The following is a 288358-nucleotide window of genomic DNA, read 5'->3' as shown; positions in this document are numbered from 1 at the left end:
AAAGACAAAGATGTTGCAGAGCTGGAGAAACAATTACGAGCTTATCACACACACACATGGAGATTTACTACTATGAAAGCCATGAAGCACACATTGTTATGCTCCCAGTGGAAAGCTTGTTGAGGAAAAATAGGAAGGATAGAAACACTTTTGCAAAAATAAGTTGCAGAAAACTGGAGCAGAGCAATGGTGGTCAAGTCTCCACATTGAGACTGCTTCCTTTGTCCAGGCTTAAGGCTGGCATGTAAAATCATGAAGGAGAAAAAGAGAGAGGCGAGAAAAGGTGGCGAGAAACTTCAATTGCGATTTTGCTGAGTGCTAGTACCATACAGCAGAGGGCTGAATTTGTGCTTGGTGAAGTTTTCTTGAATATCCACACGAGTGCATAGCTGCCAAGTTTTCCCTTTTCTCGCGAGGAAGCCTATTCAGCATAAGGGAAAATCCCTGTAAAAAAGGGATAACTTGGCAGCTATGCACGAGTGCTTTAATGAGCAATTGCTATTTTACTATTCTGAAACTCAGTCCGTAGGGCTGGTGGCTTTCAGATTACAAGATGTCTGATGCACTAATCACCCACATTTTCCAGAGTGTTGGAATCGATATGCTAGAAAATTCTGAAATCTGGTGCCATTTCAAAGCACTACCACGGAGAAACAGTGTAAGAATGAAATGTTTCCTTCCAGACTGACACCCATTGCTTGGCTAATTGAACCTTGAAGGCAACTCTGAAATTAGAATTTCTTCCTTGTGAATGGGCTTTCCTTTGCTGATCATCCAAATGTATTTCTTAATTTCAAATTCATACATGGATGGTCACACCTCATACCTAAATCCAGAGAAATGCAAAGGGTGTTAAATGTCATCTGGGTCACGGTGGCCTTGAGAATCATCTTTCCTCATAAGGTGTGGAGAAGCAAAAGCATTAAAAAGACAAGCAATTTTCATTCATTCCGTTACACATCTTCAAAACAAGAGCATCGGTAACCTATCTAACCCATGGCACAGTCTGGAAGCTATCATTGTTGGGTGATGAGGAATAAGTGAGTATGCAAATGAGATCTAATAGCTGCTGTCCCTCTCTCATTTGGCCACTGCCCTCTCCTACACTACCTGCTACATTATCCTTACTGCATCATGCACAGGGGAATAGTGGTTAGTGTACTGGATGAATCATGTTCAAATCCCCACTCAGCCATGAAGCTGGATAACCATGGGCCAATCACAGGCTCTCAGCCTAACTTGTCTTACAGGGTTGTTTTGAGAGTGAAATGGGGAGAGAACTCTGTACACCACCCCTTGGGCTCCTTGGAGGAAGGGGAGGATATAAATGTAACAAAATAAATAAATGATAGCAGTCCTTCAGCTGGAAAGACTACCATAGTGTTCTCTGTCCTTGATTAATCTTTCACTTCTTCCAACTCTGTGGAGTGGCAGCCAGAGATTCTCCCATGTTGCTATGTCTAGAGCAGTGTTTCTCAACCATCATTCCTGACCACTGGTCTTGCTAGCTAGGGATGATGGGAGTTGTAGTCCCAAAACATCTGGAGGCACACTGGTTGAGAAACACTGGTCTAGAGAGATTGAAAAAAGCAGTGGGCTGACAACTGGGGGTGCTACCCCCCAAGTGACTGACGGCAACAACAAAAGGGAGTAGTGTCACAGGTATGCTATCACATTTTGCGAGACTGCAATAGTCCCATCAAGATGGCTATGGCAGTACCATCAACATAGCACCCTAGTTTCCACTCATGGATTTTTTAAAATCAGAATGATAAAAACTGATGCTTTCATTTTTTTAAAAAAAAGTTCACGTGGTTGAAGAGAAAAAACTGAACCAGCTATTTGTAAGCAACATTTTGAGCATGTGGTTTACATGGAAATAATGCCTCCATGTATGTGACAAATACCAAAGAAATGCTGGAATACATGTTGAACTTCTGTAACATAGTGTGAAGTTATTTATTCCAAATGGAACTCCTCTTCTACCCCCAGAAAGCCAGGTCAATACCATGATGTGAAGGTGGCCTTCTCCTCCTCTTGAGTAAGGGTGGGTGGATGGCATGGAAAATCACAAGTAGAAAACTCTCTTCTGCCGTGACTATGAGAAAAAGCCCATTCATTTTAAAAGGAAAGTTAGGGTTCTCTGGATTCCATTTAAAACCAGGCCTGGTCAGGAAATGAGATTTCAGTACAGGATGCTGTCCACATGTTGACTTGCTCTTTTCACTAAAACTACAATCCAGCTCAAGAAACTGGAAATAAAATTGGTAATCAGAATAAATCATGTGTTTTAGTCAATTTGTCTACCAATTAATTTTCCATTTCTTAAGCAAGAAGCATGTTTTTCCTTTTTCAGGGAATACACACATGGCATTGTGTGATTCATTCCATCCAATGTGAGAGAAAAGGTGAACGCCTCTTTTCATGTTTGCCATCTGCAGGATTTTTCATATATAAATGCTTACATGAAAAAGATTGTTCGAAAAAATCTGCTAACCAATTAACTGGAATCACCCTTTAAAGGTTTCTTCTGATTAAGCGGACTAATTAATTAATTCAACAATAAAAAATAGTAGCCCTATTTTTCAGGGGCGTGAAGTCTTCCAAAATGCCAACCCCACCATCTTCCCCAAACAAACAAGCCTTCATTTTTTTGGCTGACAAATTAACAATATGGAACATTTGAAATCACAGTTTATTTCCCCATTCTCTTCACTTGTACAATTAAGTGTATGCATGGTTATTAAAAAATAAGGCTACCATAGCCTGTCCCCAAAATATATTACAACATTCAAAATGCTTGGCTTCTACAAGTGACATAAATGGGGGATGGGGTGCTTAGTGGCAGGGAGGGGTTGAACAAAGTGGACCGTATGTGGACAGGCTTTGTGGCCTTTCACCTCCAGTTACAGAATTTCAATATAATTCAGATCAGAAGGGACAGAAAGTCATTACTGACAGTTTGGTAGCCTGTCAAGGAGATAATGGCGTCAAATCTGCTCCCAAACAACACATGCCCACATCACTGATGGCACCCTGTCTTAGCTGGCAGTCCAGAGAAGTGGCCATGCAGCAGGCGGACTTGGAGACTGAGCTGCTTGCGTGGCCTTAGAAGTGGTCCCCTCACATCAGGATAGAGGAATTAATGTTTGTTAAACAGACTGCTCTGGAAAAGTAAACTCATTTCAAAAACAAAAGCCACTAAATCAAATTTTACTTGATGGCCTCAAATTAGAAAGACATGTCAGGATAACAGACGTTTCCCTGCTTCGTGGGAATGGGGAGTGGGGGAGAAGAGAAAAAAGGACAGATGTGGTGATCCAGAAGGTGGCTCCAAAGCACAGCCCTTGAAAATATCCTGGTACGAGGACAAACCTGTCACCATGTCTATCATCAGAGGGCCATCTGCTTCTATGTGTGGCTCAATGAACTTTGACTATTCATTTTCCAGCATCCACTATTATTTAAAAGAATCCACTTCTCCCTCCCCCATCATAAAAATTAGACAAGCAATAGAACCAGCAGCAGCAAAGTCTGTGGAGTTAATGTTGGTGGTACTGAATTCCCAGGTGCTTCCCAGATTCCCACAGTGTCCTAAGAGTGTCCCGTACATGAAAACAAACCCCCCAAAATGTGATCACTCTGGGAAGGAAGAGCAGGTTAGCTTCGGTTTTGTGCCCCACTGAGAATCCCCGATGAAAGCAGGATCAAGTATTCAAAGCCTTGAGAGAGAACATCTTTCATACTAGCTCCAGTACCTGGTTAAACGAAAAGTAGAAAACAATTAAGCAGACACCATTTTATTTCCTTATTCACAAACAACCTTCTAGCTTAGGGCCAAATTTGAGGTGGTGCAGGCAACCATATTTGTTGCTTACATGGCTGCATGCATTAAGTGGGAGGCAGGAAGAAAATCAATTTTTATTAACAAGACACAGATAAAATGGATGAACAGAGGTAGACCCCCATACCACATGATTATTCACCCAAACTTCTCGTTCCCCTAGCCTAGCTCCCGATACTACAAGTGAGCTAAGCTAGAAGAAAAAGAGCCTGAAGCAATGAAGTGAGGTCTGTTGGGTCATTTCCTTGTTTCATGAAAAGATTACACATGAATTCCCATCCTGTTTTATTGAGGAATAGAAAAGAGACAAAGGTGGCTCCTTGTCTAATGTGGCCCTTGGAAGTGGTCTGGTCCAGGGGTCTCCAAGCTTTCCTTGCTTTGGCCCGGTGTCTCCAGAGACGATTGCGCAGCGGGCCGTAGGGCGGGGGAGCGCGCGCCTGTACACGCGTGCACACGCTATTTCTGGCACTTCTGGGTTGGAGGAGCCCCAGAAATAGCTTGTGCACGGGCCTCCTCCAACCCAGATGTGCACCGGAAATAGCGCTTGCAACGCGTGCACAAACGCTATTTCTGATGCACATCTGGGTTGGAGGAGGCCCGTGCGCATGCGCACAAGCTATTTCTGGTGCTCCTCTTACCCGGAAGTGGGGCACTGCGCCGGTAAGAGCGGGTGTCAGCGGGTGTCACTGCAGGCAGGATAAACAAGTCCCTTGGGCCTTATCCGGCCCCCAGGCCGTAGGTTGGTGACCCCTGGTCTGGTCCCTTTCATTCTCATGTCATTTAGTACTGCAATACATGAAGGTATTGCATAAGGAACCTTTGGCACAAGGTAGAAAGTATTTCTATGTACAAAATGCACATAGGGTAGAATGTTACAATCTCAGTCTTTCAAAGCTTCCCTTTAAAGAATGTTAGAAATGACAGGTGGTAAGCTCACAACCAGTTCTCCCACCAATATCTGTACTGACTTCAGGCTTAATATAATTACTACAAACCAGTGAGTTGAAGCTGGATAACCATCTCCCAGTACAGATTTGCACAGCAAATTTGTGACGGCCTTGTGGACTATAAAGGGAGAAACTCAAAGAAGAATCATTTAAATGGTGTTTGGAGCACTTAAGGCAACCCCATTCAAGGTTGTTTTCAAGCTCTGAGCTTCTTTTCCAAAGCTACTTTAGGGATTTGTAGCTGGCCAGAAGACAGACAGATTATCAGCAGGGAAATAACCTAGCTTTTAGCTCAATTTCCTTTTAGTGTTATAATTTACCTAGCTATCCAGCTCAGTTATTCAAATTATCTAGATGCACTGTAACAGAGATGGAGTCAGCTTCTGAATTTTTGTTTCCAATTTAAATGAAAGCGGAAAGACAAGAGATCGAACAGGTCCAGAAAGGGCACAAGAGTGCTCACCGAGGCAATGGGATGCCAAGGTTCAAAGTGCTGCTGAATGGGACCGTCATTTTCTCAGATGGACTGGGAGTATCTAGCACATTTCCAGAACTGTAAGCTCCAGAGTTCTTGGCTGTGTTGGTGCAGCATTCTTCATGTGCAACTTGCACAGAGACCATCAAAAAAAAGTCTCACATGAAATGGGACAGTCTTCTCATGTTTCATTGCCTTCCAGAGAGGCCCCAAAAGGCCTTCTGGACACTGTTACACTCCACCCCTTTTTCTTATTTGGGCATATTTGATCTCCAAGCTCACTCTATTCCCACACACCCCATCTTACAGCAGATGCAAATAAATCACTTCACATTATAAACACTTGGAGTAAGGAGCAACTCTAGGAATGGGCTTTTCCAGTTTTCAGTTACCTTGTGGCTACCAATGTTCTTTAAAATTGAGTGGCATAGACTAACTTACCTTAATTGTACCCTGACTGTTAGCAGCAATCAGCACATTGGACTCCTGCAAAACAAGAAAAATCATCAGGGTTATACTGCAGGCACTAGGAAGGGGGTGTGGCTGCTTGTATACTTAAATCACTTTTGATTCTGCAATTCCAACTTTAAGGAGAAGTTGATATCTGACTTATCTTTTAAAAACACTGCACCTGAAGAAGTTAGGAAACCATTTAGAGAAAAGCACAGTGTGTTTCAAAGTAACATACAAATATGAAATTACATCCAGATCTCTTTGCGTGGGAGCTAAACAAGAAACACTAAGTTTACTTTGTTTTTTAGCCACCAGTACAAAAGGTCTCAGGTGCCTTGTCTAAGCTCACCAATTGCCAAACATAAAGAGATGCTTTCAAAATGTATTGCAACAGAATGCAAAACAGCATAGAGAATGCATGCAAATAAAATGGTGCTATGACTTCTAATATACCAATTGGCTTCCGCTGGAGGGCCATGTCTTCACCTTCCTATTATATTCTAGCCTAGGCATATCATGAATTTAATTTGTAGTTAGGCGCAAGATCTTTTGTCACATCAAACATTACAAATTTCCCTCTCCTTTCTACTTATGCCTGGCATGCTCTTTTTGAACGTATTTGTCACTTTCCCCCCTCTTTCTTTAGAAATGGCTCAAAACATGTCTGCTTTTCCTTCTAAAGCTTATCTTTTGTAAAACATCCCTGGCTAATCGCATTAAAGCAATTCTTGTACACACAAACAACCAGATGAGTGGCTATGAACTGATGTTAGGAGCTTCAAGAAATAGTGAACTGACTGATGTATATTCCTTTAATCCAAGCTTCTAACAAAGCTATGTTGGACCAGTTTGAATACGTGTGTGTGTGTGTGTGTGTGTGGTGTGTATAAGTGTAATAACTCAGTCCACAAGGATGACTCTTTTCAGACATTCCTTCTTGGTCTATGACCTAAAAAAATAAATAAATCACAACTTTGTAAATTTTCCAAATTGTAGGATCAGTGTTGTCCACAGGAGTAAGAGGGATATCACAACTTCTGTTTTTTGAATCAGATATTGATTTAGAGGACATTTTAATGTTCCATGTCCAAACACATTAACTTAGAATGTGATATGATGGTTTAATAATATTCAGTTTTTCAAATTTCTAGCATTTATATCTCTCCTGTAGATTGCCAATGTGCCTTATAAACTGTAAAATATTATAGAATAGTAAAGTTATGGGAAAATATTAAAAAAGTAGCCAATTAAAAAAGCAGTACCCTGAAAGCCCAGCTGTGATAAAAGTTTCACTGCTTGTCTAAAAACAAACAATAACAGGGCCACCCATACTTAGGGTTGCCATATTTTGAAGAGCAAAAAAGAGGACACATTTGCCGACTTCTACTTTTAGCTATGGATCGCTATGGTGACTCTGGAAAAGGAGGACATCTAACCCCCTCTTTTTAGCAGGATAAGGGAAGGGGCTATCCCTCTACCCTCCGCGATGTGATAACTTCATTTCGGTTCATGTTTTCCTCCTCTACAAATTTGCTTTCTAGGCTGTAGAAACCACACCTCAGTCATGTAAATAATATTCTTGTAATGGTTATCCAGACTATTTGTGAATATTAGCCTTTTCCCTTCTCTCATAATAAACAATATTCTCTTGATGGGAGCTTTAGTTCTTTGGGGGGGGGAACCAACATATAGTAGTACCTCTGGTTAAGAACTTAATTCGTTCCAAAGGTTCGTTCTTAACCTGAAACTGTTCTTAACCTGAAGAACCACTTTCGCTAATGGGGCCTCCTGCTGCCGCCACACCGTCGGAGCACGATTTCTGTTCTCATCCGGAAGCAAAGTTCTTAACCTGAGGTACTATTTCTGGGTTAGCGGAGTTTGTAACCTGAAGCATTTGTAACCCGAGGTACCACTGTACTGTCCTCTCTCAACTTCTTTCTGAAATTCTCAAATGTATTGTTGCTTCTTAAAAACTCTAATTCTCTTTTTGACCCCTTTTAGAGCCATACAAAGTGTTGTGTAGGGGATTAGTGAATAAGATCCCCACTTTAAAAATGTTCAAAAGGGGTCATTGATCAATTCTTGCCATGTAATTATCTTAATCTGAATTATCCTCACCCTGAAGATGCCTTCTGCCTTCTGGGTTAAGTTTAAAAAGTTGGAGATGCTATTCCTGAATTTCCTGAGTCATGTCTAGTTTGGTTCTCCTGTCTCATGCATGCAGCAATGAATACAAAACAAAAGCAGGGTGCCCTTGACCCAAGAACACTTTTCAGCATGTCTGAAAGCATCACATTTCAAAAGCATGAAATGACTCATATTTGAGATTATATTACTGTTTTCATTAGCTATCAAGTTCTTTAGTTTTTCTTACCTGCTGACATCATTTTTAGAATCTCAAAAAGACCTGTACAACCGATCCTGAGTTTTCCAAATGAAGTATTCAATTTGTTACCAAGCCCTGAGCAGAAACTCGCAGTTGTTCCCACATCTCTTTTTATTCCCCTGAATATTGCATCTACCCATGTGTTAAAATGCAACCTTTCATTCTAGCTGCCAAGCCTTGCTGATTTTTTTTTAAAAAAGAAAAACCAGCTACTGTTTTGTGCAAGTTATAAAACAGTACTGAAAGCATTCAAATTTTCTCTATAAATAGGCAGCATTTCAACATTCATACTCATGCCCCTGAGTAAATTTCCCCAGTGGGAATGCAGCCATAGACTGCTCTCAGTTAAAGAGCAAAACATTAGCAAAACAAGAGCCTTATCTATAATATAATGCCTATCAACATTGGAACCTGCTGACAGGCAAAAAAAATTGTTGCAAGTTCAGAACACAGAACAAAATGGTAGAAACACCATATATTCATGCAGAACAATTGTTTTAAGCTTTTAAAAATCTTCTTAAAAGCATTCATTCACTCATTGTACAATGAGTGACATTCTACATTCACTCACTCTCTCAAGAAAAATAAGAAAAGGATTTTTATTATGTACAACAAGGACTAAAATCCCTAATGGAGTTGGCAGTAATATCACATAGCCTATCACTAAAGGAGAAACCATTATGTTCCACAGAAGTGATGTTACCATGCTGTGGGGAGTGATTAGAGGACTTTCTTTGTTGCAATGCATGCTGTTTGAGCATAAGTGAATAATTGAAGGTATCAACCTATAGTACAATAATTCTCTTTTAGATGAGTTGCAGAAGAGAAATGAAATAAAGACACTTCTTCTTTAAGGAGATGCAATGGTTGAGATAGTTATCAAGCGGAAATTCTAAGCCTGATGGCCATAGGATTTCAAGACCAGTCTTTTCAATTCAAGGTAATGGAGAGTAAGGGTAACTCTATTTATGAAAATGCACAATTAAAATAATTGTGGGAAATGCCTAGTGTTTCAGTTAGTGAATCAGATGAAGGGATAATCTCCATATATTTCCTCTGAAAAACTCTTGCGAGCCCCACCACTGTTATATTTCACCTTGGGGTAAATCAGATGGTCACAATCCCCCCGTCTGCTGATCTGTGGCACCCAAATATTCCTTAACTACCTGATGGAGGCCCCTCTACATGGCTGAAATTCACAAGATGGCTTTTGGATTTTCTGATGAAACACACTGTAATAATTTGAAGCATTGTTTTTACTGATTGGATAGTTAATTAGATGTGCACATATAACTGATTTATTGACATGATGAGACTGAAATTTAATAATGTGAAGTATTAATGCCAAGGTTAACTCAATTGAGAACTTGCACCATCATCCTCATTACTGGATGGAACATCAATTGGAATGAAGGCAACCAAGCTAAAGAGGAATTAGAGGAGACAGTAAAGGGCACACATTGTGACACCATCTGCCTTCTTCCCACACACCTGGCGACACTAACCCAAATGGTACCAGGGCAGACTGGAACGTAGTTAAAATAAACATCAATTCCCAATGGTGGCAGCTAACATGTCAAAAAATGCACAGACAAGGAGGCACGTCTTTGACTGGTACCATAACACTGAAAGCATTGGTATCAGATATGCTTTTTTCTCCCAATGCATTCCTATGGGATTTGACTTACAAATGTTTCCGACTTACGAATATGCGTTCGGAACGCATTAAATCCGTAAGTAGAGGTACCACTGTACCTCTTGATACATCCTTTGTTTTATCCACTTTGTTCTGTTAAATAAAACTTTCTCTTTGTTCAACTTCTGCCTGAGTCTCCAAGTATCTAAGATTTCCCTCACACAAAATCCAAAAGATAACCCATGCTGGTTATTATAGAGTGTTATATGTAGTTGGGATCTGCCGCAATTGGTATACAGCGGGGGCATCCGCTACCATATGCCATGAGATTAAATACCCCCTCCCATTCATTAGGCAAGGATGTTTCATGATTAGAAGGGGAAATGACACTTTCCCCACTATCCAGCCCATAGATAGGAAACATTGTGGTTCTGGGCTAGAACCAACCCCAAACCTGAGTCCTCTAATGTTGTATAGCTCCCTCCTTCAGGAATGCTCTTCCCAAAGGTCATGGTTGGCACTCATTCTCTGTTTTAGGTGCCAGGCAAAAACATTTTACCCAGGCAGTCAGTCATTAATTGGGAGGGTAACTAGCTATGTATATGGCCTCTTTTGTACACTGCCTTTTTAATTGGATGGATACTTTGGATGCGCACTTTAGGTCAGGGGCGTAGCAAGGGAGGGGCATTGGGGGCACTCCGTCCCGGGCAGCACGCAATCCCAAGGGCGCCATGGCGGCTGCCCCACCCGCGCTGGGCGCCCCGCCCCCAGAACGCACACCCCGCCCCACGAGCGACGCACCTCGCCCCCAAAACGCACACACACCCCCGCGGGCAGCGCACCCTGCCCCAGAATGTGTGCCAGCCCCGCCCCCGCCTGTGCTCTGCCCCCGGTGGCAGAACATGAAGCTACTCCACTGCTTTAGGTCTTCTGTATTGCTGTTTTTTACACTGGGTTTTAATGTTTCATGCCATTTAGATTTGCATTCTGTAAGTTGCTCAGAGCTACTTTGGTCTAGGTACTGATGACAGGCTATAATATTTTGTTGCAAGTTACATTTGTTATAATTTAATACAGTAGAAACTTCAAGGAACCAAGTAAAGTGGATGCTCAGAGTTAGAAAATCTGGGGATTTAGTTTAAAGTTTTCTGACTATTCCAGACTATTAGCTGAAATACTATAAGCATTCTGTAGAAAGAAATAGAAAAGTCATGCCACTATGATGATGACAGTTTAAAAAGCTAAAACCAGCCATACTTAGCCCTTCGCATTAGAAGAGCAACGTCTGCATGGTTCTATTCTGCTGTCCTCAATGCCAACTCATCACTGCAGACCAGGCTGTAACAATGCCTTTAGCAACAGGGATTGTGCAGAGATTTTAAATATACATAAAAGGCAACAATCTGAATCAGTTGGCTCTGCAAAACCAGGCAGAATCCTTCGTTTTACTCAAGGAAGGCTGAAAGTGTAGACAAAAGACATTTTGTTTGCCCATGTTGGAGGTGTATTCAGCTTCCAATTTTACAAAGAGCCATTATTAAGAGACCCTTTATTACATCCCCCTTTGCATCGCAAGCTCCTGGCTGCATTACATCTTAAATTAAACACATGTTAATGCATAGAAAGAAAGAAACGAAAGGAAAATTAATTAAAATGGCAGGTTTAATCCAGGTCAGAATAATTGTTAGCTCATGCAGAAATTTTATTTTTAAAGAACACACAGAGTGCAGGTCATTTAAGGGCTTTTGCAATTAAGTTAATTTAGGGAAAGCTTGTTTAATGCAGCTTTGTTGTTCCTGAGTAACTTCTAACGGAACACTAACTTGAAACGGTCCACCACACAGAATCCAAGCTGGATTCAAGAGAAATGTTATTCCTGGTTACAACAAAATGTTGTAGTGTAGGGTCTGCCTCCTCTACAGGATACTCCATTTCTCCTCTTTCGTGTTTTCCATTCCCTAGCCTTAAGGGTCAGTCAGCATTCTGTGCCCACTGAGCATGCTCAGTCTGCACTGGGCTGTTTTGGGACCCTTCCACTTTAGAAATCTTTCTCCTAATATTTTTTGTACTTTTGCAAACCTTGAGGTTCTCCAAGTCTGCTGACATCTCCTTGTGTGTGGATGCTGCCACTTTGATTACACAAGGACCAGCACTTGGAGAACTGGGTTTGCTAATATAATTAGAAATACAGATTCCTACTGTTAGGGAGGAAAGCAGAATTTCATGAACAGTTCTATGACCTCATCTCAGGGGAGTCATAAAGCTTCAATTATGAACCTACCTTATAATTTTGATTTATTGCTTGATCTACACTCAGCATCAACAGAACTGGTAGCAGCTTATTACTATTTCTTAACAATGCCATGGGTAATGGATTAAATAATAATAAAAAATTCCTTCCAGTAGCACCTTAGAGACCAACTAAGTTTGTCATTGGTATGAGCTTTCGTGTGCATGCACACTTCTTCAGATATAATACCAAAGCCGTAATAGTACAGGAGGAGGAGGAGGAAGGGGACTTCAAGGATACTATACAACAGCAGGGAGAGATTTGAGGATTGTTACAAGAGTTCTGTAAGAACTAAGAACTCTCTGTCACACCGCTAATGGCTTCAAAGCCAGCAGTGAGGATCAGAAACATGACCTGATATTGCTAGAATTCTAAGAGAAGTTTTGGAACCTACCGTAAGTTTAAAAAAACCTGTGTTTTGAACACTGCTTGCTCGATATTATAAGATACATGAATTAACTCCATGTATTTTAGATGGAGCCCAATACACACACACACACACACACACACACACACACACACACACACACACACATGATGAAGATTATGTTTATTTATATCCCGCCTTTCTACCTGTCTGGGGCCTTGCATCAATTAAACCATGATATCTGACACCAGCACTTTCATCTAACAGAATTTTTCCAAAGGCTATAGGCATTGTAATTATTTCTTTTTCTTCCAGTTACTTCCCTAATTCCTTTATCTTGCTAACTGTGCCTCGACAGGTTGCATTGCAGTGGCAATATTGTAAAACATAACACTGATTCTTTCCCCAACCCCTCAATATCAACAGATAAACAGGAAAGCATGCCTACTCATGGGACAGCTCAGTAGGACACACACCATATGGAGAAGCTCATGGAAGCTTTTAGAGATGTCACTTCTCAACACTGCCAAGTAAAAATAGCTTGACAACATGAGACACTGAATGAGGTTGCCTCATGATTTTCAGTAATGAAAATAAGAAACATAACTCTTTTCAGTGTTCTGGGATGAGTGCATCTTCATACCAAATTTGCAGGACAAGGCGAATAAAGCGTCCTATGGGAATTAAAGAAACTTACCAGAAAGCAGCATGTCCTCTCACCAATAGCCTTGGACAAGCAAGTCTAGATCTGTTGGGGGTTTTTTTTGGTGGATTTCGGGACTATGCGAACCACCCCTCTTCAATAGAATAATTAACTGCTTCCAAGAGCCATCCATATAGACTTTAAGCAACCAAGGTGGGCAAGCATCAAGCATACAGCAGGTTGGTCTCACATCTCCTTACCCACAAGCTCCAACTCAACAAAAGCTTTTCTCCCTTCAGATCATCAGCATCCTGTCCTGTACACACCTCCAGGATGGATTGGTGTGTGTATCTGACTAATGGACTGGGCCAATTATAATCTAAGGCATTTACAACAGACCTTTAAAGCATATACCCATCTGCAAAGAATCCTGGGGACTGTAATTATAGCTTATTGAGGGTACTAAGAACTCTAGGTCTGTCAGGGGTAAATTACAGTTCCCAGAATTCTTTGGTGGGTGGGTGTATGCTTTGAATTTTCTTTAATTGTTATCACAGGGAGGCCATGAAATCTTAAGCCACACCTGACAAGGAAGACGTGGCCTCGATGCTAAGGTCTCCCAAAACAATGGTGGCATTAATGCCACCTCTGAGACTTCCTTGTAGACCATAAGCTGGATAGCCTCATAACTTGAGTAATTGCTCTAACCTTTTCTGAAAATCAAATTCTCTTTGCATTTTTCAAGGATTTATTTGACCCCATTAAAATTCTGGTTATACTGCATGCTTCATTGTACCTAGTGCATTCCACTTGTCATAATTCAAGCTCTTCCTCTTTGCTTTTAGTAGCTTTCCCAATATACCATGGAATCCTACACCATTATGACCTTTTCATCCAATATCCATGGCATTTTAGATGCTCTTCTTACAACTGGGCCCATCCGCAGGAGCGTGATTGGTCATCCCAAGTGAGTGAGGCTCATCTGACAGCAACAAGAAACTGAGGCATCAGTATCATCAGTCTAAAGATTCAGCAGGAGCCTTCTGCTTTAACCTTTAAATGACTGTGAACACTCCCCTGTGCCACCAAGCTTATGAGGTCAATTAAGAAAATGTCTTTCTCTGTTTTGTTTTATGCTGATTCTATATATGCATTAATTAATTACTTTGTAAATCACTTGGAGGCTTTTGGGGGCGGGAGCAGCAAAGATGTTTAATAAAAAGTTATACTATTTCTGTTTTCACAGAATCATAGTATTGTAGAGTTGGAGGGATCACGAGGATCATCGAATCCAATCCTTTACAGTGCAGGAATCTTTCACCCAACATGTGGCTTGAACTGACAACACTGAGATGAAGTGTCTCATGCTTTGCTGACTGAGCTATTATTCCTGTTTGTTCCATCATTCTTGTTTGTTGATTTTAAAAATTTACATGGTTTTATTTTATAATTATATTGTTATGAACAATATTTATAAATATTTCTCATAAATAAACTTTGAATCCTCTGTGCTTACAACTTCCGCAATAGAGCCGGGACATGGTCTTAAAGGTCTGGGCTGAAAGTTTTCTACATTTCCCAGCTTTGGAGTGAATGTTTTCTATGTTTCCATTTTTGTGGGTAACATTTAATAATACTGTTTATTTGAACTTAATACCGACCTGCTGCTTTCAAAGAGAGATCCACAAAAGGAACCTCCTGCACAAGTCCACAAGTCCAATCAATGGAAGAAGCAGAACTGCAATATTTAGTTACATTGCATATATGTACGTACGTACATACATCCCACACAAATCATACAATGGCATAGAACTCATAGCACACACAGAAAGATATGTTTATTTTGATATTGTTGTATCAAATTGTATTTCTGGCATGGTTAGTTTTATTCATACCTTTGTAATATCGACTTAAAGTTTATTTTTTATTTTTTCATAAGTAAGAAGAGCGTAGAAACTCTATATGAATTCATTTCAAGAAAGTTTATACATAAGACATGCCTGATCAATTGTGCCCTGTGACTAATAATTTTCCCTGCTTGACCAAAGCCAATTCAGGAACCCCATGCTAATTAATACTAGTTAAACTCTTCCACTTGCCTTTGGATAAAAGGCATTTTACATCTTGCATACTTTCTAAATTTTTCACTCTCTGCACCCTTTCAGGGTTATTAATTAACAGGACAATATACTAATAAGATAAAGTAAGTGATTTCCATGGCAGCAGGAGAATGTATTTTACTATCCAGAAGGTGAGTGTGACGCTGGGAGCTGGTTGGCGCTACAATTTGGGTCAAAACAGATCTGAGGCACATGCGATTGGCATGGATTATCAATCTGAATTAGAGAAAAACAATTTTAACACTAAAGTCTATCAATTGCAATCTGTGTTCAACTAGTGTTTTAATCCAGGTAATTACTATTATAATGATGATACAATTGCTGTTAAGTGGAACACAATGTTCTTGAATCTAGTTTATAAATATATGTCTCAGAAGGTGTGTGTGTGTGTGTGTGTGTGTGTGTGTGTGTGTGTGTGTGTGTAGTTACAGCTGTAGATGTAAGCGCATATGTGTACCTACATTTGCATATTATTTTCTGAATTGGATGCGGGAAGAAAATCACCTCTCCAGAAATCTCACATTTTAAATTGCTATAAAAACTGAGTGTACTTGCCCTAGATTATAATATATATTTGTAAACGCCAGAAAGATACTGTATACACTATATCCCACTGGAAAATAATATGTAAGAAGTCAGGTCACATGCCTTGTTTTCAGAGCTACTAATGTTAAAAGGGGGGTAATTAACAATTGGCAGACTTGGAAGAGGCAAACCCTAGCAAGGGGAGACTACAACTAAGATCAATGCCAACATATATCAACCACAATTTGCTTTTAACTTTGGGTCCTAAAGTATAGAAGTCAGATATTTAAATGAATTTGTAAATTGTGGAGAGGTGGGTGAAAGAGTGGGGAAAATACACTACAATCCAATCACAATCTCATATTCGTACTTAAGGAATAGGAACTATTACATCTATGATGACCAAAATAACCATGTGGCATACTTAAAACATATTTTGTGACAAAGGCAACAAATCTGAAAAAGCTGGTTCGACCGCACAAAAAGAAATAGCATGGTTTCACATATCACAAGTGCTGGCAGTTATGCCATTCTGAAAGAACTGCTGTTGGGCTTTGTCTTCCCCAACTCTGCAAAACAATAAAAAACCCAACTATTGCCTATCTATTTCACCACATGCAGTCTTGGTTGACTCTGCTTTTCAGCCTCCAAATATTTCAAGCCCATTCTCAAATTTAAGAAACAACTTAAATCTCATTCCCCTCTGCCTGACTAGAAAATATTGAAAGTATAATAGTAAGAAAACAAATCATAACAGGAGTGAAAATCAGGACCCAAGCTCTTAGGAAAGCTGTTTTCTAGTAATTTTCAAAAAGTGAATGGATGGAACATAAAGCAATATGGTACTGCACAGGGTAATAAAGGCACCATTATTTTCTCTGAGATAATTTAAAACAAAAACAAATCATAAACTTTGTGGCTGTTCTTCTGCCAATCTCACAAAGTTAAAAGACAATTAAGATGTGGTTGGCTTTGTAATTAAGACTATGCAGAAGTGTGCTGAAGAGTTATTCTGCAAACTTGACTTCTGAACTCAAGAGAAACATATGGCTGCTAATTGCAATAATACCACACAGACTGAGGAATGGTGGCATGGGACCTTTTCCTAGATCTCCTTTATGTTAGTGAGAAACAATTTCCTGGACAAGAATCTCTAGAGAGCCCTACCTGTGGTAAGAAGGTAGCAAGTGGGAATTGTGATGAGCCTGCTAAAAAAAGATTCAAACGAATTCTAAATCCTGCACTCTGCATAATCACATTATCTAAAGGGCCTTGCAGAAGGACTGAAGTGTCAAAACACTGAAATTTGATTCGGCAACTGTGCCACTAATAATAACACCATGACAGGCTCATGTTGATCTCAAGAGTGGGACTCCTGAGGTGGTAATAATGAGTAAAGAGTTGCTACAGTCAGCTGGGCACCTTTTCCAATTATTCACATAGGAAACAGCATCCACTGTGGGGATCTAGAAGGTGATAGGAGCCGTACTCTTAATAAGTATTATATGCAAATACACACTGGCACAATTTGCAATTCTTTTAAGAAACTGTGACATTAAAATTACTTGGCACAAAACATCACTCTTTTTCAGTAGCATGCACTTGCTTGTAAATGTTACATTAACGGCTGAGATTCTTGTCTAATTCAAAACAGGCTAAGCAAGTCTCTTCTGCTGTTTAGGGACAAAAATGAGCGGTAAAGGCAGTCCAAGTGCATATTGGCACGACTGCAAAACAGAAAACTTTTCACTGAAAGCAGACTGCACAGAAGAAATAAAATGCAGTGACTGGGTACCACATGCTCCCCACTAAAATCAAAGGCTCCCAAGAGCAGTTAACTTTAGCTGGATAATATAATTAATATAAATGTACCAAACCCAATTATAATGGCCACAAACATTGATGACATAGTTCTGATTGTCTCAAACATTTTACACAAATTGTACAGAAATTATAAGAATTTTTCTAACTAATAAAATGTTAAAGGTCAGATGACATTTCACATATTTAATAAAGTAAGGAGTTAACTATCTACTGTATGGTCTAGTGCTACATGCCTTGAAGACATTCAAGTCATCCCCAATTGAAAGGATGAAGAGGTCAGAATAGTTACAAGCCTCTTGCCTTCTCTGGCATTTTGAGGCCAGTTGCATCAATGAGAGGGATGATTCTACCATTTCCCTGTGGCTGAATTCTTTCTAAAGTGATTATCCTGGGTAAGATGCGGATTCAGTGTGTTAGAAGTCAACACTTGGGAGGTGACTAAATCTATTTCCCCAAAATTTACAGTAAGTGATCTTGGAACTATCTAAAAAATGTATTTTAGAATATCCTTTGCCGTGCCACAAAGCAACATGCACTTATGATAAATAGCACAGTATGTCAATTAGGGATGGATGAATCAGTCTCCACCTTTGTTGGTTCCATGCACCTTTTCACATTAATCTGAAATCCCCCTCCCCCAAATTCACAAAATTTACATATATTTATATACACACTTAAACATAGCTTCATCTCATACATTTCCAGTGTTTTGACTGAGACGAGAACTGCACTGAACATTTGGGAAGTGTGAAAACTGATGGATAACTAAGTTCATATCTGCACATTGGTCTGAGAAATGCGACCAGGTCAGTTCATATCAATCATCCCCAATGCCAACTTTCCAACAACAATGAAAGCAACATAGGAAATTGAATTCTGAATCTATTTCGAGCAACAGGTGCTACGGTAGGGAATGGCACTTTAGTTCCAGTTTCCTGATCTACTTGGATATTCTCACAATGCTGCACAAAGACTACACAATTAATAGTTCTTGATGAAGGCAAACCGATAATTCTGGCCCCATCAGCAGAAAGCTAGATTTACGAGCTCTTCACAATCCTCTTATATTACTACTGGTACTATTTCCTGGCTTCTCTCTGAAAAAGATTCTAGGTTTTTTCCATGGCTGATTTGCATTCCATTTTCTCCCAACATCCAGAAGCCTCTGGCTTTTCTACATGGCATTTCTACTTAGCAAGTCCTTCCCAAGCCAACCTACTTACACAGCGAAATGAACACACACAAACAGGCATGAAAAGAAATGGCTTCATTATAACAATACTGGTAGATTGAGACCATGCCTAATCTACATAATCAAACTGTGTATGTGTCCACAAGCAATAGCTTTTTTGCTTTCCTCTAAGTAAGTGCTATGACTAGCTTCCAACACTGTATCTGAGAAAGTGTCTAATACTGGGGTGGGAGAGCTGAGAACAAGGCCAATATATTAAACATCTGGCAACCAATGTGCCACTTTGGTTTTAGATAGTACATGGGTAAAGGTAAAGTTACCCCTGACCATTAGGTCCAGGCGCAGACAACTCTGGGGTTGCACGCTCATCTCGCTCTATAGGCTGAGGGAGCCAGCGTTTGTCCGCAGACAGCTTCCAGGTCATGTGGCCAACATGACTAAGCCGCTTCTGGCGAACCAGAGCCGCGCACGGAAACACTGTTTACCTTCCTGCCGGAGCGGTACCTATTTATCTACTTGCACTCTGACGTGCTTTTGAACTGCTATGTGGGCAGGAGCTGGGACCAAACAACGTGAGCTTACCCCGTTGCGGGGATTCGAACCGCCGACTTTCTGATTGGCAAGCCCTAGGGCCTAGGCTCTGTGGTTTAGACCACAGTGCCACCCGTGTCCCTTAGTCTAAAAAACCTGGGACAAAATTTTCATGGCCCTCTAGCAGCTATGGTGGCTCTTGTACCAGAAGTAATGTATTTATTGTTAACTCTGGAAGTGTATACTTCATTCTGAACAAGCTAAGCCACCTAGAGCAAAATATACATCAGTATTTTGCTGCCGTTATTCTTTGTTTACTTTTGCTTGCTGGTTGCTCTCAACTCACCAGTTCAATATAAGTGACCTTCCAAATAAGATATGAAGAGTTGTGAATGACCTCTCCTTATTTCCTGTTAAGTGCCAACTATTGTTTGTTGTGATATCTAAATCTTCAAACGGATCCTTTATCAAGAATCAGAAGCCAAATATAAATAATGATTGTGATTCTGGTTTGTAAAGAAAGTCCTAAACACACTTTGCAAATTTGGACACTGCAACAAACAATGCTATTTATGTATGGAAAACGTTTATATAAACTTCCTTCATTGAAATTGGTACCAGGACAGTTTACACAATTAAAATAAAACAACAGAACAGAACAAAACCACAAGATAGCAGTTAAAACAGAACTGATAAAAATTCTCAGCTCTGACCAGGAAAGAATGGAGAGAAGGACCTTGGGTGATGACCAGAGAGTTACTATTAACCTGGAAGGTGAAAGAAAGCTACACTGTAACACCCCCCCCCCCCCCGGGTTACAAGCCAATGGAGCATTCCAAGTTCTCCAAACAATGGTTGGGAGCATTGCCTCAACTGAGCCACTAATTTGAAACCTCTAATTGTGAGCCGGATTTTCTGCCAGATTATGTGAAATGCAGTCTTAAGTCAGCATTTCAAGGAGAAGGAACATCATCCTTTTGCTCGGTGGCAATTAAAAGCATTATAAAAATAGGAATGCTATGGCCTAGTGCAGGGGTCAGCAAACTTTTTCAGCAGGGGGCCGGTCCACTGCCCCTCAGACCTTATGGGGGGCCAGATAAATAACGCAGAGATGCATTTTAAATAAAAGCACACATACTACTCATGTAAAAACACGCTAATTCCTGGACCATCCGTGGGCCGGATCCAGCCCCCAGGCCTTAGCTCGCCTAACCATGGCCTAGTGGCATGACACATGTATCCAAATGTGTCACAAAGTGTTGCTAGTGCAACATGCAGAAGAGGAAGGTGGTTGCTATAATTCGAGGCCAAGACAGAGTAGAAATAACAGAACAGTCTTTCCTGAACCAAAGAAAGATACTCAGGGTTTCCTTGTTTTCCTATAACCTGAAATAATGTATGCTGGTTGTCTAGGGAAAACAGAAATACAAAAAAAGCCTAACAGTGAGCCAGGAAAATGGGAAGAAAGCAAAGAAAAGCAAAACGATACAATGAACACCATTGACCAAAACAATATTCTTAAAACTGAGCATGAGGCAAAGCTTGCACTCTCACCAAGCTCTAATTATCCACATGCTCCACAGAAGAGGATGTGTTTTGCATTATAAAAGTCCCAAGGATTGCACCCAGGTCCTTTAATTAAGAGAATACCAGACAGGAGGTCCGGAAAAACCTCTGCCACTGGCAATCAAAGCAAACATTACCTAGGCCAGTCATCCCCAAACTGCGGCCATCCAGATGTTTTGGCCTATAACTCCCATGATCCCTAGCTAACGGGACCAGTGGTCAGGGATGATGGGAATTGTAGTCCAAAACATCTGGAGGGCCGAAGTTTGGGGATGCCTGACCTAGGCTCTAAGGCAGCTTAATATTTGCTTGTACAACCAACTTCCACAGGATCCACATTGTGGATGACTAATACAGCCTCCATAAAAATGCAGTGAATTTTGCAGCACCAGTAGTTTAGCGGCCTAAGGCAGCCCTGGTGAATGCAGTAGCCTCCGGGTGAGGCTACCACAGGACAGGGACACAGCTCATGTTGTTGCAGTAACCCAAATTTTTGTTGCTTCCTTACCCAAAAGGGAATATTTCACCATCTATGACACATATTTACCTTTTTACCCACTGGACCCAGATAAATGACCTGCTAAACCCACACTAAGATACAACAAGAAGGGAAAATGAGCAAAAAATGTTTACCCCGTCTGGCAGTGCCCTCCAACACACAGCACTGACAAATTCATTTGTATCATCCTCCTTACGGTCTTTGTCCAGGACGCTTTTGACAGTGTCAAATTTGAAGGTTAGCAGTGTCTTTGAGAGACCCTTGTAGTACAAGTAGAGGGAATTATTCTCACTTCCTGCAATCAAAAGCAAAAATAAAGAAAGAGGAGGCAGATTGGCAATGTGCAAGGATTCCTAAATATTTGTTTCAGATAGCTTTTTATGGGGTATGTAAGTGTGGGTTGGAGGCTAACTGTTACAGCTAAAGCAGAGAACTCCAAGTAAGATCACTGCATTGCATAACATTACCTACAACTCGTTGTAGCCAACGCTTGCCAGGCACATAAAATTCAGGTAGTGTAGAAAACAGTGCAAGGCAGTGGTTCTGAAGGCTAGTAAGAGTTTTTAACTGTATTGTGGAAACAAAAGAACTATTTCCAAGATGTCCTATTATCACTCTACCATGCAGTGGTGGGACTTCATATAAAGTCTTTTGTGCTCTGCTCCAGGCACCAAGACTTCAAGAAGAAGGGTAACAAACTGAAAAGGATTCAGAAGTAAGCTACAAAGGTGATAAAAGGTCTGGAAGGGACATCCTGTGAGATAAGACTGAAGGATTTGGCTTATTATTCAGCTACAGGAAAGGGTGGCAAGGGGCAGCTATGTCGACAGCTTTAAAGTATTTTAAAGAATCTCAGAAGAGGGGAGAGATAATCACTCACCATATTCCCCAGTGCTTTAAAAGTTTTCAGTTTTTATAACTGGGGTGTAAGTCACAATGTGCTGTGGCAAATCAGATGCTTTAATTTCACTGTGCGACACAAGCATGAGCTTTGCAGGCAGTACATGTTGGTCCCCTTTGCTGAACAGTTGTTTCACTTACCGCAGGCAATATAGTCTCCATTGGATGCCAAACCCACAAAATTTTTCTCATTGATGTGACCCTTAAAGGAACGCAGACAGTGTGGCTTTCCTACATTCCACAGCTTTAGCTGACTGTCCGTTGACCTGAAAAAAAGACGTATGAATCACTCATAAGTCATTAGTTTGCACTGAATGTCAAAGTGCTAGGAAGGCCCTCCGAAGAAGACATGGACATTTGTCAGGGCAGGCAAAACCACTGCACACGTGGGTATCCGTGTGTAGCTTGAGCAGTCAAGAAAGCAGATTCCCCAACATGATCTCTCAATAGAATTAAACAAGGAAGACACATTCACCAGAACTGGCCTAGCACCAGGGTACACAAAGTGCTCTCTCTGCTAACCAGCCTAAATCAGATTTTTTAAAATGTAAGTTGGATTTTGGTCTATTTTAAACTTCAGTTACATTTAATAACTTTAAAACTAATGTGTCTTAAAATGAAGAAGTCTATGTGTACACTCCTTGAAAACTGCAACTACACTACGGTAAAACCAAGGTTTTTTACTTTTTTTGCTGCAAAAACTCAAAATGAGGAACATACCAAACTTGTTGTCAGTACAGTGGTACCTCGACTTACGAACGACTCGACAACTGATTTTTTTGACTTACAGATGGGGGTAATGGCCGCGCGATTACGAATGTCTCGACATCCAGGGGAAAAACACGGCGGTTTTAGATAGGGATTTTTCGACTTAACGAATTTTTAGATAGGGTTGCTTCGACTTACGAATGTTTCCATTTTCAATGCATTCCTATGGGAAATCGCGTTTCCAATGGCGTTTTTCAACTTACAAATTTTTCAACTTACAAAGGTGCCTTCGGAATGGATTAAATTCGTAAGTCGAGGCACCACTGTAATTATCAATAAAACATCTCATAATATACTGTGTACTATTGTGACAAATTCTGAAAATGTTTGCTATTTCAATCAACTATGGACATAGTTGTCCCAGGTGGGACCCAGGTGGCGCTGTGGGTTAAATCACTGAGCCTAGGGCTTGCTGATCAGAAGGTCGGCGGTTCGAATCCCTGTGATAGGGTGAGCTCCCGTTGCTTGGTCCCAGCTCCTGCCAACCTAGCAGTTCAAAAGCACGTCAAAGTGCAAGTAGATAAATAGGAACCGCTACAGCGGGAAGGTAAACAGCGTTTCCGTGTGCTGCTCTGGTTTGCCAGAAGTGGCTTAGTCATGCTGGCCACATGACCTGGAAGCTATACGCCGGCTCCCTTGGCCAATAATGCGAGATGAGCGCGCAACCCCAGAGTCGGTCACGACTGGACCTAATGGTCAGGGGTCCCTTTACCTTTTTATGGACATATGCTCTTGCTTCTGGAAAGAGAAGGGAAGAGGCAGACAGGTCTGCAGGGTTTCACTGCACTCAGATAGGTTTGTGTAGTATGTGGTATGTACTTAAAATGTGTGTAAGCTATAGCTTCATCAAAATACGGATTTCAGAGCATAGAAACTTAAAAAGCTACAAATACAATATGAAACATAGCAATATAGTACAATTTAGAGGAATAAAACTATTTAAGTAGCTAAAAATACCATAATTGTAAATGCCTGGATCAAGAAAAAGGTTTTAATCTGGTGCCAGAAAGGCTACTGTTAGCACCAGTGAGGGCCTCCTTTGATGATCTTAATACCCAGGCAGGTTGATACAGAAGGAGACAACAGTTTTAGATATTTGGACCAGAAAGCCATTTAGACCAAGGGTGCCCCTTCAAATGTTGTTGCAATGTAACTCCTCTCCACTGGCCATGATGGCTGAGGATGATGGGACTTGGGAGTCCAATAATATCTGCCAGTCACCCCTTTCGACAACCCAGTCACATGGACGTCATATAAATAATAAATTATTATTACTGGTTAACCTTCATTTAAAGCTTTATAGGCTCAGTTGTGAAAGTGGAGAGGCTCTGGAACTGCACCACGGCAGGTCTGTGTAGGCTGGAGATGGGAACACTATAGAACCAAAAAGTGGGCAATGGGTAGAGACGCTAGTGAACATTGGAATTGTTCACACTCCCCATAATATCACAAACCTATCTGAGAAATGCAAGTATGGCAGGAGACCTTGCGGTGTGAAAATGGAAGTCTGGGGACCTGAACAAATTGTGGCTGCAGACTGCCACAGAAGAGGCTGGCACACTTTTTGCTTTCCTGTTGTTGTTGTTGTTGATGATGATGATGATGTTATTTCCTTTGAGGGGAAGGGAAATCTTTTAATTATTTTAATTGTGAAAATTCAGCAAACAGACATGGAGAAAAAAGTACAAAATGAAAGAAACCACTTGCCTTGGAGATGCACAGACTCCTCCCCAAAGCGTACCCCCCCAACTATTCACAATGCACAGGATGCAATAAAGCAGCGCCAGAACTGACGAACCCTGGTAAATGTTAAAAGTAAAGGGACCCCTGACCGTTTAAGTCCAGTCGTGGACAACTCTGGGGTTGCGGCGCTCATCTCGCTTTACTGTGGCCTGGAGGTCATGGGGCAGATTTAATTGATGTGATCTATAAAACAGCTTACGTTAGAAAAAGCAAATATTTTCTTACAGGTTTTTTTTAATTGCAGTTAACCACTGATAAAGCTCTTCCACTGACTGCAATGTTACAATACAGCACACTGTGTTGGGAGGGAAGTGGGAGAGAATAGATCCCAACATCTCTGCCCAGCTATTGCTTCATCTGAATTGGACAGCTCTGTCAATATAACCCAGGGCTATGGAACAAGCATTTTCAAATGTCTGTCTCTCAAGTAGGACAGGCCTCTTTTGTCCTTTCAAGGTCCCACACATGACGTTGCCATCTGATTACAAGGGCAAAATGCTCTGTGGTTTTGATACTGCCCATGGTTTAACCATTCAGTTTAATATAAGTTTGACAAGCAATGCTTCTATTTCAGTTGCCAAACCTCTGTAACTTCAGTACAGAAATTATTTAAAGTATGAGCAAATGTACTTCAGTTAATCTCAGATGGGGGAAAAAATAGATCTCTTATGTCATTTGAATGGTAGGAGAGTTCAAGTTGGCTAAGGAAGATAGATCTTTTTATATTTTTGAATATTTTGGTCCAATATTTTCATTTTGGTCCAACTGTGGGTGGATTAAACTCTGAGGACACTTTTGAGAAACATACCATAATGTAATCCCCAGGGACAGTGTGGAAAGGGACACCTCTAATATGGCTGGAAAAGAAGGAGTGGGCTCTGTGTTCCCGTTCATCAAGGAAATTTGAACCATAACTCCCACTTGACCTACCCCAAATTGATGTATTGATGTATGTACCGTATGTGATTAAGAAGTCCTAGAGTAGCTAATGCTTTGAGTAAAGGTAAACTGGTTACTGGCCAATTTAAATTGTCTCTCATAGTTCTGGTACCTATATCTGCCTCTGGAGTAGCTCCAGCTCCTAAATGTTGTGTTCTCCTCATGGGACTTTATGATTCAGGATTTGGGACGATGACCTGCTGTGCCAAAGAGTAGGGTCCCCTCTTCACTAGCTCTCTTAGCATGGTATTCCAGACCTCCTGTTACAGGGGAGTTCAGTTCAACTATAACTCTGTACATGACCCGAGACTGTGGGATTTGCCTTTGCTCTGAGTCTCTGACAGGAGAGGATCATTAAGGTGGGCAGAGGAAGCCCTAGAACGTATGTCAGATGCAGGAGGTTGCACCAATTAACCCCATAATCCAGGATCACATCTAATACAAGCAACATCTTTGTTTAATTCAGTAATGTTTCCCTCACTGAGAATAAAATGAATATCAGGCATAAAGCAATAACACATCCTAATTAAGTATCCCCCCCCATCCTTAGAAGTCTGTCAGCCTCCTTTCAGCAGGGTGAGGGCACATTGCTAACAGCATCATGGAAAAGCACTCCTGTTGAGATAGGACAAGCGCCTACTACCTGCACTTTCTGGGGGGGAAATGAAGACATTTTTGTTCCAAAAAGGTTACCCAGCTGGAGGAAAAGGACTCTGCCATGGGTGCGCATTTTGCATTGCATTTTTAAAATCTCCAGATTTAAAATGCCCCAGATTAAATGCCCAATGTTTGTTGTTCTAATAAGAGATTTGCTAGCCAAGGTGAAGACCACTGCTAGTCTGAAATAAAGGAGATTTTGGGGACTCTTAACCCTAAATTTATTCCAGATATCAAGCAGGTTCTCTCTCTATTACTGGTTCTCCCTCTCTGATTAGATGAAATGACACTCCATAAGCAGCAAAATGGCAGCTGTATGTTACCACCAGGGGAAATTCCTGCAGCTCTTGCAACATTTGCCAGTAAGAAGAATCATGCTTTGGAGCACAACATTAGGTATTAAATACAGCTGGGTGATATCTGGTTTTCAACATGGCAATATATCACCAGCTAAACATCATGATAAATCAATAGATCATGATGTCTGAAATAAGGATGGAAATATGCAGAGACGAACAGGTATTACTGTACTGCCTTTCTATTAGCACCTTCACATCTGATCAAGCTATTTCAGAACTTAGTGTTTGTTTCAGCATGCTCTCGGCTCCTCCTTCTAAAGGGACTGCTAAATACAAACTTTACAAATAAATTCAGGTAGGTAGCCGTGTTGGTCTGACGCAGCCGAAATAAATGAAAAAAGTTTGTTCTGGGTATAAGCTTTCATGTGCATGCTTCTTCAGAAACACTGAAACAGAAGTCACCAGACCCTTATATATAGTGGCAGGGTGAAAACTATGGACAGACCTGGTCTGAATAGAGATATTGGATTCTTGTCTCATTACATATGCTAAAGCTATTTTTTGTCATCTGCATACTATCCCTTGCTTTTTCCTGTAGGACTAATTGCAGTCGTTAACAGTCGCCAACAGGTTTACTGTACCCATTGAGTCAATCACCCATCTCCTCCTTCTGAGAAAAAAAACCCACCCCACCCCACCCCACCCTCTAAGGTGCTACTGGACATTTTTTTATTTATTTTACAAATAAAGCATGTCCGTTTTAGCTATGTTTTTTCTTGGACTCCTTTGAAGCCATAGGCTATGGAGCCAAGGGAGGTGTGAAACAGTCCTTTATTTTTGCTCTATCAAAAGCACAGCAATCTGTTTAGCAGGATGACACTTCATACCAACACAAGTTATGTGCATAAACCCCCACCCACAAGCCATATATTTTAATGTCTTTGAAAATACACTAAGTAGAATCAGTAAGCACAGAGGTTTTTCACAAACACCAAGGAAAATACTTACGCAGAGACTATTTCTTCTCCACTAACGAACTTTGCATATGAAACAGCCTTGCGGTGCCCTTTGAAGACCATGATTGGTTGCTTAGTGTTCCGAAGGTCATAGTAGTGAACACAGTGATCTGGGAAGAGGTATGACCAAGAAGAAAAAAATAAATCACTGTATGCAAAATGCTACTAATACTGCTCAATTATTTGTTTACCAAGCACCTTAATACAAAGAAGTATGGAACATAATGCCCAAGATCAAGAATCTGACTACTGTTCTAATCAAAGGCCTGCTAGTCAGGGATGTGGATCGCAGCTATTCATTGATTTGGCAAGCAAGCAGCTTTGGGGGCTGCTAAACCCACATTAGGGATGCGGCTGGCGCTGTGGTCTAAACCACTGAGCCTCTTGGGCTTGCTGATCAGAAGGTTGGCGGTTTGAATTCCCGTGATAGGGTAAGCTCCTGTTGCTCGGTTCCAGCTCCTGCCAACCTAGCAGTTTGAAAGCACGCCAAAAAGTGCAAGTAGATAAATAGGTACTGCTACGGTGGGAAGGTAAACAGTGTTTCCATGCTGTCAGGGTTGTTGTGACTACTCTTGAGTAACGACCTTCCATATGCTTGTCTTTCAGAAGCTTTTATTAGTGCACATTATTTACAGTGTAACAAACTGCTGGTTTCATGTCTACTCGCTCGAGACAGATTCCTGCACTGCCCCCTTCCGCGTTCTAGACCAACATAAAAGCCTCGGAACTGAGAAGCGCCTCCCTTTCCTCCTCCTCCTCAATTCCGGCGTTGGGGGGAAGGGTCTCCGGTCTGACTGATTCCTGTCCTCTCTTTCCCCCTCCCTCTCTCCCTGCCTATGGAGCAGGGGCTCTTGGATGTTGCCAGAGCCCTGGCACTCCCTTTCCCGTTTCCTGACTCCCTCCATCAGACCCTTCGCTCTCATGACTGCTGGGAGACGAGCTGCTTCGGATGAGGGGGGGCTGTTCTCTGTAAGCCCCCCCCCTTACACATGCACTGCTCTGGTTTCACCAGAAGCGGCTTAATCATGCTGGCCACATAACCCGGGAAAACTGTCTGTGGACAAACGCTGGCTCCCTTGGCCTGTAAAGTGAGATGAGCGCCGCAACTCCAGAGTCATTCGCGACTGGACTTAACTGTCAGGCATACTTTACCTTTACCTTTAATCCCACATTTGTTCTAGTTAACAAGCAAGCTGCACAAGTGAATCCGCAATACAAAAGTCCTCAATGAAGAAGTGTTCTCTGTTTTCCTACTTTTTAACTGTACTATCAAGTTCACATATCTGAAGGGAACTACTATATGAAGAAACCAAATGCCACCAGAAACTAGCAGGGACCAGTTAACTGTTTCAGATGCAGAGCACCCATGGTTATGAGACCAGGAAGGACTGGGAGTACACTTCAGAGTTGTACTATTATGCTTCCACGTGCCAACTGTGCTTATTTTTGAAACTAGGGTATCAATATATTTTTAATCCAAGGTTTGAAAGCCAACCATGACTAGCATAAACTTCAGCGCAGATACAACGCTATACCATTGTTAATTACATGGCTTATGGTAGTTGGTATTGGGGGTTGCATAGCTAAGCGGCCAGCAAAGTGGAACCAAAACCTATTTAGGTCAGAGTAGAAAACAAAGGAACACTAATGAGGGGAGGGGTCTATTCAATCGAAAAGTTAGGAAAGCTTACTATTGCAATCAACAGCTATTGCAGGCTAGCAGCAGAAAATACAGTGTTTGCATATATTTAAAACAGATTTGATGGTCTCAGAAAGTATTTGTTTAATTGAGACCATGGATTTCTCTCCTATTACTGTACAGGTGTTAAATTAGTATAGTATTGCTACAAAATTGCTGACAGCGTAATTACTATTGTAGTGAAAGGACTGTGTTCTTCTCTTCTATAAATCTGAGTTTTGCACAGGAAACCTGTACCTCTAGTATTGCATGGATTTGGGGTCTCGCTGCTTTCAGTTTCTTGTGTATGTATATCCGTCAACTGAGGATAACACTTCACATATCTGACAAAGTGGACTCTAGATCATTTAAGCTTATACTTTGGCAAATCTGCTAGAACTGAAGTATTACAAACTATATTCTTCCTGCAACAGACTAAACCTGACTACCTCTCTGGAAAAAGGTTTTTAGTAGATTGTACTGCAAGATACAATGAAGCTGAGGCTCCAATACTTTGGCCACTTCATGAGAAGAGAAGACTCCCTGGAAAAGACCCTGATGTTGAGAAAGGTGGAGGGCACAAGGAGAAGGGGACGACAGAGGACGAGATGGCTGGACAGTGTTCTTGAAGCCACCAACATGAGTCTGACCAAACTGTGGGAGGCAGTGGGAGGCAGGAGTGCCTGGAGTGCTCTGGTCCATGGGGTCACGAAGAGTCGGACACGACTAAATGCCTAAACAACAACAACAACAACAACTGTAAGATAACAGTTGATTGAATTCTATTGAAAACTGCAGCCTTCTTTCAAGCTGGAGCGTTTCCATCTATTCAGTAGGCACATTTGGAATGCTGCAGACTTCAAGTATCAACAGAAGAATGATGAGAGGAGGGAATAGATAAGAAACTGGATTGCTACAGACAGGGAAAAGGTGCAGAGGGGCAGAAGCATCTGCTTTCAGCTTTGAATTCTCCTTCCAAATTCTGCAGTAAACAACTCCAAGCCTGATAGCATATGGCCCCATCACAGCAGGCCTGCTTGCATAGCCTATGCGATCGATCAACTTCTGTTTTGGTCAGTATGAGTCCAGGAAACTGTATGGTCCCTCCGTTCTAAAATTAGCCACTTAATAATTGATTATTATAGAAACTATTGTCTGTGCCAATAGAGTTTTCATTATTATTTTTATTGATTCAAACTTGCATTGTTTAAGTAGCTACCTCATGTCTAATGCTCATCACATTCATTAATGCCTGAACAGGTGGCCATGTTTCCTAATTAAAGAGATTCTCTCTCTCCCCCTTCTCTTTTTCAGACCATATGGACCTTTCAGAGAACAAGATAAAAGTGCTACCAGCTAAGGAAGCCAAGATTAAACCAGGCTAAGTGAGAGGAATAAATATCCCAAGTACCCAGGCAGAAGCCTCTCAAATTGATTTATGATGGACTGAAACAGCTTACAACTAGCCAGGCTCATGGCAATCCTATACTGTACATCTTGGACTCTATATTTAAAGCACTCTAAAGCAGCCAGACAATTTCTCTAATAATGAGCACCAGGAACAGACCAGAAGAACAAGCGCATGTGGTAGAGAAAAGAGCCATTCCTATCTTCATGATACATGCACCCATCTATCATATATCAAAGTCAGAAAAGCTAAAGCACAGAATGAACTTAGGCTTGCTAGAGAGGTTAAAAGCAACAAAAAGGGTTTTTATGGGCATGTCCGTAGCAAAAGGAAGAACAAGGAAACAGTGGGGTCACTTAGAGGCGAAGATGGTGAAATGCGAACAGGGGACAGAGAAAGGGCAGAACTCCTCAATGCCTTCTTTGCCTCAGTCTTCTCCAAAAAAGAAAACAATGCCCGACCTGAAGAATATGGAGCAGATGATTCAGCAGGGGAAACACAGCCCAGAACAAGTAAGGAGGTAGTACAAGAATACTTGGCTAGTTTAGATGTATTCAAGTCTCCAGGGCCAGATGAACTACATCCAAGAGTATTAAAAGAACTGGCAGAGGTGATTTCCGAACCACTGGCAGTAATCTTTGAGAATTCCTGGAGAACAGGCGAAGTCCCAGCAGATTGCAGGAGGGCAAATGTTGTCCCTATTTTCAAAAAGGGGGAAAGAGAGGACCCAAACAATTACCGCCCAGTCAGCCTGACATCAATACCAGGAAAGATTCTAGAGCAGATCATTAAGCAAACGGTCTGTGAGCACCTAGAAAGAAACTCTGTGATCACTAAAAGTCAGCATGGGTTTCTGAAAAATAAGTCATGTCAGACTAACCTGATCTCATTTTTTGACAGAATTACAAGCCTGGTAGATGAAGGGAACGCTGTGGATGTAGCCTATCTTGATTTCAGCATGGCCTTTGACAAGGTGCCCCATGAGAGTCTTGTAAAGAAGCTGGTAAAATGCGGGCTAGACAATGCTACTATTCAGTGGATTTGTAACTGGCTGACTGACCGAACCCAAAGGGTGCTCATCAATGGCTCCTCTTCATCCTGGAGAGAAGTGACTAGTGGGGTGCCACAGGGTTCTGTCTTGGGCCCAGTCTTGTTCAACATCTTTATAAACGACTTGGATGATGGGCTTGAGGGCATCCTGATCAAGTTTGCAGATGACACCAAATTGGGAGGGGTGGCTAATACCCCAGAGGACAGCATCACACTTCAACATGACCTTAACAGATTAGACAACTGGGCCAAAGCAAACAAGATGAATTTTAACAGGGAGAAATGTAAAGTACTACACTTGGGCAAAAATAAAAAATAAAATATGAAAGGCACAAATACAGGATGGGTGACACCTGGCTTGAGAGCAGTACATGAGAAAAAGATCTAGGAGTCTTGGTAGACCACAAACTTGACATGAGTCAGCAGTGTGATGCAGCAGCTAAAAAAGCCAATGCAATTCTGGGCTGCATCAATAGGAGTATAGCATCTAGATCAAGTGAAGTAATACCGTGTTTCTCCTATTTTAAGACACGTCTTATATTTATTTTACTCAAGAAAATACCGCATATGGCTTATTTTCAAGGGGTGTCTTAAAATACACTGGGGGAAGAAGGCGAAAGGCTGTAGCAGGTAAACAGGGCTGGTGAAGAAATCTCAGCCTTTTACCAGGGGACGCTGTGGCTTTAAACCACTCCAAGAAGTGATCGGGTGGGTTTCCTCCCCGCCCTGCTTGAACAAACGTCCCCTCCCTGCTCTGTTGCCTCACTCACCGGGGCTCCGGTGTCTGATTAAATGAGAAGGAAGTGTAGGAGTGAAGCTCTCCCTTTAAGAGGCAGCCTGCAAAGGCAATTTCAACAATTCGTCGTTGCAGGCTGCCTCTTAAAGGGAGAGCTTCGCAGCCTCCACTCCCAAACTTCCTTCTCGTTTAATCAGACATCGGAGTGCAGGTGGGGGGGGCAGGGAGGAAAAGAGGATCGCTGAAAAGGGGAGGGGGAGGAAGAAAGAAGGACGGGGCGGGGGAGGTTCGTGGAGGTGAGAAAGCGAGCAAGGCAACAGAGCAGGGAGCGGAAATTACAATGGCAATTTCAACATTGCAGGATGGCATTAAACAGCTCTCGCTCTTCCCCTCTTGTTCACATCGGCAGACTGGGGATGCCCCCGCCGCCGCAGCCAAACACCCATTAAAATCGGAGAGGGAGGAGGGGGAACCTTGAGAATCTGGGACCTTTCTCCCACCCCCTGACCAGCAAGGGAGGGCTTGTTTTCTCCTCCTCCTCCTCCTCCTCCTCCTCCTCCTCTCTCTCTCTCTCTCTCTCTCACACACACACACACACATTCACTCACTCACTCACTCTGCCATCTGCCTCTCCAAACCAACTCTTCAACCCAGAAATCAAGGGGACGGAGGAAGCCAGCGAGATCCTCGGACTCGCTGCTGCTGGCTCCTGGAGGCAGCCTGCCGAGTCGGCACGCAGCAGTGCCACACAGAGCTCCCCAAGCCTCCTGGAGCGAGCAGCAGCAACAGGGCAGGAGGCTTGGGGCGCTCCGCGCAGCGCTGCTGGGCACCGACCCGGCAGGCCGCCGCCTCCTCCTCCTGCCACGGCCGTCGTGCTTGGTCCCGCTGGCTGGCTGGGGCGGTTGGCGGTCTCGCCCCGCGCAGCTCATGGGTATGGCTTATTTTTGGGGTATGTCTTATATTTTTTTGCCTCTAGAAAATCATGCCCTGACTTATTTTAGAGGCATGTCTTAAAATGGGAGAAACACGGTAGTACCACTGTATTCTGCTCTGGTCGGACCTCACCTGGAGTACTGTGTCCAGTTCTGGGCACCACAATTCAAGAAGGATACTGACAAGGTGGAATGTGTCCAGAGGGGGGCAACCAAAACGGTCAAAGGCCTGGAAATGATGCCTTATGAGGAACGGCTTAGGGAGCTGGGTATGTTTAGCCTGGAGAAGAGAAGGTTAAGGGGTGATATGATAGCCATGTTCAAATATATAAAAGGATGTCATATAGAGGAGGGAGAAAGGTTGTTTTCTGCTGCTCCAGAGAAGCGGACACGGAGCAATGGATTCAAACTACAAGAAAGAAGATTCCACCTAAACATTAGGAAGAACTTCCTGACAGTAAGAGCTGTTCGACAGTGGCATTTGCTGCCAAGGAGTGTAGTGGAGTCTCCTTCTTTGGAGGTCTTTAAGCAGAGGCTTGACAGCCATATGTCAAGAATGCTTTGATGGTGTTTCCTGCTTGGCAGGGGGTTGGACTGGATGGCCCTTGTGGTCTCTTCCAACTCTATGATTCTATGATATGGATTGGGATGGACAGCTTGCATGTCATGAATACACATTTTGGGTGCCTTGACTGTCACCATTTTGCAGGAGGGATTAAAGCACATACTGGATTTTTAAGATTTGCCCAGTTAAAGTGGAATAAAGGACGCTGTTGTTCTGGTGAAACAATTTCAATTTTTGGAATGTGATGAAGAAATGAATTTAAAAGTGTGGGATGGACAAATGACTAATAGGAAAATGTGTTAAAGCAAACCAGGAAGAATGCAGGACAAATGCTTAAGGCCTCACAAATGAATCAGAACAAATGCTCAATGAAGACCAAATAAATCTAACTTCTGTGGAAGCAAATCAGGCCGAATGATGAATAAACAGGTTGTGTGAAGGATGAGAATTTCCCTTCATTTTCATATACATCGATTAGAAACGTAATGAGTATGCAAGATAGTTCAAAGTTACAGTTTAAGAATGATGCACATTTATGAGAAATCTGCAAGGAACTTTGTAAGCACATGACTGCGCCAGAGTCATTGCTTTCAGGGGCCTAGGGAACACCCATGAGAAAAGCCAGAATAAAAATTCAAAGATTCTGCTGGAAAGAAGAAGAAGAAAAAGGAAGACTAGATTTCTGTCTGTCTGGTTCCTGGTTCTCTCCTGACAAGATCACAATCTTGCATCTGAAGGATCTTTTTCACTTATGCTCTTCTGTGAAGTCTTGATCCCACAACCAAGCTCTTCACAGCTATTTCAGCATTATTTTTTATCAGCAGTTTACTGCATTATTTTTAAGTGGCCATTCAACAATAGCATTTCTCTGTGGATTTATTACCTCCCTGTGCAGCATTAAACAAGGGGAATAGCAACTGAAAAAACAAGCACTAGGCTTTTTTTCTATTTAAAAAACCCTTTGCATTGAACAGTCTCTCTATGGCTTGAGGTTACAGATGACATTCATCAGGATATGGGGAACAGCCTTCACATGCCAGGCACATTTTTATTGACTTTTCTAAAGCTTGTCATGGAGCAGCTTGTAAAGGCTCCATTAAATAAACTTCTACTGCATACCTCATTCAAGAATTTAATCAGTTTGGGTGAAAGAACCAGTTGAGAATGAGTGGAAGAGTGAATGAAAGGTACTTTTAAAAGTATGTATGTGAACCTGCTATTCATTATTCTAAAGAAATGGAGTCTGAAGACAGATACTGTGTTTCCCCTTTTTTAAATACGTAGTCATAAAGTAAGCCATGGCAGGATTTTTAAGCATTTGCGAAATATAAGACACACCCCTAAAATAAGACATACCTTGTTGCTTTCCTTTAGATCCTCGGAGAGGCTTGAGACCAGGTGGGAGGGGGTGCATGAATTGAGCGCGTCACCAGGCGAGCCGTGCTGGGAGCCTCCCTGCTCTTCCCAGGACTTTTTCCCACTCGGGCGGAGTGCCCGGACAGGGAAACCCCTCCGCGTCGGGAAGCCTACTGGCCCCTTCTGCGCCGCCGGAGCATCGCGGGCTGCATGGCCCAAGGCTGAGCGGCGGCGGGAGGTCTACGGGCCCTTCTGCACCGCTGGGGTGACGGACGGTGGCAGGAGCGCTGCTGAACCCTTCTGTGCCACCAGAATTTTGTGGGACGCATGGCCCGAGGCAGAGCAGTGGTGGGAGGCCCGCAGGCCCTTTCGCGCCGCCGGGGCAGCAGAGGGAGTGCTGCTGGACCTTTCCGCGCCGCCAGAATGTTGTGGGCCGCATGGCCTGAGGCCGAGCGGCGGCGGGAGGCCCGCTGGCCCTTCCCCAGCCAGCCAGCGGGACCCAGTATGCCGGCTGCGGCAGCAGCAGCAGGAGGAGGCCTGCCAGCTCAGGACCTGGAACCCACTGCTGTTGCAGCGGTGATTGCGCGGAGCGTCCGAGCCAGCAGCCTCGCCTCTTCCTGGCCCGGCCGAGGAGGCCTGGTACTGAAGCACGGAGCACTCAGCAGTGCCGAGCGCTCAGAGCACCCAGCAGCACCGGGCGGAGCGCCTGAGCCAGCGGCCTCGCCTCCGCCTGGCCCAGCCGAGGAGGCCCACCGCATCGGCGCCCGGAACCGGCAGCTGCTGCAACGCCAAGCACTCGGAGAGCCCAGCAGTGCCGCTCGAAGGGCCCAGCAGTGCCGCGTGGAGCGCCCAGCAGCACCCCGAGCCAGCGGCCTGGCCCGGCTGAGGAGGCTGTAAGGTACCGTAATAGAAACCTAATAAAAATTAAGACATCCCCTGAAAATAAGACACTTTGGTTTTTTTTGAGGAAAAATGTTATAAGACGGTGTCTTAAAAAGGGGAAAACACAGTACACTGAAGTCAACTCTCTCATCTGTGCAACTAAAATATATCTCACATATGGCACATATAATACAGGTCACAACTGCAAAACAGAACTTAAAACTTTCTTTTCATTAGATTTCATTAGGCTATTTCTGGTGCCTTGGGAAAGAACCATAATCCTGATTCCCAATTCCCCCCCCCCAGTAAATTTATAGCATTTTTGGAACCTGAGATGCAGGGCATGCCATATAGATACCATTCTCATGTTTTGTGAGAAATTAGCCAGCTCTACCCTTTCAGGGATTTACTTCCTCCCGTTTGAAAGCATGTCAAAGTGCAAGTAGATAAATAGGGAAGGTACAGTGGGAAGGTAAACGGCGTTTCCGTGTGCTGGTTCGCCAGAAGTGGCTATGTCATGCTGGCCACATGACCTGGAAGGTATACACCGGCTCCCTCGGCCAATAACGCGAGATGAGCGCCACAACCCCAGAGTCGGTCACAACTGGACCTAATGGTCAGGGGTCCCTTTACCTTTACCCTTTCAGGGGTTTACTTCCTCCCGAACCCCGGAAAACTAACTGTCCCTGGAAGAATGGCTGCAGATGCCTATGTGTGAGGGAGAAGAGATGTGAATGAGAGCAGGGGAAGGGGTAGGGACTTATGTGTCGTCTGTGAAGAGAGGTGTGTGTTTGTGCTTTGGAGGGAGGGAGGGAGGGAGGGAGGGAGGGAAGGGATGTGATTATGTGGTCTGTGAGAGTTGGGGAGACTGTGTGCTTATGAGCAAGCATGAGAGGTGCATGCATATCTACGATCTTTATATGTGCATTGAGTGAGTGTGTTTTCTGTGCACGCAAAAGTGTAAGTGTGGCCACCTGGTATATTCTTCCTGGTACTTATTAGACAGCAACTGTTAGGATTTTTATATATCCTCTGCTGCACCAGCAAGCAGCACATGTGTGACTATTGCTTTTCACACACTGAGATACTTCGTAAGACAGGAAGTTTCTATTATGGTTTCTTCCTAGTCATGTGATGTTTTTCACTGTTCTGTTCCTTTCGCTTCTGTCTCCTGACTGGAAGCAAGATGTCCGAGCTCCGGACTTTACTTTGTATATAGCCTCTAAATAAGGTAGTAATAAATCCTACTTTATGGCTCTTTATCTGTGTGTGCTCTACTCAAGCCAAGCAGGGTCGCATATCACAATACAGGCGTGGCTGGGGGCAGACTCACCGCTAGCCCTCGCCTGAAATATGCCAACATCATCAGACACAGCATCAGACACAGAGAAAGTGAGAGATCAATATCAGAAGCAGCAGGACGTAGCTGAGGCGGAAGTAGCAATGACTGTAGTCTCTAGTTGTGTATTGCACCATGCCTACTCATCAGCCATTTTGCGATTGGTGCCCACAGCACTTTCTCAAAATTCTCTGATCCAAAAAGGCAGACAGCCCCTGCCACACACCCTAAACAAGTGTTTACTATATACAGTGGTACCTCGGTTTACAAACAGTCCCGTTTACGAGCGCCTCCGTTTACGAACACCACGGACCCAGAACTGTTTACATCTGGGTTCTGCAGCATCGGATGCGCAGACGCCATCTGCACAGCTCGCACATGCGCGGAAGCAATCTGCACAGCGCGTGCATGCGCAGAAGTGCTCTATCGGCGCTTCGGGCACGCGCAGAAGCGTGCCTTCAGGGAGCGAACACCTCCGTTTACAAACGCCTCCATGGAACGGGTCGCGTTTGTAAACCGAGGTTCCACTGTAATGAGATCAGAGGGTGGGTGAGAAACAGCTCCTCTGCGGCGAGCCAGGCAAAAGGCAAATGCTCTTTCATTTCAGGGGGATCGGGATAAAATCAGTGGAGCAAGTCAATCTCTGAACACAGGTTTATCTTCCTAACTCACTGCGTTTATTAGCATCATCTAAGGCTTAAATTCAAAGCCAGCTATCAACATGTTGAGCTGCCCACCCCCTGCTTTACTACTTGTGGCAACTTTTATTTGTGGATTTGTCCAACCATAACAGCAAGCAGCAGCAAGTGAATGATGCAAAACTCTTATATATTTGGGGGCTGTCACATAACTGGTTCACAATGAATGTAGTGTTAAAGTCTGAGAAAGTAAGGCAGCTTTGGAGAAGCATTTAGAAAGCTGGCAAGCAGCCAAATTGGCTGGACTACGTGACTAAAGTTTGCCCAGCAACCTAGAGGCCTAGCAACAGGCTGTGATTGGATGAAAGTTCCCTGATAAGCAGCATGATACTGCAAGGTGGTTATTGGGGAGTTTTGAGAGAGTCTGGAGATAGAGTTTGTGTGTGTTAGATGAGAGAGCTGTGTATGGTAACTTGTAAATACTTTGCTTTTGGTTTTGCTCTGCTGTATATAATAAAAGCAACTGGAACTCAAGTTACTGGTCCTGAAGTTCTGTTCCTGAACTGTGCACTGGGCTGCACAGTCTTGCAGGGTGTCCGCTGTGGGAGGATCGCCGTAAGATCCACCAATATGTAGTCCCTGAAAGACTAGGGCCGGGGAGAGGATCCCCTAATTCAACTCAGGGCAGTGAATGAGAAGCATGGAGAGTGACGACTGTTGTGGAACTGGTGTTGGGGCAAAGTCCACCTATACCAAGATAAAAACAGCTGCACTTGCTGTTTGTGGTGGATCCACTTCACAGAGGGCAGTGTCATAGCCAAGGTAGAGGAGACAGCCATAGCACCAGTGACTGATATATAAGGAATCAGCCCAGCCATCATTAACATATCAGTGGAACCAAGGCCTGGATAGCTCAGTTGGTTACCTTGGCTGATAATGCCAAGGTTGCAGGTTCCATCCCTGCATGGGACAGCTGCATATTCCTGCATTGCAGGGCATTGGGCTAGATCAGGCATAGGCAACCTTGGCTCTCCAGATGTTTTGGAACTACAACTCCCATGATCCCTAGCTAACAGGGCCAGTGGTCAGGGATCATGGGAGTTGTAGTTCTGAAACATCTGGAGAGCCAAGGTTGCCTATGCCTGGGCTAGATGATCCTCAGAGTCCCTTCAAACTTTACAATTCTATGATGCCCATTGGTTTCTTGGTTTCCCCCCACTCCTCCAGCAAGAAAAATGAACTCTGAACCACTTGAAAGAATCATGGACTTCAACAATTCTTCCAGACTCCCAAATAACTTGCTCAAAAAGCAACCCTGATATTAATCAGATTTTTACCTTTGAACATTATTTATTTCAGCAGCCTTCATGTAAACTCAATTTTGCGCCCTCAGGGCAATACAAGTATTCCAGTTATAAAACACTGTCCCACTAATTTTTAGCTTGGGGCATCAAGAAAAAAATGTAGAAAAGAGGACTCTTGCTCCAGTGCCTTTCATCTATTCCTCTGAATGAAAGGTGAATGCCTAATACAGCAGTTTAAGATATAAGAAATCATTATAATAAAAGGGGCTTTAATATATTCAGAATGTTATAAGAAAACCACAAGAATAGAAGGAACACACAATGTTCTTTGTTGCAGGGTGGGTAGGAAAGAGAGATGAATGTAGAAATACAGTTTCTACATATCACATAGAAATACAGGCACGAATAGAACAAACGCTGAAGGTAACTTTCCGTAAGGAGGTCCAGACTACCAATGAGCCGAACTGCTAGGGTCTGGTCCAAAAAGAGAATCACATCCAGAGCCAGGGGGCCAAAATGCAAAATGAAATGTAACTGTATCATGCAATACTACCTGTTCTATTTACCAAGATTCGGAATTATCATGCCGTTGTGAAGAATTAGGACATTCCTTGATTTAATGGGCAAATATGGGATTCAACCATCACCACACAGAATTAAGAGCACAATCTTCATGTATAGACTTAGGCAGGGCCAGCCCAATACATTTTGAGGTGAACCCCAAAATTGTCCCCCTCCCAGTAGGGAAGAAGGGGTAAGAGAAGATCTACATCGGGAACAAGGGGTAAAGGAAGATAAGACATCTCTATCTGCTGCCCCTGTGGATCATGCTGTCTGAAGCCACCTTATCTCTCTTCATAGGTGGGCCAGCCCTAGACTTAGGGAGTCACCAGAGTTTGGGTTAATTCCAGTGTATCAGATCAGCCACAGCTTACAAATGAGGTGTAACAGTTTGACAGAGATGCATAGCACAGCAGAGAAATGGGCTGGGACAATGCTCAACTGGAAATTGAAGATATTTAGCCATTGCAACACCACAAATCTACAGTGAGGGGGGGGGAAGTATTTGACCCCCTGCTAAATTTGCCTGTTTGCCCTCTGAACAAGAAATGACCAGTCCATAATTTTATTGGTAGGTTTATTGTAGCTGTGAGAGACAGAATAACAACAGGAAACCCCCCAGAAACCCAGAAGACAAAAGTCAGAGATTTACTGTGCATTATAATGAGTGAAATAAGTATTTGATCCCCTATCAACCAGCTAGATGTCAGAACTACATGACTTTCAGAAGACATCTCACACACCCCTGTATCAGGAGGTTTTTAAAGTTTGGTTTTTTAATGTGCTTTTATATGTGTTGGAAGCTGCCTAGAGTGGCTGTGGCAACCCAGTCAGATGGGTGGAGTATAATTGATGATGATGATGATGATGATGACGCTCTGTGTACTTTTGCAGCTACAAACAATTCTTAAGAACGGGATGCTAAATGAGTCTTTTATTTAAGCACTGGACTGATAACCACTGACAACCAGAAATTCCATGCAGAAATCTGGGTGGAATTCCCTTCAGATGAGTGAGTTTGTGAAGGAGGGACAGAGCACAGTTTCTCCTTCTCCAGTCTGCTGCACTTCTAGTTTGCAAAACATTTACCTTTCTATATTTTACATTATATATTTTTCTAGGTGATTGAGTGAGTGGTTGCTGAACAACTCCAGGCACGCCTGGAAGAAGCGGACCATTTGGATCCCTTCCAGTCGGGATTCAGGCCTCATCATGGGACTGAAACTGCCTTGGTCGCACTGGTCGATGATCTCTGGCGGGTTAGGGACAAAGGTGAGAGCTGTTTCCTAGTCCTGCTGCATCTCTCAGCGGCTTTTGACACCATCGACCATAACATCCTTCTGGACCGCCTAGAGGGGTTGGGAGCTTGGGGCACTGTTATACAGTGGTTCCGCTCCTTTCTCCTGGGCCGTGCCCAGAAAGTGGTGGTGGGGGATGAGTGTTCAGACCCCTGGGCTCTCACTTGTGGGGTGCCTCAGGGTTCTGGGGGGTGTCAATCAGTGCTGCATGGAGTCGAGGAAGCGGCCTGCAGGGTCGGCGCCCAGCAGCACCACACGAAGCACCGCCTCCTCAATCCAGCGCGGCGCTGCTGGGCGCCGACTATGCAGACCAGCTACTCGATCCGGTGCTCCATGCGGTGCTGCTGGGCACCAACCCGGCAGGCCGCCTCCTCGATCCAGCACGGCGCTGTTGGGCGCCGACCCTGAAGGCCTCCTCCTCCTCCTGCCGCAGCTGGGTCCCGCTGGCTGGCTGGGGCGCTCCACACGGCACAGAAATATGTCTTATATTTCACAAATCCTTTTAAATCCTGTAACGGCTTATTTTATGACTACGTCCTAAAATAGGGGAACCACGGTAGAAGCCGCTGAGATTGGCTGGGGCAACCCAGTCAGATGGGTGGCATATAAGTAATAAAACTACTACTACCAGACTGCTTTTCACTCATACTCTTATGAGTAAAAAACAGGCAAGCAAACTTTTTGCAGGTTTTAGTAACAAGGCTGTGCTAAACAACACATTTAATGCCAAATAAATCAACGGATGCATGGCATAACTGTTAGTACTGGATGTAGTGCTAAATCTCCATGTGGGAGAAGTGGAATAAAAGTGTAATAAAAATTCACTTGTCTTGGGAAATGCTGGGATGCAGGCTGCATTTACCATACAAAACTAACATCATTATTTATTATTATTATTATTTATTGAATTTATATACTGTCCTATACCTGGAGGTTGTAGGAGTTGGATAATCTTCTAGGCTTATATTCCAGTACTGAACCAGATCAGTGCTCTATCACAATCTGCTTTGGAAAATCTCATAATTTATAAAAGTGATTTGCTATGCAACATGTAGGAACTTGAACTTGCATCTCTCAAGTCCTTCTTGGGCACACAGATTCAGTTACATGGTTCTTTGGACTGCAGCCCTAGTCATGCATGGCATGATATTTAACCCAACAGGTTTGTTCCCCAGAAAGATGGGGAATACGCAGGCTCACCACACTGCTAAAGCAGATTTATAAAGATACTTTCAGAATGAAAAGTTTTCATCTCGAAACAATAGAGAGTCATTACCAGCATTTTATATTCAGTTGTGATTACAGTTTATACTAAAGAATGCTCCAACTCAGACAGCATACCAATAGAAAGCTGTAGGCAAAACAATTTCCATTTTATTTTCACAGCTGAATAAACTTTGCAGTCTTCCTTAAGTTTCAGCCTCCAATTCAATATGATGCAGTTTTCTCCTGTCTACACAATTATTTGTTTATCCATTTTTAATATGAAGTGTAAGGGCTCTGAGACACAAACCTTTTGAAAAGTTATCACACATTTGCCTCTCACAATGGAAAACGACTACAACTAAGCTCCTGTTTTCGCAAGTTGGAAACAGTTGCTGGCCTAACCCAGGAGTAGCGAACCTGTGAACCTCCAGACATTGATGGAGTAAAATCTCAACATCCCTGACCACTGGGAAATGATACCTGCAGCTGATGGACCCCGGTACAATTTAAAGTTAATATGAAGCCAAGTATGCTACCTTAAGAACTGACATTGAAGTAAGGTCCTTTGAAATAAATTGACTGTAGGTTTCAGCTCAGTTTCCTGGGTGACATATCAGTCTTGATTCCTGCAAATTCAGCTTCTAGATTGGCTTTGGGATTAGACTACTTCTGATGCCCTAAATGTATGGAGACTAGTTACAGGTAGGTCTGAGTCGAAGTTACAGGTTTGGTCTGAGTCGAAGCAAAATAAAAAAATTCCTTCAGTAGCACCTTAAAGACCAACTAAGTTTATATTTTGGTATGAGCTTTCGTGTGCATGCACACTTCTTCAGATACACTAGAAACAGAAGTGTCAGACCCTATATATATATACAGAGGGTGGTGGGGGTGGGTGGGAATGGGTGATGGGCTGATGGGAGTGGTAAACCTGTAGATGGCTGTTAATGGCTGCTGATGGCTGCAATTAGTCCTGGGCTGAGGTGCTAAAGAAAGCTTGATCATGCATAATGAGATAAGAATCCGATGTCTCTATTCATCCCAGGTGCTTCCATGGTTTTAAGCTTGGTAATGATTTCCAATTCAGCAACTTCTCTTTCCAGTCTGTTCCTGAAATTTCTCTGTAATAAAACAGCTGCTTTGAGATCTTGTATAGAATGTCCTGGGAGATTGAAGTGTTCTCCTACTGCTTTTTCAGTCTTATGGTTCCTGATGTCAGATTTATGTCCATTTATCCTTTGGCGTAGGGTTTGGCCTGTTTGTCTAATATAGAGAGCTGAAGGGCACCGTTGGCATTTGATGGCATACACAATGTTAGAAGATGAGCAATTAAATAGTCCTGAGATGGTATGCTGGATGTTGTTGGGGCCAGTAATGATGTTGTCCGGGTGTATGTGGCAGCAAAGTTGGCATCTGGGTTTATTGCAGGCTCTGGTACCAGTGTCCATGTTAAGTCTGGTGGTTGTATTATTGTGGGTGAGGAGTTGTTTAAGATTGGGTGGCTGTCTGTAGGCAATGAAAGGTCTTCCTCCCAGAGCTTGAGAAAGGGAGCTGTCATTGTCCAGGAGAGGCTGTAGATCTCTGATGATGCGTTGTACTGTTCTAACTTGGGGGCTGTATGTGATGACTAGTGGTGTTCTGTTATTTTCTTTTTTGGGTCTGTCTTGCAGCAGGTTCTCCCTAGGTATCAGTCTGGCTCTGTTGATCTGTTGTTTAACTTCATCAGGTGGATATTTTAGTTCTAAAAAGGTTTGCTGTAGATCTCTTAGGTGAGATTCTCTGTCTGTAGAGTTGGAACAGATACGGTTGTAACGTAGGGCCTGGCTGTATACGATGGATTGTTTGGTATCATCCCAAACATACCAAACAATCCATCGTATACAGCCAGGCCCTACGTTACTAAGTTGCTGAATTGGAAATCATTACCAAGCTTAAAACCATGGAAGCACCTGGGATGAATAGAGACATCGGATTCTTATCTCATTATGCATGATCAAGCTTTCTTTAGCACCTCAGCCCAGGACTAATTGCAGCCATCAGCAGCCATTAACAGCCATCTACAGGTTTACCACTCCCATCAGCCCATCACCCATTCCCACCCACCCCCACCACCCATAGCTGCCAAGTTATCCCTTTTTTACAGGGATTTTCCCTTATGCTGAATAGGCTTCCTCGCGAGAAAAGGGAAAACTTGGCAGCTATGCCACCACCCTCTGTATATATATAGGGTCTGACACTTCTGTTTCTAGTGTATCTGAAGAAGTGTGCATGCACACGAAAGCTCATACCAAAATATAAACTTAGTTGGTCTTTAAGGTGCTACTGAAGGAATTTTTTTATTTTGTATGGAGACTAGTTACAGGTAGGGAGCTGTGTTGGTCTGCCATAGTTGAAACAAAATTTTAAAAATTCCTTCACACGAAAGCTCATACCAATGACAAACTTTGTTGGTCTCTAAGGTGCTACTGTAAGGAATTTTTTTAATTTTGTATGGAGACTGACAGGGCTAGCATTTTCTGATTCTTACTAGCTTTTGATATGGTGCACCATTAGACTGTACTGAAATAGATGGAAACAACAAATGCACCCAGATAATGCATGCCTAGATAACCAAAGATCCCCATTTCCATTTCCTTTCTATGTGGTCATATAATCCGGGGCAGGACTGCATTGCGGGAGGGGGGGGTGAGGCGGAAATAATAGTTTACATTAACTACTACATTATACCAGATGGAATTAGAAGTAGGGAATATGAAGACTGACATTTTGTTAAGCATGTGCGGACCAGTTACACATGTGAAAACCACTTGTAACACCAACAATTAGTGCCTCACCCCTAAAACATCTTATAAATATTGCTAAGTAAAACATTCGCTCTCAGAAGTTCCATTAGCTTCTCTCACTGACTATATTCTTGGCTGTCACATGCATTACTGCTCTACACCTTGTTCCCTTTTATGCTCCCTCTAAATCATTGCCACCAAGAAATACAGACAATTACCGTGTTTCCCCTTTTTTAAGACACCGTCTTATAACTTTTTTCCCCTCAAAAAACACAAGGTGTCTTATTTTCAGGGGATGTCTTAATTTTTTATTAGGTTTTTATTACGGTACGGTACCTTACTGGCTCGGGGTGCTGCCATCCATCCCATCGCTAACATGGGAGCCGAGGGGCGCAAAATGGAGGCGGGAGAGTAGGGGGAGGGAGAGATGAGAGAGACGCGAAAGGCTCCGGGGTGAATGGCAAGTAGGTCGTCGGAAAGATGCCTGTGTAATCCCGGTCCGTGAGGGGGAAACGAGACCCGTATCCACACCTTGTCCACACCACCGAAACACACATTCATAAGGGGCGGCAGCTCAAGGAGTCAAACTTCCTTTCCCGCTTGAACGCGTGCAGAGGCGGGCAAGGCGAGGGTACGCGCGGGCGGGCGAGGGTACGCGCGGGGACCCCCTTCGGGAATCCTCTGTGCCTTTAAACTCAGGAGGTCGAGTAGCCAGCCAGCCCCCCATGCACGACATCTCTGAGGAAACGTGCTTTTACGCTGAAGTCCCGCAGTATTGCCGCAGGAGGAGGCGGTGGCGGTGGCACCCTGACTCCAGAGGGAACGGGGCGAGTTCGGCGTGGCCCGCCCACCGAGCACCCCCGCGTGTTTCTTGGGCAAAGTGGCAGCGGCAGCACCACGGCAGCGCTCCCTGAGGTGCTCCTGCCTCCCCACTGTTTCCATTAGCGGGCGGGGTGGGGTGGGGGCTCCCTCGCTTGCTCCTCGCCGCCCTTCTCCCTCCCTGCATTGGCAAGGCCGCCTTTCAATCAGCCGCCAACTCACCCGCGGCGCGAAAGGGGCCAGCAGCGCTCCTGCTGCCGTTCATTGCCCCGGTGGGCCATGCAGCCCACGATGTTCTGGTGGCACAGAAGTCTGTGGCCCCGGTGGCACGGAAGGGCTTGCAGGCCTCCCGCCGCCGCTCTGCCTCGGGCCATGCAGCCCATGACGCTCTAGCAGCGCGGAAGGGGCCAGCAGCGCTCCCGCCGCCGTCCGTCACCCCGGCAGCGCGGAAGGGCCCGCTCTGCCTCGGGCCATGCAGCCCATGACGCTCTAGCGGCGCGGAAGGGGCCAGCAGCGCTCCCGCCGCCGTCCGTCACCCCGGCAGCGCGGAAGGGCCCGCTCAGCCTTGGGCCATGCAGCCCATGACGCTCTAGCGGCGCGGAAGGGGCCAGCAGCGCTCCCGCCGCCGTCCGTCACCCCGGCAGCGCGGAAGGGCCCGCTCAGCCTTGGGCCATGCAGCCCATGACGCTCCGGCAGCACAGAAGGGGCCAGCAGCGCTCCCGACGCCAAGGGGTTTCCCCGTTCAGGCGCTCGGCCAGAGTGGAAAAAAGTCCTGAGAAGAGCGGGGGGGAAGTCCTCCTAGCGCGGCTCGCCTGGCGACGCGCTCAATTCATGCACCCCCTCCCACCTGGTCTCAAGCCTCTCTGAGGCTCTAAAGGAGAGCAACAAGGTATGTCTTATTTTCGGGGTATGTTTTATATTTCGCAAATACTTTAAAATCCTACCATGGCTTACTTTATGACTACGTATTAAAAAGGGGGAAACACGGTAATAAAGATAAATACGCAACGAGTGCTGGTAAAGCACAAAGGTAAAAGGCTTATAAATAAAATAGCATCACTCTCTTAATTCCAGAAGCTGGGCAGACAAAGCTAATATGCGGGAAAGTACAAAATTATTTCCTATTTCCACTTGTGAAAAAGAATACATTACCTGCTCATTTTTCATTTTCCCTCCCACTATGTCTGCAGAGATATAGACCTAGTTCTCACTAATGTGGTAATCCTTTGTCAAGAGTGCAGCCACAGGCAACGGTTCACACTGCTGAATATGCTTCTATGTAGCAAAGAATCCCTATGCATATAAAACTAGTCTCGTTACTCAACATCTAGTTTTTTGCTCTTTGTTTCGTATTGAGCTCTACCATTCCATAACTGGCCCTGCATACCCTTGTGAACCTCTGCCTTTGCGTTGAAGATTTTCAAACAGCTGCTGTTAAAAAATCTCACTCTTGCCATGTCACCAAATGGGGCAGAAAAACGAGCCCAGTATGGAAAAAAAAATTGAATTCTCTATACTAAAAAGATGCAAAAGTTAATTGTGATGAAAGTAGCAGTATGGCCAACACATTTCAATCAGACAGGAACAGTAGCTGTTGACAACTCTAATTGAAAATGACAGTGCCAAAGGGTTTTCTGCCTGGCTCCTGCTCAGAAGTCAGCCCTTCAAATTCATTCCTTTGATGGATACACATACCACATAGCTTTCTGTAATGTCCCTTCTTACACCAAAGATGCAAGGAAGAATATTTAGTTTTTAAGAACATTAACTCTCAAAGACCTTTGGGACCTCACAAATGTTAAAAAATAAAACTTTTCCAAAGAATGCTGTTAGCATAAGCACATCTGAAGGCAGCCCTGTTTAGGGAAGCTTTTTAATGTCTGATGTTTTATCGCTTTTTTATTATTATCATTCATTCTGTTGAGAGCCGCCTAGAGTGGCTGGGGAAACCCAGCCAGATGGGTGGGGTATAAATAATAAATTATTAGTAGTATTAGTGTTAGTATTATTACTACTAAACGTGTTCTTCAACACCACTGACTTACCAATTTTCTTCCCCAACCTCCTCCTTCCACTGTTCTCTAATTTCCTTCTTCCTTCTTTTGCTCTCTTTGTGTTTAGTGTGGGGTGGGGGTGGGGGTGGGGAGTTAGCACGGAAATATATTAAAGCTTATGCTGATGTATCCATTCCATGATCTGACTCAATAAATTTAAAATGGAGTATGTAAGGTTGTAAGATTGAAGACCTGTTACTTTCGTGTATGGATACATGATGTCCATACATACAGAAATCTAGTACTCAGTACTATTACTACTTGCTACTATTACTACTCGCTACATAAATTGAGAACTCAGTCCGAATAGGGAGCTCAATACCTTCCTAGGGAGGTATGAGCAATGATGAGGGAGAAGATCCATCATCTCTTTATCCTTTTCCAGAGCATCTATCTTGATTACAGGAGAGGCTCAGTGCGTTACGCAGCCACCTCATGTCGCAAAGGAAGCAGTATACAAGAGCCTGGCTTTCTGTTGCATCAATGCTGAAGACTGAGGAGTTTTTTTAAAAATTCCTTCGGCCCACCCTTCAGGAATCTTAAAAGCATACCGTATGGCAGGGATGGGGAACCTCCAATCAGTTGACCAAATCAGGCTTGCCAGACATATTAATTTGGCCCAATAGCCTATGATTCCAAACCAGGCTTACCTGCCCTCCATTGGAACTCATACAACATCAAGTGTGAGGCAGGTGAAACTGCAGCTGCAGAGGAACAATCAGAAGACTTCTGCAAGTTAAAAGGTGCATTCAGCACCTTTTAACATGGTCATCAAATGCAACCGTCGCTGGAATTGGTTCCATGGGAGCCAATCCCTGCCAACATCAGGACTCATAAAGGTAAAGGTACCCCTGACGAATGACTCTGGGGTTGTGATGCTCATCTTGCTTTACTGGCCAAGGAAGCCGACGTTTGTCCGCAGACAGTTTTTCTGGGTCATGTGGCCAGCATGACTAAGCTGCTTCTGGCGAACCAGAGCAGTGCACGGAAACAAAATTTTCCTTCCCGCTATATATCTACTTGCATGTCGTGCTTTCAAACTGCTAGGTTGGCAGAGAAGGGACCAAGCGACAGGAGCTCACTCCGTCACAGGGATTCGAACCGCTGATCTTCCGATCGGCAAGCCCAAGACTCAGTGGTTTAGACCAGTCAGTGTAAGATTTGCGCCACTCAGGAGGAGCCACTATTGGAATGGTTTGCTCCCAGCTCACCAGCCCTTGTGTTCCAATGGCATGTTGGGAGTCTAATTCTCCAGCAGATTTGCTGATTCAAATAGGAAGTGTCAGGAGGCTTTTCTTGAATTGCAGCAGCCTGCCTCTTGTGCAGGAAAGGTCGCTGTAAGCACCACTGCTGGCAAAAATGTCTATAAAATCTCCTACTCGTCATGCTACTATACTTCTCTTTCCATCCTTTCCCAACCATAAGGATCGGGATGCAAAACCAAAGAAGTGCTGCTTCCACAATGATCCCAAGCTGCTGTTCTCAGCTACTGGGAGCGGGTGACATTAGTGATCTGTGTGGAGCTTCCACTTTCCAGTTCTTTGCCAAACCAACTGGTGAAAAGACCAAACTCACTGAACAAAATGGGATTTACTTCCAGATAACTCTGCATAGGATTTTAGGCTTCTACACATGCTCCTATACTATCCTGTTATGAAAGGGTGTGGGGCAGGCAGAAGAACCTTTGACGGCTTCTTCCCACACAAACCCTAGTTGTATATTCCCAAACTCAGCTCCTTTTCAGGAGAAGGGAAACCTCAAAGGTGAGGGGAAGTAGCTGCACCCAATGACACTCTGAAGAACGCTACAAAAATGCTGTTCTCAGACCAAAAGACAGGGCTGCAGGAGTACGGTATATAAAATCTGCCCTCTGGTCACCTGGGAGAGATCATTGTTACTAAGTGCTGCATAATTGGACCCCTGATCACAGCTTGGCAATAGACAAACAGCCCAATTATCAAGTGCAGTCTGGAAACACAAGTGATTCTGCCCTTTCACACAAAGTGGCGGTTCATACACCTACCTGCACAACCAAAGGCCAGATGGTACCTAGATGATGGGCTGAATTTCACACAACATACATTTGCCTTGGCCTCAATACTAGCTACTGAATTGTCCAGGTTGGTTGACCACAGCTTCACTGAAGAAAAGAGAGAGAGAAACAAAATAGGCAGGTTAAGCTGCAGTGGGTTTCCTATAATGTTTATTTAGCCCTTTGGTTCTTTTACCACTAACTAGGAATCTAACAGTAGAAAAATAAATGGCACCTACTACTAGTATCACTGGGGAACAATTTTTTTGTTGCATTGACACCTGCAGTTGTTCTAACCTAATTTCAACGTGCTGATTTCATATCTGAAGTCGGTTTTGTCCTGTAAGCTCTAGTTTTTTTGCAATTCATGTTTTTCGCTTTTCAGCATAATCTTCGTTTTTCGCGATGCAAGAATTCAAAATTTTATTAAACACATAGCCAAAGTAGTACAATATGATTATGAAAGTCAACATAAAAGAACAGTTGAAAAATCTCATGCAACAGAAAATGGGGGAAAAAAAGTTCCCCAGTGTATTCTAAGGCAGGCCCAGGCAAACTCCGCCCTCCAGATGTTTTGGGACTACAACTCCCATCATCCCTGACCACTGATCCTGTTAGCTAAGGATGATGAGAGTTGCAGTCCCAAAACATCTGGAGGGCCGAATTTGCCTATGCCTGTTCTAAGGGCACACAGCAACTATTATGAGACACCCATCCACACATAAACAGTCTAAGAGATTCAAAATTAGAAGGCAAGTCAAAACATCAAATCCCAACATTGAGATGAAGTTGTGCCACATTTATCCCCAAATCAAGTTCTGCTAAGACGCTCATATTTTTAAAATGTATTTATAATGATTGGCCATTTAACTCACAGGTATGATCAATACACATTGTGTTTATTATCAAATGGAACCTGTTTTATACTTGGGGGGGGGGGCAAGCTGGCAGGAAGATGAAGACACCCTACACACATCAGAAAAAAGAAAGAAAAATGTATTGCTGTTGTTCTAAAGGTATGGGAGAGGATGGTAAAAGTATGAAGATATACATGCAGGAGAATGGCACGAGATGGGGGGGGGGGAGAAACACAAAAACATTCATCAGGACACACCAACACATGGAACAGAAGAGAGACCAGGTTTTTGTTTTAAAGGAAAGAACACTCACAGGAAAGGCTCATGCAGACAAACACGAAGGAAAGACCCAACCAGACAGAGCCACAGGCAGGGTAGGTCTGGATGGCAGGACAAATCCCCTTGAAGAGCCAACAGAAGTCTTTGAAGACCCTGCCTACCAAGTCCAGTGGGAGGAATCATCTTTACAACCGAATGTCCTCCAACCTAATCTGGCAAATGGAATCTGGTTTATATTTCGAGTGACAGAGATTCCATCTTACAGTAAACACATTGTGGATTGAACACATTTTAAGCCTCTATTTTAATAAGCAAGAGCAATAGATCCTTTGTTATCCAGCTGGATTCTGATCTGTCAGACAACACTGATCTAACATCTCTGTGGAGGAAAAAACCTTGGTAGGGAGAGATACACACAGTTATGGATAAGCAACAGGAAGTGTACCAGCTAATATGCCAATAGATTCAGAAATAAAATTAAGTGATCCTGGGCCTTAGGTTAGGTTTCAATGCTACCATTTCAAAACATTTATGTTATCCCCACGTGTGCATACAGAAGTAAATACAATGTGCAGGTTGACGACTCGTTGCATCATGCACCTGCTCTGGGAATTAGCAAACTGGTAGTATGCTGCTCTAATTTGATGGCAGGGTATCATGTTATCAAGTTACAGACATGGGTGCCCATTTCATCCTTTACTTTGACCCTTACATGCCTAGACACCAAAAAAGCAAAAATTCCATGCACTTTTAAGCAAGCATCATCATCCATTGACAAACCCCTCATTTCAGCTGTAAAGGAAATACAGAGTAGGCAGCGCTCTAAGTCATCCCTGCAATACAAGTGTTTTTGAGGATTGCACCCTGCCTCATCCACTCAGAATAATGACATTGCTAACCTGCCATTTTGTCAGTGCTTCTCCTGTGGTTGAAGCAGTGAATTCAAGTTAATATAACATGACTATGTGATATATTTATTCTTTTCAGATAAGTTGGAAAGGATTCTGTAAAGTATTTCCAACCTCAAAGCTATATTTAGCTATTATTTTACTTTGGAGTAGCTAAAGCTGTAGACAAAATATGCAAGGGAATCAATTGTGTGGATATTTCTACTGCCTTTATTTAATTTAAGCTAACAGTGTTTAAAATTCTTCCCTTGAAGGAAACGTGTTAGAAGCAATGCATACATTAATGACAGACAGAGGCCAAGGACTGGATGCAGTCACAGCAGTCTTAGCCTCCTAACCATGAACAGCAAGAAAGGAAGAGAGTGCTATGGGTCCAGTGGCTCTCTTCCTTTCTTGCATGACTTCCTTTAACTACAAGCAGTGTTCCAATGGCGTTAGCACAAACTATGGGTAACACTGACCCATAATCCCTGGAACCATTAATTAAGCACTCTGTTTATGGGAGAATCTGGTTAATCCATTTATGTCAATGCCAACAATACACTATGGTTAAAGAAAGAATGGGATGGGATGGGAGATTCAGGAGGATATGGAAGGTGACGGGAGCATGCAAACCTACTGCACACTTCTACATAGTTAGAAGACTGGGAATGCTATATCTGTACCAGGCCTAAGAGTACATTGTGTGATGAAACCTAAGCCATTCTTTCAGTCATCAAGAGCCTTTCCCCCTAGCACCTTACCAATTATTCATAAGATCATCAAACTCTGCTAGGGAAAACTGGCATTTTGAGCCTTCATTTCTGAAACTACATAGGATCATCAATATGAATTTAGCCTTGGAATGTTAACTGGACAGAGTGGGAGAATGCAGAAAGAAAATCAGAGTCATACCTTTTGCATCATCAGAGCCTGAAGCCAAAAGTTTAGGATCCATCAAATTGAAGTCCACACTCCAGCATCTTTTCTCATGCTCCTGTTATTAGGTATAAATGAAAATATGTTTTGGTTAAATTAATACAGATGAAACTTTACTATACTTACTGAGACTCAGATGGAATACTTTTTCTACTCAAACAAACCCAAACAAACCGCTTGAACTGCCTGAAAGCAGCTCCCAGAGAGGGAAGCTAGAGAACTACATATATTCTGATATATTTTTAACTGCTGCTTATTTGCATCTTGAGAAATGAGAAGCTCGGATTATTCTCACTATAAAAGTATGTGCTTTGCCTTGTTACTGCTCTCTGGTGGGCTTTTGCCTTTTTTAAAAAACAGAAAAAAATCAATATATACTAAGTATCTATAGTTGCTTCTAAATGTATGCATTCTAAATGTGCTGTTCTTTAGATACCAGTATTCTCAAGAGCTAGAAGAATGCCATTTAATTTCTGCTGAAAGATCCATTTCCACAACTCTATTCTTCTCTGAACGTTGGGCACATATATTTAATTCAATCTGGGTAGAAACACACTCTGGAGACTGAGCTTACAACTCAATACAGAACAATTTAAAATGGTTGGGACAGTATGGCCAAAGAACTGAATAAAAAATCTAAGAAGTGCTTCATATCTTCTGCATATCATGCATTTCAATCAAAATCAAAATGAAGTCCCCCCTCCCCCCCCAAAAAAGGGAGTCTGCAGAAGCCCACCAAGTTGGAATCTTAACCAAAAGCACATCTACTCAAAAGTAAACACTCCAGGCAGGCCATTATACACCTACTCCAGAGATGCTCAGGAAATGAATCCAACCTTCTCTGTATGGCCCTTGGGACTCTCACAAGGCCACACCTCCTTCCTAGTCCACACCCTGGACCTGCTTGAAGCACTTCTTGAGTGCTTTTGCCTGGTTATAATGCAACCTTGCTTGCCTGGATGAAGAGCCTGTGTAGAAACTGCTGACTTTGGTGAGGTTGCAATGTAGTCCTACTTGCCATGGGTTAAGCTGTAACTCCATCCATTCCCCCCCCCCAACCCACACTTCGCTGCCAGGCAGCCACCTGGATTGTGGCCCTCAGGTTGAGAAAGGTTCTGCACTCTGATCTACTCCAAGCACACTCACCTGCCCCTAGTTGAATCTCCTGCTCCTATATTCATGTATTATTTGCAGGTTAGGTACTAGCCATTTATTCACTGAAACACATGAACTACTGGTAGCTTATCTGCAATTGTTTCAGAGAAGTCTTAATATATGGATGAAAATGTCCAAACCTCCCCCCAAAAATTACTTCCTCATTTCTCTCCCCTATATTGGTAAATGACAGAAAGGTACTACAGTGGTACCTCTACTTACGATTTTTTCTACTTACAAATGGAGCTCCGTCTGCCATCTTGGATGTGGTTTAGATAAGATTTTTTCTACTTACAAATTTTTAGATAGGGTTGCTTCGACTTACGAATTTTTTCTCCCAATGCACTCCTATGGGATTCGATTTACAAATTTTTTCAACTTACAAATGTGTGTTCGGAACACATTAAATTCATAAGTAGAGGTACCACTGTAATAGTCATTTGTTGAAAGCCCATGACAAGGTCTTCTGGTAAATGTTTGAAATGACTGAATTATGAGGCTAGTTTTTGGCCCTTACCCCAGGGTCAGGAGAAATGTCCCCCTCTATCCTCCATCATTAATAGCAGAATAGTAATTTACTAAAGGCATTTGATTTTCCACTGGGGGAGGGGTAGAGAGGAAAGAGACTCTGATTTTTATTTTTTTGCCTCTAAGTATCTACTATTCTGACATTCATCATATGATATATAATGAAAACCATAAAACAAGGTGTTCTATACAAATCAGGAAATCCAATTTCCCTGAGATCAGATGTTAAGATGCTCACAGCACCATATAATTCTATATCTGCTTTTACTTAACTCAGCCCAACAGCTCCCTGCACCTGCAGAAAGTCTAATGCTGGGAGTTTCTGCATGCAGAAGAGTTTTCTCAGAGACTTATGGGAAAGGCCCTTACATGCATATTTGTCGTGCATTGTCAAAGCAAATGGGGAAACCTGCAACCATAGAAGATCGGGAGTTTTTAATCAGAATCACTATGGTCTTAGCCACTTCTAAGACAAGAAGGACTATAGAAAACAATGGAACTACACTGCCTTTTTCACTAACTTCACCTCTTGCTCATTATTTTTAGACCCACAAATTATTTTTGACTTCAGCACCATTTACAATTAAATGCTGACAAAGTTGAAATGTAAAAGAAATTGACTAGATCCTCCTTTAGCAAGAAACTTGCATTAGGTGACGGCAACCACTGTTTTTCGGAATCAAAACACAGAATTTCTTTACCTGGTAGACTTTTGAACGTTGCCCTGTGAACCCATCCCACAAGATGACGGTACCTTCATAGTCACTGCTGGCCAACAGGTTTTTGTGGTAACTACTCCAGCTGATACAGCTGTAAGAGAGAAATAATCCCCGAATAAGAAAGCATCTTCATTTAAGCTACAACTGTGTGCAGGACAAAATAAGTATTCCAATAGCTCAGGGTATTTTATTCACCAAAAAACAACTGTTGCCTAGTTAAAGCAATTTTCACTACTTATGTGCTGATCATTCTATATTCCAAATTGTTCTTTAGGCCAATTACAGTCTAAATTCAAGAAGACATGAAGCTATAACTAAACAGTGAGATCCATTTAACTTTATTGTAATAAACAACAGAAACTGAAGCTGAAGTTTTTCTTTTCTTATCAAAAAAACCCCACAGAGATTACTTTTTAGTGCATTAAACAGAACTGCCATAAAAACCCTGTTCACTCTCATAAATCTGTCTGAGGTAACAATGCCATACCATTGGAATGGAAGGCATGAAATCACCCCCAGGGTCACATGTGGAGACAGTTCAGTTTGCAGCTCATTTAAAGAAAGGGACTGCTGCTCATAGAACTGTCCATGATCTGGAAAGGCCCAGCATCTCAGCAAGACACTGACCCTTAAGCTTGTTCCTATTGCCAACTGCCAGACCCCACTAACCAGTCACCTGTTATTTATCCATATGACAGGAAACTATGTCATAGGATCTTATATTATCAGTATCTGAGATTTCAGAATAGAGACATTTAAAGAGTAGGGAAAATAAAATTGAATGTACAGGTAAGGTGTGGGTCAGCATAATTTAAATGCAATAAAACAAGGAAAAGCAAAGATGACATTTCAGTTCTTCATTGGGCAGCACAGTAAAATCAATGCAGCACTGCAATACCAAGTATCCCTTTCTTTAAATGAGCTGCAAACTGAACTGTCTCCACATGCGACCCTGGGGGTGATTTCATGCCTTTCATTCCAGTGGTATGGCAAGTAATAAAGATCTTTATAACTATAATGAAGATCTTCCATAATCCTTCCATTTTACTCTTTCCAATAAAATTGTTTAATAAAGTGTAGACATAGAGTGTCTTTTGAACTTTTAAATCACAAAACAGAGGACAGGGTCTTTCCTACAAGTCCTTTTTCTTCTATCGCAGGTGCCATTCCTCAGTGGGCCACCCCCTCTCTGTGGGACAGGAGGACAGACATGTAGCAGAAATCCAGAGGCTGAAGCCAAGTCTCTTTCCTTCACATACTGAGTAGTTTCCAAGTAGTATGCACTGCTACCAAGTTTCATTTCCTAACAACAAAATTGTAACTGTATTACAGTTTAAAGCAATGTGTCTCAATCACCAGTGGACACAGGAGATCAATAATCCAAACTATTTTGAGGGGGAAACTATACTGATTAGCACCTCCCAAGTCAGTATCCCCATTTCCCAAGAAGGTGTGTGCCTGCAAGCTTCAATGATCCATTATTCCAGCAGAATACAGGTGAAACTCAGAAAATTAGAATATCGTCAAAAAGTGCATTTATTTCAGTAATGCAACTTTTTTTTCTTTTGATTTTTACGAATGCTTTCTTTTGGAAATTCCATAGTAATAAAACAAATAGTTACAATAATACAAAAACAAACAAAAATAAACATCGCTATTACATTTAATTAATTACATTCCATTTATAATTGACCCGCCTAACGACAAATAATTACAATTACAACAAATAAAGGCTTGACATATCTTGCTTTGCATCTCATGCATCTATCTCATATATTGGTTTCACCTTTTAAGTTGCATTACTGAAATAAATGCACTTTTCGACGATATTCTAATTTTCCGAGTTTCACCTGTAGGGTGGTATCTTTAGATGAAGTTCTTCATTCTCTCCTCCTTCCACATGTTTCCTCTCAATATTAAATTTTACCAAAGCAGTCACCACCTAGGGTGGGATGATTAAAAAGAGGCTCTTGATCACCCTACAGGAACCAGCAACCAGATCACAAAGAACAGCTTGAAAAATGCTACAGCCAAAAACAAGCTCTGCTGAACCAATGGCTCAATATGATAAAATACCCATCAAATGTAAGGGAGCCATGTAGGCCTCAGTAATGCATCCATTGGTCCACACAGAACTGGAATACATGAAAACAATCTCTCTTATTACCTGCAGCATTTTTTGTAGGCATTGTAGGTGAAGACATTAATAGACAGGACAATAAACTGTTTATGTATGCAACGACAGCAGCAATAATAATAATAATAATAATAATAATAATAATAATAATAATAATAATAATTTATTATTTATACCCCACCCATCTGGCTGGGTTTCCCCAGCCACTCTGGGTGGCTTCCAACAGAAAAATAAAATAAAATAAAATAATCGATTAAACATTAAAAGCCTCCCTAAACAGGGCTGCCTTCAGATGTCCTCTAAAAGCAAGAGTATTGATGGCACAGAAATGGAAACAGGAAGGATTACCAACAAAAGAAGAGCGGCAGATGAAACTGATGAACTATGCAGAATTGGATAAGATGACGGGAAGAATTTGAAACCAAAGGGCCCAGAGGTTCTTAGAAGATTGGAAGAATTTTCCAAACTATTTGAAAGATAGCTGCAAAAAGTAGATTACGCTAGTAGGACTGCAAGAAGTTCTGTAAGGAGGAGTATATGAAATATTGCAGGAGAAAGAAAGGAAAGATATTGAGTTATGCTGTATTTATAAGTAATAGTGAGATAATGAAATGTAAGATTAAGTGATGAAGAAGGGAGATCATCAGGCGTGGCTGAGGGAAGTAAAAAAAACTGTACAAGACATGAATGAATGTAATAACATGTTTGGAAAATATATGTAAAAACAATTAAAAATTATATATCTCTCTTATTTACCCCCACCCCCATTCACCTTCTCCGAAGGGATGTGACAAAAAGAAGGTGGGATGAGTTCCCAAGCCCTACGGAAACATCTACTGAATTTTGGGAGAACCAAAAATGAGTAACATTGACTTTTGAAATAATGCACAGATCTAAACTGACAGTGGGCTTAGAAACCAGAAATTCCTAGCTATGTTAACAACCATCAGAGACCACTTCAGGTACAGAGAGGATGTGAGAACATTGCTGGTATATTATCTTTCAATTTTTTTAAAAAAATAAAATAAAACAAAAAGGAGCATTGCTGGTAAAGGTCTTGAGCACTACACATTTTGGTTCCCACATTGGAGGATTGCCCTTAATAACCTAACAATGTGCAGATACAATTATATCTTGCTTGTCAAATAAAGGGGGAGGAAGAATCCATCCTGTGTGTACAGGAGCCAATACAGTAGCCTAGTTATCTTTATGTTTAAGAGATTGTTTATTGTTATTTTTCAAAAATGCTGGGATAGGCTGAATTTAGCCTTAAATAGATTAATATTTTTAGGTGCACACAAGACAGGCAAACTTAAGCCAGGTAAGAACCATACATTCGATTCGTGGGACCTCTGCACACAGCTCTCAAAGTGTCAACTATTTTGAGAGTTAGCCTAATGATTCATGCACTATGAGTGCAGTATAGAAAATTTGTTGTGGGAGGGACCACAGCTCAGCAGGAAGCCACATGCTTTGCATGCTGAAGTTCTCAAATTCAATTCACAGTATCTCCAGTTAAAACAATCTCAGGCACAGTCAATCAGAGCAGATAGCCTTAAGCTGTATGAGCTACTGGGTCGATGTGGCTGCAAAAAAGGCTAATGTGATTTTAAGCTACACTTAAGTTTCCAAGTATTCAGCACAAGTGAGCCCTCATCTGGAGTACTGCGTCCACCATGTTGTACAATGTTGTACAAGACTTGTGAAAGAGGCAGTGCTTCATGTCTTCAAGGCAGAGAGTTGTGAAGAAAGGTAGTTACTTTTGTGATTCAATGTTTGCTCCTAGTTCCTTCTCAAATTTGGGCCACTTTCTCCCTCTCACAGCACTCTTATGACAGAGCCCAGAATGTGCCAGGGGGACTCCTGACTTTTCAAGGGAAGCTTTGTGGACAGCACAGGAGAGAGCTTTGGTAGAGCAACCCAGGGTTTTGTATTGTGCCCCCCCACCAAAAAAAAATTCATGTCCTGACTTCTGGCTATAGTAACTGTCTCTCTTTAGAGAGGTGTTTGACACAAAATTGAGAATTATAGCTTTAAATTCATTATAATGCTTTTTCTAAGCCAAGTCAAGATATTAACTATGTTTGTTGTCTTGCTGTATCCATACGTATAGGCCTTCTGAGACTTAGTTCATGTAACAGTTTTCTAATACATGTTGCAAATGAAAGTGTATGGAACTATAAAGCAGTACAATGTGGTTCACCAACAGCAATAAATGAAACTCTTTAAGAGGTTAGGGCTCCACCAAGATGAACACAGATATTTTTATAGCTGTGTACAGAGTGTTCCTTCCATGAAAGATGGAGCAAGCTTTAAAGAATATAGTGGGTAAGGAAGCGTGCCAAAGGGCAATACACAGGATTGTTAAGCACTAACTTTCAATTGATTTCTGTGGTCATTATACTTAGCTATTCAGGAGAACAAAGCAGTCTGGTGTTTGTTTTCTTACCAATAGCATGTAAGCAATAATAACTAGCTTTCTGCTGTGGCAAGTGTAGTCCAGAACTACTTTGCCAATATTGACTTTGTATGGCGCCATACCCAGTTATTGCTTTCATCACTATATCACCAAGAATTAGAGTAGAATAGTGGCTAGCCAGCATGGAACAGTAGAGGAGCATGCCAACTAAGCCATGGCATCTGTGAAGCCCTTCACTGGCATCTCTACCAAAGCCCCAGACTCTGACCTTGCATTTTTAACAAAAGCACGTCTCTAGATCCCTCCAGAAAGTAAGTTATGTAGCACAATGTGCAGCTGCCCTTCTAAGCAATTTCTGTGAATGAATCAGACTGGAGCCCATTAAGTGTTTTTAGCCAATGAGTGAAGTGACTGATAAATGAGTTGTTTGGGCAACTGGCAAAAGGATTCCCTGGGGGCCTAAGCAGCTTCTGTTTTCTCCTCCCATTTAGCGGTTTAGGTTGACACTGGGCGGAGGAGTTTTCATGTGTTAATAGCTATACAGCAGTCAGAAATTCAACCACAGCTTTTCTACTACGGAAATACAATTATGGGAAAACGCTCAGGTTAGTACAATTGATACTTACCTAAAGAATGGATTTATATTGGAATAAAAAATAATTGGGTTTGGTTCTGGCTCAACCTGGTGGTCAACAACATGAGAAGAAATGCTCTGGGCAGCCTAAAGATCCAGCATGTGTTTATGGACAGCGTGCAGCCATACAGAGATGTTTGACCAGCTGAAGAGGAAAAACAGCCAGCTGCCTATCACCATGTTCCCCCACAGGACACCAGCACCAGCAAGTGCTTCTGACCCACAGCCAAGCACTTTGGGGTACCGGTCTATCCCCCTTGTTGGTGTTTCCACATCACCCTCCAGCAATGAGGAAGACAGCCACCACTGCCGCCAGACTGTCAAAGACGACTAACAAATAGAAGGCTGGAGAGCCCTTTTCTGTTCCTCCCTTGGGAGATATGCATACAGGGACAGATTTGCCCACTGTATAATGCTTAGTCTTCATTGTACAGCTCAATGATTAAGCCCCTTTGTGGGAAGAAACACTGATTGTACTGAAACAGTGTCTGGGTGTTGACTCACGAGTTGATGTTGCTTCTATCAAATACATTTGTTGTTGTTTAGTCGTTTAGTCATGTCCGACTCTTCGTGACCCCATGGACCATAGCACGCCAGGCACTCCTGTCTTGCACTGCCTCCCGCAGTTTGGTCAAACTCATGTTCGTAGCTTCAAGAACACTGTCCAACCATTTTGTCCTCTGTCGTCCCCTTCTCCTAGTGCCCTCAATCTTTCCCAACATCAGGGTCTTTTCCAAGGATTTTTCTCTTCTCATGAGGTGGCCAAAGTATTGGAGCCTCAGCTTCAGGATCTGTCCTTCCAGTGAGCACTCAGGGCTGATTTCCTTAAGAATGGATAGGTTTGATCTTCTTGCAGTCCATGGGACTCTCAAGAGTCTCCTCCAGCACCATAATTCAAAAGCATCAATTCTTCGGCGATCAGCCTTCTTTATGGTCCAGCTCAAATACATAAGTGACTGTAAAGAAAAAGACTACATCTGTGATTTATTAGTTTGCTTGTTTATACTCCTTATTGTGGAGCAGTTGCCCTTGGTGATATCTTCTTGCGTGACTTTGCAAACTGGCCTTTTAAAAGGTTTTTCAAGGGTTTCCAGAGGTTTAGAGGGTGTTTCCAGGCTTTTCCAATGGTGTTTCAAATACATGCGATTTAACTGACACACGCAGGCCGCCCTGTCCTGTGAGGTTCCGTTGATGTGTAGTTGCTTGTTGTGCATGATAGCCCACTGGTGAGGTAGAAGGGCCCCATGGAGAAGTTGAGCATGATGCTTGGCCAATGGGGTTATTTGAGATGTCAACATGGATAGCCCTAGGTTCCATTACATCAGCTTGATGTCCACCTTCTTGCAGGAGAAAAATAGCTTGGCTGCTGCTTTCCTCTTTATGATGTGCTCTGGAGAAAGGGAGATCAGACTCTGGTATGTGAAGACACTGAGGTAAGCCAGTTGACACATTGGAACAAGCTGACTCTTCTCTCAATAATTACGAAGCCATGAGCTTCTTCCCATTTTGGAGACTGGATGAAGAGATTGTCCAGGTATGGGTAGATGTGGATGCCCTGGAAGTGGAGGTGGGCACCAGGGCAACCATGGAGAGGAGGCCAGACAAAGCTTTATTTTGAAAATGACGGTGTCAGACTGCTTCTCTTACAACTGTCTGCCAGTATTCCTTTACACTTTTATTATTTAAAACTTAGAATGTTTGCAAAGGCATCATGAAACTTCAGCATTCTAGAGAACAGGTAAAGGAAATAGAAGGACTCTTGCATAAGCAAGCAATACAATGGTTCCCAAACCTTTTTACTCCACAGAGCATTTGGCAATTCTTATTCTAATACAATAAAATACAAATAAGCAATAATACATTAAAAAAATCAATATATTTAATGTACACACACCAAGGACCACCTAATCAAAACTCGTAGACCACATGTTGGTAGTCACATAATAGCCACAGTGATTCTTGGGACGAGTGGGGTTCATGGCATATATAATTGCCAATGTCAATCAGAAAATACTATCTTTTCTTCTAGCAAAGCATTTGAATGTGTACTGTTAATTAAACATGTTAAGCGATTTAGTGAGTTATGAAGTATCTGAACATATATTTAGCTTCTTGCCTGTCTCCAACTACAATAGGAAAGGTTTGTGGCAGGAAATACTTGTATTTAAAAAATAATAATTTTTATTCCTTTTCCAATATTCACAAAAATAAAATCACAAAAAACATAAAACAAAAATAAAACATGAAAAAGAAAAACATAACAGTTCTTACATTTTTTACTTAACATTGTTGACTTCCTCAATTCCCCCCACACTGGGTCCACTTTAAAATCTAAATTAAGCAATTTTCATTTTATATCTTAAATCATTCTAACACATTTTATCTTTATCTCTCAACTATTCTATTCTAAGTACATCCACTATCCTTAACCAATAATTAATCAATTAATCCAAACCAAAAATTATTTTCCCATCCTCTATCTTTTATTTCTTCCCTTAGCCTAAAATTTATTACCAAAAACTTTCCATGAATTCAAATATTAATTTTTCTAACATAATAACATTTAATCACTTAAAACTAAATCAGCCCCCCTTCCACTGGATTCAGGGTCTCCCAGATGATTCAGCGAGTTCCATAGGTCATTCCAGTTTCAGACCATCTAAAGCAATCAAAAAGTAACATCCATTATTGCTCCTCACCCCACTCCCACCCTGTCCCTTCCTATCAACCCTTCTTCACTGGTCATCCCCTGCTGCTTCCCCAATTCTTTAAATGTTACAAGACACCATCCAACTGCTTTTCCACTTTTTAGCCCTTTCACAATTTCTTTCCCTTAAACTCTGGCCCCAGTATGGATTCCGCCCTCCCTCTCTCACTGAGAGGGGCACTATTCCATACTGGTTCTTCTTTAAAAGCTCTTGGAATCAAACATGAATCTTGTCTCTCCCCCCCCCCTGACTGGGGGAACAATGTTCCCTTCATTTTCCTTTTCTTCTTTTAATTCTACATTGTCCAGGACTGGTGGTTGTAGGTTCTGATACACGTCACATCTTAAATCTTCAATAAGTTCCAGAAGTTGCTTTTGAAAGTCCAAGTCAGATGATGTTGTGTCTACTGTCATCCTGCTCATCTCAAATTTCCTGGGAAAGCACAGATTACAAGACAGCAAATGGCGTAGTTCTTATTTCCAAAGTTCAGAAACAAAAGTTGTGTCCGATCTGGTTACAACCTCTCATTTTTAATTCTTCTTCATATCTTAAAAATCTTGTGAGCATTTATGAAAAGAGCATTGTCCAACTTCATGTACACAGCCTTATATTTTGTGCTTTCTTCACTGCTGACGGTTTCCGGCCTCAAAGAGGCAAGCAAATTCCTTTCTATTATGATGTCATCATGGCGGCTCGCTGATCCCTCTAGGGACCCGACTCCAGCTTTCAGGGGGACTTTCCCCAGACCAGAATAAAGATCTTTACAGGGATTTTGCTAGTTCAATCCTTCTCCCCTTTACCCCACCTTAGGGGGAAGGTTTTAGCTCCAATTTTTGATAACTGAATGCTTCGGGCAAATTAACTGTCTCTCAATTCACTCAATGGGGGAGACCGACTTCCTCTTTAAATCTCCTCCCCTATCCAATTAAAAATTATTTCAAAGTCTTTTTCTTTACTTACGGTGTCCGATGTTCTCAAATCCAACTAATTTAGAAGAATCCACTGCTCCTGGCTGCTGGCATGAAGCTTCGCATTGCAAGGGTAGCAGTTTAACTCAAGGCACCTTGTCTCCACTCCGCTCGCTCTCAGCGCCCTTATTAGGGCTACAGGGGGGGGCAGAGACTGAAAACGGTGCAGCAGAATTCCCACGACCCCAGAATGCTCGATCTGGGGCTCTTTTGGGGGTCCGCGTCGCTCTCACGGCTTCCCCCTCCCCCGCAACGCTAGGGAATCCCAGAGCTCGGGATTCTCTCACCAGTCAGCAATAGCGGCAGACCGGAAGTCCTGTGGCAAGAATACTTGTAGACCCAATTACATTTATGTAAATTAATTACAACAGAAAATTTGGTCCATCAAGGTTCAGGTAGGGGGGAGGGGTTAATTTTTAGAAGTGGTTCTCTTACTTAATATCTGAAGGGAGGTACACAAAAGTTTAAAATAACTAGAAAGTCCCCATAACTGTGTCAAAGGCAAGAAGAAATTGCTAGATGAGCTATGAAGCAAGCAATAGTAATGGGGAGGTCATAGCTTGGTTCTCTAGGAGCAGACTTCCAGCTGTAATCTTGATGTCACTGACAGTACATAATACAGGCAAAACAGACCAATTGTATGACTTCAGAAAGGCAGCTTCATATATTCAAATAGTGATAGCAGTTCTTATGAAAGTACACCCATTCCCCCTCTCCTCAACTAGATAAGCAGGAAAAGAAGAATGGGGGAAAATGGGAAAATAGTTTTTTCCCACCTCACGAGGAACAGCACTTCAGCAAGACAGAACAGCTGGAGAGCTCAGAGCAGGTGCGGGGGGGGCACAAATATGAGAGAAATGTCAGTCCCTTGAGAACATGTGTTGGCATCCTTTCACGCAGTTTTATTATTGAGACACAAACTGCTCAGGTGAAATTAGAAAACATCCAAATGGAATATTGTACTTTGTTATCACTAAGTGGTCCGTTAACATCTATTCAAGTCTCTTCACACACCATAAACCTTTAATACAGTTTTTAATTCAAATCAAATTATCACCAGACTGAAACAGTCTCCTTCCTGTTTGCTGATCTTTGTCAACTTTCAGCCAACTAAAAGTGTTTGTAACATGCAAAAACAAAAAACCAGAAGCCACATTTCCCCAAAGAGCATACTGAACAGCTTGCATTAAATCAACACCACGAGCCAAAAGATACAAGCTACTTTTGTGTTAAAAGTACCATTTACCTTTGAAAACATGCTCTGTTCTATTTTAATGCTAATAATAGGACCAATTTAATTCTTTAGCAAGTGCACTACATTTGCCTAATCACCACTTGTCACATTTTAATATCATGTAAACAGAATCTAAAAATAAATGAGATTACAAATTTCAATAATAATAATAAAAAAGAATTTTTTACTCCAGTTTAAACTAATAAGGTCCTAATTTTACTCCAAGGCTGTTTCCCCCATGCCCACTTGCCCCACCTAACCAAGCACTTCCTTTTACCAGTTATGGCTGGTATGTCAACCATGTCTATTCTGGGACAGGGACAGTCTGGCCCCAGTGATTCATGTACAGTACTGGTAACCTCACTAGATTACAATGTGCTCTATGTGGGGATACCCTTGGGGCTGGTCTGGAGGCTCCAGTTGGTACAAAATGCTGCTGTTGATGGGGGACAGACTATCACCAGCACATAACTCCAGTGCTCAAAAGCTTCCACTGGCAGCCCATACACAGTTGGGCCAGGTTCAAGGTTCTTGTGTTACTTTACAAGTTCCTTAATGACTTAGGTCCAGGATATCTCAAGGACTGCCTAATCCTTTCTATCACTGCTCAAACATTGAGATCTTCAGTGAGTCAATGTTAGTGGTACCCCATGGGCAGAATGCCCAGCTTGCCTCAACCATGAACCTTGCATTCAGTTTTGCAGGCCCAATTGTATGGAACTCCCTCCCAGTTGAGGTCAGACAGGCCCCCCTCAGTTAAACCTCTGGCACCAGCTTTGTGTTTCAGCAAGCACCTAAGTTTTAAATTATTTTTACCCTTTTCTGCTTAAAGATGATTGTAGTTTAAGTGTATGCAAACCGTTTAAATAAAATAAATAAAAGGTACTTTCTAGGTATGCAGGCTGTTTCTCTCCAGCAGGGGAGGGTACAAAACTTTGTTTAGCTTACACTATTTGGCGAGCAGAAGGATGCAAGCACTAAGGCAAATAAAGCTGTCTTACCATTCATTTCAATTGCTTTGACTTACCTTGGAACTATTAGGTTGGAAAAAGTTTGGTATCACTGTATCATTACTCAGAGTCTAGGACAGAGGTGAGCAACCTGTGGTCCCTAACACAGGCATAGGCAAACTCGGCCCTCCAGATGTTTTGGGACTACAACTCCCATCATCCCTAGCTAACAGAACCAGTGATCAGGGATTATGGGAATTGTAGTCCCAAAACATCTGGAAGGCCGAGTTTGCCTATGCCTGCCCTAACACCTGGTTACCCCATTGTTCCATCTCATCAGAATTCCTTCCTTCCCTCTTGTTTATGTCCTCCTGATTTTCCTTAGCTTTTAATGTGTTTTCCCCTACTCGGGTTACAAACTTAATTCGTTCCAGAGGTCCCTTCTTAACCCAAAACCGTTCTTAACCTGAGGTGCGCTTTCACTAATGGGGCCTCCCGCCGCCACGCGATTTCTGTTCTCATCCTGGGGCAAAGTTCGCAACCCGAGGTAACTACTTCCGGGTTAGTGGAGTTTGTAACTCGAAGTGTTTGTAACCCGAGGTACCACAAGCTAAATATTTCTATTTAACTTCAGAACAATTGAAAAAGTTATTATTTTATCTGATAAAAAGTATCAATCAGAAAAAAAATTGTATGACACCCCATCACCCACAGTCTGAGAATAATTTAGTAGGCTTCTGCCATATGTAGCCCATTAAAGTCAGAAAAGGAATCTTACTTTGAAGTTGCTTATATATACGCCTTATATATACACCTTACTTCACATCCCCCCCAAAATGAGTCTCATAAAAGCAGCTTACAAAGTATCAAACAAACATCAAAATTAACAATACTGTACTCCATCACTAAAAATACAGTTACCAGACTACCGGTAAGTGGCATCATGGAACAAGAACGGAAAGGGGCCATACCTAACAATCAATAAATTGAATTTAGCAACAGTGGAATCAAAAGCTTGTTTTCTCAGAAGGGTCTTCAATCCTGGAACACAAATAAAGAGGAAGATAACCTAAACTCTTGAGGCAGGGACTTCTACAGATATGGCACAACCATGGAGAATCCTTTGATGCATTGCTACCAATCATGTCTCAGAAGGCAGCAAAACACACAAGAGGAGACAGCAGCTATCTTAAAAGGTGGACAAATTCATGCAAGAGGAAACAGTCTGAAGCTCTTCAGAGCTTTAAAAGGTAATAACCCACACCCTGAATTGCATTAGGAAATGGGCTGACAGCCAAGGTAGGCAACATAATAAAGGGATTGTGTAATCCCTGCATTTTGCCTTAGTAAAGATTTTAACAGTAACTGAACCCTAAACAGTTTGAGGGCTTTAAAGGTAAAGGTAAAGGGACCCCTGACCATTAGGTCCAGTCGTGACCGACTCTGGGGTTGCGCGTTCATCTCGCTCTATTGACCGAAGGAGCCGGCGTATAGCTTCCAGGTCATGTGGCCAGCATGACAAAGCCGCTTCTGGCAAACCAGAGCAGCACATGGAAACGCCATTTACCTTCCCGCTGTAGCGGTTCCTATTTATCTACTTGCATTTTGACGTGCTTTCGAACTGCTAGGTTGGCAGGAGCTGGGACCAAGCAACGGGAGCTCACCCCATCACAGGGATTCGAACCGCCGACCTTCTGATCAGCAAGCCCTAGGCTCAGTGGTTTAACCACAGCACCACCTGGGTCCCTGGTTATAATGCAGGGGTGGCCAACTCCCAAGAGACTGTGATCTACTCACAGAGTTAAAAACTGGCAGTGATCTATCCCCCCTTTTTTTAGGAAGTAGGAAGGCCCATTTTTTGGGGGGGGGTCAAAGATGTTGAGTTTTTTCAGGGAGGAGGTAAAATGTTGAGCTTTTTTTGGGGAGCCACGGTTGTTCAGCTTCTTTGGAGGGAGCCAATGATCTACCAGTGATCTACCGCAGACGTCCAGTGATCTACCGGTAGATCACGATCTACCTGTTGGACATGCCTGTTATAATGGAGGGGGGACTTTGTATGCTTCAGAGTAACCCTATCAAATCCAATGGGCTTCCTTTTGAGTAGCCATGTTGAAAATTGAAGTTGGACAGTCTTCATTCCTAACCAGAAAACTTTTGTCCTTGGTTCCACCTACCCTGGATCTGATTCCACCTATGGCCAGCATGCAACCCTCTTGGTCTGCCTCGCCCCCTTTGCTTCTTTCCCGGCGGCGGTGCCTGAAGCAAGGCAGCAGCAGCAGCGACAGAGCTTCCTCCGTCGAGGGGCGCCACCGCCACCCGCTCAGCCCAGCCCAGCCACCCGACGCCGCACGTGCATGAACAAAAAGGAAGGCAGCACTTAGACTTGCTCAAGCATCAGTTTCCTCCCCCCACCCCCACACTGAGCAGGAGTTCTAGAGAGGATAGGAAATGAAATCCACGGACAGGTCCTCCAGAGCACAAGCCCTGCCCTCCCAAGGTCTCCCCTGCAAGGTGAAGGCAGGTGGCTGTTGTCTCTCTGCTCTGTAAGTGCTGCCTTGGCGGCCCCTTCTGGGTAGGCAGAGGAGCAACTCAGCCCTCTGGAATCCCACCAGGGAAAAGGAACCGTGGTGTCACTGGGGTGAGTGGAAATGCCCCCAAAACAGGGGGGGGGCGAGAGAAAGAAGGCAAGCAAGGAGGTGGGTCTTACATATTTCTAAAACATTCTCTGCCTCTCAGATCTCGCTCCTGTACTGTGCACTTCCCCCAGTTGTTAGCCAACCATACATGGTTTCTGATCTGCAAATAATTGCTCAAGGACTTGGACAATCAAGTACTGTGCAGGAATCTCAATTATGGATTGGTTTTTCAAAAGGAAATGTTATTGTAGATTAACCAAATTTGTACAGGTAAGAGACTGGTATATATTTACAAAGGTATAAAGTGCAGTTTCTCAAAAAGCAGAAAAAAATGCATTATGATGCACAAAAATAGAGACAGGTAAAGCTTCCCAATGAAGAACACAGTAAAACAATTATCTGATTATCCTACAAGGATGGCAAATAAGCTCTCAAATCAGGTGCACCATTTCAGATTTCAGTAAGGGGTCAAGTTTTTCAACAGAGTTTTAAACAACCTCTCTTAATTTATTCAAGATTACCTGCAATGCTTTTAATAAATATTTATTGTGGGAGTTATATTGCTCATAATAAAACTGTAGTAATGTTACCAACATGGAAATGAGTGCCCGTTTTTGGAAGTAAAGGAATCTGTGCTTTTCACTTAGCTACCTAGGACGCGGGTGGCGCTGTGGGTTAAACCACAGAGCTTAGGGCTTGCCGATCAGAAGGTCGGCGGTTCGAATCCCTGAGGCGGGGTGAGCTCCCGTTGCTTGGTCCCAGCTCCTGTCAACCTAGCAATTTGAAAGCACATTGAAGTGCAAGTAGATAAATAGGTACCGCTACAGTGGGAAGGTAAACGGCATTTCTGTGTGCTGGCCACATGACCTGGAAGCTGTACGCCAGCTCCCTTAGCCAATAACACAAGATGAGCGCCGCAACTCCAGAGTTGGTCACGACTGGACCTAATGGTCAGGGGTCCCTTTACCTTTACCTAGGACACAGGCTAATTCCAACAACAACAAACTGACCTGATAGGTGCTTATCGGGAATAATGACATGCAATCAGAAATATGGGTTGGAAGTGGTTATATTACCATATATGAACTATCCCTACTTTCCAAATCACAGTCAAGAGGCAACAAACACATACCTGATTTTGGAATTACAGGTCATTTCATTCTCAGGATAGTGAATATCAACTGCATCCTGGATGACTGTGCCATATTCATAGACTTTAATCTTCTTTGTCACCCCAGCAATAGCAAAATAGTCACAGTCTCGATCAAACTCAATACTAAGAAACAAAAATGCAACCAGAAAGAAATGCATAAGACACAAACCAAACAAAGCATATTCCTAGTTTTTATTATTATTTTATTTAAATTTATCAGAACAATAAAAAAACTTTCAACATTGGTATCATTTAAAAAGACCACAAACCTTTTATCTCCTATGTTCGCCGAAACCTCCTCTCACCTATACCATTAACTAGAAAACCCCTCCCTAAATGTAAATACACTTAATTAAAAATGGTGATGGAAGTTTAAACAATGGTGAAATAAACAAGAAGATGCCATGAGTAAAAAAAATGGGGGGGATGGTTTAGGGAAAGGCAATGTTGTTCTGACTATGTCTACTCTTCAGCATTATATAAAATGACACCATAGCGGGCCTACAGTGGTTGCTGGAGAATATCTGGCACTGACCTGGCCAGGTTAAGCCATGCCAGGGCATGACTGCCTTCACCTAGCCAGTGACTCTTTCTGAAATACTGACTTCTCCCACTCTGTGTGGTTCCACAATAGTTCTCCTGAAGCTGGAGAGCTTTATGCAGATGCCCCAGTGTTTTCTTTTTCCCCCAATTCCTTTTTACCTTCCACATTAACAAATACCCAAATATCAAAGCTGACAGCTCACACTGTGAAAGTACAGGGGAAGATTTGACCTGCGGTGTTTGAATAAATATGCTGCAGGGCAGCTGTCAATGGATTTCTTTTACAATTAGGAGTCCAAGTACACCTCCTCACCCCCCACATAGAGAAATGCCACTTTTAAGCTGGAAGAGCTAAACGTTAATGTAGGGAAAGGAGAAAAAAAAGGAGCAACTTGGGTAGATTCTACACTTTAGCCAGATAGGTAAAATCAATTGCACCAAAGCTTCAACACATGACAGCCAAACCTGCAAGTGCTTTTCAAAAAGCAGGACCTTCTTAAAATAGTTGTATTTTGTGTAGCATGAAGTAAAAGGCCAAATAGGATATTTCCATAAACACATGCCTCTCACTAAAGACATATTCTGCATCTACGGTAGTTTTCCCCTTTCCCCTTTGTAATATCTCTTAGGACTTGTCTAACGTTCTGATAACGACATCCCACATAGTCCTGCTCCATGCTATTGGCAGTCAGGAACGAGGAGCAGGTAACACTGGAGTGTTTTGATTTCATAACATGAGACAAGTTATGAAGTTATTATGGAAGAGAAGAGGAAAACTCTACAAAGGGAAGCTTTTCTCCTTGGGGGCAGTTTTGAGTTTATTGCAATGTCTAGTTTGGCTACGGTTAATGCACAGAATAGCACTGTAGCTTTATTTAGTGTTGGGGGGGGTAGTTAGGGGAGGGGGAGTACCTCTGATGGAGGACATGTCATGCTCCTTCTGGGGTACTTTGCCCACCTTTGGTCCCCACCCTGCACTCAGTTCTCACCTGTGGCTCCTAGAAGCTGTCAGCATGTGACAGCGGCCACATCCCGGGAAACAGCTTTGACTGACTGGCTGGCTAAACCAGGTGAGGGGAGCCGATGGGTCTCAAATCCTTACTGAGTTAGGGGCTTCCCCTGCATGCAAAAACAGACTCCGGCAGATTGAGTGGATGAGACAACATACTGAACCTCTGCAAACATACAGGTCTTTCATGGTCATTCTCCATGATGAGCTGAGAAAGCATCCTTGTGGCTACACAACGTTCCACTGAACCAAATTACTTGGCCACACCTCTGAAGTGGGAAAAATAGCCATCCAGTCTTGGTTACTTAGCTACGAGCCTGGGGTGCCAATTGCAAGTGAAACACTTGTTCTCCAAGTTCTGATCTTGAAGATGAATGGTGCCATTTGTGAGGTTCAGATTAATGTCTCAGAGAAATAACAATGATTACAGTTCAATGCTGATCAGGGAAAAATTAAAGGGGAGAGAGGCATGCTTTCAGGATTAATTTGTAGAAGCTTCCTAGCAGAATTGTATTTTGCTGTGCACTTGATCGCCTCACAGTGTTTTTCCTTGTCAACTTACTCTGAAAGGGTTTTACAACCTGGAGCCTATTCTACCACAATGGATTTATTTGTACCACAATCTTAATTGAACTGCTGTGTCAGCTACTGTTTCTTGCCCTGTGGGTTGTGCTTTGGCATAACTAAACTGATGTCAGCTATTCATCTACTTGGATTCAATTTATACCCTCAGCCTTCTGCTGTTGAAAGAGAAATATTACCATGTCTGGTAAAGGTCCATGTTATTAGAACTGAAAATCCTCTCTTACCTGAGGAGATTTTGCTACTGTTAAGACATGTAAGCTTTGAATAGTTATATTCCATGCTCTGTGTTTTCACTCCCTAAGAAGATATAACTTGTCAATACTAAAACCAGCATTTAAATGATGTGCCTGCAAAACTTAATGGGCTATCTAAAATTATTTCTAAGAATATAAATAGTGTGCAGATTAACCAATGACACTGTTTGTTTGAAGGTCAGAAGCCTGAGAGTCAGAGACATTGCAGAGGTAAAATCAACAAAGAAATAAAGAACTGCCTTGCCAATATTCATCTGCTGAGTAGAAGAGAAGAAAAACCTTTATTATGCACACGGTAGCTTATTTTAAAACTGCGGAGCTACTCAAAGTCCCAGTTATTCAGCCTCTATATATAAATAGAAGAGAATTAAAGGTAGCAGTTAGGACCATTCACAACTGCATAATGCCCTGAAGGAAACTCTACCTGCACAACCTGTTTTGCATAAAACAATACATTGGAGAAAGCATGAGCCAAAGAGACATATTGTGGGCTGGTTCAGACATAAGAACCCTTGACACGCCAGCGTCAGCACTTGCATAGCCTCAGAGATCAAGGACTGTTTGCTGACTGATGCCACTACGGTAACAGTTGGCACATGATGCACTGCCACTTAAAACAGTTACAGTTATCTTGGTGGTTCCGCAACAGTCAGGATATGTGATGTGTAGGTATGTGGCAATTCTATGAGGACAAAAAGTGAATCTAACAGGCAGTTTTCTGAGAATCTCACCAGCCTTAATTTTTTTAACCTTTTTTAGTCCTTACCACTGCAGAGAGAGGGGATGTAGATAATATATGCTGAAGTAACAGAAATGGCAAAATAATAGTTTTATTGGTTGGGAATGAGGCTTCTGCCCCTCCCACAATTAGTAGGACCAGAACAAGTTATGAATAAAGAGCAGAAACTGAAGAGCAAATGCAAAGTTAGCAACTGGGCAAGCTTGGTAAATCTGCATCATTTATATGGTGTACATGATTTTAAATGTTCCTGGTGGAAAATTGGATTGCCTGGGAACATAAAAAAAGAAGAACAACACAGCACTGTGGTACTTACAGTCCAAAAAGAAAGTTTGCTTTACAAATTAGCAAGCCAAAGTTCATGCATTATACAAGGACCATATTGTTTCTTGGAGATGAAAAAGATGTCCTCCTCCAAATGAACATCTGCAGTATCTTGTTATATACTTTTAAATAGGCTACAAATTAAGATTAAATGTTTTAAAAATCATTTAATTATCTGCAGATGGAGATTTCTTTGAAGCTTTAACAACTTTAATGGGAGATGGCATCTCCTAAATATCAGGGGCTAAAAATTATCAGCTAAAGCTAAATAAAAGAGGTCCCACTGGAGACTTAGTGGCTTACATTTATTAACTTCCTGAATTCAAAGTATGCAAATTTTATCCCTAAAAATTAAAAATCTCTCAAGCATACACAATAAAGCTATTTTTTAATTCAACATACTGTAGAGCCATTATAAGCAATGCCAGGGAAATCCATAATGAGACTATTGTTTTGACAATCAAGATGCAAAATACCAGAAAACAATTCAAGAAGACATTACAAACACTCTTAAGAATTGCCAAGCCAGTTCTGTTAATTGTATGTTATACTTTGAAGTGTGAGCATGCTTTAGGGCCATTGTATTAATCTAGACAATACTCTGGAATGGAGGGGAGGTGTAGTCCTACCAACTGAATCCTACATAAATGACCAGGTCCCATAAAGTTGGCACCATTCTAGAAGCAAGGGCTTCACAATGAACTACCACCAAACACAGCATTGCACATAACTGTCAGTATCTACATACTAACAGAAAACTCATTCTCTGAGCATGAACCATTTTGCAGTCAAAGCAGTAGGCTACCATTCACACCTAAGCATTGGCAAGCCTGGGTGAACAGACCCTGGAAGCAGTGTCCACAAAATAAGCAGTGTCCACAAAATTTGGCTAACAGCTAAAGATTTGAGGTTGCCAGGATCTTGTCCCTCTTTCTCCAAACAGGTCAACACACACACACACACACACACACACAAATTCAGTGTCTCATTTAGACCTTTATGGTCTAGGACTAGGTGAATGTTGAGGAACCTGTGACTAGGGCTGGGCAGTATCTGCTTCCAAACATTGTAATATATCACCAGCTAACCTCGTGATATCCAAAAATATTACAATGTCGGAAAGGGGGAAAGTAGGTGGGAAAGAACCAGGCAGTTGCCAGCCATGTAGATGATCAGCATGATCAGCTTCTGCCACTTCCTGGCGAGGCTGGACAGGCGGCACTACCCAGGTGGAGAGGCGCCACATGGCATAACACTGCGGAGCCCTGAGGCACCGCCGGCCTACCAGGAGCCAGCAGTTGTGGCTTGCCCCAGCAATAGCCTTTCGCTGTGTAAATGGCGGCTACCAGGAGCCACCCTCCAGAGCATCACGAGAGGCACAGGAGGCGGCTCCGTTCCACTCAGCGCTTGGTGTGAGGGAGGGAGGGAGCAGCCCACCGGCACTCACATGGCCAGGGAAAGAAATGAAGGTGCTGGCAGGCATGCAAGCCTCACACAGACTCCCGAGGTCGGCGTTAGGCCTGCGGAGTTAGGGAGTGGGCAACACCAGGTGGCTGGTTGAGGTCTCCGGATTGAAGCATGCAGTGCTGACTGCAGCTGAGGGCAAGCAGGGATTCACGATACATTGCCTGCTCTGAAATTCTGAAATCACTCTCGCGATTTTGACTTTAAACCGGTTTCAGGCAATGTATCGATACATCGTCCAGGCCTACCTGTGAGCCTCCCAATGTTGTTAGACTACAACTCTTATCCTGCCCGATCATGCCGGCTGGAGTTGATAGTGCCTGAGCCACAGGTTTCCCACCCCTGTCCTTAGTAGACCCTTGTGCTATCACAGTCAAGTCAGAGTGCTCTTACTAAACCTCAAACGTCTCTCTTATTCTGGCCCAAAGACAGTTATTTCAGAGTATTCTTCTAGCTATGCTTCAAGACAGCTCTGGCAAAACATGTATTTCAAACTAAGTTATTGAAATCAATTAGAATTCTGAACTGAAAGACCTGACACCCAAATCCACTTTTACTACATTAAAGAAATATGATGGGCCCTGGGGTCATAGAACCATAGTTGGAAGGGACCTTCCTGCCGGCTCCTCAGGAGAGTCCTTACCCATCTTTACACTCTGGCATCCCCTAGAGCAGAGGTTTTCAACCTTTTTGAGCCCGCAGCTCCTTTGACCAACCACATTCTTTCTGCGGCTCCCCTGAGGGATACGAGAGAATCCCCACTTACTTTGGAGTTCCATTCTGGGCTACCACATGGAGATTCCCTTGTTCCGCCCCTGCCCCTTTTGTGCACCATTTTCAGTGTGTGTGTGAGTGGGAGCATGTGTGCCAGTAGTTCACAAGTGCAGACTCCCCTGTACTTGGTAAAAACTTGGGCTGTTTTGTCATTTGGTGGTTTTGCCTAACCTTTTTATTAAAGATTAAAATTTAAGCAGTACAGCTTTGAAAAGGCTTTTAAAAACTTATGAGTCATTCATCGCCCTGCTCAATGCTCTTTTTGTAAGGTGCCATCTAATAAAAAAAAAACCTGAAAGATGATTCCTAAGCAGCCCCAACTGGCAGTGACTCAGCAGCTGGGATCATAGAGATGGGCTAAAGAGGTGCACACTCGAGCAGCACTCTTTCAAAGACAACCAACATCACATAGCACAGAGATACAGTGGTACCTCGGTTTATGAACTTAATCTGTTCCAGAAGTCCATTCTTAAACCGGAGCAGTTATTCAACTGAGGCGCGCTTTCCCTAAAGAGGCCTCCTGCCGCCAGTGCCCTTCCACCATTCAAATTCCGTTCTTAGACTGAGGTAAAGTTCGCAAACCGGGACACTACTTCTGGTTTTGCGGAGCTCGTAAACCGAATAGTTCTTAAAGAGGGTTGTTCTTAAACCGAGGTACCACTGTACATGAAAAAGTAGAGAAGCACATCTCATTGGTCTGTTCGAGTAGGGAGTTACTGGCTTTGAATGGAAGCCGAGTTTTGTTTTCATCTGAGGGAGGGAAGGAAGGAGGAATGGGGGCTGGTGCTGCTCGTGGCACCTCTGACCATCATTCAAGTCACCCTAGGGTGCCATAGCACGCTGCTTGAGAACCACTGCCCTAGAGTTATTTGGCACCACAGGTCAACCCTGACAGGTGGGTGGGGACTACCCACATTTGAGAATCCAGGGTGTCATATTTCATTTCCAATGGACTCTCTTTCCTCCCCGAATTGGTTTCACAGACCAAGCCTGGCCCACAGGCCTGAGGTTCCTCACCTCTGCCCTAGAGATCATATGACAGATGATTAGCTAATTTAGTATTAGTGCCCCACTTTTATCACCAGGATAACTGACCATAGAATAGGCCGGCCAATTATTAGATACGGTACCTCTATCAACCAAATACAGAGCATCAAAGGCAAAGATGTAAGGTAAGACACTATCGTTAATTCAGAATCCCCTTGGATCAAAGCACACCAACTGTACTTCTATCAAACTATTTGATATTTATACGAAATATGCAGAATCAATGTTTAAAATCATTTAAAAATCAATTTAAACAATTAAAGGTTGCTCTAACTTCTGAACTCGCCCTAACTGCTAACAGAGGCAGGTAGAGTCTCTTCGCAGGAAGAATACTGGAGGAAAGGAATATAAGAAAAGTTCAAGCATTCTAGGTATTTTCCATAATTAATCCCTTAAATTTGTAACTTCCAGTGACAAGGAGGTATGGAAACAAGGAAATCTGTACCAGTCGCAAGCCAAGCACAGTAAAGTGAGCCTGAAGAATGAGGAGACATGGATTTCTCTCATGCATCTTCTACCCTATTATGAAGAAGTTAAAATCAGAAGTGAGAGAGAAAAGGCTCATGTCATAGTCTGTTATTCGAGTACTATGGCAAGAGGCTGCCATCGTATCTTCCTTATTCCCACATGGAACCCTTTCCCAGTACCATGGAGGCCAAAACAGAAAAATGTACCCATACGATGTTGTAATTTTAATGTTCTATATTTCCCCCCTCATTATGGAACTCAAGATGGCATACACAGAGTTCTCCAACAGTCCTCCTGTCTAACTACTGAGCAGACCTAGATCTGCTTAGTTTCAGAAAGGTGGTGGTGCCATATCCCATCAGAGCATACACCTCAATCACAGCTCAAGCAATCAGTTCTTAGTGTAGAAAGCATAGCAAAGAGAAGGGGAAAACCATACATGTATTTCTCTCTAGCTCACTAATGAGGTTGTGGTTTTCTGAGAAGCTCTGAAATAAAGTTCTGCTACGTAGCCTTTAGGCCATCCTAACATTTTGCCTATGCAAGAGTAACTATGTGTACAGCTGAAGAGGCCAAGCACTTATTGAAAATCACTGCAAAGCTTTGCAATGAGTTTTTATCCTTCTTTGTAGGCTGCATTACTCCAACCTAAACACACACTTTTGACCTCCTGTGCCACACACATTAACAGCTACTGAGAATATTCTTAACCACCCTCAATAAATACAACTTGCTAGTATCAAAAGACATCACAGTAGACCAGTTATGGACCTGTCTATCAGTTACCAGTGCAATTTTAGAAATAATTTAATTCTGGCATACCCTTGCACATCTCTACTTCAATTATTTAAATAAATTCCTAAAAATCATTGTCATTCAAACATTGCAGATTCTTTATCCAAATAAGCTGACATTTTTACTCATTTATCAAATTTCTGAAGACTGCCAGTGTGCTCAGTTATCAGTAGGCCAAGATTGTATGTGCAGACTCTTATGTTCAAAAGTTGTTTTACAAACACGACATAGTAAGTGTGTGCGCCACCATAAATGCACCTAGTAAGAACTCTCAGCCAATTTCTGGTCCCTGACCCATCTATACAATACATGTGTTTGGTACAGCCAGATATTTTTATCCACACAACAAAAATGTAATGTGTGAAATAGCTTTTAAGACCAATTTCCCCCCACTATTTATATACAAGGTGTTCACCACACCTTTCTAACATTTCATATTGATTTTATATCATTCTAGGTAAACCTGAGGACGCGGGTGGCGCTGTGGTCTAAACCACTGAACCTCTTGGGCTTGCCGATCAGAAGGTCGGCGGTGAGTCGTCTGCGACTGGACTTAACTGTCAGGGGCCCTTTACCTTTAGGTAAACCTGAAGCATATTTCTATTGATTTTTTTTTAAAAAAAAAACACATTGTTGATCTTTATTTAATATCAACATTTGCTAAGATGCTCATAGAATAAATTCAGAAAGAAAGAATGCCTCAAATGTTCCTTTGTTGAGCCAAAGTGCTATGGATCTGCAACAGCATGAAATTTCTACCGAGAGGCTGGATACAGAACTCATATTCCAAACAATACAATGTTGATTCCAAAGTAAACAGAGGTTGCCACCTTGTGGGCTGGTAAACTACAGCTATTAATTAAATGATATATTGTTATTATACTTCTTGTGAGATCTGATACAAAAGGTGAAGGTATGTTTTGGGAATATGTTAAGAAGCATTAAATAGCATCCTGCCTCTTCTTGCAATTTATTTGAAAGGGATTGAAAGTGTTTGCTGCCAATAAAAGCAGCATGTAACAGATGTTATCCCATTTACTCCATCGTTCCAAATTGGCTGGGGTGACCAATGCAACTCCAAATCCTATGCAGTTATCAGAAGGAAATCATAGCAGCAAAGCAATAACAGCAGATAGGGGAAACTGGAAGTAGTCAGAACTTAGCAGGGGAGAGAGAAGAGCCTTATGATTTAGCTTTTCCATAGGAAATAGTAACTCCTCTCAAATGCATCTTCTGATCTCAAAATAAAAATGGAAGAACATGCTGGTACAAGCCTTTTTGAGAGTCCTGGAAGACCTGATCCCTGCCTTGCAGGCCTTTTCCCACCTGGCCTGGGAGAGCAGGACTCTGACTGACTCCAGCTACCAAAGGTGAGGCTGCTGAACAGACTCTTGGGATGGAGTATTGTTTAGAATGTTTTGTTGGGGTGGGGGTGTTGCTGTAATTGATATTTTTTGTATCTTTATTTCAGATCTTATTGTGATTTATGTGAAAATTGTTCGATTTGGCTGTGTATTTTTGATGTTTTATTTATTGTTTATGACTACTTTGTTATGTTTGCAATTATGTGATTTTTTATGTTGTAAGTTGGTTCTAACTATGGAAAGGCGGCATACAAATAAAATTATGTATGTATGCATGTATAAAGATTCACTTGCAATATTGGTGCTTTCGGTTAATATACTGATCTTCTTAGTCCCTTTTTGGTCACAACTTGACATAGTTTGTGGTTGTGCCACATGCCAGCCCCATCTCTAGCCAGAGGAATTGTGACTGCTCTGTTAGCCAGCCCTCAGGCCTGAGAACGCTGCTTTAAAATGCCAGGTTGCTTTTACATAATATCTCTCTCATTCATGATTTGATTGTGGATGAGGAGGCCGACCTGGTATGTATTACTGAGACATGGGTTGGTGGGACCTTTTTCAGCCAGAACCTATTGGAACTCAGTTCCAGCATCTCTTTTTCTAGAAAAAATAGCACTGTGGATGGGTAAACAGAGTGGGTTTGGTCTTACTCAGCTGTCCCTACCCGGGTTCTCAATGCAGCATCAGTCTTGAGGGTTGGGGTGAGGGAGGGGCTGTATTCCATCTCTCTCTCTCCAAGCTTCCTGCCTGCTTGAGTGGGAATCTAGAGTGAATGTACTTGGCATTGGGCAATCAGGACATATTAAGGATTCTGCTGGTTTACCACCCACCACAGTGCCCAGCAGTCTTGCTGCCTGAGCTGACAGAGGTGGTCTTAGAAGGGGTCTTGAAGACTTCCAGACATCTTTGCTGTGGGAGCTGAAGGTTTCATGGCAGCCATGAGAAAAATGGGGCTCTCTCAACATGTCACTGGCCACACACACATGGTAGGCCACACCCTGGATCTGGGTTTCTCAACCAGGAAGGACGAGAGTGATCTGAGAGTAGAAGGATATTAACATCAGTCTTTTATCATGGTTAGATCGCCTCCTGAGGAGTTTTAGGTGTCCAGCAGCTTTCCCTCTCTGCAGAGGAAGGGGACCTATTAGGATGGTGCACCCTCAAAGGCTCAAGGATCCAGTTGGCTTCCACATGATTCTAGGGAATTGTCCCATCTAATATGACTGGGGTTCCTGTTGAAACACTGCCTGATCTGTGGAATATACAGATGGCCCAAGCCATTGACACACTTGCCAGAGTACCCTTTCCCACTTGACAGAGCCTCGCTGGCTCCTTGGTGTAGAGCAGAGCTGAGGGCAATGAAACAGACAGGGGAGACAGCTAGAGCGCAAGTAGTGAAAAACTCCAGGTAAAAGTAAGCAAAATTAGTGGGTGCTCATTTATTGAGCCTATTTATAGTGACAGTGAAGGTGGCCAAGAAGACATACTTTTGCTGCTTTCATTACATCCACACCAGGTCATCCAGTAGAGCTTTTCTAGGTAGCATGGGGCCTTTCATAGTCTGACCCAAAGAAGGTAGCAGAACAGACAGTGGCTACCTGTTACTTGCCGGGGGGGGGGGGGACTGCTTGCATCCATCCCAACCAGCACAGCAAATGGTCAGGGGTGATGGGAGTTGTCAGTCAGTATCATGCTGACTTATCGTCCCAAATGTAACTTGCTTCATTTTCTATGTGCCTTTTTAAAATTTTAATTTTATTTTACATTTAGTTTTCTATCCAGCTATTTGGTCATATTCTGTTATAATCATGCCATATTTTAAATATTATTTTGGGTGGGAAACACTATATATATATATATATATATATATATATATATATATATATATGGTCTAACTTTTGGACAATTTCTAGTGCATAGACAGTAAAGATTGTAACCAAACTAGACATTTTAAAATTTTAATTATGTCCATTTAGTGTTCTCAAACATGTTTTTGATATCTAAGTAATGGACACCACAGCATTTTTAAAAAAGATGTCCTTCAAAAATTTATGATAGGCAAGCTCTTTCAATCATTTTTTATTCTTCCATTTCCTTTATGAAGTTTCCTTATCTTTGTGAATTTCTACAATTGGAAGTGCTAATTTATTCAATTGCAAACCAACATAAATTGGATCTGCGACTTACTGACAAATTATGGATTTCACAAAAAATAATTTAGTTGGCATTAAACCATTTTCTTATCAATGTAACTTCATCATGTCTACATTCACACCTAATCAGAAAGTTATACTCATTGGTTTTAACAGTATGTTTGGTTCAGCACTTAAGATCCTGAATCCTCAAAGACATAGCTATTACTGAAATTGATCATATTACTTCCCAATGCCTAATTTAGCATCTTAAAAGAATTCAACTGCAAGGTGTTCAGAACGTTATGGAGAGAGAAAAAGCTCTCCCAAGATACTCAGCTTCAAGCTTTGTCAAATTACTCTTCTAAAATAAAGTTGACATTCTAATGGAAATGCTCTACTTACAGCATAACAGGAAAGAAAGGCAAAAAACAGTGAGCTGTTTTTTAAAAAGCTGAAGTACATACTACAGGCCAATTCTGTCTGTTTCTGACTGCAGGTTAAGCATGTGTTGAACCAACTATATTTTTGTTATATTCTTGTGAGGTAGATTGGAATTAGAGCAGATGGCATCTTTAAGATTTCAGCATTTTAAACCATTTGTATGGTTTAAACATTCTTGAATATTTCCAAATGCTCAAGTTTCTTCCTATATTCACTGGCCTCCCAACTCAATTCAAACATACAACATTCTTTTCATTGATTACGTTCCAAACTACAGTATTCTACTCAAAGCAAGTTCCTGCTGCAATGCCAGTGTCTCATTTGGCAAATTTAATTTCAAGCCCACTCATTGATTTACAAAGCTTAAGAATGAAACCAAGAAGGAGAAATTGTGGGCAGCATTCATGTAGGCAAAATACTGAGGCCAAAGGAAGAACTTTGCCTGATCCTATGAAGTGCCATTTTGTAGAATTTCTAGCATTTCAACAACATTACGTTTATTACCTGGATACTATGCTGGATCCATTGTAGAGGTCACTAGCATACGACAGTGTTGCGAGGGGTCGGACAGAATTGTAGCGAGTGAACTTGGATAGACACTCCTGAAATTCATCCAACTGGCTTGAGGTTCTGCTGTCATCTACAAAGGTAGGAGTTGGGGGGGAAGGAAAAATAGGATTTTTAGATGGTAGAACACTCAGGAGCATCAGCAATTAGTGCAACTGGTACGTTATTCAGTGACACATGTTCTGACTTCCCTAACCACACTAACATTCTGACAGCCCAATTCTACATCACTTAATTTCTGAATAGTCTTCAAAAAAGGCAGGTGCACACAAATCACATTACAGCAATCTAACCTGGATGTTATTAGTGCACGAGGCCAGGCCCATCCTTTCCAGATGGAATCACAGCCTAAGCAGATACTACTTTCGCTGCTGGTTCAGCAATGGCAGCAAGTTCTTCCACCTCCACCCTTCCTGTCCCGTTTTAGGAAGGGAGGAGAAGGAAAGCCTTATTGGTGGTGCAGGGCAGATGACAGGGTGCCCTACAGCACCCCCCACAAAAAGTAGTCACCCTAATTCATACACCACTTCCCAGGACAGACATGAATACAGGGACAGATGAAAACAGAGTAGGAAAGGCCACGGAGAACTTTGAGGTTAAGGAAAACTAATCTATGTTGATTGCAAATAGGGACAGCAATTTATGTAGGGAATTTAAAAGAGGAGCCCAAGAGATGAATGCTGTTGGCAGTGAAGTTTTAGATATAGACATAGGTAAGGGGACTGAGGTGGCACAAGAGCAATTAATATATTATTTTTGAATGTTTTAAAATTTATTCTACCATATGGTTTCTCAAGATGGTTCATAGTAGGTTATAAAAAATACATATAAAAAATCATTCATAATGAAAAGCTGCAATAGTCAAGGAAAGAGAAGACTAGAGGTTTATGCTGAAGTAATTGTGAGTGGGGGCTGAGAGAAGTCTGCCATGCTGTATAGTAAGTCAGACTGAATTTTGGGAACAAAGCAGGGACAAATTAAATAAAGACAAAGCTTTGTATCTGGTTGGCAGTGTGGAAGGCAATAATATGAACCAATTGAGAGAATTAATAAGGAATTGGAGGCCAGACAAAACTACAAACCAGAAACAAATCAATATTATGGCAATGGGTGTCAATTATCTTTGTCACCTAGAGAAATCAACCTTAGTGAGTGGCAAATTGCCATGCTGGACAGGAGAATGCAGGTAACTGGATGGATGGTAAAGACACAGTTAAGTACCCCATTCAGTAGCTAACAGGTATTCTACCTGATACGCGAGTCATCCTGGTGGAAAAGTAGCATTGCTCCAGATCTTCAAAATGGGCTGTAAGCCTCTTCCTCCTTGATGCTAGCGTACTGTTATACCAAGGCTGCTTCTTAGCCTGAAAGAAGGAGGGGGAGGAGAAAGGCTGTATTCAGAAGCAACTCCTTTGGCAGATTCTACTGCTCAACGAATGAACAGTAGATAGACATTTCAGATAGGCTAAGAATCAAAATAAGGGTTAACATTTGTATTTGCTTCTGATTTTGTCAGTGGTCCACATGGGAAGTCTTTTACCTATAATCCTTTTTATAGTAAGCTAATAATTACAACAGATCTATATTTATGCCTCAGGCATAAGATTTGTAAGAGAAATATCACACAAATCAAAGATCACAGTATTCCAGTGAACAGATGATACAACAGCAACTTCTCTAATTTCTTGTCATACTACTACAAAAGAAATGCCACCCAGCTCTCCAAGTTTGGGGGAGGGAATGGAATGTCTTTACACTAATCACTTTCAAGGAAACAAATGACCAAGAAATTACTTCTTGAGCTCCCTTTCCCCCAAAGGCAACTTACGGAACTACTTCAAAGCATACAAATTTCAGGATTAATTGCTCTCTTGAATTTTTCTATGCAATTTCTTCTTGCTAATACAGCTTTTAGTAGAAACACAACACTTGCACACTTACAACTCAACATTTTAAACTCAGATGAGTCTAAATAAGCAGAATATAATTCAAAATTCAAGAGGTGAATCTAAACCAGGCATCCCCAAACTTCGGCCCTCCAGATGTTTTGGACTACAGTTCCCAACATCCCTGACCACTGGTCCTGTTAGCTAGGGATCATGGGAGCTGTGGGCCAAAACATCTGGAGGGCCACAGTTTGGGGATGCCTGATCTAAACAAACAGAATATGATTTAAAATTGGGAGGTGTGCGTAGGCAATGCTAAGGCTTCAAGTTTTCAATATCGAAACTTAATCAGACAGGATAAAGTTTGTGGGTCCTTCACATTTCCATGGCAGTCCTGAGTTATGTATAGATCTGTGGCATTTATGGATAACTTAACTATACATTTCTTAGAAAGCGAGAATCTTTCCTGCCTACTCATCCCCAGCTCATTTTGCAGTCACATGCTACTTAATTATAATGGTACTCATGCAGAACTCAAATTACCAATGTCAATTCTAAAATATGTATACCAACCAAAAAATGATTACATTTTTGAAAAATGTTAACAAGACTGTAGACTTGCCACCCTGCATTTCATATACTAACATCAACACGCTAATAAGAATGACTGATGAGTAAGTTCCACGGCCGTCTTCGTAAGTTGAGGTTTTCGGATGTCGAAGCGTGGTTTCGCGCTTCTGCGCATGTGCAGAACGCGCGCACTGGGCCCGTGCAGCAAAAGGCCTTCCGGGGGTTGTCGACTTCGGAAGTTGAAGCGTTTGGATGTCAAGGTATGACTGTACCTTTGTATTACAACAAAACTAAGAACCTGCTCTGTTACTAAATGATCAATCTGCCATGATGCATCTTTGATGAAATCAAGCTGCTTCACATCACACAACTTGTTTTCTTCAATGATCTGTTCGCTCTCTTGCTTACCATGCCATCTCAAGTAGTTGTATTCAGTATACAGCAGGAAGTATTAAGAAAAACTTCATTAGGGCCAAGCTAAACAGAATGCAGGAAATATACAAATCTCTTGCAAGTATCTGAAGGGTCAATAGGGAAACCCAGACTGGATGAAGATTAGGGCACTAGATAAGTAGTAAGCAAAACCTTTCCCACTGCACTGTTTTCACAATGAAAATATCCCCAAATCTATTTGCTCCATGAGAGAAAATATATACACTCTGCCCCACAGGGTAAACAAATTTGAAGGGTACCAAAATAGCTAAACTGTGGTTAATTGTAACTATGGATAAGGAAAACAAACCAGCTTCAAAAAGTATGGTTTGAAGTTTGTATGCTTTCACTTGCCATATTTAAGACTGTCTGGGTATAGACAGCACTGCAAGCTGTAGCTAATCAAAAATTAACTTCTCCTTTTAGCTGCATCAGAGGAGGGGAAAACTGTGTAAGTCTAGGAAGAGACTAGGCTTATTCTTGTAACTATGGTTTAGCATTATCTCCTGAACAGCATATTTGAAAACTTTAAATGCTCTGCATTTAACCTACAAACTAGCTTTGGCTCCTCACCGTAAATATTTAAGAACATCCATATCACCCTCCCAAATTGAGCTGTTGGAGGTGAACTTCCCCATCTTTGTACATGCCAAGATTATTTTCTTACCTGGGAAGTACTGCTAAATCCAGGAGGTTGGCTGTATTCTGTAGAATCAATAATGCTACTGTAAAAATAAAGAAAATAATATGCATAAGGGGTTAAAATATATAGTGCAAGCCATATACATTTCCCCCAATGTGCAACTTTAGTAGCCAGAAAAGTCACAGTGTCACCATTTGTCATCCGAGAACATCTCTACTCAGTCTACCTTCTACCTACTCTACTCTTCTACCTTTCTAGAAGCTAGTAAATGGCATTCCAGTGCATCTCCTCACACTTAAAGAGCAACCATTTGCCTTGCAACTGGGGCTTAAAGCTCACTACAAGCTATCATCACAGTAATGTGAAGCTGCATGGAAAGCAAATCTTAAGGCATTTAAAGGGAGGTAGTATTACACCTTGCCGGACATAAGAGGCTGACTTTGTTGCTGATTTTATTGTGGTTCGCTGTACCATACACCTTCCCTTGCACCGCACTTCCCATTCTGCCCTGCTTGAGCATGCCTCCCCTACCACACCATCCACTTTGTATGGAAATCATATGGATTTCTACTTCCTTTCACCATTCTTCTATTCTTCTAATCAATAAAGTGTGATCATTAATCAAAATGTTGGTATTCATTGGCAGAAAAGGTGTGGTTAAGGTGGGAAGGAGGGGCAGTTTTGTTATCTAGTTGACTTTCTGAAAGTGCTTACTTATCATTAGAATTGTGTTCAAGTGGGGCTGCTTCACAGGTAAATTTGCTGGAGTGAGTTTGGGTGTTTTGCCATTGGAAGCTAAATGTAGGTTTGGGGACCTTGATTACTAGTGACAAGGATCTTCTCTTCAAGGTGGGAACGACATTTCTTGTTCCATGGTGATGTAAGGAAAGAGCTTTCCCTTTGGGCAAGTATATGTTTGGGTAATTTGTTGGACTGCAAAAAAAGAATTGTCTCTCAAGGTTTTTTTCTTCCTCCTGGAAGATTCAAATTCCTGGCAAAATGTACTAGCCCCCAAATTTTGGGGGGAAGCACAAAGTGAACTCTAGATAGTTGCTCCAAAGGGAATCAAGCCCTCAGGCTGCAAAATATTTCCCACCCCCATAGGACATAGTGCATTCCCATTACTTCTATACAAACTGTATTTCCTTCTAAAGAGACAGAAACATTAGTAAAGCAGATGGGTGTAGACTATGGCACGGAAAGGGGGGAAGGGGGGAAGATACGGGGGGAGCAAGTTTTGTTTTGATTTTATTAAGTGTGTTCTATACCAGACATCTCAGTAAACAACAGAGTAGTACCTGTGGGAAGGTGAGGGAGCTTCAAACTGAGGCACAGTGCTGTCCTCACTGACTGGTGAATACAAGCCACTCATTTCCTGCAATATAACCAGATGCAGCACAGTAAGATTTACACCCCCATTAACAGCAGGCACCTGTAGGAAGATACTGTACTTAACTCATTATTTCCATTTCAACTCAGCTAGTTTCATAGAACATTCCTAGCATTTTCTGGAGCTGCTAATGCTATTTTCTCTTTTTATGGTGCTAAAGCAGCTAAGCCACACTGAGTTTATCATCAAAGTGCTTTATTCCAAGAGCAGGCTGGTACAATTAGGACCAATAGCTTCCACCTGAGCCTCTTAATATCAGCCCAGATGAAGAAAGTCAGCTGTTATCTCTCAAAATGTCCAAACACTTTTATAAGCTTAAGGGTGAGACAGGAGCTCTGATATATGATGATGCATTTGAATAAATAGCAAGTTCATTCCAGCATTTCTAAATTAGCTTCTCAAGATAAGTGAAGCCTACAGGGCAGCCTACCTGAATAGGCTGACAGGTAGCAAAACTCTTAAATTGGCAGGGTCAAACTGCATCCGATTGTTTCAAAGTCCAAAACTAAAACTAAGGTTAAAAGGTTTTTTGTGGAGAAAATACATACCTAATGTACAGTACTTATGGAAGCTAACTAGACAGGATTACTAAGCATCTTTTCTCTTACTGGAATAAATTTAACAAGCACCTGAATATTCACATTTATAGCCTTCCTTCATCTACAACAGAATAGGTGGCAGTTCCCTGTAGTCTTACACAGTTACATTACTTATGTAAATATAAGCAATATGTGGGCACTGCTAATCAAACATGTCTTTCCAACAAAGAGCCCCCATGGTTAGCCTCAGTCCAGTACTTATACATGCTGCAACCACATGGGATCAGGAACTGCCACATCATTGCAATAACTTTCAAAACGGGGCTCTTATTCCAGAAAAACAGAGGGACAAAGTAAACAGAAGGGGCGAGATTACTATTCCTATCTACCTGAATGTTGCCACTTGGATGCAGCCTTTTCTTTCTGGCACTATCATTTTATGGGCTGAAGGAAAGTTCATGTTGTTGGTCTCTGTCTCGAGAGACAATGGGGTCGAAATGCTATGTTAGCAGTACTGAAGTGACCTGTCTGGGGCTAAAACCTGGGCAGTGTGTATGGAGGTCCTGGGTTGCCCAGACAACAAGACCCTATTCTCAGCCTTGCTGATGTGGGCCAAAGAAAAATGGAGTAACACATTTGGCACCAGCTTGGCATACCAAGGTGCCACCCGTCTTAGGAACTTCACTTTGTGTAGGTTACTCCTTGGCTTTTTCTTCTCCCGAAGAATCAATCAGAGTTTGAAGTGAAGTATGACCCATAATAATAATAATAATAATAATAATAATAATAATAATAATAATTTTGAGCCATCTAGGATTACGATGCAACTCCCAATACCTCACAAGCTGAAGCACACAGAAAGCTACACACAGAGAAATAAATTCTGTATACACTGAAGGTATACATGTATTTGAAATGCTCTCTCATCAAGCAGAAACTCAAGCATTCAAGTGAACAAATTAACCAGAAAGCTTAATCTGTTCATTTTCCTCATTACCGAAGTAACTGCCATAAACTTAACACAGCAGCTCACAGCGATGCAGACAATTTAATGGAAATGAAAAACTGCTCAAGTTGCAACAATGGCTGGGTGCCTCACCTCCACTCGTTTGATATCTTCTTCCAGAACACTCAGTTCCTTCTGGATCTGCTCCAGTTGCTGTGGATGAAAAAAGGGATAAGTAAAATCTAAGCCAATTTGTACTGGAAAGACTGACACTAGCATAAAATAAATCATTTTCCTTAAAGAGAAGGAAGCGCAATGGGGTTAGGAAAAAATACTCATCTCAGGTAGTCACTGTGCACAAAGTAATGTGCATTATATAAACAAACAAAAATGTCACAGGCAAGAACATTATGTTGCATAGCTTCAGTAATAAAGGGGCCCAACATTATTAAACGTTAATATGTGGTACTCTTGACATCCAAGGTTCTTAAAGTGGTTTTAAAAGCAATTATGCTTCACATAATTAGAAAGTCACTGATAACCTACCCAGCACTTGTATTGCTATAGCCCAGGCATCCCCAAACTGCGGCCCTCCAGATGTTTTGGCCTACAACTCCCATGATCCCTAGCTAGCAGGACCAGTAGTCGGGGAAGATGGGAATTGTAGTCCAAAACATCTGGAGGGCCGAAGTTTGGAGATGCCTGCATAGCCTGTAAGATAATAGCAAATAGGCAAAAAAAATCCTTCGGAAACAAGTAAAATAATTCAACTTGAAGCAAGCTGAATTTAATTTGCCTAGTGATAAACATTCTGTTTATTTTGGAATTGGCAATGCATCGATGTTAACATTGGGAATTTCAAATCTTTTGAAAGGAACAGCTAAAATAAAACTAGGCATTATATCAAACAACTAGCTTATATCAAAATGTGTCACATCCAGGGCCTAGTAGAGAAGGGGAGGAGTTATCTAGACACCATCAGATACTTGAATAGTGGTATCAACCCATACTGTAGAGTAGCCATGATACGTAAGATTCAATTGTGACTAGGGCTGCTACCTGTCTCTTAAAATGCGGAATCATCTTGTATTTCAAAGTAAAATGCTAAACCCTGTATTGATTTAATATGGGATGCAGTTTGTCCCGTAATGAAGTCATCCTCCCATCCTCCATTCCCTCTCCACTCGCTGACCCTTTAAGGCGTTTCTGCCCTGCCTCTCCTCCTCCTGCCATTTTTGTCCCTGCCATGGCACTGTCGGCGGGCAGAGCTAGCATGGGCAGAGAAGTCCTAGCTTTCTTTGTTTCATCATTTCATCATTTCCCTGAATCCATAATGTCCCAAGTTCTTCAAAAGGATGGGGACATCCCCTCCCCCCATCCCCAAAAGAAGGACCTTTGCATTGAGGAATTACCCCGTCTCTCTTTCCACCAACCGCTTTTCCATCTCTGGGACAGCCCACCCATCCCAAGAAAACAAGTCTCCAAGTTGTCCGTAGTCCTCTGCCTCTTCCATTGCTCCCTGCATCATTCAGTTCTCTCCCTTTCCTTACACCTCTACTCCTGCATCCCCCAAAAGAAGCTTCTTCCTTTTGGCATTCTAATTCTTCCCCTCCCATACTTCAAATAGCCTCTCCGCGTTTCACTTTCTTTACACCTGTAAGAAACCCCCCTACACCTCAGTCCTCTTTGGTCTCCTTCTCATTTGCTTTCTCTCCCTCATTATCCTGGCCGGCTTCGTTCTTGGGGTATATATGTGTGCAGTCAGCACATCCCCAGCGGGAAGGGTCTGTCCGCTTCCCTACTGACATTGAGCCTCCCCTCTTTGTTTGCCTAGCAACAGCCCATTCTGCCTTGTGTGCCCCCCTACCCTTGCTCTGCTTTTTTGCTAAACTGCTGCATCTGTGATGTGCCTCTGCAACAGCTTGGGGGGGAAGAGAGCCTGCCAATGCATGCAAAACTCTCTATCCATGCAAAGAGATCGGTGCCTGCTTTGCTTTTTTTCTCCTGCAGGTCTCTGCAGGAAGGTAGACATGATGGAATGGCAGGAAGGGTCCTCCTGGCAGGCTTGCAAGAAGGAAAGGGAGTCTCTTCTTTAAGCTGCAAAACTCCCTTGAGTGGTTTTCCCTTCCCTTCCCTTGTTTTTGCTGCATGTAATGGGTTCTCCCTTTTTAGTGTCCAATAACCCAAACCCTTTTAATAGGATTAAAGTCCAAAGCTGCAAGAGAGAGAGAAAATGCAACAAGCGCTGGAGCCAGATTTAGGTTAATTGCTCGCCCCCCATTTCTAAGCCCCCCTACAAAGACTCATTTCCCTCTCTCATTAGTTAGCTATCAGGAGGAGGACAAAGGATTGAGCAGGTTCCTTATCAGCCAGGCATATTTCAAAATTGGGGCACTTTGACTAAAACAAAAAACAAAACAGCTTCATCTTGAAAAAAAGGAATCACGTTATACTATTTCCAGAGTTACTCTTACAGCTTTTGGGGTCAGTCCCCCCCCCCCCCGCCGAGAGAGAGAGAGAGAGAGAGAGAGAGAGAGAGAGAGAGAGAGAGAGAGAGAGAGAGAACTTTCTTGTGATGCAGCAAAGCTCTGTGGTCAGAGATTTTAATTGCACCTGCAAATGTTTACAAGCAAGCAGCACTCTCACTCAAGCAGCTAGGCAGTTTTAATGGCAAATCTCAATCAATGGGCATTAGATTACTACTTTTGTCGCAGAAAGATCTTTGAAAAAATGTGGCTGCTGAGACTTTCCCTCAACACTTACAAGGCACAGTGTCAATGGACACCTTCAAAACAATCAATAAAATATCCAGGTTTTATTATCAGCTTCAGCACCAAACTACCAGCATGAGAGATAAGTGTGACCCTCTGCATTATTCATAGGATATGTTTGCCACACTCACACAATGCTTCATGCCACATTGGACTGTTACAACCGATCATCCATTAGCATCATTCACAAGAGGATGTCTGAAGACGCATCAGGTGCCATCCAAACCCACAAAGTATAGCATAAAATTCCTAACTGTATCACAATTCCAGATCCTGCGTTTATAATACAGACATACATGAGTAAGGAAGAAAGTGCTCCAGCAATATTAAACAGGCCACACAGTGGTTTAGAAAGTAACGTTACATTTGCAGGGTTCTGGGTAGAGTAAAACAAAGTGATAACTTCTTCACCAGAGGACCACTCACCAGGGAATTAAGACTAGAAAAACCTGACTCAGTTTGGCACACTGAAAAAACAAACCAGAAATTACCCCAGACACTCTTGCCCAGAATTTAGAAGTACCATCAACAAGATATTTAGTTTTCAAGAAGATTTTGCAGTGTTTACTTCTTCAGTAAACACTGTTGCAATCTCGGACCAAGATTCCAAGCCAGAGATCAGTTCTCTCCAGATGTTTTGGACTACTATGCCCATCAAGGGCACCATGGCTAATGGATGAGGATGATGACAGCCATAATTCAAAATATCTGGGGCACCAGTTTAGGAAGACTATTTTATTATTATAAAACTAAAGGTGCTGTGAACACCTGTAACCAGATGGCCTCAATATGCAAAATCAAACAGTGGATGATGATAGTTTTTCTTCATTTTCAAATATTTGGGGGGGGGGGGCACACTGCCTACTTAAATGCCTATGAAATCTGCTAGCAGAAAAACCTAGGATGATGTGAACATCCCAAATAGCATCTCTTCCTATGAGACCTGAATCTACAGTTGAACAAACCCTGGATTAAGTGACACATCACCCGCTTGTTTAGGACATCAAGAGGGGTAGCTTCACAACAGGTAGGACCCACTTCTGCTGCCAACAAGGAAAACTGAAGCTATCATCTGTGCAGTAAATGAAATAATGGAAAAATCATAACAAATATATGCTTCAAATGATTGTTTCATTTGACCTACTCATACAGTTGTGAAATGTGATGGGTGTACTTACACAGGCAACATATGCTTCCGTTACAAAGTCTATAAAATGTGCTGTTGCCAATAATTCATTGTATGTCCCAAAGTGGCATCAAATCTACCCCCCCCCCAATTTTATGAACACTTTCCAAAAACCATCAAGATTATAAAAGCACCAAAAAGCAAGCTGATCCTAAAGCAACTGTAGTTTTAAGGAATCAACTTCAGAGCATTTCAATGCCACATTTTTCAAAAGGCAAACAAATGGATGGATGCTTATGGAAATGAGCATTAAACCAGCAAAAATCCCTGCTGCATGTTATTGTGGCTATTTTCATCTAACTGAGCAGGGAAATTGCTGAAACATTTTTTAAAAAATAAGGATAATGGAAAATTTATTGCTGAAGCTAAAAACCTACCTTGGGAATGCAAGAACTAATCAACTATCTGTGATCTGAATGATTTTTGCCTTTGTCATTTCTCCTCCCCTATAAATCAATCATCCTATACACGTGTGTAAATGACCTAAGCAACAATGTTTGACATGAAAAGTGATTAGCAGGAGCTAACAACGGCACTGGAGAATTCATGCTTTTATTTGTCCACAATTACCACGCAATAACTAGTGCCAGTCTCTCTTTCGCTACTTAACATTTTCATTATGTTGACGGAGCACCAGCAGTTGAATGGATATATTTAGGAAGATGACAACTCCAGAATGTTCAGTATACATACTCAGCTAAATGAAGTAGTGTAACACTTCCAGGGCAGCTGCCTTTGCAACTGCTGCCTTTGTCTCCTTTGCGAGGAAGGGCATGCTATAAGAAACTTAATGAATAATTTTCAGCTGCCCAAAGTATTTTTCATTGTGTGTATAAAATAAGCTTCACTTAAGTGAGCAGGCATGATAGTGATAAGCTCCTAAATTGGCCTGCTCACTTAAAGGAGGGGGCGTAGGCCTGAACTAAATCACAGAATTGTAGAGTTGGGAGGGACCTCAAGGGTCATCTAGCCCAACCCCCTGCAATATGGAAACGCTGCCCTCCTTGGTATCTCCTGGGAGGATTTTAGTCTCTATGTCAACCCAGTTCTTTCTTTTCAGAAGCAGAAGGAGACTGCACAGCTTAGGCCTTTCCTAGCTATTCACTCCTCTTGGCAATTTTACAGAATGCTACTACAGTGGTGCCTCGCTTAACGAATGCCCTGCTTAACGAAATTTCCACTTAACGAAAGGATTTTTCGAGCAGAGGTTGCCTCGCTAGACGAATTCGTTTTATGAAAAATTCGTCTAACGAATCGCGGTTTCCCATAGGAATGCATTGAAATTCACTTAATGCGTTCCTATGGGCAAAAAAAAATTCAAAAAAATTTCAGTGCATTCCTATGGGATTCGCTAGATGAATTTTTTGTTATAAGAAAAGACCCGTGGAACGAATTAAATTCGTCTAGCGAGGCACCACTGTACCTTATCTTCTGCAGCCTTGGAGTCATTGTACTGAAACTGGCCCAATGTACACCGGTTCCCCACACCTCCCCCCCAAAAAAAATTATTCTCTTGCTGCCTCACTATTACCAGCTCTCTCTCTCTCTCTCTCTCTCTCTCTCTCTCTCTCTCTCTCTCTCTCTCGACTTCCACTAGACCATGGCAGCTATCAATTGGATACTGCTAAGTGGAAACCTTGCTTTGTTTCCAGGCTTGTTAACACTGCTAATTTTTTTTAGTTAATCCTTTCAAGCTTCTCTGACTGGAGTTAAATTATGTCAGAGTGTGTGTGTGTGTGTGTTTTGTTTTAGAGATTTTTAAAATAGCTGCATTTTTACTCTTATAATCTATCCAGAAAAAGCCAATTGGCTATTTAAAGTTGGGGTATACAACTGTCACACACCTTTTTGTTTTCTTATGATATTTGGGAGATCCTTCCCAAGGGTACCAAGAGACCGTTCCAAGAAGTCTTATCATACCCTGCAGTTACTGCTGGCCAACAACAAAGTTAAAGTAGCCAACTAATTTTAAATCCAATTTACCATTCATAAGTGGGGTGTTCAGCGACAAGACAAAGACTATTTGCAAAAAAAAAACTACAAGATTTGTGACCAAGAGGAAAGGCTTTTATATACTCAGGGACACAGGAAAAGCAGAATAAAAATAAAATAGAAATAATAATGATATGATGATGACAACATCTAAAATTAAACAGTCAATTTTTGAACATGAGTTTAAGAGTAAATATAGTTCATTTATTCCTGGCTAATCATCATTAGATGCATCACCAATACTGAGGGGCAAGGGCAGAGTGAATCTTAAATTACATGTGCGCAACCACATGACCCTAATGTACTCATTTAAGTTGGAAGAAGGACAAATATTCACACTGGCCATGTAGGGTAACTTCCTTTCCCCCCACCTAATAGGCCAAAAAGTCTGCTGTAACCTACTTGCATCCTATGAGATTTAACACTTTCCCCCCATGCTAAATCAATTAAAGCAAAACTTCATGTTTTAGCCATACACTAAACAGATACCATCTCCCCTTGTCCCACATTTTATAAAGATGGGATAAGACCTATCACAATATTATTTCAGCAAAAAAAATTTTTTATCACCCTAGAATCTATAGCAGGGGTCCCCAGACTTACCGGGCTTCGGGCCGGTGCCCGCCGCGCCGACCGCGCGGCGGGCCGGAGAGCAGGGGAGTGCGCACGCAGCGGGGCGGAGGGCGGGGGAGTGCGCGCCCGTGCGCATGCGCACACGCACACGGTCGGGGGGAAAATCGCCGAAAATCGCTTGTGCGCATGCGTATGGGCCTCCCCCGACCCGGAAGTGCATCGGAAATGACCTCTTCTGGGTCGGGAGAGGCCCATACGCATGCGCACAAAGGATTTTCGGCGATTTTTTGCCGATTTTGAAGATCGCCGCCGCGCCGCGCGCCGTAAGAGCGGGCGGCAGCAGCGGGCGGCAGGGGTCGTCGCGGGCCGGATTGGGAGGCTAATTGGGCCGCATCCGGCCCGGGGGCCGTAGTCTGGGGACCCCTGATCTATACCGGTAGTATATGTATATACATGGTAACAGGCTTTCCATATTAAGACTTTTTAAAAAACTTTGCTAGAAAATGATTTGTAATGCTGCCCAATTCTAGTCCGATCTGCAATTTACTCCAAAAAGTTCCTGTAACTGCCAACAACTATGTCCTTGACAGTCTTCTTTCCCACCACATTAAAAGTTAAGCAAAAGAAACACCCATTTCAAGTTGAAACACAGGAACACAAACCACCCTTCACAGTATGATATAGAGCCTTTCAAATCCATGTGTTTTAAAGATTCTATTGTGAAGGATTCCCACCCTACCCCACACACCTCTTTATTAACACAATGTGATATCCCAACTCGCATTATTAAAAATAGGGCAATGGAAAAAAGACATCAATGGTAGTAAATCAAGTAGGTTGTGTTAAGTAGGTTACGTTACCTCTCTTTTATTTCTCCTGGCAACCTTCAGGAATTCCATCAAAATCTGTAGCTGGGCAGCATGGGATTCCTGTAACAGAAGGTTTAGACATAAAAACAAGACAATGTGCCAAATAAATAAATAAATTCAAAGATACATGCAAATATTTTCACTCTGAAAATGTGCATATACAAGATGCTCAGGTGATACATGACTACAAATGGAAATATGTACAAAAACCTGTGCAATTGGAAAGCCTAGCATGTACATTTTGTACATTGCATGGCAATGTACAAAACTGCATGGGTGGCAGCTTGATAATTATGGAATGCCCTGACCTTTCAGATTTCACTGATGCTGACTCTGGTGGATTTACAGCACTAGTTAAAAACCCATTTATTCGCCCAGACCTTTTTGTACATTTGTTCACTGGCAGAAATGGGCACGCCTGTCATTACACATCCATGTGATGTTCAGCTTTCAAACATTATTGGTTTTAAAGGTAAAAGGTAAAGGACCCCTGAATGGTTAAGTCCAGTCAAACTTGATTATGGGGTATGAAGCTCATCTCGCTTCAGGCCAAGGAAGCCAGCATTTGTTTGCAGACAGCTTTCCAGGTCATGTATTATAGAACCAACTTTGGGAATACAAATAGAGGCCATTTTCACTTCACTCACAATCTGAAACCCACTCCAAAGTAGATTTTCAGATCCTGCAATAAGGAAAATCTTGGTTGGAGAGAATTTGCTCCACAAAGTAGATCAGTTTTGGCTTAGGGTCTTATATTCCTAAAACTGGCTCTTTACCCAGTACAAGCATTTTATCTGCACCAGCCCAGTATCCTTTATTATCAATGCTATCCTCCCCTTCTAAAAATTATATTTATGCTGCTAAAAGGCAATGATACAATTACCACAAAAGATTATGGAAAATAAGCAGAGTAAACTGTTACTGGAGGCCATATATAAACAGTACCAATATAATTTCTCTGAGGAACTGAGTCTAAATGTAGGCATACAGCAATTTGTTCCACTTTATTACGTTTTTGTCTGAAAACTAAGTTAAGGGGAAAGGTTGTGCAGCTAAAAAAATACCACATCAGACTTCCCCAACCCAATTAATTAGATCTCCATTAACTATTGGTTAGGCAAATATTAACTGAGCCTACATATCCCTTTAAAAGTACTCCCCTTTTCAGTGGCCAACTCAAACGGGACAAAATGTTTCCTAAGCAATCTCCAATATTGATAATTCATACATTTATGCATATCTGCACTATAGGCCACAGTTACAGTTAGAAGGCACATCATGTAGCAACCAGTGCTGAATATAAGCAGCTTAGAGTTTGCTAAATGCTTGGATAGGAGACTTCCTGGTAACTCTCCTGAAGGTGGAATGTAAGTGCAACAAATACAATAAATCTCTGCACAACAGGCCTTAAAAATATCTAAAGCCGTATAAACATACAAAAATACCGTAAGCCTTTAAAAAGTTCAATAGCTTTTAAAGCCAAAAATTTATGCATATTAGTGCACACCAAGGTCATTAAATCTGTTAAGGTACATATATACCCACTCCACACAGCAGTGGAGCAGGAGGAGCAGGGAGCACAAGTAGTGTCCTTTCAAAAAAGAAAAAATGATTTTAATGTTAGTTGTTGCCATCTGTCTGTCTTGAGCAGGCATGGACAAACTCGGCCCTCCAGATGTTTTGGGACTACAACTCCTATCATCCGTAGCTTAACAGGACTAGTGGTCAGGGATGGTGGGAGTTGTAGTCCCAAAACATCTGGAGGGCTGAGTTTGCCTATGCCTGGTCTTGAGAGACAATGGAGTGCACCTCCAGGGGTGAAGTCAAATAGCTGCATTAAAAGCACCAAGAAGACCTCCCTGGGGGACAAGCCAGGGCAGTGTGTATGGAGGTCCTATGCTGCCCAAACAACAACCCCCCCCTCTTGTCCTGGTTGACGTGGTCCAAAGGAAAGCAGAGCAATACACTTGGCACCAGCTTGGCTGCAGGAGTTGCAGGAAGGAGGCATACAATGTGCCATCCAACTGTCTTAGGGACTGATGTTAATGTAGTGGAAGATAAAAGTGCAAATGGCTGTGAAAAGGTGAAAAAAGCAAGAATAGAGGCTTTCTTGACCATTTTTTCCATACTTCGCAACAGTAATTTTTGCAGCAAAACCCAATCATCAGATTCATTTAATCCAGGACTAAACCCAGAAATCTGAATGTATCCCAGCAATTTTGCATCCTGGTCCACCAGATATTAACAAACCCAAGCAAACAACAGGTTTATCATATTTCTTGTAGCTGGCCAATGGCTCTCTTGAGGGCAGTGCTTTAAATGGTGGGTTACAAGTAGTGCAAGCTTGATTTGTTAGACCATCTGCTTTTCAACATTGTGAAACACTGCAATATGGTGGGGCAGCACAATGTCAGAAAAAGGGTGAGCAGACAGCAGTTGCCGGCCATGGAAACAATTAGCACAGGCATCCCCAAACTTCGGCCCTCCAGATGTTTTGGACTACAATTCCCATCATCCCCGACCACTGGTCCTGTTAGCTAGGGATCATGGGAGTTGTAGGCCAAAACATCTGGAGGGCCGCAGTTTGGGGATGCCTGAATTAGCATCACTGTGTGCAGCTTCTGCCTCTTTCAAAACTGCTGCCCATCTGCCGATGCTAAGGCAACAGAGGCAGGCCCATGGGGGGGGGGGGAGAAAGAGTCAGTCTGCTCACCCCATGTACGCGCCAAAGAGGGACTTGATCAACTGAGAAGTGGGGGGTTAAGTAAGTCCGCTTCTCAGGTGATCAAACCCACGGCATCCAGCTCATGCAAGCTCAAGTGGGGGCTTTGTTAAACTGCTCGCTGACGAACGGGCAGCCACAAGCCCTCAGTGAAGCAGTTTAAAGAACCCGCCTGCCTGCACAGTCCCTCTGCCGTATGAGGGCCAGAGTGCATTGGTAGCTTCACCCAGCTCTTATTGCAGGTGAAGAAGCCTCACTCCTGAGTCCCTCTGTCACATCAAGAAGAACTTTCTGTTGTTACAGGCTGTTCCACAGTGGAATGGAGTCCCTAAGAAGATGATGGACTCCCCTTCCTTGGAGGTTTTAAAGCAGAGGTTGGATGGCCATCTGTAATGGATGCTTTAGTTGTGATTCCTGCATTGTAGGGGGTTGGACTAGATAACTCTCAGGGTACCTTCCAACTCTACAATTCTATTATAACTCACCGCAAGTTACCAGGTAAGTGGCATTTACAAGCTTTTCTACTTGTATTAAAATGGCTAAGCAACAATGCTAAGCAACCGTCAGGAAGTCACCTTTGTACTGTACAGTGGAACCTTGGTTCTCAAACTTAATCTGTTTCAGGAGTCCATTCGACTCCTGAAACCGTTTGAAAACCAAGGCGTGGCTTCCAATTGGCTGCTGGAGCTTTCTGCACTCAAGCGGAAGCTATGTCGGATGTTCGGCTTCCAAAAAACATTCGAAAACCGGAATACTTACTCCCGAGTTTTCAGCGTTTGGGAGCCGATTTGTTCGTCAACTAAGTCATTCGAGAACCAAGGAATGACTATTAGAATTTCACCAAACAAAAAGTAATGCTTCTTAATGTATTTATTAACAGAGAGAAGGGGGAAAGCTTACTGCTTCCAGCTGTTTTTTCTTCTGGACCAGGAGTTCCAACATTAAATTAACATTGGCCAAATCAAGGTTATCTTGATCTGTTCCCAGCAAATCTTGAAATATCTGCCACCTGTGGCCATTCTAAAAGCAAGCAAACAAACAGACAGATCATCAAGGTATGTGTTGGTGAAAACAGGCAAATAAATATTGCAGCAATTTATAGATTACAGACATGACCCACTGTATAAAGAGAATGCATTTCTCACAAAAAAAGAGCTTCACCCAACTTAAGTGCCATCTACCCCACTATACACAATTCCACAGCTTCCATCTAACCCTCAGGAGAGACAATAGGAAAGGAGCAGAATTACCCACTGAATGAGCAAAACACTGCCTGTAGTTATTTGGATCCAAACCTTGGACTTGTACAGTGGAAACTTAGGTACAGATTTCAGGGGATACATTTAAGCACACTGTAACTTTGGGCAAGTCTATGTCTTAATAAAAATTCTTAAAAGAAATATAGAGCCCTATTTTCCAGGGTAAGGTTTAATTGAAAAAACTGTGAATCATTTCACTATAAGCATGAAGAATGAAATTTTTACCATTTCTACTCAAAACTGTATGGGGCGGCTGCATATTCCTAGATCCCCAGGGTCCCTTGCAACTCTATGATTAGTCCAAGATTGTAGTTACATAAGCTAATTACACATGGTACGCGACATCAATTTGTTTTCTCTGAACACCTGTGACACACATTCCAATCTCCACTCAAATACAAGCCTCCATTTGCAACAGAAAAAGCTGAATATGTATGTTGAGCTGCATAACTGATTCCTAGAATATCAAAATCCATCACAAAATCTAAAGTAATAAAATTTAATTTTAAAGAATATTTTTGTTCCATTTTTCATCTCCACATTCATCTCTCATGTTTCCTAATATGATGACCTGTGGTTTTGAGCAATAAATCTGAACAAACAGTACCCATAACTAAAATTATTACCCAGAAGAAAAATGAGAGTAAGAAATTTGGACATACGGTGCTACTCACTGAATGGTCCAGTTTGAATCTCTTTTCCTCAAATCTTTGCTTTTGTTTAAGGATAAGTTCATTCACTAAACAAAAGGAAAAGAAATAAACAGTGAATTTTTATGAGTTTTACTCATTTAATGTGACTAAATTAAAATAATTTCACAACTTTTTCTAAAGTTTGTCTATTTTGTTTACACAGTAACATTGCAGAACACATGGTTTAAGTATGTGTAAAAAAATTGCTGAAAAACCACACATTATGGAATAAAATATTGAACAGCTGAAAACGAAGTAATGTTGGACAGCTAGGCCATAAACACAGTTAAAGGCAACCACATAAAATCAGTTTTTAAGAAACTGCACTGGCTGCCAATGCATTTCCGGTCCAAATTAAAGGTATTGGTTAAGAATTACAAAGCCCTGGACAACTGGGCTGAAGTAGTGTCTCTCCCTGTATTGTGCTTGAGCACTGAGATCTTCTAGGGAGGCCCTTCTCAACTATCCCACCTTTGGGATTTACACACCCTCCTGTGGAATATCTTCCCATCTGAGATCCACCTGATGCCAACTTTGTTTGCGTTTCAGCATTGAGACCTACTGTATAATCCTGCATATAAGACTACTTTTTAACCCAGGAAAATCTACAGTACTCAAAAGTCGGGGGTCATCTTATACGCCGGTTCGTATTTCTTATACGGCGAGTATAAGAAACTCTATATTTTAACTGGAAAAGTTGGGGGTCGTCTTATATGCCCAGTCGTTTTATATGCTGGAATATTCTCTTATTTTCTCAGGCTTTGGGGGATCGTTGATCTTACAGATTAATACTATAGCAATGTGTTTTAAAATTATTTACTGTTTTTATCTGCTGCTTATTTTTAATTAGAACTACTTTTAGATATATGTGTACTCTACCCTGAAATCATTTGATGTAGGCTTTAAATATTTAAATAAATAGGCTTTAAATATTTAAATAAATGAGATCTGGATAATTAAAACAAACACTTTAACCTATGGTTACAGGTAGGTAGCCGTGTTGGTCTGAGTCGAAGTAAAATAAAAAAATTCCTTCAGTAGCACCTTAAAGACCAACTAAGTTTTTATTTTGGTATGAGCTTTCGTGTGCATGCACACTTTTTCAGATACTGAAGAAGTGTGCATGCACACGAAAGCTCATACCAAAATAAAAACTTAGTGGGTCTTTAAGGTGCTACTGAAGGATTTTTTTTATTTTACTTTAACCTATGTTCTCTCCAGAATTTCACTCCACATGTAGTTTGTTTACATATACAAATTAATAAGAATCACCAACACCCCTTAATTTGTTCATAGCAAAGGACCTTCCTGTTGAGCACAAATAATGTTATGCAGTAAATGAGTCTTCCCTACAGCATAGGGTCAAGAACATTCACATTTAGATATTCCCAGTTGGTTACCACACTTTCTCAAACAGGTCAGTACCTTAGATTTCCTAGAGCAAAATATCTAGAAATGTAGTGAGAGAAAAACACAATAATCCAGACCTCTTGGGAGGATATATATTTTTGTCAGAATGAGCAAAGTAGAAGAACACAGTATTTAAGTACCAAGCATTGGCAAGCGGGGGTGGGGTGGGGAGGAAAGCACATTATTGGAGTACAGGCACACACACCCTACTTATGTGCAGAAGTGAAAAAGCATAAAGTGGGGAGCACTCCATTTAAATAGGGAGGGGGGGAAGAGAGAGACTTACCCTGGAAATCACTTGGGGCTACTACCCAGCTTGTCCTGAGCCTACCTGTCTGTGAGGAGCCAGTGTGTGTGGCCACAGGGGGTGAGAACCAAGAAGGGCGCCAGCAGAACTGCTGCCAGGGTGGGAGCCTCCTGCCCAGTGCTGGCTGATCAAAGGTGACCTCCCCTCATTCAGGCAGCAGCCCCAAGCAAGGGAAGGCCAGCCTATCTATCTATCTATCTATCTATCTATCTATCTATCTATCTATCTATCTATCTATTTTAAACAAGATAACACACAAGTGGGATGTGCATAAGTGGGGGAGGTATGCCTTTAAACAAATGTAGGCATTTCACTGCACAATGTAGCTCACTTACATAAGGCTAATTCCCTCACTGATCTAGACATAATACAATGGGGTATACAGTGCACTGTTACATTTCCAGGGGAATACATTTTGGGACAGAAGTGGGGAGGAAGTTAGAAACATCTTCAAGGAAACCCCAACCCCCCTATCTTTTTCCATGCCAGTTCACTGCCGTAGCATCATTTGTTTCCAATTGCTGTGGGTTAAACCACAGAGCCTAGGGCTTGCCGATCAGAAGGTTCAAATCCCCACGACGGGGTGAGCTCCCATTGCTCGGTCCCTGCTCCTGCCACCCTAGCAGTTCGAAAGCACATCAAAGTGCAAGTAGATAAATAGGTACCGCTACAGCAGGAAGGTAAACGGTGTTTCCGTGCGCTGCTCTGGTTCTCCAGAAGCGGCTTAGTCATGTTGGCCACATGACCCAGAAGCTGTACGCTGGCTCCCTCGGCCAATAATGCGAGATGAGCGCTGCAACCCCAGTCGGTTATGACTGGACCTAATGGTCAGGGGTCCCTTTACCTAACCCCTTAGTAGTAGTAGTAATAGTTTCACCTAACAATTTAGATCATCTGACATTACTGATACTGGAGAAAAGGTTACCTATATGAAACCTAAAGTGGCACCTGAGCACTATCTAGTGGGGACATTAAAGTACTGGAGCTCACACTTGAGCATCACTGTCAGGTACTAGGCAGCAGAGCTGTCAATGTGTGTTAACCTGGCAACTAAAGACACATTTTGGGGGGGTGGAAAGTCAGTAAAATAGGCAGGCATATTTTCCTTGAAGAGAAAGTGCTTGTGCAAGCCAACTATATCCTTGATTCTGCTTGGTGCTAGCTTGTGTGTTGTGCTATCTTGGCACAGCAAATATGCATCCAAGGTTCATACTCGACTACAGGGATCTTGTATTAAATTATTATGAAATATCCCTGCACAGAATGCTCTTACTCTGTATTAGATTAACATGATAGGAGTGCATGGTAACAACAGTTTGATCAATGTGGCACACACAAGGGCTCAGGGGCAGCACAAGTTACAATGGCCTAGTAAAGAAGTGATCTAAAGAAGGAACACGGCAGGTTGATAGAAGGACAATGAGGTATTCCATCATGACAGACGGTGTCGTGGAAGTAAGAAGCAGAACAGAAGAAATAACAGCAGTGGAGAAGTTCTGAAAGATCTTTAAATGCTTTCCAGTTTGCATCTCTGACTCACACACACATATCTAAAGTCCGTTGCTCCTCAGCAGCAAAAATTACGCATACTTGCTATATTCCAAATGTTTCCCTCATCTATGGCAAAATCCAGTATAAAACCTAGCTTACTAAGCAAACCTAGCTAGATGATACCTGGGGTGGGTTACAACAACTTAAAATTCAATGTCAAAAACATTTTTTTAAACATACTTTGCAAATATGGCATCCTTGACACAAGGGTAATTTATCTATTTTGCACAACACTATATCCAGGTTCTTTATTACAGCAACATTCCATTCTCTATCCATCATGCACATAAGAATTAAGCCAAATCCAGTAAACAAAGTGTGCTCTAAGCACTTTTTCAGTATGCTGCTTGACTAGAAAATGTATTAAAGCACAACCTACTTACAGACTGCATTCTATGAAACACTGGGTGGTATCAACTAAGTTTAACTCAGAGACCCAACTGAAATTAATGGATCTAACTTAGTCATGTCCATTAATTTCAGTGAGTCTACTCTGAGTAAAATCTGGCTGAATGCCACCCAAATTCTGTAAAGTTAGCAAAATGATGGTTAGAAAATAAGGAGCAAACAGATGATACAAGATCTGCTCATTAAAACCCAAGATGAAATATAATTATTCAATGCTGCAACACCAACAAATCTTAAAACTTACCTAAAAAGTTGGGGTAAAGATGGTCAATGTTATCTACAACATAATTACATTTGGGACATCTGTTGTTGTCTTCCAGGCTTTGGTGAATACATTTATAGCTGTTGAAGGGAAAACAAACCAGAACCATAAGAAAGAAAATACAACAAGCAAGAGCATATGTACAACTGGGTATGTTGTGCCACATTCTTTAATCCCTTGCTTTCTACTTTCATAGTATACCATAAATATTGCAGAAGTAGGCCTATGGCCTAGGTGGCTTCAAGTAGATAAAACATTTTGGATAGTACTGAAAGCCACCAAGAGATCAAGGAGAATCAATACCTACTTCACAAAATAGGTCATTACAGGGTAACTAAAACTGGACCTGAACCCTGATTAAAATGGATCTAGATTTTCTCATATTTTAAGACATACCCATAAAATAAGCCATAGCAGGATTTTTAAGCATTCAAGGAATATAAGCCATACCCCGAAAATAAGACATAGTGATAGGCACAGCAGCAATGCCGGCCGCGGCAGGAGGAGGAAAAAAATAAGACATCCCTTGAAAATAAGCCATAGTGTGTTTTTTTGAGGAAAAAATAAATATAAGACATGTCTTATAATATGAGAAACACGGTAGAATATCAGTTTTACCCAAGAGAGCCTGGAGTAGGTAAGCGACTACCCACTCAAGATGCTTGTCTGGAAAGGCATCACCTGCAACTGGCCTATACTTGTTAAATCTCCTAGTCCAAAATGGAGCAGAATATTCTTAATGATTCATCTCTCAGAAGGCCTAGGACCACTCCCACTCTCAGAAAGGCATTTAATTACCACCTTGGCCCAGTCAGCAGTTACCACCAATAGCCTGGGGCATGTCAAAATCACATCTGAGAACACCTCAGATCAGGTAAGAAGACTGCTAGTCAGCAAGGCAGGTGGTACCTCAACACTATCCGTAATGTAGCCGCCCAGAGTGGCAGGGGAAGCCCAGCCAGATGGGCGGGGTATAAATATTATTATTATTATTATTATTATTATTGTTGTTATTATTATTATTATTATTATTATTATTATTATTATGTACCCCATTCATCCAACAGCAACCATGTGCAAGTATTTTGATCAAGTGCTCAGAGATCATGAAAGGAAGATGAGTAAAAGTAGTTTAAAAACATTCTTGCAAGCCTATATTAGGATGACAGGTATAATTAATGCAATCTCTTTAACCAGATTTTAGAAGAATTTTATTTTATAATGTAATCCTAATATATCTAATTTGCTTCAATCCCCAATTGGTTTATTGATTATGAATCTCAAATTTGTTGATTCAAAGTTTATTGATTTTGAAGGTCCATAAACATTTAGGAACTACCAAGTGATACCGTGTTTCTCATATTATAAGACATGTCTTATATTTATTTTTTCCTCAAAAAAACACACTATGGCTTATTTTCAAGGGATGTCTTATTTTTTTCCTCCCCCTCCTGCCGCGGCCGGCATTGCTGCTGCGCCTATCACTATGTCTTATTTTCGGGGTATGGCTTATATTCCTTGAATGCTTAAAAATCCTGCTATGGCTTATTTTATGGGTATGTCTTAAAATATGAGAAACAGGGTATCCATTTCATATTTTGGATAATGACTGTAAGCATTTGCATGGTGATTATCTTGGACACAGAATGGGAGCACTTCTGTGAGTTTCACCATTTTCCCCTGCATTATGCAACATCCCAACTGACTTATGCTTTAAAATGGCCTGTGCAGAGAAGATTATACATACAAGCCCTTCGTTTCAGGCTAATATTAAGAGCAGCCCAAGTCTCTCCCCATCATGGTTACATGGACTGAGAAGCTGCTACACATATCAGTGTTCTTATGGTAAAAAAAACCACTTCAGATATTATACAATAGATGACATTCCCCAATGCAGATTAACAAGTTTTGTGTAAGAAATTAACTAGGAAAATACTCTAAAAGCAGGTTCCAGTACAGTCTTCAGGATCTATCTTTTGGAAGTATCCATGAAGATGTTCATTCAGACAATGTTATCTTGTGCCACTTGCTCAAAAGCCACCCCAGCCACAGGGTGCATCCAATAATCCAACCCCAGCCCACAACACTTAAATTTATAAATAATTTCATCATGCTATGCAGTTTGGTCAACAAATCTTACCAAAAGCTGTGTCCACATTTTGTCATGTAAGCTTCTTCAATCATATCAAAGCAGATGGGGCTGGAACAAAGAGGGGAAAGGCATGTAAGTAATGCATCACATAAGTCAAACAGGCAACCTTTCCATTTACTGGAGAGGAGGGAGAGAAGAGGGAGAGAAGGAACAGCACCTAAGAAACATTAAACAAATACGAACAGACACTGGCCTGGTTAAGCATAGTCAATGATGGTTTAATGGGAACAAGCAGCACACTGGTAAAATCACAGACACTTTGCTGTTCCTACCTAGCTCCAAGCCACATGAAGGAGAAAACAAGTCAAAGTCTGGCTTTCTGTTGCATCAGAATCTGGGTTCGTGGTTTCTTACTATGGCTTCCTTCCTTCCAGACACATAAGCAGCAGCAGGGGAGGAGCAGGGGAGGATTAAAGCACCACAATTTTATTTATAAACGAACTATGGTTTAATGTGGTGTAAAAACCAGCCCATTGTTAAAATCTATATTAATTTATTTGGAAACCATTGAACTGTGCTGAAACCAACCAGCTGATTCAAATAATCTCATGCGCAGCAACTTTAAAAACCTTCCACCCAAAATGCCATAAAAGCAATACAGTCATATCTCATGTTACGTCCGCTTCAGGATGCGTCTTTTCAGGTTATGTCCGTGCCGAACCCGGAAGTCCCGGAATGGGTTACTTCCGGGTTCGGCGTGCGCGCATGTGCAGAAACACTAAATTGCACTTTGCGCATGCACATAAGCACCGAATTGTGTCATGCACGTGCGCAGACGCAGCGCTTCAGGATGCGGCCTCTGGAACAGATCCCGTTTGCATCCAGAGGTACCACTGTAAATGCAATAGTTCCACCTAAAGTGTTTTGCTTAAATATGTTGAGATGTAAAATATATCTGGAATAATATATCTGGAATGATATTTGAAATTACATAAATCAAAAGGCAGCTTTCATAGGGAATTGAACTTCAAAAAAATTAAGTGGCAGAGTTAGCAAAATATCTTCACTACTTTCCAGGCATTTTCTTCTTGCCTCCACAACAATCTTTTCATCCTCCAAAGTGGCACTCTAAGAAATGGAATATGACTGCCACTCTCTCTGTGATGGCTCCAGTAAGTCATATCACAGCTTTACCATCTTTGCCTGCCTCTTGCCTTCTAGTAGTCTGCGAGAGGTGCCAGCTGCTCCAATACCCGAATCTCTTCCACTGCTGCCACCTGCCTTAGGTAAAGGTAAAGGGACCCCTGACCATTAGGTCCAGTCGTGACCGACTCTGGGGTTGCGCGCTCATCTCGCATTATTGGCCGAGGGAGCCGGCGTATAGCTTCCAGGTCATGTGGCCAGCATGACAAAGCTGCTTCTGGCAAACCAGAGCAGCACATGGAAACGTCGTTTACCTTCCCGCTGTAGCGGTTCCTATTTATCTACTTGCATTTTGACGTGCCTTATTACAGGCCAAAGTTGGCTTAGCAACTTTAGATGAGGGATTTTGTCAAAAGCCTTATGAAATCCCAAGTATGAAATGCTTATCAAATTGCCTTATCTACATACATGAGTGTGATCCTTCTAGAATAATTCACGTCTTCTTTGACAGTGATGAGAAGGAGAGCCCACAACCAAGTCTCAAGCCTCACAAATTAGGAAAGGTCAAGGGTGCATCAATCTCTTCTGGTGTATCAATCCTCAAAATAGAAACATACCAGTAATGTTCACAGTATGTACAGTCATACCTCGGTTTACGATCGCTGCAGTTTGCGATCGATCGGGTTTGCGACTGCCGCGGACCCGGAAGTGCTTACATCCGGGTTCTGTGGCACGCGAATACGCAGAAGCGATCTGCACAGCTCATGCATGTGCAGAAGTGCTCTATCAGCGCTTCGTGCACATGCAGAAGAGGTACTCAGTTTGCGGTTTGCTCGGGGAGTGACTGGCTCCCCGGAACCAATTGAGGTCGTAAACGGAGGTACCACTGTATTTGTCCTAAGAACTCTAGAATGAAACTCAAGAGTCCAGATCATTTTTGATTAAAAGCCAGATTCAACAACAACAACAAATAGTATTTGAACTAAAACTGCATAGACTATTTTCCTCTAGAAAAGGAACAGCAAAAAACTGCCCCCCCCAAGATATACAAGTATTTCTAAAACAAAGGTAGCAGTCACTTCAGTTTGCATGCCGTTTTAAGAGAAAGTAAGCATGGTCATCTAAGTAACCTTTTGCTTCACCCTGCCCTGTATCATAAAGAAACTTGCTGAATTATTCCACACTGCATCTTCTGCCAGAACAGATAGAAGTCACCTACTGCCCTAGGCTACACTCCTGCCAGTGCCATATAAAATATAACCTTACAGTCAACATTACCTAGATCTATTTCACTGACTACACAATGTTTTCTGAATGTGTTAATAAGGCTTCAGTTTTAGCTATTTTAAGTAAATTTTTAGATAAAGAGATTCTGACAGATCTTCTCTTACTGGTTTTATTCTTATGCATGATAATGGAAGCCTATGATCTACTTCTCCAAGAGCTGGGGGGATAGATAATAGAAGCTGGCAGGATTGTAACTAGTATTTATTTTTTTTTATTTACAAAATAGTGTTTGTTACTAAGGAATTTATCTGTCTAACAAGAAATAGAGTCACCATAAACTGTTGTACATCCTAGAGTCTTTCCAAACAGTCTTTCAAAATCACCCTGTATCAATGGAGAAATTGTAGTGTGGCTCGATTTATTCACATAAGAATAATAAAAAGAATACAATATATTGTCTAATCCATCTTCTTTTTTTACCCTTCAAAGCCTTTTATCTACCTGTTAATTCCTCAGCTCGGGAAATTTCTCAAAAAATAGTGTACCATCTGAAATTAGTTAACCCTAGGCCATTTTTTTGACTGTTTAGCGATCAGTTGGTGACCCACCACTCACTTGAAAACCTTGTGAGGTAAGTCTGCACTTTGATTATCAAACAGACATGGCAACCCAAGCTGGGGAGCACAAAGAAGGTTTTGATTAAAATCTTGCTGGTTTCCGCAAATCCTTTTTGCCAAAATTAGCTATAGAGCAATCCCACAAGCTACTTGTGCATTACAGTCTTTCCAACTTTTCAATAGCAGACCTGTCTTTTTCAAATCTGGGGTATGCCTCAGTCACCTACATATGAAAGATGAGTTCAAAGGTACTGAACTTTCCCCTTACCTATGGTTTAGCACCCTATATAAGGTAAAGGTACCCCTGACCGTTAGGTCCAGTCATGGACGACTCTGGGGTTGCGGCGCTCATCTCGCTCTATAGGCCAAGGGAGCTAGCATTTGTCCGCAGACAGCGTCTGGGTCATGTAGCCAGCATGACTAAGCTGCTTCTGGCGAACCAGAGCAGCACACGGAAACGCCGTTTACCTTCCCGCCGGAGCGGTACCTGTTTATCTACTTGCACTTTGATGTGCTTTCGAACTGCTAGATGGGCAGGAGCAGGGACCGAGCAACGGGAGCTCACCCCATTGCAGGGATTCGAACCACCAACCTTCTGATCGGCAAGCCCTACTCCTAATATCAGTTTTTCCTCAGCTAGGCTCCAAGTGAAATGAGCCAAACTGAGGGAGAACTACCTAGCTTAATTAATTTAATTTACAAGGAACTATTTGGAACTATTTGGACAACGTTACTACCATGTTTCCCCTATTTTAAGACGTAGTCATAAAATAAGCCATGGCAGGATTTTTAAGCATTTGCGAAAAATAAGACATACCTCCATGCCGTGTGGAGCGAGACCGCTGTGCGCCCCAGCCAGCCACCGGGACTCAGTACGCCGGCTGCAGCAGCAGGAGGAGGCCTGCCAGCTCAGCGCCTGGAACCAGCTGCTGCTGCAGCGCCAAGCGCTCGGAGCGCCCAGCAGTGCCTCGAGCCAGCGGCCTGGCCCAGCCAAGGAGGCCGTAAGGTAATAAAAACTGTAATAAAAAAGGCATCCCCTGAATATAAGACACCATGGTTTTTTGAGGAAAAATAAATATAAGACGGTGTCTTAAAATAGGGGAAACACGGGTATGACTGAAACCATGAAATGAACAAGCCTTCTAAACATGGTACTGTACAGAACTCTCTAGTTAACAAAAGTTCCCCATTTTGTCAAAACTGAGAACTAAGCTTATCAAATTCAGAAGAAGCCGTGGTCTGAAACAAACTTCAAACTGTACTTTAATATCTTGGCTTGTTCCAAAGCATGTGGTTGCAATCACAGCCATAAAAGGTAAAGGTAAAGGGGCCCCTGACCATCAGGTCCAGTCATGGACGACTCTGGGGTTGCGGCGCTCATCTCGCTCTATAGGCCGAGGGAGCCAGCATTTGTCCGCAGACAGCTTCCGGGTCATGTGGCCAGCATGACAAAGCTGCTTCTGGTGAACCAGAGCAGCGCACGGAAACGCAGTTTACCTTCCCGCCGGAGCGGTCCCTATCTATCTACTTGCACTTTGATGTGCTTTCGAACTGCCATAACTATACAGCCATAACTACAAGCAAATACTGGAAACTGTACAGAACACAGCAGATTTTGCTTTTAAGAAAACATGTAAGAACTCTGCTAAAACATAAGGTACTAAATCCCCAGTTCAAATCTCTCCTCAGCCATGAACACAAAGGCAACATGCCCCTATCCCTGTGCATTAAGGAAAAATCAGCTCTGGTTGCATTTGGAACAAAGGCCTACCTGGTCCCATCCTCAAAGCTCAATCCAACACTGACCTACCGCACAGGGCATTTGGGCACTTTCTCCTGAGGGCTCAGCACTCCACACACGCTCACGTGTACAAGGCTTCCTTCCAGTAACCGGCACACTTTGAACTCTTGGAAGATGAGTGTGAGGCTCTTAACCTCAGGGTTGCAGGTTCGAGTCCCACCTTCGGCAGGTGGTTGGACTAGGTGGCCCTTGTGGTGCCTTCCAAATCTACAATTCCACCCATGATTTTATGCTCTAGTCTACATCAGTGTGCATGTGTGCAGCCTGCCGCCGCCGCTGCTGTTGTTGTCATCATTATTACTAGCATCCGAATCAAGTCGTTTTATTACGGTCAATGGCCAGTACCAAAACAAAACACCAATTGGAAACTTTGAAAGCTCAATACAAAACAGAATAATATAAAGACACCTAGACATGAAGGAGCCGTTCTGGGTGGGCATTTACCTGTCAGAAAGGAAACCCTTCTGGCCGTCGCGGCTTCTCGCCCTCCCTCCCCGCCAAACTCACCATACGAAGTCGTTGCTCTTGTCCTCGTAGGAGTTCAGGAGGCCGTTGCAGAGCGGGGTGAGCAGCGGCCTCTTCCTGCTGCCACTCGCGCCGCCCGCCGCCGCCGCGCCGCTCCCAGAGGCCCCGGCCCGGGCCGCCCCGGCCAGCCGCGATAGCCCCCCGCCGGAGGAGCCGGAGACCACGGCGGCCACCAGCACAGGTCGCCCGGGGGCCCCAAGCCCCGCCGGGGCGCAGGGGGAGGAGGAGCCCGGCGCCGGCGAGGAGGCCGCGGAGGCCGAGGTGGTGACGGAGGAGGCTGCGGAGGAAGAGGAAGGTCCCGGGGGGGCCGCCGCGGCGCCAGGCCCCGGCGCGGGAGTCGAGTGCTGCTGCTGTTGGGGCGGCGGAGGAGGAGGAGGAGGAGGCTGCCGGCTCCCTGACATCCCGAGGCCTGTTGGGTTCGATCGCTCGGGCTCGACGGGTCGCCCGCCCGGTTCAGTCAGCGCATCATTTCCCCTCAGCACGGGCGACTGTCTACGGCAATGAGGGGACAATAAAGTTTCAACAACGAAAATAAAAACTCGCTCGTCGACGACGCCGACGCCTTCCCTCCGCCCCTTCCACTCCGTGTGCTGAAACCTGATTGGTTCCCACGGGCCGCCTCCCCTTCCAACCCAGAGATGGAGAGGGAGAGGGACGCGGGAGAGGAATCTGATTGGCTCCTGGACACCTCCCCTCCCCTCCCGGTAAAAAAGAAGGCGGGCAAGAGGGGGGGAAACGACCTCATTGTTGAAACTTTATTAACAAGCGCCCGTCGGTTGACAAAAAATATACTGTACTACCAACGAGATGAACGTCGCCAGTCGGCTTGCGTTGGGTTTTCCCCCCTTCCTGGCAGAAAGCGCAAGCCAACACGCCTGCGCACAAGGAGCGAAAGGCTGGGTAGCCTAGCAACTGGAGCGGGCCTACCAAACCACCCGCCTCTGCTGGAGTTGGTTAAGCCCCCGACTGACCCCGAGGGTCTCGCTTCAGAAGAAAAGCGGGGCTGCTGCTGCTGCTGCATCCGTACGCTGACTCTCTGTGTGTGGATCATTCTGTTTATTTCTACCCCGCTTTCCCCCCTGATAGGACGGGACTTCCAGATTTTTAAGAGAGAGATAGAAAAGAATTGCTTAAAACACAGAGGGGAAACAATTAAATTTTGAGAGACTCAAAGCTATTTATATTAAATCTATGGGAGTCAGACAAATCATTACAATATAAAACAGCTGGGCACCTGTCCTTCCATTGGAAGCAGTCAGAAGCCCCTTGGAACAAAGAGGGTCTCCCACCTGCCTGTGGAAGGCCAAGGAGAGAGAGAGATCCGGTCTAGCTTCTCCAGAGAAGGGAGTTCCTGAGAAGGTGGCAGGACCAAGAGAAGGGACTCCCAGCATAGCACCATCCACGCTTGAGGAGATGGCAGCACCTCCAGTCCTCCGCTGCCGAAATACTCTCACCTTTTTTGACAGGGTTCCTGGTCAGGGATACAGCGATACAGGCTTTTCCCAGGAAAATCTTCCGCTTTCACATTCTTGCTTCCAACCTACGGTTAAATGCACCAAAACACTGCCATTGGAAAATGTTAAAACCCTATGTATCTATTGAATGCTGAGAAGAAATTTCCTGTGTTATGCATGCAATTGGGGCAGGTCAAAGATATATTTACCTAATCCGAATAACAGCCTACTCTTCAACTAATTAATTGTTGTTGTTGTTGTTGTTGTTTAGTCGTTTAGTCGTGTCCGACTCTTCGTGACCCCATGGACCATAGCATGCCAGGCACTCCTGTCTTCCACTGCCTCCCGCAGTTTGGTCAAACTCATGTTCGTAGCTTCGAGAACACTGTCCAACCATCTCGTCCTCTGTCGTCCCCTTCTCCTTTCCCAACATCAGGGTCTTTTCCAGGGAGTCTTCTCTTCTCATGAGGTGGCCAAAGTATTGGAGCCTCAGCTTCAGGATCTGTCCTTCCAGTGAGCACTCAGGGCTGCTTTCCTTCAGAATGGATAGGTTTGATCTTCTTGCAGTCCATGGGACTCTCAAGAGTCTCCTCCAGCACCATAATTCAAAAGCATCAATTCTTCCGCGATCAGCCTTCTTTATGGTCCAGCTCTGTTCAGTTTCTGTTAATTGGTTAATTGGTTCTCATGGGAAACTTACAGATTCTGGCTTCACACAATTAACTCAAGGCAGTGTCAATTTACTCTTGGCAGAAAGCCAAGGTCTGCCTGACCTGGAAACTACTCTCTCTGATTGGTTAACGACCAGCACTGAACTCTGTTATCTAGGAATGCTAGCACAGTTGGTTTTTGTTAGGTGTTAGGAGTAGAAGTGCTGTGTATATGGTTGGAGAGAGAGACAGAGAAAGGATTTGTTTTGCTTTGCTTTGTATGCAGAAACTCTGCTGGTTTTATTTTCTTTTAATAAATCCTGTAAATAGTTATTCTGCGTCTAGCCGACTAGTCATTTCCACCTCAACTAGCTTCTGCGCTGTGCAGGAAAACTCTGCTACGTTTGGGCTAAAGCCACTAGAGCTATGCCTGACACTTCAAAATTCTAAGAAGCTCTCACTTCCATACATCACTACTGGGAAAACCATAGCTTTAACTATACGGACCTTTGTAGGCAAGGTGATGTCTCTGCTTTTTAAGATGCTGTCTAGGTTTGTCATTGCTTTTCTCCCAAGAAGCAGGCGTCTTTTAATTTCATGACTGCTGTCACCATCTGCAGTGATCAAGGAGCCCAAGAAAGTAAAATCTCTCACTGCCTCCATTTCTTCCCCTTCTATTTGCCAGGAGGTGATGGGACCAGTGGCCATGATCTTGGTTTTTTTGATGTTGAGCTTCAGACCATATTTTGCGACGCTATACTTTGGACGCTATCTACTCCAAAGTTCCTTAACACAACTGTCGTCAAAATTAACAGTCATGCCCTTTTGCAGCTTCCATGCATCTTGGTAGACCAAGATAACCTCCCAGTGGCTTGTGCCTTTGAGCCAGCTCTGTCTGTATCCCACCACAGCTCTTAGTGACGCCAAAAATCCTAAGCCCTTTCCACATTACTTCATGGTAAGGCTAGGGCTACCATCTGCACCTTTTTAGCTAAACTATTCCTATTGAGTCTATAGGGTGTCTGGCAATTTCACTATCATATTGTTACAGGTTTGAAGGGCTTGGTTGCTTGGAATGAAATCTGTGGATCCTTTCCAAGCCAGTGGTTTTGTATTGTGAGACTTAGAATCATAGAGTTGGAAAAGACCACAAGGGCCATCCAGTCCAACCCCCTGCCAAGCAGGAAACACCATCAAAGCACTCCTGACAGATGGCTGTCAAGCCTCCGCTTAAAGACCTCCAAAGAAGGAGACTCCACCACACTCATTGGCAGCAAATTCCACTGCCGAACAGCTCTTACTGTCAGGAAGTTCTTCCTAATGTTTATTTTTTTTTGAAATAAATTTTTATTAATTTTCAATCAACATTAATACATCAAAAACATTATGTACATCAAGATCAACAGCGCGACTTCCCTCCTTCCAGCAGATGGTAAATTATTTCAATCTCATATCGTATTGTCTAGTATATATGTCTTATATATACCATTATAAGAGTTATGTTATTACCACTAACGTTTTCATACCTTTATAATTAACTTTAGCATATTCAACAAATTTACTCCATTGCAATTTGAACTTTCCTTCGTCCTGTTCCCGGATTCTATTGGTTAGTCTGGCCATTTCCATATATTCCAAAAGTTTCGACTGCCACTCACTAATTGATGGAATTTCATTAGTTTTCCATTTCTGGGCTATCAGAATTCTCGCCGCCACAGTGGCATATAAGAAAAAATTTTGATCAATTTTTGCAATTTCTTTATCCAATATTCCCAACAAAAAAGCCTCCGGCTTTTTGGGGAAAGTGTATCTCAAAAAAAATTTTAATTCGTTGTAAACCAAATCCAAAGTTCTTCCTAATGTTTAGGTGGAATCTTCTTTCTTGTAGTTTGAATCCATTGCTCCGTGTCTGCTTCTCTGGAGCAGCAGAAAACAACTTTTCTCCCTACTCTATATGACATCTTTTTATATATTTGAACATGGCTATCATATCACCCCTTAACCTTCTCTTCTCCAGGCTAAACATACCCAGCTCCCTAAGCCGTTCCTCTTAAGGCATCGTTTCCAGGCCTTTGACTATTTTGGTTGCCTCCTCTGGACCCATCCTGTATTGTGCCTTTCAATTTTTTTGCCCAAGTGTATCTGTAAGATGGGAGTCTGTAGCAGAAGGAACTGCTCTTTGTTAACTCAGTAGTCCAGCCTGTTAAGCATGCTTTTAATACTATATGTTTAAAGAGCTGGTTAAATACAGCTATATTGTCATAGAAACAGCTAGCTAGTGATGCTTCCCAAAGAAGGGGGAAGGCCTTACCCCCTCACCTGGCTGGATGGCAAGTCATCCTTGGAGTAGGAGAATAATAGGCCAGTGGCTAGCCTTTGGCCAATCTCACCTAGTCAGCTGTGAAGACACAGGTGCTTGACATGTTCTCTTCTGCAACCAGAACTGTGGCTTTGCATGGCCTTGGAAGGAGGCCTTCCTGGGGGAGCAGGATCTGTTGGAAGTGTTGATGCTGTGAGCTCTTCCATCTTGTGCTCTAGTTGTGTTGACAGGCCCATGTTATAGTTAAACAAGTTAGTTATAGTTATAACCATATTATAGTTAAATAAGCCTCCCTAATTTTGTTAAATAAAAAAGCAAATTGCTGTGTTCTGAACTTTTTTTCTGAAAATTTTTCAGGACACAGTAACTTTGGCCACCTCATGAGAAGAGAAGACTCCCTGGAAAAGACCCTGATGTTGGGAAAGATGGAGGGCACAAGGAGAAGGGGATGACAGAGGACGAGATGGCTGGACAGTGTTCTAAAAGCTACGAACATGAGTCTGACCAAACTGCGGGAGGCAGTGGAAGACAGGAGTGCCTGGCGTGCTATGGTCCATGGGGTCACGAAGAGTCGGACATGACTAAACAACTAAACAACAACAACAAACTTAGGAGAAGACCACCATCGTGAATATTAAGGGAGACAGGCACCTCTTTCACTACAAAGTGGTTTCCCCCTTGCCCTGCTCATTTCCATGGGGAAAACCTGCTCTTTAGCTATAGATTGGAACAAATGGCAATCCAGGGAAAACCCAAATTGCCTTTTTGCACCAACTGAGCGCTAAAAAGCTGGTTTCCCATGGGTGGAAGCTGTGGGACAAGGTGAAGTGAGGATAAGCTCAATGTATTAATATCTCCTGGAGTAATCTATGTGCCCTGATGGACTCAAGGACACTGATTTTCATCCAATCCCAGTAAATCTTGGAGAAGATGGCAAAGCTTTGGTCTCCCCACCCACCTTGGAGGGAATACAGAGCCGGTCCTTCCATTAGGCAGAGTAAGGCAACTGCCTCAAGCAGCTGATACTGCAGGGAAGTTGAGGTAATTTTAATCCGTTTTATTATTTTAAATTGCTTATATCTTAAAGTAGAGTTGTATTTTCCTCCCTTGATGTTACTGTTTTATGTTTTGTAAACTGCATTGAGAAGGGTTTTTTCTTTCTTTTTTGCAGTCAATGGGTGTATAAGTTTTAGAAAATAAATAAAAAACAAAGAAGGTTGGTGGCAGGATTACTACTGATTATCATTATTCTTTCTCTCCGCTAGAGGGCAGACTTGGCTCAAGAGAGAATAAGACTAAATAAATAAACAAATCAATGAGCAAGCAAACAAAATCTGGACATGAAAATGGAAGAGTTTTAAGGTTGCGGGAGAGGTAGGGTAACACAGCCATGAGAAAGCTAAAATTAAAGGGCCCGATTCAATTCAATCACTTAAAATGAAGGGGATCTTAAAGGGTTCCTATAATGTCCTCCCCCCCCTTTAATGGAATGTTCACAGCCTGCTGAAGAAGGGTCTGTCAGCCACTTGTTTTAAATTTCAGAGGTATTGATCTTGATCTAGGGCAGGCATCCCCAAAGTGTGGCCCTCCAGATGTTTTGGCCTACAACTTCCATGATCCCTAGCTAACAAGACCAGTGGTTGGGGAAGATGGGAATTGTAGTCCAAAACATCTGGAGGGCCGAAGTTTGGGGATGCCTGATCTAGGGAGGCAAAAGCACAAAAGAATCCTGCAGCACTTGTCAGCAAAAAGCTAACAAATCTATTGTGGCATGTGTAATGAGCACCGTGAGTGTTTGCAGGGACCAGGCCCTGGCCATGCTTGCCTTGGGGGAATTGGATGCAGGCCAGCAGGCGTGGTCAGATGATGTGATGCCCTGCCCCTGGAGGCAAGCTCAGGAGGGCCATATAAGACCTGCATTTCACCTTGGGTCTTTGCCACAGCAATGTGGTTTCATGCCATGCTGTCGTCTGCTCCCGTGTTACACTTATCCTGCATCCTGGTGTCCTTTGGTCCCTGATCTCCATTGTGTGGGATGTGTCAGTCAACTCCAACATTCCTAGGAGGACCAACTGTCATCTCTGTGTCAGTTTTGTTTGGACTGTTGAACAGTTAAGCTGCTGCTGCTGATAGATGCTATAAAGGAGTTGTTAAGACTCACTAATATGTAACATATAGTTTATTTTGTAACCTAAGAATGAATCTGACAGTAAACTAGTTTGTTTTATTATAACACAGATTCGTGTGTATTGTTTTTAAGAGGGATAAAAGGGATTTGCAACTAAGAAAGACTCTAACGAGTCAGCAAGCCGTTTTGCTGCTGTGCAGTCTATTATAAACGTTCCTAGAGTAGCAGTTCGAAAACACGTCAAAGTGCAAGGATAAATAGGTACCGCTCCAGCGGGAAGGGAAAGGGCTTGCTGATCAATAGGTCGGTGGTTCGAATCCCCGCGACGGGGTGAGCTCCCGTTGCTCGGTCCCAGCTCCTGCCCACCTAGCAGTTCGAAAGCACGTCAAAGTGCAAGTAGATAAATAGGTACCGCTCCGGCGGGGAGGGAAACGGCGTTTCCGTGTGCTGCTCTGGTTTGCGAGAAGCGGCTTAGTCATGCTGGCCACATGGCCTGGAAGCTGTACGCCAGCTCCCTCGGCCAATAATGCGAGATGAGCGCCGCAACCCCAGAGTCAGTCACGACTGGACCTAATGGTGATGGGTCCCTTTACCTTTACCTTTACATTGGGTTATGGTTGGCCCAGAGTTGTGTAATACCTTCGCGATGAACACCTCTCTATGATAAATTCTGAAGAAACTGCATCTCAAATATTAACTGATATTGAGCACATGTTTGGAGACACGATGAAGAGTTCCTACAGGATGCTAATACGTGAATTAACCAGACTGAGAATCAATTCTAAAGATGAATTCACAAAGCATATGAGCCAGTTTACAGAAATTATTCAAAAGATTCAGCTTACCTTAAAACCATTTGATGAGGAAATAAAGACATCATTTCTGTTATCGTCTATAGGACCAAGATTCGACACATTTGTGAGTATAATGGACCACAAATAAGGTCTAACTTTAAAAGATTTGACTGCTCATTTAAGACAGGAATGCAGAGGGAGAGGTGAGTCTCCAGAAAGAAATATTAATAGTAAAGACAGCAATTATGCGTCTAGACAGTTTGCAAGGCCCAAAGACACACAGAAAAGTGTAGTTTGCTTTAATTGCAAGAAGCAAGGCCATATTGTTAAGAACTGTAGATTACTCAAAACAAACAAACCACACCATTTTCAGCCAAAAGGTGAAAAGAAAGGGAAACCTGAATGCAACTGGCTACTACGAGAAAATAATTTAACTGTCGGGAATTGTAAAAATAATAGTACTAAGTGGATTCTAAACCGTGGGACAAGTTTGCATTATTGTTTTAGAAAAGACTGTTTTAATGAGATTAATGAAACAGTAGAATCAAAAATTGAAATTGCAGATGGAAATATTGTTAAAGCGAAAGGAGCTGGTTCTGTGAATTTGAAATTTAATATAGAAAATCAAATTTTACATACCACAGTGGAAAGAGTCCTGTATGTTCCACAGCTCAGATGCAATCTTATTAGTGTGTCTAGTTTGGACAAAAAGCGATTTCAAATAACATTTGGAAATCAACAATGCAAATTGACAAAGAATGGCAAAGTGTATGTTCAAGCAAGACTAATTAATGGTATGTATGAAGCAGATATTTCAGAGAGTGAATCCGCAAAGGTGGCACATTCAAACCAGAAAGATGAGGTGGAACTGCATTTATGGCACAGAAGACTTGGACATAGAGATATCAACGTCATTCTAGAGCTACAGAAAGGTAAACTTGCTAAAGGATTGCAGGTAACGGCAAGAGATACAATTACAACAAAATGTGTCAGTTGTACTGTATTACCTAGAAAGCTGTAAAACCATCATTTCCATGCTGCTCAGAGCAGAGAAGCACTAAAGTACTTGATGTGGTCTATAGTGACCAATGAGTGTTCCATCACTGGGTAGGAAAAGATATATATTAATTTTTCTTGATGATTTCTCCAGATATTGTATAGTGTATTTCATCAAAGAAAAGAGTGACACACTGGAAATGTTCCAGAAATACATAGCAATGGTCAAAAACAATTTTAAGAAAGCTCCAGTGATGCTAGTGACAGACAATGGAGGTGAATACTGCTCACGCGATATGCAAAATTTACTGGAGAAAGAGAGAATTAAGCATGTAACCACTATTCCCTACACACCACAACATAATTCTATAGCTGAGAGAAATTTTAGATCTATTATGGAAATGACCAGATATATGTTAAAGGATGCATCTTTGCCACACAAGCTATGGGCAGATGCAGTGCATACAGCAATATATCTACAGAACAGATTGCCAACAAAGGGAGCAAAGCGCACACCTATCGAGCTTTGGCATGGGAGAATTCCTAAAGAATACAGACACAAGCTTGATGCAAGAGCGCAAGCAGGTATTCTGGTAGGGTATGCCTCTGGAGGTAAAGGACACAGAATTTTGGACTTAAAAACTGGCAAAATAAATGCATACCATGCAGTGTATTTTGACAAACATAACAAAGCTGATGCTAAGAATACTATTCTGTCTGAAGACCCAGAAAAGATTAAAGATCTTGTGTATTTTCCTTTAATACCCTGGCAAAGTCCTGATCTGTCTTACAGTGAAGAAGAGGCAGAGGACCATATTTCTGGTGGCATCAGAGATGAAGAGGAGGACTCAGATGGAGACATGCCAGTGTTGGAGGAGGATGAGGAAGCTGATGCAGTCGCAATATCAGAGGTCAGACGCTCATCCAGAACTAACAAAGGTGTCCCACCAACAAGATTGTCCTACTTTGCAGGATCGGCGTTTCCACACGAACCTTCCACATGGGAAGAGATAGAGAAAATGGCAGCTGCACAAGCTAGTCTCTGGAATAAAGCTGCACAGGAGGAGATGGATGCATTGCATCAGAATAAAACCTGGTCTCTCACTGAACTATCTCCTGGTAAGAAGGCGATTGGCAGTAAGTGGGTGTTTGGTTAAGAAGGGGTCAGAAGGAGAAGTACAACGCTATAAAGCCAGACTTGTGGCATAAGGTTTTTCACAACAATATGGTGAAGATTATGATGAAGTTTTCACACCAACTGTGAGATACAGCAGTGTAAGGATGCTTCTAAGTATCGCAGCTTCTAAGCAAATGAATGTGAAACACATCGACATTGCAACTGCTTTTCTCCATGGGCAAATTTCAGAAGAAATCTATATGCATCAACCTAAAGGTTTTATAAAGCCACATCAGGCACACTTAGTATGCAAGCTACAAAAGGGTCTCTATAGTCTCAAGCAGGCGGCAAGAGCCTGGAACCAAAAATTACATAAAATGCTGACACAACTTGGTTACAAGGAGGGTCATGCTGATAAGTGTTTGTATAGTAAGTTAAGTAATGGTCAATTGTCATATGTCTTAGCATTTGTAGATGATTTATTGTTGCTACATCAAATGAAAAGGACTATCTACAAATTGTAAAACATCTTAGTAAAGAAGTAGGGGTTAAGGAACTGGGAAAAGTACAGTATTATCTTGGAATTCAAATTGAAAGAGAAAAAGATGGGTCATTTATTCTTAGTCAAAAGCAAAAGATTCAAGCACTTATTGAATGCATGAAAATGCAAGATGCAAATACAGTAGATACACCCATGGTAACTGATTTCTTAAAGAATCAGCAAAACTCAAAACTGTTACCAGACAATAATAAATATAGGTCAGTTATTGGTAAACTTTTATATTTAGTCACTACGTGTAGACCTGATATTGCTAATGCAGTGGGGATACTTAGTAGGAAAGTAAATGCTCCCACTGAGTATGATTGGGCAGGTTTAAAAAGAGTGGTGAGGTATCTAAAGGGTACTATGTATTATAAGTTAAGATTACCATCTGTCAGTAATCCTAGTTTGTTTTCTCAGTGGCTGAGCTTGGCAGTATAAATCTTCTTTCCTTGTCTGAAGCATGTCCACGGCTTATATCCAATCTTTCTCTTGCCGTGTTTTCTCTCGTAGAGATGGCGTCCAGGGGATCCAGACTCCCATGGGGGCTTACGACCCAGAGCCCCCAGCTTCTCCCTCCTTCCGAAGTTGAAGCTGGTAGTGGGCAACTGCAGATGAGACTGCATCTCCACATACCCTGGGGAGACTTTGGGAGGCTGCATACTCCCCTCTACAGCCTCGTAAATTTCCCCGTAGGGGTCGGAGAGATGGAATTTTCAACCATCTTCTACGGCGATCCAAGCAGAAGATTCATGTGTATTGTTTTTAAGAGGGATAAAAGGGATTCACAACTAAGAAAGACTCACAACTAAGATTCACAACTAAGAAAGAAAGACGAGTCAGCAAGCCGTTTTGCTGCTGTGCAGACCTCAGTAAGGAAACATTTGACTCTGCAACTAAACTAAAGTATATTATAAGCGTTCCTACACGTTGGACTTGCTCCTGACTGTGGACCTGCCAGTTGGACTGCTACCATGACCCATACCCTGGTCCTGGTGTCAGTCCTGGACTCTTGGCACCCACACCCTGGATTGTGACAGCACAAGCTTTTTTGGCCCAGTTTGATCACTGTAGGATGCCCTACTTGGCTATGAAGCTTGACCCTGGGCTCAGCCTAAACTATCTTAGAGTTGCTTTGAGGATGAAACAGAAGGGAGGGAACATGTCTGCTGACTTTAGTTCCTCGAAGGAAAAGCAGCAGGAGGAGGGTATTGTGTATTACATTTGTTAGTTCCTGTATACTAAAAATTTAAAAAGTCCTAAAAAGCAACACAGCAAGATAAGCTGAAGGCAACAGATATTTGTTTCTTTGCCTCTGTGTGTACAAGCAAATGCAACTTGCACACAGAGATGTCTTCCTTGCTGCAAGTAGGAGTTTTCCTTCCCTCCCTCCAACTCTGAAAAGGCAGCAGGACTCTCATGGCCCAGCATTCAGTCCCACTTGTGCCTTGGCTTGCTGTGTGGCAAAATACTGGCTTCTACAAAGAGGTAAACATTGACTGTTAAGTGCAAAAATGTCCAGTTCTGGGACTGTGTTTACTTGTATCTTGGGCTACATGGCTGCATACTGCATTGCAGTCTTCTAGGTGGTCTGTCAGTGCCTTGGTCATTTTGGGGTGCATTTCATGCCCCCTGCTTCTAATGAGAGATGTACAGATATAGCCCTTTCAATGCTGATCAGTGGGTCTTGGGCTGTATATCAACCACATTTCAGCTTTCTGAGTGGCCTGGCAGGGTCGTGCTATAATACATCTTGTCCCTCATTTCTAGAGATAGACTTTGAAATGTTCTCCTTTCACACTGTTTTAATGATAAGAATTATGTGTATTCCAGATTTCTGGGTGGTCTGGAAGTGATCATATGGGACAAGCTTTTAACTCTTTCAGTTTGACACACAAATATCTGGATGGGTATTTCAGGCCCTCCAAGTGTCCCTATTTTCCAGGGACGTCCCTGATTTAGAGAAGCCGTCCTGGTTTCTGATTTGATTCCAGAATGTCCCACTTTTCCTTAGGATGTCCTTATTTTTATTGGAGAAATGTTGGACAGTATGGTAGGGTGTCCTTATTTTCACTGGAGGGTATGGAGTTATCCTACCCCTGAGCTGTCTGAAGGCAATCCTGTATAGGGAAGTTTTTTTTAAAAAAAAAAGTTTAATGTTTCATTATGTTTTTATATATGTTGGAAGCCGCCCAGAGAGGTTGGGGCAAGCCAGTGAGATGTGTGGGGTAGAAATAGTAAAATTATCATTATGGAATGGGACATCCCTATTTTCATTGGAGAAATGTTGGAGGGTGTGGTATTTACAAGCTAATATAAGACAAACTTCTAACAAGTGCTCTATAAGAGCTTGGCCACTTTGGGAAGGGGGCTGTGGATAGAGCCCCAGCTATTGTGTGACAGTGAACTAGTCCCTGCCTCATGCTTGTGATTCACTGACAAATTCTTTTTTTTTAAATGATTTTTATTGGATTTTTATACAAACAAACAAACAAGACATACAGTAGATTTTCTGTCCCTTCAAATACCCCCCACCCACGAGTCCACCTCTGCCACCTGTGAAACCCGCTGGTGTTGAGAATCGAAGGGGTCCATTATAAGGCTGGGTTTGACCTCCCCCCTCCCCCTCCCCCCTCATCCCCCCCCCTGCCACTGAGAGGACAAGGACGGAGGGGTTCTGGGGGCAGGTTTCCCCTCAGCTGCTCCTTTAAACACAGTACACATAAAAGATACAAACGAAAAAAGAAAGAATAAAAAATAAAAAAGAGAAAAAACAGATAAAAATTTAAAAAGAAAATTCCCCATTCTTAAATTCATCACATTGTAATTATGACTTCCTCAGATCTCCTCTTCCTGGTTTTCTTAGCTTCTCTAATTGATTATGGCGTGCTTTCTAATCCAGTTCCAAATCTTATCCTTATAATATTAACTTAATCCTCCTCCTTCTTCATGCTGCCCCCCCCACAAGTCCCCTCCTGCCACAAGTGGAACCTGCGAGGCGCAGCACTTCCAAGGTTCCATTTTTGTGTCTGGGCTTCCCTCCCTCCCCCCCTCCCCCCCAGAGCACGCCCTGCCACCAGGTGCTTCTGAGCAAAGAGAGGGGGAAAGGCGGCCCTCCATCCAGACACTTATCTGAACAGAATCATATTAATACAAATCTAAAAATTATTTCCCAAGCCATTCTTCTACCCCCCTGCAGAAAACTAAAGTTTTCTCCTCCCGATGTCCTTCCCCCCCCTTGAATCAGCAGTCCTTCATCAAGCCAAGATTTCAGAAACCGTTAATCAATCACCAAAATAATTTTTAACTAAAATTTTTCACCCCCACACCCATTCTTTCCCATTTCCAGATCCAGGCCTCTGTCCCCCCCTCCCTCTGCCTTTCCTTTCCTTCAATTACCCATGCCCAATTTTTTGCCCCTCCAAGAGGCTTCTTTTCTTCAGTCTTCAATTCATTTTGTTGTTCTTGATAGCTGTCACTTTCCTTTTCAAGTCCTTGTTGTTCTTCCTCCAAGTCACCTTTTTTATAATCCGCCTCAGTTTTTGCAAAATCCACTTCTTGTTCTTTACTTTCAGGTAAGCTTTCCACATTGTCCTTTAAGTCCTGGTCTTGAACCAAAGTCTCTGAACATATTAGACTGGAGTGTTGCAGTGTCCTATGAATGTCCTTCAAAATCTCTAAATAGTTCAGAACTGTCTCTTGGAAGCCTGATGAATACATTGTTTTCATTCCTTCTAACCGCAGACTGGCAGGAGATTAGGAGGCAGAGCACACTGGAAATTTCCATTCACTCACGATTTCCTCCATCTTGGCTATTCCTCCCATTGTCTTTAACTTTTCCACAATAAATCATCTCTTTGATCCAGGTGCTTTTAAAAAAAAAAATCTTACAGCCAATAGAACTTTCAACAATTTTTATAGATTTCCTTGTCTTTTAGCAGTTTTGACAGCTTTGACAGCTGTCAAATGAAATCTTGCCTTTGTGCAGTTACTGTTTCTTGGGAGGTAGTGGCACCAGGATTTGTAAAGGGATACCAAGTCTTTGTTTCCTTCAGGTACTAGGAACAAAGTATCTTTTTTGGCTTTGGGGTATTTAAATGCGCCTCTTAGTCAGCCATTAGGAAGAGATCGACTCCTGTTTTTGAATCTCCTCCGATTTTCCAAATTGCTAATTTTAAAGTCCAAAAAGTCCCAACGAAGATTTCACTTACTTTATGCAGATCTTTTAAATTCTTGGGAGATTCTGCCGCTGCCCGGTAGAAGACTCGGGGCTTCGCTTCTTGGAGGTTACGATGTTGACCAAAATGGCTCCCGCGACTCCAACCCCGCTGGCTCTCGGAGACTCTACTGTGTCTCCGGGCAGCAGGGGAGTCATCCAAAAACGGAGCCTGCCGGTCTCTAAGCCTTCGGGACGCTCTACCCGAAGTTCTTATGGGGAATCCGCGCGCCCCGCGGAATTCCCCCCCTCCGCGATGCCAGGGACTGCGGAGCTCGCAGTCCCTGCGTCTTCTTTGTCCGGCGCGGCAGACCGGAAGTTCCTGACAAATTCTTGATTAGGCAGGGAAGCGGGAGCTGGTTTGGTAGCCAGGGGCAAAAGAGGACTGGGCTCCTGCAACTTTGTAGAGAAAAGGGGCTTTCAGCAGGTATAGCTTGCAAGACAATTCTTCAAAGTGCCTCTTTTGCATCTAACAGCCACCATAATTTCCATGCCTGCAGCATTTCGGGACCAGAGAATTCTGAATGGCAAGACTGCTTCCTCCTCCCTTCTCCTTCAGAGACCTCTAACCTGCCCCTGAGCACTAGGAACTTAATTTGTACTCTGAATTTGTATCAAGCTTTTTCTTTTTTTTAAGAGAGTGTATGATTGTTGGGAAATATATACCTAACTATTTCAGAACATTCCTGTTCCATAAAATACTTAGGCATTTCTGGCACCATAAAGTCCTATTGAACGAACACGCTGACTCCTGCAAACTCCCAGTTCTTCGAAAATGAAAGTCTTCCTCCCACAAAGCAATTCCTAATAAAATTTCACTGGCTGGCTCCTGACCCTAACCCATGATTAGTCAAAAGAAAGTTCCACTCCAGCTTGCAATCTGGTGCTGCCGCCTCATACAGCCTCTGCTCCTTCATCTTTTAACAGCATAACACATGGCCTTCCTTGCTAGGTTAGATCAAGCTAAGAATGGACAAATCTGAATTTTGGGTTCTCTCCATTTCTCATTTTTTGAGTCTTGCATTCAGTTCTCCATATTTCTGCAGCAATTTGCTTTTTTAAAAAATCGTCAAAAATCCACCAGCATTTTAGTGCAAATCTTTCCCAGTGAACACATTTTTAGTACAGTTTTCCCCCCACTAATGTACACTTTTTTGCTGGCAGTTCCCCCTTGTATAAAGCATTAACGGGCATACATAATAAAATTCATCCCCTAGATAGGGGTCATTCTCGTCCAGCATTCTGTTTCCAACATTGGGTCAAACATATCTTTGGAAGCTTACAAACAAGACATGAAGGTAATGACCTTCCTCTGTTGCCTTCATCCAACAATGGGTATGCTACCTCTGGACATGGAGGTTCCACTTAGCTATGTCTCAGTGGGGGGAAGCCAGCTCAGGGCACAGGCTGATACATGGCCAGGTTGGGAGCACAGTCTGTGTGGGTATATGCCAGGTTCTGCCCCACGTCTCACTAGCCCCTGGGCATAGGCAAAGTGACTGGCGCACCTTCAGCATTCCCCTGTAGCCTGGATTCGCAACTGCGATTGTGAGCACCAATTCAGCAGCAGCGCAATAATGCGGAAAGCTTGTTGGAGGTTAGAAGCATACCCCAGTTTATTTACAAAAGCTAAACTACATACTATACAATAGGCTTGCTTGCACAAGTGTTACAGCTCTCATGCAGCCATCTCATCAGTACAAGATGAAACAGAGAAAGCCCACACAATCAGAGACGGAAGAAGAGAAGACCAGTTTCCTCCCCCTCCTTTCTCTCAAAATCAGACCACCAGATTTTCACAATGGGAGGGGTGAAACTATCAACAGTCTGTCTGGTAGCTCAGATGGAGCTTAATGAACAGGGGGCAAAGCTAAAAAGCAAGAGCTCTCAGCCAAGGATGAAACAGGTTGCTTGCTTGCTTTGCTCCTCTCAGTAGGAAGAGAGAAGAGAGGGGCCCTTAAAGTTCAGACCCAGGTTTATTGAGCTATCCTCATGGCTGACAGCTAATTCAGGAGGCAATGCTTTTCAAAGAAATGGATAGAAATGTTTTAGCAGACAAAATCTCTGTTTGTCAGACGGCTGTGAAAAATAGGGGAACAGCTTTATTTTTGTCTAGCTACTCAAAATAATTGAGCAAACATGGCTAGGATCTGGCACCTCTGGACTCAGGAAGCTCCAAAAGGGCAATGCTAATATGATTCCTTTCTGCATGCAAAAGTGGGCCTTTTTCTCTTGGTCTCAAATGCATAATGTGCAATGCAGCCGCTAGAAGCACTTGCCCCCTTTGGGTTTTTAGGGGCACTGCTGCTTGTTCAAAAAGAGGGGCAATTTAGAAGGCTGAAGCAGATGCATAATTAAGTTTGCCTCTTCTGTCAAAGGAATAATGAAACCCAGTCACTATTCATCATCTTTTCCTTGAAAGCACGCAGTGCCACTCTACTGCAAAGGCTAAGCACCTCTGGCCCTTCTGAACTGCTGGATAAGCTTGACAGGATGTGATAAAAGACTAAGACAAGGAACTGGCTTGACCTGGAGGGAGCTAAAGTTGACTTAAGTGGGATTCTGAAGATAGATATCCAACAAATCGATCTTTACGCCATATTACCGTTATTTCAACAAGATGGTTCTTACAAAGTTATTTTGGCCTTTCAGTCTCCAGAGATTCCATCTAAATAATAAGACAGAAGCAGAATTTAACTAGAAGGGGAATCATACCCACTAGAGTCTTTATTGATAGTATGATAAAACCCATACTCCTAAAAATGAAAGAAACATCACCAGTAAATGCAAATAATTTGATACCAACAAGAAAATAGACTCCCCCTCATCAACAAGAACCAGATAGGACTTCCTCTTGCCTACATGTGGAGGACGGTCCCAGAAATCCTAATTCATCCCTCGATGAAGGAGCTCTTATTACCTCTTTTGATGATTTGCAGCCACAGGAACAGGCCGAAATAATAGACAAACTGGACAAACTCAGAGCTCAATTGTGTAAGGCAGGGGTGGCCAACTCCCAAGAGACTGCGATCTACTCAGAGAGTTAAAAACTGGCAGTGATCTACCCCCTTTTGGGGGGTTCAGGTCAAGGTTGTTGAGCTTTTTAGGGAGGAGGAAAGCCCTGTTTGGGGGGGTTCAGGTCAAAGTTGTTGACCTACTTTTAGGGAGGAGGAAGCCACATTTTGGGGGGGGGGGTGCAGGGCAAAAATGTTGAGCTTTTTTTAGGGGAGCTAAAGTTGTTGAGCTGCTTTGGGGGGAGCCAGTGATCTACCACAGATGTCCAGTGATCTACCGGTAGATCACGATCTACCTGTTGGACATGCCTGTGATAAACCAATCAATCGAATACACTTCTCTTAGGCAAGAGGGGCTTCAATGGTCCTCAGGAGTACTGGGCTGCTATGTCAAGTGTTTTTGTGCTTCTGTATCAGCCAATGGGCATGGAACAAGGAAAGTTGGTCCAGCCTGTTGTGCAGTCTCCTGAAAGAGGTTTCCCAAGGTGCATTCCTGTGAAACTGAGTACACTGTAAAAGCTGCCAAGCCCACCTCTCACTGAGGTCCAGTTTGTTTTGGACAATCTTCATTTGTCATTCAGAAGCCCTCATTTGCATTGGCCTCTAGAGAAATCACATCTGCTCTGCCACACACCCCGCTAGGCCTGTCGGGGGGGGGGGGAGTGAGTGAGTGAGAACCAGCTTCAGAAAAGGGAGGGGAAAGTTGGGGGGGGACTAAAGACTGCTTTGGAAGGACAGAAACACAGGAGCCAGCTGAATCTAGCCAATGGCCCATCTAGTCTAGCATCCTGTTCTCACTGTGCCAACCATATGCCTTTGGGAAGCCTACAAGCAGGACCCAAGTGCAAAAGCACACTCCCAACTCATGATTCCCAACAACTGGTATTCAGAGGCAGTGGATGCAGAGAACAACCATTGTGACCAGTAGCTGTTGATGGACAACCATAGATAGTGGATTCTGGTCCCGCAATGTACTCTTATATAAGTCACCAAACACTTCCTCAAAGAAAAGCATGGTGTCTCTACTGTAATGGGAAGGGGAGCTGCCAGAACACTTGGGCTGGGCCTGACTTTCCCTGAGGGCTGGGAATTTGGGAAGAAAGTGGGGCCGAAGGCTGCATGAACCTGCAGAGGCTTCTCATGCTGAACTTGCCATGTCTCTACACAAAGGGAGCAGTTGGCTCCATTGGACTCTAGTAGCTGTAAGTCTCATGTGGCATTCTTGGGAATGATGGGAAGCTAGCATCCCACCTCCAAGTGCTCTCCACACAAATGGTGCCCTGTGCTTTGGGCCATCCGTTGTTTGTCCTTTTGACAATCATAGAATCATAGAACTGTAGAGCTGGAAGAGTCTTCTCAGGAGTGAGCCAGCAGTAAATCACACTGCTCAAGTTGGAGTTAACTCTTTCTTAGCAAGAACACGATCTGCACAGACTTGATTGAGAGTCAGACCTAATGAACACAACAGGTAGGTAGGTCTCACCCCATTAATCAGTTGCCAAGACTGAATGTCCCCGCCACCCCACACCCTTGCTCTCCATGGCTTTCTCCAAGCAATCAGAGACTGTGCCTGCATGAAGCCAACCTCTCCTCCACAATTTACAAGCCTCTTCTGGTTCTGGGAGACAAGGGGGGGAGGGAAGCTTGTCACAGCAGGAGGGGAGACACCTGTGACTCTTCAGCAGCCTGACTCCTCTCTGCCTCTTGGCCTCTCTCTTCCCCTGCTTCAGCTTCTCCCTCTGATTCCCTACCACAGGGATTCTCTGCCACAGACTCTCCCAGCTCACTACGCCTTGTTCCCCCTTCAGCTTCTGACACCTCCTCTTCCCCACCTGACCAGTCATCATCATCCAACCACCCCGTGACAGGTCTCAAAGGGTCATCTATTCAACCCCCCTGCAATGCAGGAATCACAGCTAAGTCATCCCACTCCCTTGTGTCCCTGCCATCCCGTCTCATAGTCACATTTGACTTTGTAGCAGGTGAACCTCCCGTAGCAGGTTGTGAGAATCTCATCTGGGTGACTCTGTCACCAACATCTGAAAGCGAGAGAAGGACAAATGAGCAGCACTAGAATTCCTTCCTGATCTTCGCCCAGCGGCTTCATGCTCCGGCACCGGGGGGTGGAGAGCAGGCAGGGGTGGGGCTGGTGCGCATCCTGGGGGCATGGTGTGCCACCTGTGGGGGCATGGCTCCCAGCGCAGGTGGGGGACAGCTGCGATGGCACCCCTCCGCCAGTGGTAAGCCCATCCCTTAAAAACAGTGCCAGAGATACCAATTAAGCTGTTGCTGTAAGGAGGAGTTGAAAGTGAGCAGACTGGACATACATGGTTGTACCCAAATAACTCCTGGTCAGAGAAGGCCTACTGAAATTAGTGGACAAATTAGCCATGCCCATTGATTTCAGTTGGTCTGTTCCTACTTAGAGTTGTTTGGAGCCAATTCAGAGCGACTTATCATTATATTTTCTGAAAAGCAGCTGGGAGGGGGCAGACTGTTACTCAGTTTTGCTTACTTCTATTTCAAAACTCAATGAAATCATTACTGGGGGAGCAGAGAAGAGCGCTGGACCAATCAATTTCAAAAATAAAAGGAAATTGTCACAGAGATGGAAAACATCACATTTATTCTTGAAAAATGAATCTGTGTTGACACTAATGATGGACCAGCATCTTGCACCGCACCTGAGGGCAGTAAGCTAGCACACAGCACACACAATTCTGCCCTCCACCGTGTCAGGAGTAGGGGCAGGAGTCAGGCCTGTAGTGCTTTGCAGGACTGGGGCCTGCCTCAGCTTGTGCTGGAGAGGCAAGGAGTGGCCACTCAGGTGAGGCCTCAGCTTGTGCTGGAGAGGCAAGGAGTGACCACTCAGGTGAGGCCACTTGATACCTCACGGCACCTGGTGGCAGGAGCTGGGAAGGATAAAAACTCAGCATTTCCCTTCAGCTCTTTGCCACAGCAATGCTATCCCTGCCTGGTTGCATCTGGCCTCTTGCTCCTTGCTCCTTGGACCCTTGCCTTGCCGACGTCTTAATCCTTGCTCCTTGGACCCTTGCCTTGTCGACGCCTTGCTCCTCGACCCTTAGACCTTTGCCTTGCCGACGCCTTGCTCCTTGACTCCCAGACCTTCGTCTCTGCCTTGCTCCTTGACCCTGCGACTGCCTGCTGCTGGACCCTCAGCCCTGCACCTGTTCCTGCTTCTTCACCACCATCTTGCCTCTGGTCCTGACGTCCTCAGCCAGGGCTTCAACCGCCCGCCGACCGGACCGTGACACACCGCTCCTTATCCCACCCCCCTCAATATAGGTCTCCTTAGGTGGCTGCCTCACCATACCTAATGGTAATGCTAGCTCTGGCAAAGGCGGGGACAGGGCTTTCATCATGTATAGAAAATGGAATTTTGGCTGGTGCAGCTTGCTATGCAAGGATGAGAAAACCTTCACCTGCTCTTTGATGCAATTGCTAAAAGTACCTATTCATCTGGTCAGTCAGGTGCATAGCCTGCAGAGAAAGGAAATGGGCAATGGAAAAATAGAGGTAGGGAGACACTGGGCTCTTTGGAGAACTTTGAGATACAGCTCACAAGATACCTACCAAGACATTTTCAGACCACATCCTGTTGAAGTCTGGTGCTAATGGGGGTAGACTGGGCAGAAAGAAGAAGAAACCAGTCCTGGCTACTTCACCCGTTTGGCAGTAGTGGCTCTCAAGTCTGACCACAAAGCACTGCCAGATCCATCCCTGGGGCAATATCAATTTACAGGGCCTTTTTTCTCAGTATCATTATCAAATGTTAATGTTTACCAACCAAGTGCTCCTGTTTTATAGCCCAACACTCTATCTTCTTTAAGGACTGGAAACAGCCATACTGTATCATCGTGTGCTGCTGCTGTTGTTTTTATGTACACACTTCCATACCCTAAAACTATCATTTGAACACCAGTTTTCTTAGCATGGTAGGCAGTGTGCATAATCTGACATTCTTTAGGTCAACTCTCAAAGAACAAAGTGAATCTGGTGCTCGAAATCCCTGAGCAGGGTAGGGATTGAGAAGCTGAAACTCTTTTTTTTCATCTGTGTCCACCCATTGCGTGAGACTGGTAGAGAAATGCTTCTGAAACAACTTTTCAGGCAGGTGTTCCGTATATATTGCTTTCAACAGCATGGTACAACTCTTACTGTAAGGATATAATCCAAGAAGTTTTGCCACATGGCCAGCCTCTGAATGACTTAAAGGTTCTTGCAAGAGATCAATCATTCTGTATATTGACCAACTTAAATTACATTAGTAAAGTGCACAAGACTGTGAATGTACTGGAAGAACAGGGAAAGGACTCTGGTCATCTTTTTTAGCCTTAACATTTAGCAACAGGAGCTGTGTTCATGTTTGTGGTTAAAATCTGCTTATATTGGCTGGGTCAGGAAAAGGAGCTTAAATTTCTATTTTCTAGATGCTGGCACATCAACAGAGTGCTTTACACACGGGCCCAACTACATTTGCTCAATCAGGTGGATGGCATCCAAAATTACAAATATAGAAAGGGAAAATTGATGCACAACTGGAGAAAAGATTATAAATCATGGGGCAGAGGGGAGGAAACATAACTCATTAATTGGTCTACTGAATTTCAAATCAGAAAACCTGTTGCAGCAGATTGGATATTTTTTTAAAAAAAAATTGCAGCATTTTATAATTATATCAATGACAAAAGGAAATCATGGAGGGACGTGGGTGGCTCTGTGGTCTAAACCACTGAGACTCCTGGGCTTGCCAATCAGAAGGTCGGCAGGTGAGCTCCCGTTGTTCTGTCCCAGCTTCTGCCAGCCTAGCAGTTCAAAAGCATATCAGCACAAGTAGATAAATAGGTACTGCTGTGGCAGGAAGGTAAATGGTGTTTCCATGCACTCTGGCTTCCGTCACAGTGTCCTGTTGCGCCAGAAGTGGTTTAGTCATGCTGGCCACATGACCTGGAAAGCTGTCTGTGGACAAACACTGGCTCCCTCGGCATGAAAGCAAGATGAGTCACCTTTGACTGGACTTAACCTTCCAGGGGTCAGGTTTACCTCTTTTTTTACCTTTAGTTCCATCTACAACCATGTTGTTTAACAGAACTTCCATAAGCAGAGACAGTAGACCACTTGAGCACCCAGTGCTAAGGACCAAGAACAGGCTGCTGCCTTGTGTCCCACTTCTAAGCTTCCCAGGTCCCACCCCACCATGACCACTCTTGGCAAAAAGGCTGGGCTTAGTGGACCTTTGGTCTGGTCTGGCAGGGGCTCAAAACCTTCCTAAAGTGTCTCCCATCCATGCTGACCATTGGGCCATGCCTTCCCCTCCCTGCTGGGTCCCCCCTCACATGGTTTTCTCCTCTCCCATCAACCCATCTGTACCTGTTTGTCCAAATGGAGCGGCTGGTGTTGGGAGAGGGAGGAGACACAAGAGCAAGGTTTCCGAAAAGAAGCCTGAGCCCCAAGCAACAGCAGGCAATGAAGCTCTTTGAATATTGGATTAAGGCTGTCTCCAGCCTTATTGATATTCCCATAAGAAAGCAGCCAGCCAGCCAGTCCACTCACTTTAGTGCCCTATGAATATTTCATCACTTGAATTAAGCTCTGCGAGAAAAATAATTTCACCACTCAAAGAGCCTTTTTGGCTCATGGAGTTCATTCCAATCAAGCTCCCGGCACTCACTTCAGCAATGAGGTCACCATGGCTGGCCGCTGGAGCCACCCAACACTTAGTGCTCCACATATCTGTCTAACCAGGGTGGTCTTTAGGCACAAGAAAGGCAGAGATTTTCAGGAGACAGATAGCTGATATAGCTTCTAAATGCATTAGCTGCCGACTGAATAACACAGGGAAAGGATTCCAGGAAGAGCCTCGAGGGTCAGGGTAGCCAGGGCATTCGCACCAGGCCTCACGCCACTAAACTGCCTGCCACACATGGCGGAACAACTGATGGCCAACAGAAGCACCTGACCCTGCCTATTCCTGCCCCCGTTTAATTTGCTTGGTTGCAAATCAACAGCAGTTCCCTCCTCACCAAGGCCTTTATCTACAGGTTGCTGAGTGGGTGCCAGAGCAACGCTGTTGGCTGGTGTATGATATATCCTGTAATGTAAGGCTAAGACTGTGAGGAATGATCTGGGAGGCTCCTGGTCCAAATGTTGCCTCAGGGCCTCTTAAGACATTACAAAGGCTTCTGCCATTAGTCTTTAAGGTACTTTCTTTTTCAGCTTTTGCTGTGCAGACTAAGATGGCCACCTCCCCAAATTTCTAGGTGTACAGTATATTTGAAACGTTTAACTGTATATCTAAAATGTTTAAGTATACATCTTAAAACCATCAAAAGTGAAATTGTCAGACCCAAATTTGCTACCAAGCACAACTGACAGGTGCACTCAGCTTTAAACTGCCCTCAGCCTTGAACTCACGAGTCAGCTTGAGCTACCTTGTTGTTGTTTAGTCGTTTAGTCGTGTCTGACTCTTCATGACCCCATGGACCAGAGCACACCAGGCATGCCTGTCTTCCACTGCCTCCCGCAGTTTGGTCAGACTCATGTTCGTAGCTTCGAGAACACTGTCCAGCCATCTCATCCTCTGTCGTTCCCTTCTCCTTACACAGTTGTTGTAATGATCTCAAGGCAGTGGTTTTCAATCAGTGTGCTGTAACACCCTGGGGTGACTTGAATGATGGTCAGGGGTGCCATGAACAACACTAGGCCCCATCCCTCATTCCTTCCCTGCCTCCTCTGATGGGGGAAAAGAAACACAACTTCTAAAACAAAGCCAGAAACTCCCTACTCAAGCAGACAAACGAGATGTGTTTCTCTACTTTTTCATGAATATCTGTGCTATGTGGTGTTGGTCATCTTTGAAAGAGTGCTGCCCAAGCATGCACTGAACACGGTCCTAAAGTGGGTCGGGGACAGAGCAGGGGAATCCCCACTTATGCACGTTCAAGTGATACACGCCATGTCCTGGAATGGAACTCCTGCATAAGTGGGGATCCCCCTGTACAGTATTCCACAGGGAATCCACAGAAAGAATGTGGTTGGTCAAGGCAGCCATGGACTCAAAATGGTTGAGAACCTCAGTCTCAAGGTAATGTACGTAGAGCACACAGAATATTCAAAAGTCTGCAAACTTGATGATGGCTGACAGGCAATAGATTACTATTCAGAATGGATTACTATTCTGAATCTGGCAAACAAGTTAAAATCCAATGCTATAAACCCAGATGAAAGCTCACCTGTGTTCATCCTTCAAAGCAACTCCAAATTTTTGGACAATGCATGTTACCAAAGCGCATCTTGGGGACTTGGAATGCACAATATGACATTTGTTTTCTACAATGTGCACCACAACATCATGCATCATGACACACCCCTCCCCAATTATGTTGTGCTTTAAGCAATGACCTTAGAAGTAGGAGGGTTCCATCCCAAGCGTCCCATGACAGGCGTTCTGGTTCTAGTGAAGAAGGCAAAGACAAGGCCAAGAAGGGAAGTTTTCAGGCTCCAGCAAGGACTTGGCAGTGCGCAGCAGAGAACTCTCATGATGATGAGGTTCAGGATGCTTCCTCAGGAGCAGGGAAGCTCTCTGTACCTTACTCAGTGACCTCCTGCCTAACCTATAGTAGCCTGCCGCCATTCTCTGCCTCAGAGTGTGAGAAGTCTTGCAGGACTTCTATCCACAGAGCCTTGGAGATATTGAAGACTGAAAAATAAGGGATGCAGAGCTTACTCACACTTCAAGTCTTGTCAGGTTTGTAAAGATTCAGTTGGGTCCCGCTTCTTGCTGAGACAACATCTTCATGTAACTGCCTTACAAGGAGAGGGCTTTAGCCTTGGGGCTGTCCAAGGTCCTGTTCTTGTTCGCTTTCTGCTGTTGAATCCAGTAGAAGCAGCAACAATGCCTGCATGGCAGCTTGGCAGAGGACTCAGTATGTTGCCACTGACAAGAAGGCGCCTGTCTGACAGCCAGTTGCTGTCTCAATTCCAGCCGGAAGAGCCTGATTCCAGCAAGAGTTGGATAGCCAACTCTTTCACTTCCCTTTGAGCCCAGCTGTGTTGCAGAAGACTGGTGGGTTTTGTGTGGCAGTCCAAATACATTCAAGCAGCTGCATGCCTGCCTATCTCCCACAGCATATGCCAGTCAGAACTTTGCAAAAGTAAGTTCCACAGTTTAGTCTCCATTATTCATTCATCTCCTGTCACTATACTCAAAGAGCAATTTGAAACTAAATGCTTTATTTGTGTTATTTTATTCCCCGAGGGTGAAGCCATGGGGCAAGGGGAATAACCACACGTGGTAATCATGTACTGCGTAAATCTCAAATCTGAAATCATTAATAAAGATTAATACATTATGGCTCACCATGTGTTAATTCATGCTGCTTGCAATTAACGTGCATATGCATTTTGTGCCCATCTGTCTAGGAGCATGAGTGACGTTCAGAAGAAAGGAGCCAGTGGCTGTGTTAAAGGCTGCCCTGTGTAAAGGTCTTACCAGAAGAACATTATACAAGCAAGTTTTTAAAATTAGCTGAAATCTGATTGAGCTCTGCTGTTTTGCTTTGTTTTGTTTTGTTTTGGCCACATGAACAGCCAAGCATGACGTGTCAGGCAGAGGAGGCCTCAGAGGGGATCACTGATGTGCCACCGTGAAGGTGATGCACCTGTAGTATGGGATGGAGTCAATGAGCTGGACTAGCACTAGATACAAGCCATCATAAACACTGCCTGAACCAGCTTGACTTGAGCTGACATATACTGAAATGTTGGCAAACATCCTCTGTAAAGAACGGCTCTCTGAAGAAACTGCTCATCCTCCTCTTCCGCCTTGTATTTCTCCTCCATGTCTGCTGCTGCAGCGCTTGGCTAGATTCTCCTGAGTGAATTTCTAATGGTGTCTACTCAACCCAACCAACCCCAACTCTTGTTCCAAGAATGAAGAAGAGCCATAGCATGCGCAACCAGTTGGAAGAACTGTTGGCAGAAAATGCGTTGCTGCTTGAGGAAAGATCTGCAACTATGGATTCACCCTCACATGCAAACGGGATCTAATTCCCACGATCCCTATCTGAAAGCACATACAGTGTGGTCTAGTGCACCCAGGAAGATGGTGGAGCTACTGTGAAACCTGGTGGGATACCACTTAGCTGGGGTTCCTTTTCAGGCTGCCCATTTGTGTTTCTGCCTGGAACTGAACCCTGATGTTCATCCACAGGTTGCCAGCCAAGTGCCTGTGCCCACCAGTACCTCCTATGGCAGCTGCAAAATATAACAAAGAATATTTCATTTTTGTGATTAGTTACCTCGAACTTTTATAAGGAAAGGTGGGGTATAGTCACCTATCCACAATGCATGAGGGGCCATTTGCTCTTCTTGCTGAGTTCCTGCTTGAACTGGCTTAGCCTCTCCTATAAAAAATATACCTCCACATTTCGTTGGATGCTAGAATTAGACACCCGCACCAACCTTCCATTTTGAGCAAAGCAGAGGTGCAAATAGCTTCTTTCTGTGAGTGGCCAATGTAGCAATGCTGCCCCCGCCCCCCATTGATGGTGGCAGAGGAAGGGGGGCTCTTTTTCTGCTCTTTTAGGTGTGGCAGCCATTTTGTGTCATGTCTCCCAAGTAGCCATTTTGTGTTATTGGTTGGTTGCTATTTAAATTGTTCACTATTTTATTTTATTTTTTATTGTGTTTTTATCATGTTGTAACCCATCCTGGGAACTATGTTGAATAGTGGGTAATAAATATGCTAAATAAATAACTAAAACAGAATCACTACAAGAAATTATTTAGAGAACAGTTCTTAGGAGAGAAAGATAGACATCTCTTCATCAATTCAAATAAGAATGAGAAATATCATATATACCATAAATATACTAGATGCCTCAAACTGTTTACATGAGATGCCTTACAATACAACCACCAAATCTATATATATATATAAAAATGTAAACTGAGGATGTGTGTTTGTCTCCAATGTTCAACGAAACCGCTTGACCGATTGTGTTCAAATTTTGACACAAAGTCAAATGTGACTATGAGACCAAGCCCATACTGTTTTCAAAGACAGATGTCACACCTGTGCAATGTAAAAACCCCCAAACCCCGTGTCCAAAACCTCCCCACTCAGACGAAAGTGCATGCTGGGAAAGAGAACAGAGAAGCAGCGTCTCCATTGGCTGCAGACAATTGGTGACATCACAAAATTCCACAGCAACCAACTGAAAACAGGCCTTTTGCAGCAACAAGGCCCAGCATTGCCCAGCCAACTGACTAGGCCGCAGCATTGCCTAGCCAGGAGAACTGATTAGGCCGCAGGCCACAACCAACTGAATATGGGCCTTTTTTACAGGGCCGTGCCTTAGGGTAGGACAAATGTGTCGGGGCGGGGTGGGGGGATTTCACAGAACACGTGTGGGTAGGGGAGTCAGGGTTGGGACAGGGCAAAATGTTACAGAACACACGTATTGAGTGTATTGATTGTGTGCAAAATGAAGGCGGACTCTGAAGGGAGACTCTGAAGTCCATTTAACACAAAAAGCCACAGCAATGCATGGCATGGCCAGCTAGTTATATATAAAACATTTCCATGCTCCAAAATATGCATAATATATCAAACATAAGCCCACTTCATCAATAATTCTTCACCTGATAATAATATTTCACACAAAGTTAAATGTAGAATATCTGTCATTGTCTAGATTACATCTTCTCTTGCTAAAACTGATGAATGGCAGTCAGTTCCCATAAAACATTCCTATCAATTTCATTTCCCAACTTAATGGGATATTCAGTCATTTTTGCCATCTCTGCCATATACCACACCTTAGAACAGGCAGCACTGACCTTTCCAGACCCAGCTTTTAACCCAAACTTGTTTGGAGACCCACTTCTTAGTCTTTCACCATAACCTTCCTGGGTGTTGGTGTTCCTGTTGCCCCCCTCCTGGGATAAGGCTGCCCTGACCCACCAGCTGAAGACCAGTGCCTTAGACTGGCATGTTCTCAGGAGGGTGTCTTATTATTTCTGTTTGGTAGGAAGTACGTACTTTGCTGCTGTCAGTAATTCCTAAGGTGATTCACTATGTGACTCATTTAGCTCACATTTTACATAATTCATAAACCTCTTTGAGGGTTGTTTTAGTTGTTTTCTGGTACAATCAAGTGGTATATAAATTCTGTGAAATAAATAGTTTAACAGTGTGACTGGAGCCAAGAGTCCACTAGTGCAGCCATTAAACTAGTTGTACACTCTCCACAATTTTGTTCTCCAGCAACTGGTATTCTAGGACACACTGCATCCACTATTAGAGGTGTTACAGAACCGTTGTCACTAGTAGCAGCCATTGATTAGCATTATCGTCCCTTAATTTGCCCACCCACCCCCATTAAAGCCATCCACCTTAGGGACCAATGCTACAACTTATGGTAGCAAATTCCATAGTAACTTTGCTCTGCGTGAAGAAGGTTGTGGGAGTTGCAGCTGCTTTCTGTGTCACTTCTGTCCCAGCCTGACCAGATAAAGGTATGAGCAGGCCGGAAGCGGTGAGACAGGATGGCAGTAATTTAGATGCACGGGCGCACAGGTACATGACGACCGCAAACAAATTCCCCTTTTTAAAATTGATGTTACGTGCCCACCTCCCAGGCATCTTAGAGGTGGCTCATTAAATTATCTATATTTTGACAGGAGGCCAGCTATTTAAGAACTCTTAGCGGCTCCCACCTGGACCTGATGATTTGTTCATTTGTTAAATTTGCCAATAAGTCCTAGAACTTCAGCTTTAATTCAAAAAGTAAAAAAAAAAAACTTTGCAAAGGTTTTGTAAAGGTTGTTCCACAGGGCAGATCTACACCAAACATTTAAAACGAATCCAATGCTCATTTAAAGCACATGACTTCCTCCAAAGAATCCTGGGAACTGTAGTTTTTGAAGGGTGCTGGAAATTGTAGGGCTGTGAGTGAAAACAGATGGTTCCTGGGATTCTTTGGGGGAACTCACATGCTTTAAATGTACCTTGAATGTATGGGGTTTTCTCATGGCTACAGTGCGCATGGATTTCACATGCCACAGCAGGACTTTACACTTAGCAAGTCTCCCATTTTGTCTCAACCACCACTGAAAAGATTGCCTGAACTGATTGGACAGGGCTGGGGCGCAGGTGGAGAACACATCTTTCCCAGATTTTTGCTCCCACCTGTCCCTAGTTCTTCTCACTAAAATAACTACCTGCCTCAACCAAACATTCTACTTCCAAGGCTATCAACAAAAAATAATTAAAAAAATCCTTCCAGTAGCACCTTAGAGACCAACTAAGTTTGTCATTGGTATGAGCTTTTGTGTGCATGCACACTTCTTCAGATACATGCACATGAAAGCTCATACCTATGACAAACTTAGTTGGTCTCTAAGGTGCTACTGGAAGGAGTTTTTTTATTTTGTTTCGACTATGGCAGACCAACACGGCTACCTACCTGTAACTAAAACAAAAAATACAGTCATACCTCGTTTTAAGTACGCTTTGGTTTGAGTACTTTCAGTTTAAGTACTCCGCAGACCCATCTGGAACAGATTAATCCACTTTCCATTACTTTCAATGGGAAAGTTTGCTTCAGGTTAAGTACGCTTCAGGTTAAGTACAGATGTCCGGAACCAATTGTGTACTTAAACCGAGGTACCACTGTATATGATACAACCCATTGATTTCTGTTCCCCACACCTCCTAGGCTCATTATGCTCACACTCATAAAAAGCAGCAGTCCAGACAGCAGGTGGAGGAGCAGAACATGAGTATGTATTAACAAGGAATTTGAAACAGAGGTCCTTAATTACCTGATCATGGCAGCATCTCAGGGATCAACTGGTACATTTGTGGCTGGGTCATTTATTTCCTTGGCAACACCGGAGCATTGCAGTATGGGAATATGTGTTTCCAAAGAAGAGGTAGGGAATTTGACTTGTGTTTTGAACCATTACATAAGAAAGATGTTAGCCCATAATAGCCAAGATATACTAATATCTTATACTAACAGCCATTTTTGAACAGAGATGTTATGAAGCAAGGTGTTGGGGGCAGGTCATCTTCAGAGAATGAAAGCAGGGGATATTTCCTTGTAGCATGCCTGTGCTGGCAGGAAGTGACGTGGCTCCCAGGTCCATCCTGGTCCTTCAGCACAAAGCAAACCTGTCCAGTCAGGCCCAGACGGTTCTGTAATAGGACAGCTGGGCTCAGTTGTAGTGCTCAGTCCCAGAAGTGGTTTTCAGTGCCGGCGTTTAGCTGTGGAACATATGAAACAGAATATTGTGCTTTTGCATCAGTATTATGTGCTAATGAAAGACAAGCTGTTTGATAGTATCTCTTCCAGATACTGCTAACTCCTGCTGTTCTCTGGAATACAGAATGAAATTATCCACTGTGTACAAGATGTTCCTCCAGCCAAACAACCAGAACATGTCTTCTATCCGAGGCTTATGCAGCCAGGTTGTTTTCACAACACGAGTACCGGCTTCAGCGTTCAGTTTCCAATTTGCTCACTGAAAACTCTGTGAGGCCCCATAATCGTTTCAGGTGCCAATACAAGGCCCTGGAAACCCAAAGGTAGGGAAGACAGCATCTCCCTGATGACTATTGCTGCTCAAATCCCTCCCAAAGATGTCGCTCCTCTGTTGGGTTGCTACCTAACTGTGTGTTTGTTGATGTCCATATCCTATTTAATAGTTCTATCCTTTAGTGCTGTGTGTGTTTAAAATTGAAGTCACAGAATCCAGATCACAAGAGAGTTATTGGGTCCTGCCAGTGTCATGAGAGCAGGTACTGCCAGTGCCAGATAGGACTCAAGGAAAGCCATTGTCAAAGTGCTTGGCCACTCAGTTGTGGCCTCCCACTTGAAAAAAAGAGAAGAAAAACAATCTCTCCTCCTGCCAAAAGACTCTCAAACCCAAACCTTACACTTAAGGTGCCTCTAGACTGTCAGCATTTTAAAGGAGAGATTCAAACACATCCTAGAGATTTATTTTTGCATAATTAGACAACAAACTGCACTGAAAAGTGTGAAGTCAACAAATGACTCATGGGAAAGCATATATCCACCCCGCAATCAAATCAGGGTGAACATTCATTCTCATATAACTCTTAACCCTTTTAACTCCCCATATGAACCAACCTGGACCATGCAATCATCATCTGAGGTCATTCTTTATGTATCCCCTCCATGAGAAGTCCGGAGGGTGGCAGCATGAGAGCGGGCCTTTTCTGTGGTGGCTCCCAGCTTGTGGAATGCTCTCCCCAGGGAGACTCGCCTGGTGCCTTCATTACATATCTTTAGGCATCAGACAGAAATGCCAGGCGTTCGGCTGATTAACATTCTATGGCTTTCTAAATGTGTTTAGGGAGGTATTGGTTTGTTTTTGTTTTTGTATTATGTATTTTGTTTTTGTTTATGTATTATGTATTTTGTATTCTCATTTTGTATTTTTCTGCTGTGGACTGCCCTGGGGTCTTTGGATGAAGGATGGTATGCAAATTAAATACATAAACAAACAGGTTTAAAAGAGAACAAAATTATCTGCTGGCCTTAAAGAACAGAGCAGAAAAAGGAAGAACAAAACCCAACAAAATATTGGTAGTGGCATCATCCTGAAGGAAGGAGTGAGGATGCCTGATGTCGCCCACCAAGCCTGGCACCAACAACTGACATCCATGGGCAGCTGATGGGGTTCCAGCTACCTGCCAAGGCCCATGGCCCCCAGCCTGAACCACTGGGTCTGGTAGCCACTTGTTTTAATTTCCTGCTACGATTCCTGCTGAGGCATTACTCCAGGGCATCATGGGAAGTTTAGCTGATGGTCCCCAGAAGACATTTTAACTCCCCACAGTGCTCCAGAATGACACTACATGATGGTCCATGGAGGAGAATTAAAATGGCAACTGGCTTCCATTCACCTGGTGTGGATGGAGGTGCTTCTGCTCCTACTGTCACCATTGGCTGTGGCTGCTGGGGGCACGATGATGGGGGCACATTTAATCATGCTGTTTTCCCTTTTCAGTTTGTGATTCTCACATTGTAAGCCCCTTTGAGGACAGAGAGGTAGATAAGGAAACCAACCAGCTGCACTGCAGTATTTGAAACAGAATATGCATGCAATTGACAACCATGCTAGCTTTGCTTTGTTAGCACCTGTCTGTCCTTAGAGACCATGAAGTGCTCCTCTGGGGGTGAAGTCAAACTGCTGTGTTAGCAGTACTGAAGTGACCTCCCCGGGGCGCAAGCCTGGGAAGTGCATATGGAGATAACCAAAAGCAGATCAGAAAACAAATGGCAGGTGGCTCTGTGGGTTAAACCACTGAGCCTAGGGCTTGCTGATAAGAAGGTCGGCGGTTCAAATCCCTGTGACGGGGTGAGCTCCCGTTGCTTGGTCCCAGCTCCTGCCAACCTAGCAGTTTGAAAGCATGTCAAAGTGCAAGTAGATAAATAGGAACCGCTACAGCGGGAAGGTAAACGGCATTTCCATGTGCTGCTCTGGTTCGCGAGAAGCGGCTTTGTCATGCTGGCCATATGACCTGGAAGCTGTACGCCGGCTCCCTCGGCCAATAACATGAGATGAGCGCGCAACCCCAGGGTCGGTCACGACTGGACCTAATGGTCAGGGGTCCCTTTACCTTACCTTACCTTTAAAGGAAATCAAGAAAGGGACCAAATGTCACCCTGAGGAAGAGAAGCCCATTAGATGTGTTGGGAGGAGGGCAGAATAGGGGAAAAAATGATGCTGGGGATCACATAGGAGAATAGCAGCACCTCCGAGTTGCTCTGTAAGATACACTGTTTTCTCTTTGGGCACCTCCTTCCATAGCTGCCAAGTATCCCGTATCCGCCGGGAAAACCCCTTTTTTTCTTACCGTTTCCGGCGGTCTCCCGTTTGGCGGAAAATCCCGGCATTGTCCCTTTAATTTGCTTCTTCCCGGCGGCCATTTTTCTGGTGCCGCTTTGCCCTTCTATGGGCACCAGAAAATGGCGGCGCCGGCGTCGGAAGTCGCTTCCGCGCATGACCGGAAGTTGCGTGACGCGACTTCCGGTTGCGGTTTGCCCTTCTATGGGCATCAGAAAATGGCGGCGCCGGCGTCGGAAGTCGCTTTTACGTGTTTCCGGTCATGCGCGGAAGCGACTTCCGGAGCTGGCGCCGCCATTTTCTGGTGCCCATAGAAGGGCGCAGCGCCACCGGAAGTTGTGTCACGCAACTTCCGGTTATGCGCGCGCTGCCGATCCCGGATCTTTATGATCCGGACTTGGCAGCTATGCCTCCTTCTTCTATGGAATGTTGAGCCCAACAGTGATGCTGTTGTTGGTTAGTGTCCACCCCATCCACCCCACGGTCAAAAAGGATGGGATATAGTCCAGGATGGCAGTTATGGATAGGGCAGTGATGAGCAACCTTTTGAGCTTGGTGTGTCAAAATTCACCAAAAAACGGAGCATAACTCGGGTGGTGTGTCACTTCGAGTAAAAAAGCATAATTTCGCGATATTTATAGTTTAAATAACAAAAATGTATAATTGTAATATATAACTGTATTTAATAAACCAAAAACTAATTATTTAACCAAACCAAACAAAAAACCCCTTATTTATCACTAAGTGCCTAGAGTTGTTGAGCTTTTGGGGGGGAGCTGCTGACCAAAGTTTTGGAGGTTTTTTGGGGGGTGCAAAAGTTGCTTTGCTTTTTTTGGGGGGGTGCCCCAAAGCTGCTGTGCTTTTGGGGGGGGGGAGAGAAGAGAAATAAATGACGAATAATACCTTCGCTGGAACTAACACGCAGCACCGACATAGTCTGCCAAAGCACCAGAAAAAAACAGCGCAGAAAGGGTTTAAAAACCAATCTCTGGCTACCAGCAGCAACAACAAAAAAGGATCGGAGACAAGCTGTAGCGTGAGGAGGAGTGGGAGAACAAATGGGGGGGGACAACAGCGCGAATGGGCAGATGGGGTGCGTGCCAGCAGTGAGGGCTCTGCGTGTCACGTCTGACATGCATGTCATAGGTTCGCCATCACTGGGATAGGGTATGAAGCCTCATCCATTCTTCCTTGTCACTGTCTCCATGATATCCAACTCTTTGGTACATTAACAGATGACATTAAATTCTGCAGATAACACCATGTGGTTGTAATGGCCGTCAACACCTGACCAATTGTTACATTGCAGAATTGGCATAGTTTTCGTCCATCAACTCCCTCTTGCAGCCATGATAATTTAGGAAACTAAGAAGCTACCTTTTATCATTGTTCCATCTAGAGCTGTATGGTGAAGTCCTTGACTGGCGAAGGATCTCCAGAGTTTCAGAAAGTGTTCCCTCCCAGCCCTACCTGGAGATGCCAGGGACTGGTCCTGGAACCTTCTGCAGGCCTGGGTAGAGGAATTTTTTGCCTGGCACCTAAAGACAGGTAATGATGGCGCCAGGCGAGACTTTCTGGGGAGAGTGTTCCACAATCAGGGAGCCACCACAGAAAAAGCCTGTTCTCTTGTTGCGACCCTCTGAACCTTTCTGGCTTAGGGGGACATAGAGAAGGGCCACAGGTGACAAGCACAGGGTCTGGGTTGGTTTGTATTGAAAGAGGTGGTCCTTAAGGTATTGAGGTCCCTTATAGGTCAACACCAGCACTTTGAATTGGGCCCAGAAACAGACTAAAAGTATGTAGAGCAGGCATCCCCAAACTTCGGCCCTCCAGATGTTTTGGACTACAATTCCCATCTTCCCCGACCACTGGTCCTGTTAGCTAGGGATCATGGGAGTTGTACGCCAAAACATCTGGAGGGCCGCAGTTTGGGGATGCCTGATGTAGAGGATGTTTGTGCCTGCAGGCCTCCACCTGTGAGCTCCTCTTAACCCTTTTGTGCACTGAGCGTGGCTCAGTCGGGTGTACAACTGTGGCCCCACCCACAGAGGGAATTAAAGCGGTCTGCCTCATAGCGGGAGGAAGCAAGATTGGAAAGTATTAAGTTTTTGGCCCTCAGATACAATGTGCAATGAATGAATATGCATGCAAGATGTCACCAATTGTTCTGCAGGCTGGAAAACCCTAAAACTATGGTAATCAGTTAATTGAGATGAGTGTGTTAGGAGGATGAGAGAGAGAGAGAGAGAGAGAGAGAGAGAGAGAGAGAGAGAGAGAGAGAGAGAGAGAGAGAGAGAGAGAGAGAGAGAGACTTTCCATGGAAGGAAAATATTTAGTTAGTTAAGCAAAGTTAGTAGAGCTCTGCCTTTGCCCCCAGATGCCCCCTGTACAAGTAAGAAAAAATCTGCTTCCAACATGGAGCAGAACCAATATACATGCACAAGGTTTCATAACACCAGGCAGAGTAGTCACTTTCCATTCAGCCAGCGCATTAACCACAACCACTCTTTCCTTCTCTCCCTCTCAGCCAATCCTCACTTGCCAATTGTGCCATATTTCTTCAGACCTGTGTGTGTGTGTGTGAATCTTTTCCCTGATGTCAGAAGAAACATTACCAACTAGGCTGGAGGATCTCCAGGCACTTGATGCACTAACTAATAAGGAACTTGCTACGAAGTCTTCCAGTGTTACTTCATACATGCCATGGAAACTTTTCCATGGAGGAGCCAAAAGGAAACAAGATAACACCTCAGACTAAGTGCCTCAGAACGACGGGGAGGAGGAATTGGTTCTGCTGACCAAATCTGAAATTTCATTTTCCGCACCAGGCAAAACTTGGGCGCATGTCTGCACATGTTTAAAAAGAGTGCAGGTTGTTTTTACAGGAACAGCAGACCCAAGTAATCCTCATCATGGTGAACACTCCCCAACCCCCGCTTTAGTTTCCAAGCAGGCTGCCCTGGGCCTGCCCCTGCTGCCTTGGGACCACCAAAATCATCTGCACCTACTTGCTGTTGGCTCAGACAGCATGAGTAGATTTGTTCCATGCTCTTTGTGTGTAGACTGACAGGGAGGAGTGAATGGGGAATCTCTTGTCAAGCCTTACAAAGGCCCCCTCTCCTTCCCAGATCCTCACAAAGGCTGCTTCCTTTGGAAACCCTGAGGAGGAGATGACTAAAAAACTGACACTGACACACCTGTTTCTTGGGTCTAGGTTTTATCACAGCCTTTCTCAGCCTTGGGTCCCCAGATGTTGTCGGACAACACCCATCACCCATAGCAAGCAGGACCACCAGGGGACCCAAAGTTGAGTCCAGTCCCCTAAAGGGACCCTTGACCGTTGAGTCCAGTCATGGACAACTTTGGGGTTGTGCCGCTCATCTCACTTTACTGGCCAAGGGAGCTGGCATTTGTCCGCAGACAGCTTCCGGGTCATGTGGCCAGCATGACAAAGCCGCTTCTGGTGAACCAGAGCAGCACACGGAAACGGCGTTTACCTTCCTGCCAGAGCAGTACCTATTTATCTACTTGCACTTTGACATGCTTTCGAACTGCTAGGTTGGCAGGAGCTGGGACCAAGCAACAGGAGCAGGCCCGGCTCTAGGTGCACTCCCGGTGGTGCGGGGCACCAGGGGGGGCGCTGTGCGACGAAGCCGTGATGAAGCCGTGCTGTGCGCTGCGAGGGCAGGGGCACCAGAGCGATCTCCGCGCCTCAACGCCAGGGCGCCTGACTTGCTCGAGATGGCCCTGAACAGGAGCTCACCCCATCACAGGGATTCGAACCGCCAACCTTCTGATCAGCAAGCCCTAGGCTTAAATAAGGCCACTTACTGGCATATATTCTGAAATTGTCATTTTGTTCCTGTTTTCTGGGATTGAGTGCTGGGAAATTGCATCCAGATATTTGGAACGCTGATATGTTTTTTGTTTATTGCTGGTTTTAATTTTCTGAAAATTTTAATTGTTTTTACTAATGATTATTTTTTGTAAATCTCTTTGAGGTTTCTTCTTTTACAATCGAGTAGTATATAAATTTTATGAAATAAAAATAAAAGGACAACAGATGGTTAAAGACCCAAAGTTAGGTCTGCTCTCCATATTTGAGGGAGACAATTAACACTTTTTTGTTCACACCTTTGATTATATTCTTCCTGGTCACAGCCCAATTAACTATAACCCAGGGCTGGGAAGATACCTTGACTTTTACTTGTGTAGTATGAAAATATGCTGTAGATTATTTCTGTGAAGTAGCTGATTCACGAACTTACAAGTCACCACAATATTTTGCAGCCATGTGGGGGCCTTTCTTTGCCTTACATGAACACTCAGACAATGGATCACCTTGTTCCAGCCAAGTATGATTTTATTTGGAAGAATTATTGAACTTGTTTGGCCCATCATCTCTTCTGTTAAAAAAAAAGACAGACAGACAGACACCAAGCAGTCTGGCAACCTTACAGCTAGAAATGAGGTGATGATAGCAACAGGGAGAATAGAAAAGAGAACTGTCAGAATACTGGGCAGGAGAGAAAGTCCATTTTTTTGGTGGTGGCCCCCAATTATGAAACACCCTCCCAACTGGTATGGATATGGCCCCACCAGTGCAAACTTTAAAATGGGCCCATAGTGCTGCTTTTAATTTGCTTTAGCTAATTTGCAATGGTGTATTGCTGTTTTTTTAGACTGTTGCTTTACATGATTATATTTTATTCTGTGTAAGCTCTCTTGTGAGGGCTCTGCCCTGAAAAGCAGTCTGGCAATATTTAAAATAAATAAAATTAAATAATCAACAGTAGCTGAGGAAGCTCAAGGAGGCTAAAAACAAAACAGCAATGCTCAAATTTGGTGGATTTCAAACATTCTCTCTTTAGTGGGACATTTTGCACAGTCGCAGCTTGTCTGCAAAGGAAACTTTTGCACATCTGCACAGCTCAGAAGATTTGGGAGCATTTTCTAGGGCCTGGGCTGTGTCCACAGCAGGATATGACTGCATACACGGGTCCCTGTGTTTGCTTTTGTCCATGCATGGCTGCTTTCAGTTTTATACCTCCAAAATCTGTATTGATGTTTCCCATCTGCACTACTGGGTGGTGCTTGATGGGATGCTTGTATTGTTGCCCCCTCCCTTCAGTTAGAACCTCCTCACCTACATTCAGTGTGGAAATGTGCAGGCTGAACCCTTGGATGAGTGGGCATCACAAGCAGCTTCAAATCCACATGAAAAACAGGCAGTTGCGAGGGAGAGGTAGGGACAGGTAGGCAAGGGGTAGAAAGCTCAGTGCAAAGCTGACCAAACATAGGTAATATTTCTGAGTCTCTTCTATGGCAATGGTGACTGCAAAGAAGCAGCACTTCCCTAGCGATTGGCGTTTGAGCCGTGTCTCCCAGCAGAGCTCTCTGAGTGGTTCATGGCCTTCTTCAATCTGGCCTGCAAAGCTCTGGGAAGAACGTTCAGAGGTTAAGGTGACCTTTGGCAAAGCCCTTCAAGGAAAAAATAACATTCATTCATCAAAATCTGGGCACCACCAGTTCTGCAGTTCAGTCTATGGTTGTGGCAAATATGTCAGAAAAGAACCCTGGGAAACCAGGGTTCAAGTCAGTGATAAAACTGACTGGGTGGCATTGGACTATTCACTATCTCTTGGCCTAACTTATCTCACAGGGTTTGTGGGTAGATGAAATGGGGAGTGGAAGAAGCATGCATTCCATGCGGAGGGAGGGTGGGATTGTTGCATCTGTATGTTGAGACATAATGGAGTGCGCCTCCAGGGGTGAAGTCAAACCACTGCAGAATCACAGTGCCTGCTGTGGCTGCAAGGACCAGGGTCATCTAGTTCAGTGCTTCCCAACCCTGGGTCTCCAGCTGTTTTTAAACTACAACTCCCATCTTGGGAAACAGTGATCTAGTTTAACCCCCTGTAATGCAATGCAGTTATCCTGTTTTTTTGTCCTGGGATGATGATGATTGAGAAGAGCAGTTAATAACCTTCACAGTGTGAGATAAGGAACACAGTGGGCTTGCCAGGCAAACCAAGCCTACCACATTTCACAGCAAACTTGGCTCATCGTGCTATCAGGGGGCAATTGGGTATACCTTCCTAGACAATACATGTTTGCAGTTCTCCGGTGCATGCAATAAATAGCCTGTTAGATAGCTGATTAAGGAGAGGCCAAATGGATAACATCTCGGATCTTGCATTATTTGTTGGAATTCTTAAATGGCTTGTGGAGAACTCTCGACACTCGGGCAGAATCCTTTGCAATCTTGATGGCCTTTCTCCTGCCAAACAGCCCTGAGAGACAAGTCTTTACTAATTAATCCCTTATTACAGATGGAGAATTTGAGGCTGGGAGACGGATGGAGCTTTCACAAGTGATGATAAGAATGCCTTTAAGTCTGGAATGCATCACTTCTGAACATCGCTGATGTTTTGCAGAAAGCAGAGCAGATGCATAAAACCCCCCACTAAAGGTGTATCTTGGAACCATGCAGTGTAGAGCACTTGCACAGAATCGCTGTTATTTCTTTCCTGTTTGTGCATGTGTGGATTTTGTTAATGCAGCATGGAAAGTTCACATGGTACATTCCTACCAGGGCATGTTTTCCAGAGGCAAGAATCGCACAAATACTGATGTATGTCTCACATGTGGAAATGCCCTTACAAAAACAGGACACTTTAAAACCGGTTTTAGTGATGCTGATGAAAACAGCCAATGTTCCCCCAAGACCATCCCAGTTCGCCTGAGGTTTCAGTGGGGATTGAAAGAAACATAATATGCAGCAATGTATAGCATTGGGGTGGGGGTGGGTTCAAGGCATGTCACCTACGTTGCCTCAGTGATTCTTAAAGCCACCCTCCCCATACAGTCATACCTCGGTTTAAGTACGCTTTGGTTTGAGTACTTTCAGTTTAAGTACTCCGTGGACCTGTCTGGAATGGATTAATCCACTTTCCATTACTTTCAATGGGAAAGTTTGCTTCAGGTTCAGTACGCTTCAGGTTAAGTACAGACTTCCGGAACCAATTGTGTACTTAAACTGAGGTACCACTGTATTGTGAAGGGGAGACTTAGGCCATTTCTTGAGTTAATGTCCGAGATGAGATTTGAAATAGGGCAGAGGGGGGTGTCTTTCCAGTTCGCACTTTTAACTACTAAACCACACAATTTGTTCCTAAATGGATTTCCTCCGTGTCAGTCCACATTGAGGCGGCTTTGGATCTAGTCTCTCTGACTTCAAAGAGGGAGTGGGCATTTTCTCTGAAAGGAATGAAGTCCACAACCATCTTTTTGTAATATTCCTGTGCATGTTTCTCTGGATTGCCGTCTGTATGTTTTCACCAGAGGTTTCCTGGTGGTGGTGTTTAGATAGATCCTCCTCTCTTTCCTGATCCTCAGATTTCCAGCTCAATATTCTTTCTGTCCTTGTTTGCCCTGCCTTATAGTGCTGTGTTTTCTCCCCTCTCTCCTCCTGTTTATCCAGTCGTCTCTTCCAGTGCCTTTTCCTTTATAAGTTTACCTGCATCCAAGGAGATCCTGCTCCTGCTTTGAGTTCTGTACCTCCCTCTCCTGATCCTTTGAGCTTTTCCAACAAGTTGTGTCAGCCCCACTTCCCCCTTTACTCCGACCCCAACTTAATATAAATATCTTTTTTCTTCTTCCCCAGGCAGTGCCTGCTGTGCTTCCTTAAAAATCCGTTCCCTCCAAGTTTCTTTCTTTCTTTCTTTTTTCCTGATTTGAAAGCCTGTACCCTGGAAGGGGCCTCCCACTCCCAGCTTTTCGCTGGCAACCTTTGCTTTCGTCTGATCGGCACAGATAGTGTTTTGCAGTGAAGAAAGGAGTTAAAGAGGAGGGGGAGAAGTTCACGTTGAGATTTCAAAACAGCTCCTACCAGCCTTTGTGGACCCTCACTGGAGCAATGGTGGGAGGTGGGCTTTTCATAAACAAGTAAGCAACTTTCTAAAGTCTCTCCCCATTAAATGGGTTGTTTTTGGCACAGAGTGAGTCTTTCCCTCTGGCACTGCGGGTGGGTTTTTATACGGTTTAAAAAACACACACACCAAAAAACTGAAAATCCACTTGTGTGTCTCCTCCGAGGGCGGTGATCTGTGTGGGGTAAGTGTGGGAAGAGGAAGCTAGGGGGCAGGTAGGCTTCAAATAAAATTTGACACCCGCTCCCAATCTTCTTAATTCACGCCGATCGGACTTTTATATAGCTTACCTTTCCCGCACAGGTCACACAGAAGAGGTCGGGGGTCGCTGATGCATTGAGAAGAAAATGCAAAAGCAGAGAGGGGAGAGCCCCGTCTTTGTTCAAACCTTTGCGCTGGATCTCTCTGCGTGCAAAGGTTCTCGCGCAGCCACTTTCACCGAATAAAAGTGAGGGGGCTGCTGCAGGTTCTAGACACTGTGGGTCTCTCCTCTAACCCTCCCCTTCCCGGCTTGAAGGGTGCGATGGGGAGAAGCTGAGGGGTGAAGAGCTAGGAAGGTGGTGCGTTATAGCGTGGGGGGGGGAGACCCTATTTCGGGGGAGGTTGCAAGAAGAAGAAGCAAGCAAGCAAGCCACCCTCTTCCCAACTTCGGGGGTGCCAAGAATGGAGAATGGAGTGGGACGGAGGAGACGCGCAGGGTGGGCGATCGGCAGGCAGCCGCCGTCGGAGATCCCCTCTGCGTGGGTCGCTGCTCCGAGTAGCTTTCGCTTCCTTTTACTCAAAGCGGGAAGGCCCTTGCGAGAGCCGCTTTTCTTACTTCATGGAAAGCGCGGCGACGGGTGGGAGGGAGCGAGGTGATCTCGCTTGCTTTCCTTCCGACCCGCCACCCCACCCCTCACCCCGATTTCCTTCCTTCTGCACTCCCTGCTCGCCACCTGGCAGCCTGTCGCTTTGACGCGCGGCCGCCTGAAGAAGCGCCGGGTGTAACTCGGAAGCCCTGCTGCCGTTTCCCCCATTTAGACCCGAGGAGGTGGTGGTGGTGGCTGCGGATGGCGCGGGGGTCCCTCGAGGGGTCCCTCCGCCTGCGTGGCTCCAAGCCCGGCTCGTAGCGAGAGGCCCGGGCCGCTCGGCGCATCTCGGCAGAAGGCCCCGCTTGGCCCGCAGACGCCAACCGGCAAAGGTCGCGAGAGGAAGGAAGCGCCGGTGTGTTGCTGCCTGCGCGTCCCGTCCGGCACCGAGGTGGCGCACGGGCAGCGCTGGGAACGCGCGGCAAAGCGCCCCAACTGCTAAGCACGAGGTCTGTCTACCGACCGGGTCGCAACCCCGACCAGGGAAACCTCCGCGAGGAGGAGCAGACCTGGAATCAGCACAGAGCAGTTCGGCTCGTTTCTTGCGCGCAGGCCCCAGGCAGAGGTGGGGCACGCGGGGCCCTCCAGATGTAGCTGGATCTTCACCCCTGGCTATAATGGCTGGAAGTCCGGCGCCGTCCGGGGGACTACTGGTTTCCCACCCCTGCACAAAACACCCTTCGCCAACTGGGCGCCCTCCAGGAGTTTGGACTACAACTCCCATCAGTCCCGGAGGGCGTCCACTGGGCGAAGGCTGCTCAACATCATCTGCCTCTGTATCTTTTCAGTAGCCCATACTGTCCAGGCCAGGCATCCCCAAACTGCGGCCATCCAGATGTTTTGGCCTACAACTCCCATGATCCCTAGCTAACAGGACCGGTGGTTGGGGAAGAAGGGAATTGTAGTCCAAAATATCTGGAGGGCCGAAGTTTGGGGATGCCTGGTCCAGGCGCAGGCGCCCCTTTTGCCTGCCGCCCCCGTGGGCGCACTGGAAAGGGCCTTTCCAAATCATTCGTAGGGCTAGCCTCGCAGGAGATTAAAGCTACCACGCAGTGACCCCAAATTGAGGGTTCTTGATCCCCGCCTGTAGCCAGATTATAATATTAACGCATTCCCTCCAAAGCGCATTCACCCACCCCTCTTTTAGTCGACTGGAGTCCCGCCCAAATCCATTTCGGGAGCGATATCCGCACCCTCCTGGAGCCAATTACAAGGCTTCTTCCTTCAATGTTTTCCTTAACGCGCCGGGCGGGAACCTGGAAGTGGAGACTGTGAATTCGAACGAGAGTCCAAGCGCCCGAGCGTGTTTTACTCGGACGGGTTAGGGGTGCAGCACTGCGCACAAGTGTCAAGTGGGTGAACTGCACTGAACTCAAGTGGGTCTGGCTTAAGAGCAAACGTGTTGAAGGATCGTCTCCCGTGTCACGGGCATCCCGATTCTGATATTACTCAGAAGCCACGGATTTCCACGTAATGCTGGAAAACTAAGTTCCACACAAACTAAAGGGACTTACTTTCACGTGGATGTGTGTAAGGTTGGGATTCTGCGTCTGAAAATCCCTAAATTTAGTCGACTTCAGTTACAAAAGCCCCGATCCTGAACATGTTGATGCAGTAGTCCGCACCGAGTTTAATGGCACACACAGCCCGATCCTATGGGCATGTTGATTCAAAAATAAGTCTCATAGAGGGGGGTGGGATTTACCCTCAAGCATTGGAGCTTTATCAGCGGGGTCGGAAGGGGAAAGGGAGGCGCTGGATTGGGACTGACGGGCTGTCACGCAGGTAGCAAAGCCAAGGTAACGGAAAAAGCAGCCCACACGCCTACGCTTCCTCGGAAGTAAGGTCTACTTGTTTCAGTGGCTGACCTTCCTTACTTGGGCGTAAGCCCACCCGAGCACGGTAGTACTTCTAAGAGTGAATGGGATCCGGTCGCCAAACCACTACCGCCATCCCCAAGGGGTACCACCCTGCATCTTTCCGAGCGCGCGGGGAGGAGAGAGAGGATGATGGGAGGCGGGGGCGAGGGGGAGGGGGCACCGAGAAAGGCAGGAGGTGGAGTGATGTGCAGAATTTATGAGATTGGCCATCAGCAGCAGCATCAATCCTCTTCAAACAAAGCCGAGAGCGAGCAGCTCTCCAGACGCACGCTTCTTCCTATTGCCTCCCATTCTCTTTCGCAGGAATCCAGCGGGATCGAAGGAGAGCCGAGGGAAGCCGCACCTGGGGTGGCGACTACGCGAGAAAGCGGCCGCCCCGCGCAAGCTGAGCTCCGGGAACGAGGGGCAGCGCACGGCGTCCGGAGCTGCGTTCTCGTCTAGGACCAGGAGGGCAGGGCGACACCGGAGAGAAGCGGGCGAGCGACCGGACCAAGGCGAGGCGTCGAGGATGCTCGAAGGAAGCCCTTGAGGGCTCCCTTGGTCCTATGACCCTGCAGGGCGCTCGGGGGAGAAGTTCGCCGGGCGAGGCGATGTACCTGACCGTTGTCCGGCAGAGGGGCTGCAGCAGCTGAAGCCCGGCAGCCATCGACGCGCCCGGAGCCGACTCATGTGAAAGGGAGCCGAGGGACCGACACGGACTCAAGGACAGGGAGCGGCTACCCTGAAGGTGCGCGCCGGAGGATGGCACGTCCCGGCTGGACGCCGCTGGTGGCGACCGCCGCCTTCCTGGTGGCGACCGTGAGCCTGCTGGGCGTGGCCGGCTCCGAGCCCGCCTGGCGGAGGCCGAACGGAAGCCCGACGCCGGAGTCGCACGACGGGGAGCGCTGCTGGCTTCGCAGGACTCGCTCTGCCGCGCGGCCGCTGCGCCCCGACGCCACCTACCCGCGTCCAGGGCGGGCGGCAGCAGCGGCGCCGGTGCAGCCCAGGCGCGCCCGGAGCGTCGAGGGCAGCAGCGTGGAGGACACGTGGGGCGAGAGCAGCCCCTTCCCGCGGCGCGCGCGCGCCAGAGCCGGGCCTTCGGCTGCAGGCGCCGTCGCCGCGCTCTACTTCTCGGGCAGGCGGGAGCAGCTGCTGTTGCGCCCGGGGGTCGTGGCCGAGCTGCCCCGCTTAGAGTTCACCGTCGAGGCGTGGCTGAAGCCCGAGGGCGGCCAGAGCAACCCAGCCATTGTCGCAGGTAAGCGGGAGGGGCTCTGGGAAGGGAAAGGGGTGAAGGCTGAGGCAGGCGCCCGGGCTTTCCGAGAGCTGCCCTCTAAAACCGAGAGATGTCAAAGATGCGCGGGATCCGAGCGCCCGACGACGTTCGTGTTTCCTTCAAGTTAGGCTCGAGGTCCCAGCTGGACCCGAGGGATGCCGCTGATGGTATCGTACTAGTTAGATTTTACCGATCTAATGTTCTCCCACGGGGGGGGGGGATAAATAAATGCAGGTACTAAATTAATAAATGGCCATTACTTTTCAAGAAGTTTCGACAAACTGTTGGGTGGGGGTAGGGAGGGGCTAAGACTGGCCACAAAGAGCCACAGTAGATAGGGAGAGGGTCGAGCTGTTAAGAATGCTCACCTTTCCCGTTAGAAGTAAACTTTTGTTCTATTTGCCACACCCACTCTGAAATGAAAGGAAGGAAGGAAGGATTGTTCAGTAGGTAGAGCCGGCATGAGTTCGAGCCCCACGTTGGGCAGAAGAGTCTTGCATTGCAGGGGGTTGGACTAGGTGACCCTTGTGGTCCTTTTCCTTCTCTTCAGTTCTGTGATTCTACCATTCTAAACTTGGCAACTAATAATCGGAAAGCTCTTCAACTCTGTATTCAAAATGATTTGAGTTGATTTTCCTGATTCTTTTGTGTTTCCTGTTAAAAACCTTGATCCATTACTCGCTTCACCTTTCTGACTTGACGAATAACTGGACTGTCCAGCAAATTTCTATTCCTAGATACAGGTAGGTAGCCATGTTGGTCTGACGTAGTCAAATCAAACTGAAGAAGTGTGCATGCACACGAAAGCTCATACCAATGACAAACTTAGTTTGTCTCTAAGGTGCTACTGGAAGGAATATTATTATTATTATTATTATTAGTTTCTATTTCTAGAGTACCTCCAGATGGGTGTTTGGTGTAGGTTTGGTGCTGTTCATGCATACAAACGCTTTTTTTTTTGCAGCATTTACACAGATGGGACGGCATCAGCATCAAAAAGCCAGCCAGTACTCCCCCCCTCCCCCCAATGAATCCAGATAACCAATAAGTTGGGGGAAAGTGTCATGCCAAGGACCTATATGCAATATCTTGAATGACCGGTTTGCAGTACTAAGGCCTGGTCTGGAAGCACCCTGACAGCAAGCATATTTTACACGATAACATTTCAGAGATGGAAAATGGGAGTACTTGATTACTAGTGGATACTCCTGATAATGCATCAAGAATGAGTGCTGAATGCAGCCCTTCCTTGTGTTCTACACATTGCTCACATTGCTGAAGCATGTACTGCACTAGAGCAAGGAAGGGTTGTTGTTGTTTTACTTACAAGGAAAGCAGTTTCAAATCAACAAGAGCATGCATGGCTTGAGGCTGCCCTGTGTATTTCATTTTCATTTCCCTTTTAATTTGTGTATGGCCTTTCTATATTACTATGCACGATCTGATCCAATACAGAAAAGTAATAATAAAAACATAACTTTAAAATAAACAACTTATAGGGTGGGTCTTGCTGAATTCCCAGAGATCACCTTGGACCTATTTCCAAATAAGTAGGTATAGGTTTAAACCCTTTTCAGCCCAATAGTTTTGACCAACAAAATTATATGGATGCATCTTATAATGCATCTTTATCAGAAAATATGCACTGTCCAAGGTAAATAGCGAACATTGGAATACATGACATATGGAAGGTTCTGAATTTTTCTGGGCTTTTCACATGTGAAGTTCTTTAGATTTTCATGGAATTTAATCAGACAGTGATGTTACTTGTTGTGGGCCTCCATGAGAAAGTGCAGGTTTCTACCTGGTTATGAGTTCCACTGTGCCTTTGCAGCAGCGGAAATTGGTGCAAGAAAGAGATTTCTCTGTTTACTTTCTGACCCAGGTGCCCAGAAAGTAGATTGGGAACTACTGGTAGATCTCAGGGTTATTTGCAGTAGATGAGCAAAGGTTTCTGACTTGGCAGTTGTTCAACAAGGCAACCACAAAATGACTTTTGTCACCTAAATTCATTGCTGAAATGAAGAAAGCCAACTCGAAGTGGATTTGGTGTGAAAGGAGTTTGAGCTCATTTAGCTCTGGTACTGAAAATGTATTTCCGGACTGACAGTGTGTCCTGCTCTTTAATTCTAACTGTGTGTCTTTTACACTTGTCTCTGATAACAAAGATCATGGTATTCTAGTAAAAAACAACAACAACCCTACCAAAGTCAGCCACTCAACCTTAAAGTCTGCCCACTCCTACTCAAAAACTACCAGAGCAATGCTGGTTCATTCCAAACTATCACGGGAAGCTTATTTCTTAAGCACCAGAAAAGACTAGCTGCATTCAAAGCACATTCTTTCCATCAAAGAATTCTAGGCACTGTAGTTTAACCCTCACAGAATTACCATTCCAAGCAACTCTTAACAAACTACAGTGCCCAGAATTCTATTGGGGGGGGGACTGTGCTTTAAATGTGCTTTAAATGTATAGTGTGTATGCAGCTTGCATGCTTCCAGCTGCTGCAACTACAAAATTCCCTCTCTGCCAGAAACTGGATTCTTCTGCATTAGATGTACACAGGTGCCTGAAACTTAGAGACAGGTTGATGCCAGTGGTGGGTGGAAGGACAGACAACTCCGACATCACCAAACACTATTGCCAAATCATTGTTTTGGTTCTTATGGCCTCATCGAGGGGGTGTTGCCCAATGGTGTGTTGTATACTGTGTGGTTTCAGATGCAACTGTCAGACATTGCCATGCCATGCAGCTTGAGCAGCTAAATCGCAACTGGTGTGCATGTGAGCAGATATATTTTCCTGTGTTACAGATGAATATTGGAGGTGCAGAACTGGGCATTTGGGGGGGTCAAACTAATTTGAGCTCCAGGGTGGAGATACGCAGCCTGGTCCGTAATGCAGACATTCATTCATTCATTCACATCATTTTCACTCTGCCTTTCCAAAAAGATACTCGAGCTGGCTTGCACAGTGAAAAATACAGATAACAGTTATGAGCAAGGAATAAAAATAGGCAGACAGAAATGTATAGTTTAATTAATGCTAGGCTGGGGTGGGGTGGGGGTGGGGGTTGGATTACCTTTAAGAAAGGAAGGCAAAAGCCTTCCTGCTGATTTAATTATTTCTTTGTAAGAAAATGGGCGAGCGGCAGCAAGAAACCTTTTTTTGGGGGGCAGGACCCCCTTAGCCCCCACTGGCTACAGGTCTGTGCCAAATCATGGGCATCAACATCCCTGCCCCTCCCCTGACCTGTGAAACTGTGTGACTTGAAATGCTGTGTTTCAAGCCACCAATCTAATGTCTCCAAGGCTTAGGGCACAAAGTATGGCTTGTTCAACTGTGCTGTGCCTGAGCTCAATTTCTCCCACTTTCTTCCTCCCTTATTTATTTTATCAAAACGGATTTTGTGTGCTGCTTAATTGAAAAGAAATAGCTTTCGGCAGTTTACTTAAAATGTAAAAGCATTACAACCGTTGAGACAAGTCTGAAGTTAAAAACAAGCTGACTTAACACCCCCCCCCGCACTGCTATAAAACATTTTTAAGTTTTCAAAAGTGATGGGACAAACCACAGAGTGGCAGTCTTAGCGTTACATCTGAACTTTTCTCTCCAAACAAGCCGTCATCTGAAATCAAGGTTTGTTCTTGGCTTCCTGATCAAGGTTTGTTGAGCAGATGCAAACCTCAAAAGCTGGTTTGGATTCAATGCTAAGCCTGCCACTTTTGTGGTTTGTTTCCCTCCCCAGCTAAAGGAGGAGCAAAGTGGGAGCCCTCTGGGTGCAGAGAGAAATCGCCCTTCCTGGTTTAGCATTACTTCTGAGCCTGGCCCCTGGGTGAGTTCAGCTCTGAACTTTGACTTCGCGTTAGGCGCTCCTTCTCCAGAGTGGCTACAAGGAGGAAACGGGAAGCTTCAGTTTCCATTTTTTTTTACTAACTGTGATTTGTTGTTATGTCGCAACTCAGAACTGTGGTTTGTCTTAACTATGGTTTAAGGAAACAAGCCAGGATCTGAAACCACAATTTGAAGTTGGCTTTGCCCTTTAAGCCATAATTAAGACTAGCCACAGCTTGACTGCCTTGAGACATGGCCACAAAATGCAGTTCTCTTCAAACGGAAGCCAGAGCCTCCAGTCTGCTCCTCGTGACTGTGGTGGAGGAAAAGTGGAAAGGGAGTGCAGAAGTCCAAGGCTTCTTCATGTAACACTAAAGCAGCCTTAGAATCACAGAATTGTAGAGTTGGAAGGGACCAGGAGGGTCATCTAGTCCAACCCCCTGCAATGTGGAAATGTTTTGCCCAGCGTGGGCTCAAACCCACAACCCTGAGATTTATTTATTTTATTTATTTATTATTACGGTCGAGGACCAGCTCTTAGAAGTAAAATGAAATAAAAATAAAACGGATCCCTTTGAAAAAACAGTTTCCGGGAGCATAACGTATAAAAGTCGCTTTGAACAAGATTTAAAAGAAAATTATTAATTATTAACAATGCTAAAAGTTTAACCTTAAAATAGTGGCTGCAGAAAGCTGAGCCTAGCTCGCTTGGGGTGCCATTGAGGAAAAAATCAGGCGGGCTGGGAAGAAAGTATGTGTCTGCATATTTGGGCACAGAATCTGGCGACTGCCCTGGTTATTTTCAGGTCTTTGCCTAGCAAGAGCAGGTTGTATAATTGCTTTTTCGGGAGGCTTGCTAAGCTCACCAGTATGGGATCCAGGATCTCCCTTCGAGCTTCTTCATATAGGGGGCATCTGAAGAACAAATGCTCAGGGCTTCCTATTTCCCCCAATGGGCATACGCAGAGTCTTTGAACCCTGAGATTAAGAGTCTGATGCTCTATCAAAAGAGCCATACACTTTTGCCCTCCTCGGCTCAGACAGGAGAGCATGAGACTCTTAATCTCAAGAGTTCTGGGTTTGACTCTCGTGGTCCCTTCCAACTCTGCGATTCTATGATTCCATGTTTTAGCTGGAGTCATCTCTGATGCTGGTTGTGCTGGCTGAGCCCGGCAAGAATTGTATTCCAAAACCACCGGAGGGCACCAGGTTGGGGAAGGCTGCAGTAAACCGCAGTTTGGCATTGGACCAAATGCAGACACTGGATATTTGTGGGAAGTGGCCCAAGTGGTGTTATTTTCTGACGCACCTGCAAGTGTAAATTTTCCCACAATTTCTTAAAAGAAATCCAGTAGGTCCTGGACCAGTCTCCGTGTAATAATAATAATAATAATAATAATAATTCTGTGATATATTATTTATACCCCGCCCATCTGGCTGTGTTTCCCCAGCCACTCTGGGCGGCTTCCAACAGAAGAATAAAACACAGTAATCTATTAAACATTAAAAGCCTTCCTGAACAGGGCTGCCTTCAGATGTCTTCTAAAAGTCTGGTAGTTGTTTTCCTTTTTGACATCTGTTGGGAGGGCGTTCCACAGGGCAGGCGCCACCACCGAGAAGGCTTCTCGCAACGAGGGAACCGCCAGAAGGCCCTCGGTGCTGGACCTCAGTGTCCGGGCAGAATGATGGAGGTGGAGACGCTCCTTCAGCTATACTGGACCGAGGCCATTTAGGGCTCTTGCAGGAGTTCCAGAGGTTTTTTGATCTGCAATGGATTGTGTAGTGGGGCTGATTTGTATGGAGCACTGCTTTGAGGTGTGTGTGTGTGTGTGTGTGAATGAATGTGGTCACTGCAGTTTACATGATCATGATGGTCCTTTTTCAAGCTGCCTTAGTTGTTCTGGCCAGACACACTGGCCCTCCTTAGAGATGCCTGTTCCTGCAACCAGTTCTACATGTGATATCCATTAGGTCACAAGCCTGTTGGTGATCACCGTGAGAGGAGATCAAGAGGGACATGGTTTCAAATGTCCCACCTTGTTCCCTGCTTTAGTTACGTGTGCATACAACCCTTCACTCTCACCCTTACGGCCTTCAAAGTCCTTGCCTCTCTGCTAGTCCTTGATTGAAATCGTTTTCTGCAGTGGTAATGCAGAACTTTTAAAAAACAAAACAAAACACATTTACAGGAATAGTATATATCTATATATAGAATGAGTATTTCTAGACTGCTTTTCTACCCATAGGCTTCCAAACGGGCTCCCAGAATAAAATAGAATCCAAAAATAACATTGAACTGTAATACAAACGCAAGCAAACACGGCTGAGTGGCAGCAGCATAATGCTGACATATAAAACAGAACAATAAAAGCCAGGGCAGGAGAAGCACCCAAGAGACAAGAAGACCAAGGGCATTAAAAGCAAGACAGTCTCAACAGATAGTTGGGGAAACCTCTAGTATAGGGATTAGACCAGGCTTCCTCAAACTCGGCCCTCCAGATGTTTTTGGCCTACAACTCCCATGATCCCTAGCTAGCAGGACCAGTGGTCTGGGATGATGGGAATTGTAGCCTCAGAACAGCTGGAGGGCCGAGTTTGAGGAAGCCTGGATTAGACTAGCCTCCTGGGGGAAGGAGTAGCAAAATTCACTGCACTGATTGAACTAGACTCTTCCACATTTCCAGAATGAATTGCAGCTTGCAGAATTCTGGATTCCTGCTTTGCTTCAGGTTGGGCTACATAACCTAGTGCAGCATTTCTTGAATGTTAAAAAGTCATGCTGTGCTCAGTCTTAACACGGGACGACTGAGAAGCCCAACTGCTGAGCAAACTTCAAGTCATGCTGAAGTTCTTGTGGTGCCTGTTGCTTCCCTGTGATCTCAAGCGCTCCGAGTAGAATCTGGACCAGGGAAGGCTCACCACAGTGCCTGTGAAGCTTCGTGCATTACTTCATAGCATGAACATGCTCTCACCATGTAGCTTGGGTAAGCCGCCTGTTTTGTCATTCACCACATCAATTTCCTGAAGACTGTGCAAAACTAGAAATATTAATTTGATGAGATTTTCCTGCCTAAGTGCTAAGTTGTGGTTAAGAGGTTCATCACCCTGGACAAGCTGGAACGTGTCCAGAGGAGGGCAACCAAAATGGTCAAAGGCCTGGAAACAATGCCTTATGAGGAACGGCTTAGGGAGCTGGGTATGTTTAGCCTGGAGAAGAGAAGGTTAAGGGGTGATATGATAGCCATGTTCAAATATATAAAAGGAGGGTGAAAGGTTGTTTTCTGCTGCTCCAGAGAAGCGAACATGGAGCAATGGATTCAAGCTACAAGAAAGAAGATTCCACCTAAACATTAGGAAGAACTTCCTGACAGTAAGAGTTGTTCGGCAGTGGAATTTGCTGCCAAGGAGTGTGGTGGAGTCTCCTTTTTTGGAGGTCTTTAAGCGGAGGCTTGACAGCCATATGTCAAGAATGCTTTGATGGTGTTTCCTGCTTGGCAGGGGGTTGGACTGGATGGCCCTTGTGGTCTCTTCCAACTCTATGACTCTACCCCCTCAGCGTGGGTCTGTGGATTATAGAGCCAGCAGCTGAGTCTAACTTGAAACATTTGTGAAACAAGCCCTGCTGAAGGAGTAGAAGCAGCAGAAAAGACTGGCTTCGTTGCCACTGGGGGGCACCCTTGGAGTACACGAAGGCAAGCCAGGCAAGGCTTCCTAGTTGAACTGGCTGGCACTATTGGAGGAAACAGATTGTGAGTCTGGGTTCAGGCCTGCGTTTGGCCTGGAACTGGGCGTGGCCACCCTGACAGATGACCTTTTTTTGAGGAAGAGACCAGGGGACTTCAGCCCTACTGCTGCTGTGGGATCTGTCATTGGCTTTGGACAACATTGAATGTGCTGTCTCAATGAACCATCTCCATGGGTTGGGAATGGAACTGATTTACAGATTTACAGTGATTCCGGAGATTCGAGGTGGGGCAGCACCTGTGTACATTTGGGCCAATGCTATATAATAATAATAATAATAATAATAATAATAATAATAATAATAATAATAAATTTATTATTTATACCCCGCCCATCTGGCTGGGTTTCCCCAGACACTCTGGGCGGCTTACAACAGAAAACTGAAATACAATAATCTATTAAACATTAAAAGCCTCCCTAAACAGGGCTGCCTTCAGATGTCTTCTAAAAATCTGGTAGCTGTTTTTCTCTTTGACATCTGATGGGAGGGCGTTCCACAGGGCAGGCGCCACCACCGAGAAGGCCCTCTGCCTGGTTCCCTACAACTTGGCTTCTCGCAACGAGGGAACCGCCAGAAGGCCCTTGGTACTGGACCTCAGTGTCCGGGCAGAATGATGGGGGTGGAGATGCTCCTTCAGGTATACTGGACCGAGGCCATTTAGGGCTTTAAAGGTCAGCACCAACACTTTGAACTGTGCTCGGAAACGTACTGGGAGCCAATGTAGATTTTTCAAGACTGGTGTTATGTGGTCTCGGCGGCCGCTCCCAGTCACCAGTCTAGCTGTTGCATTCTGGATTAGTTGTAGTTCCCGGGTCACATTCAAAGGTAGCCCCATGTAGAGCGCATTGCATTAGTCCAAGTGGGAGATAACCAGAGCATGCACCACTCTGGCGAGACAGTCTACAGGCAGGTAGGGTCTCAGCCTGCGTACTAGATGGAGCTGATAGACAGCTGCCTTGGACACAGAATTGACCTGCGCCTCCATGGACAGCTGTGAGTCCAGAATGACTCCCAGGCTGCACACCTGGTCCCAATAGGAGCAATCATCAGAAGGTTGATGAAGCTCAGCTCTGCTTTCCCAATGAAACCAAGTTGGCAGAGGTTGTGCCTAAGCTGAACCAGTGTCTGGGTGCAGTGGTACAGTGGGTGAGGGTTAAGAGGCTGAAGCTGAATCCTGTGGGTAAGTGGGCCCCAGGCCCAAGTCCTGGGGAGTCTGCCTGTTACAAATGGGATTGCCCTCCCTCTGAAGAGCACCTGTCATTAACTTCAGCTGCTGCACCAACTGTGCCCTTTTCCTGGACAGGAGAACTTGGCCTCTGTTACATGTGCATTGGTACTAAACTCTCACCTGGGCTATTTTAATGATGCTCTGTAGGTGAGGCTTCCCTTGAAGATGGCCTGGAGAGTTTTTGCAGAACTCACAAGTGGTGCTCCTTCATTGGGCACACATTATGAGATCTGCTCTTGCTGCCTATTAGTGTGGTGGAATGCCATCCCAGCTGAAATGTAGTCCACTGATTTGAATTCTATCCACCTGCCCCATCCTTTCTGCAACCCTAGGCCATTGGCAAAGACAAGAAGTTTACTGGGCTCCCAGAAAAAGAGCCACTTTACAAATAACGGGTGAGCTGTGTTTGCAGAAGAAGAGTTTGGATTTGATATCCTGCTTTATCACTACCCGAAGGAGTCTCAAAGCAATGGTGCTTTGCAATGGTGGGCCAAATGTTTCTGAAGTTCCTGAGTTCTGAACTTCTCAGAACAAGCAGCTGTTTTCTACAGTCCTCCTGTTTCATTTCCTACTAATTGTGTGTTAATTATAGGAATGTGTTTCTGGGGGGGGGGGGCAGGGGCAGCAATGCAAGGAGGAGCTTGGGGGAAGATGATGCGTTTTCTAGCCCAGATTTTTCTGAGGTGCTTTTCTCGCTTCTGTTTCTAGAGACCCTTTGTTAGCCTTTTCAGATTTTTCAAAATATGTTGGTATGCGACGATGGCTTGTGTTTGAGACGTGCAACACAACATATTCCACCAGCCTTAGAACAGTAAGGAACTATAGAACAGAAAGGTTCAAAGATCGCTTGATTGAAACCTTTAATGCTCAGGCTTCATTCACACTGTAGGATTTGATGTGGCAGAACTGTTTCTAGACTGTATTATTTCAGGCCGGAAACGGGTTCCCAAGGTGAATTTTCCTCTATGCAAACAAATTCCCTACACATAGAAAGCTAGCATATTAGAGAAACAGTTACGTTATAACCCTGACAGCTAGCTTTTTAGATGGACATTAAACAATTTGGCCTGCTACCTACAGTTTGAAGCCACATAATCCAGAAGCAGCTTGAAAACCCCACCTGCTCTTTTTGAGCCAAGCACTTACGTGAAAATATATCCAGAGCAGGCCAGCATGACATGGAACCCAACTCACCAAGCTTAATTTGGTCCACCTGCCATGCATTGGGGTCTGCCAGGTGCTGGACCTGGGTGGAAGCCAGGCAGTATGATTGGTTAGAGAAGGAAGGAGAGAGAATGGCCGGCAGGAAAGCTGATGGCAAAGCCATTGCCCGGGAGACATTTGCAGCCACCTGTGAAGCTTGTTAACAAGTGAGGCTTCTGCATTTATATACTCAGTCCCTGGCAGCTGACCAGAGAAGTTTAAAGTTTATGTGGGAGGGAATTTCAGGTCACCGTCTACAAACCCAGGGCTGCTAATTCTGTGCTTCAGTTCCTCACTTTCTTTTCCTAAAAATACAGTTAAGACTGCAAAGAACAACATAACGAGATCACCGTTTTTAAGGAGAAAAGGGAATCTTTCTGATTTTAGCCTTATTATTGTCTGTAAAATATAGCTAGTGATATTCTTCTTCTTGCATTCCCGCTCCCAGAATAACATGAGGTGAGTTTGTGGGACAACGTAAAGCAGCCTAAATGGAAGCAGATTTTATCACCCCAGTGTTGCGTAGAAGCTTGTTTGGGGGACTTCCAGTTATGTGCTGTACTTGATTTTGTTTCAGTATAGGTTTGCTTGAAGTTTTTGTGCAGGAATCCGAAACTCCTGCACATTTGCACTAAGAGCAAAGCCACGAACCAATTTGTTAACACACATTCCAACAATACTGACTGTAGCTTGGATGTGTTAGGTGAAGCCTTACAGGGCCAGGGTGCCAGCTATGAGACTTGTATTTCCTCCCTTTATATTTCTGCCATCTTTCTTACACCAGAGGCCAGTTTTCTCATTCCTCCTTTCATCTACAAAAATAATTATCACCAGGTTCTGAAAACAGGTGGAGAGCTGATGTAATGCATTATGCTCCTCTCAAAGGCTTGCCCTAGTCATTCTCCCACACCTTGACATAGGGTGGGTTGTCACCCAAAAATGGAATTTGTGGGGGTATTCTCTATAGATAATACTCTGCCCTTGTCACTTTTAAAATACCAGAAACTGTTTATGACTTGAGTGTGTTCCATATCAGGGGTGGGCTAACTTCATTGTTATGTAGTCTACCTTTTCCTCTTTTTAAAAACCAAAATCCCTCTTGTCCACCAGCATGTTTTAGATTTACAGAATGAGGATGCACAGTGAATATTTTACGCTTGCTTAACAGCCATGCTGTGTCAACATCATTTTCAGGAATCTCAACAACCTGCAGGCTCTAGGTGGTCTCCTGACCATTGGCCAGTAGACCACCATCTACAGTCTGCCACCCCACTCAGGGTCCTATCCTGCCCTTTCCACCCCCACCCTGGTCATGGCAGAGAAGGATTGTCTGCATAGTATTATTCATGATGGCAATATCCAGAAGTCAAAGCAATCTAAGGATGGGAGCATCACTGACCATGGAGCTAGGAAAGTAGGCAAGATCACACCAAGAGGAATAATAAAACTCATATTAAGCATTTTCATCTTGCCTCTCCCTATTTTAAAGTACAATACAGAGAGAAGCATCAGACATAGTAATTTAAACCACATGGCCTGTGTGGTGTTTTTTTTTAAGCTCTCTTTCTCTGTGTGTGTGGTTTATAAATTATCCAGATCTGAGTCAGGAACCGACTTCTGAAACCTATGCCAAGACCCAGTCTTCTCATTCCTACCCTCATCTGCAAGAATAATTATCACCATGTTCTGAAAACAGGTGGAGAGCTGGGAGAACAGGTGTTATGGGATAATGGAAAAGCAGCAGAACCTGTGAAAAAGAGGCAAGGGGTTGAATCTCTGTTCAATAGAGATTCCCCTGGGAGGGGATTAAATGCCAATTATGTATAGGTGGGCTAAAGCCTTCAAGCTTCAGAACACAGTAACATGCAATAACAACTGATCATTACAGATCTCTCTCCCCCCCCCTGAGTTCCAGACAATTTTTCCTTTTAGCTATCCCCCCAGGTGGCGCTGTGGGTTAAACCACAAAGCCTAGGGCTTGCTGATCAGAAGGTCGGCGGTTCGAATCCCTGTGACGGGGTGAGCTCCCGTTGCTTGATCCCAGCTCCTGCCAACCTAGCAGTTCAAAAGCATGTCAAAATGCAAGTAGATAAATAGGAACCGCTACAGCGGGAAGGTAAACGGTGTTTCCATGTGCTGCTCTGGTTCGCCAGAAGCGGCTTTGTCATGCTGGCCACATGACCTGGAAGCTGTACGCCGGCTCCCTCGGCCAATAATGCGAGATGATGCAACCCAAGAGTCGGTCACGACTGGACCTAATGGTCAGGGGTCCCTTTACCTTTACCTTTCACCACAGCAGGGAGCTTCACAAACCAAAGATTTATAGACCAGAGGGTCTCCTTCAGGGAAGGTATTTGAAGATATTTGCTAGTCAGCAAAAGCTGTTCAGTTCCAAAGAGAGGGAGGAGGGCTGAGGTCTTGCTAACCATTCCCAGAACCTCCATGAAGGAGAGAAACCACCAATGCGGCCTCTTCTGAAGACCTCGGAGGAGACGTGGCTTCAAATAGCCTGGCACTAGACCATTTACAGCTTTAAAGGTTAAAACCAGCACTTTGAATTGTGGCAGAAGCATGCAGACAAGCAGCCCAGGATGTTACAAAACTGGTGATTGTGTGGGCTCAGGGAGCAGCCACCGTCAAGAGGCTTAGCAGCTTGCCTTGGGGACCAGCAGCACTCAGTGTATCTTATGCTGAGTGTATCTCAGGACTAGGCCTTCTCTTGATTCTTATGCTGTGATGCTAGAACCTTGGTCATAACTAGCTTTTCTCAAAGTTGATGCTTTGAAGCAAAGCCTTGCAATTGTGGGTGGAGAAAACCTGTGGCTTTCTGTGTGCTGTTGCAACAGATGCCACCTTCTGCCGCACAGATTTCCTGGAGGGCCTCTGGGTTCTCTCCTTTCTGCTTGAGCCTAAACCCTTATTACAGCTGCTTCTTTGCACCGGGACCCCCTCAGCTCCTGCTTCCACCCCCTTGCTCCTATGTCGGATGGTTTCACGCATTGGCTTCCTGGCGAAGGGAATTGCTTGCTTGTTTGAAGCGATGCTGGAGCATCAGACACATTCCTGGGCATATTCCTACTTGCTGGCTGGGCTTCTGACACAGGGGCCCGGGAAATGTTCTTGGCTTTTCCAGAGCAGTAGTTTCTGGGCCTCTAGCAGGGTGAAGTCTCGGGCGGCAGTGGGCAAATGCAAAGAGCTGGAACGGCATCAAGGGGAGGGAGCAGGTTGGCCAATGCCAGATGTGACTCCAGATGTGGAAGCTCTTTGGTAACAGTGCAGAGCTCCAAGCAGACACTTGTTGATGAAATTGAATGTGCGGAAGCTCCTCCTCTGGATACTGAGGAGCATGCAGTGAGAGAGAGCGCAAAAAAGCATCCTTGTGGTTTTTTCGTGCTAACTCATCCTTAAAAGAGATTTCGGGGCCGTGAACAGAAGTAGACTCTTGAGGGGAAACCTCTGGGAAGGGATGCTTCTAGAACAGTGGTAGCAGAGTATTTTTATATGTGTTTAAAATACATAACATTTCCTCACCTTGAAGGCTCAGGATGGGTAAGAACATTAATGAAAGCATTTCCTCAAGCTATAAAAAATATTTAAATGTACAGCTAAAATGTCCTTTCATTAGATGTGGTGGATATATTCTCCAGCTTCACTGAGCAGAAGGCATTGTTCTGTTGACCTGGCCATGAGCTACTGTGAATGGCCAACCTAGAGGCTTCAGGTGGGGCCAGTGTTTCATATTCTTAATCCTTTCCACGCCTAAAGAGGATTCTTGCAGTTGAATGCATTCAGCTCCACTGGACAGTTTGCTAGTTTGGGCTCCAGTTTCAGGCCATGAGGTTCCCACTTCAAGCTTCAGAGTCCCTGACAACAAGAAGGGAATTTTTGAGCTGGCAATGAGCCCCTGACAAGTTATTCCTGCAACTGTTCACACTTAGTAACACATTTGGCATCCTAAGATCATCAGATGTCATTTAAATAAAACATGTTTCTAACCCTCATGGACAAGAGCATAGGAACATTTCCATGTCATTCTCCTTTAATTACTTACCACCACCCCCTTTTCGCCTGCAAAGAAATAAAGTATCTTAAAACATAGGCGATTTCAGCCGATGAATTTATGCCAAATGCATGCAAATACCCAGTCTGCAGAATATGAGTGGCCTGGTTGCAGAATTGAAGATAGGGCGGTTCTCCAGGTTACATTCAGTTCTCCCAGTAAGCCAGTTGAGAAAATAATTGTTCTGTTGAAGAGGCAAGAAATAAGCCTGTTTAAGACAGACAGGGCTGAGACCAAGAGTAGCCACTCAGGGGCTGTCCGCTGTGAATTTCCTCCAGGGGCTTCGTTGCTCAGTCAGCACTGAGTCTCTGGATAGCTCCACTGGTAGGGAACAAAGCTGAACAAACAGGTTCTGATCCCTGGATACAGTGTGACTTGGTGGCTGCTGCGACCTTGAAGACTACAGACCGCCTTGAGTTGCAAGCAAAGATCCTGATCTAGTAATATAAATAATAGTGACAATGAATTAATAATAATAATACATTTTAATAATAGTGATAATAATGATGATGATGATGATACAATCTAAATGAATAAAGTTCACATACAAGGGAAATGTGACAGAGAAGGAAGAGGGAGAGGAGTAAAACACAGTTCTTAAAATGATGAGCTTTGCATTGTTCAGGAGTTGGTGAGGCCTGAGGTAGTCTTCTGGAATGACTGCCCACCCCACTACCACCCGGTGACAATATCATGGACAGAGGAGGAGGAGAATGTTTGTGTGGGTTAGGCTTCTACGAAGTGAAACGTGATATTGTGCATAGCTATACAACAGCAGGAAGGCATCAATCGGTGTTTTCCAGTTTATAGAAGTTTTCACAGGGCAGGGTCAAGAAGACTGACGTATTATTTAAAGAGAAGTCACCATGGTGGCTCACCCACGGTATGAGTTTTCTCCCAGATCTGCATTTAGCATGACTGAAGTATATTCTTTTGAGGTTAATGCTGATTCAGCCATAATTTTTGCCATGCTCCAGGCAGTGTCTTCGCTTTCCTTTTTAGAAATTAAAAAAGCAATCTGGGAAAAAAAAGTTTCAGAACAGCTACAGTGATTTGGTGAGTGTGTTTCTCTGTGGCAATTGTGGGGACTGGCCAGTTGTCACCCCCCCCCCCAAAGCTCAGTGCTGGAGAGGCTATGTGATCGGAGTGCCTCCACACTGGTTGTCTTCCTCCTTTTCTTGCCTCAGATTTGGAACAAAGCACTTCTTTCTCAAATAAGAGCTTTTGATGGATATGGTGCAGGGAATGGGTCCTTTCTCGCTGACTAATGTAGCAGATTCCAGACAGCCCAGGTTAATGATTAGTTAACCTTTGATGGTGTTTCCTGCTTGGCAGGGGGTTGGACTGGATGGCCCTTGTGGTCTCTTCCAACTCTATGATTCTATGATTCTATGATTCTATGATTAGTGATGGATACTATCCTTGTGGCTATAAATTAGAACCCAGTTTGAATTGGTGTCTGGTGGACCAAATTTTAAATGCATTTCCAACCTGTTTTGGTTTAGATTTGCAAGCAAGAAACCTTGGAAATTGTAGTCCCTCTTAAACAGTTTCCAGGGTTCTTTGAGGGAAGCCACTATAGTGCCATTGGACCCAAGCCAGTTTGAATATCTAGTGTGGCTTCATCCTAAACTCACTCCTTCTGTTCTAGAGCTGAGAGGTAGTGTGGTCTTTGTACTAGCACCCCCTGTGCTGAATTTTCTTCTTTTCTCTCTCCTCCTCTCCTCCATTCAGGTGTGTTTGACAATTGCTCCCACGTTGCCAGTGACAGGGGCTGGACTCTTGGCATCCGCACGCAGGAGAACACTGGGAAGAAGGATGCCCGCTTCTTCTTCTCACTCCGGACAGATCGTTTCAAGAGATCGTCCACCATATCGGTACAACACCGGTATGAACTCAATAGGTGGGCTCATGTGGCCGCCACGTACAACGGGAAGCAGATGCTGCTGTACCTGAACGGGGAACGGGTGGCTCATAGTTCCCAGCAGTCTGGGGCTCTCCACAGTCCCTTCATGGCTTCTTGCCGCACCTTGATTCTGGGAGGTGACAGCTCGGAGGACGGGCACCACTTCCGTGGCCACCTGGCTCTGCTGGCCATTTGGAATGGCGCTTTACCCCAGGAGAAACTCCAGAGAGGTTTCTTGAGAAAGGTTGAAGACAGAGAAGCTACCATGGTGCTCAGTGCACGGTTCAGCCGCTTGGAGCAGCAATGGGTAACGTTCAAAGATGGCGCCTACCCGCTGGTGGAGTCCTTCCAAGCGCCAGAGCCTCCGGTTTTGTCACCGCTCATGCCCTCTCTCTGTGGGCAGACCGTCTGCGACAACGTGGAGCTGATCTCCTACTACAACAGCCACTGGCCACTGAGGAATGAGAAGGTGGTCCGTTACCGGGTTGTCAACATTCATGATGATGAGGGGCTCCATCCTACTGTCAGCCAGGAGCAGGTTGCCCACCAGCACCGGGTGCTGAGCGAGGCCTTTGGCCGCTATAATATCACCTGGCAACTGAGCGTACACAAGGTGCACAGCTCCCTGCTCCGCCACCGCGTGGTCCTGATGAACTGTGAGCCTGGCAAGATTGGCAATGAATACTGTGACCCCGAGTGCGAGCACCCGCTGACTGGCTACGATGGGGGGGACTGCCGCCGGCTGGGGCGTTGCTACGACTGGGTGCGCCGGGATGGGGTTTGCAACATGGAATGCAACAACATGCTTGACAATTTTGATGACGGAGACTGTTGTAACCCCAGAGTGACCAATGTGAAGAAGACGTGCTTTGACCCTGAATCTCCACACCGGTAAGTTGTGGGCGGATGAGGGAGGGAGAGAGTGCCCTTCTCTCCTGCCTGGAGACACCTAGGGACGAAAGCCCCTTGCAATGAAGTTCACAGGATCATGTCCATAGAGTCCCCTCTCATACTGGCGGTTCCCTCATTGCGAGAGGTGAGGTTGCAGGGAACCAGACAGAGGGCCTTCTCGGTAGTGGCACCTGCCCTGTGGAACGCCCTCCCAGCAGATGTCAAGACAATAAGCAATTATTTTACTTTTAGAAGACAACTGAAGGCGCCCCTGTTTAGGGAAGTTTTTAATGTTTGATGCTGTACTGTTTTTAATATTCGGTTGGAAGCCGCCCAGAGTGGCTGGGGAAACCCAGCCAGATGGGCGGGGTACAAATAATAAATTATTATTATTATTATATTATTATTATTACTACTCGTTTCTCTGGGTTTAGGCTAATGTGAACAGTGGTCTGCACTGACTACTGTTGATGCAGTGCTAGCTGTGTACTGGAAGGGAGAGAGAGATGTTTGCCGATGGGTGGGCGGGAGGAGGTTTCCAATACCTGCTTCTGCCCTATTTCAGGTTCAGACATTTAACGGCTTTATACTACTAAAAATGTTCGCCACCTCTGTATTGGAACTTAAGTTTGGCAATGGTGCGCATAATTATTTGTTTAGAGATCTCTGCGCTCTCCTCGCAGAGCTACGGCTCTCATGGGAAGGGAGAATGACTGTTAAAGCTGATTTCATGTCTGTAATTTGAAGATCCCTTGTGTTGTTTGTAGACTCAGCCAGTGAATGTGGAGACTCCTTAAACGGTGATGTGCTTCTCCTTGCCAATTGACATTGAAGTCTTCTGCATAGAGCTGCTAATATTCACACACACACACACACACACACACACACACACACACACACACACACACCAACCAACCACCACCAAGGGGCCTGCTAGTATCCAAAAGTAAAGATGAGTTTTTGGGATTCCTTCAGGTCTAGTGGAAAGCCTTTCTGGAATGATTTAGCTCGCATTTTAGTTGGCAAGTTCTGGTGAAATGGTTAGTGTTCTTAAATGAATATATTGTTTTTAGTTTTCTTTGGCTTGGTCAGGGCCATTATTTTAGGAAATAGGCATTGTTCCTGTTCAGAGAGAGAGGCCATGGAACCCGAAGGCTCCATAGCCCCACAGTCCAAACAAGCCTGAAAGAGGCCATGGGGGAGACAACTCCAAAAGCCAGAGGCCCTTGGCTGCCAAGCGTAACATTGTGGGGAGAGAAGCAGGCTTGGGGTTTAATTTTATTTTTTTAAAATTTCTCTGGTACAGAGTTTAAAATGTGATTCTTACATTACAAATCTCCCCCCCCCAAGAAAAAAATTAATGAATGCCCTTTCATATCCCAGAGAAAAAGAGACTTCTGGCCTGTATACAGTCTTCTGCTACCTGGAATGCTATGTGCCTTGGATCTAAATATATATTTGGATGAGAATTCATTTCATAAGAAATAAAACGAGGGAAGAGTCTTGTTGCAGGAGATAACAGTACTGCAAACAATTCTTTAGCAAACAAAGAGGCATTTATGCAGCCATATCTTATGTTGCATTCTTTATGGTAAGCACCATATTAAAGCCATGTGATGATTGGTCGTTCTTGGTCGTACGGTTGTGATGATGTTGACTTCCTAGACTGCAGTGTGTGAAGAAATAATAAAGACCATAAAATAGTCTTAAAATATGAAAAATATAAATAAATAATCCTACATAATAATGTGCAAGTGTCTCTGCGTCCAGTCCGTGTGTCTGTGGGATTGCGCTACTGAGCATGTGCCCCACGGACAGCCGTTGGGACTTGGAGCGCAGAGACACTTCAGAGAAGGGAGCTTGGTGTCCGCTCGGCCCGGCAGGGAGACGAGCCAGGCTGAAGCGGCGAGGTGGGCACAAGGACCGCCCGTTCCCCTTCGCCGGGTGCTGCTTCTTTGTAGGCCCTGACGGGAGAGGTGGGCCTGGCCTCCTCAGCACGCGGCTCATCCGCGCGAGGAGCGACGCCGGCGGGAGAGAGAATGAGGCAGGCAGGCCGCTGTGGCGCTTGAGCCGGCCTGAGGTAGAAGGTCTGGGAAGGGAATTCGTAGGAGGAAAGAAAGCGAGGCCTTCTCCTAACTCCCACCCCGTCAGGTCAGTTCTATCCATTGGGACTTGGAGCGCAGACCCGCCGCATCATCAGCTCTGCGCATGTCCCCGAGGTTGCTAGAGCAACAGGTCTGCTCTAGCACCCGTTATTTTAACGGGCTTCATGATACTAGTATAATATAATCAACCTACCTGTAAATATCATACATTTGGGCAATTAAGCATTTACATTCACTGAGCAATAGCTACTGGAGTTTGTACTGCTGGAAGTAGCTTCAGTCAGCATCTAGTAACTCTTCCATGCATCTCGGTCCAGTTAAGGAAATCCAAAGTCACATTCAGCCTCCCATGCGTGTATCACTTGATAAATTGAGAACCATAGTTAGCGATCAGATGCATGCCCAGATGGCATTCTCTTTGTGCACTGGAAAAGGTGCAACTGACTGAGAGCCTTCTTTGCTTTGAATAGAATGTGAACAAAACGCTGCACATGCCAATGTGCATTCACAGCCACATTCTTATAGGAGGTGCGGATAAGTTCTATAAACAGGTGCACTGTACTGTGTCTCAGCTTGTGAATAAGAGTAGAGTATGGCTATCCTAAATTTAAAAACAACATCTATGACCCAGGAAATTGAACTACGCAGGTGGGCGTTGTCATAATCATAAATCTAATATAGCGCTTTTCATTTGCAAAGTGCATTATGGTATAACCTGCATTCATTTAATCCATGCACTATTTTTGGGGTCACTGTTTCTCCCGTGCAAAGAGTGGGAATTGAATCTGCCTGAGGCCCAAACAGTGATCCCAAGGCAGAGCTGGGACTCACACCTAAGGCTCAGAGGTGCAAGACTCTATCCCACATTTCACATTGCCTGACAGAATGATTCACATTTGATCATGCAAAAAAGAAAAACGGAAAAGAAAAGAGAAAATCAATGCATAGAACGGAATGTCAAATATCTTTTGGGGTTCCCTCAAAATTCCTTGGTTGTTTTGCTGAAGCAGGAGTCTTTCATTTTGCTTTGACATGTTACCAGTACTTAATGCAAAATCTGGTGGCAATATTGAGATGTGTAGATGCTCCACAAATCACATTGCAAGGCTTTAAAAAATTCCTTTGATTCTCTGCTCAAGTAGGAACCTCCTAGTTTCTCACCAGAAGTTCACATGTGGCAAAACGTGGTGATAGCTCCATCTAAAATGAAAGGTCAGTTCAAGATGTTGATATCTATTGCCCAGTTCACTTAATCCGAAGTCCTAAAACTTTGTTGGACACCTGCTTGGCTTTCGGGTGATGTCACCCTCTTCAGCTGTGGCAGGAAGAGGCTGGCTCCCTGCCGGCTAGCCATTCATTGCATCTCACTGAGGCAACCATGGGACGTTCTAATGTAAATACCAAGGGCTCTAATGCTGGAAATTCTCTGTTGTGCTTTTGGAGGGCCTGCCACTTAAAAGGGTTTTTACTACCCTTTTCGATTTGTGCGCATTTATAAACTGTCTGCTGGCGAATTTGCACGCCAGACTCTAGCAGCTCCCGAGCCATTAAGGTCTCTGGGTCAATAGGCTGCCTTTTAAAAAATCTATTAAGTTCCATTTGCAGGGGATTACCGCTTGTGTGATTGATTCTGTCTACCAGCTACCATTAAAAAACACCAAACAAAACAAGCCCCAAGATGCAAACTGGGCTAGATTTATCGCCGGAGGGAAACGATATTCCATTAGGTGGTTGCAACTGAAATTTCTCTCGTTATCTCACATGCAGACACATGTGGAACAACAACAACAACAACAACAACATTTTTTTTTATTATAATCACAGCTCATCCCATCCTAATTTCGAAAAGCTAAGGGCATTCTCAGCCTTTTGGCTAAGATCATGTGTCGTAGGTGTCGCTCAAGGTGTTTCATGGCCCAAACTTAAGTCTTTTGCAGGCTCGTACAACATGTAGCCGATTAAAAAGAGCGTAGCCTACTGGGGCAAGGGCAGGCAATAAAATAACTTTTCCAACTTTCCTTTCAAAATACACCCATCCCTTCTCCCTAAACATCACCCTGTTCAATTGCCAATTTCTTCTATGGCTTTTATACATTGTTATAACCTGTCCTCAAAATAATCAAGTAGAGTAAATCCTCTTTTTCCTATCAGTAATGGTCATTCATCCATTTTGAAACATTTCCTTCTGATACCTCTTGAGCAACATTTTGCCTGAGAAAAACAGACTTTGCCCTCTTCCCAGACAAGACACACACATTCCTCCCTGGCCTTGAACATGGCTGCCTGGCATCTGGCCCCAGTAATGAACAACTCAGCCTCCGTGTAGAGGGTGAAAATGAAACCCCTAGAATATATATATTTAGTATAAATATATAATATACACTGCCAGTCTTCCAGCGTCTCCCACCCTTCACATCTCGCCAAATTTAATCCTCAGTTTTACATACAACCAGCTCATTAATAAATAAACATAATCCATATCCCCACAAACTCTAAGCTTGGTACAGAATCGTAGAATTGTGGAGTTGGAAGGGACCCCAAGGGTCATCTAGTCCAGCCCGCTGTAAGGCAGGAATCTCAGCTAAAGCATCCATGATCCAACCTCTGCTTAAAAACCAATAATAATAATAATAATAATAATAATAATAATAATAATAATAATAATATTTATTCCCCGCCCATCTGGCTGGGTTTCCAAGGAAGGAGAGTCCATCACCTCCCGAGGGAGACCATTGTGGGAGTTGTTACTTAGGTGGGGATCATCACCACGGTGATTGTGGCAAGGAGGTTTGTTCTTTGTGTCACATTTTGTGGAGGCTTAGCTACCGTAGTTATATTCTTGACTCAGCAAGGTCTGCTGTGCCAGAGTAAAGCCAAGCAGTTAACAACAGGGCAACTGGGAAGGTGAACTTAAGCCTTATATTTTACTTTATGTAAAGTATTTAGGCAGCTGGCGTAGTGCTGTGGATGGACCATCAGCTTTGGACTTAAGTTCTTCCTGGGTTTTGTAGCACAGCGAGTGACCTGGAGCCTCGTTCTCCAGGAGGTGGCAAGCCTTTGTCTCGGCTCTTCCGCTTCAGATTTTTAGAAGGGGCTCAAATGGCTGAATGTTTCTGCATTCAAAACATCCTGCAGGTAGAAAAATTAAACACCAGGAGAGAAAGGTTTTAGCTTAGCCTTTTCACTGTCACAGACGTTTTCTGCATATGGGGATTTTAATTTTCTATCTTTTTTTTGGTATGGAGAAATCCAGTCATGTGAACTCCCCACCTGAAGTCTGAAGAGCATTGTGGGACACTCTCCATGGTGAGGGGGGGAAAGGGAAGACTTGTGACAGGCTTACAAAATGGTGTCGTGCACAGCTTTGCAAGTAAAGGAACCCCTGACTGTTAGGTCCAGTTGCAGATGACTCTGGGTTTGTGCGCTCATCTCGCTCTATAGGCTGAGGGAGCCGGCGTTTGTCCGCAGACAGCTTCTGGGTCATGTGGCCAGCATGACTAAGCCGCTTCTGGCGAACCAGAGCAGCGCATGGAAACGCCGTTTACCTTCCCACCAGAGCAGTCCCACTATTTATCTACTTGCACTTTGACGTGCTTTCGAACTGCTAGGTTGACAGGAGCAGGGACCGAACAGTGGGAGCTCACCCCGTCGCAGGGGATTCGAACCATCGACCTATTGATCAGCAAGCCCTAGGCTCTGTGGTTTAGACCACAGCACCACCAAGTTAGCACTTGGTATATAGTCTCTATTCATCCTCGGTAGATGCTGGTGCAGAAAGTACAGTCAAACCTCGGTTGATGACTACCTTGCCGAACGACTGCTTCAGCGAGCAACCGCCACGGACCCAGAAGTGTTTACATCCGGGTTCCATGGCGTTGGATGCGCAGACACGATCTGCGCGGCTCGCGCATGCGTAGAAGTGATCTGTGCAGCGTGTGTGTGTGCGCAAAAGCGCTCTATCGGTGCTTTGCACACACGCAGAAGCGTGCCTTTGGCGAGCGACCGCCTCCGCGGAATGGATTGCGGTCGCAAACCGAGGTACCACTGTACGTAGATTCTTTGGAGTGGGCAAGTGCACCAGTTGGGGTGACAGGGGCCTTGGCATTTTGAAGTGATGTGGCAGATGTGGCAGTGGGCATCTGGCTTTCATTGGTATAGAGAAAGACTGAAGTTTCCTAATGTGAGACATTGGTGTGATGTTAGCAAACTAAAGGGCATGGGCCACTACCCTTTATTTCTGCCGCTTTGTGTAGAACAGAGCCGATGAATCTTTCTGTTTCTCAACGGAAGACTACCCAGAACCACTTACTGGCCAGTGTCCTCCTGCATGTTCCATGGTGTGTAGAATGCTGAGATTCAGGGACTCGCCATTTTAAGAAGAAATTGTGCACCTTTCCCCTATTTGCACTCAGTGTCGGCACACGCGAGAGATCAAAATGTATCTGCAGATGATATGTTCATGGAGTGTTACTGCAGAACACACCCAAAATGAAATTTGTGTGGGACGTATGTTTGCTTGTTATCTGGGCGTGCTTTTTTCTGCGCTGAGCTGCTTTCCATGTGGGAGATTTATAGTGTGTGAAGAGGCTGTCAGTACGCTGCCCTTTGTGCTGAAAAGAACATTTGCAATGTGGTGGCTATCGACTAGGGTCAGCCAAATACTTCTGCGTCCTGTTCAGACACAGGTCAGGAGTCTTGAGACGTGTCTCGGGCTTTATTAGTCTGTCTCCCGACATGTCTCTTTGAATCAGTGTCATTTTGCTTCCAGTTGCCCTTCTCTTTCCTTTCCATAATTCTTAGCTTTGCTTTGCCTCCTATCTGTTTTTCCAGTGTGTGTGTGTGGGGGGGGGGAGTTCAGATCTGTGCCTCACAGCCTCCCTCCTTGGCCAGCACTCCTGGTTCCAACCTGCGGTCCTGCTTACCCTCCCTTCTAGAGCAGATGGGCCTCTCCCCCAAACACCTGAGATTTTCCTCTTGGGGATGGTAACAACAGAGGTTCCCCAAACCCCCAAAAGAGTTAATTAGTATATGCCACCACCACAGCTAGAACCTTATTGGCATAAAGGTGGAGAACAAGTATAGTCCCCAAAAAGGAAGAATGACAGTGTCATAAATAAAAAGGAAGGGAGCCAGTGTGGTGTAGTGGTTAAAAGCGGTAGACTCATAATCTGGGGAACCGGGTTCGCGTCTCCGCTCCTCCACATGCAGCTGCTGGGTGACCTTGGGCTAGTCACACTTTTCTGAAGTCTCTCAGCCCCACTCACCTCACAGAGTGTTTGTTGTGGAGGAGGAAGGAAAAGGAGAATGTTAGCCGCTTTGAGACTCCTTCGGGTAGTGATAAAGCAGGATATCAAATCCAAACTCTTCTCTTCTTCTAAACCAGGCATCCCCAACCTGCGGCCCTCCAGATGTTTTGGCCTACAACTCCCATGATCCCTAGCTAACAGGACCAGTGGTCAGGGATGATGGGAATTGTAGTCCAAAACATCTGGAGGGCCGAAGGTTGGGGGTGCCTGGTGTAAATTGTTCAAATGTGCTGAACTGGCTGATCTTGCGAACAGGATAAGAGAAAATGAAGATAAGGAATGTAAGGAGGAATGGATAATGTTTAGTGAATATTTTAAAAACCAGTATAGACGGTTCTTATACTGGTATAAGCAGTAAATCCAGCAGAGTTGAAATAGATAGAGCATTTGATAGATAGCAAATTGGATGATTAAAAAGATGTGGCTAACGTGGTGTAGAAGAAAAGCAAAGGAAGCAGGAATAGTGTGGAAGGGAAGTCATATGGTATATGTATACCTGCTGTATTTGGTACGAAGTTGTAAGTGGGGCAATGGAAGGGGAGGGGGGGTTAAATATGCTCTCTGCTCCCGTTTCTGAAAACGCAAATATAAATAAATAAATAGCAGATGGGCCTCTCTGCCGCAACATGATAGGGGTTGGGTGGTCCTGAGAGCAGACTCTCTGCTCTGAAAAGGAATTTCAAACTTGGAGGAGCTGTGGGAGACCTTCTTTTGCTGTGAGAAGAGGTCCGCTTCCTTTCTATGCAACTGGTTATTGACCATGATTTGGATTACCGGCAAAATGCCACCGTTTCCCCACCATGTGAATGGTGAGTACGAAAGGGTGCTCAGAAATGTGACAAAGTAGGAACGAAGCTCCAGAATGTGGCCTATAAGGATTGTGACAGGGTCCCTGTTGTCTTTCTCTTCTGTTTTGTATTTTTACCCTCCTGCCTGCTCTTCGCTCTTGTTCCTGTGCCTTTGTCTGCACCCCTTCCTTTCTTGCACCTGCTTTCCTGCCCTGATTTGGTTACAAAATCTCTCTTGACATTGATTATGACACCACCATGATCTGTGAGCTGCTGACAGCCAGATGGATCTCTTGCACCCAAGCCCAGTCTCTGACTCATGCCCATGTGTGCACTGCCATATACTGGCCTGGATCCTGACAGTTGGAGACTCCTATGTTTGAGGAGTCTGGGAAAGCAACGGAAAGGGGGCAGCCTAGAAGCTGTTATCAATTCGGTTTTATAGGAGGGTGGGTAGAAATTAAGTCAGACTTAATAATAATGTTGTCCAGAGATCTAAGCATATGATGAATGTTTATTCCATCTGTTGCTCGTAAAGTGATCGTAAGTACTGGCATGCAGAAGGGCAAGTAAGAGGAGAGTGTGGCAAGATGTGCATCAAGTTGTGAGGAGCAGCAAGGGGCAGAGAACAAAAGGGTTTGCGAATCATAATGTGGGCACAACCAGAGGTGGAGTGTCCCTTGCAGATGGCTTGCTTGTAGAAGACATGGGTGTCCTAGGTGCTGGATGTAGGGAAAAACTGCATGTTACATGGTCAGATCCAGGATCAGCTTTCCCAAAGTTGTCTGTATTTCAAAAATGTAGCCTCATATGTATTTGTGCTCAGTCTCACCCCACCCCATTGTTTTCCGGATCCAGATGGCACCAGAGAAGCACCAGAGTGATGAAGACCTTGTTGCTGGCTCTCTTTCATGGCGGTCCATTGTTGTTGTTGTCCATTGTTTAGTCGTTTAGTCTTGTCCGACTCTTCGTGACCCCATGAACCATAGCATGCCAGGCACTCCTGTCTTCCACTGCCTCCCGCAGTTTGGTCAAACTCATGTTCGTAGCTTTGAGAACACTGTCCAACCATCTCGTCCTCTGTCGTCCCCTTCTCCTTGTGCCCTCCATCTTTCCCAACATCAGGGTCTTTTCCAGGGAGTCTTCTCTTCTCATGAGGTGGCCAAAGTATTGGAGCCTCAGCTTCAGGATCTGTCCTTCCAGTGAGCACTCAGGGCTGATTTCCTTCAGAATGGATAGCTTTGATCTTCTTGCAGTCCATGGGACTCTCCTCCACCATAATTCAAAAGCATCAATTCTTTGGCAATCAGCCTTCTTTATGGTCCAGCTCTCACTTCCATACATCACTACTGGGAAAACCATAGATTTGGTGGCCCATAATGGTGGGGATATAAGGAGGGCAAATGCTTGTGAGGGGAGGCAGGAGTCCTGTGCCCCCTACTGCAGATGAACCACTCAAGGGTTAGAAGAGCTTTGACTATCAGAAGTCCTGCTGCTCTTTCACTTTAGGATAGCAGTTTTCGGACACTTGCCCCAGGAAGTTCCTCAGAAGCTGGTTGGGGATTCTCAGTGAGCAGATAAGTCAAGGCAGACATGCTTTTCGGGGGGGGGGGAGGATGACAATTTTCCACTATTACTGAGCTTCTTCTGCAATGCACAACCTAGGAGAGTTGCAGGCGAAACAGGAAGGCGCCGTTCCTACTTCTCTGCTAAAGCCTTGCTTACTGGGTCACAGGGCAGCAGTTTGGTGCTCTCGTGAGATCTCACCAGAAGCAGCCCCTACCTCTGCTTCTCTAGCAGCGGCAACAGGGGTGGGCGACCACCCTGCAGGATTCTGCTGCCCAAGGCAGCAGCTTCAGTCCACCCCTGGTTAAAGGCCCTGGATCTTTTGCAGCACTCAGGGTCCTTGTAGATAACATTGATGTCGGAAGAGAGAAAGTTTGAAACCGTTGTTAAAAGGGATGACCGCTCCGGCAGGGGAGTGAAGTATGGTAGTGACCCTTAACTCTGAATTGGGTGCGCTGAGTAGGTAGTCTCTTCAGGACACTTTGAGTGTGATCTTCCAGTGTTCTACTCACATGTAAAAGCAGCACACAACTGTGATCTTCCAGAGTTCTGACTTGTGCCCCCACAAGTACACCTTCCAATCTGTGGTGTGTGACTGGTGTTGGTGGGCATAATGTTCTCTCTATTCTTTTGCACCTGAGTTTAATGGCTGGTTAATTGACAAGTATTCTTACAGGAGAGAGTAATATTGAATAAAAGAAGGAAGAACTCCTGTGGAAATGTCTGCAACACAAACATTAAAAGGTAAAGGCAAAGGACCCCTGACCATTAGGTCCAGTCGCGGATGACTCTGGGGTTGCGACGCTCATCTCGCTTTATTGGCTGAGGGAGCCGGTGTACAGCTTCCAGGTCATGTGGCCAGCATGACAAAGCCGCTTCTGGCAAACCAGAGCAGCACACGGAAACGGTGTTTACCCTTCCCGCTGTAGCGGTACCTATTTATCTACTTGCACTTGATGTGCTTTCGAACTGCTAGGTTGGCAGGAGCTGGGACCGAGCAACGGGAGCTCACCCCGTCTTAGGGATTCGAACCGCCGACCTTCTGATCAGCAAGCCCTAGGCTCAGTGGTTTAGACCACAGCACCACCCATGTCCCTTTGTGTAATCTTAATTCTGCCTTGGGGCAATGATGAGATGCAAAGGAGCACAGAACTCTTGGACCTTTAAGGAGTAGTGGAGGGAGGATTTTTCTCTCTTTGACCGGGGGAGCTTATCATGCAGGCATGCAAGAAGATGCACCTGCTGAGACTTCCTCTTCAATACAGTTGTTGAAAGTATAGAGGCACTGAGATTCTCTGTATCAGACCACCATACCCTCCTTCCTCTGCTTAAAGCCAACAACCAGAAGAAGAGCTGGAACTCAGTCAGGGAGAGACTCAATATGTGTATAACATACCAGGCATAGCAAAGGAAACGTTTTATCTCAAGGTGCCCACCACTGCCAGCCATGGACTTTAGAGCAAAACATCTGTCTCTGGTGTGTATGTGTGCCTGTTCACGCACATGTGTTTGTGCACTTCGTTACAAAGTTATATTGCAGTGCAGAAGTGAAATTCGAAAGAGAACCCAAGAAGGCACATTGCTAATTGGCTCCAGCTGTTCACTCCCTTATTCCCTTGCACAGATGTTTCCATGGCTAGGAGGCTCTTCCCAGCTTTGCACGGTGCATCTGGAAATTGCTGTCTTCCATCTGGGGAAGCGCCCCAGGCTGGCAACAAGTAGAAGAATGATTGTCAATTTTGCTTTTTTTTTTCTAAGCTCAATGAAAAAACAATGGTTGTGTCTTTATCCTTTTCCCTGGGTTACCAAGTTGCTAAATTAGCGTTTCAAATTAGTGAGAACCTTGCCACATTCTACCGTCTTGCATGTGTGAATAATTGTCAGATAAACACAGCACCCCTGGAAGGAGCTTCCTATCCTGTAATCCTCCTTTTAAACAACTAATAAAGGTATTGGAGCCCTGCCCCGCCCCTTGCATCTGGCTGCTTTGTTAATTCCCCCCAGATGCAGCAAGAGGAAGAAGAGGCAGAAATCGGGGAGGGGCATCACTGTCTACATCTGTGAGAATGGATTGGCAGCACATCTGAAGAATGTGTTTTCAGCACCCTTTTCGTATTATGTATGACTTCAGCCATAGAGAAGAATCTGGGTCAGAAAGAACCTCACCACCCAGGTCAGCATCTGGGCGCTTGCTATCTACTACAGTATGAAGCTTCTGGGAACGTCTGAGAGAATAGCTTTTAGCTGTCCCTGGAGGACATGGACTAGATGAATGATGAACTGGGAAACCAGGTTTCATCAAAGGTATTTTCTTTTATAGCCCCGCTTGCATAAAAGGATGCAGGGTTCAAACCTGGTCTCCCTTTTTTTCCCATACATAAGGGAAAAAACAAGTAAAGCTTTCCCACTAGCCTCAGATTCCTGTCTGTGGAGAACCTGCACGGACTGTCTGCGTTTTAACACCATGTAAAATGACACCATAATCTTAATGCCATACTCTTTTCTTTGCTGTGACTGTGTTGTGTAACATTGAAACCTATTTTTAATTTTTTTAAATGGTGAACTGGATGGCATTTTGATGGGGAGTGCCAGAAGAAGCAGGCAGATCTTCTGAAGTGGCCGACCATAGCTGCCAAGTCTCCTGTACCGGTATTCCCCGGGAAACCCCTGTTTTTCCAGCTGTTCCCAGCCAAAAAAACGGATTTTTTTGTTTCCCCCCAGTTTATTCTGGCGCTGCGGCCATTTTGAAACTGGGCGGAGCATGCTCAGAAGCGACTTTTGATGCTGCTCTGCCCAGTTCCAAAATGGCTGCAGCGCGACCTCTGGTGCGGCGGCCATTTTGGAACTGGGCAAAGCAGCACCAAAAGTCACTTCTGAGCATGCTCCGCCCAGTTCCAAAATGGCGGCAGCACTACTTCCGGTCTGCTACTTCCGGTCAGATCCCTTATTTTTCAAAAAGGAACTTGGCAGGTATGCGGCCGACCCCTTTGTCCAAAGACTTAAGTGACCAGCATGACTGATCTCTCTGGGGTGCAAAGTATTCACAACCTGAATCAGACTCTTGTCCGTCCCGTCCTGCTCATGTCGCTCATGTTTTGCTGCAGTTTTGTTTTTGAAGAAGATGAGCAGCCGCAACAACAAAACACACTCTGAATTAACACTCTAAAAATGCAGTAGTTTAACTAGATCATATATAGAATTATAGAATTGTAGAGTTGGGAGGGACCCCAAGGGTCATCTAGTGCAACCCCCAGCAATGCAGGAATCTTTTGCCTGACATGGGGCTTGAACCCACAACACTGAGATTAAGTGTCTCATACTCTATCCCATGTTGTGCTGAAGCAGACTCATTGCCCACCTCCACAGCACAGTCCTGAAAGAGAGTCACCCTGTTGCATAGCCAGATTAGCTGCCTTAGGGGTGGGCAACCTGAAATTGTGTCCATTTCTCATAGGTAATAATTTTACCCAGCCCTACTGTGAGAAGCAAGTTTAGCTCATCTTCACCCATCTCATACTGTTTCCAGGAGGGAAAAGGAGAAGAAGCTGGTGTTGGTGCTCCAGTTAGTCCCCAGGTGTTGTGGCTGTCTTTGGAAACATGTGGACCAGTTTCTCTGACAGCAGCTATCTTGAGATCAATAGCTGTTGAAAGAGTTGGTGGTTGTAACTGCCAAGGACCAAAAAGATGGATTTGGGGGAAGGGGTGCTCAGTGGAAGCTTCCCCCCTATTTACTCCTGCAGAAAGACTGCAATGTGTCTTGAAGGACACAGGATTGGTGCAGGCTGTGATCCTATGTGTGATTGTACTTAACATGCCTCTTAACATGCCTAGGACTGGATTGTTAACTAAGGGTGGAATTCGATGCCATTTGTTCTCTTAGCACAAGCTTGCCCAACTTGATTATCTCTCCTCACCCCACACACTGTTCCGGGATTTCCCCCGACCCTCCAGAGTGGATTTGGGGGAGGCACAGGGGGCACACGGGGAGAAGAGAGCTAGTGGGAGTCCTTGTGGTGTCTTCTTGCAGCAGAATGGGGTGGCTGAATCGGGCTCTCTCCCACAAGTCATTTGTCTCTGACTTTTTCCTCTCAAACTGATTCACGTACTTCAAGTTTGCTGTGAGACTCTGTTGCCTGAACTGCAACACTGTGTTGTTGCTGTGTTCATCAGAATGAGCAACAGGCAAGGTTCCTGCACTTTAGGAATCTGTGAGCGGAAGAGCAGCACTCAAACGGAGGTTTAAAGTTGACATTGAGACATACACTTCCCCTGCTTCTGAGTTTAATTTCAGACGATCGTGGGGAGGTGCCAAGATGATAACACCCCGCCCCCCAATTGATGTCTCAAGCACAGTGAAATGGATCCATGTGAGAGAAGTGTAAAACCCTTTGCTTTTAGGAAAGAGGCAGTGTTGTGCAGTGGTTAGAGTGTTGGACCGAGACCTGGAAGAGCAGGGTTCAAATCTCCATTTGGACATGAAGCTCACTGGATGACCTTGGGCCAGTCAGTGCCTCTCAGCCTACCCTAGATGATTAAATGAACAGGGGAAGAATCACCTTGAATGCGACCTTGAGCTCCTTGGAGAAAAAGGTTAGGATATAAATGCAATAAGTAAATAATAAAACAAATAAATGTGGGCTGCAACAAATGCTCTCAAAACAAACCATTTTGGTTGTCAACACAAGGGCTCTTGCACTAGTGTAAGGATGAGAATAAGTGGTTGTGAAATAACCCATTTATATTTTTGATTAAAAAAATTCCTTCCAGTAGCACCTTTGAGACCAACTAAGTTTGTTATTGGTATGAGCTTTCGTGTGCATGCACACTTCTTCAGATACCTGGATAATATTTTGGATAGTTATTGTTATTTTGTCAATATTGTGTTGTGCTCTGATGTTACTTATAAGACACCTTAAAAGACTTGGAGCCCTAAAATGCAGGATACAGCTAATTGTATTAAATAAATAAGAATGAACATCACTCTCTCAGCCCAGCCTGAAATGTAAACATAAGAGGAGCCTGCTGGTCAGTGGTCAGTGGTCCACCAGTTCAGCATCCTGTTCTCATTGTGGTCAACCCAATGCGAAGATAGGAGCAATGCATATTATTGCAGGGATGTTGTAAGCCACCCTCTCATCTTCATCTCAGCCCCTGTTGGGCACCTGATGGGTGTTGTTGGGCACCCTTTCAACCTGCAATATTGGGGCAGTAAGATGGATTGGCCTTGCTCTTGAAAAATGTTTTGCCCTAAATAAGAAACCAAATAAGAAATAGCAGGAACTATAGCCTTTGCCTTCTACTCTTTGGGCGTGGGGTAGACACACTGGTGTTCAATCCCAGCTGTGTTTAAGAAAATGGATTTCTCCATTGATTTTATGGGCCGCTCTCACCTCTGTCCTTGGAGATACAGTGGTACCTCAGGTTACAAACACCTCGGGTTACATCGGACTTCCGGTTTACCGCCAGCGCTGGTTGGCGAGGAATCCTCGAGCTCTGAGGTTCCTGGCGCTGTGAGGGAGGGGGGAGCCACTAGAGCACCACGACCCCCCAAAAGAACCCCAGATTGAGCTTTCTGGGGGCGTGAGAGCTCAGCTGCACCCCAAAGTGACTCCTCTGCTCCCCAGTAAGCTCTTTTTAAGAGTCCCGAGAGAGAGCGGAGTCAGAGTCGCGGGCGCCATTTTCGAGTATACCGCTACCCTCACAGAGCAAAGCTCCGAGCTGGCAGCGGAGGAGCGGTGGATTCCCCCCCCCAAAAGGATTTGAAGACATTGGACACCGTGGGTAACAGAAAGAAATTAAAGAAAAAAAAGAAATTAAAGAAAAAAAATTCAATTGAAAAGAATTTTCCACGGGAGGAGATTTAAACAGGAAGTCGATCTCCCCATTGAGAGAACGGTGATGTAGTTAACTTGCCTGCAGCCGGAGAGTTTGACAGGAATTTAATAACTTCCAAGGATTGGACTTAAAACCTTCCCCCTGAGGCAGGGTAAAGAGGAGAAGGATTGATTACATTAAAATCCCTGTAAAATTTTAAACTTGTACTGGGGGAAGTCCCCCGGGAACTGGAGTCGGGTCCCTGGAGGGATCAGCCAGTTGCCATTATGACATCACAATAGGAAGGAATTTGTTTACCTCTTTGAGGCTGAGAACTGTTAACTTTGAAGGGAGCGCAAATATAAGGCTGTGTACAAGAAGTTTGATAATGCTCTTTTCAGAAATGGACATCAGATTTTTAAAATATGAATAAGAATTAAAAATGAGAGTTGATAACCAGATCGGATGTAAACTTTGTTTCTGAGATTTGGAAATACAAACAGCGCCACTTCCTACATTGTAATCTGTGCCGTTCCCATGGAATTTGAGATGAGCAGGATGTCAGTAGACACAACATCATCTGGCTCTTTAGACTTTGTGGACTTTCAAAAACTTTTGGAATTGATTTTGGATGTGAGAGATGAATTGCGGCAGAATAATATACAGATTTGCAAAATAAGATAGAACTTTGTGGAAAGTGAAGGTGGATTGGTTTCACTAGAGAATGAAGAGAAGATGAACAAGTGGACAATGAAAACGACTTTTCAGAAGAGGAGGAAGATCCATCAGTCCTGGACAATATACTCGAACTTTAAAAAGAGGAGGAAGAAGAATGGAATATTGTTCCCCCAGTGGGAGAGGGGGAACAAGACTTATGTTTGATTCAAGGAGTCCTCAAAGAAGAACCAACATGGAATAATGTCCTCCCAGTGAGAGAGGGAGGGCAGGATCCATGCTGGGGCCTGAGCTCAAGTGGAATAAAAATTGAGATAGGGCTGAAAAGTGGAAACATAGCTGGATGGTATTGTGCTACAGTTAGAAAATTGGGGGGGGGGGCAGCAAGGGACAAAGAAGGGAGAGTGGTAGATAGGTGGCGAAAGAGTGGGAGTGGGGTGAGGAGCAACAATGGGTTATTTTCTGATTGATTAAGATGGTCCGAAACTGGAACGTTTTATGGAGCTGGTTGAAGCATCTGGGAGACCCGGAGCCCAGGGGAAGGGGGGTAGAATTAGATAAAAGTGGTTAAAGGTTATTTTGATAGAATAAATAATATTTGAATGTATGGAAAAATTTTGGGATATAAATTGTGAGGCTAAAGGAAGAATTAGAGATGGGTGGGAAAATAAATTTAGATTTGGATTAATTAATGAATTATAGGTTGAGGATAGTTGATGTTTTTCCCCCTCTGTGTAGATTAGAATTGTGAGATAATGGAAAAATTATGTTAGAATGATTTAAGATGATAAAGGAAAATTGCTTAATTTAGATTTAAAAATGGACCCAGTGTGTGTGTGTGTGGGGGGGGGGAATCGAGGAAGTCTACAATGTCAGGTTAATGTAAGAATTGATATGTTTCCCCTCCCCTTTTTTTTCTCTTTTGTTTATGTCATATTGCCATTTTTTTCTTTGTTTCTATTTTTGTGAATTTTTGTATTTTGAAATGTTTGAAAATCAATAAATATTATTTGAAAACAACAACAACAAACACCTCGGGTTACAAGCACTTCGGGTTATAGACTCTGCTAACCCGGAAGTAGTACCTCGGGTTAAGAACTTTACCTCCAGATGAGAGCAGAAATTGCATGGTGGCACGGTGGCAGTGGGAGGCCCCATTAGCTAAAGTGGTACCTCAGGTTAAGAACAGTTTCAGGTTAAGAACGGACCTCCAGAACAAACTAAGTTCGTAACCAGGGGTACCACTGTATTTAAAAATAGCGTGAGCCAGGAAATGACCTATCCCCGCCACACCATTCTCTTGCCTCTCCATCCCAACAGGTTATTTGTTTCCTCTCAACAGTCAGTAAGCATTTTATGTCCACTGAAGATACTCAGTCCTTAATGGTCTAATTTTGTAGGTCTCCCCCTTTTAGGATTTCCCCTGGAGATATTTTTGTACTTGTGCAAACCTTGGAGTTTCCTTGAGCCTGCCAAAATCTTTCTTGTGAGTGGCTGCTGTCATTTGTCTATTTAAGCACAGACACCCTTCCTAGAGGATCAGAAATAGAATACAGAGTAGTTTCCAACTATCCATTAATGTGCAGACAATGTGTCACAGAATCCTTGGGTTAGGAGCCATTGTGGGGATGGGGTGGGTGGGTGAGAAGTCTATGCAGAAGGCCTAAGGGATACGAATGAATAACTGTGGAATAGAGTAACATTGGCACTAACGCTTGTTTATGATGGATGAGAGCACCAGTGGAGACACCAGCAAAAGAAGCAGCCCAAGGGAGTCGGTCATTCCAAATTTGATTTGGTCTCTGTTCCATGTTGTTTGGTCTTTCACTCGGCGGCTCATCATTGGATGGTCTGCAGTTCCTCACACTGTAATTGAAGGTCTGTCCCCCCCCCCCTCCCTCACATCTAGCTGCTTTCTTTTTCTTTTTCTTTTTGGATCAGATCAAATCTGCTTGGCTCAACTTCATGGAAAAAACCAACAACCCTGGGGTGATTGATAATGAAGTCAAAGCGAATGGGGAGGCGGGAAACATTTTACTAGTGTCAAGGGACCTTCAGGCGGCAGTGAGAAAAATGTCTCCCCAGGAGAGTGGCAGGAATATCCCTTCAAACATGACTGACCTCAGTCCATGGAATTTGGATGGCTTGCAAGCTTTTGGAGTGGTTTTTTTTGGGGGGAGTGGTTTATCCTAGATGCACACAGGTTGGGAACCAAGATTTATTTTAAGACTTGAGGCTACCGAGCAGCGTTTCTGAGTTCCCCCGAGGAAATTACATTTTGCTTGTCTGTTTAGAATTGTGCCATAATAGGAACTTTCATTCCTTGTTCTCTTATTTTGGGATTATTTATGTGTGCGTGTGTGCTTATTACTTGGAGCATGTGAGAATGTGGCCATCACAGATCTCACCACACAGATGGAAGTCTTGCATCAACTACAAATCCAGTTCTTTTCAGTGGAGTCAGTTAATCCACAGTACAAACGATCTAGAATAGGGAAATCCAAGTTGATTCAGGGGTTGTGTGAAAGAAAGCTGGGTCAGACCTTGCCTTCTATTTTTGTGGAAGTCTTTGCTCCCTGTGAAAGAGTTATTCTTTTTCTCTGCTGCTTTCACAGGAAGCAAAAGAAGTTTGTTCAAAATTTGTTGGTTTGGGGCAAGAGTAGTGCTTACCTTTGACATGAGTCAACAGTGTGATGCAGCAGCTAAAAAAGCCAATGCAATTCTGGGCTGCATCAATAGGAGTATAGCGTCTAGATCAAGGGAAGTAATGGTACCACTGTATTCTGCTCTGGTCAGACCTCACCTGGAGTACTGTGTCCAGTTCTGGGCACCACAGTCCAAGAAGGATACTGACAAGCTGGAATGTGTCCAGAGGAGGGCAACCAAAATGGTCAAAGGCCTGGAAACAATGCCTTATGGGGAACGGCTTAGGGAACTGGGTATGTTTAGCCTGGAGAAGAGAAGGTTAAGGGGTGATATGATAGCCATGTTCAAATATATAAAAGGATGTCATATAGAGGAGGGAGAAAGGTTGTTTTCTGCTGCTCCAGAGAAGCGGACACGGAGCAATGGATTCAAACTACAAGAAAGAAGATTCCACCTAAACAGTAAGAGCTGTTCGACAGTGGAATTTGCTGCCAAGAAGTGTGGTGGAGTCTCCTTCTTTGGAGGTCTTTAAGCAGAGGCTTGACAGCCATCTGTCAGGAATGCTTTGATGGTGTTTCCTGCTCGGCAGGGGGTTGGACTGGATGGCCCTTGTGGTTTCTTCCAACTCTATGATTCTACCTTTATTTAAGTGAACAAGGTAGCTGAGGGGGTCTTCTCTGCAGCTCATTTTTCTTTTAAAGCCCACTTTCAGCCATGGAAGGCATCCGGCCCAGCAGCGCTTCCTGAAATGACCATGGCACCACCACAGAACTTCACACGGTCATTCCAGGAAGTACTGGGAGCCTGTGTGCAAGGAGCCACCTGCCAGGTTGAGCACAGACAGGGCTTTCCTTGAACCGTTTCTTAAAACCTTTTCTCTCTGCCACTCTTTCCAAATATATAGTCTGCCAGGAAGTTTGTCGTCATGCTAGCGTGAAGCTGTCCCTAGTAGAGACGCTGTTGAAGATACTGGGCTGTGCTCAAGACCCACTTCAAAGGAGAAGAGGTTTTAGGGATTCGGCACTGAGATTTAGGGACTAGCACTGGCATGGGCACCCAGGAAAAGGACTGCATGAATGCAAAGTGTTGTTACTACGGTAATTAATTTGTACTGTTTTGTGTTACCTCTCTCCTTCTCTCCGCAGGGCATATATGAGTGTGAAGGAGCTGAAGGAGACACTTCAGCTGAACAGCACTCACTTCCTCAATGTCTACTTTGCTAGCTCTGTGCGAGAGGAGCTGGCGGGTGCTGCCACCTGGCCCTGGGACAAGGATGCCCTCAGCCACCTGGGTAAGCCTAGCTCTTGGGTGTACCTGGAGATTGGGGGGGTCGCCCTCTGTTGCTGACCTTTGCAAAGAAGGTTCCTTGCAGACTTGCAGGCAGAATCGGTGCTATCCTGTCCTATTAGGTGACTGTCACTTAGGAATGGCACCGAGGGCCTGCACCTTCTCCCTTGCTGCCTTGCTGTTGGGAGGGATGAGGTGGAGAACTTTGGGTGGGTGGTGACAGGGTGAGCCAGACAGTGGGGCTGTTGTCCATGGCTGCTGGTTCCAAGCATGGGATCTCCCAAAGCACAGTTGCCCCTACTTATCCTTCCCCCTGGGGGCAGCCCATCTTTGTTAGAAGACGTTTTGCAATTTTCTGAGTGGGTTCCAATTACTTCTCCACCTGGTCATCCTCCAGAGCTGACTGTGAAGCTTTGTGGTCCCTTGTGGTACCCATAACCGGCTGTCTTAACTTGCTTCATGCCACCAGCCCCTCCCCTTTCCCTCCTTTCTTTGCGTGTTACCACTGGCCCTGTTGCAATTGTAAACATGCTTACCTGGAAGAAAATCCAACGGAAATGTATTGGATTTATTTCTCCAGTAATGTGCAGGTTGTATATAGTTCTTGGCACAGGATTTACATTTTTTTTAAAATGCACGTAATACATTTGGTTCCACTCATAGTACTTTGCCTTTGATTCAAAAGCAGATTTGTGATGTGGGAATTTTTGCAGCAGAGATCTAGTTCAGAGACTTCGAGAGTTCCTCATTCCCTTTTAGGAACTCTCGAAGTCTCTGAACTAGATCTCTGCTGCAAAAATTCCCACATTGCTTGGGTTTCTCAGGAATCTTGTAGATCTTTTCAAGATACCTGTTCACAAAGTTAAACACTGGACAGCTGCCCCAAAATGTTCACCAAACCGTTTCCTTTAGCTGCCTGATCTGGGGTGTTGAGCAAGCTTCTCATTCTTGATTCCCACTCTTTTTCTCCAGCACACCACACTTCACCTCAGGGACAACTTTCTGAGGTTCAAAGCCCCCTGAAGATCCTTCATCTCTTTTTCTTCCTACTTAGGGCAGGAATGTTCACCTGATGGTCTGTGGGCCCTCAAAACCATTTTTCTTGCTCCTGCATGCCCTCACAATATTTATAGCAAATACAGTAACAAGTTTGACTAAACAGTCACCGATTTTTCTTTCGTCTTTTTTTAAATTCAAAAATTAAATATTGCAAAAATACTCTTTTTAGTATCACAGTGGAGTAAAGAGAAATGGAACCCATTTTTCTCCCACTTTAATTGGGGCAGACGGGAGAGGCCGTTTTTCTGGTGTTGATCACAAGCATATCCATTTTGGTCATTTCCAGAACTTTTAATTAGCTGTTCCTTAAGTAGGTGTGGCTGTTTACCATTGTTGAGCCAAAATACCCTTGACAGCTGTTATAAGATCTAAAAAACAACAACAAACCCTGGTCCTTCTGTGCATCAATAATTATCATCTGAATAATAACAAAACACGCAGTGTCTCAAGCCTCGCATTAACACTAATAATTTTGGGAAAGAACACATTAAAATCTGAGACAATTTTTTTTGTCTCTTATTGGCTTTGATAGAGCTTTCCGCCATTAATCTGAATACTCCTTCCTATAATGTGTCATCCAATCCAATGGCCATCAACACAACTTGAGGCAGTGAATGTCTTATATGACTTATTAAGCAATATATTTCTTTTAACTGAATCTGTTGCTCAACCATTTCATCGGGTGACTTCAGGTTGTGTTTTTAGGGGGGGGGAAGAAGTCTCCCATATTGACCACTTACTGCTAGATGCCACATACTTTACTGCAGAGCCTTGTCATCTGAAGAGAAACCAGTTTTGTTTGGATTGGCACAATATACTTTAGACTCCAGTGTGAATCCTGAAAATGCAAAGGTTGGCCGTCCTCTAGCACATACTACTGACCCAGATACTTGAGGGCCATAACATCAGGTCTTGTTGCAGAGCCATCAGAACTGACCTTTCAGCTTAGTTGGTTACAGCCAAAAGTTCAGGGGTGTTGACTTGTGTGGCTAAGTGCTTGCTTAAGTACCGTACTTGTAGCCTGCTGGGTTTTTTTTTATGAAGACCTTAATTCCCCATGTGGTAAATTCTCTGCTCTTGAAGGGAAGCCAAAGTTTTGGCCTTTGACAAGCTAGGATTATTAGCTTGCTGAGGTTTTGATCTCTAAGCAAAGGCCATCATGAACTCACTCCACACCTCTTAACTTTCATGTCTGGTGGGTGGCCCTGGCCTTTGTGCAGTCACTTGCTGACCCCTTAGAAGTTTTTTGTTGTTTAAATCAAAGCTGATTCATAACAAGTCCACAAGTAAAGTAAATGAACTGGCCAGCATGGTACCTGGAAGGGGGAGGTATGATTGCTATAGATGATATCCCAGTGCAGCAGAAGCTTTAAAAACTATTCCACCCCACTTTCCCAGAGACCTTGGGAGGCCAATTTGGCCCTTGCAATATGCAGAAATTTTCACACAGGAGAGGGATCACAGAGAACGGGCAACCTTTCCCCCATTAAATGAAATGTGTGTGTGTGTGTGTTCACCCAGTTTGAAAACAACCTAGCAGTCTTGGAGAAAGTGGGGATTGAGCACAAGGTTGCCAAGACACTTCTCAGCAGTAGCTGGCTCTCTCCCGCTCATATTTTCTCCAGTGGAAAGGGTTTCAAGTTTCTACTTGAAGGTGGGAATAGTAGGTTTTGAGGCCCCTTGTGCCCTCAGCAATCAGACTCACTTTGCTGTTTGCTGTTAGTGGTTGACACAGCGGGATTATGGCTGGGCTCTAACATCCCATTAACTTAGCTATTAGCAAGGTTTTCTTTCTCCACTCACTCACATTCTTCCCCTTTGCTTTCAGCAAGGGAGCCTCCTGTCTCAGACTGGGGTTTGGCTGGGAAATCAGCCTCAGTTTTCTTTTCCTGGTTTAATTTTTGCTTGTTAGCTAAGGAGGTCCCCGTTCAGTGAATGGATTTCTCCTGCATGCCGTCTTGCCATGCAAAAATGAAAGGTGGCCTGGCCATTCGATCTGTCGAAAAGTGTTTCTTTAAGCAGGGTCAAATGCTGTCAAATAAGGTTGATTTGCCAAGGGGAGAACTGTGTTAGCAAAGGCATTTATTGTGACAAAAACTTTGGGGAGGAGAGCCCACTTATGGCAAAATATTAACACATTGATTTTTCAGAATTCTAAATAGTGTGACTTAGTCATTATGAAAAAAAGCAACCCAAGTTCACCTTTTATAACTAAAAAGAGTTATTATTTATAGGCAACAGTGTTTCGATTCGTATGTATGATATTTAAAAGACGGTTCCTGGCCTGTATCCCATGGCCTTAGATATTAGAAACAAGGATGGAATAATGGAGTGACATTGTATGCATTTGCTCTTTCAGGCGGTGTGGTCCTCAATCCGGCCTATTATGGTATGCCGGGTCATACAAATACCATGATCCATGAAGTGGGACACATCCTAGGACTCTACCATGTCTTTAAGGGAGTAAATGAAAGGGAATCCTGTGATGACCTGTGCAGGGAGACGACACCATCCATGGAGACTGGAGATCTTTGTGCCGATACAGCACCTACTCCCAAAAGCAAACGCTGTCGGGATCCAGATCCGACCAATGACACCTGTGGCCAGACCCACTTCTCTGGAACTCCCTTCAACAATTATATGAGCTACACAGGTAAGGGGGGGGGACTTTTGCTTCATGAGGTTCAGAGATGGGCTTCAGATGAATGGCCTGTTAGCCTTTTCGTCTAGTGAGATGCTAAGAACCTCTGCATTCATTGTCAGAATAGTAAGTTGGAAGGTCTCATGATTTAACAGATAAGCATTAGGTAAAGAAAAGAGGGCTGTGGTTTTGAAAATCTCAGTAATCAAAAGGCAAATCAAACAAGCATCACATGCATTTTGTTTCCAGATCTCATGAATTCTAAATCTCCACACCCTTTCAAAGGTTTTTTTTAAAAAAGCTTCTCATCACCTAGGAACTACTAGTGGGAGGGATGTAGCTAGAGAAATAGAGCTTGCCCACCACCAGTCATGTGCAGCTTGTTTTGAAGTTCCAATATTTCAATGTATTTTCAGCATGGCCCAATGACCAGATCTCATAAAGGTAAAGGTAAAGGGACCCCTGACCATTAGGTCCAGTCGTGACCGGCTCTGGGGTTGTGGCGCTCATCTCACGTTATTGGCCGAGGGAGCCGGCGTACAGCTTCCAGGTCATGTGGCCAGCATGACAAAGCTGCTTCTGGCAAACCAGAGCAGCACATGGAAACGTTTACCTTCCCACTGTAGCGGTTCATATTTATCTACTTTCACTTTGATGTGCTTTCGAACTGCTAGATGTGCAAGAGCTGGGACAGCAACGGGAGCTCACCCCGTCGTGGGGATTCGAACCGCCGACCTTCTGACTGGCAAGCCCTAGGCTCTGTGGTTTAACCCACAGCGCTACCTGCGTCCCTAACTGGATCTCAGAGTTGACAGTAAAAAATAAATTTGGCTATCCTGTATCTGCTCCAGAGTAATGACATAACAACACAGTGACTAGCCAGAATTATGAATGGAGGTCAGAACTATAAGTAAAATTCTCCCGGAACCAATGTGTTTTGCCTGCACATTTAAAAGCAGAGGGGGCCTGGTAGACTAACCCCAGTGAAGACGAGACCCAGTCAAGGGTCACCTCTGTTTTGTGCCTACTTGCCAGATCTCCACTGGTTACAGAATATGGGGAACAGTCTGAGGCAGATCTTAAGGCCTGAGCCTGTTCATATGGGAAAAGGCAGTTCTTAACGTTCGGAGTGAGAGCCCGTGTGGTATAGTAGTTAAGAGCAGTAGACTCATAATCTGGGGAACTGGGTTCGCGTCTCTACTCCTCCACATGCAGCTGCTGGGTGACCTTGGGCTAGTCACACTTCTTTGAAGTCTCTCAGCCCCACTCACCTCACAGAGTGTTTGTTGTGGGGGAGGAAGGGGAAAGGAGAATGTTAGCCAGGCCCGGCTCTAGGGGTAGTCTCGGTGGCGCGGGGCGCCAGGGCGCTGGGAAGGCAGGGGGCGCTGCGCGCTGCGCCCGCCCACTAAGGTGGGGGGCACCGGAGCGATCTCCGCGCCAGGGCGCCCGACCTACTTGAGACAGCCCTGATGTTAGCGGCTTTGAGACTCCTTCGGGTAGGACTCCAAACTCTTCTTCTGAGTCATAGGCCATTTAAATGTTAGCTCCAGCACCTTGAGGGGCTCTGCAAGACTGACTATTGCTATGTTAGTCTTTTCCTGGTTCACTTTGCTAGCAGGGGCAACTGATGGGAGGGGAAGGCAATAAATGGTGGCTGGGAAGGCTATCTATACGTACCTCAAATCTATATGTAAGTAGATAAATTCATTTAAGAAGGGTCTCCTAAAATGTCCCTTACCCTAAGAACTGTATATGAGCAAAATTCGTTTAAAGGCAAGGTTTACTCACTCAAAAATATGCAGTATGAACAGTTGTGTGTAAGACAATCTTCAGCAGGCTTCCCCAAACTAAGGCCCAGGGGCTGGATGCGGCCCGCGAGGCTCTTTTATGCGCCGCTGGCACCCCCCACCGCCCACTGCTGCCTCCTGCTCTTAACGGCATGGCTGCCCACTTCCGGGTTGCCAGAGCATCGGAAATAGCTTGTGTGCATGCACAAGTGTCATTTCCGGCACGCTTCTGGGTTGGAGAAGGCCCGTGTGCATGCGCACAAGCTATTTCTGGTGTTCCGGTGACCCAGAAGTGCGCTGGAAATCATGTGTGCACATGCATATGGGTGCACGCTCCCGCGTGCTCTGGCCCACAGCGCAATTGGCGCTGGCAGCACCGGCCCTCGGCGACGTAAGTTTGGGGACCCCTGATCTACAGCATTAGAGACAGACAATCCCTGTATATGCTGTAGACATAGTCAACACTGAAATCAAGGGTGTGTTTCTGCACTTAGAGGGTGCTACTGCCTTTGTGAGAAGAGCCCATGTTTTCTTGTGAATTGCTTGCTTCCATTTGGTGACCTTTCCTCTGGCCTGCATCCTGCATCTGGTGTCCTTTTGACCTGACCCCTCTGTTGTGGTTGGCAGACACCCTGCTACAAAACCAACAGCACCAGCCCATGAAAGTCCCTTTGAATTCCCTGGGGCTTACTCCCAGGTAAGTGTGTAAAAGCATTACAGCCCGAGGCATCTACACCTTTGAAGTCACAATTCTATGCAGAAGCAAGTTCCACAGAGTGGGTATTATTTCTCAGGAAATGGGCATTCCTCTTTGGCAAGCTCTTTAAAGGAACCAAAAAAGCAAAGCAAAGAAGACGGCAGTGAGCTATGGATGCAATGAGCTAGCAATCCTCATCCAATTGTGTGGAAGGGAGGGAGGGAGAGGACAGAAAAGCGTACCGTGGAAATTAATGTAATCACACGTAATTTAGCTTTGTTATAGTTGGTAGGACTGCCAACGGGAAAAAAATATGACCCGTCTTACTTCTATGCTGCTTTGGGCAGCTTGATCTGTGGGAATAAGCAGAGAAGCATATGAGGATTGTGGGCTTAAATTTAATGGAGAAGATTAATCTGTAGGAGTGACCTGATGGAAGGTAGAGAGCAGATCCTATGTATAGCTAGTGCCAGGAACTATGGATTCTGTTTTCATAAGTGCAACGTCAAAAGTTGTATTTGAGTTTCTGCCTGGCCCTCTTAGCTCTGCTGCCCTGGCTCTGAGCTTTGGGGCTGGGTTCACTCATCTCTCATCCTGGCTGATTACAACTATTTGTTTTCAAGAGTCATGCATTCATCGCTGAGCTTTTGAGCTTCCTTCTTCGAAATGCCTGCCCTGCGTCTTTAGTGTTCCTTGATGTTGAAGGCAACATTCCTGGCTATTCATGAAGAAGAAGTATTGAGCTTACTTAGCACCTGTGATGATATTAAGCAGTTGCTGAAGGACTGCCATCTGTTGGCAAACGGATGGCATAACATGCCCTGAGAATTTGTACTTTCCTCTCTGGAGTGGACATAGATAGGAGTGAGATGGATGGTTCATTTCATTTCTGGTCCATGTCCCTTTCAGATGTGGAAACTCTACATTTGCTAGGGATGAAGGAGGGATTCAATTCAGCTAGCATTTATAGGCAAACCTACAAAATTTTCACTTTTCCAAACAGTATGAGGAGCAGCTTTCTATGTGCTTTGCATTAACAAAATCTGGAATTCTTATTTTTTGAAGTGGCCCTCTTACTCCCTCATCATTATGTGAGTCTTGAGGAAATCCAAAGGCACTTAAATTGCTTCAGGATGTGGCCTGATAGAATTCCTCATGCATCCCTATGTCAGGGAGGGGTGTTAGCAAATTGGAAAAGAATTCAGATGAATTTTAGGATTGTGTGAGAAATAATAATAATAATAATAATAATAATAATAATAATAATAATAATAATAATATATTATAATTTATTATTTATACCCCGTCCATCTGGCCAGGTTCCCCCAGCCACTCTGGGCGGCTTCCAACAAAATATTAAAATACAGAAATCCATCAAACATTAAAAGCTTCTCTAAACAGGGCTGCCTTGAGATGCCTTCTAAAGGTCTGGTACTTGTTGTTCTCTTTGACCTCTGGTGGGAGGGCATTCCACAGGGTGGGTGCCACTACCGAGAAGGCCCTCTGCCTGGTTCCCTGTAACTTGGCTTCTCGTAGCGAGGGAACCGCCAGAAGGCCCTCGGTACTGGACCTCAGTGTCTGGGCAGAACAATGGGGGAGGAGACGCTCCTTCAGGTATACTGGACCGAGGCCGTTTAGGGCTTTAAAGGTCAGCACCAACACTTTGAATTGTGCTCGGAAACGTACTGGGAGCCAATGTAGGTCTTTCAGGACCGGTGTTATGTGGTATTGGCGGCCGCTCCCAGTCACCAGTCTAGCTGCCACATTCTGGGTTAGTTGTAGTTTCCGGGTCACCTTCAAAGGTAGCCCCACGTAGAGCGCATTACAGTAGTCCAAGCGGGAGATAACCAGAGCATGCACCACTCTGGCGAGACAGTCTGCCGGCAGGTAGGGTCTCAGCCTGCGTACCAGATGGAGCTGATAAACAGCTGCCCTGGACACAGAATTAACCTGTGCCTCCATGGACAGCTGTGAGTCCAAAATGACTCCCAGGCTGCGTACCTGGTCCTTCAGGGGCACAGTTACCCCATTCAGAACCAGGGAATCCTCCACACCTGCCCGCCTCCTGTCCCCCACAAACAGTACTTCTGTCTTGTCAGGATTCAATCTCAATCTGTTAGCCGCCATCCATCCTCCAACCGCCTCTAGGCACTAACACAGGATCTTCACCGCCTTCACTGGTTCTGATTTAAAAGAGAGGTAGAGCTGGGTATCATCAGCATACTGATGAACACCCAGCCCAAACCCCCTGATGATCTCTCCCAGCAGCTGCATGTAGATGTTAAAAAGCATGGGGGAGAGGACAGAACCCTGAGGCACCCCACAAGTGAGAGCCCAGGGGTCTGAACACTCATCCCCCACCACTTTTTGAACACGGCCCAGGAGGAAGAAGCGGAACCACTGTATGACAGCTCCTAACCCCTCTAGATGGTCCAGAAAGATGTTATGGTCGATGGTGTCAAAAGCCGCTGAGAGATCCAGCAGAACTAGGAAACCACTCTCACCTTTGTCCCTAGCCCGCCGGAGATCATCAACCAGCGTGACCAAGACAGTTTCAGTCCCATGATGAGGCCTGAATCCCGACTGGAAGGGATCCAAATGGTCCGCTTCTTCCAGGCGTGCCCGGAGTTGCTCAGCAACCACTTGCTCGATCACTTGTGTTAGTTGATGCAACGAGGGAGTTGATGCAGATGAAAGGCTTCATGTGAAAACTGACTGGAGAAAAATTGTCTACTGCATCTCTTGTGGAGAGGGCAAGAGGGCAATGGGTTTAATCACAGCAAATAAATATTTGGAAAATATTCTCAATTATTATGAATGTTTTAGCAATGGATCAAGATGTTTTAGTGAGATTTTGGGACATCCTTCCTTAGTGGTTTTCAAAAGAGGGCTGGGCCTTCCTTGCCTCAGCTGTTAGCTGGGAGACTGAAGAGCCTCAGCAAAGCCCTGCTGGGCCTCTGGCTCACGAGGAGACCCTCTCCTGAGTCCATAGAGGATGTCCCCATTGGGTTCAAGGGAGGGGGGTCTCCTTGTGAGCCCTTGTTATAACCACATTGCTTATAGGATCAGGCAGGTCCTGTGTGTTCTGTAGATATGGAGTGGGTCAGGGAAAATAATATCTAGCTGTTTAATTTGCAAGAATGAAAGGCTTAAGGTAGCAGAGGAAAAATAATACCATCAAATATTATATTAGAAATTCAAGACTTAAGGACGTAACACTGTGAAATGTTTATAATTTGGCAAGACCAGGCTTCAGCTGAGAATGGAAATGGTTCAGAAGAGGGCAGCCCATCTCTTCTTAGTCACCTGCGTCTTGCTCTGTTTCTGGTATCAGAGGCTGGCAGTGTCGTGCAAACGTCAGGTACCCAAAGTCTTTAAAGGGTCCACCTTGTTCCACCAAACTTTTTAAGTAAAGGACGCCTGGGAGGATCAGAGACACATTGAATGCTATCTCACCTTACACACCACCCATTGAAGAGCATTTTCATAGTCTCCTAGACACGCCCAGCCCAAGGCATTTTGGAACCTGCCACAAACCACAAAATGGCATCTCCCCCCCCTGCCACCTCCCTGCCAGGGAAGAAGGGATGAGTAAAGATCTACATTGGGAACGAGGGAAGAAAGATCTAGGTCTGCTACCCCTGTAGAACTTGCTGCCAGAGGCAGACGTCTTAGAGTGGTCTTGTGGTTGGGCCGGCCCAGCTTCTGGGAAGAAAGGGACTAAATCTGGGTAATACCATTTCAGATGGCAAGCCGGGGCTCACATGACTGAATGCTCCTCTGTGAGGTATGGAACTCCCTGCCCATAGCACGCCATGGAGATGTGTCCTCAACTAGTCTCTCCGCCCCCCCCCCAGCATGCTAGTTTTTTTTATGTGGAAGCAATTTTTCTTTGGATGAGCTTTTCCTCTTGTATTGTTTTGATTGCAGACATGGTTTCATAGTCCTGACATGTTCCCACCTGAGGATTCTCTTTAAAGCAGTATCATACCCTTTAAAGAGGCATGGCTTCCCACAAAGGATCTTTGTAACTGTAGTTGGTTAAAGGTGACTTGTTAGGCGAACCCTATTTCCCCCAGACAGCTATGATTCTCAAGAGTTCTTAGGGAAGAGGGATTTATTATTAAACCACTCTGAGGAGAGAAATGCGGGGGGGGGGGTCTCCTAACTGTGGTAATGTTCAGGGATGCGGGAAAGGTTATATGATTTACTAGCTGGCCCGGCCACGCATTGCTGTGGTTCTTTCCTGTGATCCCCCCACTCTGTCCGGACACATGACTTATCCTGCCCCCCTCCCCCCACCCCCTGGTTCATCCCTGTGACTGCCCCCACCCTGTCCTGACCCATGAGCTATCGAGCCCCCACCCCTCTGGCACATCCCTGTGACTGCCCCCACCCTGTCCTGACCCATGATCTATCGAGCCCCCTTCGCCGCAGCACATCCATGTGACTGACCCCACTATGTCCTGACCCATGAGCTATTGAGTCCCCTTCTCCCCCCACCCCTCTGGCACATCCCTGTGACTGGCCCCACCCTGTCCTGACTCATGAGCTATCGAGCCCCCTCCTCCCCCACCCCCTGTCTGAGCACTCTGTTGTCTCCGGGAAGTGTTGGCCCCTCCCCCTGTTTCTCCATATCTTGGCCCCCACCCTTTGAGAAGGAACTGTCAGCCTTTGGGTTCTATTTCCCAGCATGCACTTTTCTCTGAGCCCTCTGTTGTCCCTGGGGAGTGTTGGCCCCTCCCCCCTGTATCTCCATACATTGGCTACTGCGCACGCATCGTGTGTGTGTGTGTGTGTGTGTGTGTGTGTATACATACATACATACATACATACATACATACATACATACATATATATGAAATAAGAACACGAGAAACAAGTTACTATTATTTTATTTTATTTAGGGGGTTGTCATTTATTTTGGTGGGTATTGTATGATTTGGGCGTTGTTGTGTGTTTTGTGGTTTGTTTGTTTGTTTGTTTGTTTTGGTTATTTGGATTTTCTAATTTTGGAGTCGGTGTTTTGAATGTAGGATGTGGTGTTGGTTTGAGGACTTAAACTGGGGAGAGAAAGTGCATGGTTGTTGTTGTTTTTAAAGACGCAGAGGCTGGCAATCAGTCATAATATAAAGCCTAGGTTAGAGGGGCACAACTGCCCTTACTTAAAATGGCCACCGTAGCCTCGCATGTGACACAACACCCACTAAATTAAAAAGCAAAAACCCCTCACCGTGCCCCCAAGTGCGTATTAGGGGAAATTAGAACCGCCGACCTTCTGGTCGGCAAGCCTTAGGCTCAGTGGTTTAGACCACAGCACCACCTGGGTCCCTTTTCAGGCAGTATGATACTGCTTTAAATGCTTTAGATGGGGCCTCAGTGTGAGGTAAGCTTCCTAAGCACCTGTGATTTGAAAGGCTGCACTGCCCCAGAATCTTCTCTGATGTACAGAGTATTCTGGGAGGAGCACAGGGGTGGAAGACCAGGTCAATGTTTGAGGCACACGAAGCCTACCTGCCCCCTTGAACCAAGGGATCTCTTGCCCAGACTCCCCCCACCCTCGCCTCCCCACCATCTAGCACTACGCTTCAGTTGCTTCACCAGCTTGCTTCTCTTTCTCCCGCAGATGACAATTGCACAGACAGTTTCACCCCAAACCAAGTGGCTCGGATGCACTGCTATCTGGATTTGGTATACCAGCAGTGGAGTCAGGGCAGGAGGCCCACCCCTATCCCCCTGCCAGCGGTGGTCATTGGGCAGAGCCAGGAAACCCTCACCATACACTGGCCACCCCCTCTTAGTGGGGTGCTTTATGAAAGGTAAGAGAGGAGTCTTTGGGGAAGGGGAGGAAGGCTGTCGTAGCTGAGTGTGTACGCAAGGGGAAAAGAACATCTCCGTGAATTAGTCTTGCAGAGTTTTCAAGGACTGCCAGTCCCCCTGCTCTTTGTTTCCAAGAGTCATATTTTTCTGTTCTTCCTTTGTTGCAGCTGTGAACACTCCCCAATACCATGCAGCTTTGCAACCTTTGCCTTTAATATTCCCCTTCCCCAACTGCTGGCATCCCTTTGTCTTCACTTGCCCCGCTCCTGGGGAGCCTGGGGAGATGCCCTCATGCCACATAGGATGCCAGCAGCAAAGTGTAGCTGCCTTTTAAAGCCACGAGGCAGAATATAAATGAAATGTAAATAAAAATTAAATACAAATAAAACCTCTCCCTTTTGGTCCTTCCCAGAATTTACACAACTGTTAGCTTGGGATATCAAAGGAATCAGTCAGAATTGACTATCCTTTCCTCCACCTATTCAGCTGCCATTGCACCACAGACTCTTGGTGTGACAGCTATTTACTTTAAATTCTCTACGTTGTTGTTCCTGTTGTTGTTTGTGTGTGTGTGTGTGTTTTACATACACTATACGTAACTAGGTACGTAAATTCCTTTGCAGATATGTTGTTTACATATTTGCTGATGTAAACAGGTGCCTTTTCCCTTTCCTTGTTTCTGCTGAAATTGGTTCTCTCTCCCCCCGTCCAGTTCAGTTGGGTGGGAATTAGAGTGTGTGTTCCTGGTGTTGAGCAGTTGGGACAGATTAGGGATTCTGCTGGTTTACCACCCGCTTTGCTGCCCAGCAGTCTTTTGGGGGGCTTCAACATCCATACCGAGGTGACCGGCTCTGGGGTGGCTCAGGACATCATGGCTGCCATGATGACCATGGGGCTGTCCCAATGCCAATGGCCCAACACACGTGGCAAGCCACACTCTGGACCTTATTTTCTCAACTGGGCAGGAAGAGGGTGATATTGGCATCAGTCCCTTATCATGATCAGATCACTTCCTGATGATGTTTAGGCTTTCAGCACCTTTTTTAAAATGTTTATTGCAGATTTTCTGATTACATATATAGGTAGCAATCATTATTCATTATACATAAATCACATACAGCGCTAAAAATAAAAAATAAAAAAGAATAAAAAAACCAACATATCTTTCTGTTATCACTCATTAATAACTTCGACTTTCCCGTCCGGAAGATGATGTTTTGTCTACTTCCATTTTGAGTCTCAAATTTCATGGAAGAGGCGAGATGGTGCTAATTCTTGTAGTCAAAGTTCTAATCTTAAGTTTTTTATCTGGACTGGTTCTGGCTCTAATTTTCACCTCAATTTCTGCTTTTTTAAATCCATACTGAAGAAGGTTCCCAGCCTTGCTGTTTTGACAGATTTAACACTACAGTTCAATAGTTCACGACAATAACAAGCTTCCTTTCTTTCCCTTTATGACGCCACAATAAGAACTCGTCCAAGCCTCCCGGAGCTTGCTCCCAGCTTACAGGAGGGTCTTTCAGACTTCAACGACTTTAGATTGCAGGATTTCCACTCTTTTAATTACCTCCCCTTGCACTGCAACAAAAGGGAGATTTCTAGGCCCGCTTCTAAAGGAAATTGTATCTTCCTGTCTGATGTTTCGGCTGCAGGCAAGCTAGCTGCGTCACAGTCACTCGGGGGGGGGGGATCGACCTCCGTACTTTTAAATCCCTTCCCCTGGCCAAATTCTTCTCAAAACCAATTAATAAATTGTACTCACAGTCCAAATATTCCAATTTAGGAGGTATCTGCTGCTCAAATTAACGTCGGCTCAGAGCTTCACACTGTTTAGGTAGCAATCGACCCGAGGCTCCGTCTCCACTCTGCCTACTCTCAGGGCTCTTAACGAGCTTCCCGGACAGCAAGGGGGACTTTATGGAACACTGCCAGGTGTCCACGTCCTCAGAAAGCCCGATCTGAGGTTTTTCTGGGGGAGCCACTGCGCTCCAATGGCACCCCCCCAAAAGAGCGCAGGGGCCCCGGAGACCGAGGTTTCCCCTGCCGATCAGTTAATGGCCGCAGACCGGAAGTCTGGCTTTCAGCACCTTCCCCCCTCCACAGAGGCAGGATGCCTATTAGGCTGGTCTGCCCTCAGAGACTGATGGAGTCAATGGGCTTCCAGGAAGCTCTGGGGGATTTCCCGCCCGATAGGACTGATGCTCCTGTCGAAACTCTGGCTGACCCTCTGGAACAACCGAATGGCTCAGAGCAGTGACACAATCACTCCTGTGCACCCTCTTTCACTTTGTGGAGCCCGTTTGACTCCTTGGCATACTCCAGAGCTTAGAACGATGAAACAAGCTGGGAGATGGCTTGAATGCAAGTGGAGGAAAGATCCATCTGAATGCAACCAAACAATGGCGAGGGCTAATCATCGAGTCTACCTAGTGGCAGTGAAAGTGGCAAAGAATGCTAAATGGTGGTTAATTAGAATTGGAAGCCAAAACATCTGACCTCATTGTGCCATTGTGAGGGTATATAAACAGTATTGCTTCGTTTACTTTCAGTTTTTTTAATTTAAAAAATGCTTTGTAGGTGGAATAAATAATCCTTTTTCTGATCCTTAATGAAGCCCAAAATCTGTAGTCTGAGGGTGAGGCAGGTTCCTCACACAGTTGGACTGTGGCTCTGCATGTGTTTTTTCCAGATTATGTGAAATACATGTGGATTTCCTATGTGAAAATACCTGTGTAGGCAAATGCTCTTGCTTGGAACAGCCTGCCATGGCAGATACATTTTGCAGATCTTCCTTTTGACCTTGCCCCCCCCCCGGTGTGTGAGGTGTTCTCTCCCATACTACCCTCACGTACTTGTTTTGATGGGGAAATGTTTATTTGAACATGTGTACCTTGGGGAAAGCTGAACTTGGCCTTCAGTGTAGGAATTCCAGAATGCAAAGAAAAGTGATAAAGATGAGCTGGTGATTCTTCTCACTTGTTTTCCAGTTGGCAACAACCTTCTCTGAGGCTTTATGTTTGAGTCAAGGGGTGTGTGTGTAGAGAAGACACGTATTAGTACAACAGAAAACCTGATCTTGTTCCTTCTGCTGTAACCGGCATGAGATATAGGCAGCCTTAGTGATAAGTGTGCTTGTGTACTTTGGGACTCTTGCCTTCTTGGTCTCTCTAGGACCGTGGGGTGTCTGTCTTTCTAAGAGGATAAGAAGAGCGCTCCTGGATCAAACCACCTAGTCCAGCATCCTGCTTTCACTGGGGCCAACCAGGTGCTTCTGGGAAGCCCACAAAGCAGGGCAGCCCTCTGCTCTTCAGAGGCAAAACCACCTCCAAGACTGGAGGGAAGCACACAGCCATCGTGGCTGGGACCCATCCTCCATGAATTTGTCCAAACCCTTTCAAAGACATCCAAGTTGGTGGTCATCGCTACATCTGGTTTCCTCAAGTCTCTGTGCTGGATCCCTATCTCCCCCTGTGCACATTTCTTGTCTTAAAGCTTTTTTATGACCTGGGCTGATCTTATTTTTCTACCCATATTTAGCATTCTGGTCCTGCTGGTTGAGAGAGATAGGGAACATTCCACCCCCTCAATTTGTATGTAGTGTCTCACAAGTTCCATTCTTCAGTACAAGGTAGTAAGTAAGTAAGTAAGTAATTTTTTATTCATACCCCGCCCTCCCAGGGCGGCTAACATCAAATATCAAATACATTAAAACACAATCAAACAATTGATTAAAATGCAGCTTAAAAATTAGAATCAGGATAAAAATAAATGGAAGCCCATGAATTACAACCATAGGGATCGGGAACCTCACGTTTTCACCAGGGCCAGCTATCCATGTTGGTCCCACATGAGCCAATAAAAGGGCCAAAGAGGTAACTTACAGGGTCCCATAGAAGGGGGTCTAACTGGACCCGGACTGAAGACTAGGCGGAACAGCTCCGTCTTGCAGGCCCTGCGGAAGGATGTCAAGTCCCGCAGGGCCCTGGTCTCCTGCGATAGAGCGTTCCACCAGGCTGGGGCCAAAGCCAAAAAGGCCTTGGCCCTGGTTGAGCCCAGTTTAACCTCCTTGAGGCCCAGGACCTCCAAGATATTATTATTTGCAGACCGTAAGGGAAAGCTGCTACTTCTCAGGCAAAGCACAAGGCATGGCAGTCACTGAACCTCCATTGAAGGCGCCATGCAGACTGTTGAGGTAAAAATATAAAAGCAATGGCACATTCTCCAATAACTGGGATATCATCTTAGCATAATTTCAGAGGTGTGTGTATAATTTATTCATTATTTCATTATTCATTCTTAATTTGTATTCCACTTACTGCCAAAATAGAATTCTTACCGAGCATTAAAATGAGTTCCGCAAACATTAAAGTATAAACATCCGTCATTAAAATACACAGTAAAACAGTCTTATTAAAAAATTAAAACAACCATATCCATCATTAAAATATCAGTTTATATACATTTTGAGAGGAATAGATATGGCAAACGTTCCATCAATGCAAACATTTCAGCTTTCCAGGTGGATCAATTTCTCTCTCTCGGTCCTCTGTATTTCAGGGGGTTCTCCCAACCTCCTGGAGCCAATGTGGGGAAAGGAGGAGGAAGCCCAGTGCCATTGGCAGAAGACTCGTTAGTTGAATCTGGTCCATACATATAAATAAAAACATTTCTGTCCTTGAAAGCCTCACAGTGCATAGCATGACACTGAGCAGGTTCTTAATATTAGTGGTGCTGCAGCCAGGCCACAAGCAGTATTATACACCATTCTACACACTCTCTCTGTGTGTGTGTGAGTCTGTGTCTGTCTGTGTGTCTGCCCTTGTGGAATCTGGCCTCACAAACCCATGTACAGCAGCTCACCAAAATGCCTGCGCGCACACAAATACGCGTGTCTGTCTGTCAATAGGAATGGTCTGTTACACCCTCCACCCTGAAAAGGAAATGTTTTTACTGCCAGGTGGAAGGACTTTCAGGGTGTAAAGCAGAGGTCTTCTGCTGTGAGTACAACAAAATGGCAACTGCACAGACCTCCCCTCGCCCACTTTATTGGAGTATGTGATATTTTTACTGGATCCAGGACCTGGATCCAGTGTGCAAGGCGAGAGGGAGGTGAAAAGGCCCTCATCTTCTGCCCCAGAAGCACCTGCCGTTCCAAAGCCTGAACAGGATCACATCTTATTCTTCCAGTGAAAGTTGGGGCCGCTGAATTTATTTTTATTTATTAAATTTCTACACCGCAATTCCATCCAAGGATCACAGGGGGGGGGGGTTGCAATAACCATTGAAGTGCCCTAATACAAGTTTGTCATGGCCTTTGGCTAGAACAATAAACTTAAGAACGAACTAGCGACAGTGTGGAGGAGCCACCAACTCTCTTCCACTGTAATGTGTTTGTTAGTTTGCAGTAGTGGACCACAGTTTGTGCACGTCTTATATAAGGCCTTGGGAAATCATGAGAGTTGCCATTGAAACTGCGTAGCTTGCTTCTCAAAGTCTAGAAGAGATTGAGCAGAGTATGTTTTTCTCTCGTCCTGCCCCTTCTCTCTCTCTCTCTCTCTCTCTCTCTCTCTCTCTCTCTCTCTCTCTCTCTCTCTCTCTCCCTCCCTCCCTCCCTCCCTCCCTCCCTCCCTCCCTCCCTCCCTCCCTCCCTCCCTGTGTGTGTCTTTTAGAGAGACAGGGAACCTCTGTGGAGATTGTGCTGAAGATGGGACATTCAGCCAATATGTACATGAGGCTTCCTCGCCTCGGATCTGTGATTCTTCTGGCTACTGGACTCCAGAAGAAGCAGTAGGTAAAGTTCCCAGCTCTTCTTCCTGTAACAGAAGGATTGTCAGATGGGAGCTAGAGATAACCTTGTCTGTTTAATTTTCCTTTTTAAAAAATAAATAAATAAATAAATAAAAGGTCTATCTTCCGTGTTTCGGAAATTCATTTAGGATAGTTTTGCAGCCCTAAATACACGCAAACATAAATATTGCCTCTTCATATAGGCAGAAGCCTATTAATGCTTGTATCGGCTTCTGTAATCATGGAGACACCCTCTAATGCCGGCACAGATATTTGGTTTTTGCCTCCTCGTTTTGGTCCAGCCCATGCCCTTGTACGTAGTCCTACCTCTAAGGTTGTAAGCTGCCCAGTTCACCCAATTCTCGCCTGCTCTGTTTTTCTTTAAGGGCCTCCAGATGTGGATCAGCCCTGTGAGCCCAGCTTGCAGGCTTGGAGCCCTGAGTTCAACCTGTTCAACGTGAGCATGACCACCCCTTGCCCTCAGCCGCTCGGTTGCATCTTGGAGCTGCACTTTCTGCACCCTGTTTACCCGGAGTCTCTAATGGTATGGGCAACCTACTTCTCCACGGACTCCCCCAAGGCTCTGTCGGACATTGAGATCCTGACAGAGCACGGGGACTCTGTACACCTGGGGCCCATGGGCACTTTTTGTGACATACCCCTCACGGTTAAGCTCAACCTTAACAAGAAGGTGTCTGGCGTAAAGATCTACACGTTTGATGAGCAGATGGAGATAGATGCTGCACTTCTGATATCCATGCCACAGAGCCCGCTTTGTTCCAACTGCAAACCTGTAAGGTACAGGGTTCTCCGGGACCCCCCATTTATGGATGGATCCCCAGCGATGGTGACGCAGCCGGGACGAAAGTTTACTGACATGTGAGTGAAGGCATTAGTGTTCAGGAATGCTCTCTTAGCTGCTGGTTCCTCAGGGACATACTAGGCCCCTTTCCCTTTTAAAAGCTTTTTCAGCTATGAGGGGAAACATGCGGGAAGTATTCTGCCCAGTTGCTAAGCTGAAGCCACTTGCTGGTTTTGGTGTCCTAGCTAGTGAATACAAAAGCAGTGGGATGATTGACAAGCAAGTGGTGTTTCGAAAATAGCTGTATGCTGGTGTTCACCCTGTTAAGAAGTGTTTCTCAAGCTTTCTTCTCTGGGCCACACTTCGATAGTAACAATTTGCTGGCGCCACACCAAATTTTACCTTGTAAAGAAATACATTGGCAAACTAAAAAAAGAACAACTCCTAGCAGTGCTTGATTTTGAAAATGTGTTTATCAGTATTCTGCAAAAAATAAAACAAAACACTACACTACACTACACTGAAATGTTTAAATGTTTCTTTGATTGCCCTTGAACTTTCCCGCCACCCTTGTCGCCCTCTCCTGCCACACTGGTTTGGTGTGCTACAGCCTTTGAGAACCACTGCTGTAAATGAAAGCGCTCCTGTCGGATAATAAGAGGGAAGTCTGGGACTCGGGTGGTGCTGTGAGTTAAACCACTGAGCCTGGGGCTTGCCGATCAAAAGGTCGGCGGTTCGAATCCCCGCGGCAGGGTGAGCTCCCGTTGCTCGGTCCCAGCTCCTGCCAACCTAGCAGTTCGAAAGCACGTCAAAGTGCAAGTAGATAAATAGGTACGGCTCCAGCGGGAAGGTAAACGGCATTTCCATGCACTGCTCTGGTTCTCCAGAAGCGGCTTTGTCATGCTGGCCACATGACCTGGAAGCTGTATGCCGGCTCCCTTGGCCAGTAAAGTGAGATCGGCGCCACAACCCCAGAGTCGGTCACGACTGGACCTAATGGGGTCAGGGGTCCCTTTACCTTTACCTGTGGAATCTGGTGCTGCGTTTGGGCATCAGCTGGAAATACGGGGGGGGGCAGTTTGAGCCTTTCGGATGTTAGCTGCCTATCCTTAGGATACACAGGAAATCCAGCTTAGGAAGAGGCAGGAACGTAATCCGTCTTAAGTTTTGACTTCTGTTTGCTTCTGCAGGGAAGTCACGGCAGGCCAGCTGTATCGCTACCAAGTGCAGGCTGTGGCTGGAGCTGCTGTAGGTGAAGCCTCCCCACCTCTGTTCCACATCCATGGCTCTCCCTATTGCGGGGATGGTAAAGTTAGCAGGTGAGGAGCACTGAGATAAATAGGTAAATGGCGGGAAGATAAATGGGAAGATAAACAGGGTTCTGTCTTGGGCCCAGTCTTATTCAACATCTTTATCAATGACTTGGATGATAGGCTTGAGGGCATCCTGAGCAAGTTTGCAGACGACACCAAATTGGGAGCGGTGGCTAATACCCCAGAGGACAGGATCACACTTCAAAATGACCTTAACAGATTAGACAGCTGGGCCAAAGCAAACAAGATGAATTTTAACAAGGAGAAATGTAAGGTACTACACTTGGGCAAAAAAAATGAAAGGCACAAATACAGGATGGGTGACACCTGGCTTGAGAGCAGTACATGTGAAAAGGACCTAGGAGTCTTGGTAGACCACAGACTTGACATGTGTCAGCAGTGTGATGCAGCAGCTTAAAAAGCCAATGCAATTCTGGACTGCATCAATAGGAGTATAGCATCTAGATCTAGGGAAGTTATAGTACCACTGTATTCTGCTCTGGTCAGACCTCACCTGGAGTACTGTGTCCAGTTCTGGGCACCACAGTTCAAGAAGGATACTGACAAGCTGGAACGTGTCCAGAAGAGGGCAACCAAAATGGTCAAAGGCCTGGAAACGATGCCTTATGAGGAACGTCTTAGGGAGCTGGGTATGTTTAGCATGGAGAAGAGAAGGTTAAGGGGTGATATGATAGCCATGTTCAAATATATGAAAGGATGTCATATGGAGGAGGGAGAAAGATTGTTTTCTGCTGCTCCAGAGAAGCGGACACGGAGCAATGGATTCAAACTTCAAGAAAGAAGATTCCACCTAAGCATTAGGAAGAACTTCCTGACAGTAAGAGCTGTTCGACAGTGGAATTTGCTACCAAGGAGTGTGGTGGAGTCTCCTTCTATGGAGGTCTTTAAGCAGAGGCTTGACAGCCATATGTCAAGAATGCTTTGATGGTGTTTCCTGCTTGGCAGGGGGTTGGACTGGATGGCCCTTGTGGTCTCTTCCAACTCTATGATTCTATGAGATCTGAAAATGCTGAGCTTTCTTTCTTTTGCTTAGCCCATTTTAACTGAGCCAGCAATTGCAGTCTCATATATCAAAGTGTTCCTGCTCTCCGATCATTCATGTGAGTGTAGGGGGTGGGGGATCTGTATTGTTAAGCATTGATACGCTGAACATCTTCTCATAATTCCACAAAGCTTTCTGCTTTCATATTCCATTTTCCTAGATACTCACAACAACTCCATTTTTTGTCTCGGATAGCCTTGCTTTTAGGGATTGCAGAGAGGAGGTGGGTGCGCGTTCAGATGCACACCTGAATGCATCTCCGAATGAAGATGCCACCAGTTGCTTTTGGGGCTGCTGCTGCCCCCTGTCACTTCTTACTTTCATCATTCTTATATGCCTAGATAGCCTGTGGAAGAGTTTGCATACCCAGAGAAATTAGATTAGATTGAACCTAAATTGTTTCTATGGAAGTGGATTCTGTGAAATGGTCTGCATCAGTGGAGAATAACTTATTTGTGGGGCTGCTTTGAAGGACATTGTGTGTGTGTGTGTGTGTGAGAGAGAGAGAGAGAGAGAGAGAGAGAGAGAGAAAGCTAAAATCCCAAGCCCCTCAAGAATAGTCTTATCTCAAGGGTCCCTTTGTAGGGATTAGCTCACTTTCCTTCCACTTTAATATCTCAAATTAATAATAGTTTTGTTCATTTATGTACTTGTACTTCTGTCTATCAGCTCCATCTGGTACGCAGGCTGAGACCCTACCTGCCCGCAGACTGTCTCACCAGAGTGGTGCATGCTCTAGTTACCTCCCGCTTGGACTACTGCAATGCGCTCTACGTGGGGCTACCTTTGAAGGTGACCCAGAAACTGCAATTAATCCAGAATGCGGCAGCTAGACTGGTGACTGGGAGCGGCCGCCGAGACCACATAACACCGGTCCTAAGAGACCTACATTGGCTCCCAGTACCTTTCTGAGCACAATTCAAAGTGTTGGTGCTGACCTTTAAAGTCCTAAACCGCCTCGGCCCATACCTGAAGGAGCATCTCCACCCCCATTGTTCAGCCCGGACACTGAGATCCAGCACCGAGGGCCTTCTGGCGGTTCCCTCACTGCGAGAAGCAAAGCTACAGGGAACCAGGCAGAGGGCCTTCTCGGTAGTGGCACCCTCCCTGTGGAACGCCCTCCCATCGGAGGTCAGGGAGATGAACAACTACCTGACATTTAGAAAACACCTAAAGGCAGCCCTGTTTAGGGAAGTTTTTAATCTGTGATTTTAATGTATTTTTGTATTTGTTGGAAGCCACCCAGAATGGTGGGGAAAACCCAGCCAGATGGGCAGGGTATGTATAAATAAATAAATAAATAATAATACTGTGGTTTATGGTTTATGGGCTGACGCCTTTCAGTCAGTCAGTCAATCAATCAATCAATCAATCAATCCACTACAATTTATATCCCATTTTTCTATTGTGAGTGTTTTCGTCCCACCAAAAGACCTGGTTTCATATTACCTTGGAGGGAGCGAGACACCAAGAGATAGGGGTCAGGAGAATGTAAAGCTCTGGAAGGAGCACAAATGGAAAGGAGAGAGATAAACAGGAATAATGAAGTGCAAGCATATAAAAGTATGCAGTAAAATTTTAAATTGAATGTGATAAGGGAATGTTAGCCAGTTCAAAGAGAGCAGATGAGAAGGAACATCTATATTAACAAGAAAGATGAGCTGTGGAGTGAAAGATAGACACCCATTTTAGAATAAAGAAAGACCAACCAGTAAGGCCTAACAAAATTAATGCCTAGATAAAAATAAGAGAAGAAACGATTTTTAACAGATTTTTTTTAATAAAAAATAAATAGATCCTAACTGTAAAACAAATAAGCAGAAGTGAAAAAGTTGCATCATCATTTTTATTTTACATTCCTTCTCAGGGCAGCAAAAATAGAATGCAAGCTGATAAGATTCCATCAGTGGCTGCACAACATGTGGGAACTCATAATGGAGAAGCTGTTGTAGAAAGCGTTAAAGTATATGAAGCTCTTGGTCCATTGCTAAAATGCTTTACAAATGCAAAGTATTATTATTTTCTTAGAAGTCTTGCAGAGGAATGTGACGATGGAGATCTAATAGAAGGAGATGGTTGTTCTCGAACCTGCAAAAAAGAAAAGGGATTCCACTGTGTTGGTGAGTTTAGAACAGCCAATCTGTTCTTTGGGTGTGTGTTGTTTTTTTTTAATGACTCTTCATTTTGTTCAATTTCTTTTTGTGGGGCAGGGGGAGGGAGAGGACTAAAAATTTAAACACAGAATCACATTGTCGTATCCTTGCCTTCTTTGTCTGCACTCTTCCGAATCCAGTATTTGAGGTTTGACAGAACCTGTAAATTTAATGCTGCAGGTGAAGAAGCTTGGGAACTGTGGGGCTTCATTTGTCCCAGGGATTACCTCAAGGCCCCGGTAGCTATTTATACCTCTGAATCGGTATGACTGAGGCTGGATCTCTTTCAATAGGACTGCAGAACTGGAGGAGAAATTGAGATTTGCCAATCTTTTTTAAAAATAGTATTTTAAGGGTGCAAGAATGTCTAAGGAATCCATGCTTAGAGAGCAGCATGGGGCACAGTGTCCTAGAGAGTGGCAGCCAATTTGCTGTGCAAATGTTAGTTTATTGTTTTACAGACTCTTGCAGATGCTAGAGGACATGACATTTTTTTGTGCTGGGAAACCTGGGAAAGACGTTGATTCCTAAACAGATGGTGGAAATAGCCGGGGATTTGGCATCGGAGATATCTGAGGATGCTCCAGTAACTGGTGACATAATACTTAGTGACAGTCACCAGCATAATTGCACATGGTGACTGTGTTTGACCGTGTAAAAACAAGTAAGAGAGGGTGGACGGACTCAGTTGAGGGGGTCAAAGCATTACTCAAACATAATGGCAGGCCAGAAGTATGAGTTCAGTCATACCTCGGTTTAAGTATGCTTCGGTTTGAGTACTTTCAGTTTAAGTACTCTGCAGACCCATCTGGAACGGATCAATTCACTTTCCATTACTTTCAATGGGAAAGTTCGCTTCAGTTTATGAACAGACTTCCGGAACCAATTACACCCATACTTCGGGTTAAGTACGCTTCAGGTTGAGTACTCTGCGGACCCGTCTGGAACGGATTAATCCACTTTCCATTACTTTCAATGGGAAAGCTTGCTTCAGGTTAAGTACGCTTCAGGTTAAGTACAGACTTCCGGAACCAATTGTGTACTTAAACCGAGGTACCACTGTAATTAATTAAATTTCTATATCTCCCATCATATGGAGATCACAGGGCAGCTTGCACTATAAAAATGCAAAAAAAACCCCATACCAATACATAACAATATTGTGCCAGTATTATTATGGAAGGCTCTTTGTAAGACTCCATGAAGACAGTACCCTGGGTGTGGGTGTCAGTGCATTTATGAATTGAGTACCATGCATAAATGAACACAAAGAGAAAAGTAAAAGAATCTCAAGAAAATTCATTTGTTTAAAGAATAGCAGAAAGCTACATGTAATGAACGGAAGATATTGGAGGTGGGAAATACAAATGTAATGATGGTCTGTAAATAGATATTACTATGAATTTAACAAGAAAAGTTTGAAACTTAACAGAGGCATTTAAGAAAAAAAAGCATAGGAACATATGTTAGGAATTAGAATTAAGGGGGGATAGATGAAATGTGGCACTAAAATGATTAACAGTTTATTCACTTCTTTTTTTGAGAATTTATAAATGTCCAGTGATCCATATCTGACTACTATAAACAAATACTTGCAGGACCTTTCCATTCTAGCTTCATCTGAAAACGACAGGATGTTTCTGAACCGATTCATAATTGGTAAGGAAATGTGGTCCGTAATTGACAGACTGAACAAGTGGAATGCTCTAGAGATGGACAGATTCACAGCGGACTTTTCTAAAGTCCATTGTGACCCACATCTAAAATTATTGTTTAACAACGTTCTTGATGTGGGAGGCATACCAGGCTCTTGGAGACAAGCTAGACAAGGATCCAACAGATCTTGGCTGGAATCAGCTGATTTCCCAGGTAAACCAAGATGTAAAGGGACTTAAAGGACAAATCATGGGAAAATACAGAAATGTTCCTCTGCTTTGATGCTTGAAAGGCATTTGATAGTCTTGAATGGCCTTTCTTTTTCCTTTTTTTTTTTGCTGAAAGTACTTAGTAAACTGCAGTTCAGGCAATGGTTTCTGACTTTGATCAGTTATACTCCAGATTAAGAGCAAGCACCAGAGTTAATGCAATGGACTTGCCCTTGCTTGGACTGGCAAGGGGGATGAAGCAGAGATTAACTATGCCAAAGCCCACATGATACGTTTTAATGCAACATGAGACCAAAGAGCATTACAAAAACTAACCTGTGATTGCCATATGCATGCTTTAAGTGCTTAGGTAACCTACTCCATAGCTGCCAAGTCTCCCGTATTCCCCGGGAAACCCCCGTTTTTCCAGCTGTCCCCAGCCGAAAAAACAGATTTTTTTTGTTTTTCCCCAGTTTATTCTGGCACGGCGGCCATTTTGGAACTGGGCGGAGCATGCTCAGAAGTGACTTTTGATGCTGCACTGCCCAGTTCCAAAATGGCTGCAGCGCGACTTCTGGTGCGGTGGCCATTTTGGAACTGGGCACAGCAGCATCAAAAGTCACTTCTCAGCATGCTCCGCCCAGTTCCAAAATGGCAGCAGCGCTACTTCCGGCATGCTACTTCCGGTCCGATCCCTTATTTTTCAGAGAGGAACTTGGCAGGTATGACCTACTCTCAAGAGAAATTTTGCTAGTTCAGGAAGCATAATTATATAAACCCCTTGCTAAATTAAAGAGGGATACAGTGGTACCTCTACTTACGAATAACTCTACTTACGAATGTTTCTACTTACGAACGGAGCTCCGTCTGCCATCTTGGATGCGGTTTAGGCTTCCCCGATAATAAATCCAAATTGCAAGAATTATTAGTTGATAATTATAATAAACCATTGGCGAAGTTATATAAATTTCTATTAGAATGGGAACTCAAAGATGAACAGACAAAGTGTACAGTGATAAAGTGGGCCCAAGACATCGGCAGGCCAGTATTAATGGTTCAATGCGGAAAGTTATGGAAAACAAATATGAGGTTCATAGCATGTACGGGAATAAGAGAAAATATTTTTAAAATGGTATATAGATGGCATCTGATGCCAGAACAAATGGCAAAAATTTATAAGACCAACTCGGATAAGTGTTGGAGATGTCAAGACAAAATTGGGAATTTTTACCATTGTTGATAGAAATGTGGCTGAATTTTGGAACAAAATTTATGGAAAAAAAATGAAAAAAATGTTGAAGATCACTTTTGAGAAAAAACCAGAAGCTTTGTTGCTAAGTATGACCCCAGAAAATATCCCGAAGTATAGAGAGAATATTTTTTATATGCATGTGTGGCAGCAAGGAACACTGTTAGCACAGAAGTGGAAAGGGCAACAGCTCCCGACAATCCAGGAATGGCAAGTTAAATTGGTAGAATTTATGAATTTGGCAGAATTAACGGCGGCAATCAGAAATATACCGAAGCAAAAAGTAAAGGCTGAGTGGAGATTTGTGAAAGAATTTTTTGAAAAAGAGAATATTAAAACAGACTTAGTGATATGTTTAGATTAAGTTATACAAGAGGTGATATAAATGTACAGTATATAGAGATTTGTGTGAGATAATAATGTTAAAAGAGGAATAGCAAGTTAAAGAGGCTAAAAAAATGGAAGCGATATATAAATGATTGGAAGTGAATTTTTTAAATGAATTTCTTTTATGTATGTTTTTTCCCTTTTCTATTTTATTCTTTTTCTGTTTTTTCTTCTCTTTTTTCTGATTCTTTTTCTGTCTTTTCTTCTCTTTTTTCTGATTCTTTTTTTTTTTGTCGCTTTTTTGGTTCATTTCCCCCATGATATGTAAGTTGTGCAATTTTATTGGCTTTTTTAAATAAAAAAAATGAATAAAAATTATTTTAAACACGAGAAATATCGTGAAAAGACTGACAGTTCTCCTAAAGGAGAGATGTAGAAAGTGGATTTCCTCAAGAATCAGTATCCATTTTAAACTGGTTGACAGGTGTTCTCCCTGATCCCAATTTTTTTTGTTAAGATCTGCTGGGAGCATTTTCCTACTGTACAATCCTTAGCAGAGGCCCTTTCAGAGAGCCCTCTTGGTGGTGGCACCCCAATTTGGAATTCTTTTCCCAATTATGATGTGGTTGGCTTTTATTATTCTTTATTTCAGCAGCCAGCTGAAGACCAGGCTGTTTGTCCAGGCTTTTTGTGGAATTTAATGCCAGTATTGGTGTTTTGGTCGACTGGTTTACGTACCTGCCTTGTTTTTAGTACTTTCATGTCTTCCCAGGCTCTTCCCCTTTGTGAAGAATTTAGACCCCTTCAGGGACAGGACTCTGGCCTGGATCTTTGCACTCCATTATCTCTCTATCATTTCCTGCTGAGCACAGTGTGGGCATTGTTGGGCAGTTTTTATTTCATTCATTCATTCATTCATTCATTCATTCATTCATTCATTTGTATACCGCCCTAATAGATCTCAGGGTGATTCATTACATAAAAATACTGTTTTGGCATGCTAGTCTATTGGGAACAATGATATTGGTTTCTCACTGTGGCCTGAATTAGGGCCTGCAGTCTCTGGGGTTTCTACCTCAGTTGTTGGGAGCCTGGAATTCCAGTAGCCCCCAGTTTTTTGTTTTGTTTTGGTTCAGTTTCAGGGCCCAGAGCTCATGCTTCTGCAGGTGGTGCTGCTGTCTGTGGGTGGTCCCCACCTCCCTGTCAAAATCTAAGTCATTGCAGGTACTTCAGGTTCTGACAAAGATTGTAGCTCAGAAGCCAATTGATTAAGGTGTTGCAAACCTTTTCCCTTAAAGCAGGCATTGCATTTTATATATCAGGCCAAGGGAGCCAGCATTTGTCCACAGACAACATTCTGGGTCATCTGACCAGCACCCCCATAGTCACCTTTGACTGGACTTAACCATCCAGGGGCCCTTTACCTTTATATGTCAGGAAATATTGGAGGAAGGGGGGTGCCATTTCTTCCTTCCTTCCTTCCTTCCTTCCTTCCTTCCTTCCTTCCTTCCTTCCTTCCTTCCTTCTTTTTAAAAAGAAGCAATTTTCAAAATATTGGAACCATTGGAACATTTGCTGAGCATTTGGCATGGGTCTATAAAACATTTTGGGTAAAAGCCACATTCCATTAAAATCAGTGGCAACCTTCCCATTGACCAGTGTATGAAGTAGTAGAGAGCTTGTTGGAATTGGACCAGGGTCTCCTTGGCTTCAGATGCTGTACAGATGCCATGAACTCTGTTGGTGGCCTTGAGAAGGTAATTTCTCTCAGCCTCTGTTCAGGTCCTACCTCGTACGGTTGCAATGGGCAGACTTTGAAATCACTTTAGGCACTGGAAAGTCAGGGATTCAGGACTGCTTAGCACATACCGTGTTTCCCCTTTTTTAATACGTAGTCAGAAAGTAAGCCATGGCAGGGTTTTTAACCATTTGAGAGCTATTAGACATACCCCGAAAATAAGCCATACTTCCGCACCAGCTAGCAGGACCCAGCATGCCGGCCGCGACAGGAGGAGGAAGCCTGCCGGGTCAGGTCAGTGCCCGGAAGCGGCGGTGGCTGCTGCAGTGCCGATAAAGCGTGCAGACGTTGCCACACGGAGCACCAGCCAGCAGGACCCAGCTCCTGCAATGCCGGCCGCGGCAGCAGGAGGAAGCCTGCGGGGTCGGGTCGGTGCCCGGAAGCAGTGGCGGCTGCAGCGCTGACAAAGCGTGAAGCAGCGCCGCACGGAGCACCCAGGGCACGAGCGGCAGGAGGAAAGAGAGAGAGGCTCGTTGCTTGTGCACTTTAAGAGAAGCAGCCAGAACTGATCTCCACATTCCGAGCCTCCCTTTTGCGCATGCAGGCATGTTAAAGCCCCGATCAGTTCACTCCCCACTTCTTCCTCGCCATCCCTCCCTTTCACACGTTGCCTTGACCCCGCAGCCCCACTCCCTGGCCATCTTCCCCTAAGTGCAGCGCTGCTTCGTGCTTTGTCAGCGCTGCAGCCGCACTCTCTCTCTGTGTGTGCGCGTCTCTTTCTTTCTCTCCCTGTGCGTCCGTCTCTCTTTCTGTGTGTGTATGTGTGTGCGCGCGCGTCTCTTTCTCTCTCTCCCCCGTGCGTCTCTCTCTCTCTCGGTGTGTGTGTGTGTGTGTGCGCGCGCACATCTGTGTGTGTTTGCGCGCGCGTCTCTTCCCCCCCCCCCGACAGAAAAAAGGTTCCGCTTCGGCTCGTCATTCAGCCGCCCCGCCTCCTCACTGAGGGCCGAAGCCGCTGCCCTCCCCCTCCTCCCCTTTCATCCCTCCCTTCCCCCAGTTGGTCCGTCAGTCAGGGTTGCGCGCGCGCGCCAGGGGCATGGGCCCAAGCCTCGTCCCCCTCGCGCTTCCCTCACAAGCGTCTCGGAGTGGGACGGGTCACGGCCTCCCTCCTCATTCCCCAGCCGGCGTGAGAGAGCCCGGGGAGCAGCCTCTATACCTCCACGCGCACACACACCCGGCCGCCTCCGAAGCCATGGAAGCAGGAGGAAAAGCACCAGAAGCTGCTGAGGGAGATGAGCAGCTTCCCGCCCAACCGCAAGTGCTTCGACTGTGACCAACGCGGTCCTACCTACACCGACATGACGGTGGGCAGCTTCGTGTGTACCTCCTGCTCCGGCATCCTACAAAGTTTAAATCCACCTCACAAAGTCCCCCCCCCCCGTGTGCACATCTGTCTCCGAGGCAGGTGACCATCCAGCCTCTGCTTAAAAGCCTCAAAGGAAGGAGAGCCCTTGACTCAGGATGGGTAGGAGGGGAAAGGGAAAAAATAGAAGAGGCAGAAAATGGAAAAGACCATAACAGAGTGGGAGAGCACCCTGTGCTCTGTATGCAGAAGGATCCCAGGTTTAACCCCCAGGTACCCCCAAGTTTGAAATCCTGGAGAGCTGCTGCCAGCCTGGTTGACAGTAAAACCTGGAGAGCTCAGTTGGCTAGAGTGTGGTGTTTAAATGTGCGCGGAAGAGAGCGCCGAGTGTCCTGAGCCAGTGGGACCCAGTTGTACCAGCACTTAAAAAAAAAAAGACACCCCCTGAAAATAAGCCACCGTGTGTTTTTTTGAGGGAAAAAAGTTATAAGACGGTGTCTTAAAAAAGGGGAAACACGGTATATAATAGCGTCTGAGAAACAGCAGGCTGACTTTCTTTTCTCCAGACAGCATGTTTACAGAATATCCACTTCTAGTTTTGGTTTTCTGTTTTTATATGAAAACAATTTTTGTGTTATAGAAAAATGTACAGAACTACCATACTTGAAAGTCTGATACCCCAACAAAGCTTCCTTCTTTTTAAAAATGCCCACCCTATTCCTAAGCCTAGTCTGCAACTGCCCATAAGTATGTAGAAATGCATTATAAAGGAATAACAAAGTTATGGAAGGAGAGGAAAGAACGAAAAAATGTGCTAGGGACAGCAATCACAAATTGCATAGCCTGAGGCGGAGGTCTAGTCATATGGGCTACCTGAGTTTTGGTCTCAAACCTCTCTTCCTGTATGGGAGGTAACAAGGGTGCAAAATCGGTCCCTGTAATTGACAAGCAGTATCAAGCTTCCGGATTGGCCAGGCTTGGTATAAACACTCAGAACCTTTTCCTTGTCTTGTTGCATATCAGAAAACCAGTATCTTCTGCCCTAGACTCAGTGGTTTAACCCACAGGGACCCAGGTGGCGCTGTGGGTTAAACCACTGAGCCTAGGGCTTGCTGATCAGAAGGTCAGCGGTTCGAATCCCTGTGACGGAGTGAGCTCGGTGCCTGCTCCTGCCAACCTAGCAGTTCGATAGCACATCAAAATGCAAGTAGATAAATAGGAACCGCTACAGCGGGAAGGTAAACGGCATTTCCGTGCGCTGCTCAGGTTCGCCAGAAGTGGCTTTGTCATGCTGGCCACATGACCTGGAAGCTATACGCCGGCTCCCTCGGCCAATAATGCGAGATGAGCGCGCAACCGCAGAGTCGGTCATGACTGGACCTAATGGTCGTGGTCCCTTATCAAGCTTCTGGATTGGCCAGGCTTGGTATAAACACTCAGAACCTTGCCCTTGTCTTGTTCCATATCAGAAAACCAGTATCTTCTGCCTCATTGACTAGAGGCCTTCATCAGTGTACGGATCTAGCTGGCCATGGTGCTTAGAGTTGTGGATGACAGTTGTGGATGACAACTCCCATCAGCTTGTCCAACTGTCAGGGATGATGGAAGCTGAAGTCAACATCAGCCCGAGTGCCTCAAATTGGCCACCCAGGCCTTAGTAATAGAGGAACACTGGAGGGGGTGTGACACGAGCATTCATAGAATCATTCAGAGTAAAGAAAGTAATACTAAAAATGGCAGCAGGGCGGGGGGAGGTAAATGGAAAAGGGATCAATCAAATATCCAGCATATACTAAGCCTAATGTAACATCTCTTAATTATCATGCTCTGAATTATCTTTTAAAGCGTGAATTGGTTTTATAAACCAGGAGATACTAATTTCTGTTATAGGGAGAAGTGAAAGAAAGCAAATGCATATATGTTAGTGAATTGTTCTTACGTTGAATCCAAAAGTATTGTGAGTGTTTTTATAACACAAAATAAATTTACCAATGCACCATCTTAGCTGTTCTGTTAAATTTGCAGGAGAGCCAAGCCTGTGCTATATATCTGATGGCGATGGCATTTGTGAGCCGTTTGAGAAAAGCAGCAGCATTGTGGATTGTGGTCTGTACACCCCCAAAGAGTACGTGGATCAGTGGGCATCAGAGGCTTATGCCTCCCACCAGGACCAGAAGGCATGCCCAGTTTCCCTGGTGACTGGAGAACCTCTTGTGAGGGTGAGGGGAATTTTTCATTTCATATTCAAGCCCTTATGTTATTCCTGGAAGAAGAACATGTCCCAAACCTCTGTGATCTTCCCAAGCCTGCCAGGTATTGATTCTACTCTGAACTGGGATGAACTGAACTTTACTGGCAACATCAGTGGATAAGTTCCAACCCCTCGTGCACTGAGGTCTATGGGGAGGCCTACCTTCAGCCATTCCTGAACCTCTACCTCTGTGTCTGTTTCCTGGCAATCATGAAGATCTTCCTCTTTTCTCTCTTGGAAGTGAGGGCAAGGCTTATAGAGCCAGTGGCAGAGCACACCATTTGCAGGCATCCCAAGTCAAAGGATCTCAGAACGGTCAAAATGCTGGCAATGAACTTTGCCCTGGGCAACCTGTGTCTTGCCATTATTGCTTCAGAGACCAGGTGGAGACTTGCATGCTTGAAAAACAACAACATTCCTGCTACCCAGAAAACTATGTTAGGCAGCCAGGTTCCACTCTTATTTTCTTCCTGATAGGCTTATGTCCTCTGTGAAGGTTTTCGTATGGTGGAACATTCAATCATGTGAGCCCCCCCCCTTTAGCAATCCAAAGTGGTATAGCCCAGGTGTGGGTTTACCACCTCAGTGAGGGCTGAGCCACAGAAAGCTATCACCAGGCTGATAGCACTGGGCTAAAGGAACTGAAGTTTGATTAAATAAAATATGGCTTCGTATGCTCAAGTGGCTTCCCAGGAAGGTCTCTGGACCCCAGTTAGTTGCAGTCATGGCTATCAGAAAATGAAAACATTCAAAGGGAATTCTTGGAAGCTGGACTAAGCAGGATTTCTCCTAATTGTCTCTTAATTGTCCCTTAAAAATGTTATTCTGTATGTTGTAACTTTCACTGCTGAAGATTCCACCACATGATGGCTTAGCTCACAGGTTCTGTGTTGGTGGTCCACGATGCATTGTTCCAAGGGACCATGTGGTGACAGTTACTACCTAAAATGGTGGTAAGATAACTGAAACTACTGGAGAATTTTATGCCCTCACCCCTTTTCACTGCTGACACACTCGGTGGTACAATTAAGGTACTGCTTTGTGCTGAGCTTCACTTGTGTGTTTCTGATTTCCTTGCCTATAATGTGGCTGAAATTTCTTTTCCTTTCCCAACCCCCCCTCTCCCGGCTCTGAAAACCCCTTCTTTCCAGGTGTGCAAGCCTCATCCCCAGGACACACTGGAGCATCACCCCCATGTGGCTTGGTTCCCTTGTACCAATCATGGTGACCTTCAGGATGCAGACAGGGAGAAAATGCTATTGGATGATAGAGTTTGGCTAAAAGTAAGTGCTTTGGGCACTCAAGAGTTTCAAGGGTACATTGAGAGGATGCGGTAGATAATATGTACAGTTTTCCAAAAGTAGGGATTTGCCTGAACCCTCACAAGGTTTTATTCTAGCGATCTGCACATTTTGCCAGTCTCACAGAAACTCAAAAATCCTACAGATGTTTAGTCTGAGCAGGACCTTCCAGATTTACTTTAGATTTTCCTTTCAGCAGCAGTTCCCAGAAGTGAATCTTGGTGTTTAGACTTAGCGCCTTTAGATCCCAATTTTCACACAACTGGTATCAGGCCCTGTGGTGTTTGAAGCAAGAACCTCTCTCATGTGGCTGTGGCTTGCCATGTGGCTGAGGAAGCTTGAAATTTCCAGATAGGCCTAGGGGATTTTCCTAGTTCTGACTGATGGCCCATGCAGTAAACAAAGTTACCTCTAGGCACTCTTTCCCACAGTTATGTTGTCTGTGGCATGATGAACAGAACAGGGACAGTGGCTGGAACACAAGTGGGGAAAGACCCAGGATGAGTCTGTCAAATGCATAGTCGAGTCTGCTTTGGGGCTTAGTCTTGTATTGACAATGGCAGTAAAGAAAACTTACTTCACCACTGCAGTTGTGTCTGCACCAATACCATGCTGTGGGAGCTCCAGGGATAAAACCACTCAAATCTGCTCCAACTTGGATGTAACTGTGGATAAAGTACAGGGTGTACTAGACTTGTTCTTTTTTCTCATATGAGTTTCAGTTGTTGCAGCGTGGTGTTGACATCCTGAAGGCTTTGACACACACCTATCTTTGCTAAATAGCATCTAGCATCTTCTCAGTAGCCTACTGACTGGTACCGTCTCTGCATGAACACAATCATGTCACAGTTATCCATGCTCTAGTAACATTCAGGTTATGAAATCCATTCAGAAACTTCAGCTGATTTAGAACATGGTAACCAGGTCATTCACTGGGCTTCACTATGGTGAACATACTGTACCAGTCACAAAAGATCTTCTCGCTTCTAGTTCATGGTCAGGCACGATTTTTTTGACCTATAAGAGTCTGAGATCAGGATCTTGGGAGGGCCAGCTTTTCCTGTAAAAACTTGCCCACCTGCTAAGAAAACCAGTGAAGGATCTTTTCAGTGATGATTCCCCTACTGTAGAATGCCCTGCCTAGACATGTTCTTCTGGTGCCTTCATGACTGACTTCACCAGGCACTGCTGTTTTCACTTGGTTTCAGCTTTTATGGTTTTCTTTATTTCTTGGGAAGCCACCTTGGGGCCCTTTTTACATTTAGGCAGAAGGCACTGTGTGGGAAGGCAGTCTCCCCTCTCCCCTGGGCCACATGCAAGTGAGGCCAGCTCTCTAAAAATTTTTTTGGAGATGGCAAGGTGCTGTTACCAGACACCCCAGTCTCTGCTGAGCAACAGGAAGATTCCAAGGGTCTTGGCACCTAAGCAGCGTTTGTGTTCCTTTGGAATGAGGCGTGGCAGAGACTGTAGTGTCTTTAAGAAATGTGGTTTATTTGCACGTATTTACACCTGAGTTTTATGGACTTCACAGTGCAGTACCCAAATATATGACCACTGGAAGAACATTTGGTACAGTTAGGTAAGCTGTCTTTCTAGTCAGCTGTCATATTTAATGGCCATTAATAAATCCACCCTTCTCTAAATGTGTCCAAACCATTAAAACAGTGATATCTGTTTATTTAATACATTTGTGGACTGCTTTTCATGACAAGTCTTCCTAAAGCAATTTGCAACCACAGCATACAATAAAATATACTTTTAAAAAACCCTTACAAAGCAGCAAAACTATATCATAATGGTACTAAAAGCAAAAAAGCCAGCATTATGATTATGCCACCAAAATATTAAAAAATATTCAAATGAGGCCCAAGTAGTCAAAGTTGCTGACCGGCAACACATCTTGCATCTTTGCTTGTTTCTCTTTCCTTGTGTCATGACCTGCCCACCCACACCCCAAACTCTCCTGCTTGTCTCAGCAGTGAAGGTGATGGAGCAGCTTCCCGGCATTCGCTCCTTGGGGGCAGTAACAAAGGAGAATGCTCTCTTTCTGCAGCACTTTTGGGAGATTTGTGTTCCACTCTTCACCAGAGATTAAAGCACGTTCTAGTTTTATTACATTTCATGGTTGTTTCCCTTCATCCATGGATGTTTATATTAAAAACTCTCACTTTTGGCACTGCTTGCATACTTTATTATTTTCCATCCATAAATTTATGGCCAAGCAATAAAAATGTCTGTTTCTCCCCCTTGCCTCACCTCCCTTTATTTTATGTTAAAACACTTTATATCACCCTTCCGTCATATTAGATTTCAGGGCGTCACAACATAAAACAAATGCAAACTGAAACAAGAAAACAGCAGATGAAACTCTTCAAATGGACTAAAACTTGTTCTGTTAACAGCAGGACCCTGCAGATATTTAACAGGAAGCAGGTTCCGTTGATCTCAGCAGGGCTTACTAATGGTACTTGGTCTGTGTTGAAGCTAGTAGAACATTCATTGGACATGTGGATAGGACTGTGCTGTGAATCAGTAAAATGTATTGAAATGCCTAGGTAAATCTAAAAGAAAATTGCCTTGGGCTGTGATGCTGAATTTTGAGAAGCGGGGGGAAGTAGATCTGGTAGAGAAGACAGAGGCGGGCTGCATTGTGACAACAGGCAGCCTCTCCCAACCTTGGGTTCCCAGATGTTATTGGACTACCACTCCCATCATCTCTGACTGCTTCCCTTGTTGGCTGTGAATGATGGGTGTGGTAGTCCAACAACATCTGGGAACCCAAGGTTGGGAAAGGCTGATTTACAGGATCAGGAATGTGCTTGCATTCTCCATCTCCCTCTGACATAAACAGCATAATAGTTAATTATTTCCTAATTTGACAAAACTATGGTTTGCTATTGCATTTGAGGAAGATTAGAGTGCCGTGAACCTACTCATTTGAGCAACCTCTTTTTACGGGATCTTGGCAGGTTCCGACTAGGGTTCATGGGCATCCCGTTGCTTGCCTAGAAAGAGCTGGACCTTCGCAAGGGTTCCTACTGAACCCACACGAATGCTAGAGCTTGGATAGATATAGTTGAGGTTCCAGAGCCCCCTAAATTATTCAGAATGGATAGTCATTGTGGCCTCGTAGGGAGGAAGTGTTTTGCAGATTTGTACCATTTTTCACTGTTGGGACAGTAAGCTGAAACAAGTGGAGGCAGTAAGTGCCCTGAGGATGGAAGGGGTGAATCAGGCAGGACTTGGCAAGGCTCATGGAACTGAACTTCTCAAAGTTTCTGTGTCTCTTTTTCTGCCCTCTGTCTTGCAATAAGTCAACAGATCATTTCTTGTTCTACCACTGGACTATTCTGCAGTGAAGACAGAATCGTTACCATTGTGTAGCGAAGTATCAAGTAACTGTTACCAGTTCTGTTGATTATGTTTATGCTTACAATCTAATAAAGCACTCGGATAAATTTACTAAGAGAATAGCTAAGTTCCACTAACTGGTGTGAATGCCCTAGTTACCTTGTTTACTGAGAACTGGCAGAATTTCTGGATTGTGGAATTTGTTGTTGAACTAAGCAACAACAACAACAACAACAACAACAACAACGTAGGTGCATTTCTTTTAAAAAATGACCAAGAGATGGCAAGAAGAGCACAGGTGCTCGACTACCTGCATGAGATAAAATAGGGATTCAGTTACTCCCCACTCCCCCCCCAAAGGGGTGATACTTTGGACACTAGGCCCATTTCCTTTACCTCTTTTGTTCAGAGATGAGGGTCTTGATAACCTTGAAGGGTTCACTGATACTACTGCAGAGTTGAAATGGGAAAGATGGATTTTGGCAAAGAGCTTTGTGAGCATCAGAAGAAGGCACTACAGTTTGTTGATGTTTTAGGGGATACTTAGAATGATCTGTGACCAGCTGGGTTTATCCATTTACCAATACAGGAAGTGTTGCCCTGTAATAAGTTTTAGTTGCCTAAAACGATATACTATCACTTACATTAAAATCTAATTGGACTTTCTTGAGGAAGAGAGGGGGTTGCCATGTAGTAGCAGAGTATGTGCAAAGTTCTCCATAGAAGAGTTCCAGCCCTGTAAGGGATCTTTCAGAAGGCAATCCAGAGAGCAAATGAGCCAAGTGGAATGAAGAAGAACTTCAGGGTTGCTGGCCAGTGTCAACTGGGGTGAGGAATACAGTAGGGGGAGGGTTTCTGCTTGTCTGCCTATCTATGTAATGTGCCTGTTTCTTTTTCACACTCCATAATGCACTCCTCCTTTGCCATATCCTGGAGCCCAGGTGTGTTTCAACAGACCCAGCATAGCTACCTCACTCTTTGTTTTCCTGGTGTCCGATGGCACTTCCATGGATGACCAGCCTAAGTCTACTGTGACAGTCCAGCTGGGTGACATCAGTGGGCACAGCCACTTCCTTGGTGAGTGTGCAATCAGTGAGTTTCGTTTTCATCCAGGTTCTTGTGTGTCATTAGGTTATAACATTTATTTGCCTTTTTTACCATTTGCTTCTTGTAAAGAGCAAGGTTACTTTAGTGGACTTCAGACAGACAGGAGTGTTGTTCCTCCCCCTCCCCCCTAGGAGCTGTAGGTGGTTTGGCAGCAGAATCATTGCTTATGATGTATACGTTAATACTGTTTTTGCCTCTGTTAAATAGTTTTTAAAGTTTTTTTAATAAGACCTGCAAAACCTGTTTGACCAGAGACCACAATGGAGCTGGGAAGAAAGAAATATGTGTGTACAATTCAGTGGAAAGCAAAAACCACGAGTCAGATGTGTCTGTTGCTGTGCTGGCTCCTTTCAGACCACCTGTGGTGGCTTGAATGTCTGGCTGCTTCCCACCGAGACCCCTTGCACATAAACAACTAGCTTGCCCGGGAAAAGTCTTGCCTAGAAATTTTTTCTTGATAGCTTTGTAGAGTTACGGAGTTTTTAAAAAAATGTGTGTAGGAAGGGGAGCATTGAAACATTGGAGCCCTACCTGTAGTCTGAAACAGCTTAGCCCAGCACTGTGCCCCTGCCTGTCTAAATTGCTTTCTAGAGCAGAAGGGTTTTCACAAATGTGCTATGTTACTTGCTACTCTGTTGACAGGGCATTGCATTCCTTCAGAACAGTGTTTTTTAGACGTCCTACTTGCATGGAACTTGTTCCACAGTTGCGTGTTGGCTGAGGAAGCTGTGAAGCTCTGCCGCCCAAGCCCTGTTTCACTGCAGAAGATCCTGGTGTGCTTTCTAAAAACACACACACTAGTTTCTTGCGGGGCGCTGGTGTGGCCTTTGGGCCTTACTGTTGCCCATGTGTGACACAAAACATACTGAACTCCCTTGCAGCTATACAGGGGTGTACCCAGGATGAAAACTGGGGGGGGGGGTACGCCTTGTCACCGCGGCAAGAACGAGCCTGGGGCAAAGGCAAGGCAAGCTGAGGCAAGGCAAGGGGCAGTTTAGCCATTAACGCTTTAATAGCCCTAGGTAAACTCTGAGCTCTCAGCTTCCGTTCTCCATATGCATTAGCGGGATAATAAAACCAATCAGCCTCATCAAAGCGGCATCTAAGGAACTACGGTAACAGCATTTGTGCTCACAGACACTGGAAAATGGCAAGAGCTTTCTGTATTGACTTCCTAATACCACAATTTTTTTTGCTTCGGGGGGGGGCAGCTGCCCCCCGCCCCATGCTGGATACGCCCATGCAGCTATATGTTGTGGAGAAAGATAGGCACTGTTGCGGGTGTGCTGGATTTCTTTAGGGACCTCTCTGCATGCTGCTTCCCTCCTCGTGTGCTTTTATCACTGTTCCCTTCACCATTGAATGAAGGGAAGGGGAAGGGGTAAGTGTTTGGCCACTGTGAGGCAGTGGAAGTTGGCCAAGGAGAATGGCAGGGTGTGTGTGGCATCGCTCTGAGCCCTTGGCTTGGCTTTGAGAGGTGTTTTCCAGGTTTCACTTTTTTTTCCTGGGAAATACGGACAAATCTCAATCCAGTCGGAGGAGAGACTCGAGAGGGCTTATCTTCTCTAATTTAGAGGGACTTCACAGGGACCCAAAGTTACTTTGTTCCTTAATCACCTTTTAGCAACGTACGAGCTGTCGTGCCAGCAGAATCCACTGGTCATCAACTTAAGTGACAACGTTCCCTTCCGCCAAATCACATCCGCCCTGCTCAACTTCTCCTCCCTCTCTGTGGGCATCTCTGCGGTGGCGCTGCGGACACATTCGCCACCAGACCCTCCCAACCCGAGCAACTGCCTCCCAGAGCACGAGGGGCATGGCCGCCAGAGACTCAGGTAACTCCTCAGGATTTGGTATTGTCACTTCAAACCCCTGTGAAGAGACAGTTGCTGAAGGCTGTAATCCTGACGCTCCTTGCCCTTGGATTGGCAAGAAGCAAGCCCCTCTTAATTCAAAAAAGACTTTCTTCCAAGTAGACATGGTTGGGATTGCACTGTTAAGTCTGCTATTTTCTTCCCTTACTGAGAAAGTGGAGAGTAACTGTCAGAAGCTGCTCTGTCCTGTGGGCGAATCCAGGGTAAGTGTGTAAGAGGGGGCTGGGGGATTAAGTCAGAGGTTTGACAGAAGAGGTGAGGGAGAAGTACTAGCTTCATGTTCCAGAAGGCATAAGAGACAACAGCAGAGTGTTTTTTAAGAGAGCAGGAAACTTTGGGGCAACTTGAGTTGATAAAGGTGTGAGGGGAACCACCAGGAGCATATTAGAATACAATAGCAGAAAAGCATGGTGCAATCAGGCCATCGAGAGCTTTAGAGTTTGTGCTGGATACAGAAGACAACAGGAGAACTGCACCATGTAAATGATGAGGGAGGGAAGGGCTCGGGTGGCACTTCCACAGGTGCCCCACCTGCCCTACCCCCTCTGCCAACGGCAGAGAAGCTGCTCTGCTGTCGGTGCTATTTTTGGGCAAAGATTGCATCCATTTGCGTGGGCAGGCGGAGTCCCCCTGAACCCCAGGCGACCCCTGAGCGGACTAATGACTCAAGACAATGTGTTATGGGGTTAAAATTGGCCACAACTTTATTAAGATTCAGATGTAGGAAGACCTTGGCTCAGGCATTGGCCATTTTCCTTCCCCAGTCTCCAGCTATGGATCTGGGGGACTTCAGGGTTATCCACAATGTATGGGGGGCATAGCTGCCAAGTTATCCCTTATTTTAAGGGATTTTCTATTATGCTGAATAGGCTTCCTCGCGAGAAAAGGGAAAACTTGGCAGCTATGATGGGGGGTTGGGCTGGCTCTGGCGAACATACGTTCAAGCAGAGAGAGCCCGCCCCCATTCGCCGCTGCTGGAGGTGGGAGAGCAATGACAACCTCTCAGTGTATGGCCAATGCCTCCCCCCAAGACCCCTTTAATGGGGGGAACCCTGATCTTGACGCCGCAAAGGGTCACCACCTCTCTCACACAACCCTTTAGGAAGATAGCCAAAACCTGCCAATGCAGGAAAATTCCTTTCCGGCCCTTCAACAGTGGCCCTGACGTAGCAGCGCCCACGCATCTGTGGTCCAGGGGGTTGCGCGCGACCACGCAAAAATTGCCCCCCGTTTAATGTGGGGAGTGGTCATTGGGGCAAGGTCACATGGATTGTGGTTCAGTTGCAGGCTCCTCTGCAACTGGGGCAAAGGGAATTTCTTTTCACTGCATGCTGTCTTGGTCAGTGCTTACTCCCCTTTCCCATTCATGGCTTCTTCGTACCACACAACCCTTTGCGTAAAGCTTGTTGCAGAGGAAGTCACTCTGGAACAGGGGATTAGAAGCCCATGCTCCCCAAGCAGAAGTGGGAACAGATGCTTGGAATGAAAAATAAATAGCCTTTGTGTCTCCCCTTCCCCGATACATGGGAAATTCCATGAAGTCCAACTAGGTGCAGTTTCACTCGGAGAACAGCGGGCGCTCATGGAGGGCTGGAGCTTACACTTTAAAAATTGTATAATAGAATTCACTTAACTTGCAAAACAGAATTTGGAGACTCTTTGGTCATTATGCGTTTCAGGTGCCTAAGATACTGTAAGCAAACCAAAAATGTTAACAACAGAATCTACAGAGCCACTTTGGGAGTGTCCAGTGGGAGTTTAAAAGCTTTTTTTTTAAAAAAAAAAGTGGAGCTGTGGAGACCAGCACTTACTTGAAAGAAAACCTCTTTATCACTGCCACAACATGTATATGTCCCATATAAAAGAACCCCAGTGTTTATGGGTATTCAAAATTCTAGACACATATGATGACACAGGTATGGCTAAAGAGAGTGTGTAGTACATGTGTGGAATGCTCTCCTCAAGGAGGTTTGGCTGGCACCCTCATGATACACCTTTAGGCAAAAACGTTCCTCTTTAACCAGGCCTTTGACTGATTGACATCCTATGCCCTTTTAAAATGAATTGTGGAAGAGGGGATTCTTGGGTTGTCTTTGTTTTTGTTTATATTCTGTATTTTCTGTTTTTTATATTGTGATTTTATGTTGTGAGATCTACAGTAGATAAAGGTACTGTTACTGTTTATTTCTGGGCTTCACCAAGAACTCCAATTTCTACAGCTATGACTTACTGGCACACCTTCAAACCCCACTCCCTTGGACTTGAAATTAAACCAAGTAGGCAAAGGCACAGGGCTTTGCAGGCTCAGCCGATTAGCAGTGCCCTCAAGCCCTGCTTTTGGCAGGGAGCCACATCTTTCTCCTGCCCCACACCTGCAGTGGATGTCAGTGTAGTGTAGTGCTATGGCCGTTGGTCTGTCAGCACAAGCTTTACAGGTTGCCAGATGCAATTCTTCCCTCTCCTGCTGGTGGATACAAGCTGGGCATCCAAGCCATGGAACCAACAGGGACTCCCCTGAATACATCAGGGATTGGTCAGTGAGAGAAGGGATTCGTTAAAAGCCTTGTAAATTAATACAAGACCTTGAACCTGGCCCAGTAGCATATGAGCAGCCAGTGCATGTGTAACGGGGAGGGCTTACAGAGAACAGCCCCCCCCCTCATCCAAAGCAGCTCATCTCCCAGCAGTCATGAGAGCGAAGGGTCTGAGGGAGTGAGTCAGGAAACGGAAAGAGAGTGCCAGGGCTCTGGCAACATCTCTCCATCGGCAGGGAGAGAGGGAGGGGGAAAGAGAGGACGACAGGAATCAGTCAGACCAGAGACCCCCCCCCCCAACGCTGGAATTGAGGAGGAGGAGGAAAGGGAGGCGCTTATCATTTCCGAGGCTTTTATGTTGGTCCAGAACACGGAGGGGGGCAGTGCAGGAATCTGACTCGAGCGAGTAGACATGAAACCAGCAGTTCGTTACACTGTAAATAATGTGCACTAATAAAAGCTTCTGAAAGACAAGCATGTGGAAGGTCGTTACTCAAGAGTAGTCACAACAACGCTGACAGCATGCTTTTGAGCACTGGAGTTCTGTGCTGGTAATGGTCTGTCCCCCATCCACTGTCCAGCTGCAGCCTTTTGCACCAGCTGCAGCCTCCAGACTAGGCCCAAGCGTAGCCTCACGAAGAGCACATTGCAGTAACGGAGTCTTGAGGAAGTGTGGGTGGGAGGGGGAGATCTGTATTGCATTTGATCCTTGTTGAAGTCCCCAGAAGCTCAACGATTTGACAAACACATGTGCTTGTAAAATATATATTAAAAAGAAGCAAATGGAAATCTAAGCTAGTGAAAGAATTTTTAGCAGCTGCCCTAAAACCATTTCTCACTTCATAAACATGTCTGCGTGTAGGGAGAAAAGAAATATTTTGTCTTGCGGTCCCTTTTCTTGCCATTTTCACTTGTCCTTGCCTCTCCCCCTGCCCCCAAAAGGAAACCCTTTCAAAACAGTCTGTTCCTTTTCAGTGTTGGACTACTAGTCTTGGCAATGCTCTTTCTACACATATGGTTTGGATCCAGGGGGGGGGGCTCCATCATGGCTGTCCATTGCTAAGCTGATGGTGGGCAGGTCCACTGGCTGCTTCCCCCCTTCAGAACCTCATCTTTTTCTGTTTTCCGGGTGGGGGTAGGGGTGCTCTCCATTATCCCTCATGACAGCAAGCCAAGATCAATTATTTTTTAGATTATGCAACCATCATAACTAGTATATTAGAAGCTGTATTCCTTCCTGTGTGACAGAGAAGAAAGAATATTGCTTCTAAGATAGTGTTCTTTACTTTTATTATAATTTGTATTAAAATAACTTTTTTTTAAAAAAACAACAACAACACCTGTTCTTTCAGTTATCAGATTTACAGCAGGCACACCACAGTTTAGAACTACTTCCTCTCATCTTTGTGGTGGCCATTTTGGTAATTGTTAACATACCTGCCAAGTTGCTGTCAGAGAAATTAGGGACCGGGCCGGAAATAGCAGACCGGAAGTAGTGCTGCTGCCATTTTGGAACTGGGCAGAGCATGCTCAGAAGTGACTTTTGATGCTGCTTTGCCCAGTTCCAAAATGGCCACCGTGCCAGAAGTCACACTGTAGCCATTTTGGAACTGGGCAGAGCAGCATCAAAAGTTGCTTCTGAGCATGCTCCGCCCAGTTCCAAAATGGCCGCCGCGCCAGAATAAACCGGGAAAAAACAAAAAAATCCATTTTTTCAGCTAGGAACAGCTGGAAAACAGGGATTTCCTGGGGAAAACGGGAGACTTGGCAGCTATGATTGTTAATTGAGTCATCAGTCAAAATTAGTCTGCACAATCAACTGTTTGCAAATGTACATCAAACCGCAGTTACAATTCTGGCCAGTTGCAAACCATGGTTTGTCTCCAAACTGTAGTTAAGCTTCCAAAATAACAATTCAATTGAGCCGTGACATAATCCATACTTTTACATTTCATTATGTGTTTTGTCCCCAGCATGATCATGTTCCTCTCGTATAGCCCTTTCTGCAGGGAATACTGACTGAACACTGACTGTGAGTGGTATAGAATATATTGTATATGTTCAATATCACTTAGAGCAGGGGTTGCCAATCTGGTCATTACTGCCCACTAGTGGGCGTTTCAGGATTCTAGGTGGGCGGTAGCGGATTCTATGGCACAAGCTGACTCCTCCTTCCATCGAGCACTGGTGGGCGGTAAGGAAATTTTACCATTAAGAAAGATGCATTAGTGGGTGGTAGGTATAAAAAGGTTGACTACCCCTGATTTAGAGAAAGGGCTTCACACCACCAGCTTGTAAATTTATGTAGCAAAATACAATTTCATGATTTGAAAGAACAGAATCATCCTTCCACCTGACCTCCTGGTATTTAGAAGCTGGCATCTCTGGCTTAAATCAGTAAGTGGTTTAACGTAAAGTAATACAGGCTTGATTCATCAAAATTTAAGCCCTTTCCTATAACAACTTGGGACCAGGTTACCTGTATAGACTTGCTCGCTCATTGAGATCAGGCCCTCTTAGTTGTGCAGCATGAGCCCAGCGTATGGAATGAAATGCCCCTTGACATAAGGCAGTCCCTCACCAACCTTGACTGGTTCTAAGTGCATATTAAAACATATTGCTGGTTTTTAATATCAAGCTTGTAGTGTTTGTTTTAGCTACTGTGGATATTATATATATTGTAATGTCCTGTGTCGCATATAATTTGTATACAACTTGTACTAAACATTAGGAAGAGATGTGGAGTTTGAGGGAGTTGGGAGAGACATACATTATTGGCACTTGAGCAGCAGTTCATTAAATTCTGAAATAAAGTTAGTGTTTTCTGAGGTGCTCAGTTCAGCTGGCACTTAGCACATGCTCCAGAACTCAGCGTGGTGTAGTGGTTAAGAGCGGTAGACTCGTAATCTGGGGAACCGGGTTCGCGTCTCCGCTCCTCCACATGCAGCTGCTGGGTGACCTTGGGCTAGTCACACTTCTTTGAAGTCTCTCAGCCTCACCACCTCACAGAGTGTTTGTTGTGGGGGAGGAAGGGAAAGGAGAATGTTAGCCGCTTTGAGACTCCTTCGGGTAGTGATAAAGCGGGATATCAAATCCAAACTCCTCCTCTTCTTCTCATTGACTCTTAGCTCTGCTCTACAGGTGGCTGTGCAATGAGTGTGGGCTCTTTGCAAGCAGAAAGAAAAAATGTATTTTGGTGCAGGCTGACTGCTGTCAGTGAAAGGGGAGGCCATAAATTTAGTTGTATACTGCTGCCTAATCTGGGACCTAAGGCATTTGCCAAGTGCTGACACAAGTACACAACTCTATCTTGTCATTAATTAGACTTGATGATGTGGAACTTCCTTCTGCTTGGCTGGGCAAACCTACACATCTGCCAGTAACTTAATCAATAGCCTTTTGCATTCCATCAGGATAATGTCCTGCTCTCCACCTGGGGCACCTCTCATCTATTATGCAAATATGGTATGGACTTAAAATACTCTGTGGTGTGATTATGAAATGCAGCAGAACTATGATGATGATCAGAGCCCTCCGAACTTGAAGCATGGGAAGTCCCAAAAAATTATAATTTGGCAGAATATTTGGATTATTTGATATGTATAATCTGGAATACTTTATGTGATTGGATTGGATTGTTAAAGTGGAAAATTTAATAAAAATGATTTATATATTTAAAAAATACTCTGTGGTGATGGTTCTGTGGCATATTCACCTACGTTTCCTAAGATGTCCCTCTCTAACTTGTGGTAAGAAACTTCTGTGAGCATCCTGGACATCTGCTTCAGCCCTGTGGAATCAGCCTTATCCCATTATCACTTCCTACCAGTGGCAGGCAGAGCCTAGATCACCTTTTGTCTCAAGTAACCCCTCCCTGTGTGTTACAGAATCTTCTGCTGTTTCTCACCAAAAGACTGAACAACATAGGTAGTTAAGGATCCCAGGTCTATTCATTCTGCCACTCAGGCTGCTCCAAGGGGAGAAAAGCCTCGTGTTCTCACTTCTCCTCCTTCTTTGATGCCACACTGAGGGGGTTCTGGAAATTCAGATTAGAAATACAGTTTACAGTAGGGTGTATGGGTGACACTCTCCGTTCCCTTGTGTCAAGCTCGTTTTTTCACAGTGCTAAGAGAAGAATGCACCCCCACCTTGCAATGCAGGAAGCTGCATTTTGATTCTCCTTCCTTTCTCTCCACAGCTGCACCCAACACACCTGTGGAGAGGGTGGCAGCTGTGTGCAACCATTTATCCATCATGCTGCTGCTGTCAACTGCAGTCCCAGCAGCCAGGGGCACATGGAGTGTGCTGTTACCTGTGAAAAGGGCTTTGTCCTCCATGCCAGCCGTGGGCAGCTATTGCGCCCAGGACAGGTGAGTACATGGGGTTGTGATCTTATTGCAGGCATGCTTCAGCGAGAGGGGAGATGGGGCTTCCAGACAGGCCTTGCCACTGCAATCCCACCAGTTATTTATCTTCCCCAGTGCAGTAGATACATTGTACAGTACTAAGGGGTTTTGTGGCTGTGATGAAGGAAACAAAAATGTGTGGACTTTATGATTGTAAAGGTAGGCTTGAAGACCTGTATGAAGCTTATCATCGTAGCTTCAGTACTTTTCCGAATGGTCTCCAGTTATGATAGCTGCCTTTGAGTGACCTCTGTTCTCCCTCACTTTCCCATTCTTTTTCTCCAGTTACCACATTGCTCCCTGCCAAAAATATTTAAATGTTTGGCAAAGAAAAAAAAAAGTGAGACTGAAATACTGGGGTGGAAAGAAAACAACTTCCTGCAAATGATAACTATTTGCAGAATTTACTTTGAATGCAGAAACTTCAGTTTCCTTTGTGCCAGACTATGGTTCCTTTGCCACATAATCTAGTCATGTTTTAGGCCAAATTGATCTCTGATGTAACACTGAGTCAGCTAGTGGGCTTTCTGAGGAGTTTAATAGACCCATTATAGTACAGTAGCTAAGAAACCTTGCTGTGAGCTAGGTAGGAAGTGTCTGGTCTATATTTCGCTTCTCTCATGAACTTGCCAGATGGAGGTGGGTAGCTGTGTTGGTCTGGCGTAGTCGAAACAAAATAATTCCTTCCAGTAGCACCTTAGAGACCAACTAAGTTTGTCATAGGTGTGAGCTTTCGTGTGTATGCACACTTCTTCAGATACACTGAAACAGAAGTCACCAGACCCTCATATATAGTGAGAGGGTGGGGAGGGGTATTACTCAGAAGGGTGGTGGGAATGGGTGATTGACTGATAAGTGTGAAAACCCGTTGATGACTGTCAACGACTGTTAACAGTCAAAAGGCTATCTTTTAGCATAGCCTTTTGACCAAAATAGTTGCTATTCAGGCTGTTAAAGGCTTTTGAATTAGTCCCTGCTACTGAAAGGGCAGTCCGGATATCACTGGGAAAGGAAGCCAGTCTGAAAAGAATTAAAAGGGATACTTGATCAAAATTTATGAAGGCCTGTCAGTGGCTTGGAAAGATAGATGCATGTGTTGGGTGCTTCTAACTGGGTGGCTTGGTCTCTCTCCCATCCTCACTAATGGTTAATCATAGATGTGTTAATCCAGATGTGGGCAGATGCAGTTTGGATTGGGCCCTGGGTCCTCTCTTGCACACACTGCGTTCTCGAGTGAAACAAAGTATCCCTTTTGCTTTAATTTTACACACACACAGACCAGCAAAATAAACCTGCCTCGTTTAACATTTCCATGTTTGGCACTCAAGCAGGAAACATATTGGCAGAAAAGACTGTCTGAGTCGCCCTGCTCTTATGCCTTGCTGTGGAGGAGGAGCTGCTAGCATCACAAGTGAGGCAAGTTAGGGAGGGCATAAGTACACAATGTGATTGGCACTCTTGACATACGTCTCACTCCCCCCCTCCAATTAAATGCCTGGTGCAGGGAGACTCCTGACCGTTACCAGAATTGCAGCAAGTGGGGAGAAGATTTGGCTTTCAGTTATGATTCATTTTAACAAGAAAATGTTTCCAATGTGAACCTCCTGAATGTGATAATATGCTGAAAGTGTACAGGCAACGCTTTCTGATGTCTTGGGAGTCAGAGGGGAGGCACAACCAAAATTGACATGGATTACGCAAAATAGCAAAATTGCAGTTGTATGAAATGAGGGAATTATCCTAGTTTAACTCATTTTGTAAAACACACACAGACACACTAAACCACATCATTAGCTGACAACCACTTTTTCGCTTCCCATCATTTTAGTTTGCAAGCCTGAGGTCAGGGCATAATTCTCACTTCCGCCTGCCACCAGCACTGCGTTGGAGTTTTGACTGATCTGAGTCAGTTTGGGGAAACAATTCTCATAATCTGCCAATTGTCAGTAAACCAAGACTAGGCACCTGCCAGCCCAGAGGCACGGGGCAGTCTCCTGGCGGTTTCTATCTGGACTCTGGCTTGATTCCTGAGCCAAGGACAGCTCTTAGATTGCTGTATCAATCTTGCAACAATCATGCACACGAAAGCTCATACCAAAATATAAACTTAGTTGGTCTTCAAGGTGCTACTGAAGGAATTTTTTTATTTTGCAACAATCAGTAGAACTTCGCAGCAACCTTTCCCCTCTTTCCCCCTTCAGAAAGAAATTCTCTTGACCTGTAACTATGGGCGTTGGGACAGGTCTGTGACTTGCGACCCCATCGACTGCCAGTTTCCAGACCAATCACATGTCCTGTATGCTGAGTTCTCTTGCCCTAAAGGGACCACCTACATGAAGCGATGCTTCTTCTCCTGCATCAAGCCAGCAAAGCTGCAAGGTATGCTGACGACCATTCTCCCTTAGGCAGCTCTGGGTGATGCATTGGAGCTTCAGAAAGTAATGCTCTTGTCTTTGCAAATAATTCTGTCTAATTTTCTGAGTGGGTGCTTCTTCTCCCTCCTTCCCCTTTCCTTCTCTCTCTCTCTCTCTCTCTCTCTCCACCCCCCTCTCCCTCTCTCTCTTACTTGGAGTCAGGAATGAGTCAGTGGCTGACCTGCCTGGACGATGGCCTCTGGTCACTCCCGGAAGCTTACTGCAAACTGGAATGTGACACTCCACGCCCGGTTCCCAATGCTAAGCTGCTGGTGCCCCGATGCTTGCAAGGGAATCACGATGTGGGCTCTGTCTGCCGCTACAAGTGTAAGCCTGGATACCACGTGGCAGAAACCACAGAGGAGAAGCCCAGGAAGTGAGTAAAAGAAATACCAGCATATTAGCTCTCTCTGCTATTTTCCCTGTTGCCTCTTCCACCTTAGCATTTGCACTTCAGTCTTACTAGAGCGCCTGCTGAAATTGATGTTGCCATAGGAATATTTGCACTTGGCCAGTGGGTTTGATGGTGGTCAGTCTCGCTCCTGCTGGGAGATCTGGCGTTTCCTCCAAGCATACTGGTGTGTTGGGAAAGTCAGCTTTTGTGGCTAAAAGGTCAATCAACGTTGGTGTCCAAGAACAGGTGCAGAAGGCAAGGTGGAGGAGTGGAAGCTGGAGAAACTAAGGTAAGACTGACCTTCTCTAGAGAGTGAGGTGGAAGATAATATAAGCCATGGCTTAGCCTGGAGAAGGTTTAGAATGGCTGGTAATTGAAATCACCATGAGGCTGTTTGACTTGCAAGGGATTGGAGTTACAGGTGAAACTCGTAAAATTAGAACATTGTCGAAAAGTGCATTTATTTCAGTAATGCAACTTTTTATTTTTTATTTTTCTTTTAATTTTTACAAATGCTTTCTTTTGGAAATTCCACAGTAATAAAACAAATAGTTACAATAATACAAAAATAAACAAAAATAAACATCACTATTACATTTCATTAATTACATTCCATGTATAATTGACCCGCCTAACGACAAATAATTACAATTACAACGAATAAAGGCTTGACATATCTCACTTTGCATGTCATGCATCTATCTCATATATTGGTTTCACCTTTTAAGTTGCATTACTGAAATAAATGCACTTTTCGACGATATTCTAATTTTCCGCGTTTCACCTGTAAAAGGTGATAGAATCCAAAAAGGTGTCCTTTAGAGTGAGAGTTGATGAGAGTTCTGAGTAGAACTTAGCCAACCAAGTTCTACTCAGAGTAGACGCATTCAAATTAATGGGTGGTAGCCAGCGAGCCACTGTGGTGTAGTGGCTAGAGCATTGGACTAGGATCTGGGAGGGAGCCCTGAAACTTGCTGGATGTTCTTGGTCCAGTCTAACTTAGCTCATAGCGATGTTGTGATGGGGAGGAAGAGACCCGTGTACGCCACCTTGAGCTCCTTGGAGGAAAGATGGGATATAAATACAAGAAATAAATAAACTTCAGCAGTTTTACTCTTGAGTATGGCTAACACTGACACAACCCAGGGTCACCTCTGGTCTTCCAGAAAAGGTAAGAAAGTGAGATATACATATATATGAGTTGACTATTAGAAGTGTGGTGGAGTCTCCTTCTTTGGAGGTCTTTAAGCGGAGGCTTGACAGCCATATGTCAAGAATGCTTTGATGGTGTTTCCTGCTTGGCAGGGGGTTGGACTGGATGGCCCTTGTGGTCTCTTCCAACTCTATGATTCTATGTCTCTGTGAACCTTAGAGACCAACTAAGTTTGTCATTGGTGAGAGCGTTCAGCTTTCTCTAAGGTGCTACTGGAAGGAATTTTTTAATTTTTTATTTTGTTTTGACTACGTCAGACCAACACAGCTGCCTAGCTGTAACTATGTCTCTGTGAGTTTATTCTCACTTGCTGTCATTTGTTATCTCTTCTGTGTTCATACCTCTGAGGACAAATAAAAGCTTCTTGGATGCTAAATCCCGTTCTGAGGAGTAAGGAGGAGGTAGCGGAGAAGAAGAGAGAGAAGTGAGAATGAACAGAGAGAGAGGACTTGTTCTCCCTGTATATTTATTGTCCAGGAGAGATGGTCTGGCTAGACACCTAAACATTAGAAAGAACTTCCTGACAGTAAGAGCTGTTCGGCAGTGGAATTTGCTACCAAGGAGTGTGGTGGAGTCTCCTTCTTTGGAGGTCTTTAAGTAGAGGCTTGACAGCCATCTGTCAGGAATGCTTTGATGGTGTTTCCTGCTTGGCAGGGGGCTGGACTGGATGACCCTTGTGGTCTCTTCCAACTCTATGATTCTATGATGTGTGTGTGTGTGTATTTGAATTGCTCTTTTTGGACTTGTGGTATTTTGCAGCTTTAAGGTTGCAGAGGACTTTTAATTAACAAGACTTACTTCCAGTAAAATGTTATGGCATAATCTCCAGGGGAGGTCTAGAGAACGGGCCTTTCCTGCAGTGGCTCCCCATTTGTGGAATGCCCTCCTCAGAGAGGCTCCCCTGGTACCTTCATTGCATATCTTTAGGTGACAGGCAAAAATGTTTCTCTTCAACTAGGCACCTGGCTGATTAACCTGATTAACATTCCATGGCTTCCCTTTTAAATGTGTTTGTGTGTGTGGGGGGGGGTATTGGTTTGGTTTAATTTTTGTTTTATTGTGTATTTTGTATTTTCCTGTTGTGAACCGCCCTGGGCTCTCCAGATGAAGGGCGGTATACAAATTAAACAGACAAACAAGTGATATTGCAACACCATAGTACAGAGCCTCTGTTTGAATTCCTCTGCTTGCGTGTAGCAGTGTAAAGCGTTCTAGAGTGAAGTAACCAGGAAGCTGAGCAGAATGTTAGGGTGGCTCCAGGCACCCCTAATTTTAGGTGGTGGGCTCACTGTGGATCAGCATTGCCCCCTTTGCAGGCAGGTGTGCTGCCTTCACTTAGTGGCAGTGCTCAGGGAAAACCTGTTCTTCATTATTGCAGCTAAAGAAGCTGTGCATAGTGGTGAACCCCTGGCGCTTATGACACTCATGAAGCCACGTTCTCCCCTCTGGAGCACTTTTTGAAAAAACCTGATTACAGAATTACAACAGTAAGTTGCCAGAGAAGATGTTTAAGCACATAACTTGCCCAGTGCTTGGAAAGGATAATAAAACAGGCAGATATCTCAAATGAAGTTTGACAGGGAAGGCCTGTAGAGGAAATCAGTGTCGGATTCAGAGATGCACATGTGTCTCATTTGAGGAGCAAAGGTAGGGGAAGCCACACTGGCAGGGCAATGGCAGTAAAAACAAAATCAGAATGCGTTTGTCTGCACCTTTAAATTCCTCCTCCACCTTGACTGATAGTCCAGCCCGGTGTTTTTTATGGTTTCTGAGTGTTCACCAGATATTCCCCATCTAAAGTGAGAAATTACCTTTACAAACAAACAAACAAACAAAATCTATCTGGGACACGGGTGGCGCTGTGGGTTAAACCACAGAGCCTAGGGCTTGCCGATCAGAAGGTCGGCGGTTCGAATCCCTGTGACGGGGTGAGCTCCCTTTGTTCAGTCCCAGCTCCTGCCAACCTAGCAGTTCGAAAGCACATCAAAGTGCAACTAGATAAATAGGTACCGCTCCAGCGGGGAGGTAAATGGCATTTCTGTGTGCTGCTCTGGTTCGCCAGAAGCGACTTAGTCATGCTGGCCACATGACCCGGAAGCTGTACGCTGGCTTCCTTGGCCAGTAAAGCAAGATGAGCGCCACAACCCCAGAGTCGTCCGCAACTGGACTTAACGGTCAGGGGTCCCTTTACCTTCACCTTTATCATCTATATCTATCTATCTATCTATCTATCTATCTATCTATCTATCTATCTATCTATCTATCTATCTATCATCTACCTACCTACCTACCTACCTACCTACCTACCTACCTACCTACCATATCTATCTATCTATCTATCTATCTATCTATCTATCTATCTATCTATCTATCTATCTATCTATCTATCTATCTATCTGCTTTTCTCTTTCTGTGAATGTGACTTCTCCACGTTCTCCCTGAATGCTGTGTATTCGAGCGCGTATTCAGAATGCCATTGCATTCAGAGTAAGGGAATCAGTAATGGAAAGCCTATCCACAATTCATTTTTCAAACAATAATTGCAGCTCATGCTGGATGGTTGGGATGTATGAAAATGCTGTAGCAGACATAATAATAATAATAATAATAATAATAATAATAATAATAATAATAGCAATTTTATTATTTGTACCCCACACAAATGACTGGGTGGAGCTGATCAGTCCACAGCCCAATGAGAGTTATCTGGGAAGTCGTAAGCCTGCGATGTCTCCCCTGGACAGTATGCAACTCAATTTCAGGCTTTTCATCTCCAGCTTGTAACCATTTTCAGTGATGCTCATATCTGAGCTTTCTCTTTCTCTCTCTTAGTGTTCTAGTATTAATATTCTGAAAGCATCACGGCATTAGTGCTGAATTTCCTCGGGTTTGTTTAAGTTATTTTCTTTTTATTGTTGTGAATGCAATTACACACAAAAAATTGTTTTTAACTGTGTACACAATTTTCTGGTTTCTAAAGTTGTGATTAGGTGTTCTGCAACCTCCTAATGATCATGACAATTACTAATTACATAAAGGTAGAGTGTAATGAGGCTGTATCTGTGCATTGCAGCAAGACTGCCCCCCCCCCTTTTTGCTGACAGTCTCAGAATCTTTGATTTCTGCCTGACAGGTAGAAATTCTGAAGGTCAGTATTTCCCACTGGTGCATCTTCATGGTCACTGAGCCTCTGTCTCTATCAAACCCCTAGCAGTCAGGACGGGAAGCTGAATAATATATATGATGTGCCTATACAAATTAGACCCTTGCTGTATATAGTCCGTTTGCCCTCCTCGGGTGGGCGGTTACTGGGCCTCCCCTATTGCAGGCCAGATCATCCTCCTACCACCGAATTAGCTAATGGCGGCAGGAATTTAGGGGGCATTCCCCTGGGCATGGTGCCAACTGACCAGGGCAAGGATAAATGCCTGGCCTGCAGAGCCTTTTGGCCTCTCACTTGCCGCCCCAGTTCTCCCACCCAGCCTCCTACAAATTAGGTTTTTTGCGGATGGTATGACCTTGGGACTCAGGTGGCGCTGTGGTCTAAACCACAGAGCCTAGGGCTTGCCAATCAAAAGGCTGGCGGTTCGAATCCCTGTGACGGGGTGAGCTCCCATTGCTCCTGCCAACCTAGCAGTTCGAAAGCACATCAAATTGCAAGTAGATAAATAGGTACTGCTCCAGCAGGAAGGCCGTGCGCTGCTCTGGTTCGCCAGAAGCGGCTTAGTCATGCTGGCCACATGACCCGGAAGCTGTACGCCAGCTCCCTCGGCCAATAACGTGAGATGAGTGCCGCAACCCCAGAGTCGGTCACGACTGGACCTAATTTTCAAGGATCTCTTTACCTTTACCTTTTATGACCTTGTTATGGACAATGTTGGATTTAGGGGCCAGGCAAATTGGCACCAGCCATTGGGGTTTTTGCCTACCTCACGGCAATAGTCACAACTTTGTAAGGTGGATAGCCTCTGCCTGCCACTCCATGGGTAAGGGTATCATGTTAAAAGGGTCTTGGAGGAGTTGGGGGCTAGGGCTATGCCATTCCACCAATGGGGACCGCTAGGGGGACGCCCCGATTTGATGTAGGTCATAGTTCAGCCCCCCCCCCTGCTGGCTTCACCCTTTAGAAACACTCCCAGCAGGCGGCTGGGAGTGACATGTGCAGTTGCTTACCTTAGTGCCTATGGCCAAACCTTCACATCTGTAGCTCACTAGCATGTCAACCTGGATAGCTCAGTTGGTTAGAGTGTGGGGCTGATAATGCCAAGGTTGCAGGTTTGATCCCTGCATGGGACAGTGGACTATTCCTGCATTGGAGGGGGTTGGACTAGATGGTCCTCAGGGTCCCTTCCAACTCCACAATTCTATCATTGTTTTCAGTTTTCTAAATAATCAAGTTTTTAAAATATGCTGTGTGTTGTCTAGTTATTTGCACCTTAGGGAACAGGGTGGTCCCAGGGCCTCGCCATGCAAAGCCAAAACAGACAGGTCCTCTTATCCTCCAGTGCTATGAAAATCCAGTCCTTCCCTCTCTTCCCCCTTTTTTTCCAATCCAAATGAAAAATCTGCATTGGTAAGAAAACAGTTAAAATAGTACATAAGTGAATTTATGCTAACCGTCATCATTTTTAAATGTCAAAACTGTAGCTCTACAGCTTCTATTTTTAATGTAGAACTCTACCCTCTCAACAACATTTATTTCCCCCCCCTAACAATATTGTTTCTGGATAGAAAAAAATGCTCACAATTACAAAATAGTGTGTGCATGAGTAAAATTTGCATTACTTGCTATCTTGACAAGGTTGCAGAATTTGGCTTTCATTGTGGCATAGATTTGAATTTCTGTTCGCAGTAAGCCTGCTTCATTCTCCGCTTTTATGTCTGCAACTCTAGACTTACTTTATAAGCTCTATTAAACTCAATTGACTCTATTTCTTAGTAGACATTGGTTGCACTGGAAGGATGTTTCCAGATGGTGACCTTATACTGTATAGCAAAGGAACACTTCAGATGTGATTTTTCTGTATGCACATTAATGTGTAGAATATACCTGGGTCCCAAGTTGTTTAGAGAGATTTAATAAGTCAATAGTATTTGGAATTAGATTCAGAAGTAGGCAGCCAGCCAGTGGAGCTCTTTTGACACTAACAAGATACGATCTGATTTTGCTACACCTGTCAAAATGCTGGCAGCTGCATTCTTAACCAACTAAAGCTTTTGGACTGTCTTCAGACAGAGCGTCACATATAACATACCGTAGTAATCCAATCAGGAAGTTGCCAGGGCATGGAGAACTGGCTAGACTGACCTCTGTCCAGGAGAGGCTGCGTCTCAGGAGCCGGATGAGCCAGGAAGATGGTATTCTGTGCTACAGGGGCCCCTGATGGGCTCACAACATAAAATCGCTATAAAAACACACAAAAAATATGGAAGAAAAATAGGAAGAAAAACAAAGCGATAATCCCCCTCCCCCCTGCCCATCTTGATTCCTACCCAGGTGTACCAAATAATTTTTAAAAATTGTTTTCAGGATCACATCCTATTCAGTGTTCATTCATCTTTCCGAGTCAGAGGCACGTGAATCTGGAAGTAGGTTAACAAATTGTCACCTGAGGATCCTTTATAACAGCCAATGTTTGCCATCGGTGAACTTATTCTAGTGAACAAAATGCCACCCCAGAGCAGTGGGTGGTCATGCTGAATAAGTATAATAATAATAATAATAATAATAATAATAATAATAATAATAATAAAATAAATAATTATTATTTATACCCCGCCCATCTGGCTGGGTTTCCCCAGCCACTCTGGGCGGCTTCCAAGATAATATTAAAATACAATAGTATATTAAACATTAAAAGCTTCCCTAAACAGGGCTGCCTTCAGAAGTGCTGAATAATAACAAGAACATGAGCAAGCTACAGGCCCCCGATGCCTTCGTACCAAAGGCTGATCTTATCCTCCCCCTCTCCTTTCCTTTCTTGGTATATCCCTCTCCCCCCCAGTAGGTCCCACATTATCCAAACATTGCAGTTGATTTGAAGTTAGATCATAAAAAGCATAGAGAGGTGGATGTGGGGAAGGGAAATGGAAATAATCAGCAGGGTGGGACCTGGAAATTCTTCAGAAAGGCCACTGTGGGTGAATGAGGATAGAACTAGGATGATCAAGAGTGTAGCTTGGCTGCAGGCCACCTAACATTAACTGGAAATGTATGCAGCCCTGTTCATATTTTTGCACCAAAATAATTCCACTGCCTGTGCCAACTAAACCCAAATTCTTTGCCCTGTAAACTCAACAGGCTGCACTCCAGCTAAATTATGAAAATCATCTTCGTGTATGTTTGTGCTTGCAGAGTAAGCCTGCTCAGTTTGCATGATTTATTTTGAACACATGAAAGGGTTGATGGATCCTACGCCACCCAGAAAACCTTTAAAAAGGAGCAAGGCTGTAAGGGAAGATTCAGCCACTGCTCCTCTTGCCCCATCCTGTTGCAGCAGGCGAGCCTTCACTATACTCCACAGTATGAGAAACCTAAATGTAAAATGTTTGAAACTGAGCAGAGTTTGGACCCACTTGCTCCCACAAATGCAACAGTATAAAACTTTTTGTATTCTGCTTCCTAGCCAAAACGAGAGAAAACTTCAGGGAGGAAGAGATAGTAAGCAAAGCTTGTGGACAGAGGTCTCACCCTGCTGAAGAATTGAACCATTTAACAAACCCAAGGACATCTTCATGGTTCTGCTCACCTGTTAGCTGTCCTGGGATATGCCGAAGGGTAATGCCAAAATCTAAAATGAAGCAAAAACTATGGTTTGCTAGTTAAGATTAAGACATCTTTTAAGACAAGTTTTTTGTTTTGTTTTTTACGTGGAGCAGTTTACTTCTGAAACATACACACACAATTATACCACTGATAATCATAATTTGGTCATTAGCAGACACTGAAAAAGTCTAGCAGTTGTATACTCTTCATTGAAAGTACCAAAATAGAGGTTAAAAAATATACTCTGTTGTTGTTGTTGTTTAGTCGTGTCCGACTCTTCGTGACCCCATGGACCAGGGCACGCCAGGTACTCCTGTCTTGCACTGCCTCCCGCAGTTTGGTCAAACTCATGTTCGTAGCTTCGAGAACACTGTCCAACCATCTCGTCCTCTGTCGCCCCCTTCTCCTAGTGCCCTCCATCTTTCCCAACATCAGGGTCTTTTCCAAGGATTCTTCTCTTCTCATGAGGTGGCCAAAGTATTGGAGCCTCAGCTTCACAATCTGTCCTTCCAGTGAGCACTCAGGGCTGATTTCCTTCAGAATGGATAGGTTTGATCTTCTTGCAGTCCATGGGACTCTCAAGAGTCTCCTCCAGCACCACAATTCAAAAGCATCACTTCTTTGGCGATCAGCCTTCTTTATGGTCCAGCTCTCACTTCCATACCTCACTACTGGGAAAACCATAGCTTTAACTATACGGACCTTTGTCGGCAAGGTGATGTCTCTGCTTTTTAAGATGCTGTCTAGGTTTGTCATTGCTGTTCTCCCAAGAAGCAGTTGTCTTTTAATTTTGTGACTGCTGTCACCATCTGCAGTGATCAAGGAGCCCAAGAAAGTAAAATCTCTCAATGCCTCCGTTTCTTCCTCTTCTATTTGCCAGGAGGTGATGGGACCAGTGGCCATGATCTTAGTTGTTTTTTTGATGTTGAGCTTCAGACCATATTTTGCGCCTCTCCTCTTTCACCCTCATTAAAAGGTTGAAAACTAATCTGCATTAACTTGACTTAACTCGCCCTGTGTTGCAGCCCTGACATAAATCAGCTGCTCTTGTTCCCCCTAGGAGGTGAGCTTCTATCGATGACTACAAGGGAGGGGGATTTACCCCAGGACTATTGCATGGAGGGAAGGTTTTTTTTTTTTTAAAAAAAAAAAACCTCACAGCACAACCCCAATCCTGATCCACAGATGCTGAAATTTATTCATGCATTCAGGGCTGGCCCACCCAGGAAGCAAAGTGAGGTGACTGCTTCAGATGGCAGGATTCACAGGGGATTCACCCCTTATTCCTGATGTAGATCTTTATTCGCCCCTTCTTTCCTGGTGTGTAATGAGGGTACCATTTTGTGCTTTGCCTCAGGTGCCAAAATGTATTGAGCCACCTCTGCATGCATTTCATACATTATCTAGTTTGGCCCATAGTCTACCATGAAGGAAGGGAATATTACTGTAGACTAGAGGTGCTTTTATCTCTTGTAGTGAAAGGCGAGAGGTGTGTGTTTTGATGTTTTTTGCTGTTCACTGAGAAAACGTGAGAGACAAGGATACTAACTGTCAGGGTTGTAGTGACTACTCTTGAGTAACGACCTTCCACATGCTTGTCTTTCAGATGTTTTTATTGGTGCACATTATTTACAGTGTAACGAACTGCTGATTCCATGTCTTACCTGCTCGAGTCAGATTCCTGCACTGCCCCCCTCCGCGTTCTGGACCAACTTAAAAGCCTCGGAACTGAGAAGCGCCTCCCTTTCCTCCTCCTCCTCAATTCTGGTGTCTGGGGGACGGGTCTTCTGTCTGACCGATTCCTGTCCTCTCTTTCCACCTCCCTCTCTTCCTGCTTATGAAGCAGGGGCTCTTGGATGTTGCCAGAACCCTGGCCCTCCCTCTCCGTTCCCTGACTCCCTCCATCAGACCCTTCGCTCTCATGACTGCTGGGAGACGGGCTGCTTCGGATAAAGGGGGGGGTCTCTATAAGCCCTCCCCCTTACACTAACCCTTAAGGCTACAATTTTGTTTCCATCCAGTTTACCAGTAAATACCTCTCCTCTTTCCTGCTCTGCTGTTTAGAATCCTTGAATCTCCTGCCATTGGCAGATAATGTGAAGCTTTTGGACTAATTTATTGCCATCTTCCTTGGCACCTAAACCTGGCTACTGCTAATACACACTTGGGGGAGGTCCAGTCCCCCCGCTGTATGGATTGTGATGTTTTCAAGATTGATGTTGAGGCCTTCACATCAAACACAGCTCTTGCAGTGCCTCATATGTCTTCCCGAAGCTTTCAAATTTTGCCCTTTAAATGTTGGGATTTTTTTTAAAAAAACCTTTATTTATTTTTATTTTTTTTGCTTTGGCTCCACTGCTAATCCTAAATAAATGTCAGTTTTGTAGGATCAGAAGAAGTGGTCGTGGCTCTGTTACAAAGGAGGGTTAAGAGCAAGTTTTTAAAGTCTCTCTCTTCCCCCCACCCCTTGCTTCATCCTTTCCCAGTACCTCTCAGTAAACTGGCTGCTTAGCTGGCTATGTGAACAGGTACTTAACTCCCCTCCCTTCTCCCCATACACAAGCACTCTGTTTCAGGGTTAGGTAAGGACAAGTGTATTTTGCAGGCACCTGAAGATTGAACTCATAAGGCTACAAGTGTGATTGAACTGGAGAGTCCCTGCTTCAAACCTCCCTATATGATTGCTTGTGTACCCCACCCCACTCCAGATTTTCCCAGCTCTGGGGCTCCATAACTTCAGAATACTTGAGAGTCAGAGCCTGGCTTACATGTAGATACTTTCCATATGATGAGCATCACATGCAGGCAGGATCTCTGCCTCTTCCTCCTCTGCAGCCTCCGAGAGGTGCTTTGCTGTGAGCCTTTGTCGATGGGCAAAGTGCCTTCCTGGAAGGCGATCATGAAAAGGTCGTCCCAGAGCAGAGGTGCTTTGCTGCGCCCCTTTGATGATTGCCAAAGCGATCCCAGAAGACAGGGTGCCAGCCTTAAATGAGACATTCTGTGATCCATTTAAAACGGGGCAGGGGCAGGGTATGTAGGAATGCTTGAAGAATCCGATCCTTGCAAAGCCTAATGCAAACTACCTGATCTGGCCGCTCAGACTAATGTGCAGACCAGAATTCAGCTATCCTTTGGATTTCACCTTTCTCTGAATGTTGTGATGCCGTTCTTGGCACAGATAAGTATCACAACGCATTTATAATGTCTATTTTCAGAGAAAGTATGTTCCAAAATAGATACTTAATTGCAGTATTCTCTCTCTCTCTCTCTCTCTCTCTCTCTCTCTCTCTCTCTCTCTCTCTCTCTCTCTCTCTCTGTGTGTGTGTAATGGCAGATTAAAGCAGAAATGGGACAAAGAGCGAACACATTAGAAAGTTACACATCCTGGAAATAGGCCAATGGGTGCATCTTTACTTACTTTTTATTTTTCTAATGATGTTTGTAACATTCAGCTAGGATCTCAGATATAATGGAGTTATTTTAATTTATATTGAAATATTTCTAAGCTGCTTTTCTGGACCAAGACAGCAAGCCAAATGCAAGCATAAGGATGCATTAATGTAAGGCTGCAAACATTTTAAACCCAAAATGAATCCAACGGTACATTAAGATCAGCCAATGCAGAAACACATTTCTAGTTTCTTAGGGAGCTAGGTTTCCGTTGACTGTTTCCATTCATATGGAAGCAGGTCTGCGAAGGAACAACAGTGCCAACCAGTGGCTATATCAGATTCCCATGGTGTGTGTGTGTGTGGGGGGAATGTTTAGAAGTCTGTAAGTGAACATTTTGAACTTCTCTAACTCTACTTTCTGAGTCTGACGAGTCTGCAATAGTTGCAACTGGGTAGCTTAGGTGGCAGCTGGTTTCACTCCAGGACTCCCAGAGCCCCTGGTTCAAGAAAACAAGCCACAGTTGAGTTTCCTGACTCAGAATGATCCCCCCCTTGACATGGGCATAGCCGGGGGGGGGAGCTGCCCCCCTAAATCAAGTAATCTCAGATAACTCGGTTTGCCCCCCCCAACATAAAGCCTGCCCCCACTAATTTAAATCCTGGCTATGCTCATGCCCCTTGATGTGCTTGATGGGGTGGGGGGTAGAGAATAAGAACACAATCTAAGAAATAATTTGAATATGTTCTTATTAGTTTCTAAGTTTGTGAGGGCTTGGGAAGGATGCTATCTGGTAAATGTACCAATGGTCCAACTTAGATCCAGTAATTGGGGCCAGTGCTTTTTTTCTGGGGGTACTCAAGAGTACACATTCCCCCCCAGATGTCAGAAGTGTGGCATTTACCGTAACAACTTCATGGTGAGTACTGGCTTCTTTTTTTCTTAAAAAAGCAGTGGGGGCGGGAGTCTCGTCCCACAGAAAGGAACCAAATCTTGGAGAGAGTACCTTTGAATTTTCACTGCTTGCAGCACATATTCTCATTGTTCGTGTTCTCCCAGTCTCTTACGCCAAAAGAGTTTGGTGAAATTTTATAGTGCTTCAGTCAGAATTTGCAAAAAGCCAAGTCTCATACATATGACCAACAGTGTTGTAAGACACATCCCTATGTGTTGCAGTTGCTGTTGTGGCTGCCTGTTGAATAGTGCCTGCGACTACGAGAATCATACCTGGAAAAAATTATTTAAAAACTGTAAAACTTGAAAGGATCTTTGCACATCTACGGGTGGACTGAAGTAGCCTTTTCCCCTCTGCAAAGTGGAAAAATGTGTATGATTTCATTTGATTGCCTAGAACAGAAGCCGTTTGGCTTTCTGGTCTAGTCAATTTACACCTCATTTGAAATGTCTGGGGCTAGAGCAGACTTCTGAATCTGTGACCTCTATCATCCATGTATGGCATCCCACAAGAGATGCAAGGAATCTCCTGACTCATAGACAGTGTTAGACTTGGTGGCACATAAGTTACTCAGCCTAGACTAGGTGGAATAGCTGCCTTGTTAAGAATTAATAGGAAAACAGGAAGGCTTTTTTTGCTCTGGAGAAGCTTCTCCCACTTCTTCCTATCCCGTTACATTTGTAGTTATAAAGCTACCAATGATGGAGAAATGCTAATTTTATGGTACTGGAGAGTGGCTCTCATTGCTCTTAAAAATGATCAACTGTGCATAATTGGCTCAGTGAGTGGATACTTTTATTATCAGGTTTTCTCTAATGGGTTGTCGCTGATCATCAGTGATGATGGCCGACATAACCAACTGGTCAGAAAGTTTTTGAGTAACTTTTAGTCATTGACAAAAATAAAACCAACAGATTTTTCTTCTTGAAAAGTGTTCGAACTTAAGCAGCATTATTTTAGTAGTGCTTGATGCTCTTGGGGTATTTTCTGGCAGAAATTTCACTTTTCTTTACCAGAAATATTTGACAAGCTGGACAGAATTCAGAGATGAGCCACAGAAATGAAAAAAGGCCTGGAGAGACTGACTTGATTAAGGCTCTGTTGTAAGACTCAAAGCTGTAGAGTTTTAGGTTGATGGAGGGAAAGGGACGCAGTAACTGGCTGCATGATTTCAAATGGTTTGAAGAGAAATACAAGAGGGGGCCTTGTAGGGAAGGATGCAAAGAGGAGTGGTTTCTTTGTGGGAATGTAATATCCCCAGGAAGCATGAGTCTCAAGCAGGCAAGGAGTCATCTCCACTGGAATGTCATGGGGACATAAACGTTGCACCCCACACTAAGGAATTCTGCACCTGTGCAAATTCAAATTCTGAACAACAAGAGCTGAATTCTGTGACTGGTATAAATTATGCAAGACAAGCAGATTTGCCAAGATGTCTTGAATTGATATATATCTACTTTTTATTAATTCTGAGGTTTTTTTGGTCTTGGAAATTTGATTTATGGGGATTTCTGTGTAAACCGACCTAATCTGTACTTCTCAGATTAAAGTGCAGATCAGAACGTAAATATCTTTTGGATTGTGTACCTCTGAATCTTGTAATACACTGCTCAAAAAACATGCCAGAATGCATTTAAATGTGCATTTTAGGATGAAATATGTTGAGTTAAATAAATATGAGAAATAGGTTAGAACAAAATACATACTTTTTTGAATGGATTTTTAAAACATCACAGATGGTAGAAACAATATAGAATGGACTTAATGAATGAACACATGTAGAATTGGCATGAAGTGGAAATAAACTGATCCATTCATCCCGAGCCTTGGGAAGGGGTGATGAGCTATGCACCTTGTACCTGTAAATGTTCAGCAGCACTTTTTCAGCCTGCTCTGATATATATCACTTACTGCAGACAAATTATCCAGATTCTCCAAAATCCAAAGAAGCAAGTTAAAGGAAAACAATTCAGTTAGAAACTGTATATCCAAAAGGCACATATGTCCTCAAATGTTATCATATTCTGAGTAAAATATGTGATGCGTATCATCTTCCCTTCAGTGGTTTTCATAACTGAATACAGTTAACAAACAAGACCGTGCCAGCCTCCCTCAGCGGCAGCAAGGGAATATTGATTTCCTAATTTAGGGTTTAAAAAAACCAGGGATCGCCTTATACATGGAAAAATACTGTAGTTCCTAAGAATGTGAGTTGAGATATGGGAATCCCAGGGCTTTTTCAGACTGTTGCTATTTTCAGATGGCATTGAATTGCATGCCACATAATCTTAAGTGGCACTTTGGACCTGAAGCAAGTATTGTTGATTCGATTTGGAACCGTGAACATAGTGTAATCGAGTTCAATGTGTCTGCAGACTGACAACTGGGAAAATAAATAAATAAATAAATAAATATAAATAACAAAGCTGCATTTGACTTCAAAAGAAGAAAGTTCTGTAAAATGAGGGTATTGTTAAAAGGAAAGTTGAAAGGCAAAGTCAAGAGGGTCAAATCTCTCCAAAATGCTTGGTAGTTGTTTAAAAGAAGCTCAGCTAGAATGCAGACCAAGGAAGGTACCACCAAGGCCAAGAGGGTGCCTGTGTGAGCAAGCAATCAAGTAAGTGATTTAAGCCAAGAAGGCTTCCTTTAGAGAATGGAAATCTTGTCCAAGTGAGAACCGAAAACTTTGGCACAAGGAATGCAGGCTAAATTTGAGGAACACGTAGCTAAAAACATAAATACCAGCAATAAAAAGACATAGTGACATAGTATCTCTGTAGCAAGAGATTGGCAAGGGAGGTGGTTGTGCCTTTGGATGAAAAGGGAGTCAAAGGATACTTAAGGAGATCACAGAACAAGTTATTTGCACCTGTCTTCACAGGGGAAGATACAGGGCAAATTCGTGTTCCTGAAGAAGCTTCCGCGGGAAGGGAGTCTGAGGAAACGAGCATACAACTTCTCCTAAAGAATAGTGGGAACCGTAGTTCATTAAGGCTGCTGGGAATTGTAGCTCTGAGGAAGAAACTACAGCTCCTAGGATTCTTTGGGGGAAAGTCATGTGCTTTAAATGTGTGTCGTTGCTTTGCCCCCTCTGCTCTGTTGACTCCTCCTTTTGTTCCCATTTGCTTAGAAGCAAAACCACTTCCGCATTTCACGGAGGTGGTGTTGTGGGCGTGGCCCGTCTCGACCCTCGCGAGGGGGCTGCAGTTCAGCCCTCTCGCGAGAGTTGGTTCCCGCCTCCGTCATGCCCGGCCGACCAGTAGTGTCAGGAGGCGGGGCCTTCCGCTACCTTTAAATCGGGCTGGAGGCGGGAACACTGCCTCTCTTACCTCTGAGAACCCAGGTGTTCGGATCACCCACCCACCCGCCCTCTTGGATAGGCAGTTAGGCAGGTAGGCCGACGCTGCTATGGAATTAGTCGGTCGCCTCGGTTGGCCGTGGGGCCGGGTAGGATTTTTTCCACTTGGATTAGCCAATCTGGTTTTTTCGCCTACCTCATAGCATTTCGTCACAACTTGGTTTGGCGGTTAGGCATTGGAAAATTTGCATAGATAAAGAATGGGGGGGCAGATTGCGTCATCCTCTGCCCGGAATTGGAGATTTAATCCCGTTAAAGGGGTTCCGGGGGCGGTTGCTTTGTCCTGGGCCTACGGAGGTCAGGGCCCTAGAGCACCCCCCAACGGTGGCCACAGGAGGTGTCTCAGTAGATACATATCACTGGGCTCCTTCCTGGTGGTTAATTTCTCCCGGACTGTAACACACGGGTTACAGTCGGATATAGTCGGTTAGGTTCCAATGCCTAAGCCAATACCGCTCAACATCCTTAACCAATAAAGTTGTGGCCTTTTCACCCACTTAAACTTATTTCACTGTGTCGTGTCCTTTATTTCCGGGGAGGGAGGGACATTGCCACACAACACGTGCTTCTTCCTTTTCAAACATATTCTGGCTTTATTCTCCCTTAGCTCACACTTCATGTTTCCTGTTCTGTAGTCAAACAACTATAAATATAATGGCAGATTCAGTCCCCCCCCCCAAAAAAGTAAAGTACTTTGCAATCAGTTTTTAAGCAGCTAGCCAGTTGATCACCACTCTCTTTTGCAAAGGTTAAAACAAACAAAGACACCCCCCCTCCAAATAGTGCTACAATATGCAATGACATAACCAGCCTTTCCCTGTGTTTTTAATTCCCCTCCTAGAAAGTTCCTGAATATTCAGTGTCTAGAAAGTGGTTTCTGGGAAGAAGGAAGCTGTGTTCCAGTGCTGTGTAAGCCACCCCCACCCGTCTTTGAGGGGATATACAACTGCACAAATGGCTTTGAGCTTGACAGCCAATGTGTTCTCAACTGCAGCCCACAGAATAAGAAGGTAAGGATTGTTCAGTATATTGGCTGATTTACTAAATAACCCAGAGCACCAAAGATTTCTTGACAGTTCAACATTTTGGCTGCCTCCTTTTGCCTAGCTTGATGCTATTTCTTGAGCAGGGGTCGGCAACCTAAGGCCCATGGGCCACAAGTGGCCCACAGGGATCATTTAACCCAGGGGTCCCCAAACCTACTCGGCTTTGGGCCAGTGCCTGCAGCGCCAATCGCGTGGAAGGCGGGGGGGGGCTGCGCCCATGCGCGTACACACACACTATTTCCAGCACACTTCCGGGTTGGAGGAGCACCGGAAATAGCTAGTGTGCATGCGCACGGGCCTCCTCCAACCCGGAGGTGCGCCAGAAATGACGCGCATGCGTGCAAGCTATTTCCGCCGCTCCTCCGACCCGGAGGTGGGCAGCCGCGCTGCACTGCTAAGAGTGGGTGGTGGCAGCAGGCAGTGAGGGCCGTTGCGGGCCAGATAAAAGAGGCCTTTGGGCTTCAGTCTGGGGACCCCTGGTTTAACCGGTCCATGAGCCACCCCTGAACCAAGCCGCCTGCTTGGCGAGTCCCCGTGCACTGGACTAAATCAGCACAGCACGGCGCGGGGACTCGCTTCTGCGGTGCCGGAAACCGCGCCTGCGCAGACGCCAGAAATCGCGGGCATGCGTGCTCTGGCCCACGGAAGGATCTCCGCTGGAGTGAACTGGCCCAGGCGAGGTAAACCTTGCCAACCCCTGCTCTTGAGTTTGGTTTTATTTTGTTCTAGATATAGAAACGGAGAGAAGGCGCAGTTCAGCCTGTGGAAACGGGAGCAGGGAGGTATTTAGTTCCTGCTTCCCCTGGAATGGATTTCTTGCACTGCATGTACAAATTCAGTTCAGTGAACTGCTTATTAATTAACCTAGAATACTTCTGTCCCTAGTTTTATGCTCATAATCACTGATAAGGATTCTGGATAAGATCGAGGTGTGTGTTTATTTCTTTGTTTGCTTGAAATATTGGTAGGCAGTTCAGCATAACTAAACATCATAGTGGTGAACAACAATACAAAAAAAACATATGAACGGATAAAAAGCAGTTATCTATCTATCTATATACATGCTTGAAAGTTAATAAAGGATTTTAAGAAGAAAAAGGGACCCAGGTGGCGCTGTGGGTAAAACCACTGAGCCTAGGGCTTGCTGATCAGAAGGTCAGCGGTTCGAATCCCTGTGACGGGGTGAGCTCCCGTTGCTTGGTCCCAGCTCCTGCCAACCTAGCAGTTCGAAAGCACGTCAAAGTGGAAGTAGATAAATAGGAACCGCTACAGCGGGAAGGTAAACGGTGTTTCCATGTGCTGCTCTGGTTTGCCAGAAGCAGCTTTGTCATGCTGGCCACATGACCTGGAAGCTGTACGCTGGCTCCCTCGGCCAATAATGCGAGATGAGCACGCAACTCCAGAGTCGGTCACAACTGGACCTAATGGTCAGGGGTCCCTTTACCTTTACCTTTAAGAAGAAAAAAGAAAAGTCTGTTATGTTGGAGCTTGGCTAAGTCCACTGGGCAGTGTTTGTTCCACAAGGAAGGTCCCTGAGATGCTACAGAAAGGACTTACGATGCACGTGCTACCACAAAAAGGGATGGCTGCAGTGAAAGGGGAGATATATAAGGGGGTCAGGTGATCTTCCTCTGGTCCCAAGATGTTTAGGGCTCTTACATTAACAGTAAGACCTTAAGCCAGTGCATTGGCAGCCTGTGCAGTTTTCTCAGCGCTGGTGCTAACGGTCGGTGTCGTCAGACAGCAACCATGACCGCTTCATTCTGCACTAACCACAACTTCCAGACCAAATGTGAGGCCGTCCTCATACAGAGGTCATTTCAGTAATTCGGCTGTAGGGTTACCATTCCATGAGCTATCCCTGCCCAGGCTATCCCTGTACAGAAATGGTTGCATCTGGCACGCTGAGCTACTTGTTCCTTCGTAGATTGCATCCTCCTGGAACGGCTCTGCAAGATAGGAAATGGGGTAGCTATCAGGGTCATCCTCCAGGGTGACAAAAGCCAATTAAGTCCCAAAGCCAAGTTGGAATCCAGGCTGAAATGAATCTAAATAATCAGTATCTTCTGAAATTGTGTTGCAGTCTTGTGGATTCTAGTGACTAGATGAGTATTTCTTTCAAAACATCTGATCCAGGTTGTCCGCCCCGCCCCCCAGGAGTGGTCCTATACCCCTTTAAGGGCATCAAGCACCACACCCCTGTGTAAAGCTGCACTCACCCTTTCCTGAACCCTCATCAGACCACTTCAACCGAAACTGATCCCATAGAATAGAACTATATATAGCATTGGGCACCTTTTGCTCAAGACAGCACCGCAAAGTCTTGTGATGAAGAAAGAAAAATGTTTATCATCAAAGTTGCAAAAGAGTCACAGTGGGTGACTGAGGGGTCCAGAGCTGCATTAGCTGAGGGAAGGTGTTAACTTGGCCAACCCAGTCAGATGGGCAGCATATAAATAATAAAACTACTGTTGTTGTTGTTAACAACCCACAGACTTAAGAAGGTCTGCTGGGTGGCTACTCTAAAGTGTAGCGGAGACAATGAAATAGACCTACTTTTCCGCTTACACCACCACACTATCTGACGCATGTTCCATGAGCTTTGCAGTAAATTTCCACCACTTGCACTCCAGCTTTCCTTCCGTCTGTGTCAACATCTGATGCTCCTGGGAATCCCCAGGAGCAAAATGGACTGCATAGTGTCAGAGAAGGCCCTTGGGAACAATAATGTCAACGGCCACCCTCCTTTCACCATTCCCCTCAGAGGCCAGAGCCTTGGCTTGACTGCCAGCTCCATCCACTAGAAAATCCCTCCAAACATTCAGAAATCTCTTGGATTCCATGCATCTAGAGGCAGCCTAAGTGAATGGGGGACCCATCTTTGCAGAGGTGGGAATAGACATGAAAACTAACCAGGAAACGGTCTGATTATGACAACAGGGTCAAACACTCAAATCTTCAAACCCCTCCCCTCGTCATCTGGGGCAAAGACCAGATCAAAGGTATGTCCTGCTCTTTGTGTCCGACTGATGACCCCTGGAGTCAGCATCACGGTTGCCTTTGAGGTCATGAAGCCCCAAGTAGTTTGTAGTTAGAAGCTGGTTTTGTAGCAGTTTTGTAGCAGGTAGGTGGGCCTTTAAAACTAGCACAGACTAGTTTTGACATCAAAAGTCTCTCACCACACCATTCCAGTAAAGTATCACCAGTGAAAATACTGGCAACCCCCATATTTGTGCCAGTTTAGTGAAAGCCATACTTGATGGTGTTTGCTTTTAGTGAATCTGTCCACAAGAGCACACTAGAATTTCATGATGAGTTCTGCATCCTTTGTACTTCAGGTCCCAATCCTTTGCACTAAAGATGGCTTGTGGACAGAGGAATTTAAATTGTGTGAAGATCTGCAGGGGGAATGTTCACCACCTGAAGAGCTTAACTCAGTGGAGTACAAGTGTGAGGAAGGCTATGGAATTGGTAAGAACTTCTCCCCTTATCTCCTGCAACCCCCTTTTCCAGGTTCTTGGAAGAAAGCTTCCCCCTTCCCTCCAAAAAGTGAAGTCTCTCACTTTCTCCCAAGAATTAAAAAAGAGTTCATGAGTCAGCAGTGATCTAAATGATGGTACAGTTCAGATTTAGGGACGCGGGTGGCACTGTGGTCTAAACCACAGAGCCTAGGGCTTGCCGATCAGGTGGTCGGCAGTTTGAATCCCTGCGACGAGGTGAGCTCCCATTGTTCGGTCCCAGCTCCTGCCCACCTAGCAGTTTGAAAGCACATCAAAGTGCAAGTAGATAAATAGGTACAGCTCCAGCAGGAAGGTAAACGGTGTTTCTGTGCATTGCTCTGGTTCACCAGAAGCAGCTTAGTCATGCTGGCCACATGACCCGGAAGCTGTCTGTGGACAAATGCTGGCTCCCTTGGCCAGTAAAGTGAGATGAGCGCCGCAACCCCAGAGTCATCTGCGACTGGACCTAACGGTCAGGGGTACCTTTACCTTTACAGTTCAGATTAATTGCTGCTATAATGGTCTATGGATTAACTCAACAATGTTATTTTAATTTTGATTGATTTATCTGATTATTGGAGGATTGGAGAAACCCTAAAATTATCTGGAGATGGGGGGAGGAAAGTGCCTTTTCATTGGGACCCAGGTGGCGCTGTGGGTTAAACCACAGAGTCTAGGGCTTGCTGATCAGAAGGTCGGCGGTTCGAATCCCTGCAACGGGATGAGCTCCCGTTGTTCAGTCCCGGTTCCTGCCCACCTAGCAGTTCGAAAGCACATCAAAGTGCAAGTAGATAAATAGGGACCGCTCCGGCGGGAAGGTAAACGGCGTTTATGTGTGCTCTCTGGTTCGCCAGAAGCAGCTTTGTCATGCTGGCCACATGACCCAGAAGCTGTCTGCGGACAAACGCCGGCTCCCTCGGCCTATAGAGCGAGATGAGTGCCGCAACCCCAGAGTCGGACATGACTGGACCTGATGGTCAGGGGCCCCTTTACCTTTTAAGCGCCTTTTCAATGAGGAGGACATCATGTGGATGCTGCAAAAATAAATGCATAAAATATTTATGGAAGCAGCTGGATAAGCCCAGAGAGAAGCAGGGCATGGAAGCCAGTAATTTTTATTTCATCTGAGCTGGAGAAGAATTTTGGACCTCCCAGCCTTCATTCAAAAGCTACTGAACAGCCTAGAAGTTTGGACTGTGTATCTTAAATGCGGAACAGTCCAAACTTTAGAATTATTCATATATGACTTCCTGTTCCTTTGGATCACAGGTATCACGAATGCAAGGTTGGTGTTGTAGCCTCTTAGAGTCTCAAAGTGGGAGCAACATGAAGAGCTTAGGCAGAGCTTCACAATGCTCAAGGAATCTCAGTGGCTTCAGGTGCAAAAGGTTACCTGCTCTTTTACCCTCTAGGTGCTGTGTGCACACCTTCCTGTCTAATTCTCCCGAAAGATCCGGTAACACTGCCTGAAAATGTCACTGCAGATACCATGGACCACAGATTGAAGCCTACCAGAGTCCAGGTAAAGCGGCCCAGGTGATGTGGAAGGCAGTATATAAATTATCAAAAGTAAAGTCAACTAAACCTGTGCTAGAACACCAGCTGTTCCCACCATATGTGCTCTTACTTGTTGCTATGCAAGAAGCTTCCCTGGTGATCTGAGTAGTTGCTATGCAGAACCAAAATGGGGGAGATTTTTGTTGAAAAGTTCTGCCAGGCTCTAATTCTCTACCCCCCCCCACCGACCTTTGATGATTTTTCAGAAATCATTGTGAAATTCAGTTCATACATTGAATGATCCTTGGTTGGCTACACTTGCGGTCATCCATATGTTTGGTCAGAAAGCCATTCGCTTTACTTGAATGAGCTTCATTTGCTCATAGCAGGCATCCCCAAACTTCGGCCCTCCAGATGTTTTGGACTACAATTCCCATCATCCCTGACCACTGGGCCTCTTAGCTAGGGATCATGGGAGTTGTAGGCCAAAACATCTGGAGGGCCGCAGTTTGGGGATGCCTGGCTCATAGTAATGTCAGCACGGAGCTAAACATCATCGACTCCATACCATTTTGATGTCATCGCTTCTAGTACATGGTCCTTGAATAGCCAAGATCAGTCAAATAAGTTAAAAGAGCACAGATAAATGACCACTAAAGCAGCAAGAAAGAGTGTCAACACTGGGGTATTATTGGCTGCAAACAATCACAAAAAATAAGGGATTAATGACTTCTCATTCTGTCCTCCAAGAAGCACCGTTTTGAAGGAGGGAATTGAATGAATGTAAAGAGTATTCCACAGTTGTTTCACTTGAATGAAGCTTAACAGGTGGTACAGATGTTGAAACTCTCTGACCTCCTCCAAAGCTCACATGGTTTCTGGGAAGAGGAAATACGTGTGTACATAAAAGATGCACATATGAGTACTCTAGCAGGAAGAGGTAAATGAAATGTGGCAAGAGCTTTAGTCTGGAAACAACTGCAGATTCCCTCTTTTCTCTTCAGCTGTGGTTCCATTCCAAGCTGTCTTGATCCAAGCTGGTTTTGGTCTGAATATTTGGCTAGGATTTCCAATTTCTTGCTAATGGCTGACTTAGGAAATTGTGCCCTGGTTCCCCTTCATGGAATGGCTAAAATGCCTCAAATATGATAACTTCTTTGTTTTCCCTTAATTGGCTTTTTCAAGAATGATATTTCTGAAAATAAAACTGAAGCATACTGAAAGCACGGTGGAAGGGAAAAATAAAAGCAGAGAGTACTATCAAGAGCCAGAGTTTCAAACCAAGATTACCCTGTTCCTCCGAAGAATTTTCAGGAAGTGTGGGAATTCTCAGGGTTTCATTCATTTGGACACTGCTGTGTGTTAGGTTGAATCAGACATATGGGATGTGTTGCAGCGGGGGACAGTGTTGTTTTGTGGTCCTGCTCTGCAGTGCCTGCCATATTTTCTCAATTCCTTGAACGCTTTGTACATTTCTGATTCACTTCTCTTCCTCCTGGACTTGACTGTCTGCAAAGCTTTGTCCCAAGCGCAAGATTGCATGTGAAATCTGTAGCACTCCACAGGTGGAATCTTTAAATGTAAACATTACAGGTCGTTGGTCATTCTGGCAATACTTAATCTTTAATACTTAAAGCAGGGATGAAGAAGCTGCAGCCGTCTAGACTGTAGCTCCCATTTTCCTGACCATCAGCCAAGGAGCTGTAAATTCAACAATATCTGAAAGGCCAAAAGTTCTTCATTCCTGACATACAGTGATACTGTAGAGAGGCACACCTTACTTCCTGCACTACATAAAACTTTCTGCTTTTCCCTTTCTTCAGAGTATTGTGTGCACTGGAAGACTGGAGTGGCATCCAGATCCGAAAGCCATTCATTGTATTTCTTCATGCGAGGTAAGGGTGTGTGTGTGTTTATGCAGAATGGATGTTTGATTCTAGTGTCTTTGCATCGTATCTTGTGACACACAGGGCTGACAAAATTGAAGATCCCATTTTCTGCAATGCAGAGGTTTGAGTGTTTATGTTTTTGCAAAGTAGAGACCACCAGCAAAAATTCATCTAGTCAAACCCCCTGCAATGTATGCTTTAGCTGAAAGCATCCTTGACGGATGGCCATCCAATCTCTGCTTAAAAACCAAGATAGGAGCATCCATCACCTCCTGAGAGCGTCCATTCCACTGTCAAACAGCTCTTACTGTCAGGAAGGTCTTTCTGATGTTGAGTCGGAATCTCCTTTCTTGTAACCTGAATCCATTGGATTGAGTCCTACCTTCCAGAGCTGGAGAAAACAAGCTTCCTTATTCTTCCATGTGACAACCCATTAGATATTTGAAGATGGCTATCATATCTCTGACAGTAAGAGCTATTTGACAGTGGAACGGTCTCCCTTGGGAGGTGGTGGCCTCTCCTTTCTTGGAGGTTTTAAACAGAGGTTGGATGGTCATCTGTCATGAATGCTTTAGCTGAGATCCCTGCTTTGCAGGGGGTTAGACTAGATAACCTTTGGGGTCCCTCCCAACTCTAAAATTCTCTGATCTCCTCCTAGTCTCCTCTTCCCCAGGCTAAACATGCCCAACTCCACAAACCATTCCTCATAAGGCTTGGTTTCCAGACCGTTGATCACCACAATTTAAGAAGCATTTTGACAAGTTGGAAGGTGTGCAGAAGAGAGCAACCAGGATGATCAAGGGTCTGGAAACTAAGCCTTACAGGAGCACTTGAAGGAGCTGGAAAAGAAGAGACTGAGAGGAGATAGGATAACCATCTTTGAATATCTCAAGGGCTGTCCCATGGAAGAGGGAACATGCTTGTTTTCTCCTGCTCTGGAATGTAGGACTTGAACCAATGGCTCTAAGTTTCAAGAAAGGAGATTCCAACTAAACATTCAGAAAAACTTTCTGACAGTAAGACCTTTCAATAGTGGAATGGTCTCTTTTGGGAATCTCCTTCCTTGGAGGTGATTTAGCAGAGGTTGAATGGCCATCTGTCATGGATGCTTTAGTTGAGATTCCTGCATTGCAGGGGGTTGAACTAAATGACCCCTTGGGGTCGCTTCCAACTCTACAGTTCTATGATTCTATGATTCTGTGAGTGGTAGAATAACTCTTCTGCTAAAAGGTAGGATTTAGGTTTGATGAGGCTCTAAGCTCTAAGCTACTGAAGGCAATGAGGCCCTTTAGATGTCCAGCTGTCCTTTGTCAACAACAAATTGTCGCTGTTTTTTGTGTTGAATATATGCTATGTAGTAATTTATAGACCTAATAGGTGTCTAAAGCCATTTGCACATAACAAAGTATGTATTTTATCAAAGTAATTGTTGAACTGAAATACAATTAAGAAGACGTATATTAATAGTGAAATTTTTTGGGCCCCAAGAGAGTGGGGCCCTAAGCTATAGCTTGTTTAGCTTATACGTAAATCCGGCACTGGTCATCACACTGACAGTGGCAAACATGACCCTGGGGGAATTGGGTTGCTGCCCTTCTGCTGCAAAGCAGATCTTCAGTGCAGAAGCAGTGGAAGGGAATTCCTTAATCTTCTCTCCACTGGCCACTTTCCACAGTGCAACCACACCCACCCCTGCACTTCTTAGACACAACCAAGCATGAAACTGCTTTGGGGAGAGGGGTTGCAGAGGACGAGTTACAAACCTGCCACTTGGTGCTCTTTTCCTGCAAATCACCCGCCAGCGGAGGATCAGGAACATGCTCACAGAGCCAGAGTGCTTACTGTTGTCTGAGGGATCATCTGGGCTTGCACTTGCCCTGCTGATTCCCCCCAGGAAAACATATCTCTACTGCTGAATCGGAGCAAACGTCAACTGGGTCTTATGCAGATTGATGGGGATTCCCAGGGGAAGTAATCAGGGCGAACAGAAAACCTATCCAGTAAGTGGACAAGCCCACAGGACTGGCTCTTGGTGTAGCCCCAGTGGCGCAGGCGCCAGGGCACTGGGCCAGCAGTGGGGGGGCGCTGCACGGCAAAGCTGTGCTGCGAGGGCGGAGGCGCTGGAGCGATCTCCACGCCTCAGCGCCCGACCTGCTTGAGACGGCCCTGCAAGCCCACTTAGGTTTGCTTAGGTTGAGAGCCCCCTCCTCTTTCTTACTCCTTGCTGCAGCGCTTCTTCTGCCTCCCCCTGTCAATCCCAAGTATTTACATGAGCTGCTTTGCTTTTGTGCAGCCTTTGTGTCTTCTGACAAATATCAAGTAGGCAGAAGAAACAGGTAGACATTTTTTAAAGTTTTGGTCTGAATGGGAGCCAAGGAGTGGTTGCCTCCTGCTGAAATAAGCCCCTCAGCTGAAGGGAGCAGTCAGAAGTGCTGTAGCCCCTCCACCATCCAGCATAGTTTTTCCTCCCTTTTTTAAGTCCTGCAATATAAACTTGGCAGAAACCAGATGCGAAATGGGCCAAGGAGGCCCCTGTGGCTTTGAGGCTTGTTTTCCATAACCCATTCTATCCTGTTGCATATTTAAGCAAGTGTTGGCTTGGGCAAAGGTTTAAAAAGGCCAACTGCTGTGGGTAGCAACCCAGCCTGGTGTTGTCAAGATGAAACCATTACCCAAAAGGTGAAAAACACCAGAGACAACAACCCATGTAAGGGATTACTCAAGTGAGGTACAAAAATGGATCAATCGATGTTCCTAACGTCCCAACTACAAAGGTTGGTTGGTTAGCTGGCTTTAAACAAACAACGGCATTGCAGAGTCACAAAATACCCAAATGAAATTCCCTGGTTAATCTGATATGCTGCCATATATAATGGCTATATCTGGAAGTCCGCAACATTCCTGGTCATTGGACCTGTTTCCACAAATCCTTCATCAGAGGCCAAATTACAGCTTGTTTTGTTATCCAGATAGAAAGCTTTGGTGTTTCCTTACACGCACGAACACACACGTCAAAAAACAAAACCACTTGACTGGAGGCAGATGGGGTTTATTTTAGGGAGTCAGCAGTACCAGCCATTGCATTCACAATAGCCTTGGCAAAAGGAAACTGGCCCAAACTTCCCCATTCTGCTTTCCTCTCTTGTTTGCACTCCGATTCATTTAATATTACAAAGACCAAGACGGATTCTCTTTCTTTCTTTCTTTTTCTTTCTTTCTTTCTTTCTTTCTTTCTTTCTTTCTTTCTTTCTTTCTTTCTTTCTTTCTTTCTTTCTTTCTTTCCACCCACCATTTGCTGGGTCCCAGGCAATCATTTGAGGGCAGGAGGATGTTAATCTATATGCCACCTCTAAATGCTTGACCTCTGCATTTAATGCACCCACCCACCTCCCTGGTTAATGCAGATTTTTTTCTTTCCAGAAAAAAAAATCCACTTAGTCCTGTAAAGATGTGAAAATTCTAAAGGTGTAGCTGTTTCATTTGTTTGTGATGCAGCATGTGACATTTCTTTGGTGGGGAGTGGGGATGAGCTATTGCCATGCCTCCTCAGTTCCCGTTTGACTCAGCTGGGGATGCCTGAGTCATTAGCAGTTTAGTTCTGCTGGCCACATGACCTGGAAAAGCTGTCTGCGGACAAACGCCGGCTCCCTTGGCCCGAAAGCAGAGATGAGCGCCACAGCCCAAAGTCAAATTCCACTGGACTTAACCGTCCAAGGGTCCTTTACTGCCTAAGCCATTTCATTTCCAGGAAATATGGGGAGGGCGTTGCATTTGTTTTCGTGAAAAGAGGGGTGCCTATTTTACTATGCATAGGGTTTAACCTTAATACTAGTGTGGGGCTTGCTCACCATCAGAAAGCCGGGGCAGTTGAGTCTCAAAGAAAGCTTTTATGAATTTATCTTCCATTGGCATTGAACACCATTGCAACTTAGTGAGTGATTTATGCTTTAGGTGCAAGGCGTCTGATGCTGGGATTCTACACATGTCTCAGAATAAAAGCAAAAATTGGATTGACGTAGTGAAAAAATGTTGAAATAATAGCAGGACATATAGTACCAATGGATCTTTTAACATTTTGTTTGGAATAATAAAGGATCAAATATTATTAGACGACAGGTCATTAGTTCAGCAGTTCCTGATAGTTAGCTACACTTTATTGTATTGGGGGGGGGGGGGTCAGAACAGCTTGGAAGAAAGGATAGGTGAGATGTTGTGAAGATGTAAAATGGACAAATATTGTGAGAATTAGTGGGGGGAAACAACCTGATGATCTTTTTTGTTGAAAAATGGTGCAACAAGGTACAAGAGTTAGTGAAGCTGCGGTTAGTAAAGTTGCAGTCTTACGAGCAAGCTAGCAATAAACCAATTCTAATGGGTTTTTTATGTATAGCTTTAACTTTGTTTTCCTTTTCCTTTATATTTTGGACGATGTTCTGGTGTATTCGTTAACGAGCTAATAAAAAATTGTGCGTGCACACACAAAAAACAACCCAAGTGCAGATGCAGCAAGTGTGATGCACAACAAATGCACAACAAGTGTCCTATCAGATACTTCCTGTGGCTGGACAGTTGCAAAAATCACACCCAGCTTGTTACTTTGTGCATGCTCAGTGAGCTGTGACAGCAGGGCCGGCTCGTCTTAGACCCCCGGTGGCGCAGGGCACCAAGGTGCCGGCCCGCCAGGAGGGCGCCGCGAGCTGCGCCCGCCCGCTGACCAGCCGGTCCGCTGCGCAGCTGTGCCCGGCGCCCACCTGACCACCGCGCTGGGAAACGGGGTGGGAGGGCGCCGGAGAGATCGCGCTGTGCCTGCCCGCCCGCCACGCAGCAGCGCCGCGCCCACCCGCCCACTGCACTGGGAAACGGGGCAGAAGGGCGCCGGAGAGATCCGGCGCCCTTTGCGACAGGGGCGCTTAAGACGGCGCTGTGTGACAGGTAGCGTGTGGTGAGGAGCATGAACACAATAGGTACTTGGCATGCACTGCCCACTGGTGGATGGGATACTAAGGATGTGAACATTTGAAAAGGTGTGGGCTGGGCTGTGATACTGCATATTCTGACATAAGCAGAATGAGAAGAAAAAGAAATCTGCAGAAGGAATCCATGAGAAAGCACCCCTTCCTTCCTTCCTTCCTTCCTTCCTTCCTTCCTTCCTTCCTTCCTTCCTTCCTTCCTTCCTTCCTTCCTTGATGGCATTTGTGTTTGAATGTTGGTGATTCAGTTTCAAATTCCTGAGCTACTGGAACTCGCCCGTCCCACAGAGGCCTTGTAAATGTAACCGACATGGGGACGCATTGTTATAAATGATGGCTGGTCCCCACTGCGGCTACCTAATAATAATAATTTCAGAAGAGAACTGAGCTAGAATAGCAGCCTATTGCCTAAGACTCAAAACATCGCTGGTTTTTATTTATTTATTTTATTATTAATCACATTTATATACCACCTTTATCTCACAAGGATCTCAAGGTGGCAGACATGGTTCTCCTCTTCCCCATGTCATTGCCACAACAAGCCTGTGAAGAAGGTTAGGCTTAAGTCTCTAAGAGATGGTGACTGGCCCAAGGTCACCCAGGGAGCTTCATGGCTGAGTGGGGATTCGAACCCTGCTCTCCCAGGTCCTGGTCCAACACTCTGACCATTACGCCATGCTGGCTTTAGTCAGAATCACATCTCTACCACGAAGGTGGAGCCCTTCCCTCTACTTCTCCACTTGCAATAAAATTACTTTACTTTAGTACTGCGTTGACCGGAAAGCGCATTTTAATTACAAATGCTCCCACTTGGTTCTCTGTTCTCTGTTAATGAGAATCAGAAAGCCATACAAATACTTCAAGAGAGGCTCATGGGTGATTTAAGTCTAATTGTGTGAAAACCCTATTAGGAAAAGACTGGCGCTTTTTCGAAAAGCTTTGCCAGTGCTGCTCTCTGCTGGCTCTAGGTTGTTCAGCTGGTTAAGTGTTGCAGCTTCATCTATGCTACTTTCAAAATAAATAACCAGGAAAGTGTTATAAATTGGTGTTTTTTAATAACTGTTTTCATTGCAGATTAATTCGGGGAGGGGGGAGTGTTTAAAAAAATGCTCTAAGCTTCTTTGAAGTAAAAATGGCATAAAAGATTATGGATAGTTTTGTGAGTTTGCCTGGCTTATGGCAGAGGCTGTTTCATAGCTGCCAAGTCTCCTGTATTCTCCAGGAAATCCCCGTTTTTCCAGCTGTTCTTAGCTGAAAAAACGGATATTTTTTTTGTTTCCCCCCGGTTTATTCTGACGCGGCGGCCATTTTGGAACTGGGCGGAGCATGCTCACAAGCGTCTTTTGATGCTGCTCTGCCCAGTTCCAAAATGGCTGCAGTGCGACTTCTGGCGCGGCGGCCATTTTGGAACTGGGCAAAGCAGCATCAAAAGTCACTTCTGAGCATGCTCCGCCCAGTTCCAAAATGGCGGCAGCGCTACTTCCGGTCTGCTACTTCTGGCCCGGTCCCTTATTTCTCGGACAGCAACTTGGCAGGTATGGGCTGTTTCCTTGCATGAAAGTGGCTTCTACTTTTGACATTTTTGAGCAAAAGGCACATCGAGAGGGAGGAAAGCTTTCTCTTAAAAGCAGCATAGGGCTGAAATCTTGTGTCTTAGCATCACAGATGAAGTTAAATTATTGGCAACTCGGCTGGCAATTTGTTCACCAATGAGAGCTGCATCAAAAAATATGAGCCATGCGTGGCAGCATTTCTGTTGCTGAATTGGCTGTTGTTGACTTAATGTAGTTGTTGACAGTGTCATGCCTGGATTAGAAGCCAGCTAGGAAGGTCCTGGACCCAGAGTAGTAGTTGTCCTACTTCCAATTTAAAAATAGTGCACGCGAATAGAATTGTGGGTGGTACTTGCGAACGCGTGGAAGGAAACTGTTCTCCCTTTCTCATAATGCCAGAACTCAGGGTTATCCCAATGAACTAGATTGGCGGTAAGTTCAAGGAAAGCAAGATGCCTTTTCACATTGCACATTATTAACTATTGCTTGGAGGGGAAACTGCTTGGTTAGTAGCTGTTGACAGGCAGATCTTCGATGAAATGGTTTAATTGTGGGGTTATCAGCCATGTTAGTGAAGTGGAGCTTCCATGTCCAGAGGCAAAATACCTCTGAATATCTTAGAAAGGCATATGGGGGGGGGAGAGCTGTTGCCTTCATGCCACACTGGTGAGTCTACCAGAGTCATTAAGTGGGCCTTTGGTCTGACCCAGTATAGGGATTCTGTCAGGGCCCTTATCTCGCTGCTTTAGTGCTCAATCAGAGCAAACAGCAATTCATGTTTCCTGCAGATTGCTGTCTGTTCCGATTTAGAGCTAAAGAGCAGATTTTCCCTGGGGAAGGAATGGGGCAAGCGGAAAATCACTTGGAGCATGCTTCCAAGTGTGAACAAGCCCTTACATTCTCATATTGGCATTTGAATTTTGACAAATTGTTCCTGAAGAAAACTTGAACCCAGTGGGTACTGCCAGAGATTGCCCAAGACATTTTGGTTTCCAAAGCATAAATTCCATCGCCATCTTACAGAATTAGCATTAACACCAGGAAGCTCCCTTGCACAAACCCTGGTGAAGTAGACCCATTCATTTCAATGTGGTTTGAGAACATCACCTACAGTACTGGTAAATGACGCCGCTTGAACCACCTCTAGCCTCTCTTCCAGTTTGCCAGCCTTAATGACAGGCGCCTCACGGTGAGGCCATGCCTGGATAATGCTTCCTGCTCTTGAGGCCCTTGGTGTTTCTCAAACTGTGTGGTATTGGGAAGACATCTACTGATGGGGCTATTTTGAAACATCGTCCCACTGCATAACACGAACTGAACAGGTTTCTTGCAGATTGTTACTGTAAGCCTGGTGTTAATCTTGATACACAGTTTCATAGAGGTGCTTCCACCATCTCCAGTTGTCTCCCAAGTTGTGTGCCCAGTGCAGCAGCCTTGGTGCAACACCCAGTAATCTTCTCTTCTCATTTTCTTCTGTGTTGTCCCTGAGTTTACTTTTCTTCTGTGCATCTCAACACAGAAAGAGTGAAAAAAGATTGTGTGTGTGTGTGTGTGTGTGTGTGTGTGTGTGTGTGTGTGTCTGTGTCTGTGTGTCAGAGTAAGAAAGAGAATGGTGTACACACAGAGGCCTAGTGCAGTGATGTAAGGCTGGAAGCCCATAGCCACAAACTTGCCTCAGCTGTTTTGCCAAGACCAAGACCGCATAACACCGGTCTTGAAAGATCTACATTGGCTCCCAGTACGTTTCCGAGCACAATTCAAAGTGTTGGTGCTGACCTTTAAAGCCCTAAATGGCCTCGGTCCAGTATACCTGAAGGAGCGTCTCCACCTCCATCATTCTGCTGAGGTCCAGCACTTCTGGCGGTTCCCTCGTTGCGAGAAGCCAAGTTGCAGGGAACTAGGCAGAGGGCCTTCTCGGTGGTGGCGCCTGCCCTGTGGAACGCCCTCCCAACCGATGTCAAAGAGGAAAACGACTACCAGACTTTTAGAAGACATCTGAAGGCAGCCCTGTTCAGGGAGGCTTTTAATGTTTAATAGATTACTGTGTTTTATTTTTCTGTTGGAAGCCGCCCAGAGTGGCTGGGGAAACCCAGCCAGATGGTTGGGGTATAAATAATAAATTATTATTATTATTATTATTATTATTATTATTATTATTATTATTTATGCCATAGGCCCCAGGCACCTGCACACTTCCAATGTGTGTCGGCTGGTGAGCTGAAGCTGCATCTATATGGGCTGCTCCATGTGGATTTGGTCATGAAAAGTTGCATGATTTCTTGTTTTCCTCCCCCCCCCCGCCCTCCTGCCATTCATAGGCCACTTGTATTTCTTTTTGTAGTGTGAACTCAAATATGGCAATCCAGTTACTGGGTTTGCATTATCACATCTCAGCATGAAGCAGAAGCGAGATCTTGTTGCTCAAGCTATCTGCAGTTTTTGCCACATCAGTTTGGTGCTGCCAATGCATTGTTTGAATGTACCACCATGTTTGCTTCTTTCTGAGGGCCTGTCTCATCTATAAAGTGCCAGGAGTTGAAATCTAAATGTTCCCAATCTGTGCTTATCAGAACTTCTTTCCAGGGTATTTGAGCCAGATACATTTCCTTCTGCTGGTGCTCAGTCATTCGCACTTGACAAACTGTGCTAGGCCTGGCTCCAAAACAAAAAAACGTAACTTCTTAGTGACTTGCAATAATGAGACTTCAGAATATTTTGCAGACCACTTGAACTGTTTCTCCCTTTTTCATACTACAGGCTGGAAACAATTATAGCCATTCAGATAAGTCCACAAAAGTTGGTAGCCCACAAAAAAAGTCCACGAATACCACGTGGCATGCCAATAGCATGAAAAACAGGAATCCAATTCCTGTACAGTTTCCAAGAGCTTCATTATCTGCTTCAACCTACAGATGAGCAGGTGACCATGGCATGAAGGAGGTCTAGAAGGATACACGCAGGAGGCATAGCGGGGATGCATTGTTTGGTAAAGACAATTCAGGACTTCCTCTGATTGATGTGGGATTGGGCATGAAAGCTGGGATTCGCTTCTGCAGGGAGCTTGGAGGTCCTCTTTTTCTCTCCAGTTCTGAATTGGAACTCTGCAAGCACTTGGTGGAAGAAGGAGGCCCTGTTTTTAAGCAAGACACGGGAGGTAAAGGGTGAGAGAAGAAACTGGTCCTTATTCTAGAACAATTTGTTCCATCTGTCCGCTCTGAGCAACAGGTTCTCACATATGGTAGCAAGATGTGTGGCTGTTGGTTATGAGGTCCTCTGGCGAGGGTTGGGATTAGTGGCTTCAGAAGATGGTGCATGTATAGAAGGGAGAGGAGAAAATAGAAAAAAAAATTGCTCTCTGAATTCATACCTATCCAGCTAAAACTCTCCCTAGATCTTCTAGCAGTGAACTAATGAAAGAGCTTCTACCAAATCTTATGTGAGCTGAAGGCCATCTCCTGCAATGGATCATTCCCCTACCCTCCACCAGCACACCCCTGCTGTACATGAAAAGCACAACAACCCTCTCCAGAGAGTTGTAGTCTGGACCTACTGAATATTGTGGGCTGTTTTCCTATGGGGCTGCAATTGGAGGGGGAGGAACCACGCAAGAATGAAGGCATCTTGCATTGCAAACTGACTGGAAGCCATTCTCTCTCAGGGGGCTTCAACCCAAATTGCCAGCCTCTCTCATATTTTACCAACCACCCCCACCCCAAATAATTTTTAACATGACTTGTCATATTTCTCCAGAGCTGTCTTATGAGTCCATGTTTGTTCCAGCTTGGATATATTTTTGGTGGCTTGAGGTGGTTGGGAGGGGAGCAATTAGTGGTCATATGTATATACTATGAGGACAAACCATCTTCGCCTCAACCCGGCACCTCCTCTCCACAGATGTTAATCTGGAAGTCATTTTGGACTAGCATCCGGGGCAACAGGCAATTGTTTGCAATAATTATATGGAAACTTGATAAAAAGTGCATTTTTGGTTTTGCCAATGAGTCATGATACGGATAGAGGAAAAATCCTTGCCACGTTGAACTCTGCAAGAAAAAAAAAGGGGGGGGGGAAATATGGAGATGGCCCCCAAATTATCCCTCTCTAGTTTTATGCTGTTTTCTTCTTTCCCTGCTATGCTTTTGGGAGTTGGTAGTCAAGTGATGCTGTTGCTACCAAGACATGAATGACCTTGCATCCTGAAGCTGTGCTATTGGGCACAAGGGCCCCACATATCAACCCTGCTCATTTTTTTAAAAAGCAAGTTGTGTAGAAACTGTTCATGATGCCAAGGCATTGCAAGTAGGGAGGCCATGATATCCAGACAGGTTCTGTTCCCAATCCAGGCCTTGGAATATCACCAGTGCTGACAATTATCCCAAGCACTCTGTGTACCTGATTCTGTCATTTTCAATAAGCAGGAGACAAGCATTGTCAGGAATTCTTGCAAGGGCTATCTGGAAAGGGAAAATAGTGCCTGGATGCCAGATATTATGTACGGTAGCAGAAAAGACAGTCACGGCAACATACGTAAATAGAAACCAAATGTAACAGAAACAAATATACCATGAAATTCCCTGAAACGAGAGGTAATCGGATAAAGTAAAAATATTTAAGGAGCTAAGGATATCAGAAAACTAATAATAACGGATGATATAGAAATAATTAACAAAAATAACCAAAGCCTAAAAAACCAAGATCATGGCCACTGGTCCCATCACCTCCTGGCAAATAGAAGGGGAAGAAATGGAGGCAGTGAGAGATTTTACTTTCTTGGGCTCCTTGATCACTGCAGATGGTGACAGCAGTCACAAAATTAAAAGACGCCTGCTTCTTGGGAGAAAAGCAATGACAAACCTAGACAACATCTTAAAAAGCAGAGACATCACCTTGCCTACAAAGGTCCGTATAGTTAAAGCTATGGTTTTCCCAGTAGTGATGTATGGAAGTGAGAGCTGGACCATAAAGAAGGCTGATCGCCGAAGAATTGATGCTTTTGAATTATGGTGCTGGAGGAGACTCTTGAGAGTCCCATGGACTGCAAGAAGATCAAACCTATCCATTCTGAAGGAAATCAGCCCTGAGTGCTCCCTGGAAGGACAGATCCTGAAGCTGAGGCTCCAATACTTTGGCCACCTCATGAGAAGAGGAGACTCCCTGGAAAAGACCCTGATGTTGGGAAAGATTGAGGGCCCTAGGAGAAGGGGACGACAGAGGACGAGATGGTTGGACAGTGTTCTCGAAGCTACGAACATGAGTTTGACCAAACTGCGGGAGGCAGTGGAAGAGTCGGACACGACTAAACGACTAAACAAACAAACAAATCAAAGCCTTGACGGGATGCCGGCAACAACCTCGTTTCACTGCGATTAACAGTTTCCTCAGAAGGAAATTGAAAGGACTGTATTTTCAATAAACATCATTCAAAAATAAAGAGTAAGGAAACACTAATTTTGCATATTCAAGGCCTAAGACGCAGGCAAAAAAGGGGGATTCAAATTAAGCTATATAGCTTTCTAAAAACTCAAAGCCTGGGCTTTGTCAACACCATTCAAAGATAAAGGGTAAGAAAACTCAGATTTTTGCATTCTCAAGGCCTGAAATGCAGGCAAACAAGGGGTTCTAATTAAGCTATATAGTTTTCTCTGCCAAACATTAGATCATGGAGCTCTCGCAGCCCAGACTTTGAGTTTTTCAGATATTTTGTACAAGCTTGTTGAATCCTTCTAGAATGTTTATTTCAGTGACCATCTAATCGTGCATCCCTAGAAAGAAATGGGAGGAGCTAGACAGTACCTGCATTTGGCTCTTCCTCCTAATATACATTGAATGTATGTACAGATATACGATGCTCTACAGATATCCAAGATCATAGGGCAGATCCGAAGGGACAGACATACTCCTAATTATAAGGTTTATTAACATTTCTTTGTTTGTTTGATGGTATTTACCTGTATCAAGTACACACATTGCACACTTTTAACATATGGACTCCATTAGGACAAGACATTAGGACAAGCATGGCCTCCTGCTTATATGGCTGTTAAAAAAGATCCAGCAAACTCACATCAGTGGTAGTCAGGACGGCTTAACTGCAAACCTTTATGACTGTTACTAGAGGCCATTTACCTGGAGGGCAAGTGGCAGAGGCAGCTGGCTGACTTAATCTTGCTCTACATGCAAGCTGTCTGATCAACAAAAGGCAACATGTGGGCTAATAATGTATTGGCAGTATTTATGTAACCAGAAAGCCTTTCCACAGTTGATATCTATACAAAAGTTTGTTGGAGAATGAACTGGAGCTGGGAGGTGCTATAAGCACAGCAGCAACAAACAGCAACTTTTGAGTGAGAGCTGATCCACGATCACTTTATGTACCTTTGGGGACTATTAACTTGCTGATGAAGAAATATCGTTGAAACGGTTCATTATCCTGGAAGAACTGTTCTGTTTGCTGTTTGTTGCTGTTGTGCTTACAGCACCACCCGGCTCCAGTTTATTCTCAAACAAACTTTTATATAGATATCAACTGTGTGGAAAGGCTTTCTGCCTCAACTTCAATGTTTCTTTGTGGTTACACACCATTCTAAGCATTCCTGTTGATGGAATATTCATTTGACTTCTATTAGTCAGTGGCCTCTTGCACGTGTTATATGGCTTTTGTTTATAAATTAAGAAACAATTGATAGTGTTTCATAAATATTACCAATACATTATTAGCAAACGTGTTGCCTTCTGTTGATCAGATTGTTTCATGTTGTAACATGGGATTTTCTTTGTCTCATACTTCTACATGGAAGCTGGCCGGGGCATCTGATCAGCTGCTGTTGGAGGCAGAATGCTGCCCAGCTGGTGTAATGATGAGGCTGCAGCCCTGTGTTCACTTTCCTGGTAGCAAGCCTCATCAAAAGTGCTTACTTCTGAGTAGGCAAGTATAGGATTGCCGTGTGAGAGTGTGTGCTGGGAGATTGATGGTTTAAATCTCGTCTCTGCTATGAGCGCATGAGGAAACAAAAATGCTTGTTTACAAAGCTATTGTACTACCAACCTTACTATGTGCTTGTGAAACATGGACCACTTATAAACACCATCTCCAACTCCTCAAAAGATTCCATCAATGGTGTCTCCGAAAATTTTTACACATCACCTGGGAAGACAGGCAACCTAATATCAGTGTACTGGAAGAAGCAAAGATCACCAGTGTTGAAGCAATGATTCTTCAACATCAACTTCGTTGGACTGGTCATTTTGTGTGGATACCTGATGATCGTCTTCCAAAGCAACTACTCTATTCCGAACTTAAAAATGGGAAGCGTAATGCTGGTGGTCAACAAAAGAGGTTTAAAGACTGTCTCGAGGCAAATCTTTAAAAATGTAGTATAAACACTGACAACTGGGAAACACTGGCCTGCAAGCGCTCCAGGTGGAGAACAGCCTTTACCAAAGGTGTCATGGGCTTTGAAGAAACTTGATCTCAGGACGCAAGGGAGAAACGTGCTAAGAGGAGGCACGCTTGGCAAATCCACACCGTGATCAACTCCCGCCTGGAAACCAATGTCCCCACTGTTTAAGGACGTGTGGATCCAGAATTGACCTCCACAGTCACTTACGGACTCATTGTTAAAACAGTGTTTATAGAAGACAATCTTACTCGGCTACGAGTGATCGCCAAAGAAGCAGCAGCAGCTTTGGACAAACCATGATCACTTAGTGTTAGATCCCTTCACCCTCAGTGCTTGCAGCACAGGGATAATAGTCACCTTACAGGGCTTTAGTGAGGATTACTTCAGTAATGTGTGTAAAATGTAGGTTGTTACCTGTCTGTCTATCTGTGTGTCACTCTGGCTTTCCTTTTAACCAAAAAGCTGTAAACTTATATGAGAACCACTCTTTTTTTTTATCATTGGCATAAAGCTATTACCTTAAACCTGAACCATCAGTCTAAAGCAATCACCTAATACTCTTTGACAAAAGTGCTAAGAGGTCTCTGGTAAAGGATAATGGGGGCTAGTCTGTGGTTAAAGAAAAATATAACAAACAAAAAGTCTGTGCCAAGCGAAACTGAATTCTACAACATGCAGAACTTTGAAAATTCAGCCTATTTTACAATGTAGCTTATTCTGCTTAGTTGCCCATGCATTACAAACATAGATTTGCAGCCGTAACTGCCAACAAGCTTAAAAAGCAGTAACGCCGAGACTCTTAGGAAACTGAATTTTGTGTTCAGTTTCCTGTTGTGTTTGCATAAAATCCTGGCATGTGTGCAGTAACTTTGATTCCCAGGATTATTTGGGACCATAAAGGTTGCAAATGCCATTGTACAACATTTTAAGGAATTGTCAGGTGGACCTTAGAGCTTCTTTAATCTTTCTATTGAAATAACCTTCCTTGTGTCAACTCTCGTCAGCCAGCATGGTCCAGTGGTGAGGGATGGTGGGAGTTGGTCCAAAACGTTTGGGAGACATCCAGTTGAGGAAGTCTGTCTTAGAATACTGTTCAGCCCATTCACTTAAGTTACAAGAAACTTTGTGACTGGGAGGTGTGAGAGGTAATTTGTAGTCAAATTAATACAATATGTTCATATATTATTATATCTAGTTATTCTCATTGTCAGTGGTACTGTATCTTCATTGTTTTTGACCCCAGAGCAGTCTCCTCTTCTGTTTTCCTGCTCACTTAGTGCCTTTCTCTTTTTCTAGCCTTTTGAAGCTGATGGCTGGTGCGACACTGCCAACAACCGGGCCTACTGCCAGTATGATGGAGGGGACTGTTGCTCCTCCACTGTCTCCTCCAGGAAGGTACGTGGGATGTTGGTTAATCAACCCACAACTCATCACGTTTACAGTTCAGGGCTGGGTCCATTAGTTTAGGAGGGTGCTTAACCCTTCCCCTGCCAGCCTGTATTCCCCCAACCACCTCCCTAAGCTGCTGTTACCCCCGCAAGCAAGGATTGCGAGGTAAGCACCAGCCCAGACCATTGGTGAGGGTAAAAGTAGCCACGTGAGTAAAGGCAGTCAGTGTGGGGAGAGTTTTAGGGGGAAATTGACTGGTAGAGACAGGGTAAGCACTCCACATTCTCATTCTAATGCAACCATGCAATGAAGAAGGGGCTCCAAGTTGCATGCCGTTGCCGCCTTACATGCAGGGCTGTTGGGACTGGCGAGGTGGAAGTAGGAAGCAGTTAGATCCAGCAGCAGGGGGAAGCAGAGCCAATGGCAAGGAGAGCCAACCCATTCTGGTTTTGTGCCCATCCTGCTCTCTACAAAGGCAACATGGAGACCAAGGAGGAGGAAGCTGACAGGCAGACTGGTTGCAACTTAAACAGCAGGCAGATGTTGGTGGGGCAGCACCACATTTGCCCCAGTGAGAACATAAGAAAAGCTTGCTGGATGAGGCCAATTTAAAATAGCAAGTTGTGCTTTAAAATGTGTCGTTTGGGAGCAAGTATGTTAGAAATGCATAGATGTGAATTTCCATGTGGTTAAAAAAAAGAGTAAACAGGTGCAAAAATGAGACGGACCAGACATCTACCAAATTACCCATCCCTGGCATTTGTGAGTTGGGCTTTTAAAGCCTTGACCTGCCTATTTCTTGACTACCCAAGCACCTTGAGCATAGCCAGTGTGGAGCATGCGTGTGCAGCCCAGACCCATTTCTCTGTGTTCAGAGTCTGTGGCAGATGTGCAGGCATCACAGGACAGACAGGTCAGTTTGGAAATTGCTCCAGGAAAGTAGAAATCTCTGGTATAGGAGGAAATAGCTGGTATAGGAGGATGAAAGCCCTATATTTGGTGTCAAACGGTTGATCCATTGAAAGGTTGTCATCTTGCTTTCTTAGCTTCTTAAGAGGCTGCTGTTGCTGTTAGATCAGGCATAGGCAAACTCGGCCCTCCAGATGTTTTGGGACTACAACTTCCATCATCCCTAGCGAACAGGGCCAGTGGTCAGGGATGATAGGAGTTGTAGTCCCAAAACATCTGGAGGGCCGAGTTTGCCTATGCCTGTGTTTGATTCACCAGAAGGTCTCAAGAGGTCTACAGCAATATAAAACAACAGCATTATAAACAGCTTAAAACAAATTACAATCGCAACTAGAGTGTGTCCTAAAAATATATCTCGCAAGTGTCAAAGGCCACTGTAAAGAAACCTATACAATGAACATGCCGGATGCATCTTGGTGGGGAAGCGAGTTCCACATCTTAGGAGCTGTCACAGAAAATGACCTCTCCCCAGGTCTCCCCCTGCCCCCCCCATACATCTGAGGGCGCTACCAAGAGTGCCTCCTCTGTTAATCTTAACACCAAAGTCTGTAGAGAAGATCTTGGTACCCAAGACATTTAGGGCTTTAAACATTGGTGTGAGTACCTTAAATTGGACCGAGAAATGAACTGGCAACCCAGGCAGCTATTTTAAAACAGGAATTATAGGAGTTCTAATGGGAACCCCAGCCTGTTGGCATTTAACATCAGGTCAGTCTTAAACGTTGGCTGGGATCTTTTTGTTATTTTGCACTCCTGTGTAAATCATACATGGCCAGTCTCCTTTGGGTTGGGACTCAGCTTAGTTCCTTCTTCTTGATCATATTCTCTTGCCACCTGCATGTTATCTGTACAAAAGATCTTGAGTCAGTCCTCACTCCAGAGAGGCACAAGTCTGGTTCTTCTCTTCCATCCTTTTTGTTGTGCATCTTGAATCATTTTTCTTTTCATTGCTCAGAAAGAAGAGAAGCGTTTGGGAGTGTAGCTCTTGGGATCTTGGTCTAGAGATGGGATGTTGCCTTGTGCCCAGAGTGGAGGCCAACTGGAGCCCTTTCCCCTCTTGAGGGAGGGAAGTGTTTTGCTGGATGGCAGAGGTCAATGGGTTGAGGAAACACAGTGGTGGCGTAGCTTCCTCTGAGCAGCAGCCAAACAAAACAGCTGAGAAGGGTTGACTCTAGGGCTGGAGTGAGACATTGGGCATCACTGCAAAATACCCAGTCAGTCCCTCCTTTTTTGGTTTATTTGAACTGATTCAGGTCAGACAAAGAGTTTGGTCTCAAAGGCCAAATAGCTCAAATAGCCCTTTTATCAGGTCAGAATGAGAAAATTTGAAAAGCTTCCAAGAGAACAGCAAATGCTTAGTGCACTAATTTTGCCTGCTTTTTCATTCTGGCTGTTAATACCAAGTGAGGAACCTGCTTTCAGGTGGCTGCACTCTGCTCCCTAAGCAAGCTTCTTGCCCACTCTCCCCAGGTGGTCGTATTTCCTATCGGCTGTGACCGGGACGAGTGCACCTGTCGAGACCCAGCCGCAGAAGAGAACCAATGACAGCAGCCAGGGCCGCTTGTGGAGGAGCGGGAACGCAGGGCTGATGGGAAGGACTCCAGTGGAACCCAGGGGCACAGAGACCTGGTGCTGTGGGAGGCATAGGTCCGTATGGAAGAAAGAAAGCAATGACAAGGAGGCAGAGAGCAAGTGAGGGGAAGGAGTGCCAGAGAGGAAGCAAACAGCCTTACAACACCCGTTCAGCTTCTTTCCCATCGGAATCAAGGTGCCGGCCAAAGGCCTGTTCCACAGCCTTGTCAGCTCTGCCGGCAAGCTGGCTCTGGATCAGGCCCCTGAGGCTGCCTTCAGTGCATTACTGTATAAATGGTTTGCCACCTACAACTGTCTTTGCTCTGAATTTTGTCAGTCTGCCCGGCTACCCTCATTCACTGTCTAGGGCTTGATTTTTTGCAAATGCGGGGGTGGGGGTGGGAAGAGAGGGAAAAGTGATTTGTCTGCAAATATTTAAGCATAATTTTATTACAAATCTATATTATATTTTTATTTGCTGATCATTAAGCTAAAACGTGCTGCTGTGAAGTATGGGACACCAGAAAACTTGGTGTCAGACGCAGAGGGATTTCTGGTTTATGCGAACGGCAGAGTCAAGTATTAATGTTGTTGTTGTTGTTGTTGTTGTTGTTGTTGTTGTTGTTGTTGTTGTTGTTGTTGTTGTTTTTCTGGTGTAAGATTGCATGTTTGAAGGCCCCCTCCAGCCCCTCCCTTTCTCCTTGACATTCTATTTGTTTTTCCTTATGGGCAGAGAATATTAGTGGTGCAGTCCAGGAAAAGCTTTACCATTTGATTCTGCCCACTGCATAAACTGACCACAAGATGGGTTCTTCAGTGTAACAGGAGATCCCCTCCAGTCTCAGATAATTGGTACCTATAAAGGCCAAAGGCTACAACAGAAAATCTGCACATTCGAACATTAAAAAGAGCACTGTTTTTAAAGTACCGTAACTTAACATTGCGCAGTCAGGCGGAGTCCCCCAAAACCCCGGGCAGCCCTCAAGCGGAATAATGACACAAGACCACGTTTTGATGGGATTAAAATTGGCCACAACTTTATTAAGAATTCAGATGTATTGGTGCAGGCATTGGGCGTATATCCCTCCCAGCCCCCAGCCAGGGGTGGGGTAATTTTCAGGGTTGGCCAGCATGTGTGGGGGTTGGGCTAACTCTGGAGAACATATGTTCAAGCCCAACTCGATCGCAGCCGCTGGAGGGGGAGGGCAATGATGGCCTATGTGTATGGTCAATGCCCCCCTGCCCCATTTACAGGAACCCTGTTATTGCCGCCACAATGGGGCGGGGGGGGTCACCGCCCCCACGCCCTGCCCATTTATGTAAATGACTAAAGGATTCCACCCAAGGCCTGCATCCGCCAAGTTGTGACGAATTGCTACAGGAAAGGCGAAACCTGCCAATGCAGGGAAATTCCTTTCCGGCCCTTCAACAGCAGCCTTGTCGTAGCAGCGCCTGTGTGCGTGTACGCCTGTGGAAGGAAATAACCTGTAATGCAAGTATTAAATTAGGGAGTGGAGGGTGGGAAAGCTGTGAATCCATCGGCTGCTTCCTGAGAATGGCTCACCTTCCACTGTGTGCAAGGTAAGGTTAACTGTTCCTACCTGGCCAATCCCCCCGGCACGCCTCCCTGAGCTGGATTGGACGGCTAACTGAGTGGGTGGAGAACACCAGTATCCAGCCCCAGGTTGGCAGTGCCAGCTTCCAAACTTCCAGGGCTGCCTCAGGGATCCCAGGGGGCTGCGCACGACTGCGCAAAATGTGCCTCTCCTTTATGTGGGGAACGGTCATTACTGTACTGGGCCCATACATCAGGGGAGACTTGCAGATAAGCCTACAAGTAACTCGTCTTCAGTTTTGCTATCCTAGCCTTCCTTCCCATCCAGGAGTGTGTTTGCCATGTTGTGTCCAGAAAGACACAGCTTTCTAAAAAGCTTTCCTGTTTGAACACAGGTGGGAGATTCTTCCAGTCCTGCAACGGGGGACCCAGGGGTGCTTCACATAGTCTAATGGGCAACTTTTGTGGGCTTTTACTGCTGAACTACAGGGTTCACCAACCTTTTTGGACTTGCAGGCACATTTCAAAATCCAGGTTAGTGCTGTGGGCACCAGTCACAAAAGTTTTTTGCCATGGTATAACACAAAATTAGGAGGAGTACAGTCATTCCAATGGGGAGTCATGTACATTCTGCTGCTCCGGATTCCGGAAACAACACAATATTGACACACACATACTGGTGCCATGCTCAAACATATACCATATACATCTCTCACAGGCCATACACAATTACCTCTCCTTTCCTGCCACACCCACCTGCAGACCACACATGCAGCTCTCCCTTTCTCTGCCCAAATGTATTTCTCAATCACAAACACACACAGCATGCCTAAGCACCCCCCACACATTCAAAAAAGGAAAAACCCTCCACAGATGAAGGAACTGCCTGTCCACCCCCCTCCAAAAGAAATCTGTTTTTGTTGTGATCCCTGCTCTAGAATGCACACAGCACTGCGGTACTTTACTGCTCCAGAACACCATGTGGTAGATGTTTGCTCTGGACAAGTTTTATTCTGCAGAGTGTTACCAGTGCGTTCTCACAGTGAGAAGATCAGTCCTGACAGATCAAGACACATACACACAGACACACACACACACACACCCGCAAGAGAGCTGGCTCTCTACCAGGCACAGCTGCTGCAGGAATGCATGGTGGTATAG

General features: G+C 44.5%; 2 protein-coding genes and 1 non-coding gene across 4 annotated transcripts; 1 reads left to right on the top strand and 2 right to left on the bottom strand.

Annotated features, from left to right (window-relative positions):
• Positions 1-2677: 2677 nt before the first annotated feature.
• Positions 2678-113298, bottom strand: COP1 (COP1 E3 ubiquitin ligase). 2 transcript variants are annotated; one of them, XM_035121329.2, is made up of 20 exons: positions 112766-113298; positions 107519-107578; positions 105361-105458; positions 101411-101487; positions 100390-100509; positions 96759-96827; positions 89530-89589; positions 87800-87876; positions 86526-86583; positions 84220-84334; positions 82908-83043; positions 70441-70584; positions 55605-55713; positions 53197-53278; positions 50250-50366; positions 27613-27730; positions 22340-22464; positions 21433-21593; positions 5708-5752; positions 2678-3758 (listed from the first exon to the last, which is right to left on the bottom strand). In XM_035121329.2, exons 1-20 carry the CDS (start codon positions 113182-113184, stop codon positions 3741-3743), a joined length of 2208 nt encoding a protein of 735 aa, XP_034977220.1. In that variant the 5' UTR covers positions 113185-113298; the 3' UTR covers positions 2678-3740. The 2 variants fall into 2 exon arrangements, with proteins under 2 accessions (XP_034977220.1, XP_034977222.1); XM_035121331.2 differs by having other exon boundaries at positions 101423-101487.
• LOC118089611 (small Cajal body-specific RNA 3) lies at positions 11125-11261 on the bottom strand. Its single transcript, XR_004693164.2, has one exon. It is a non-coding gene; the product is annotated as a small Cajal body-specific RNA 3 (non-coding RNA).
• Positions 113299-157316: 44018 nt separating the features above from the next.
• PAPPA2 (pappalysin 2) lies at positions 157317-286006 on the top strand. The gene is made up of 22 exons (XM_035123579.2): positions 157317-157809; positions 173633-174695; positions 194741-194886; positions 198301-198594; positions 206693-206885; positions 212556-212677; positions 213060-213552; positions 214666-214794; positions 217880-217971; positions 226569-226762; positions 227946-228077; positions 232388-232523; positions 234178-234388; positions 241160-241331; positions 243569-243746; positions 243944-244157; positions 260699-260867; positions 264242-264374; positions 265816-265925; positions 267724-267795; positions 283009-283107; positions 285541-286006. Exons 1-22 carry the CDS (start codon positions 157317-157319, stop codon positions 285613-285615), a joined length of 4920 nt encoding a protein of 1639 aa, XP_034979470.2. The 3' UTR covers positions 285616-286006.
• The last annotated feature ends 2352 nt before the right edge of the window (positions 286007-288358 follow it).

The sequence above is a fragment of the Zootoca vivipara genome, chromosome 7, assembly GCF_963506605.1.
Source record: "Zootoca vivipara chromosome 7, rZooViv1.1, whole genome shotgun sequence".
In the NCBI taxonomy this organism is placed as follows: domain Eukaryota; kingdom Metazoa; phylum Chordata; class Lepidosauria; order Squamata; family Lacertidae; genus Zootoca; species Zootoca vivipara.
Note: the sequence above shows the minus strand (reverse complement) of the source record. Positions and strands in the feature narration are given on the sequence as shown.

Coding starts and splice junctions, on each gene's coding strand:
- PAPPA2 (XM_035123579.2), top strand. CDS start 157,317: ATGGCACGTCCCGGCTGGACGCCGCTGGTGGCGACCGCCGCCTTCCTG. Junction 217,972..226,568: donor AAAGGGATTCCACTGTGTTG/GTGAGTTTAGAA, acceptor TTAAATTTGCAG/GAGAGCCAAGCCTGTGCTAT. Junction 234,389..241,159: donor CATGGCCGCCAGAGACTCAG/GTAACTCCTCAG, acceptor TTCTCTCCACAG/CTGCACCCAACACACCTGTG.
- COP1 (XM_035121329.2), bottom strand. CDS start 113,184: ATGTCAGGGAGCCGGCAGCCTCCTCCTCCTCCTCCTCCGCCGCCCCAA. Junction 105,459..107,518: donor AAATGTGGACACAGCTTTTG/GTAAGATTTGTT, acceptor TCCCTTCAACAG/CTATAAATGTATTCACCAAA. Junction 100,510..101,410: donor ACCATTCAGTGAGTAGCACC/GTATGTCCAAAT, acceptor GCTTGCTTTTAG/AATGGCCACAGGTGGCAGAT.